At 42.9% G+C, this 284,371-nt stretch overlaps 7 protein-coding genes, 1 long non-coding RNA gene and 2 other non-coding genes across 16 annotated transcripts; 8 read left to right on the top strand and 2 right to left on the bottom strand.

Annotated features, from left to right (window-relative positions):
• The first annotated feature begins 10,322 nt into the window (after positions 1-10,322).
• On the top strand, positions 10,323-14,204 carry Sall2 (spalt like transcription factor 2). Its single transcript, XM_042680260.1, has 2 exons — positions 10,323-10,474; positions 10,829-14,204. Exons 1-2 carry the CDS (start codon positions 10,408-10,410, stop codon positions 13,804-13,806), a joined length of 3,045 nt encoding a protein of 1,014 aa, XP_042536194.1. The 5' UTR covers positions 10,323-10,407; the 3' UTR covers positions 13,807-14,204.
• Positions 14,205-28,482: 14,278 nt separating this feature from the next.
• Positions 28,483-39,127, top strand: Mettl3 (methyltransferase 3, N6-adenosine-methyltransferase complex catalytic subunit). 2 transcript variants are annotated; one of them, XM_042679703.1, is made up of 11 exons: positions 28,483-28,704; positions 32,811-33,028; positions 33,124-33,528; positions 34,705-34,880; positions 35,618-35,834; positions 36,053-36,240; positions 36,528-36,566; positions 36,795-36,903; positions 37,001-37,069; positions 37,443-37,555; positions 38,877-39,127. In XM_042679703.1, exons 1-11 carry the CDS (start codon positions 28,605-28,607, stop codon positions 38,986-38,988), a joined length of 1,746 nt encoding a protein of 581 aa, XP_042535637.1. In that variant the 5' UTR covers positions 28,483-28,604; the 3' UTR covers positions 38,989-39,127. The 2 variants fall into 2 exon arrangements, with proteins under 2 accessions (XP_042535637.1, XP_042535638.1); XM_042679704.1 differs by having other exon boundaries at positions 28,484-28,704; positions 37,004-37,069.
• A 261-nt stretch (positions 39,128-39,388) lies between these two features.
• On the bottom strand, positions 39,389-61,429 carry Tox4 (TOX high mobility group box family member 4). Its single transcript, XM_042679702.1, has 9 exons — positions 61,344-61,429; positions 61,077-61,145; positions 51,738-51,980; positions 48,807-49,067; positions 48,284-48,514; positions 45,416-45,496; positions 42,839-43,582; positions 41,439-41,602; positions 39,389-40,463 (listed from the first exon to the last, which is right to left on the bottom strand). The coding sequence occupies exons 1-9, from the start codon at positions 61,347-61,349 to the stop codon at positions 40,403-40,405; spliced, it is 1,860 nt and encodes a 619-aa protein (XP_042535636.1). The 5' UTR covers positions 61,350-61,429; the 3' UTR covers positions 39,389-40,402.
• Positions 61,430-61,575: 146 nt separating this feature from the next.
• Rab2b (RAB2B, member RAS oncogene family) lies at positions 61,576-82,607 on the top strand. Its single transcript, XM_042680193.1, has 8 exons — positions 61,576-61,802; positions 62,019-62,090; positions 67,043-67,110; positions 73,497-73,579; positions 73,773-73,865; positions 78,044-78,155; positions 79,454-79,522; positions 80,982-82,607. Exons 1-8 carry the CDS (start codon positions 61,757-61,759, stop codon positions 81,087-81,089), a joined length of 651 nt encoding a protein of 216 aa, XP_042536127.1. The 5' UTR covers positions 61,576-61,756; the 3' UTR covers positions 81,090-82,607.
• Positions 82,608-89,316: 6,709 nt separating this feature from the next.
• Positions 89,317-161,286, top strand: Chd8 (chromodomain helicase DNA binding protein 8). Of its 6 annotated transcripts, none has more exons than XM_042679668.1 (38): positions 89,317-89,394; positions 113,993-115,049; positions 115,908-116,279; positions 117,798-118,183; positions 122,857-122,971; positions 126,652-126,834; positions 126,915-126,983; positions 128,307-128,362; positions 129,192-129,309; positions 131,168-131,251; positions 133,161-133,298; positions 136,421-136,542; positions 136,680-136,923; positions 137,153-137,329; positions 139,198-139,341; positions 139,547-139,802; positions 140,863-141,073; positions 141,339-141,534; positions 142,266-142,433; positions 143,381-143,560; positions 143,704-143,814; positions 144,125-144,321; positions 144,538-144,737; positions 144,818-144,998; positions 145,081-145,170; positions 145,688-145,791; positions 147,759-147,888; positions 150,301-150,376; positions 150,756-150,810; positions 150,933-151,140; positions 151,613-151,821; positions 151,910-152,629; positions 152,854-153,005; positions 153,600-153,902; positions 155,070-155,183; positions 155,371-155,550; positions 155,933-156,049; positions 160,311-161,286. In XM_042679668.1, exons 2-38 carry the CDS (start codon positions 114,207-114,209, stop codon positions 160,881-160,883), a joined length of 7,782 nt encoding a protein of 2,593 aa, XP_042535602.1. In that variant the 5' UTR covers positions 89,317-89,394; positions 113,993-114,206; the 3' UTR covers positions 160,884-161,286. The 6 variants fall into 6 exon arrangements, with proteins under 6 accessions (XP_042535602.1, XP_042535603.1, XP_042535604.1 ...); XM_042679669.1 differs by lacking the exon at positions 89,317-89,394 and adding an exon at positions 104,541-104,571; XM_042679670.1 differs by lacking the exon at positions 89,317-89,394 and adding an exon at positions 105,501-105,605.
• Positions 148,520-148,629, top strand: LOC122108270. The gene has a single exon (XR_006147511.1). It is a non-coding gene; the product is annotated as a small nucleolar RNA U6-53/MBII-28 (small nucleolar RNA).
• LOC122108272 lies at positions 154,810-154,910 on the top strand. Its single transcript, XR_006147512.1, has one exon. It is a non-coding gene; the product is annotated as a small nucleolar RNA U6-53/MBII-28 (small nucleolar RNA).
• A 932-nt stretch (positions 161,287-162,218) lies between the features above and the next one.
• Supt16h (SPT16 homolog, facilitates chromatin remodeling subunit) lies at positions 162,219-207,255 on the top strand. The gene is made up of 26 exons (XM_042679750.1): positions 162,219-162,487; positions 172,434-172,526; positions 174,657-174,827; positions 176,313-176,465; positions 177,513-177,659; positions 178,239-178,390; positions 179,825-179,997; positions 184,612-184,702; positions 185,810-185,883; positions 186,000-186,112; positions 187,631-187,696; positions 187,802-187,897; positions 187,994-188,109; positions 188,334-188,487; positions 189,145-189,272; positions 189,799-189,934; positions 190,041-190,167; positions 190,385-190,503; positions 191,943-192,068; positions 193,086-193,198; positions 193,522-193,597; positions 195,204-195,373; positions 202,929-203,058; positions 203,855-203,984; positions 204,119-204,196; positions 205,916-207,255. The coding sequence occupies exons 1-26, from the start codon at positions 162,422-162,424 to the stop codon at positions 206,059-206,061; spliced, it is 3,144 nt and encodes a 1,047-aa protein (XP_042535684.1). The 5' UTR covers positions 162,219-162,421; the 3' UTR covers positions 206,062-207,255.
• Positions 207,188-276,733, bottom strand: Rpgrip1 (RPGR interacting protein 1). Its single transcript, XM_042679757.1, has 27 exons — positions 276,664-276,733; positions 266,919-267,051; positions 263,898-264,145; positions 262,607-262,684; positions 261,981-262,080; positions 261,911-261,926; positions 261,375-261,571; positions 255,787-255,892; positions 248,289-248,312; positions 247,494-247,640; positions 245,065-245,138; positions 240,505-240,650; positions 238,389-238,549; positions 237,245-237,388; positions 236,167-236,317; positions 232,156-232,605; positions 231,846-231,997; positions 230,339-230,681; positions 226,404-226,588; positions 225,503-225,706; positions 224,280-224,347; positions 224,077-224,141; positions 222,311-222,408; positions 215,737-215,929; positions 213,200-213,284; positions 210,574-210,704; positions 207,188-207,577 (listed from the first exon to the last, which is right to left on the bottom strand). Exons 1-27 carry the CDS (start codon positions 276,731-276,733, stop codon positions 207,465-207,467), a joined length of 3,882 nt encoding a protein of 1,293 aa, XP_042535691.1. The 3' UTR covers positions 207,188-207,464.
• Positions 258,529-259,040, top strand: LOC122107878. Its single transcript, XR_006147437.1, has 2 exons — positions 258,529-258,600; positions 258,935-259,040. It is a non-coding gene; the product is annotated as an uncharacterized LOC122107878 (long non-coding RNA).
• Positions 276,734-284,371: the final 7,638 nt, after the last annotated feature.

Raw genomic sequence — 284,371 nt, 5'->3', positions numbered from 1 at the left:
CATCAGTCAAACTATTGCGCCAGAGACATTCATCTGTAGGTATTCCCTAGCATAGGGGTCAGAAAGAGCTTGTTTCTGAATAGATAGAAAGTAACTCAGAAATCCAGAAAGGTAGCACAGGTTTGTAATACCAATACTATGGAGGCTGAGGCAAGAGAATAGTAAGTTTGAGCCCAGCATAGATAAAATATAAGTTTTGAGCCCAGCATAGCTACCCAGGGAGTTCCAGGCCAGCCTGGACTATATAGTGACATCTTGTTTCCAAAACAATCAAAAAAAGAGGAAAGGAAAAAGAAGTCACAAGCCAGACAACAGTGGCTTATGACTGTATTCCCAGCGAGTCATGAGGCTGAGCTCTGAGGATTGAGGTTCAAAGATAGTCTGGGTAGGACAGTTTGTGAGTGAGATTCTTTTTTTTTGGGGTCCAGTCCTAGGGCCTGAACTCTGGGCCTGGGCGCTGTCCCTCAGCAATTCAGCTCAAGGCTAGCACTCTACCACTTGAGCCACAGCGCCACTTCCGGCTTTTTTCTTTTTTGCTTATGTGGTGCTGAGAAATCGAACCCAGGGCCTCAGGCATGCAAGGCAAGCGCTCTACCACTGAGCCACCTTCCCAGGCCGTGAGTGAGATTCTTATCTCCATTAAACTACCAAAAAGCCTGGAAATAGAGCTGTGCAACACTTTTGGCTAATATTTAGGCAGCATTCAGGTACTGTACATGTTTTTGCTCATTTGTTTGTGTGTGTGTGTGTGTGTGTGTGTGTGAGAGAGAGAGAGAGAGAAAGAAAGAGAGAGAGAGAGCACCAGAGCCAGAGCCAGTACAGTGACTTGAAACAGTGGCTTCAACTTTGGGCCTTGTGCTCTCCCTTGGCTTTCTTGATCAGAGCTTGCACTATGCCATTGAACCATGCCTCCTCTCTGGCGTTTTTGCTGGTTAATTGGGGATGGAGACTCCTGGACTTTTCTGCTCTAGTTGACTTAGAGTTATGATTCTCTAACCTCCAGAATAGCTAGGGTTATAGGTGTGAGCCACCAGAGCTTGGCTTGCTCAGTCATATTTGCATTTCTTCTCTTTTATTCCTCCCAGATTTCTTATTATTACCTCCAAAACTTATATTTTATCTATTTATTTATTTATGTTAACTATTTTTTTGTGCTGGTACTGAGGCTTGAGCTTAGCACCTGGGCTGTAACTTTTTTTTTTTTTTTTCAGTCGATCCTGGGGATTGAACTCTGGGCCTGAGTGCTGTCTCTCAGCTCTTCCGCTCAAGACGAGCACTCTACCGCTTGAGCCACAGCGCCATTTTCAGTTTTCTAGTGGTTTATTGGAGATAAGAGACTCACGGACTTTCCCGCCCGGGCTGGCTTGGAACCACGATCCTCATATCTCAGCCTCCTGAGTAGCTAGGATTACAGATGTGAGCCACTGGTACCTGGCTAACTTAACTTTTAACTCAAGGCTGGTGCTATAGCACTTTGGAGCACTCCCATTTCTGGCTTTTTGGTGTTTTACTGGAGATAAAATTCTCATAGACTTTTCTGCCTGGACTGGCTTCAAACCTCAATCCTCAGATCTAAATTTCCTGAGCAGCTAGGATGACAAGCATAAGTCAAATTGTACGGTGTGTGTGTGTGTGTGTGTGTGTGTGTGTGTGTGTGTGCGCGTGTGTGTGTGTGTGTGTGTGTGGGCATGTACCAATCCTGGGGCTTAAATTTAGGGCCTGGTTGCTGTCTCAGAGCTTTTTCTGTCCAAGGCTAGCACTCTATCACTTGAGTCACAGTTCCATTGTTGTTGTTGTTGTTTCTGGTTAAGTGGAGATAATAAGAATCTCAAACTTTGCTGCTAGGGCAGCTTTTGTTTTGTTTTGTTTTTTTGGGTCCGGTCGTGGGGCCTGAACTCTGGGCCTGGGTGCTGTCCCTCAGCTCTTCAGCTCAAGACTAACGCTCTACCACTTGAGCCACAGTGCCACTCCGGCTTTTTTCTTTTTGCTTATGTGGTGCTGAGGAATCGAACCCAGGGCCTCAGGCATGCAAGGCAAGCACTCTACCACTAAGCCATCTTCCCAGCCCCTGCCAGGGCAGCTTTTAACTGTGCTTCTCAGATCTCAGCCTCCTGAGTAGCTAGAATAATAAGAGTAAGCCACCAGTACCTGGTATTATTTGTCTTTTTGTGTTTGGTTTAGTTTACTTAGCATAATGTTCTCAAAGTGCATTCACATACATACATCATTCATTCATTGTTGTATGCTTCATTTTATAGGAGATAAATCCCAGCCTTAAAGGATTAAGACAATTTCTCAAGGTTTCAATGGTATAAAGTTGGCATTTGGAGACTAGAGTTGGGGCTCAATGGTAAGATCTTGAGCTCAAATTCTAGTAAAATAAAAGCCATACTTGGGACTTGACTCGATGAGATGGTCACAATTCTATAATCCCTTCCAGCTCCAAAACAGTATGAATTCCATGTTGTATTGTGACCTTTGACTTGGGGGGGTGGGAGGGAAAGCCCATTAAGACACTGTTCAAGCTCAGGGACAGTGCTCAGGCCCAGAGTTCAAGCCCCATGAACAACAACAACAACAACAAAAAGACACTGTTCAATGTTTAGCCTAAGATATGTATATGCTGGAAACAAATACTTTTTTTTCACTTAGCAAATAATTATACCTCTTGGCATAATGCTCTGGTAATAGGTACATTCCTAGGTGTAGTTTGGCAAATTATTGTACATGTGCATTTGGGAGTGAGGACTAAAAAAGAAGATGGGACATTCTCTCTAATAATCAGTTTATTTTATGGATATAAAGCAGTTAGTGCTCCAATGTGAAAAGTGAGATTAGGTAGGTGCTTATATATGTTATATGTCTTTAGTGGCTAGATGATTCTTGAACTCCACAGAACAAAGTTTTTTGTCTTATGATTAGAACTATGTCTTGCCAGGCACTACTGGTTCATACCTGTAATCTTAGCTACTCAGGAGGCAGAAATCTGAGGACAAGGTTCAAAGCCAGCCAGGGAGGAAAGTCTGTAATTTTTTTTTCCCATTGTGGGGCTTGATCTCTGGGTCTGGGCACTGTCCTTTAGCAATTCAGCTCAAGGCGAGCGCTCTACCACTTGAGCCACAGCACCACTTCCGGTTTTCTGGTGGTTTATTGGAGATAAGAGTCTCATGGATTTTTCTGCCCAGATTGGCTTCAAACTGGCATCCTCAGATCTCAGCCCCCTGAGTAGCTAGGATTACAGGCATGCCACCAGCACCTGGCATCTGTAATACTCTTATCTCCAATTAACCACAAAAAGCCAGAAGTGGAGCTGTGACTCAAAGTGGTAGAGCACAAGCCTTGAGCACTAAAGCTCAGGGACAGCACCCAGGCCCTGAGTTCAAGTCCCAGGACCATCACAAAAAAAAAAAAAAAGAGAAAAAGAAATATGTCTTAAGCCAAGCCCTGGTAGCTCACATCTATAATCTTAGTTTCCCAGGAGATTGAGATCTGAGGATCACAGTTGGAAGCCAGCTTGGGCAGACAAATACTAGACACTCTTAACTGCTAATTAATCAGCAAAAGGCCAGCTCAAGCAGTAGGGCTAGCTTTGTGTAAAAACAGGTTAACAGAAAGTGAGGCCCTGAATTAAAAATCTCAATATTAGCATGTGTACACACACAAAGAAATACATCTCAGTGCTAATTAAAAGTTAAAAAGGATAAAAAGAAAAGCTGAAGATGCATATATCCAGGGAAAACCAATTCAGTTGCTTACATCTGACATTGCAGATGCAAATACCAACTTTCATTTATAGAAGTACATATTTTTTTTAACCATAAAAGAATACAAAGAGTAACTAACATGTTATGGGCTGTGCAAGAGGGTACAGCTGATGGATAACTTTGCACTGAGCAGTTCCCTCAGTCCTAATTTGGATTAGATTTAGGTTAGGGAAGACTAATGAGAAGTGGGATGTAAGGTTTAGTGGGAAGGTCTATCCTCTAAATACTTTAATCCTTAGCTGTATGTTGTGGCTTTTTTTGTTTTGTTTTGTTTTTTATTTATTTGATGCTTTTTTAAAAAACAGTACTTGAGCCTGCTAGCCAACTGCTCCACCACTGCAGCATATTTTCAACCTTGGTTTTTGTTTGGATGCAGTAGCATTTAATTCAGGGCCTTGCACTTGCTCAATTGGTGCTTTACTATTTGAGCCATGCTGCAACCCTTGCTTTTTGCCAGTTATTTTGGAGATGAGATCTAGTGAACCTTTCTGAACTGGCTAGCCTCAAAAAGATCTTAGCCTCTTGAGTAGCTAGGATTATAGGCATGAGCCTTCAGCTCCCAGATAGCTCTTGTTTTTATTGAAATAGTCTTACTATGTAGGGTGGCTTTAAACTCACCATGCATCCCAGCTGGCTTTGAACTCTCCATCTTCCTATCTTCTGCCTTAGTTCAGATGTGTACCACCATGCTTCTTGCCTATAGTATGTGTGTGTGTGTGTGTGTGCATGTGTGGGCACACACGTGTGCCCACACATATGTGCACACATTGCCAATTAAACCAGGGTTTTGCTCATGGTAACTGAACTACACTGAACTACACTCCCAGCTCCTTACTTGTATACTGGAATCATTGAGGAGTTTTACAAAACACAAATGCCTGGAAATCCTTATAGATTTTGAATTAATTTAACCTAGAAGGTAGCTTCCCCCCTCCCCCCCCCATGACATGGGGTTGAACCCAGGGGCTGGGTCATCGTAGGGAAACATGTTTGTTTTTGGTTTTTTTGGGGGGTCCGGTTGTGGGGCCTGAACTCTGGGCCTGGGCACTGTCCCTCAGCTCTTCAGCTCAAGGCTAGCACTCTACCACTTGAGCCACAGCGCCACTTCCGGCTTTTTTTTTTCTTCTGCTTACGTGGTGCTGAGGAATCGAACCCAGGGCCTCATGCATACAAGGCAAGCACTCTACCACTAAGCCACCTTCCCAGCCCATCGTAGGGAAACATGTGACCTCTGAGCTACATCTTCATCCTAGGACATTAGGATGTTTTTAAACTCTAGGTTATGATCTTAACAGGCAGCAGAGTTTGAGAGCTATTTTGAAATAATACAATCTTGCTGCCTGCCAACTCACCTTTTTTTCTCCTGGTGCTCCCCCAACCATTCTCTCTTCCAAGCCTAAAGCAGCAGTCTGATGGAGTCCCAGGCTTAGAGGGCAAGCCACCTGGTTTCCTTTTTCTTTGTTATTTCAGCTCTTTGTAAATGGAAACAGGTCCAGGTCTCAGTCCTGTATCCACCCCAGACTTTGCATGTGATCTAGGAAAGCTTACCTCACCTTATCTGCTATCTATGTACCAGCTTAGTTTGTTCCTGTGTTTGTATCTTTATTCATGTAGCATAAGATCCTCACCCTCCCACCCCCACTCCCACCTCCTTTCAGGACAGGCCATAAGTGTAAAGTGCTGAGAGGTAGAGGGTTCCTCTTACAGGTGACTGCTGAGCCATCACCTTTCACCAACGACTAAATTTACTTTAAAGAAGAGTGCAGGTCAAATTACCCATCAGAAAGCCTGTTTCATTAAAGAGCAAGAAAGAGGACAGTGTTTCCCAGGAGATGATAAAAGGAAAAGATTTTTTTTTTTTGTCAGAAGACTTGACAAAACAGCAACTGGGTATCAGATGTTCGCTGCTAATTAACAAATGCTCAGTAGAAAGTCTCCATCTGATTCCCTCTCTCTTACTGAGGCCAAAAGAGCAAAAGGCAAGTAGGAGGTACACAGGGCCCTTTATCTGGCATTAGGGAATGTACACAATGTCGATGTGCTTGAAAAAGCATTGGACAAGATTCAAAATTGTGAATGAATGCTACTTTGCTGAATTCCTATGTGAACTTGGAAAAGTCACTTAACCTCTCCAGGCTTCAATTTCCTTATCTGTCTAAATAAACTGCATTGCATTAACCTCTGACTTGAGGTGACTGAAATAAACCCCTCTCCTCATTTATAAGGGCCAAACCTGAAGCATAGAGCTCCATCTGTTTTGAAGCTGTGATAAACAATGCTAAAACAGGCAAACAGGCAAAACTTGTACTGAAAGTCAACCCCATATTTTAATTCAGTTCTAATATTGTAATTAGATTATATCTAAAAGATACCTTAATCTTAATTACGTGTGAGTGTACTGTAGTATTGAGGTTTGAACTCAGGGCCTGTGTATAGTCCCTGAGCTTTTTTGCTTAAGGCTAACACTCTACCACTTAAGCCACAGATCCATTCTGGCTTTTAATTGGAGATAAGAGTCTCACAGACTTTCCTGTGTAGGCTGGCTTCAAACCCTTATCCTCAGATCTCAACTTCCTGAATAGCTAGGATTACTTAATTTTTTTTTTTTTTTGTCTGTCCTAGGACTTGAACTCTGGACCTAGGCGCTGTCCCTCAGCTCTTCAGATCAAGGCTGGCTCTCTACCACTTGAGCCATAGCGCCACTTCCAGCTTTTTCTGTTTATGTGGTGCTGAGGAATTGAACCCAGGGACTCAAACGTGCAAGGCCAGCGCTCTACCACAGAGCCACCTTCCCAGCCCAGATTACTTAATCTTGTCATGCCAATGATACCAATCAATAGTTTACAAATTACCTACATGGTGGCACACGCTAGTAAGAAAAGCTAAGGGACAATACCTAGGCTAACTTCAAGCCCTAGTACTTGCACAAAATAATAAGATTGGTGGTGGGAGCTGGGCCAGGGTGGCTCAGGCCTGTAATCCTACCTACTCAGGAGGCTGAGATTTGAGAATCACAGTTCAAAGCCAGCCTGAGAAGGAAAGTCATGAGACTCTTATCTCCAATAAACTACTAGAAAACCGAAGTGGCACTGTGACTCAAGAGGTAGGGCATTAGCCTTGAACTGAAGAGGTGAGGGACGGCGCCCAGGCCCAGAGTTCAAGCCCCATGATCAATCAAAAAAAGGGGGTGGAGGCTGGGAAGGTGGCTCATTGATAGAGTGCTTGCCTCGCATGCATGAGGCCCTGAGGTCGACTCCTCAGCACCACATAAGTAGAAAAGGCTGGAAGTGGTGCTGTGACTCAAGCAGTAGAGTGCTAGCCTTGAGCTGAAGAGCTGAGGGACAGCCCCAGGCCCAGAGTTCAGGCTCCACGACTGACAAAAAAAATGAAAGATTGGTGGTGGGTGAAGGTGTAGCTAAAACGAACAGGGCCTGCCTAACATGAGCAAGGTCCTGGTTTCATCCCAGAGTGGGGATATATATTTAACAAGAAACCTGGAAAACTTTTCATTTTAGTATACGTGCATTTTAGGTTACTTTGATTATTTTATTATTGATAATGTAAATTCCCTAATAATATTTAGGACTATTCAAACTTTAAAAAAATCACACCTAGCCGGGCGCTGGTGGCTCACGCCTGTAATCCTAGCTACTCAGGAGGCTGAGATCTGAGGATTACGGTTCAAAGCCAGCCCGGGCAGGAGAGACCGTGAGACTCCTATCTCCAATAAACCACCAGAAAACTGGAAGTGGCGCTGTAGCTCAAGTGGTAGAGCGCTCGCCTTGAGCTGAAGTAGCTGAGGGACAGTGCCCAGGCCCAGAGTTCAAGCCCCACAACTGACAAAAAAAAAAAAAAAATCACACCTATAAATATATATACATATATATTTTTTAAATGGGTTGTCGGGCTTGACCTCTGGGCCTGGGCTCTTCAGCTCAAGATTAGCACTCTACAACTTGAGCCACAGAGCCACTTCCAGTTTTCAGAGTAGTTTATTGAAGATAAGAGTCTCACGGACTTTCCTGCCTGGGCTGGCTTTGAACCACGATCCTCAGATCTCAGCCCCAGTTGTCCAAAGTTTTTTTTTTTTTTCCCTGTCATAGGGCTTGAGTTCTAGGCCTGGGTGCTGTCCCTCAGCTCTTCAGCTCAAGGCTAGCGCTCTACCACAGGAGCCACAGCACCACTTCAGTTTTCTGGTGGCTTATTGGAGATAAGAGTTTCAAGGACTTTCCTGTCTGGGCTGTTTTTGAACCGCTATCCTCAGATCTTAGCCTACTGAGTAGCTAGGATTAAAGGCGTGAGCCACTGGTGCTGGGCTGGTCCAAAGTTGTTTAGGCTACTATATGGTTCAGTGACTGAGCACTTAGTACAAGTCTGTAGGTCCTATCTCAGATACACACACAACAAAAAGGATTTTCTTCCTGGGGCTTGAACTTAGGGCTTGGTTGCTGTCCCCGAGCTTTTTTGCTCAAAGCTAGTACTCTACCACTTGAGCCATAACTTCATTTCTGGCTTTTTGGTGGTTAGAGCTAAGTGTCTCAAGGGACTTTCCTTGCTAGGTTGGCTTTGAACCTTGATCCTCAGATCTCAGGCTCTTGAATGACTAGAATTACAGGAATGAGCCACTGGCACCCAGCTCTCATCTCACTTGGCCTTTTTGGTCAAGGCTACCACTCTATAATTTCAGCCACGCCTCCACTTGTTGTTTTTGCAGGTACTAGGGTTTGAATTTAGGACCTCCAGCTTTTGGGCTTACTTAGCTGATGCTCTATCACTTGAGCCACAATATCTTTTTTTTTTTTGGGGGGGGGGGGTCTGGTCGTGGGCCTGAACTCTGGGCCTGGGCGCTGTCCCTCAGCTCTTCAGCTCAAAGCTAGCACTCTACCACTTGAGCCACAGCGCCACTTCTGGCTTTTTTCTTATGTGGTGCTGAGGAATCGAACCCAGGGCCTCAAGCATGCAAGGCAAGTGCTCTACCACTGAGCCACCTTCCCAGCCCCACAATATCTTTTTGCTGGTTATTTTGGAGATTTTTCTGCTTGTGCTGGCTTCATAGAACCATGAACTTCCAAGACAGCCTACTGAGTAGCTGGAATTACTGACTAGCATTTGTGCTTTATTTTCATTTTTTTTGTCCTATAGGATTTGAACTCGGGCCCTGGTGCTCTACCACTTAAGCCATGCCCCAGACTTCATTTCTTTCATCATGATATTTCCTTGAAGAAGACAGTGTAACTACAATATTACCACTTTACAAAAAGGGAAATTGTACATTTGTGGTGTAACTGGCCAGTATGCCTCAGTTTACCAGCCAGGCAAGATAGAACTGGAACCAGAAGAATCACTTCTTGTATGTAGGATAAAGTATTTTACAAAATGATAAACCCTTCAAGATTTATTTCAAGGAAGAAAGAGAGGCAGGTGAGATGGTCTCAGCACTGGAGGCAGAGGCAGGAGGATGTTGGGTTTGAAGCCAACCTGGACTACATACCCTGTCTCAACCCAAGGGCTGGTGGTGTAGCTCAAGGTGGGGCGTTTGCCTCCCATAAGTCCTGGGTTTGTTTATTCCCCAGCAGGAGGGTGAGGAGGAGACCTACTTAGCCTCTCTTCTATACAGCAGGTGTCATTCAAACCAAGTTGAATTTTCCCGGTGTCCGAAGTGGAGCTTTTTTCCCCCCAGGTTAGAGTTGGGCAGGCCATCTTAGATTTTGGGCAAAAAAGCTCAAAGGGACCCACCATCCTTAATGTTTAAAGAGAGGAGAAGGGAAAGCAGGTACTGAATAGGAGATGGCTTCAGTAAGCAGGAACTATAAATTAAGCGTTGGCTTGGTGATCTGTAAAGTAGCTTTGCACTCAGCTATTATTGTGGGGGATGAGGGGCGGGGGATTAAAGGGGTAAGTGTTCTTTGGAAAGGAGACCTGAAATGACTTCCTGGGAAATTCTATCTTGCGGCTACCCACCCTGAGAAACTTCTTTTGTGGTAGAGGGTTGGGGGTAGGGTGGGAATGGAAGTGAGGGCATCCGGACAAAATTTGAGTGGTGAGGTGCTGGTGAGGAGCGGATGTTTTTGGCCTCCTCTTCCCGTCTGGACCACAGACCTTTTGAGATCAGGCCACCTTCCGTAATCCACATTTTCGAGGCTCAGAGAATCCTTTATCCTAAGAAAAATAAGACAAGTCTATGGCTTTGCTCTGTTGAGCAGGACTCGGTTTCCCACCGTGCCCCTGAGCTTACTGGGTGGGGGCAAGCCTGGACCAAGACAGGGGGTGGGGGGACCTGGCGGAAGGCTGGAAAGGTGGAACCCCCGCCTTGAGCCAAAGCACCTGTCCCCAAACACCCTACGGCCTCCCCACCCCGCCTACCCGCCCCCACCCTCCCGGCTCCCTCCCCTTCCAGCTCTTGCTCCTCCCCACACCCCCTCCTCCCCGTCTCCCCTCTCCCAGTTTTCCCGCCCAACTCCGCCCCTTCCCCCCTTCCCCCTCCGCGCACCCTCCCCCTCCGCCGCTGCTCCGCCCCGCCCCCGCCGCTCTCCCTCTCCGCAGTCTGGGCCGCTGGGTGCAGAGGCTGCCGCAGCTCCTGCCGCAGTCGCCTCCCCATTCCCGTTCCCCATTGTTCCCCACCCCATCCGTCCCCATCCCCGCCATGGCGCTTGAAGCCGGGAAGAGCTCTCATCTCCGGGGGGCCTGCGGGGAATCTGCGGAGCTTGGAGGTGCGGTAGGGCCTGGCTTGGGCCGAGGTGGGGGCGGAGGGGACGCGCCTCGGGGAGTAAGGATTAAGTGGGTGCGATAAAATGCATGATTCTCGAGTAGGGCCTAGGTTTCACAGCCATTCCCCCTCTCCCGCGGAGGAGAGGGGGGCGGTGTCAGGAGAGGGCAGTAGAGTGTGTGCCCCCTCCCCCAGCCGCCCAGATCCTCTGTTGGGGAATTAGGGTCCCCGCAGGTCAGGGCCGGCCTCATGGTGAGCCCCCCCCCCCCCCCGCCCCCACTAGCGGTATTGGGCTTCTAGATTCTGTGCAGACACAACCCAATGGCACCACCACGATCTCTCCTTGTCTTCTCCCCAGGTGAAGCTAGCGAGGAGGAGCACCCCCAAGTCTGTGCCAAATGCTGCGCACAATTCACTGACCCTTCTGAATTCCTCGCTCACCAGAATGCTTGTGCTACTGATCCTCCTGTAATGGTGATCATGGGGAGCCAGGAAAACCCCAACAACGCTTCAGCATCTTCAGAATCCCGGCCAGAAGGCCACAATAGTCCCCAGGCCATGGACACAGAGCATAGCAATCCCCCGGACTCTGGGTCCTCCGGGCCCACAGATTCCACCTGGGGCCCAGAGAGGAGAGGAGGAGAAGAATCATCAGGGCATTTCCTGGTCGCTGCCACAGGTACAGCGCCTGGGGGAGGTGGGGGCCTGATCTTGGCCAGTCCCAAGCTGGGAGCAACCCCATTGCCTCCAGAATCCACCTCTGTCCCCCCTCCTCCTCTGCCTCCCCCTCCCCCCCCTGGCGTAAGCAGCGGCCACTTGAACATTCCTCTGATCTTGGAAGAGCTGCGGGTACTGCAGCAAAGGCAGATCCATCAGATGCAAATGACTGAGCAAATCTGCCGCCAGGTGCTGCTGCTGGGCTCCTTAGGCCAGACAGTGGGTGCTCCTGCCAGTCCCTCAGAGCTACCTGGGACTGGAACTGTCTCCTCCACCAAGCCCCTACTCCCCCTCTTCAGCCCCATCAAGCCTGTCCAAACTGGCAAGACACTGGTACCTTCCTCCTCCTCCTCCTCCTCTTCCTCCTCCTCCTCCTCTTCCTCTTCCTCCTCAGGGGCGGAAACACCGAAGCAGGCTTTCTTTCACCTTTATCATCCATTGGGGTCACAGCACTCCTTCTCTGCTGGTGGGGTTGGACGAAGCCACAAGCCTACCCCTGCCCCCTCCTCAGCCCTGCCAGGCAGCACAGAGCAGCTGGTTACTTCCCCTCATCTGGCATTCCCAGGCACCACAGGACTGTTGGCTGCACAGTGTCTTGGAGCCACCAGGGGCCTTGAGGCTACTGCCTCTCCAGGTCTCCTGAAGCCAAAGAATGGAAGTGGCGAGCTGGGCTATGGGGAAGTCATGGGTCCTTTAGAGAAGACTGGGGGAAGGCACAAATGCCGCTTCTGTGCCAAAGTATTCGGCAGTGACAGCGCTCTGCAGATCCATCTTCGTTCTCACACTGGCGAGAGGCCCTATAAGTGCAACGTCTGTGGCAACCGCTTTACCACCCGAGGCAACCTCAAAGTCCATTTCCACCGGCATCGGGAGAAGTATCCACATGTGCAAATGAACCCACATCCTGTTCCAGAGCACCTAGACTATGTCATTACCAGCAGTGGCCTGCCCTATGGCATGTCTGTGCCACCCGAAAAAGCTGAAGAAGAGGCAGTCACACCAGGTGGAGGTGTTGAACGCAAGCCTCTGGTAGCCTCCACCACAGCACTTAGTGCCACAGAGAGTCTGACGCTGCTGTCTACTGGTGCAGGCACAGCTACAGCCCCTGGGCTCCCTGCTTTCAATAAGTTTGTGCTCATGAAAGCAGTGGAGCCCAAAAATAAGGCAGATGAAAACACTCCCCCAGGAAGTGAAGGCTCAGCCATCAGTGGAGTGGCCGAAAGTGGCCCAGCAGCCCGGATGCAGCTAAGTAAGCTGGTGACTTCACTCCCAAGCTGGGCACTGCTTACTAACCACTTCAAGTCCACTGGCAGCTTCCCTTTCCCCTATGTGCTGGAGCCCTTGGGAGCCTCACCCTCGGAGACATCAAAGCTACAACAGCTGGTAGAGAAGATTGACCGACAAGGAGCCGTGGCCGTGGGCTCTACTGCTTCAGGAGCCCCCACCACTTCTGCCCCTGCGCCATCACCTTCGGCTTCTTCTGGACCTAACCAGTGTGTCATCTGTCTCCGAGTGCTGAGCTGCCCTCGAGCCCTGCGCCTGCATTATGGCCAACATGGAGGTGAGCGACCCTTCAAATGCAAAGTGTGTGGCAGAGCCTTTTCCACCCGGGGCAATCTTCGTGCACATTTTGTGGGCCACAAGGCCAGTCCAGCTGCCCGGGCCCAGAACTCTTGCCCTATCTGCCAGAAGAAGTTCACTAATGCGGTTACTCTGCAGCAGCATGTTCGAATGCATCTGGGAGGCCAGATCCCAAATGGAGGTACCACACTCCCTGAGAGCGGAGGAGCTGCCCAGGAGAATGGCTCTGAGCAGTCTGCAGTCTCTGGGGCAGGAAGCTTCCCTCCGCAGCAGCAAACCCAACAGCCATCACCAGAAGAGGAATTGTCTGAGGAAGAGGAGGAGGAAGAGGAAGAAGAAGAAGATGTGACTGATGAAGATTCCCTAGCAGGAAGAGGTTCAGAGAGCGGGGGTGAGAAAGCAATATCAGTGCGAGGTGATTCAGAAGAGGCATCTGGGGCAGAGGAGGAAGCGGGGATAGCCATAGCAGTGGCCTCTGGGAAGGAGATGGATGGTAATGAGAAAGCCACTCAGCAGTGTTCTCTGCCACCACCACCTCCTCCTGACATTGTGGATCAACCCCAACCAATGGAGCAGGACAGCTATGATGTTTCAGGCGGCAAGGAAGAGGGGGTCAAACCTGAGAGGAGCTCCAGCCCAGCGACATCACTCCCCCAAGAAGGAGAAGGTACCTGCACCCCTTTGGTAGAGGAGCTGAGCTTACAGGAAACTGTGAGAAAGGAGCCAGGGGAGAGCAGCAGCAGAAAGGCTTGTGAGGTGTGCAGCCAGACCTTCCCTACTCAGACAGCCTTGGAGGAGCATCAGAAGACCCACCCCAAGGAGGGGCTGCTCTTCACCTGTGTTTTTTGCAGGCAGAGCTTTCTTGAGCGGGCGACCCTCAAGAAGCATATGCTGCTGGCTCACCACCAGGTACCACCCTTTGCCCCCCACGGCCCTCAGAATATTGCCGCTCTGTCCTTGGTCCCTAGTTGTTCTCCTTCTATTGCTTCCCCAGGGATCTCTCCCTTCCCTCGAAAAGATGACCCTACAATCCCTTAATTCTGTTATCTATACTTGCTATCCTTTGATCCAGGAAGCAGAAACCAAGAGCTCCACAGAGGGACCTCCCCAGGTATTTTGTCTTTTTTCTCTGAGTTCTTACATGATATGTCTCTAGTGGCTTTTTCTCTAGTCTCTGAGCTTAGGAATTCTTGTGCTTCCAAGAGGATGGCCCCCTTAGGAATTTTTAATCCCCTCTACATTCCTTGTAACTGAGGAAAATAGGCTTTCTGCAGCTTTTACATTCTCAAGAGGACTCCTGTCCTCTTCCTTTTCCTTTCCCTTTGGCAGGTGCACCTAAGCACCCATCTTTGCAATTGCAACCCAGACTGAAGGGTCTGGCAGCTTGCTCTCAAAGGCCCAGTGTCACCCCTTGCTGAGGACTACTTGTCCCAAGACCTTCCTGTCTGTGGAGGTAGAGGTGGATTCCCTATCTTTGCGCAACCATTACACAGCTTTCCCTGTCACATTGCTGTGCCCACCAAAACTCTGGAGTTCCAGCCTCACCTCTACCACCACTTTAGGCTTGGCATTATCAGTGCTGTTTGACCTAGAAATTGTGCCTGGGAAGATGACTCAACAGAGATCCAGAAAGGCCAAGGAGAAGATAGCCCTACTCCAATTTAGCCTGCATCCAAAGCAGTACCTAAGAAGTTCATCATAGAAGAGAAGTAATGAACTGAATGTTCCCTCTCCCTCCCCCTGCTGCAGAAGGTGCTAGTAAAGAAGATGTCCTAGCAAGTGGTGGCTCAACCCTAGGAGGGAGGGGGAAATGAAGTGCTTGGGCTATTCTTCCCAGTAAATCTCGATTTGTCACATTCAAGAAAAGGTGACTAGTCACTATGCAAGGACATCTCTAGCCCCTCATTCATCTTGGCCTTTTAAAGTTGAGGAACAAGCAAATTTGCCAAGAAGGTATTTTGGGAAGTGTTACAAAGTTGTTGGTGAGGGTCATGGATGAACTAATGCTAGAAAATTGTAGAACGTTGCTAAAGCATAAATACTGTTGGGAACCTATGGAGCAGGGGATGTGAAGTCTTATGAATATGGACATTCTCATGAATGTTCTTTTGGGCTAATAGTGATATTAGAGTTCTCAGTCTTACACTGGGGATCATGGGGGATTTCCTAGCAATAGTTTCCTTCTAGTTTTAGATAATTCCCTCCTTTATCTCCTGGCCCTTGTAATTTTCACCATCCTCTCTCAAAATCCCTTTCCTCTCCAGTTTTGCCTGATTATGGACTAGGGGTATGTCTGCCATTGTCTGGTTCTAAGAGTCCACAGACTTTGGGGGACAAGCTTCAAGTAGTTCCTCCCTGTCTTGTAATGAAATGTAGTGTTTACTCTTAACATAGAATCATTTGGAATGGGAGTTCTGAGAAGAGAGGGTCCTGAATGATGGCCCCCTTCTCTGAAGTTGTAGACTCCAGAGCTTCCTAACATAGTGAAATGTCAGAGCAGAGAGAGGAGATGCTAGTATCTTTCCTCTCATCATTAAAGGTGTTTTGGCCAAATATTTGTGTGTGTCTTGATTTCATAACTAGCCAGCTACAGTGAAGCGGGCATTCCCTAACATAGACATTCCCTTCCCACCTACATTTCCTGCCAAAGCTGAACATATGGTTTTGAAATATGTGCTGTGTTCAGCCTCGTCCTGATACAGCCTCCACTGAATATCATTTCACTGTAGAAGATTTTTGTTCTTGTGGAGTTACATAGTCAGAAAGTAAGGATTTTCCCACTGTGTCCAGTCATTGTCCAGATTTTCCCCTTATCTAGGACTTTCCACCACCAGACTTGCTGGGGCTTTGTTTACTTTTTTTTAGTGCCAGTTCTGGGGCTTGAACTCAGGGCATGGGCACTGTCCCTGAGTGGGTTTTTTTTTGCTGGATTTTCCTACCTGGGCTGGCTTTGAACCACTGTCTTCAAATCTCAGCCTCCTGAGTAGCTAGTATTACAGGCAAGCCACCAGGTGTCAGCAAATTTCTGTTATCTGTTGTTTTTTCTTTGAGGTTGGAAGTTGATCAGTCTTTCCAAATTCCCGGCCAGCCCCCTAACTTCAGCCAGTTTTTAGAACCAAGATAACTTAAGATCCCCGGGATATCCTTTGATCAGAAAGGGAAGAAGGAAATTACCTTTTAATAAACCTTATCAACAAGATAAAGGATTTTTTTTTTCTTTTTCCAGTCCTTGGGGTTGAACTCTGTCCTGGGGCATGCTAGAACTTCAGCTGTACTTTCAGCTTTTTGATATCTTTAGTGGAGATAAGAGTCTCACAGGAGGGCTGGGAAGGTGGCTCAGTGGTAGAGCACTTGCCTTGCATGCCTGAGGCCCTGGGTTCCATTCCAAAAAAAAGCCGGAAGTGGCACTGTGGCTCAAGTGGTATAGTGCTAGCCTTGAGCTGAAGAGCTGAGGGACAGCGCCCAGGCCCAGAGTTTAGGCCCCACAACTGGACCCAAGGAAAAAAAAAGCCTCACAGGAAGTGGCGATGTGGCTCAAGTGCTGAGAACTGAGGTTCAAAGCCAGCCCAGGCAGGAAAAGAAATCCATGACACTGTTTATCTTCAGTTAACCAAAAATTCAGAAGTGGAGCTGACTAAAGTTGTAGAACATTAGTTTCGAGTATAAATGCTCAGGACATCACCTGGGCCCTAAGTTTAAGCCCCACAACAGGCCAAGGAAATGGGGTGCTAGTGGTTCACATTTGTAATCCTAGTTACTCAAGAAGCAGAGGTTTGGAGGATTTTGGTTCTAAGATAGCCCAGGCAGATAAATCTCAGACTACAACTCCAGAGTACAAAGCTGGGCTGGAAGAGTTGGTTAAGTGATAGAGTGCCAGCTGAGAGAACAAGTACAGGCAAAGGATGCAGAAGAAGGACATGGGTGAGGGTAAAGTGAAACATGTACTTAAAAAAAAAAAAACAACTTTGGGGGCTGGGAAGGTGGCTCAGTGGTAGAGCGCTTGCCTTGCATGCATGAGGCCCTGGGTTCGATTCCTCAGCACCACATAAGCAAAAAAAAAATCTGGAAGTGGTGCTGTGGCTCAAGTGGTAGAGCATTAGCCTTGAGCTGAAGAGCTGAGGGACAGCGCCCAGGCCCAGAGTTCAGGCCCCACGACTGGCAAAAAAAAAAAAAGAATTAAAATTCCTGCTGTGGGCACGGGTGGCTTGTGCCTGTAACCTTAGCTATTGGTTAAAAGCTAGAAGTGGAGGTGTGGCTCAAGTAGAGCTCTGGACTTGAGCAGAAAAGGTAAGAGACAGCACTCAGGCCCTGAGTTAAGCCCTCAATAGTACCACACACAAAAAATTCTGGGCCGGAGGCATGACTCAAGAGGTCCTGAATTCAAACCTCAGTGTCACCAAATTTTTTTTAAAAAGAAAGTTCTGAAACAGCTTAGGGGAAGTTCATGTGTTCAGTAGTATGAGGTTCAATCTACAGTAAATCTCCATTACTGCTTCCCTCCTCATCCATGAAGAAAAAAAGCTAAAGTTTCTAAATTCCTAGGATTTTTTTTTTTCTTTTTAAGATGGTAGTACTGGCCGGGAATGTGGCTTCATGGTAGAATGCTTGCCTAACATGCATCAAACTCTGGGTTCCATTCCTCAGTATCACATAAACAGAAAAAGTTGGAAAGTGGCTGAAGTGGCTGAGTGCTAGCTTTCAGCAAGAAAGCTTAGGGACAATGCCCAGGCCGTGAGGTCCAGCCAGGACTGGCACACGCACATGCACACGCACACACGAATCTAGGTCCAACCAGGCTTAGTGGTGAATATTTATAATTTCAATATTCTGGTGGTAAAGAAAGGAGGATCATGAGTTTGAGGCGAGCCTGGCTGTTTTGTTGTTTTGTTTTTGTTGGTCATAGGGCTTGAACTCTGAGCTTGGACGCTATTCCTGTGCTCTTCAGCTCAAGGTGAGTGCTCTACCGCTTGAGCCACAGCGCCACTTCTGGTTTTCTAGTGTTTTTTTATTTTTTTTGTCGGTTGTGGGGCCTGACCTCTGGGCCTGGGCACTGTCCCTCAGCTCTTCAGCTCAAGGCTAGCACTCTACCACTTAAGCCGCAGCACCACTTACTGCTTTTTTTGCTTATGTGGTGCTGAGGAATCGAACCCAGGGCCTCATGCATGCAAGGCAAGCACTCTACCACTGAGCCACCTTCCCAGCCCATCTAGTGGTTTATTGGAGATAAGACCCTCATGGAGTTTCCTGCCTGGGTGATCCTCAGATCTCAGCTTCCTGAGTAGCTAGGATTACAGGCGTGAGCCACGGGTACCCGGCTTAGCTTGGGTGTTTTAAGGAGGTGCTGCCACACACACAAAAAAAAGAAAAAGGAAATAAAATCCAGATGCACAGCATTGCAGTCTTTTATTTCATTTTTTGGTTGATCATGGGGCTTGAATTCTGGGCCCTGAATTTGGTGCTGTCCCTGAGCTCTTCAGCTCAATGTGAGCTCTCTACTTGAACCACAGTGCTACTTCCAGTTTTTCTAGTGGTTAATTGGAGATTAGAGTCTCACAGACTTCAGCCTCTTGAGTAGCTTGGTTTACAGGTATGAGCCACTAGCGCCTGGTTTGCTTCTTAAAAAAGAAAACAAAAACTTAAAAAGTGATATAAAGGTGATGTACAGAGGGAAGGGTTACAGTTACATAAGTGAGGTTCTCTGCTACTTCTGATGATCTGGGCTTGAGTCCTGCTGCAAGAAGTCTTCTGTCTTGAGGCTGGCTGAAGATGGAAGGTAAAAAATGAGTAAATCTATTCTCAGTTCAAAGCAAAGAACCCCTCCCTGCCCCATGTGGTTCTAGTTTCTCCCACCAGAGCATTAGAGATCTTCCACACACACACACTTTTTTTTTTTTTTTTTTTGATCTGGTCGTGGGGCCTGAACTCTGGGCCTGGGTGCTGTCCCTCAGCTCTTCAGCTCAAAGCTAGCACTCTACCACTTGAGCCACAGCGCCACTTCCGGCTTTTTTCCTTTTGCTTATGTGGTGCTGGGGAATGGAACCCAGGGCCTCATGCATGCAAGGCAAGCGCTCTACCACTGAGCCACCTTCCCAGCCCCCACACACACTTTTTTGGGGGCTTGAACTCAAGGCCTAGGCACTGTCCATGAGATTCTTTTGCTCAAGGCTTCTACTTGAACCACAGTGTGACTTCTGGCTTTTTCTGTTTATATGGTAATGAGGAATTGAACTCAGGGTTTCATGCATGTTAAGCAAGCACTCTACCTCAAAGCCACATTCCCAGCCCAGTACAGATCCCTTTTGACATGAAACTTGAATAGGAATATGTGGGAATCTTGGGAAGAAACAGCTTCTGTCCCTTTGGTTCCTAGCAGCTTTGTAAATTGGCTTTACCTTTTAACCTAGGAAAAGAGGTGGAGGTGGATCACTAATCCTGCTATTCCTCTCCCATCTCCCTACTCCTAGTACCACTTGAGCCACAGTGACACTTCTGGCTTTTTCTATTTATGTGGTACTAAGGAATCGAACCCAGGTTTTCATGCATGCTAGGCAAGCACTCTTTCACTAAGCAACATTCCCAGCCCTTCACTCCCCATTTCACAGCTCTACTTTATTTTCTCTTGTATCTTAAAAAAAAAAAAAAAAAAAAAACAGGGGCTGGGAAGGTGGCTCAGTGGTAGAGTGCTTGCCTTACATGCCTGAGGCCCTGGGTTTGATTCCTCAGCACCACATAAGCAGAAAAAGCCGGAAGTGGGGCTGACGCTCAAGTGGTAGAGTGCTAGCCTTCAGCTGAAGAGCTGAGGGACAGTGCCCAGGCCCAGAGTTCAGGCCCCACACCCGTCATAAACAAAACAAAATAAAACAGTACTTGAACTCTTTAAACTTTAAACTTGAACTCAGGGCCTGGGTGCTGTTCTTTAGCTTTTTCACCCAAGGCTAGTGTTCTACCTCCACTTCTGGCTTTTTGATTGTTAACTGGAGATGAGTCTCAGGAACTTTCTTTCTTGTCCAGGCTGGCTTTGAACCTTGATCTTCAGATCTAAGCCTCTTGAGTAGCTAGGATTACAGGAATGATTTTCTTTTCATTCTTTTTGCTTTTCTATCCTACTTCTTGTGACCTTGCTTTCACTACTTCTCGTTTTTGGAAGCTGAATTAACTAACCTGCTGAAATGTGCATGCAAATAAATGCAGCTTGAAAAACACTGACATGAAAGAAACAGAGAAGGAATTTTGGAAGAATGAAATCATAAATACTATAAGAAGCAAGAGCTGAGATGAACACTACTGACTCATACCTGTAATCCTAACCTCTTAGGAAGCCGAGATCTCGGGAATCACAGTTCAGAGCCAGCCTAAGCAGAAAAACCAGGCTGGAAGAGTGCCAGCTGAGCAAGTACAAGGGCTTGAATCCAAGACCCAGGACTAGCACAAAAAGAAAAAATAAAATAGGCAAAAACCAAAACAGTTGCCTAGGGCTGGGAATGTGACTTAGTGGTAGAGTGCTTACTTAGCATGCATGAAGCCCTGGGTTTGATTCCTCAGTACCACATAATGAGAAAAAGGAGGAAGTGGCACTGTGGCTCAAGTAGTAGAGTGCTAGCCTTGCGCAAAAGAAGCTCAAGGACAGTGCCCAGGCCCTGAGTTCAAGTGTCAGGAGTGGCAAAAAGAAAACACCATAAAACAGCTGCCTAGCTTCAAGGAGTCTGGTTGGCTGACAACCTTCAGCTGTCCCAATAGCATTCCCATGGAACATAGCACTCCAGTGAGCAGTCTGTTTCAGGATTGTCTTTTTTTTTTGTCGGTCATGGGGCTTGAACTGGGCCTGGGCGCTGTCCCTCAGCTCTTCAGCTCAAGGCGAGCGCTCTGCCACTTGAGCTACAGCACCATTTCCAGTTTTCTAGTGGTTTATTAGAGATAGGAGTCTCACGGTCTTTCCTGCCCAGGCTGGCTTTGAACCGAGATCCTCAGATCTCAGCCTCCTGAGTAGCTAGGATTACAGGCATGAGCCACCGGCGCCCACCAGCATTGTCTTTTAATCTATTGGGGTGGCAGACTCTGAGATTTACACTGTTACTTCCTTACCTTTCTTTTTGTTGTTGTTGTTGGTTGTGGGGCTTGAACTCAGGGCCTGGGCCCTATCTCTGAGCTCTTGTTGCTCAAAGCTAGGGCTCTACCACTATGAGGCACTTCTAGTTTTCTGGTCGTTAATCCAAAACAAGATTTCATGGTCTTTCCTGCCTAGCTGGCTTCAAATTGCCATCCTCAGCTCTCATCTTCCTAAGTAGACAGGGTTACAGGCAAGAGCCACTGACACTTGGCTATTGGCATGTGCAGCTACTTGAATTCAGGGCCTGCATGCTGTCCCTTAGCTTTTTGGCTCAAGGTTAGCACTCTACCACAGCTACAGTCACTTTGGACTTTTTGGAGGTTCACTGGAGCCAGAGTCCTAGGAACTTTCCTGCTTCAAACTCTGATACTTGGATCTCAGCCTCCTGAGTAGCTAGCGTTATAGGCATGAACCATTGGTGCAAGGCCTTTTGGCACATTTTTTTTTTTTTTTTTTTTTTGGGTCCAGTTGTGGGCTGGGCCCGGGCACTGTCCCTCAGCTCTTCAGTTCAAGGTTAGCACTCTACCACTTGAGCCACAGCACCACTTCCGGCTTTTTTTTCCTGCTTATGTGGTGCTGAGGAATCGAACCCAGGGCCTCATGCATGCAAGGCAAGTGCTCTACCACTAAGCCACTTTCCCAGCCCCTTTTGGCACATTTTTATCCCTGATAAAGTCATATACCTGGGATTCAGGTTGTCATTAGAAATTTAATCTGCTAATGAACACTGTTTCCTTATTTAACTAATTTTATTTATTCTCAGAACCATTTTGGTTTCCCTTTACATCTTTTCAAATCTTTATTGACAGTAGATTCACTAGTCTTAGTGAACATTTTGCTTTGGGTCATATAGTAAAAACCAAGTCTTAAGGAAAGAAAATTTTCTGCCTGAGGTACCAGCTAAGCTGTGCGATATCCAGTCAATACCATGGGTATTTCAGTAATTATTTGCTCTGTAACAAAACTTGTCTTAAATAATAATTATATATTTGTTTATGATTCTACGAACTGCTTAAGTAGCCCCTGACAGCATGGCTCTTTTTTTTGGGGGGGGGGTCTGGTCGTGGGGCCTGAACTCTGGGCCTGGGTGCTGTCCCTCAGCTCTTCAGCTCAAGGCTAGCACTCTACCACTTGAGCCACAGTGCTACTTCCGGCTTTTTTCTTTTTGCTTATGTGGTGCTGAGGAATAGAACCCAGGGCCTCAGGCATGCAAGGCAAGCCTCTACCACTGAGCCACCTTCCCAGTCCCAACATGGCTCTTTTATGTTCTTTTTTTTTTTTTTTTTTGTCGGTCGTGGGGCTTGAACTCTGGGCCTGGGCGCTGTCTCTCAGCTCTTCAGCTCAAGGCGAGTGCTCTACCACTTGAGCTACAGCGCCACTTCCGGTTTTCTGGTGGTTTATTGGAGATAGGAGTCTCACGGTCTCTCCTGCCCGGGCTGGCTTTGAACCACGATCCTCAGATGTCAGCCTCCTGAGTAGCTAGGATTACTGGCGTGAGCCACCGGCGCCCGGCTCTTTTATGTTCTTTTTTTTTTTTTTTGGTCCGGTCATGGGGCCTGAACTCTGGGCCTGGGCACTGTCCCTCAGCTCTTCAGCTCAAGGCTAGCGCTCTACCACTTGAGCCACAGCGCCACTTCCGGCTTTTCTTTTCTTCTGCTTATATGGTGCTGAGGAATCGAACTCAGGGCCTCATGCATGCAACTTCCCAGCCCTTATGTTCTTTTTGAGGCTAAGCTTACTCCAAAAGATTTTATTCTGAGCTGATGGATCCATGGCCTATCTACTCACTTCTGGCCCACATCCAGGACTTTGTCCTTGTAGGCTTTAATCCCCAAAGATGTGTCTTTTCAAATGTTCTGTCAGAACAACTGAACTCCCTCTGGTTCTCAGAGGGCAAAAACTAGCTAGCTTCAGAGCTTCTTAGAGTCTAGCTTTTGGATCTCAGTATGGACAACTTATTTGCCAAATCTATTTAGAAGACCAATTCAGATTCATGAAAGTTATTAATTTTTAAACTATTTTTTGTGTGCCAGTCCTGGGGCTTGAACTCAGGGCCTGGCTGGTGTCCCTGAGCTTCTGTGCTCAAAGCTAGCACTGTATGACTTGAGCCACAGTTCCGTTTCTGGCTTTTTGGTGGTCAGTTGGAGATAAGAGACTCAGACCTTCCTATCTAGGCTGGCTTCACATTAGATCTTAGCCTCCTGACTGGCTAGGACTACAAATTATAGGTATAAGACATTGTTTCACTTGGAAGTGGTGCTGTGGCTCAAGCGGTAGAGCGCTCGCCTTGAGCTGAAGAGTGCAGGGACAGTGCCCAAGCCCAGAGTTCAAGCCCCACCACCGGCAAGAACAAAAAACAAAACAAAACAAAAAGACACTTTCACAACAAGAGAATTTCTTTAAGATGAAATCAACTCAGTCTCTCTCATTTTCATCTTATGCAAGGTTATATATAATTCTTTACTAGGGATATTTAAAATTATTACTATGTAATTTCTATACTACCTCCTTCTTTGGGGATGGAGTTGGGATTTGAACTTGGTACACACTTGACAGATTCCCTACCACTTTGGCTAGGACTACAGTCCAACTCTACATTTTTCTTTTTTTACCCCCTCTTTCTTCTTTCCTCCTCCATTATTATTATTATTATTGTCATGGGGCTTGAACTCTGGGCCTGGGTGCTGTCCCTCAGCTCTTCAGCTGGAGGCTAGCACTCTACCACTTGAGCCACAGCACCACTTCCTGTTTTCTGGTGGTTTACTGGAGATAAGAGTCTCATGGACTTTCCTGTCCAGGCTGGCTTTGAACCTCAGATCTCAGCCTCCTGAGTAGCTAGGTTTACAGACATGAGCCACCAGCACCCAGCTTTCTTTTTCTTTTTCTTTTTTGCCGGTCGTGGGGCCTGAATTCGGGGCCTGGGCGCTGTCCCTCAGCTCTTCAGCTCAAGGCTAGCGCTCTACCACTTGAGCCACAGTGCCACTTCCAGCTTTTTCTGCTTATGTGGTGCTGAGGAATCAAACCCAGGGCCTCATGCATGCAAGGCAAGCACTGTATCACTGAGCCACCTTCCCAGCCCTGAGCTTTCTTTTCTTTTCCGGACTTCAACTTATTCTTTCCCTTCCTTTCCCTTTCTTTCTTTCTTTCTTTCTTTTTTTTAATGCTTTTTTATTTGTTTATGCAGTGCTTTTGATGGAACCCAGGGTCTTTTTTTTTTTTTTTTTGGGTCCAGTCATGGGCCTGAACTCTGGGCCTGGGTGCTGTCCCTCAGCTCTTCAGCTCAAGGCTAGCATTCTACCACTTGAGCCACAGCGCCACTTCTGGATTTTTTTTTTTCCTGCTTATGTGGTGCTGAGGAATCGAACCCAGGACCTCATGCATGCAAGGCAAGCGTTCTACCACTGAGCCACCTTCCCAGCCCTCCCTTTCTTGTCTTGGGGTTTGAACTCTGGGCTTGGGCACTGTATCTGAGTTTATTTTTTGCTCAAGGCTAGTGGAGCCACAGTTCTACTTTTGGCTTTTTGGTAGTTAACTGGATATAAGAATCACATGGATCTGTGTGCCAGTGGCTCACGCCTGTAATCCTAGCTACTCAAGAGGCTGAGATCTGAGGATCGCGGTTCAAAGCCAGCCCGGGCAGGAAACTCAGTGAGACTCTTCTCTCCAATAAACCACTAGAAAACTGGAAGTGGTGCTGTGGCACAAGCGGTAGGGCTCTCGCCTTGAGCTGAAGAGCACAAGGACAGCACCCAGGCCCAGAGTTCAAGTCTCATGACCTACCAAAAAAAAAAAAAAAGAAAAGAAAGAAAAGAATCACATGGACTTTTCTGCCCTGGCTGGCTTTAAACTGTGAACCTTAGATCTCAGCCTCCTTGGTAGTTAGGATTACAAGCATCAATCACTAGAACCTAGCTGCACATTTATTTTTTTACAGCCCATGCTCATGATGCTTTGTGCTGTAAAGATAATTAAGTATAAGCAACAATTAGTGGTTTATACCTTTAATCCCAGGACTCAAGAGGCTGAATCTAGAAAATTGTTGTGATAAGACCCGCATAGGCTGGAAAACCATAAACAACCAATGTAGTTCAAAATTAATAAGCTGTATCTTATCCCATTACTGGACTAGAAACTGCTTTGAAAACAGGAGATAGAACTGTCAAACAATTATTTTCTGGCACATTGCTTGACAGTGTAGATTGTTGATCAGCCATTCACAAATGTTTCTATTCAAAGGACCTGTGAAAATACACATACTTTTTGTATTTTAGTTTGTTACAAATACAGATACATGTGGGGCCCTGGTGGCTCACACCTAGAGTTATAGCTACTCAGGAGGCTGAGATTTGGGAATCGTGGTTAGCCAGCCTGGGGAGAAAAATCCTTGTGAGACTTTTTTTTTTTGTTTTTTTTATTTTTTTTTTTGGTCCGGTCGTGGGCTACTTCTGGGTTTTTTTTTTCCTTTTTGCTTATGTGGGGCTGAGGAATTGAACCCAGGGCCTTATGCATGCAAGACAAGCGCTCTACCACTGAGCCACCTTTCCAGCCCCGACTTTTTTTTTTGTCGGCCATGGGGCTTGAACTCTGGGCCTAGGCGCTGTCCCTCAGCTTTTCAGCTCAAGGCAAGTGCTCTACTACTTGAGCCACAGCGCCACTTCCAGTTTTCTGGTGGTTTATTGGAGATAAGAATCTCATAGACTTTCCTGCACCGGCTGGCTTTGAACCTTGATCCTCAGATCTCAGCCTCCAGAGTAGCTTGGATTACAGGCGCGAGCCACTGACTTCTGGTTCCTGTGAGACTCTTATCTCCAAAAAATTACCAAAAGAAAAAAAAAAAAAGAGCCAGGAGTGATTGTATGGCTCAAGTGTCTTGAGCAAAAGAAGCTCAGGGACAGCTCCAGGACTAAAAACAAACAAAACAGAACAAAAAGCCAAACACAGAAAATACAGAGACATGCCCATATTGAAATGTTAAATTCAAAAATTTCACAAACTGATAGTAATCATGAAGCCAGCTATCATAATATAAAGTACATAAAGTACAATGCACTTAGAACCTTAGAAGCCCTCTTACTGCCCCATCAGGGGACCCTCTTACATTTGATAGTCTTTGGCTTGTCTTAGAATTTGCAGAGCCTTTATGTCTCCTCCTTCAGCTTTTCTCATAAAACCTCCATGTAGTCACTCTCACTCCAGAGTGGGTTGTGTTTGGGGGTGTCTTATACATAGAAATATAAACCTAGGGGCTGGGAAGGTGGCTCAGTGGTAGAGCACTTGCCTTACATGCCTGAGGCCCTGGGTTCGATTCCTCAGCACCACATAAGCAAAAAGAAAAAAGCCAGAAGTGGTGCTGTGGCTCAAGTGGTAGAGTGCTATCCTTGAACTGAAGAGCTGAGGGACAGCGCCCAGACCCAGAGTTCAGACCTCACGACCAGACCCCTCCCCCCCCCCAAAACAAAAGAAGCTCAGAGTTGGGCACCGGTGGCTCAAGCCTATAATCCTAGCTGAGATCTGAGGATCACAGTTCAAAGCCAGCTCAGGCAGGAAACTCTGAGACTCGTATCTCCAATAAACCACTAGAAAACTGGAAGTGGCGCTGTGGCTCAAGAGATAGCGTGCTTGTAATAGCCGGGCGCTGGTGGCTCACGCCTGTAATCCTAGCTACTCAGGAGGCTGAGATCTGAGGATCGAGGTTCAAAGCCAGCCCGGGCAGGAGAGACCGTGAGACTCCTATCTCCAGTAAAACACCAGAAAACCGGAAGTGGCCCTGTAGCTCAAGTGGTAGAGCGCTCTCCTTGAGCTGAAGAGCTGAGGGACAGCGCCCAGGCCCAGAGTTCAAGCCCCACGACCGACAAAAAAAAAAACCAAGAGATAGCGTGCTTGCCTTGAGCTGAAGAGCACAGAGACAGCGCCTAAGCCCAGAGTTCAAGCCCCAAGATAGACTTTAAGATGGGGAAAAAAAAAAAGCTCAGGAACACCCTCTCCTACCCTGCAGGACAGACACACACTCACACACACACACATACACAAAAAAGGGTTAAAAAGGGTGTGTGGTACACTCCTGTAATTCCATTATTCCGATGTTGAGGCAGGAAGATGGAGACTTGGAAACAAGTCTGGGCTACATAGCAATAATGTTCTTTTCTTTTCGTCGGTCTTGGGGCTTGAACTCTGGGCCTGGGCGCTGTCCCTCAGCTCTTCCACTCTACCACTTGAGCCACAGCGCTACTTCCTAATGTTCTTTCTTTTCCTTCCTTTAGTGGGGCTTGAGCTCAGGGCCTGGGTGTGGTACCTCAGCTTTTTCACTCAAGGCTAGCTCCACCACTTTGAGTTACAGCACTACTTCCTCAAATATCCCAGCTTCCTGGTGACAGACAGAAACCCACAATTGGAAAAAGGAGTCACCAACATTCAGTAGTCAATAGGGCTAGGAATCATTTAATGGCCATGGCATCTGACCTCCACTATACCAACGCAGTGAAGACCAGCAATGAAGTCAAATAGCTCAGGGTATTTAAAGGCAAGGTCCATAGGGGAGTGGGCCATCACTGGCAGGTGGCCAGTGGTAGTTTCAAAGAAGCAAGTTACAGAAGCAGAGCTAGCAGTTAGTGATTACAAAATGGCAATTATAATTCCAATCATTCAGTAACCAAGGCCATAAGTCACAGGCAAAGTCTTTATTCCAAATCTTCCCATCAAAGTAGCAAGTTAGTGAAATAACAGTTAGTCTCATACACGAAGTACTATGTCCTTGAAGCAAAAACCACATTCCAAATTTCTTACTTATCACACCCCAAAATCAAACCACCTTCCAGGTTTTCTGGCTCTGAGTTTCCTATTATCTATCAAACTCCAGTAACCTGGTGTTTTAATTTACTTCAAACCTTTATCTCTGGAACTTTCCCTTTAATGACTAACCTGGAGTTTCTACAAGGAGATTCTGCCTTTCAAGTTTGGCCTCATTCTTACTTTACAAATTTCAGTAAATGCCAGACCTCAATTTATTCCATTCCTAGGGTTTGTTACTTATTTTTCTCTGGTTTCCTGGGACTTGTTTGTCCCAGTTAAGTTTCGTTTTTCCTTGGTCTAAGTAATACTCTATTTGTTTAATTTAACCTGGGACTAGCACTTCCGGGTTTTGGTGGTTAATTGTAGTCTCATGGATTTTCCTGCGGCAGCTGGGTTTGAACCATGATCCTCAGATCTCATCCTCTTACAGGCGTGAGCCACCCGGGCCTGGCCGAACTGAATTTCAGTGGAAAGCCAGGAGGTAGAGGGGAGGGGTGTTAAGCGAGCCTTAGACTAGTTAAGTGACAAGAGCGCTTGTCTAGCATAAGCGAGGCCCTGGGTGCGATCGATACATTATTAAATCAGTCAGGAAGCCTTTACCCCTATGCTGCTACGTTCATTTTAGTTCCACTCTGAACCCATCTCTTAATATTCAACATGGCCGCATGCACAGCTTCAAACAACATGGCCGCTCTGCCAGAAACAAATATGGCTACCATGGCCTCACTGTCCCCGGAAACAAGGGAGCTGCCAGAAGCAACACGTCCGCGATTCCTCCAGCATTTCCAGTAGCTATCATTGCCGCTTCAGAAATAGTGTGGAGCCGGAAGTGACTTTTGGTTTTGAATTTCTTTCCGGTTAGCCGGGGGGCGTGAGAACGGGGTGTTTCTTTCGGAGAGGGCTGGGAGGTGCCCGATTCGAGGAGCTCTGGAAGGTTAGCATGTCGGACACGTGGAGCTCCATCCAGGCCCACAAAAAGCAGCTGGATTCGCTTCGCGAGCGGCTTCAGCGGAGGCGGAAGCAGGACTCCGGGCACCTGGGTGAGGCGCGGGGCGCCGGGCCGCAGCCGGCCGGGGAGGGAGCGAGCCCGCCTGGAGAGCAGGGAGGCTCCGCAGCTGCGCCCTTCCCCCGGCCTTCGGCCCTCCCTCCTCCCTCCCGCGGGAACCCGCAGTGTCTTCCGCCCGCTTCTGCCGGAGCGCCCCGGAGCCCCGCTTCGGTCACCTGACCCCTCCCTCGCCGTCGGGGAACGTCCCTAGGAGTCCTCCGGGGCCCGGGAGGCAGGACTCCCGCTCCCTTTGTGTGCGCATCCTGGGGCTGGGTGCCATCCCTAAGGTCTAGAGCTCTAACTCTTGAGCCACAACTTCACTTCCAGCATTTTAGTGGTTAATTGGAGATGAGTCTCATGGACTTCTCTGCCTGGGCTGACTGCGAGCCGCGATCCTCAGATCCCAGCTTTGGGTAGCTAGGATTACAGGCTTGAGCCGTTTGCTACCGCTATGACGCTTTGTTTTCCCTCGTTTTAGCGATTTCTTTGTGTAGCAGTCATTTCTTTACGACCTTGGGCACTGTAAGCCAGGGTCTGACCTTTAGGTCCACCCACAGTGGCCCATACAGGTTGCACTAGATGGTGCAAAACATGCGGAAAACTGGCATTTACATACATAGCAAGAAGGTGAAAACAAAAAGCATTTCCTTTTGTCTTTGAAAGATAATTTTCTTTTTCCGTTTTTGACTGGCAGTCCAGATTACCATCCTCCCAAATACTTTAACATATTTCAAAAGGTAGTCCTTGAAGCTACATTACCAGTCATTTAGATTTCTCTTCAAAGGTATATGTAGGTTTTTTTCCACCCGATAATGCACATATTAACACTGTCTCTTTTGCCAGTACTGAGGTTTGAACTCAGGGACTCGTGCTTTTGATAGGCTGGGGCTCAACCACTTGAGCCATGCCTTCAGTCCTGCTTTCTTTCCCTCCCTTCCTTTCCTTTCCTTTACTTTTTTAGCTGCCCTGGGGCTTGAACTCAGGGCCTTGGCACTGTTCCTGAGCTGCTTCTGCTCAAGATTAGTTCTCTACCACTTGAGCCACAGCTCCATTTCTGGCTTTTTTGGTAGATTTTGTGAAGAATCTCACAGACTTTCCTGCCTGGGCTGACTTCAAATGGTGATGATTTCAGGTGTGACCTTGGCCCTTGCCCTCTGCTCTGCTTTTTGCTGTTAATTTTGGAGATGCAGTCTGCTGAACTTTTCTGCTTGGGCTGGCTTGGAACTGTGATCCACCTGATTTAAATTGCTAGGATTGTAGGAGTGAGCCACTATCCCTGGAGCTTACTACAAATGTTTTGACTAACCTCTGTTATCACTTAAATGTAAATATTATGTAAATTTGTATACCTTAACAATATGATAGTGCTTCCTATAACAAGTATTTTGGAGGTTGTAACTAAGCATTTATTATTTGATATTTATGCATTATTTGATTTTCAGAATACAGAGGTGAAACACAGCTTATCACTGTTCTTGTGCTACTCCAAAAAAATGTATTTCTTAGAGTTTTCAGACTTAGGAAGACACTAAAACATATTTAATTTATTATATTGTTATGTAAGGTATAAGCAGAGACTTGATAAAAATTCTCATAATAAATAAAAATTTGGGGCTGTGAATGTGGCTTAGTGGTAGAGTGCTTGTCTAGAATGCATGAAGCCCTAGGTGCGATTCCTCAGTACCACCTAAACAGAAAAGGCCAGAAGTGGCACTGTGACTCAAGTGGTAGAATGCTAGTCTTGAGCAAAAGATGCTGTTCGACAGTGCCCAGGCCGTGAGTTCAAGCCTCAGGACTGGCAAGGAAATAAAAAAAATTTCTAATACATCTTGATTTTTGTAGCATTACTGAAATCTGATCATTGTTAATGAGTTCTAAAATAAATGGCAGAGATTTTGGTGGACACAGGGGTGCTTCCTTGTAATCTGAGGCAGATTTATTGGGAGTTCAAGGTATGCCTGGGTTACATATGGAGTTCAAGGCCAACCTAGTTACACAAAAAAACTCTGGAATACCTTTGCTCTTGGTATTTGTGTTAGTGGTGTTTTGTTGCTTTTTTGTTTGTTACTTTAAGTCATCTGGGCGAGGCTGCTTTATAATAAAAGAAGTTTATTTGGCTTTCAGTTTGGGGGAAGATGAAACTTCAAATACCATGGCTTTAGCACCTGGACAAAGTTTTTAATGGCTGTATCACATGTGTATGTCTGCATCTCAACCAGATTGTGGGGTCTCTTCTCTCCACATAACTCCCTAGAATTAATTCACAGGGCTCCATCTTAATGTCCCTAACCTAGTCGTTTCTATCCCTGAACACTTTCGTAGGATTAAATTTCTACTCTTAAAAACTATTAACAGGGGCTGGAAGGTAGCTCAGTGGTAGAGCGCTTGCCTTAAATGCATGAGGCCCTGGGTTTGATTCTTCAGCACCACATAAGCAAAAAGAAAAAAGCCGGAAGTGGCGCTGTGGCTCAAGTGGTAGAGTGTTAGCCTTGAGCTGAAGAGCTGAGGGACAGTGCCTAGGCCCAGAGTTCAGGCCCCACGACCAGACCAAAAACAAACAAACAAAAAATTATTAACAGGCTGGGAACATGGCTTAGTGGTACAATGCCTCGCATGCATGAAGCCCTGGGTTTGATTCCTCAGTACCACATAAACAGAAAAAGCCAGAAGTGGTGCTGTGGCTCAAGTGGTGGAGCTCTAGCCTTGAGCACAGAGATGCTTAGGGACAGTGCCCAGGCGGGAAAAACAACAACAACAAACTATTAACAAAGGATTTTGAGTATCAAACTCTTTCTTCAATGTGAGGGACTTTTATATTCAAAACAGCATTTCTAGCTAGGTGTCAGTGGCTCATGCCTATAATCTTAGCTACTCAGGAGCCTGAGATCTGAGGATCGTGGTTCAGTCAGCCCGGGCAGGAAAGTTCATGTGACTCTTATATCTAATAAACCACGAGAAAACAAAGTGGTGCTGTGGCTCAAGTGATAGAGCGCTTGTCTTGAGCTGAAGAACTCAAGGACAGTGCCTAGGCCCAGAGTTCAAGCCCCATGACTGACCAAAACAAAATAGCATTTCTAGTCAGGTGTCAGTGGTCCACACCTGTAATCCTCACAACTAAGGCTGGGATCTGAGGATCCAGGTTGGAAGGTAGCCCACGCAGGTAAGTTTGTGAGACGCTCATCTTCAGTTAACCAGCAAAAAGCCTGAAGCAGAGGTGAGTGTCAAGTGGCACAGTGCCAGCCTTGCTTAACTTCAAGCCCCAGGACCAGCACCAAAACCAAACCAAACCCAAACTGAGCACTGGTGGCTCAGGCCTGTAATCCTAGCTATTCAGGAGGCTGAGTTCTGAGGATCTGAGTTCAAAGCCAGCTGGGGCAGTAAAGTATGTGAGACTCTACAAAACACTACCAAAGAAGCCAGAAATATAGTTGTGGCTCAAGAATTACAGTGCTAGCCTTAAGCATAAAAGCTCAGGGACTGAGTTCAAGCCCCAGGACTGCCACTCTCCCACCCCCACAAAAATCATTTAGATATGAGAGGGCTGCTAAAGTGCTGCCTGAGTTTAAAACCAAAAAAAATTGAGAGAAGGTAGGTGGTATAAACATGTTAACTTATTTTCTTTGAAGCACAGCAGGGTAAAAGACACAGGGCAAAGAATTGGTATAGCATTTGATTTGATGGTACATGCCTATATCTCAGCACTGAAGAGGCTGAAGCTGAAGATTGCAAGTTTATGCTAGTTCATGCTACAATTAAATTTGGAAGTCTTCTCACCAAGTAAACAATGGGCAGTTCCCAGAAACATCCAGAATTATTTTGGCAATAGTGAAAGCTTGGGTATATGAGAAGTCATTTAGTGCTGAAGTTCATCTGATGAATGATGAGCGAGTATGAAAGATATATATACTGGGAATGCAGGAGAATTTGACTATGGACTATATAGACTGAAAATGCCATTTTTGTTTTGCTTCTTTTTCCCTGTTTTGTTTTGTGTGGGTTTTTTACTCAGGGCTCTGCTCTTGCTAGGCAAACACTCTATCTTGAGCCATGTCTCCTCCAGCCCTATTTGCCATGTTTCATTTTTGCTTTGTTCACTTTTAGATTTGCGGAATCCAGAGGCAGCACTGTCTCCAGCTTTCCGTAGTGATAGCCCAGTGCCTACTGCACCCACCTCTGGTGGCCCGAAACCCAGCACAGCTTCATCAGCTCCTGAATTAGCTACAGATCCTGAGTTAGAGAAGAAGTTGCTACACCACCTCTCTGATCTGACCTTAACGTTACCCACTGATGCTGTGTCCATCTGTCATGCCATCTCCACGGTAAAAGACCTGATAGAAGGATTTACCACTGTTTATGGTCAGATGTAATTGGGATTTACCACTTGTTTTTGCCTTCCTCTGTCTTCCTCCTCTAGCCAGATGCCCCTGTCACTCAAGATGGGGTGGAAAGCCTCCTACAAAAGTTTGCAGCCCAAGAGTTGATTGAGGTAAAGCGAGGTCTCCTACAAGATGATGCACATCCCACTCTTGTGACCTATGCTGACCATTCCAAGCTTTCTGCCATGATGGGTGCTGTGGCAGAAAAGAAAGGCCCTGGAGAGGTATCAGGGATTATCACAGGACAGAAGCGGCGTGCAGAACAGGACTCAACCACAGTAGCTGCCTTCACCAGCTCTTTAACCTCTGGTCTGGCCTCTTCAGCATCAGAGCCAGCTAAGGAGCCGGTCAAGAAGTCAAGGAAACATGCTGCCTCAGATGTTGATCTGGAGATAGAAAGCCTTTTGAACCAACAATCTACTAAGGAACAACAGAGCAAGAAGGTAGGAGTCATATGTAAGTGCTCAGTCACAGTTTTGGCAGAGATTTGCCTAAGCTTAGGCCTTTGAGTTGAGGGTTTAGAGTTGTGGTTCTAAACTAGGAGTGATTTTGCCCTATCTCCCTCCCCTTCAATAAAGACAGCAGGCAATGTCTGGAGACATTTTGTTTTCACAGCATGCCAAGTGCTATTGGCATCTGGTTGGTAGAAGCCAAGGATGCTACCTCGTATAATAGAGCAACTCCATTCCCCTTCCAAAAAAAGTCACAAAACATTAAGTCCAGTGTCAAGAAATCCAGATTTAGAGAAACCTTTATTGCTATGTAGCCCAGACTTGTTTCCAACTCTCCATCTTCCTGCCTCAACATGGGAATAATGGAATTACAAGTGTACCATTTACACCCTTTTAAAAATATTGTGTGTGTGTGTGTCTATGTGTGTATGAGTGTGTGTCCATCCTGCAGGGGAGGAGAGGGTGTTCCTGCTTTTTTTTTTTTTTTTGGTCAGTCATGGGGCTTGAACTCTGGGCGTGGACGCTGTCCCTGCGCTCTTCAGCTCAAAGCGAGTGCTCTGCTGCTTGAGCCACAGCGCCACTTCCAGTTTTCTAGTGGTTTATTGGAGATACGAGTCTCACAGAGTTTCCTGCCCGAGCTGGCTTTGAACCTTGAACCTTTGAACCTCAGATCTCAGCTTCCTGAGTAGCTAGGATTACAGGCGTGAGCCACCAGCACCTGGCTTCTATTTTAATTCTTTTTTTTTTTTTGTCGGTCGTGGGGCTTGAACTCTGGGCCTGGGCGCTGTCCCTCAGCTCTTCAGCTCAAGGCGAGCGCTCTACCACTTGAGCTACAGTGCCACTTCCGGTTTTCTGGTGGTTTATTGGAGATAGGAGTCTCACGGTCTCTCCTGCCCGGGCTGGCTTTGAACCGCGATCCTCAGATCTCAGCCTCCTGAGTAGCTAGGATTACAGGCATGAGCCACCAGCGCCCGGCTTTTTCTATTTTAATTCTTAAGTGCAGATTTGTGAGAAAGAGCCATGGCAGATCATATGATAGAAGGGCGGTTTCCATATTGTTTGCTCAGTTCTTCCCTTAGAAATGAATGTGAAATAATTTGTGGAGATGATTTAAGAGCTGATGTGATCTACAAACTCCTTTTAAGACCAAGGCTACTTCTGTCACAGGTCAGTCAGGAGATCCTAGAGCTATTAAACACCACAACAGCCAAGGAACAGTCCATTGTTGAAAAATTTCGCTCACGAGGTCGGGCCCAAGTGCAAGAATTTTGTGACTATGGGACCAAGGAAGAGTGTATGAAAGCCAGTGATGCTGACCGGCCTTGTCGAAAGCTGCACTTCAGGTTTCTTGGAGGGAATGTGGGATGGCTTTCTCAGAAGCGGTCATATTCTTTCTTGTCATTCCTTTCCAGTTTCTTTTTTTTTTTTTTTTTTTCGGGTCCGGTCGTGGGGCCTGAACTCTGGGCCTGGGCGCTGTCCCTCAGCTCTTCAGCTCAAGGCTAGCGCTCTACCACTTGAGCCATAGTGCCACTTCCGGCTTTTTGCTTATGTGGTGCTGGGGAATCGAACCCAGGGCCTCAGGCATAGCAAGCCAAGCGCTCTACCACTGAGCCACCTTCCCAGCCCCTCCTTTCCAGTTTCTGATTTGGCTAAGCCATAAACTCTGAAGGTACACTTAAACATACATGGGATGGGATACAGACTGCACTTTCAAATGGATAGGAGGCTTTTCCTTAATGGCCTCTTTTAGTAGGGTATTTTCTGTTGCTGACCCACAGTGAAAATATATGTCTTGGAGAAATAGGAACCTTGCCTCTTAGGGCAGTGTTTTAGTCTGCTCTATCCATCATCCAAGCCCTTCCTGGACTTGAAAAGAAACAAGAAAGCCAAGTCTTTGTTTAGAGAGGAATTAAAATTATTTGTGAACTATAGATTGCTTATCTAGTCTTTTCATCAAACTCTAACATATTAAAGGAGGTAAGTAAGATAGGAGACTTTCCAGTATTTGTGAAACTTGAATTGTGGGATGTACCTCTGAAGTACCATCTTAATTCTAATTCTTCCTTTTTTCTTTTGTCAGACGAATTATCAATAAACACACCGATGAGTCTTTAGGTGACTGTTCGTTCCTTAACACATGTTTTCACATGGATACGTGCAAATACGTTCACTATGAAATTGATGCTTGCATGGATTCTGAGGGTCCTGGCAGCAAGGACCATACACCAAGCCAGGAGCTTGCACTTACACAGAGTGTTGGAGGTGACGCCAGTGCAGATCGACTCTTCCCACCTCAGGTACCTCTGCCCAAAAGTCATCTCAATCTGTGGACTTATGTCTGAGTAAGGCAGCCATACATGTAAGATAAACCAGGGCATATAATTCAGCAATCTTCCTGATTGGGAATGGAGTGGGACCTGTACCTTTAAGAGTATCAGAAAATCAGATAGAAAGGAGGGATCAGGGCCACGAATCTGTGAAGGAAGGTAAGATGACCAAATACCACCTCACACAGTGGATCTGTTGCGATATCCGTTACCTGGACGTCAGTATCTTGGGGAAGTTTGCAGTTGTGATGGCTGACCCGCCCTGGGATATTCACATGGAGCTGCCCTATGGGACTCTGACAGATGATGAGATGCGCAGGCTCAACATCCCTGTACTGCAGGATGATGGCTTTCTTTTCCTCTGGGTCACAGGCAGGTAATGTAGTTCAAAGAGTAGGAATGGCAGCTATAGTACACAGTAAGTAAATATTAGGTTTTTCCTATCCTTGCTGTTAAAAGGTATGACTGATACAGCCTTTTCCCTTATGGAGCTTTAATGATTGAGTGTAGCAGAAATACTCAATCTAACTGTATTTGCTCCTTGAGAAACATAGGCCATTGAGAATAGATGATATATTTAATCTTTTCATGTTTTGATATGCCCTTGCATGTAAATATGCAGTGAACATCTACTAAAAAAAACAAACATGCATGTCTTTATAGGGCCATGGAATTGGGCAGAGAGTGTCTGAACCTTTGGGGGTAAGTAACAATTTTTTAAAGTTTTCCCCGAGGGAAATAAATACTTCTATAGTTGTAAGAATTATGTTGAGAGAAGGGGTGACACTGTCTTGATTTATGTAACTGTAACCCCTCTGTACACCACCTTTATAATTAAAAACAAAAAATTATGTTCTGTGAGTCCTTGCCTCTAGGTGGCACTTGTCTCTATAGTGTGAAAGCCTGGCTAAAGCTCTCTTTATCATCCAGTTATGAGCGAGTAGATGAAATTATCTGGGTGAAAACCAATCAACTGCAACGCATCATTCGGACAGGACGTACAGGTCACTGGTTGAACCATGGGAAGGAACACTGCTTGGTAAGTAGCAGTAGGGCCCAATTGAATAGGAGAAATTGATTTATTTCAAATAGTTCAAAAGCTGTGGTTTCATAAGGTGATACTGTTCTGTGATGAGCAGGTTGGTGTCAAAGGAAATCCACAAGGCTTCAATCAGGGTCTGGATTGTGATGTGATTGTAGCTGAGGTATGTGCTGAGGCATCTAATTTTAACATTCTTACTGTTGATGTCAGATGTATTTCTTTTTTTTTTTTTTTTGGGTCCGGTCGTGGGGACTGAACTCTGGGCCTGGGCGCTGTCCCTCAGCAATTCAGCTCAAGGCTAGCGCTCTACCACTTGAGCCACAGTGCCACTTCCGGCTTTTTTCTTTTTGCTTATGTGGTGCTGAGGAATGGAACCCAGGGCCTCATGCATGCAAGGCAAGCGCTCTACCACTGAGCCACCTTCCCAGCCCCCAGATGTATGTCTATCCCATTGTTTTTATTTGGCTCATAATAGAAAGTGCTAAAATTGCAATGTTGAATAACTTTAAAAAGTAGCTAGTATCTTCATTTCTTAGGTTCGCTCCACCAGTCATAAACCAGATGAAATCTATGGCATGATTGAGAGGCTATCCCCTGGTACTCGAAAGATTGAGCTATTTGGACGACCACACAATGTGCAACCCAACTGGTAAGGTCACTGGAGAGACTAGCCCCAAAGGGCAAAATTATTTATAACGAAGGACAGAAGTTAGTACGAGCTCCACACAGTGTACTAAATGGACTAAATTTGTAAATGGACCGCAGAGGATTCAAGTGACTTAAGCTCATATTTAAAACTGTTCTAGGACTGGGAATGTAGATTAGTGGTAGAGTGCTTGCTTACTATGCAGGAAGCTCTGGGTTTGATTCCTTAGTACCACATAAACAGAAAAAGTTGGAAGTGGTGTGTCTCAAGTGGTAGAGTACTACCCCTGAACAAAAAAAAGCTCAGAGACAGTGCCCAGGCTCTGAGTTCAAGCCCCAGGACTGGCAAAAATAAACATACAAATAAGCAAATTGTTCTATGGGAATCTGCAGTATTCACTGAAAACTCAACAGGTGGTTCTAGGATCCAAAGCTCTTCTCCAAAGTCTTTCACTTTTAAAGCTTAAGTATCTGTTCTATGGCATGTATTGAATCTGCCCCCTGGTGGTTACCAAGTGTTTGACATCTATAAAACGCATACAGATGAATTAGCTAGACCTCTATTACTAGCCTTTAAATAATACAGACATAACCTTTTTTTTTTTTTTGGCCAGTCCTGGGACTCTGTCCCTCAGCTCTTCAACTCAAGGTGAGTGCTCTACCGCTTGAGCCACAGCGCCACTTCTGGTTTTTGAGTGGCTTATTGGAGATAAGAGTCTCACGGAGTTTCCTGCCAGGGCTGGCTTTCAACTCCGATCCTCAGATCTCAGCCTCCTGAGTAGCTAGGATTACAGGTGTGAGCCACTGGCACCTGGCTCAGACATAATCTTTTAATATCAGCATCCATGGCAGTTCCTAACTAGTTGTACTATCATATAATATTCCAATATGATTGACAGTCTTTTATTTATTTTTTATTTTATTATTTTTTTGCTAGTCCTGGAGCTTGAACTCTGGGCCTAGGCACTGCCCTTGAACTTCTTTTTTTGAGCTGCGGGCCTGGGTGCTGTCGCTTAGAGTGCTAGATCTACCACTTGAGCCACAGTGTTACTTCCAGTTTTCTGGTGGTTTATTGGAGATAAGAGTCTCATGGACTTTCCTGCCCGGGCCGGTTTTGAACTGAGATCTGCGGATCTCAGTTTCTTGAGTAGCTAGGATTACAGGCATGAGCCACTAGTGCCCAGCTCTAAATGATAGTCTTTAAAAAGTACTAGCATGAATAGTTGGTGTTAGTCAGTCTTAATAAAAGATGTGCATCTTTTAACACTGTTAAGCCCTTTAATTCCAAGATTTCTGATTTAGCCCCACTTTGCCCCTTGTTTCAGGATTACCCTTGGGAACCAGCTGGATGGCATCCACCTACTAGATCCAGATGTGGTTGCACGGTTTAAGCAAAGGTATCCAGATGGCATCATCTCTAAACCTAAGAATCTGTAGAATTACCTCCTTAAATCTAGAACCATGGCTTCATAGGCAATACAAGAAGAATATTTGTAAAGTAGCTTTCCCCCTTATTTAAATAAAAGTTTGTACTGGAGTTAGAATTCTGAGGTAAAATTCTGGCTCTGTTGTGTAACTATGTGTGTTCTTGGGTAACTCATTTCTTGGTATGATGCCTTTTAAGTAAAGTGGGAATGTTAATACTACTCTAGAGGTTATTATGATGGTTCAAATGAGTGTATGGAAAACACTGACATTACTATAAAACAGGACTTAGAGGGGTTGGAGGCATGGTTCAGTTGGTACAGCACCAGTCAATGAGTGAAACTATCAAGTACCGAGTTTAAGTCCTAGTCTTAGCCCTAAATATATAAAGAAAACCCAGGACTACATAGGATCAAAATGATTAGGATTAGTAATACAGGAACACAGTTGATTAAGAAGAGGGTTCTCTAGGAAAGCATTTTTGAGAATTTAAGTTTCAGTTAAGATTATTACCATTAAGGCTATTATGTTCTAAAAATCTCACCAATTCTGTTACAGCTATGTGGCTTTGCTAATCTATCAGCCTGTAGCTTATTCCTAAGGAAAATCAAATAAGCTAACTTTAGGCTAAATAACCTTATTTTAGTACCTAGAGCATGAAAGAACTGGACTAAATGAAAACACCTCAGAGCAGTCTTTTAAAAGCTATTTCATCAAACACAATAAAACAGTAACATCTTTAGACTTTGGTAAAACCTCTTACACTAATTTTTAAGGATGTAGAGTTCTCTCTTACACTTGGAAACTGTCAACAAATAAACTCCTAAAGCCCACTGTGCATACTTGTATTGAAATCCTTTGTTCTTAAAGCAGAATATTGATGATAGTAATAGTTCTATTTGTTTTAAGAGGGAATCTTTAATACAGTCTTTGATCCCTTTTTTCTGGTATTGAGGATTAAAACCAGGGCCTGCCTACAACTGAGCTATACCTCCTATTCCTCTTATCCCCTTTTAAAATGGATGCACAGAATGGTGTTTCCACCTAGATCAAAGCTGAGTACTTTCCCATCATTTTAATAGTATTTTAGGCAAGTCCTATGAAAATTATACCAGTAAATTTCCTCAACCTCCACCACCAGCCCTACCATCCCCATGATTGGCTTGTCTATACTCCCTTTACTCTTTCCTCTACTATTATCTTGGTATTTCTGCTTACAGTTGAAAGTAAAAAGCAATTCCAGATTACAGCAAACTCAATGGCCCTGCTCCATAACCTGGCCACTGCTGAAAGCAGGAAAGTAGGGGAAGCTTGAAGGAAAGTCTTGGATTATGATCAGGCACTACCAGAAGCTTGTGTTTCAAAAACAGGCTCTTGGACTTGTTTCCTGCAGGTAAATCTTCACTGGCTTGAGGAACCGGAAAGCCTATTTCACAAACACCACAGTGTTTGGATTTCTAGAGGCCACCCAGGCTAAGAAGACATCCCTAAGATAAAAAGATAACATAAACTTAGATTACAGTCTAAGTACATTCTTCACTTAAACAAGTTCTCAAGTAATTTCCTACCATCTCCACGGTGATAATTAATTAAAAACAAGTGATGCCAACCTACTATAGAGGGTTTGAAGCAGGACATAAAAATGTTGTATTTCATGGAGACAGGTAATTCCAAATAAAATTTTGGAAGGGCAAAATTTACACTTTTTATCCTATATACTGTCCAGCATGTCATTATGCTACTTTATACTTAACCATTCTCCAATGTCTGATTTCATAAGTGATCTGACTTTGCACTAATGATTGAAAAGCTAATTGAAATAGCTTATCTATTTTTTTGTGAACTCAAGAACTTATGCTTACTAGGCAAGTGCTTTACCCCTTAAGCCATACTACCCTCCTCCCCCTTTGTTTCCCACCTCCCCCTTTGTTTTTTGCTCTAGTTTTTCAAGGAGGTTCTAGTGATTTGGCCTAGAGCTGGCCTCCTTCTTACAATCTCCCACATAGCTGGAATCACAGTAATGTGCCACTGTGAAGAGTCTTTTAACTTTTTCTAGGCTGTCTTTGAACCATAATCCTGACAATTTCTTCCTCTTGAATAGCTGAGATTGCATGTGTGAGCTACCATATTTGACCTACTTATTTTTTTTTTTAACAAATATACATAGAGGTATGCAGTTAATGAAGTATGAACTGCTAACTATATCCTCTAGCTAGGTGTCAAATATAAATTGCTCTTTGCAAAGGGAATTGAATCCAGGCCTTCATACATGCAAGGCAGGTCCTCTTAGAACTAAACTACATATTTAGTCCTAAACGTAAGTTCTTTTAAAGAGCCTCTTCAACCAGTATTATATGTATGGAAGCCTATACTACCTAAGAGTACACTGATTATATGGCTCAAGGTTGCCGTTTCCCAACACAGTTACTAATTGCAGAATTTTAAAAGAACACTAAACTTACCTGCAGTGTTTCACTACACACTCATTGCTGCAGTATTCATTGTCCCAGTCCTTACTCACAACAGGAGGGTTCTCGCAACCAGACCTTACACATCGAGGCTGTGGTGAAAGTGTCACAGGTGACCCACTGACCAATTCAACATCCATCTGAGAAGGAGACTCAACCTGTGATAGGAAGAAAGCAACAGGGATGGATTAGATGGGTACCTGCTTAACTAGCTACCTAGTCAATCTCTGGTATCCAATGGAATAAAAAGTTATTAACTAGGGGCTGGGAAGGTGGCTCAGTGGTAGAGTGCTTGCCTTGCATGCATGAGGCCCAGGGTTCGATTCCCCAGCACCACATAAGCAAAAAGAAAAAAAAGCCGGAAGTGGCGCTGTGGCTCAAGTGGTAGAGCGCTAGCCTTGAGCTGAAGAGCTGAGGGACAGTGCCCAGGCCCAGAGTTCAGGCCCCATGACCAGATCCCCCTCCCCCCCCCAAAAAAGTTATTAACTTGTTATTACATCACATAGGTCAGTTCTTGCTATCCACCATTAAAGCTGCTAAGTACAGAATGACATACAGATGCTGGCAATAGTGGAAGGAGGCTCACTAGCCTAGCTTTTTGGTTATTTTGGAGATGGAATATAATGAAGTTTTTTGTTCAAAGCTGACTTCAAACCACAATCCTCTGGATCTCAGCTTCCTGAGTAGCTAGGATTACAGATGTGAGCCATTGGTGCCCAATAATAACTAACATTTGTTTAATGTCTTTTCTAAAATATGTAATGATACTGAGCTTTCCATCTCCCAACATAATATTTAAAACAGGTGGGAAATACCATGTAAGGCCTACAGAATTACTTGGTATACAATGTATGCTTTTTGTTATAAATATCCAAAATGGCCTGTGGCAGAAAGAAAAAGAACCCACCTTATTAGACCATGAAGCTAGCCAGGCTAGTTAAGAAGTATTCTCAAACAAGAAGCCTTTTAATTGTTTATTACCTAAAAGCACTACTGGTATTATCTTGGGTGAGAGAAGTCACTTTTGGGATTGTTACCAGAATATTTCATCTCATTCCTGGTTACATTACTAACCACCCCTATGTTTAAAAAAAAGGTCTTTCTCTGTATTGGTGGCTCATGTCTATAATCCTAGCTTCTTCGGAGGGTGAGAGCTGAGGATACCAGTTTGAAGCCAATCTAAGCAAGGTTTGTGAGACTGGTATCTACATGAATCACCAAAAAGCCAGAAGTGGAGCTCAAATGGTAGAGTTCCAGCCTTGAGCAAAAAAGTTCAGGAATGGTACCTAAGCCCTGAATTCAAACTGTAGTATTGGCATACACAGAAAATTAAATAAATAATGCTCTTTTAGAACGCTACTGGTCTTGACAAAATAAGTCAAATATAGACTCACCTCAGGAACTACATCTGCAATCATCTCACAGATTGTCTCAGGAGAGGTTGCCTCCACTGTATGGGCTTCAGGGCTGTTGTTCATAAGCCGCTCAGGACTGTTTTCTACAGCCGGAGGGACCAAGGTAGTCTGTATTTTCAGAGTGGGTGGAGGTACAATCTTGCTTTGCAGAGGTGGTGGCTGTTGCTGTAAGTTGATTCGGACTTTTTGAGGAGGAGGCTGTTGCATGGCCTGAAGTGGAGGAGGCTGCTGCAGAATGGTAACTTGCTGCTGAGTTGGGGGCTGAGGCATCTGTTGTAATGGAGGGGGTTGTAGTCTGGGTGGGGGCAGTTGCATAGAAGCAGCAGCAGCAGCTGCAGCCTGCAACACTGACCTAGTGACAATCTGGGCTTGTTGGCTGGGCTGGATGGTAGCTGTACTTGTTTGGCCTAATTGGAGCCCCCGGGAGGTCACCACTGTGGCTGGGATAACAGTAACCATCCCTCCTTGAGACATAGTAATAGAAGAGGGCAACATCTGTTTGGTAATAATCAATTTGGTAATATTGGGCTGACCCCCAGGCCCAGAAGATGCCTGGTTTGCTACATAGGATGAAAGAGTAGAGTTAACAACAATGCAAGGGGACAGGGCAGGGGACTCGGATGAGGCTGGTGCTGGAGATGCTGGGTCAACAGCAGCCACGGGAGGTGGTGAAGGAGTCTGAGATGGTGGCACCGGATCCAATTCTACTGTTTCCACAGTGGCCTAAAAAGGCAACAGAGAAGAAATAAAGAATGCTACTAAGAAATACACTCTACATTGCAAGACATTCATTCTAACTACTTTCTAAGAATAGATAGCATCAGTTTATGGAACAGCTGTAAGTACAGCCCTTACTTAAGTAAGCGTTGGAACTAATGCCTAAACACAGACTGTTGGGAAAGTTTACATGATAATGAGAGGTGGGGGCAATGTGGAAATTGATTCCAGGACCTCAGAGTTCTGTCACTTGAGCCACACCCCAGTCCTTTTTGTGTGATTTTTCAGGTAAGTCTCTATGTTTTTATATAAGCCAGCCTTGGGTCAAGGTTCTCCTATTTCTAGATCTCAAGTAGCAGGGGCTCTAAGCATACAGTGATTCCCTCACCTATCACGGGAGTTACATTCCAGAGAACCCCTGCAATAGGTAAAAATCTGGGCACAGCAGCATTCATATGGTCATCTTTCACTACATCGTGGTTCACTTATTGCTACTTGACAGCTTTTCACCTATAGCTAGGATCTCTGGTAACTCCCACAATAGGTGAGGGATCTCTATGTGTTTTTTTGTTTTAGTTTTTGGTCATGAGGCTTAAACTCTGGGCCTGCGTGCTGTCCCTCAGCTCTTTAGCTCAAGGCTAGCACTTTTACCACTTGAGCCACAGCGCCACTTCTGTCTTTTTCTGTTTATGTGGTGCTGAGGAATCCAACCCAGGGCCTCATGCATGTGAGACAAGCACTTTTCCACGGAGCCACCTTCCCAGCCCCTCTATGTATTTTTTTAGAGCCACAGCACCACTTCTGGTTTTCTAGCCGTTTACTGGAGAAGGGTCTCATGGACTTTCTTACCCAGGCTGACTTTGAATCATGATCCTCAGATTTCAGCTTCCTGAGTAGCTAGGATTACTGGCGTGAGCCACTGGTACCCAGCTAACGTATGGCTTATTTTTTTTTATTTTTTTGTCAGTCGTGGGGCTTGAATTCTGGACCTTGGTGCTGTCTCTCAGCTCTTTAGTTGAAGACTAGCACTCTTACCACTTGAGCCATAGCACCACTTCTGGCTTTTTTTACTTATGTGGTGCCGAGGAATCGAACCCAGGGCTTCATGCATGCAAGGCAAGCACTCTACCACTGAGCTACCTTCCCAGCCCTGAAATCTAGCTTATTTTAAAAATAGTTTGTTACTAATTTTTACCTGGGCTGGCCTCAAGCTGCAATACTTCTTCTTCTACCTCTTGAATAGTTAGGCTAAGACACATACACCATGATACATAGACCTGTTTTTGTTTCTTTCTTTCTTTTATCTTTTCTTTTTCTGCCATCCTGGACAGCCTGAGTGCTGTCCCTGAGGTTTTCTGCTCAAGGTAGTATTGTATCACTTGAGCCATAGCTCCACTTCCAGCTGAGAGTCTCAAGGATTTTCCTAGGCTGGTTTCAAACCATGATCCACTGCTCTCAGCATCTTGCTTAGCTAGGATTAGAGGCCTGAGCCACTGGCACCTGGTCTGTTTTTACTTCCTAAAATTGCTAACAATTTTTTTTAAATCTTTATTGAAAGCCAGGTGTGGTGGCTCATGCCTGTAATCCTAGCTTCTCAGGAGGCTGGGATTTGAGTATCATGGTTCAAAGCCAGCATGGGCAGGAAAGTCCGTGAGACTCTTATCTCCAGTAAACCACCAGAAAACCGGAAGTGGCACTGTGGCTCAAGTGGTAGAGTGCTCGCCTTAAGCCTTGAGCTGAAGAGAGCGGGGACAGCACCCCAGCCCAGAGTTCAAGCCCCACAACAGACAAACCCTCAGAAAACTTTATTGATATACAAATCTATTTTAATCCTCTTACCTGACATTCTTGGTTATCTTTATATGCAGCTAGGGCCTTAAGATACTCTTTCTTGGCAGCTTCAGTTTTCCTCTTATACACCTGTAGAAAAGACAAGTTGTTTATAAAGTTGTTTATAAAGGTATTCCTAGGAAAGATTAATTCTATAATTATTCATCAGTGAATGACAACTCATCTCAGTCTAGTCACTGTTGAGAGCTATCAATCAAGACAATCTTCGACTCACTCCAGTCTTTTGAGAGGAACTACTTCTAAACTAAACATCAACTCAAAACATCAACTCATATTCACATGTCCCCCAAACTGCAAGATCAGTCTGCCTGGACTAAGGCTGCCTAAGCCAGAAGTTCTCCTTATAGGAAAGTGTTAAACAAAGATGACCACAAGAATTCCTCCCATCTTACATATCCTTCTCCCACCAAAAGCTGAAACCTGATTTCCTCTTCTTGTGAATCTGAGCTGGCTCCATGACTTGTTCAACCATTCAGATGTGCCCAGAGTGACACAAATACTTGAGATCTTGAGGTATCTATGGTTGACTTCTTGGAATGTTACTTTAAGTCCCCCATACTGTATATAAGCCAGGCTAGTTTACTTGGAGGACAGACATCACATGAAGGAGAACCAATACCTCCGGCCAAAATAAGTACCAATTACTGGACATAGATCCAGGAGTCTAGGCATTAATCATTATAACCATATTCAATTTCAAATATATCTTGTATTTTTTTTTTTTTGTCAGTTGTGGGGCTTGAACTCAGAGCCTGATCTTGTATTTTATTTTTTTTTGGGTCCAGTCATGGGACTGAACTCTGGGCCTAGGCGCTGTCCCTCAGCTCTTCAGCTCAAGGCTAGCGCTCTACCTCTTGAGCCATAGCGCCACTTCTGGCTTTTATTTTTCTGGTTATGTGGCGCTGAGGAATCAAACCCAGGGTCTCAGGCATGCAAAGCAAGCGCTTTACCACTAAGCCACCTTCCCAGCCCCCTGATCTTGTATTTTTTAAAATATAGTACTTTCCTGCTCCTCCCCCTACTTCTTTTTTTTTTTTTTGGCAGTTGTGGGGCTTGAATTCTGGGCCTGGGCGCTGTCCCTAAGCTCTTTAGCTCAAGGCTAGTGCTCTACCTTTTGAGCCACAGTGCCACTTTTAGTTTTCTGGTGGTTTACTGGAGATAAGAGTCTCACAGACTTTCCTGCCTGGGCTGGCTTTGAACTGTGATCCTCAGCCTCCTGAGTTGCTAGGATTACAGGAGTGAGCCACTGGCGCCTGGCACCTTCTTTCTTAAAACTGGATTTTATTATATATCTCAGGCCGGCTTCATCATACTCATCTCTGTTGGGAATACAAGTATGTGCCACCATACCTAAAGAAGGTCTTAATAAGTTGCTGGCCTCAAACAACAAAGCTCAAAGGATCTTGCTGCCTTATCTTTCCAAGTAACTGGGACTACAGATATCATCCATGGTTGTTTCTTTTTCTTTTTAAATCCAAATTAAATTTAGGGAGATTAACTAGTTTAAGTTTATACTAATCCAGTGAGAAAACACTAAATCACTAAATAAAATTCTAAATCTAAATTTTTATATTTAGCCTCAGTATGCAACTTATCAAGGAATAACCTATTTAATACACATAGAAAAAAAAAGGCTTTGGACAATATCTTCTAGGCACAGGTAGCTTATTCCTATAATCCTAGCTATTTAAGAGGGTCACAGTTGGAACCCATCTCAGGCCAAATAAGTCTAAGAGGCCCCTTCTGAACCAATAGCTGGGTATGTTATTCCAGCTATTGAGGAGGCTGAGATTGGAAAAATGTCAGTTCCAGGCCAACCTAGTCAAAAAAATTCATGAGACTCCCATCTCAACAGAAAATTCTGGGCATGATTGCACATACTTGTCATTCCAGCTACATGGGATGCCTAACAGGATTGTGGACAAGTCCAACTTAGGCAAAAAATGAGAACTTTATTTCCAAAGTAAGCAGAGCAGCTGTGGCTTATGTTGTGTAATCCTCACTGGGCAGGCGTCTAGGATCTACAGTTTTTTCTTTCTTTTTTGGTAGGTCATGGGGCATGAACTCTGGGCCTGGGTGCTGTCCCTGTGCTCTTCAGCTCAAGGCTAGCACTCTACCACTTGAGCCTCATGCATGCAAGGCAAGTACTCTACCACTGAGCTACCTTCCCAGCCCAGGATCTATGGTTTGAGGTTTGAAGCTAGCCTAGACAGACAAATCTGAGACTTTTTTTTCTTCTCTTTTAAAATCAGGTTGTGGTACGGGCTGGGAAGGTGGCTCAGTGGAAGAGCGCTTGCCTTGCATGCCTGAGGCCCTGGGTTCAATTCCTCAGCACCACATAAGGAAAAAGAAAAAAAGCCGGAAGTGGCACTATGGCTCAAGTGGTAGAGCGCTAGCCTTGAACTGAAGAGCTGAGGGACAGCGCCCAGGCCCAGAGTTCAGGCCCCACTACCGGACCCAAAAAAAAAAAAAAAAAGAAGCTGGAGTGAAGCTTTACTACTTAAAAAGTTATGTGATCCTAACTAGAAACCCAGTTTCCACACTCAGTTAAAAGAAAAATGGTAGCTATTTAATAGCTTTGATAAGATGTAATTTCTACAATAATTATTAGTAACAATTAAAAAAAGATTTATGGGCTAGCAATAAGGCTCAGTGGTATAGCAGACAGCATGTGGGATGCCCACAGCACAAAACTAACACAAAATGAACAAAATAAATGGATTTTCTATGCATGAATGCCATCAATAAAGAGCTGACAGATTAAGAACAGTTAAGAAAAAAACCCTTAGTTTTTATCTTCTTTCTTAGCAAACTCTGAAATACTCACGGTGGAGTATTTCCTCATTATCTGCTCACCTGTTTTTGTTCCTCTCCAAGACTATCCCACATAGAAGCCACAATCTTTGAAACCTCTCCAAATGTGGCATTAGGATTCTGTCCCTTGATGGCTGCCTGTGTATCACGAAAGAATAAAGCATATGCTGAAACTGGTTTCTGAGGCTCATTAGGGTCTTTCTTTTTCTTCTTCTTTGGGGCCTTCTGCTTTTTCCCTGCTTCCACTACCACGGTCTTCTGGGTGGGAAGTTGCTGTAGAGGAGAAAAGGTAGAATTACAAGACAGAAAAAGGAAGTATTACTTCTGTCAGACTATGACATGCATGGAATAAAAATAGAAATAATAGTTTTACAATCACTAGAAAAGTCATTATAAGGATCAATAAAAATAGAGGTTAGAGAGGAAATGGAAAGGTAGGACCCCATATTTTGAGAAAAGCAGAGAGTGTGCCTGAGCAGGAGCAAAGGATACTGATTAGTAGTTGTATGCTCAAGGTATTATCTTAGAATTTCATCAGGACAGGAATTGTTAGGGAGCATCTCACCCTCCGGAATTCCTCAACACCATCCTCATGAAGTGAATTAGTAGGTGAAGGTGTGGTTGAAAGACGGTCCTCAGGTGACTGGGCAGGGGGCAAGATGGTACCACCCCCTAAGCTTAAACCAAGTTGAGAACTCAGTTCTGATTGATCAATGGTAGTCAACTGGCTATGCCCCATCAAGCCTGAGGTCATGTCTGTCATCGGTACATCAATTGTAACAGGTGGGTTGGCACTGTACTGGGTTCCTATGGAATGGTCCAAATCCTGAAGAATTAAACAGAGTTAAAACAGGAACATGTAAACACAACTCCAATCCCCAATTCCACATAGCTTATAAATTTTGTTTACCCAGACTATGTCATCATTTAAACCCTACAAAACTTCAGATGTATTTGTCTACATAGAAAATGTGATATAAGCCGGGTGCCAGAGGCTTATGCCTGTAATCCTAGCTACTCAGGAGGCTGAGATCTGAGGACTGAAGTTCAAAGCCAGCCTGGGTAGAAAAGTCCGTGAGACTCTTATCTCCAATAAACCATCAGAAAAACCAGAAGTGGCGCTGTGGCTCAAGTGGTAGAGCAGTAGCCTTGAGTTGAAGAGCTGAGGTACAGAGCCCAGGCCCAGAGTTCAAGCCCACCACTGACAAAAAAGAAAAAATGTGACATATATCAATAAGTTTTTTTTCTAAATACAGATTAGTTTCACTAATGTTGTACTCAAATTTTACTTCTTTGTACTCAAAGTCTTAATCTAAAATAGAAAAGTCTTAACCTTGAAAAGATTAACTTGGAGAGAAAACATGGTGTAAAGAAACTCTCAAAAAAAAAAAAAGAAACTCTCCAACTGTATGTCCTATAGTCTTTGTGTGTGTGTGTGTGTGTGTGTGTGTGTGTATTTGTGCATATGCTAGTCCTGGGGCTTCAATTTAGGACCCAGGTGCTCTCCCTCAGCTTTTCCTCTCAATGTTAGCACTCTAGCCATCTCTAGCGTTTTTGGTACTTAGAGATAATGTAAGTCTCATGGACTTTTCTGCTGCCTAGGCTGGCTTTGAACCACATTCCTCAGATCTCAGCCTCCTGGTAGTTAGGATTACAAGCATAACTCATGGGCCATTAGCTAAAGTAACAGGTGTGTGTGTGTGTGTGTGTGCATGTATGTGTGTAACTCATCGGCCATTAACTAAAGCAATAGGTGTGTGTGTGTGTGTGTGTATGCCACTTCTGGGGCCTGAATTTAGTGTCTGGGCACTGTCCCTGAGCTTTCTAGCTCAAGCTAAGTGCTCTAACACATGAGCTGCACCTCCACTTGTAACCTTTTTCTGTTTTCTTTTTTTGTCGGTTGTGGGGCTTGAACTCTGGGCCTGGGTGCTGCCCCTCAGCTCTTCAGCTCAAGGCTAGTACCCTACCACTTAAGCCACAGTGCCACTTTGGGTTTTCTGGTGGTTTATTGGAGATAAGAGTCTCATGGACTTTGCTGTGTGTATTGCGCTAGCTTTGAACTGTGGATCCTCAGATTTCAGCCTCCTGAGTAGTTAGGATTACAGGCATGAGCCACCGGCCCCCAGCAACCTTTCTGTCTCTCCTTCCTTCCTTCCTTTTCTTTCTCTCTCTTTCTTTTCTTTCTGTGCTTAGAGATATGAGTCTCACGGACTTTCTTGCTCAGACTTAGCTTTGAACAGTGATCCTCAGAGCTCAGACTCCTAAGTAGCTAGGATTATAGGCATGAGCAACATAGATAAAACAATGGGTTCTTTTGTGCCCAACCTGGAGCTTGAACTCAGGGCTTAAGATGCTGTCCCTGTGTCTTTGTTTTTACTCAGATACAGTGTTCTACCACTTGAGCCACAGCTGTACTTCTTAATTGGAGATAAGAGTCTCACAGGGCTGGGAAGGTGGCTCAGTGGTAGAGCGCTTGCCTTGCATGCCTACGGCCCTGGGTTCAATTCCTCAGCACCACATAAGAAAAAAGCCGGAAGTGGCGCTGTGGCTCAAGTGGTAGAGCACTAGCCTTGAGCTGAAGAGCTAAGGGACAGTGCCCAGGCCCAGAGTTCAGACCCCATGACCGGAACCCCCCCCAAAAAACAAAAAGAGTCTCACAGACTTTCCTCCTGGTCTGGCTTTGAACCGAGATCCTCAGATTTCAGCCGCCTGAGTAGCTAGGATTACAGGTGTGAGCCACCAGCACCCAGCATTAAAACAACACTTTTTAAGCTGAAGTGCATATGCAATTTAGTAGCTAATACCAATGGTAGATAGGCTACTGATTTTATATATATATATATATATATATATATATATATATATATATAATTTTTGGTTGGTTGTGGGGTTTGAATTCCGGGCCTGTGCACTGTCTCTCAGCTCTTCAGCTCAAGGTGAGCACTCTCCCACTTGAGCCACAGTACCACTTCTGGTTTTCTGGTGGTTAGTTGGAGATAAGAGTCTCATGGACTTTCCTGCCTGGCTGGCTTTGAACTTCAATCCTCAGATCTCAGCCTCCTGAGTAGCTTGGATTACAGGTGTGAGCCACTGGCACCTGGCTTGATGATATATATATATTTTTTTGTTTTGTTTTTTTTTGATGATATATTTTGACACCATAGTATACACTAGTTTATAACATATACTAATCCACAAGGCCTTTGATTCAAACTAGTTTTGAATAAATCCCTTAATGTGCCAGTTATCCATTTGAATTGTACACGATGAAGGTCATAGTAAAAAGGGAAAAGTACTTTTTTAAAAATCACATCAAACCACTTTCATTTTAGAGTTTACCATTGGAATTTTTAAAAATTTAAAGTGGTTCACAGAAATCTCAATCAGGTAAAATTAAGTCTTTGTTGGGAAGTCTTTATCTCTAAGAATAAGAAACAAGTAATAGAGTAGTTTTGTTGGCCAACGCCTGACAGTTTGATAATGACTTGCCCCTTACCATGGTCAAGCCCCCACTCAGGAGCCCCCCGCCCTGCTCCATCAAGCCATGAGTCATGCCCACAGGCATGTCCAATGTCTGGACTCCATATTGAGCTGAAAAACTGCCATCCTGTGAGGAGGAAGGGTCTGCCAGGTCATCAAAGTGGCCAACGACATCAGAGACAGCCAGTGACGGATCAGAATCCAAGGAGATAGGTGGGATTTCAAATTCCTCATCACCTAAGCTTGGTGTATGGAATGTCTGTAGGGGGGAAAAAAAGGAAAATTAGTAGGAAGGAACTGCATTTTGCTAAATGAAGAACAGAGTTGAGAACTGAAGGTTTTTAGTTTCTAATCCTAATCGGTAGTTTTTGGGGTTTGGTTTTGTTTTTTGTTGGTTGTGGGTATTGAACTCTGGGCCTGGGTGCTGTCCCTGAGCTCTTCAGCAAGGCTAGCACTCTACCACTTGAGCCACAGCGCCACTTCCAATTTTCTGGTGTTTAATTGGAGATAAGAATCTCACCAACATTCCTGCCTGGGCTGGCTTTGAACTGTGATTCTCAGAACTCAGCCTCTTGAGTAGCTTGGATTATAAGTGTGAGCCACCAGCACCCAGCTTTATTATAGACTTCTTTTTTCTTTTTTTGTGCCAGCCCTGGGGCTTGAACTCAGGGCTGGGGAACTGTCCTTGAGGGCCCCCACCTTTTTTTTTTTTTTTTTGTCACTTGTGGGGCCTGGACTGTGGGCCTGGGCACTGTCCCTCAGCTCTTCAGCTCAGGGCTAGCACTCTACCAATTGAGCCAGAGTGCCACTTCGGACTTTTTCTGCTTATGTGGTGCTGGGGAATCGAACCCAGGGCCTCAGGCATGCAAGGCAATTACTCTACCACTGAACCACTTTTCCAGCTCCTGAGGCTCTTTTGCTCAAGGCTAGCACTCTACCACTTGAGCCACAGCGCCACTTCTGGCTTTTTCTGTGTATGTGATACTGAAGAATAGAACCCAGGGTTTCATGCATTGGAGGCGAGCACTCTACCATTGAGCCACCTTCCCAGCCCTCATTATAGATTTCTTTTCTTTTCTTTGTCGGTTATGGGGCCTGAACTCTGGGCCTGGGTGCTGACCCTTAGCTCTTCAGCTCAAGACTAGCACTCTACCACTTGAGCCACTGTGCCACTTCTGGCCTTTTCTGCTTATGTGGTGCTGAGGAATTGGACCCAGGGCCTCATGCATGCAAGGCAAGCACTCTATCACTGAGCCACCTTCCCAGCCTCTCATTATAGATTTCTTAAGACCTATTTTTCAAATAAGCCCTCAAGCTGGATGCCAGTGGCTCATGCCTGTAATCCTAGATATCAGGAGGCTTTGAGATCTGAGGATTGCAGTTCAAAGCCAGCCTGGGCAAGAAAGTCCATGAGACTCTTATCTCCAATGAACTATTCAGAAAAAGTGGGAAGTGGTGCTGTGGCTAAAGTAGTAGAGTCCTAACCTTGAGTAAAAAGAAGCTCAGGGACAGTGAGCAGCCCTTAAGTTCAAGCCCTAGGATGGAGGTAGGGGTATGTCTCTCTTCTTTCTTATATCTTAGATCTATGACACATAGAAAATTGCCAATATCTGCTGGGAAGGTGGCTCAGGTCCAAAAAAAAGAAAAGAAAATTGCCAATATCAAGCCAGGTGCTGGTGGCTTACAGCTGTAATCCTAGCTACTCAGAGGCTGAGATCTGTGTATCAGAGTTCAAAGCCAGCCTGGGAAGGAAAGTCCATGAGACTTATCTCCAAAAAATTACCCCCAAAAAGCCAGATGTAGAGCTCTGGCTCAAGTGGTAGGGTACTAGCCTTGAGCAAAGCAGCATAGTACAGCACCCAGGCCCTGAGTTCAATAATAACAACAACAACAACAATTTGAAAATTGCCAGTATCAAGCACAAATTTCAATTTTGTAATTTATGTAATTATTTATGCATTTATTTATTTTGGGGCTGGAAACTTAAACAGCTCTAATATATTAACTATTCTCAATTTTAGAAATTATTATGTTTACAAAGACAACAAAGAGGGCTGGGAAGGTGGCTCAGTGGTAGAGCACTTGCCTTACATGCATGAGGCCCTGGGTTTGATTCCTCAGTATCACATAGCAAAAAGAAAAAAGCCGGAAGTGGCACTGTGGCTCAAGTGGTAGAGCGCTAGCCTTGAGCTGAAGAGCTGAGGGACAGCGCTCAGGCCCAGAGTTCAGGCCCCACGACCATACGCCCCCCCCCCCCCCAAAAAGACAACAAAGAAAAACAAGGGGGAGGTGCAGAAGCCAGTGGCTCAAGCCTTTAATCCTAGGTACTCACAAAGCTGAGATCTGAGGATCAAGGAGTCAAATCAAACAAAAAAGTCTACCAGACAATTATCTCCAATTAGCCAGCTAAAAGCTGTAAGTGTAAGCATGACTCGAGTGGTAGAATGCTAGCTCAGAGCAGAAAAAACAAAACAAAACAAGGGAGAGCACAAGGTCCTGATTATAAGTCATAATACTGGGACAAAGGCACGGTGGGAGGGGTAAAGACATGGCTAGATGGTAGAGCACTAGTCAATGAGTGGAAGGGGCCACAGGTACCGAGTTTGAGTGCTGGTCTTGGACAAAGAAAAAAAAAGGAAAAGAAAAACATAGGGGAGAAAGGGAGTTATGCTAGCCAAAATTAAGATTCCCTTTAATATACAATTTTTGGGAAACCCCAATAATGCTAAGAGAAGGCTAATACAAAAACCTTGCTATAGAGTTGAAAGGCAAACTGACTCTAGAACACATTCTTAGACTTTCTTGGACAAAAATACTATTCTAGCTAAAGATCTAATCCTTTCCTAGATCAACAGTTATATTTGGGATAGTAAAAAATTAAAATGAGGCTGGGTGCTCTTGGCTCCCTAGCTACTCAGGAGGCTGAGATCTGAGGAATGTGGTTTAAAATCAGTTCAGGTGGAAAGTCGACAATAGTTCACCAGTAATGCTGAAAGTGGAGCTGTAGTGATAGAGTACTAGCCTTGAGCAAAAAAGCTCAAGGACAGCATGTAGGCCCTGAGTTCAAGCTCTAGGATTAGCACAAGCATATGTACACACAAACTAAAATGGATGAGCTTGGAGCTTACCAAATACAAGCACCTGAATTCAAGCCCAATATCTCAAAAAAAAAAAAAAAAAGAGGATAATTTAAAAAGTTTTAAGGGGCTGGGAATGTGGCTTAGAGGTAGAGTGCTTGCCTAGCATGCATGAAGCCCTTGGTTATTGATTCCTCAATACTACATAAATAGAAAAGGCTGGAAGTGGTGCTGTGACTCAAGTGGCAGAGTGCTAGCCTTGAGCAAAAGAAGCTCAGGGACAGTGCCCAGGCCCTGAGTTCAAGGCCCAGGACTGGCAAAAAATAAAAATAAATAAATAAAATAATTGTTTTAAATGGAGGCACCTGCAGCAAGAGTATGTTAAGTAATAGTAAGACATTGCTGTGTTACAGACAAGGGGCTCTTTCCAGCTCTGTTGCTTACTATATAACATTGAACAGGTTTCCTTCATTTTTAGCATGCAGAGTGTAATGGTAATCCTCTCATACAGCTGAGGATAAATAAGCTTTGGAGCACAAAAGCTTATATGGTCTGACACATATAGTTGCTTCATAACCATTATTCATCATCTATTGATTCTAATGATATTGAAAAGTTATTAATTTACACTTGCCCCAATTATCTTAGATAAATGGAAGGAACAGAAAATTTACATTCTACCAGTCAAATACACAGAATAGTAAATACAAATAATCAGTATAACTGGGGTTTGAACTCAAGAGTCTTCTGATAATTAAACCACACCTCTAACCCTTTGTGCTTTAGGTTAGTTTTTAGATCAAGAATCTTAGTTCAAGCTGGGCACAGGTGTCTCATGCCTGTAATCCTAGCTACTCAGGAGGCTGAGATCTGAGAATTGAGGTTCAAAGCCAGCCCGGGCAGGAAAGTCTGTGAGACTCTTATCTCCAGTAAAGCACTAGAAAACTGGAAGTGGTGCTGTGGCTCAAACGGTAGAGCATTTGCCTTGAGCTGAAGAGTGCAGGGACAGTGCCCAAGCCCAGAGTTCAAGCTCCACGACCTACCAAAAAAAAAAAATCTTAGCTCAAAAATAGTTTAGGGAGAAAAATCCACTAGACTCCATCTTCAAAATACCAGCAAAGAGCAGGTTTGGAAGTGGCTTATCATATGGTCTGACACATATAATTGTCAGATTATATGGCTCAAGAAGTAGAATGCCAGTCTAGCAAGAACAAGGTCCTGAGTTTAAGCCCTGGCAAGCCCTCCACCCTCACCCCCCAAAAAAGGAAGAGAAGAATGTACACGGGCAAACCAAATGTTATATTAAACCCAAAAGGTTACCAAATCTGTTTTGCCATCACAAATAAAGTATAAAATTATGGGTTAAATCCAATAATGAGCATCTACTCTCACAGAAGTATTTGATGCATTCTAAGTGAGTTAAACATATATAAATATCTACCAGTTTCTTTTTCAATAGAAACATTTTCTTCTAGTGGTTAGCTATTAAAAGCTGCAAGAGCTTGGTTCAAGTGGCTCACTGTAATCCTAGCTACTTAGGAGGCTGAGATCTGAGGATCAAAGCCAGCTGAGTCAGAAAAGACTGTGAGACTCTTATCTCCAATTAACCACTAGAAAATTGGAAGTGCAACTGTGTACAGCACTATGTTGTACAGCACTAGCCTTCAGTGAAATAGCCCAGGGACAGTGCCCAGGCCCTAAGTTCAAGCCCCATGACTGACCAAAGCAATAACAAAAAAGTTGCTATAAGCAGACATGTTTTTGATGAATGAGTGCAATCATTTCTGCTATATATATCAGATTACATATATGATTATATGTATATTTTATGTATATATGAATGACTAGGCTTACCAAGTCACATAGGTTAGGCATGCTTATCTTTAATTGACATTGCTATGTTTCAAAGTGTTTGAGTTAATTTATACCCTTAACAGCATTAACTGCATTATCCACTTCTTCAACTTGTTCACCTCTTGGAATTTGGTTTTTCAATGACTATAATTGTTTTTTTTTTTTTTGTCGGTCGTGGGGGCTTGAACTCTGGGCCTGGGCACTGTCCTTCAGCTCTTCAGCTCAAGGCGAGCGCTCTACCACTTGAGCTACAGCGCCACTTCCGGTTTTCTGGTGGTTTATTGGAGATAGGAGTCTCACGGTCTCTCCTGCCCGGGCTGGCTTTGAACCTTGATCCTCAGATCTCAGCCTCCTGAGTAGCTAGGATTACAGGCGTGAGCCACCAGCGCCCGGCTTGTTTTTTTCTTTGTATATCCCACATGCTTTCACTCCATGGCTGTCACTCTACCACCTGAGGCACACTTTAAATCCCGCAATAACTACAATTGGTATTTATTTCCTTGATGAGGATGACACTTTTCTATATGCTTAATGACAATTAGATATCAGTACTGGGGATTGGTCCAAGGCTTCAGCTAGGTGGACAGTTTAATAGTGTTGCTGGGACTTGAATTCAGGGCCTTATACTTGCTAGGTAACTCTACTACTTGAGCCACTCCACCAGCTTTTCTCTCACCCCTGCCCAGTGTTTGTTGAGCTTTTATGTGCAATAGTTAATTGGAGATGAGAGTCTCACAGACTTTTTGCCAAGGCTGGCTTTGAACCAGGATCCTTAGATCTCAGCCTCCTGAGTAGGTGGGATTACAAGAATAAGCCCATTGCCTGGCTTCTTTCTTTTTTCCTTCAGTGCCGGGGATGTAAAAAGACATCAGTGTCTTATGTAGATATTTTCAATGTAGACTGTTCAATTTTATAAAAGAGGACTTGAGCAAGTGCCCAGCCCCCCCCCCTTTTTTTTGGGTCCGGTCGTGGGGCCTGAACTCTGGGCCTGGGCACTGTCCCTCAGCTCTTCAGCTCAAGGCTAGCGCTCTACCACTTGAGCCACAGCACCACTTCCGGCTTTTTTTCTTTTTGCTTATGTGGTGCTGAGGAATCGAACCCAGGGCCTCATGCATGCAAGGCAAGCGCTCTACCACTGAGCCACCTTCCCAGCCAAAAGGGAACATATTTGTAAAGCTATTTTTATTTAATTTTAAAGTGCATTTTTTTTTTTTTTTTTTGCCAGGCCTGGGGCTTGAATTCAGGGCCAGGGCACTGTCTTTGAGCTTCTTTTGCTCAAGACTAGCATTCTACCAACTGAGCCACAGCTTCTGGCTTTTTTTGTTTATGTGGTACTGAGGAATCAAACCAAGGCTTCATGCGTGCTAAGTGAGTACTCTACTACTAAGCCACATTCTCAGCCCTAAAGTGCATTTTCACAAGAATGAAGCCAATGTGAAATTTATAAGACCCATGGAATTAAAACCGTGGAGACCAGATCTAGGGAAATGTGAGATTTATAATGTGAGGTTTCATATTCCAAACCATGAAAGTAAACAATAGTAACCTCACTCAGAAGAAATTTCAATGTGATGACAAAGCAACAAATAGATATTAGGCCTTTGTAGGGGACGGCCCTGAGGCTTGAACTCAGGGCCTAGGTACTGTCCCTGAGCTTTTTTACTCAAGAGTAGCACTGTACCACTTGAGCCACTTCTGGCTTTTTTTGTGGAGGGGTGGGTGGAGGGGGGGAAGGAGGGAGGTTCATTGGAGATAAGAGTCTAGTGAACTTTGCCTCCTAAGAAGCTAGGATTATATGAGCTGCCAGCAATAGGCTAACAAATCTTAGTTTTATATTTAAATTTGCTATTCATTTGATTCACATTTCCCTTCGCTCAGGAGGGAAATTACTATTCTTATTATTAAATAGTAAGAAACAAGTTAAAAAAGAAAAAAAACTAGCAAGGGCTGGCTATGTGGTTTATGGTACAGTGCTTGCCTAGCATGCATAAAGCCCTAGGTTTGATTCCACAGTATCACATAAACAGAAAAAGCCGGAAGTGTCGCTGTGACTTAAGTGGTAGAGTGCTAGTTTTGAGGAAAAAAAGCTCAGGGAGCTGGGCACTAGTGGCTCACACCTGTAATCCTAGCTACTAAGGAGGCTGAGATCTGAGGATAGAGGTTCAAAGCCAGCCTGGGCAAAAAAACCTGTGAGACTCTTCTCCAATTAAGCACCAGAAAAACCAGAAGTGGTGCTGTGGTTTAAGTGGTAGAGCACTTGCCTTGAGCTGAAGCGCTCAGGGACAGCACCCAGGCCCAGAGACTGACCAAAAAAAAAAAAAAAAAAGCTCAGGGATAATGGCAAGGCCCAGAGTTCAAGCTCCAAGACTGACACTGACACACTGACACACTGACACACACACACACACACACACAGAGCGCTCAGGGATAATGGCAAGGCCCAGAGTTCAGCGCCAAGACTGACATCAAAAAAGAAAAAAAACAAAGTTCAGGGACACTGCCCAGGCTCTGAGTTCAAGTCCCAGGAATGGCAACAATAAAAACAAACAACAAAAAAACAGCAACTGGTCATTGTCAATGTAATTGTCATATATAAAATATTAGGATTTATTCTAGGCTAAGTCCATACAAGAACAATTGAGATTTTTGGTATAAGAAAATGCTAATGAGTGATGTCACTAAAGGAAAATATAGTTTAAACCTCATAAAGAGTAGAAGGCTCAAGATTTAATAAGTTCTCTGGCTGGGAAGGTGGCTCTGTGGTAGAGCGCTTGCCTTGCTTGCATGAGGCCCTGGGTTCAATTCCACAGCACCACATAAGCAGAAAAAGCTGGAAGTGGCACTGTGGCTGAAGTGGTTGACCGCTGCCTTGAGCTGAAGAGCTGAGGGTCAGCGCCGAGGCCCAGAGTTCAGGCCCCACGACCGGTGGGGGTGGGGAGAGAAGATTTAAGAAGTTTTCAAAACTGCGATTATTATTTTTTTTTTTTTGGCGGGTCATGGGGCTTGAGCTCTGGGTTTGGGAGCTGTCCTTCAGCTCTTCAGCTCAAGGCTAGCACTCTACCACTTGAGCCACAGCACCACTTCCGGTTTTCTGAGTGGCTGGAGATAAGAATCTGAAGGTCTTTCCTGCCCGGGCTGGTTTTGAACTGCGATCTCAGATCTGAGCCTCCTGAATAGCTAGGATTACAGGCGTGAGCCATCAGCGCCTCCAAAACTGGGAAATTTTTGTCTGACCTTTCACTTAAGCAAATGGTGTATTTAAGGAAAGGCAGTATTTCTTTCTTTCTTTTTTTTTTGGGGGGTCCTGTAGTGGGGCCTGAACTCTGGGCCTGGGCGCTGTCCCTCAACTCTTCAGCTCAAGGCTAGCGCTCTACCACTTGAGCCACAGCGCCACATCCGGCTTTTTTCTTTTTGATTATGTGGTACTGAGGAATCGAACTCAGGGCCTCAGGCATGCAAGGCAAGCGCTCTACCACTGAGCCACCTTCCCAGCCCAGTAAGACAGTATTTCAACAAAAACCTTTTCAGGTATTTTAGGGCTTCACCACATTCATTAATGCTTTGTCACACCAGCATAAGACACTATTATTACAGACATTCATTTATGGGAAAATGGTGCCACAAATATGAAATGTGCTCAAAATAGAGTCACTGGCAACTCCTCAGAAGTTCTCTTAGCAACTATTTTCTTTCCTACTGTTGTTAGCAAAGCAAGCTGACACTATGTATATAAAAGTTACAATGTTTATCTGATGAGAAAATTTAAACAAGCTTTTGGTGGTTCACGCCTGTAATCCTAGCTACCTAAGAGGTTCGCTGTTTGAAGCATGCTTGGGCAGAAAAGTCTGTAAGATTCTTATCTCCTATTAGCCAGTAAAAAAAACAAAAAACAAAAACCCAACAACAACGAAGTCAGAAGTAGAGCTGTGGCTTAAGTGGCAGCGTGCCAGCCTTGACAGCAGCAAAAGCTGAGGCACAGAACCCACATCCTGATCTCAAGTATCCGTACTAAAAACAAGTTACTAGTTACCACGTTTATCAGAGTAGAAAATTTAAGCTAAAAACAAAAGCAAAAAAACCTGAGAATTCACGAATGAACCCATGTTCAAGGCATTCTTACTGTTTCCATCCCCATATGTTTGAAGGTACTTCACCTAATGAAATGGGGCCAATTCCATTGGTTTTCAATCTAGAACCTCCCAATCTCCTCAACTAGTTGTTTTTTTTTTTTCTTTCAACATCCTGGTTTTTTGACGACAGCAGCTTCCCGGGCCTTCCGCAAACAGTCCCCACAGACTCCGGAGGCCGCCGCCACCTTCCGCGACGTCAATCGCGGTCCCCAGGCGCCCAGCCCGTGGCCTCGGTGCCTCTCTCCACCCCACCTCCGAACTCCCACCTCCCCAGCGTCGGTAGCACTTGCTCACCTCGGCCCCCGACAGGAAAGGGTGCGAGGGCCCCGTGATCGTCAGGTAATTGTCATTTCCTCCGGGAAACTGGAAACCAGAAGAAAGACACGGGAACGAGTTAGAGGGCGGAGCAGGGAGTTAGCCTGGAGCGACGGACATTCTGACAATCCTCCCCAAACCCAGCGTTCCTCTCTCCCGCCAACCGCCTCTCCGCCGGGCTACACGCCTGCGTTTCAACACAGGCGGCCGCGCTCTCGCCAGCCTCCTCAGCACCCAGGTTCCTACCTCCATCTTCACACAACCGCTACCACCGTCCCAGTGCCCTCATCACTCCCACCGCCCCCACTGGACTCGGAACTGCGTCACTTCCGCAAGGGTCTGAGTCGCTCACTGCTGATTGGAAGGAAGATCATATGGCTGCAAGGAGTCACGTTCTGAGCGGATGGAAAGGCTAGCTACCGCCCCCTGGCGCTTGGTAGGGTAATGACAGGTAGAAGCGCTAGAGGCGTCCCTGGATGCTGCGTCGGGTACTTCGGAATGAGACAAGAGGCTTTCTGGGGAGGACAATAGAGACGTTGGTCTGGGCTAGAGAGGCTGGAGTGTGGTGGGGAGGAGATCTGTAGACTGAGTGGATAGAGAGGTCCAAGGTAAGTGGTTGTAGAAATCGGGCCGACCCGGAATACAGAGGAACCAGGACCATGACTTATGCTTATCTCTTCAAGTATATCATCATTGGAGACACAGGTAACCGGCAGGTAGTCCGCCTCCAAGGCCGGGACAGGGTTCTGAAGCTTCCAAATCGGGCCTCGGGGGCGGGGCTCATTTAGAGGGCGGGGGCGGGGCGGCTGGCCAGGGGCGGGGCTCTGGGCTCCCCTCCCTCAGCCCCTGACGCTGAGTCTGGAGCTGGGCACTGCATCTCCTGGCCGCGTGCCGTCTGGAACGTAATTGCTGGTCTTTCAGGTGTGGGCAAGTCATGTCTCCTCCTGCAGTTTACCGACAAGCGATTCCAGCCTGTTCACGACCTCACAATAGGTAAGTATAGCTAGCTACTTGTAACAGCAGAGGTAAAACCCAATTAGTTACACTGCTGATATAAAATTAGTAGTCTTAAGTGTCCAAAGTAAAAAATTACTTCTCACTACTTTAGTCCGAAGTCATGTTAAATGAAGTGAATAATCAAACGCTATAAATAAAATGAATAATTAAAAGGTAACTTTAGAGATGAATGTGAGGTAAGGGCTAGTTGCCATAGTATTTTTTGTTTTTCCTTTTCCTTCAAATTTGACTATTTGTGGAAAACCACACGAAAGCATGACTGCTTATTAAAAAACTCATCTGGTAGCTTGTGGGAAATTAGTACAAAGCTCACATATTTTCAAAGTATTGTCTGCACCAATACATGGGTTAGTGTATGCATATGTGAATGCGTGTGTTGGAAAGAAGGAAGCAAGAAGAAGGAGCCATTCTAGTCTTAGAATGAATGAAAAAGCAACTGAAACTAGTAACTTAGGGGAGAAAAAAGAGCCAGGTGTTGATGACTCATGACTGTAATCCTAGCTACTCAGGAGACTGAGATCTGAGTTCAAAGCCAGCCCAGGCAGGAAAGTCTGTGAAGCTCATCTTCAGTTAACTAACAAAAAGCTCAAACCAGAACTGTAGCTCAAGTTGCAGAGTGATAGCCTTGAGCAAAAAATACTCAGGCACAGTGCCCAGGCCCTGCATTTAAGTCCCAGAACCAACACACAACACACACACACATCTTCCACACATTTGCAATAAGGCATGGACTGCAGAGGCTAGCCCAGCTAGCCTCCAGCTAGACCAAACAAGCAATGTTTACATAGCTAGTTTTCTTGCCATGGAATTGCAGTTTCTTTCTTTCTCTTTCTTTCTTTCTCTCTCTCTCTCTCTCTCTCTCTCTCTGTGTCTCTCTCTCCTTCCTTCTTTCCTTTTGCCTGGGGCTTGAACCTAGGGCCTGGACATTGTCCCTGAGCTTCTTTTTGCTCAAGGATAGCACTCTTTCACTTGAGCTACAGAGCCACTTCCGGCTTTTTCTGTTTATGTGGTACTGAGGAATCAAAACCTAGGGCTTCATACATGCTAGGCAGGCACTCTTCCACTAAGCCACATTCCCATCCCATTTATTTCTAAATAAAACCCCAAGTTGTTGCTCTTACCATACTGCTATGTTCACATCCTACCTGTGGAGTTAGAAAAAGATTTAGAGGATAACATTAATCAGAAAATATTTTTCCCTGTGGTATTAAATAATCACTTAACCCACACTATGAGAGGCACTAATGGAAATGCTTAATAAAACATCATGGAGGCTCTTGAGTAACTTGGAAGCTCCTAGTGAAGGAGATGGGGGCTAAGTTTCTATTGCAAAGGCTAGGAGTGGGGAGATGCTGGAAATTAAGAGTGAAAAGGAGTTAGCCAGATAGGACGGTTTTAGAGATGAAGGGGAAATGACCAGAATAAGGGAAATAACAAAGGAAGTATCGGGGTGGCAGAGTTGCAGCCACTTTTGGAAAATTTTAAGTAATTTACTGTGGCTGGAGCATGGACTTTGAAGTGGAAAACAGCAAGATATAAAACTAGAGAAAAAAATAGGTATCAGATTTTGAAATTCTCAGTGGTTATGGGTAGCCAATGGCAAGCTTTGCAGAGGAGTAGGATGATCACATTTTCCCCACCATCCAATAGAGCCTGTGTTTCTTTCTGAGTTCACTTCTATGGACCGTGGCAGTCAGATTGATAGAAATTATGTGCAAAGTGTAAGAATCTCAGCTAAGGAAAATTTTGTAAAAGGAGAAAAAAGTTATTTTTTTAGTTTCTTGTCTATTGAAATTCTATTGCTATTGTTCAGAAAGAAACATAAAAGACTTGGTGATTTTTTCAGTAGCTAGTTGCATTTTGATTCTTGATGAAGCAGATGAAATAATGAAAGCTTTGTTGTGTCATTCCATAAACATCTACTGGGCATATCCATATAGAGCCAAAAATAGGTACAATATCAATCCTTAGGGCAAGATAGATTAATGATCTTTCTTCAAAATCAGATCCTCATGCTATTTGCAAAGTGAAATAGAAATTATCATTAACGGACAGCTCAGTATTTTTAATATGGTGGCTTTATTAAGGATTTTAGTCTGGCATCTTTTGTTTTTTTCTTTGGTGGTCATGGGGCTTGAACTCTGGGCCGGTTTTCTGGTGGTTTATTGGAGATAAGAGTCTCATGGACTTTCCTGCCAGGACTGGCAGATCTCAGTCTCCTGAGTAGCTAGGATTACAGGTGTAAGCCACCAGTGCCTGGCTTGGTCTGGTATCTTGAGAATAATAAAAAATTCTTGGGGGGCTGGGAAGGTGGCTTAGTGGTAGAGCGCTTGCCTTGCATGCCTGAGGCCCTGGGTTCAATTCCTCAGCACCATGTAAGCAAAAAGAAAAAAGCCGGAAGTGGCGCTGTGGCTCAATTGGTAGAGTGCTAGGCTTGAGCTGAAGAGCTGAGGGACAGCACCCAGGCCCAGAATTCAGGCCCCACGACCGTATTCCCCCAAAAAATAAACAATAAAAATAAAAGAATTCTTGGTAAACCTAATGCCTAATTCAGATGGTTGGTTTCCAAATTTCTACAAGAGAGGCTATTTTACTAGGAGATTTGATAATTGGTGATTGATAATGAATCATTGGTGTAGAGGACTTATCTCTTGGCTCGGCACTTTTCCTAAATGAAGATTTCTAGAATTACAAAAAAAAAAAATGCTGTTTCATACAATACAGATAACCAAGGGTACCCTGAGACAATGGCAGAAAACATTTAGAAGTTTTTTAGCTGGTACCCTAGCTCACGACTGTAATGAGATCTGAGGATCATGGTTCAAAACTAGCCCAGTCAGGAAAGTCCATGAGACTCTTATCTCCACTAAACTACAAAAAAAAAGAAAAAAAGAGGGCTGGGAAGGTGGCTCAGTGGTAGAGCGCTTGCCTTGCATGCATGAGGACCTGGGTTCGATTCCTCAGCACCACGTAAGCAAAAAAAAAAAAGAAAAAAGCTGGAAGTGGAGCTGTGGCTCCAGTGGTAGAGCGCTAGCCTTGAGCTGAAGAGCTGAGGGACAGTGCCTAGGCCCAGAGTTCAGGCCCCACAACCAGACCCCCCAAAAAAAAGAAAAAAAGAAAAAAAAAAGAAGAAGCTTGAAGGGGAGCTCAAGTGGTAGACCACTACCCTTGAGTTCAAAAGCTCAGGGACAGCTCCCAGGCCCAGAGTTCAAGCCCTATGACTGGCAATAAAAATAAATAAAAGTTTTTAAATTATAAAATTAAACATTAGTTAAATTTAAGGGTTAACATTGCGAGGTTACATTTCTTAGAGCATTATTATCAAACAGTTATTTTTGATAAGGGGGAAGAGAAAGTGGGGAGGCTAGGCATCAAACGAAGGGCCTGACATTTTTACAAGGCAAGTGCTCTATCACTGAGTTTCATCCCTGCCCTAGAACACAACTTTTTTTTTGGGGTCCGGTCATGGGGCCTGAACTCTGGGCCTGGGCGCTGTCTCTCAGCTCTCTCAGCTCTTCAGCTCAAGGCTAGCGCTCTACCACTTGAGCCACAGCGCCACTTCCGGCTTTTTTCCTTTTGCTTACGTGGTGCTGAGGAATCGAACCAGGGCCTCAGAGGTATGCAAGGCAAGTGCTCTACCACTGAGCCATCTTCCCAGCCCCTAGAACACAACTTTTTTTTTTTTTAATTGTAAAGCTACTATACAGAGGGTTACAGTTACATGAGTGAGGTAATGAGTACACTTCCTCTTGAACATTGTTACCCCCTCCATTGTTTTCCCCATACCATCCCCTCCCTCCCTCCCTTCCCCGAGGTTCTTTTTTTTTTTTTTTTATTGTAAAGCTACTATACAGAGGGTTACAGTTACATGAGTGAGGTTATGAGTACACTTCCTCTTGAACATTGTTACCCCCTCCATTGTTTTCCCCCTACCATCCCCTCCCTCCCTCCCTTCCCCGAGGTTCTTTTTTTTTTTTTTGATTGTGATTAAATGATTATATAATTTCAAAGTCACAAGTTCATTCTAACTTCCCTGGAGCAAATTGTCTACCACAGTCTGTAATATATAACAGTGTTCACATGTTATATACCATATTTGTGATCAGCAGCATGGGGATATTTAGTAGTGGTTCAACCAGATGAGCGGGAGTTCTTTGTTTCTTAAGTCCTGTTAGTTTTGTCGTTTCACCTAACCTTTTGGATTTAGCATCCACTTATCAGGGAGACCATGTACCATTTGTCTCTTCGTTCTTGGCTTACCTCGCTCAACATGGTTCCTTCTAGCTCCATCCATTTCCCTGCAAATACCATTATTTTGTCATTTCTAATGGCTGCATAATATTCCATTGTGTATAGATACCACAATTTTTGGATCCATTCATCTGTGGTGGGGCACCTAGGTTGTTTCCATATCCTAGCTATTGTGAACAGTGCTGCAATAAACATGGAGGTGCACGTGTCCTTGTATATTGGTAGAACACAACTTTTTAACTCTAGGAGAGAAATGAATAAATGAAAGGAACACAAAAATAACAGGAGCAAATAGGTAGCAGTATGGGCTTACTGGCATTAAGAACAAACAAGGAGCCGGGCGCTGGTGGCTCACGCCTGTAATCCTAGCTACTCAGGAGGCTGAGATCTGAGGATCGTGGTTCAAAGCCAACCCAGGCAGAAGAGACTGTGAGACTCCTATCTCCAATAAACCACCAGAAAACCAGAAGTGGCGCTGTAGCTCAAGTGGTAGAGCGCTTGCCTTGAGCTGAAGAGCTGAGGGACAGTGCCCAGGCCCAGAGTTCAAGCCCCACAACCGACAAAAAAAAAAAAGAACAAACAAGGAATAAATTAAAGCACCTGAGCAAAAGCATAAACCTCTCATTCAACAGGTAGGTAGTTCATGAAGCTCATATTCTCTTGGTCTTTACTGGCAGGAGTGGAGTTTGGAGCGCGAATGGTCAACATTGATGGAAAACAAATCAAACTACAAATCTGGGATACGGTAAGAGAGGACAAAATAATTTAATCAATGATCAAGATCCAAATATCACAGTATAATTTTATGCTACGAAGCATGGTGATACATACCTACAATCCCAACACTCAGTTGACAGAAGCAAGAGGGAGGCGAGAGGATCTTGAGTTTAAAGCCAGCCTACATTACATAATGAGACCCTATCTTAATAATAACAATAAAAAAAGGCCATGTCTTCTTTATTTTAAATAGCCCAAAACTTAAATTGTTTGGTTTAAAAAACTAAAATAAAATTAAGGCCAGGCACTGGTGACTCATGCCTGTAAACCTAGCTACTCAGAAGGCTGAGACCTGAGGATCCTAGTTCAAAGCCAGCCTGGGCAGGAAAGGCTGCGAGACTCTTATCTCCAATTAACCACCAGAAGCTGGGCGCTGGTAGCTCACACCTATAATCCTAGCTACTCAGGAGGCTGAGATCTGAGGATCGCAGTTCAAAGCCAGCCTAGGCAGGAAAGTCCGTAACACTCTTATCCCCAATAAACCACTGGAAAACCAGAAGTGGCACTGTGGCTCAAGTGGTAGAGCACTTGCCTTGAGCTGAAGAGCTGAGGGACAGCGCCCAGGCCCAGAGTTCAAGCCCCATGACCGACCAAAACAAAACAAAACAAATTAACCACCAGAAAACCAGATATGGACTGTGGTTCAAAGTGGTAGAGTTCTAGCCTTAAGCAAAAGAGCTCAGGTATAGCACCCAAAGATCCTGAGTTCAAGCCACACAACCAACAAAAAATAAATGAGAGAGAGAAAGAATCAAACAATTTAAGTTTATTGTGAATGTCCACTTTATACCCATAAACTCTTCCTCTCAGTTTAATTGCCTTTGTGCCAGAAGAATCATTATTGATGAGTGTATATGCCTTAAGGATCTATAAATGGGAATTTTTTTTAACGTGACAATCTCCATATTTTGGTGATTTCTCAATATCAATACATACAGACATTCTTAATATCTTTTAACTAGTGACTAGTCATAGAATATATTAAATATATTTATTTAGCCATCCTCTCACTGATGGAAAATTAGGTTCTCATTTTTTTTTTGTCGGTCGTGGGGCTTGAACTTTCGGCCTGGGCGTTGTCCCTGCACTCTTCAGCTCAAATATATTTATGCAAATATATGAAAATTTCTGTAGAATACCAGCCCAGAAATGGGAATTCTATCTCAAAAGTGTGTATATTTTAAAATTTGATAAATGTAGTACTGCCAAAGTTTATCTTGGTTTAGTGTAATTTTGCTTCTAGATAAATTGTTTTTATGTGTATTATCTCGTTTGCTTTATACTTTTCTTTCCCCTGAGGAAAATATCTTAGTCTCTATTATAGTTAAAGGTAGCTAGAAAATAGTTTCTAATATTTAACTAAAATATCTCTTCCTGTTTCTGTTTAGTTCTTTTCTTATATACTCTTCTTGTTTTGTACTTATTATTTGACCTTTTCTACTCAGAACTGTGAGTTAAAACCATTATATTTTCGGGGCTGGGAAGGTGGCTCAGTGGTAGAGCGCTTGCCTTGCATGCCTGAGGCCCTGGGTTCGATTCCCCAGCACCACATAAGCAAAAAGAAAAAAGCTGGAAGTGGCGCTATGGCTCAAGTGGTAGAGCGCTAGCCTTGAGCTGAAGAGCTGAGGGACAGCGCCCAGGCCCAGAGTTCAGGCCCCATGATTGGACCCAAAAAAAAACAACAAAAAAATCATTATATTTTCAAGGAGCATCCAAGTTATTTTTTCTGTGTTCATTCTCTGTTTTGTTTTGTTTTGTTGGTCATGGGACTTGAACTCTGGGCCTGGGAGCTGTCCCTCAGCTCTTTAGCTCAAGGCAAGCGCTCTACCACTTGAGCCATAGCACCACTTCCAGCTTTTTCTGCTTATGTGGTGCTGAAATCGAACCCAGGGCCTTATGTATGCAGGCAAGCACTCTACCGCTGAGCCACTTTCCCAGCCCTCTATGTTCATTTTCTTCCTTTTTTTCTCCTTATTCCGCTGTCCCCCCCGCCCACACACACACACATATAGATATATACATATTAAATGTAATTTCTTTTTTTTTTTTTTTTGTCGGTTGTGGGGCTTGAACTCTGGGCCTGGGCATTGTCCCTCAGCTTTTCAGCTCAAGGCGAGCGCTCTACCACTTGAGCTACAGCGCCACTTCCTAAATGTAATTTCTTGTTGTTCTATGGCTATTTATTCAAGCCAGTACTGGGGCTTGAACTCAGATCCTTGGTAGTGTCCCTGAGCTTCTTTTGTTCAAGGCTAGCACTTTACCACTTGAGCCACAGTACTACTTCTGTCCTTTTCTGATTATGTGGTACTGAGGAAACAAACCCAGGGCTTCATGCATGCTAGGCAAGCACTCTGCCACCACTAAGCCACATTCCCAGCTCCTGCATATTATTTTTGTTTTTAAAGAGCTGCTTCATATTCCCTTCTTTTTTGTTGAGGCATTTTTTACTGTGATTCTCAATTAAGTATTTTAACCTACCTCTTATTATCCTATGATTTTAATTTTTTATTCTTTCCAAGTATTGGGATTTGAACTCAGGTCCTTATATTTGCTCAGCTTGCACTCTACCACTTGAGCCATGCCTCCAGCCCTGCTTCATGACTTTTTGATTTTTTTGTTTTTTGTTTTTTTGGGAGTCCGGTCATGGGGCCTGAACTCTGGGCGCTATCCCTCAGCTCTTCAACTCAAAGCTAGTGCTCTACCACTTGAGCCACAGCGCCACGTCCAGCTTTTTTCTTTTTGCTTATGTGGTGCTGAGGAATTGAACCCAGGGCCTCATGCATGCAAGGCAAGTGCTCTACCACTGAACCACCTTCCCAGCCCTCTTTTGTTTTTTTGTGAGTGTTGATGCTAGGGCTTACACTTGGGTCTAGGGCACTGTCCTTTAGCTTTTTTACTCAAGACTAGTGCTCTATCATTTGAGCCATTCCTGTACCAGTTTTTTGCTGGTTAACTGGAAAAGTTTCTTGGATTTATATGCCTGGGCTGGCAGACCAGGACTCTCAGATCTCAGCCACCTGAGTAGCTAGGATTACAGGCATTGGTGTCAAGCCTGTTGATTCTTATAAAGTATCAGTATGGTATTGTTGGAAAAATAACCTTAGAGTTAGTGGACTGGATCTCTCTTTTATCAATCAAACCTGATTTAGATTATATAGTATAATAGGTAAGAGAAAAAAACTTAATTTTTTTAGTAAATACTAAGATGCTAAGTTTAAATTATAGTACTGCTGAATAATTTTTGGCAGGTTACTGAACTTGCCCCTTTGAACCTTATTTTTCCATTTTCAAAGAGAAATAACTATCTGTCCCAGGGCTGCTGAAAGAACTAAGTGAGAAACTTTATTGTCTTTTCTGACACTTAACAAACTGTACAAAAAATAGTAAGACTATTGTAGTGTTACTGTTAGTATCTTCACCATTATTGCTATTCTTTTGTGAAAGAGTCTTTTATCGTCCTTTATCCTCAATTTAGTTTTCCTGTGTGTAAAACATGAATGGTAAGTTAGGTACTGGTGTCTCACCCTTGTAATCCTAGCTGAGATTAGAAGACTGTAAAGAAAGCAAGCTTGAGCAGAAAGGTCTGCTAGACTCCATCTCTACAATAACCAGCAACGGGACTGGGAAGGTGGCTCAGTGGTAGAGCGCTTGCCTTGCATGCATGAGGCCCTGGGTTCAATTCCTCAGCACCGCATAAGCAAAAAGAAAAAAGCCAGAAGTGGTGCTGTGACTCAAGTGGTAGAGCGCTAGCCTTGAATTGAAGAGCTAAGGGACAGTGCCCAGGCCCAGAGTTCAGGCCCCACGACCGGACCAAAAAAAAAAAATTAAAAAAAAAAAAAAACCCAGCAAAGTGTCTGGCTAGATGTATCCATGATGCAAGTGGTAGAACACGAGCTGTGAGCAAGCAAGCTGAGTGAGCATTAAGCCTGAGTTTAAGCCTGAATACTGGCAGTAAGAAAAAAAAAAGAATAGTAATCTTCCAAGCTTTTTGTTGTTGTTTTGATGGATCTAGGGCTTGAACTCTGGGCCTGGGGACTGTCTCTCAGCTCTTCAGCTCAAGGCTAGCACTCTAACATTTGAACCACAGCGCCACTTCTGGTTTTCTGGTGGTTAATTGGAGATAATAGTCTCATGGACTTTCCTGCCTGGGCTGGCTTTGAACCACGATCCTCAGATCTCAGCCTCCTGAGTGGCTAGGATTATTCATGTTATTTAAAAGATACATTTCCTTCCCTAAATGAATAAAAAACATTTTATCAAGAAAGCACGATACCCAGGTACCAGTGGCTTACACCTGTAATCTTAGCTACTTGAGTTTCAGATCTGAGGATCACAGTTTGAAGGTAGCCAGGGCAGGAGAAAGTTCACGAGACTCTTATGTCCAATTAATCACGTGGAGCTGTGGCTCAAGTGGTAGAGTACTAGCCTTGAGCAAAAGGAGCTCAGTGATAGCACCCCAACCCAGAGTTCAAGCCCTAGGAATGGGGAAAAAAAGAAAAGAAAGAAAAGGAAAGCATAAGAAGCACGTATTTAGGGGAGTTTATTAATTGCTCAGTTATAAATAAAGCAATATTTTGCTCAACTACAAATGAGATTTTTTTATTATTTTTTATTGTGAAAATACTGTACAGAGGGGTTACAATTACATGGGCAAGATAGTGAGTACATTTCTTATCAAGCATTGTAGCCTCCTCCTTTGTTTACCCTTCCCATCCCTTCCCAGCCTCCCCCCGCCCCCCCACCCAATCCTCCCCCCCCCACACACCAAAGTTGTAAAGTTCATTTGCGACATGACAACTTGTACTTCCAAATGAGATTATTGTGTGAAAAGTCTTTTCTCTCCTTCCTTCCTTCCTTCCTTCTTTATTTTTCTTTCCTTTCTTTCTTTTTTGTGTACATGCTGGTCCTGGAGCTTGTATACTCAAGGCTTTTTGTTGTTGTTGTTGTTGGTCATGGGGCTCGAACTCTGGGCTTGGGCGCTGTCCCTCAGCTCTTCAGCTCAAGGAGAGTGAGTGCTCTACTACTTGAGCTACAGCGCCACTTCCAGTTTTCTGGTGGTTTATTGGAGATAGGACTCTCACAGTCTTTCCTGCCTGGGCTGGCTTTGAACCAAGATCCTCAGATCTCAGCCTCCTGCGTAGCTAGGATTACAGGTGTGAGCCACAAGCGCCCGGGCTTGAGATTTTTTTATTCAAGGGCTAGCTCTTTACCACCTGAAACACACCTCTACTTTCAGTTTTTTTCGTGGCCCAGGATGGCTTTGAATTATCCTCAGATCTCAGCTTCCTCAGTAGCTAGGATTATTGGTATAAGCCACCAGTGCCAGCATCTTTTCTTTTCCTTTCCTTCTTTTTTTCTGTAATGGTCCTTGTTCCTTATTCCTGTTTTCCTGGCAGGATGTCAGCAGGAGACATTCAGGTAGTTCTGCTATTATCAGAATTCTTCTTCTTCTTCTTTTTTTTTTTTAATCAGATTCTAAAGGCCAATTAGCTTATGCTCAATTTAATGTTTTGTATTTGGTATTCTTTTTGCTTATGTGGTGCTGAGGAATCGAACCCAGGGCCTCATGCATTGCAAGGCAAGCGCTCTACCACTGAGCCACCTTCCCAGCCCTTGTATTTGGTATTCTAAGTTGATCTATTAGAATGAATCTTCTATTTGTCAGAGTACTGTGGCATTCTAAGATAATTTTCATTTTTACATATACAGGAACAAGAACAGGAAGAGTGATGTGATGTATTCAATATTTGTAATTGAACACACGTTTCTAGTTCTCACATAGGTTGGGAAATCTATGCCAAGGTCTTTGATGTTCTTGCTATCTGTAAGATGCTACTGGCATTTAGTGCTGGTTTAATATCTAGTGAAATTAAACATGCAGCAATTTCATGGATAATCTCATAAGGGAAATAGTTACTCAACTGAAATATCAATTACTCTCTCATTAAAAAATATCTACTTTCTGGGCTGGGAAGGTGGCTGAGTGGTAGAGCGCTTGCCTTGCATGCTCGAGACCCTGGGTTCGATTCCCCAGCACCACATAAGCGAAAAGAAAAAAGCCGGAAGTGGCGCTGTGACTCAAGTGGTAGAGCGCTAGCCTTGAGCTGAAGAGCTGAGGGACAGTGCCCAGGCCCAGAGATCAGGCCCCACGACCGGACCCCCTTCCCCTCCCCCAAAAATATCTACTTTCTACTTGAGCTTCTCCCTGGCAGGCAGAGTTCCTTTCCATAACATTCTTACCTGATTGACTTTCTTCCTATAGTTAAGTCCTTTTCTATGGGTGGTATGTCATTAGGTCACTTGTCTGAAATAACCTAGTTTTATTGGTATTTTGTTGTCATAATGATACAAAAGGCTGGGCAAGAATCCTTCCGTTCTATCACTCGTTCCTACTATCGGGGAGCAGCTGGAGCACTGCTAGTGTACGACATTACCAGGTGAGCTGGTTTCTGTGGAAACTCTTCTCCCTATTCTCTCTGTCAACTGGTTTCAATAACACTGCTAACTAAGGGTGGCCTCTGTTATACTTTTTTGTTTGCATGAAACTTCCTCCATTTCTCCATACATTTGGAATTGCTGTGGACTTTGGAGATAGACTTCTGACTCACCTTCTAAACTTTTCTATTGCAGACGTGAAACCTTTAACCACCTGACCTCATGGTTAGAGGATGCCCGCCAGCACTCCAGCTCTAATATGGTTATCATGCTTATTGGAAATAAGAGGTAATAGTTGATCTTTTTTTTCCCCCTACTGGTTCTGGGGCTTGATCTCAAGGCCTGAGAGTTGTGCCTGAGCTTTTTTGCTTAAGGATAGTGATCTACCATTTGAACCACAGCTCTGTTTCTTGTTTCTTGATTGTAAATTAGAGATAAAAGTTTCATGGTCTTTCTTGCTCCAGCTAGCCCTGAACCTCAATCCTCAGATCTCAGCCTCCTGAAGCTAGGATTACAGGTGTGGCCATTGATGCCTTGATCTTTATAAAGATTACTTACCAGGAGTCATCTAGATACTCTGTGGACATTGGGATTCATTCTTCCTCCCTCCCTCCCTTCCTCCCTTCCTTCCTTTCTTCCTTTCCTTCTCTTTCTCTCCTCTGTCTCTCTCCTTCCTTCCTTCCTTCCCTCCCTTCCTTTCCTTTCCTTTCCCTTCCCTTCCCTCCCTTCCTCCCTCTCCTTCCTTCTTTCCTTCCCTTCCTCCCTCCCTTCTTTCTTTCTTTCTTTCATTCTTTCTTTCTCTCTCTCTTTCTTTCTTTTCTCTGAAAGTTGGTGTTGTACCACTTAAGCCATACCTCTACTCCCAGCTTTTGGCTGGTTAACTGGAGATAAGTATCTACAATTAAGTTTCCTCTCCATGCTGGCTTTGAATCAGGATTCTCAGATCTCAGCCTCTTGAGTAGCTAGGATATAGGCGTAAGCTACTGGCATCCCATTTGTGTTTATTTATTGATTATTTATTTATTGGTTGATTCTATTGATTTTTGAAAGCTTCTATGTTAGATACTTGGCCAAACTCTCAGTTTGCAAAATGAAAACAAGTTATGATCTTGTTGTATGGGAGTAATATATAAAATATATAAAATTATAGCAATATATAAAATTATTTGTGTCATTTAAATATAAAGTGATTTATACGAATTAGAAATTGTGAAGGAAAAGCAAAGTAACCAGGGTACTTTCTTTTGATTAAGAGTGATGTGAAGCTAAAGGATGGGCAAGAACTTGCTGAGCAATAAAAAAGGCTTTTAGCTGGGCCCTGGTGGCTCACGCCTGTAATCCTAGCTACTCAGGAGGCTGAGATCTGAGGATCATGGTTCAAAGCCAGCCAGGGCAGGAAAGTCTATGATACTCTTATTTCCAATTAACCACCAGAAAACCAGAAGTGGTGGTGTGGCTCAAGTGGTAGGGCTCCAGCCTTGAGTTGAAGAGCTGAGGGACAGTGCCCAGGCCCAGAGTTCAAGCCCTAGAACCATCAAAATAACAAGAAAAAGTTTGGCTTTTAAAATAGCATCATATAGGGGTAACAAACTGTATCAAAGACTTGAGCTGGAGGGCTGGGAAGGTGGCTCAGTGGTAGAGCGCTTGCCTTGCATGCTTGAGGCCCTGGGTTCGAATCCTCAGCACCACGTAAGCAAAAAGAAAAAAGCCGGAAGTGGCGCTGTGGCTCAAGTGGTAGAGCACTAGTCTTGAGCTGAAGAGCTGAGGGACAGTGCCCAAGCCCAGAGTTCAGGCCCCATGACCGGACCCCCAAAAAAAAAAAAAAAAAAAAAAGACTTGAGCTGGAATAAACCTTAGCAACTGTTTTTTTTTTAATGTAAGTGTACATATGAGGGAAATGATATGAGATGTGGATATATTTAATGTAAGTGTACATATGAGGGAAATGATATGAGATGTGGATATATTATGCATATAATGTATTTTCATATTTTTATTCTTATTACTTTTTGCTGGTACTGGGGCTTGAACTTAGGGCCTGATTGCTGTCCCTGAGCTCTATTGCTAAAGGACAGCACTCTACCACTTGAGTCATAGCTCTACTCTAACTTTTTGGTGATTAATTGGAGATAAGAGTCTCAGTGACTTTTTTGCTCAGGCTAGCTTTAAACCATGATCCTCAGATCTCAGCCTCTTCAGTAGTAAAGATTACAGGCATGAGCCATCAATGCCTCACTCTATTACTCTTTTTAGTGTGTGTTGTGTGTGTATGCATGTGTGTGTACATGTGTGCGCACACATGCACGCTTACATGCCTGCCTGAAACTTGCACTTAGAGCCTCTCACATTGCTTTTTTCCTTCTCACAGCTGGCAGTGTACCACATCTCCAATTCTAGCTTTCTGCTAGATGGAGATAAAAATCTCTTGAATTTGACTCCCTGGACTGGCTTTGAATTATAATCTTAGCCTCCTGGATAGCTACTTGTAAGCCACTGGTTCCTTGATCTGTTGATCTGTTATTCTTTCTGATCTCCCCCTGCCCCCCTTTGCTATCCTTTTTCCACTCTATTAGTCCTCTTTTACTTTCATGACCTTGTGGGGATTTTTTGTTTGGTTATTATTTGTTTGGTAAGTTTTTGTCTTGAAGGAAACCTGGTATGAACTGAAAAGGGAATGATATAAGATGAATTTGGTGGTCCGCTATATCTCATATCATTTCACAGGCCTAAGTAAGGACTTCCAGTTTTTTCTATACATTGAAAGAATCCATCACAGCCATCCCAGGGGACCATGCAGAGGCAGGCAGGCACAGGAGAAAGCCATATTTCCCCCAGAGAGAGAGAATACATGGTGGCCTCCACTATCTAGGTAGCAGCAGGGTCTGGGGGTAGGAAGTGAGTTAGATGGGAGCTCAGGTGGATCTGGGTGGAGAGAGGGAGGGGCCAGCTGTTTGGTGGGAACCCCAGGGCAGGGAGGAGCTCAGATCTGGGTGCAGCTGAAGACCAAAGGTGGCCATAATGCTAACATACATAGTGGAAGCATTTATAAAGTTTTTCTTTTGTTATGGTAGTGGCAGTGTTGTGGGGTTTTTTTTGTTATTTTGTTTTGTTTTGGTCACTTGTGGGACTTGAACTCAGGACCTGGGCCCTGTCCCTGAGCCTCTTAGAGCTCTAGCACTTGAGCCACAGCACCACTTCTGGTTTTTGAGTGGTTAACTATAGATAAGAGTCTTATGAGTACCTTTCTGCCCAGATGGGCTTCGAACCACGAGTCTCAGATCCCAGCTTCCTGAGTAGCTAGGAGCCACCGGAACCTAGTGGCAGTGGTTTTAACACTGTTTTATTTATTTTTGTTTTGCTGTGCTAAGAACTGAATACCAGATCTCTTGTGTGCTAGGCAAGGATTCTACAACTCAGCTATATCCAGTCCTTCATTTAAGTGAACAAGTGACTTGATCAGATTTGAAGCTAGCCTGGGCAGGAAAATCTGTGGGCTTGAGCTCAGGGCCTGTGCCCTGTCCCTGAGCTTCTTTTTTGCTCAAGGCTAGGGCTCTACAACTTAAGCCACAGCTCTAGTTCCAGCTTTTTTGGTAGTTTTTCTTTTTTTTCTTTTCTTCTTTTCTTTTTTTGTCAGTCATGGAGCTTGAATTCTGGGCCTGGGCACTGTCCCTCAGCTCTTCAGCTCAAGGCTAGTACTCTACCACTTGAGCCACAGTACCACTTTCCGGTTTTCTGCATGAGTAGTTAATTATAGTTAAGAGTCTTATGGACTTTCCTGCCCGGGCTGGCTTTGAACCACAATCCTCAGATCTCAGCCTCCTGAGTAGCTAGGATTACAGGTGTGAGCTACCAGTGCTTGGCTTTTGATAGTTTTAGTGGAGGTAAGGGTCTCACAGACTTTCTAGCCTAGGCTGGCTTTGAACTACAATCCTCAGATCTCAGCCACCTGAGTACGTAGGATTACAGGTGTGAGCCACCAGCATCTGGCTTCTGTGAACTCTTATTTCTAATTAATCACCAAAAAAGGTGAAAGTAGAGCTGCACTTCAAGGAGTAGTGCAAAAATGCTCAGACACATTGTCCTTGGTCCAAGTTCAAGGCCAGTATCAGCACCAAAAGAGAAAGAGAAAGAGACAGAGACCGAGAGAGAGAGAGAGAGAGAGAGAGAAAACGAGAGAAAGAGAGAGAGAGAGAGAGAGAGGGAGGAAGGAAGGAAGGAAGGAAGGAAGGAAGGAAGGAAGGAAGGAAGGAAGGAAAGAAGGAAGGAAGGAAGGAAGGAAGGAAGGATGGAAGGAAGGAAGGAAGGAAGGAAGGAAGGAAGGAAGGAAAATAGTCTATACAGGAGAATAGGATTTAGTATCTTCTTTATGAATTAACTCATGGTTGAAACTATCATGAGATATTTTTAGAACTAGAGTCCTTCTTTCACTTTTATCTTATTTTAGTTTTCTTCTTAATCTCTTGCAGCGACCTAGAATCTCGCAGGGATGTGAAGCGAGAGGAAGGAGAGGCCTTTGCTCGGGAGCATGGACTTATATTCATGGAAACTTCTGCTAAAACGGCCTGCAATGTTGAAGAGGTACTACTTGAAAAAGAATGGGGGAAGTTTCACACAGATCACATCATTCATTATCTTCGTCCTTTTATTCAGAATGAGTAAAGAAAGGAATTGTTTCATTTTCCATTTTCTTTGAATACTGAATCTTGAGGTTTTACTTTTTTTTTTTTTTTGCCATTGTGGAATATGAACTCAGGCCTTGAGGCCTTGTGCTACACCTCCAACCTCTGATATTTTACTTTTGCTTTGAGTAACTTTAATTGGTAAGTGTGGATTAGATACCACTATTACTTACATGTTACTTTAGTTAGCTACTATAAGTTCCTAGGCCTGTGTTGGCTTTATCTGTCTTCACTATCTAATGGAAAAGAGTATATATTTGTTCTATTTGCAGATGGTGCCAACCTAGAAATCCTAGGAGAACTTGGGTCTTCCATTTCTCCCCCCCCCTTTTTTTTTAAATTGATGTAGGTCTCAATTGTGTAACATAGGCCGGCCTTGGATGGGTGATATCATCCTACCTTATCTAAGTGCTGGTAGTGTTAGGATACAAGTGTTTATAAGTTTATTCACGTTTTTTTTTTCTTTTTGTCTTGGACCCTTTTTTGGGGGGGGAGAGAGAGGGAGTGTTGGTCATAGGGCTTGAACTTTGGGCCTGGGCGCTGTCCTTCAGCTCAAGGCTAGGGTTCTACCACTTGAGCTACAGCGCCACTTCTGGTTTTCTGGTGGTTTATTGGAGATAAGAGTTTCACTGACTTTCCTTCCCTGGGCTGGCTTTGAACCGTGATCCTTAGATCTCAGCCTCCTGAGTAGCTAGGATTATAGGTGTGAGCCACCAGCAACTGGCCTTGTCTTTGACCTTTTTTGATCAAGGCTATTGCTCTACCACTTGAACCACAGCTCACTTTTGGCTTTTTGATGGCTTATTGAATCTTATGGACTTTCCTGTCTGGCTGGCTTTCAACTGCAATCCTCAGATCTCAGCCTCCTGAGTAGTTAGGATTACAGATATTGAGCCACTGGTGCCAGGTCCTTTTTTTGTTTGTTTTGAATCTTGTTTTTGCTTTGAGAAGGATCTTGCTTTGGAGCCCAGGCTCCCTTTGAACTCTTCATTTTGTCTTAGCCTCTGAAGTCCTAGGATAATAGGCATGTACCATGCCTGCTTCTGTTCAGTGGCTTTTACAGAGACATCTAAGGAACTATCTACATTTTAACTCCCTTCTGCTAGTTCACCTTAGAAATCTCAATCATATTTGTATTTTCTTTCCCTCATTTCTCTGTCTAAGCTTAAGAGTGATAAATAATTTTGTCTTTTTTAGGCCTTCATTAATACAGCCAAAGAAATATATAGGAAGATCCAGCAGGGTTTGTTTGATGTCCACAATGAGGTGAGGAAATTGGAAGTGGAGTACTGGCAGTTAACTGTGTTTTTTCTGAACAGGATCGGAACATTCCTAGCATGTAAAGTATTTCCCATCTAATATCACACCAATTGTAGCTTTGCCAGTTTAAGCGTATAGGTGTTTGTTGTTTGCTTCTAATATACTCACATAGAAGTATGTCATCATTTTCTCTCTCTTAAAGAGATTATTAGCTGGTTACCTAAAAGACTTAGACAGTTTGGGAGTTTTTCTTCTCAGCCTCAGTTTCTTACAAATCCAGAGTAATTGTAAGAATTACAGAGATGTAATTCTTAATGCCCAAGAGGGCAATTTCTATAAAGCATATATGAGGACAAAACAAAAATCATATGCTAATATGCTGCTTCTACTCTTTTGGCTCCTACTATTCTTGCCTAATCACATCTTATTTCTGTACATACCTATGAAACAAATATAACAATATACTAAAAATGGATACAAGAACTTCTAGTCCACTGTGTTTCTTTCTTTTTTTTTTTTTGGTCAGTGATGAGGCTTGAACTCTGTCCCTGCGCCTGTCCCTGCGCTCTTCAGCTCAAGGCAAGCACTCTACCACTTGAGCCACAGAGCCACTTCTGGTTTTCTAGTGGTTTATTGGAGATAAGAGTCTCACAGACTTTCCTGCCCGGGCTGGCTTTGAACTGCAATCCTCATATCTCAGCCTCCTGAGTAGCTAGGATTATAGGCATGAGCCACTGTCGCCCGGCTCACTGTGTTTCTTTCTGTTTTTTGTGGAGGGGGGGGGGGGCTTGAACTCTGGGCCTGAGCACTGTCCCTCAGCTCTACAGCTCAAGGCTAGCGCTCTACCACTTGAGCTACAGTGCCACTTCTGCTTTTCTGGTGGTTTATTGGAGATAAGAATTTCACAGACTCCAGGCCCAGAGTTCAAGCCCCACGACCGACAAAAAAAAAAAATAGTGCTAAGGGGCTGGGAAGTTGGCTCAGTGGTAGAGCGTTTGCCTTGCGTGCCTGAGGCCCTGGGTTCGATTCCTCAGTACCACATAAGCAAAAAGAAAAAAGCCAGAAGTGGTGCTGTGGCTCAAGTGGTAGAGGGCTAGCCTTGAGCTGAAGAGCTGAGGGACAGTGCCCAGGCCCAGAGTTCAGGCCCCACGACCGGGCCCAAAAACAAAACAAAACAAAAAAAAGAATTTCACAGACTTTCCTGCCTGGGCTGACTTTGAACCGTGATCCTCAGATCTCAGCTAGGTGGCATGAGCCACCTAGTTACTGGCTCACTGTGTTTCTTAAACAGTTACTTGTCTTATCCTTACCTGTCCTATATTGTTGTTGCACACAGTTTGCTATGTCACATAGTTATCTGACAAGGTCACATCTGTTTTTATGGATAATTAATGATTTATCCTTTCCCCTTCTCCTTTCTCCCATTCACTTTAGCACTGAGGTAGAAATTATTTTCCCTCTGCAGGCAAATGGCATCAAGATTGGACCTCAGCAGTCTATTGCAACATCAGTGGGACCCAGCATTTCTCCACGGAACTCTGGTGAAGTAGGCTCCGACTCTGGCTGCTGCTGAACATCTGCCCTGAACCCTTTTTTCTTCCTGGAACAGCTTCAGACCAGTAGGCGTAAAGAAAGGGTCTCACTTACTTTCGCTGAGAACAGCCTCTTTCCAAGGTGTGATGTTTTGCCTTTCCACTTAAAAGTCCAGGGGAGAATTTGAGCCCTTACTGACCTGTCCTTCTTTAGGGACGTGAGCATTCCGTACAGATGTGGGCTCTTCTCATCCTCCTTTTAAATTTCTACATTGATAGGATCAAAGCTGATTGTCACAGTAGTTTAAAAATAAAAAAATTAATCATATACAATCTATTCCTCACCAAAAATTACATAGTCATAAACAGTCTACTCCTTACCAAAAATTAGTAGTAAGGGTCAAGGACATGCTTATTGAACAGTTGATATTACCAAGATCTACAGGACTTTTGAATGATAGATCTGCATAGGAATTGCCTTGAGTTTTTTACTTCCTTGCTTTTAGAAGTAAATCAATTCTTGGAGAAGGCCATTCCTTCTGCTTGCTCAAGGAAGCTGAGTGCCCCTCTACCAGGAATAGATATGAGATATAGCAATAGAATTGCTATATCTCCTAGAGTAACAACAGAACTTTTGAGAGCAGTGGTCCTGGACCTAAGGCCACTTTATCCTCATGTAAAGAAAGCATGAAAACATTCATTCCTGTTCATTTTATTTTAGGGACCTGATCTAACATCACAGTCTCTTTCACCAAATTGACCTTTACTGCTTCATCATACTTAACTGGATCATTCTACTCTAATCAAGCTAATCTGCTTACTAAATGTGACATTTATTCCTACTCCTATACATTTGCACATGCTTTACTCTCCACTAACATAATACTAAAAGTCTGACAAATCTGCAAGACCTAGGGACTTCTAAGCACCTAGTGAATAGTACTCCTTAGTATTCCTATGTTGGTTAATCATATGTACACTTATTTATATGTATGTTCCTTTATAAGGAGGTTTTGTAGTTATTTTACTGTGTAGACTGTCTCCTCATAGGTTGTAAGCTCTGTGTGAGCAGGCTTCATGCCATCCCCTTATGTTTACAAACCACCCCCCCCAACATTCCTCACAGTTCCTAGTGCCATTCATTATGCGATCACTGAATCTGACATACTTTAAAACTTAAGATTTATTTTAGACTTTAGAGGAAACAAAAGGCCTTATTGTCATCTCTTGGTAATTCTGTCTTCTTCTCTTCCATCTCCCTGCCCTGGGTTCTGTATTGCTCTTCTCTCCTGCCTGTCTGGGATCATTGCCCCCAGCCTGTGTAGTGTATCGCAGGACTGTGGCTATCAAGCTCTCAAACAGTTAGTTGCTTCTCCATCCCCTCTTTCACACCATCTCACACTATCTTGGTTAAATTTGCCTTTGTTTCATGTTGTCTTCTCTGTCAGTGGCTATTTTCTCTTGATGACTCATTTTCTTCTAAGCACTAAGATCTCATTAATTTTCTGATTTTTGTTGTTGTTAATGAACTGTTTCATTAAATATATACATGTATTCAAGCCGCTCATATTCCATGTGTCATTTCTGATTATATCCTAAACTCTTCTTCTAGGGTATTGTATCAAATATATGAAAGAAGCTTTCTTGGGATTTGTTTTTTTTTTTTTTGGGTCCGGTCGTGGGGCCTGAACTCTGGGCCACAGCGCCACTTCCGGCTTTTTTCTTTTGGCTTATGTGGTGCTGAGGAATCGAACCCAGGGCCTCAGGCATGCAAGGCAAGCGCACTACCACTGAGCCAACTTCCCAGCCCGGGATTTGTTTTATACTAGATTCTGCGCTTTGTCTTAGTTGTAATAGTTAACAGTGCACCACAGGAAGTTGAAAGACATTTAGGATATTGCTTTTGATTATGCTTGTGTGTGTGTTTATTTTTTGTCAGTCATAGGACTTGAACTCTGGGCCTAGATATTGTCTCTGAGTTTTTTTTTTTTTTTTTCTCAAGGCTAGAACTCTACCACTTTGAACCACAGCCACTACCAGGTCTTGTTAGTTAATTGGAGATAAGGGTGTTATGGACTTTTCTGCCTAGTTAGGCTTGGAACTGCAATCCCAAGATTTCAGCCTCTTAAGCAGTTGGAATTACAGGCATGAGCCACCAGCACCTAGCTGATTATGCTTTATTTTATTTGTTTTCATTTTGTGCTTGGTCTTTTGTGCTAACTCAGGCTGTCCCTTAGCTTTTTTCATTCAAGCACTCTACCACTTGAGCCACAGTTCCATTTCAGCTTCTTGGTGGTTAATCAGAGATAAGAGTCTCATGGACTTTTCTGCCTAGGCTAGCTTCAACTCATGGTCCTCAGATCTTAGCCTTCTAGGTAGTTAGCTTTCAGTACCCAGCTATGTTTTTTTAAGGCTATTATGAAATAATATCCTCTTCTTTTTTTAATTTTTAATTTTTTAAAGAAAAAGTTCATTGCGGGGAGAGCAAATTGTGGGCCACAACAGCTGGAAGCATGCAGAGACAGAGGGGAAGGAAAAAGAAAAAGTTTTAATTAAAAATAAAATTTACGTGGTACAGAAAAATCAAACCCGGGGCCTCATCCTCATGCATGCTAGGCAGCACTCTACCACTAAGCCACATTCCTAGCCCCCCTTTCCCCTTGCCCTTTGTGAAAATCTTACCTCATAACAAAAAGGATTTGAGGCTGCTGAATTTGGAGTTAGCCTTCTTTCTTACCCCACACAAAACTAAGCTAAATACAAATTAAATAACAATATAGAAATTCAATAGAAAAGTAAAATTAGAAAAAAGTCTTAAAAAATTAAAACTGAATAGAAATTAGTTTCTTTTTTTTGATTTTTTTTATATTTTATTTTATTTTTTTGTGAACATACTGTACAGAGGGGTTACAATTACGTGGGCAGGATAATGCGTACATTTCTTACCAAGCATTGCAGCCTCCTCCTTTGTTTACCCTTCACATCCCTTCCCAGCCTCCCCCCACCCCAGAAATTAGTTTCTATAAAGAAAATTTTACATTTTTCATCTAGTAAAATACTTGTGTAATTGGGAAGCATTAGCGCATTGGTTAAACATTACATCTAGTCTAGAGTTACTGCTTTTAGACCCCTTTTTGTAGTTGTTGTTGTTGTTGTTTTTCCTACTGAGGATTTGGACTGAGAGCCATGTGTTTGCTTGGCTTTCTTGCTTAGGAGTGACACTCTAACACTTCAGCCACAACTCTATTTCAGCATTTACTGTTTCTTTTCTTTTCTTTTTCTTTTTTTTTTGTCGGTTGTGGGGCTTGAACTCTGGGCTTGGGTGCTGTCCCTGTGCTCTTCAGCTGAAGGCCAGTGCTGTACCGCTTAAGCCATAGCACTACTTCCGGTTTTCTAGTGGTTTATCGGATAAAAGGGTTTCATGGACTCTCCTGCCAGGGCTGGCTTTGAACTGTGATCCTCAGATCTCAGCCTCCTGAGTAGCTAGGAGTACAGGCGTGAGCCACCAGCACTTAGCCCAAGATAGCTTTGAGCCTTGATTAAGAAATCCTGGGATCCACTGGTGCCTGGCTCTCTGAGTTTCTTTTGCTCAAGGCTAGCACTCTACCATTTGAGCCACAGTACTGCTTCTGGCTTTTTTTTTTTTTTTCCTGTTTATGTGGTACTGAGGAATCAAACCCAGGGCTTCATAAATACCAGGCAAGCACTCTACCACTAAGCCACATTACCAGCCCTGATTTTTGCAAATATTTAAAAATCCTATATCCCACATCCAGTCCTATATTAAAACCCATTTATAGCTGGGCACTAATGGCTCATGCCTATAATCTTATCTATTGGGAGGCTGAGATCTGAGAATTGTGATTAGAAGCCAGACCAGGCAGAAAAGTTCATGAGAACCTTATCTCCAATTAGTGACCAACAAAAGCCAAAAGTGGGGCTTGGCTCAAGTGGTAGAGCACAAGCCTTGAGCAAAAACCTCAGGGCCAGTTCCAAGGCCCTGAGTTCAAGCCCTAGGACTAGCATAAACACACATACTCAGGCAAAATTTTGAGTACATTGGGTATTTACAACAGTTGTAAGGGAAAGAGAAACAATGTATCCTCACATTCTTACCCTATGTTCTGAGTCCAGTTGTCATTAAAAATACAGAAACAGCAGAGAAGCCTGCCTAACAGCCTGTAATCCTAGTTACTCAGGAGGCTGAAATTTACAAGTCTCAACAATCAAGGTTCAAATCTAGCCTGGTTAGGAAGGTCTATGAGACTGATTAGCAGAAGGCTAGAATTTGAGTTGTGGCTCAATTGGTGAAGTGCCAGCCTCGAGTTTAAAAGCTAAGGGACTGTGTCAAGGCTAGCCCAACAAGAAAAAGAAAATTCATGCCAGGTGCCGGTGGCTCGTGACTATAATCCTAGCTACTTAGGAGGCTGAGCTCTGAGGATTACTGTTCAAAGCCAGCTGGGGCAGGAAAGTCTGTGAGACTTATCTCCAATTAACTACCAGAAAACCAGAAGTGGTGCCTTGAGCTGAAGAGCTCAGGGACAACACCCAGACCCAGAGTAGCTGAAGCCCCACAACCAAAAAAAAAAAAAAAGAAAAAAAAGAAAACCCAAAAAATATATTAACAGTTGTCTTTGGCCTCATGTACACAATGGTGGTTATGAAATATTCTGGGTGTTCACTATTTTTTGAAGCCAAGACAACAATTGATAAAATACCAAGCCAGTCGGGCGCTGGTGGCTCATGCCTGTAATCCTGGCTACTCAAGAAGCAGAGATTTGAGGATCAAAGTTCAAAGAAAGCCCAAGAAGGAAAGTCTGTGAGGCTCTTAGCTCCAATAAACCACTCAGAAAACTAGAAGTGGCATTGTGGCTCAAATGGTAGAGCACTAGCCTTGAGCTGAAGAGCTGAGGACAGTGCCCAGCCCAGAGTTCAGGCCCCATGACCGACAAAATAAATAAATAAATAGATAAATAGGAGGAAAAGAGTGCCTGGCTTGATTTTTTTTTTTTTTTTTGGTCGGTTGTGGGGTCTGAACTCTGGGCCTGGCACTGTCCCTCAGCTCTTCAGCTCAAGGCTAGTGCTCTACCACTTGAGCCCCAGGGACACTTCCGGCTCTGCTTATGTGGTGCTCAGGAATCAAACCCAGGGCCTCATGCATGCAAGGCAAGCAATCTACCACTGAGCCATCTTCCTAGCCCCTCCTCCTTTTTTATAATGCCTGTGACTAGTCCCTTTGTTAGGAGACCCTGTTTTCTTTTTTAAATATGTTTCTTGCTGGGTGCTCATAGCTAATGCCTGTAATCTCAGCTATTCAGGAGACTGAGATCTGAGGTTCATGGTTCAAAGCCAGCCCAGATAGGAAAGTCTGTGAGACTCTTAACCTCCAATTAACTACCAAAGAATTGGAAGTAGAGCTGTAGCTCTAAGTGGTAGAGCACTAGCCTTAGGCAAAACAGCTCAGGGACTTGTCCCTAGGCTCTGAGTTCAAGCCCCATGACTGACAAAAAAAAAATTGTTATTTTAAGGTGTGTACACAGGGTTTACCATTTCATAAGTCAGGTAATAAGTATATTTCTTGTTTTAGACAATGTCACCCATTCCTTCTTCCCCCAGTTTCCCCTCCCATCCCTGCCCACAAGTTCATTTCCCACCTAATGTATACTGAATAGCATGATTGCATTTAGAACCTATTTTCTATACCAGACAATACTTAGAAGGTGACAGGCTTTCATTCAAAAAACTGTTAAATAATTAAGCCACTGGGCACCAGTGGCTCACACCTGTAATCCCAGCTACTTAGGAGGCTAAAATCTGAGGCCAGCCCTGGAAAGAAAATTCTTGAGACCTTATTTCCAATAAACTACTCAGAAAAAGCCAGAAGTGGCACTGTGGCTCAAGTGGCAAAGCACCAACTTTGAGCACAAAAAGGCTCAGGGACAGTGCCCAGGCCCTGAGTTCAAGCCCTACCTAGGTCCAGAAAAAAAATACATCTGTACATTCAACATTTATTTACAGATGAACACATTATTCTGGTAAATCCTAATACCTCAAATTTAGCATAATGGTAGCAGTAGTTAGGAGAGACTTTGGACAGCAGAATTTGCCACAGGAAAATGTATTTAATCAAATCTTATCACTGCTGATATAATTTTGATTTACATGACATTAAAAGTGTCTGAGTTCCTATTATGTGTGACCATGCAATTGTATTACTGTTTAGGGAATTCTTTTTATGATCTGGAATTATGCCCTCAACAAGTGAGTTTTCCATTTTTTAAAATGAGACCTTAAGCTGGTGCCACTAGTTTATACTTGTAATACTAGCTACTCAGGTAGCTGGGATCCAAAGGATCACAGTGCAAAGCCAACTTGGGCAGAAAAATCTTTGAGCCTATATTTCCAGAATAACCAGTGAAAAGCTGGGCTAGAGATATGGCTCAAGTGAGTTCCAGCTTAGCAATCATGAGGCTCTGAGTTCAAACTTCTGTGCCGCCAAAACAAAAACAAAACAGGGTTTTGCTGTATGACTCAGACTGGATTGGAACTCCAGATCTCCTTGCCTGGCCTCCTAGTTCCTGGAATCATAAAGTGCCTTTTTTTTTGGTTCTTTTGTTTTGCAGCAGGCCAGTAGCAAGAGAGCTTTAGATTAGGAAATACAAAAAAAAAATTGAATGCAATATCATCTATTAAAAATGATGTAAGGGGCTGGGAAGGTAGCTCAGTGGTAGAGTGCTTGCCTAACATGCATGAGGCCCTGTGTTTGAGTCCTCAGCACCACATAAACAGAAAAAGCTGAAGTGGCACTGTTAGCCTTGAGCTGAAGAGCTGAGGGACAGTGAGCGTGAAGGCCCAGAGTTCAAGACCTACAACCAACCAAAAAAAAAAAAAAAAAGATGTGAATTAGTGGTGCTCTAGTGGCTCACAGCCTATAATCCTAGCTAGTCAAGATGCTGAGATCTGAGGATCACTGTTCGAAGCCAGCCTGGGCAGGAAAGTCCATGAGACTATTTCCAATTAACCAGCAAAAAGAAGTGGAGCTGTGGATCAAGTGGTAGAGTGCTAGCCTTGAGCACAAAAGCTCAAAGGCAGTGCCCAGACCACTGTCTCACACACACACTCTCTTTCTCTCTCTCTCTCTCTCTCTCTCACACACACACACACACACACACACACATTCTGTAAATTAGAAAATGACTTGAGCTGCCCCCTAATGGCCCCCTGTTTACATACACTTTCTCTAAGTCTTCTAGACTTACACATACTACCTGTATTAATGAGCAGTTTGGACAGACTGTTCATAAATTTAAAAACAGAGTCCATGAGACTCATCTCTAACTAACTGGAAGTGAATTCTGGCTCAAGTGGTAGAGCTCAGCCTTGAGCAAAAAAGCTCAGGGATAGTGCCCTGGCCCTGAGTTAAAGCCTCAAAACCATCTCACAGACATAGACAAATACATAGATATTCTGTGTGTGTGTGTGTGTGTGTGTGTGTGTGTGTGTGTGTATTCCCTTGAATACTGTTAATTTACAACAGCTTCAAGTACTCTTTAGCTAAAATGAGAAGACTGGAAAATCTCCAAGTTAGGCAAATAGCAAGTAGCATCTAGGACAGATATATAACCTGTGTTGGTGATGTACCAGTATCCTGATGAGGGAGATACTTATAAAGGATTCCCCTAGGAAGTGGGTATACTCAAGTAGATCAGAGAAGTGATTTTTGCCTCTTTGATTTGGTAAGAGCTACCATTGAGGGGGGGGAGATGGTGGATACCTCTTACCTGGTTCATCATTATTCCAGAGTTCCTCACTCGCACAGAGGGACATTCTGACTGGACCTAAACAGCCAGACAGAACGCCGAGAAAGGCCTCAGGCTCTGACCGCTCCTTTTTCCTCCCCCCTCCCCCCACAACGCACCAGGCGGATCCAAGATGGCTTCCCAGGAACAGGTAACTAAGTGTTCCTTTAGTTTAGAGCGCCCCCAACGGCAGGGGTCAAAAAATATGAGAGACAGGTCCGTCTGGGAGCTAAGCCTTCAATTCGGAGCTGCCGCCAGATTTCATTTTCAATCGGGCACATCCGTGGCTACCTAAGGACCCCAACACAGCCTTTCAGGACCTCTCTCAAGAGACTTCCTGGATGGCGCTCACACTACCACGCTGGGAGAGGCCCTGATCCGGTCTTTCCATTGGTGGGTGGGAGGAAAAAGGGGCGGGGCGGGGAGCTTGGACTACTAGCAAGCTAGATCGAGGCGAGGGCTGGCCATGCTCTGCCGGAAGGCGCCTTGTTCTCCAAGACGGTGAGTTGAAACGCAGATTGGGAAGGAAACAGCAGGACCGGTCAAGGTAGGCTTCCCGCTCACCGCTGCTCCTCCGTCCTGGTCCAGGAATCTTTCCAAAATCTCGGGTTGTGAAAACGGCTTCAGCAGCTCCTGTTCCCCCACTTCCCGCGCCCCCTGTCCGTCCCAAGCTCTGAGGGATCAGGTGCTGGGTGATGCTCCAGACTGAACCATTCTTTGTGAATGGCCGGGGACGAGGACGGCTGCCGGCGCGGGGTCCGGGACCGCCGGGCCGCGAGAGATGGCTGGGCCGCGGTGGAGCTTGTAGCGCTTGTCATTGCACTACTGGGCGTGGCGTAGGTTAATGCAGCTCCTTGTTCTCTTTCCCCCCTTCAGAGGAAAAAAACTCTGGCTCCGTTTGCTTACCCCATACTTTGGACTCCAAAGTGGGAGGTCAGGGTTTTTCTCTTTCCTTTTTAACTCCTTTTCTTTGCATTTTAATAAAGGTGGGTAGGCGAGCGTGTGCCGATTGTTATTCACTCTTAAATATAAGTTCTGTGGGTCTCGTGGGAATCCGGAGTCGGTAGTCGGGCAGTGTTTAGAGACTGGGGGAAGAGAGGAGAAATCTCCAGCCTTGCATCTTCTTTGACAGGTCTGCATGCTCGCTGGTATTCTCTTGCATTATGTAAAGCCTTCCCTGGTAGAGGACCCCCTCCCCCTGCCTCGTAGTTCATGCGACTCATTTACTTGTCTCTAGTGTCCCGAACGCAGCAGCACTTTTTAAAGGGTCAATCCTCAAGTGATTAAATCCTCACAGAAGAAGTTAGTAGGGACCGATCTTTTCAAATGAGTGAGCCAGATCAGAGATTTAAAATTGTAGGTCATTTTCCTTTAAAGTCTAGACAGTGGAGAATGTCTTAGACACAAGACAAGAGAACTGCGTTGTCAGTGTTTGCTAAGATCCTATCGTGATAACAGCATTCACAGATCATTCATTCTGAGTTTGTCAGTACAGTAAGGATTGGATATCTTGAGTATTAATATCTCAGGTAAGATCCTAGCTTCTGAAGGATACACTAGATACTAATGATACTGTGATTTGGATAATGTTTTCAGTTAATTACAGGATCTCTTCCACTAGGTTCTAGAACAAGTGTGGTAAACTTCATAAGGCCGGATGTGGGAAAGTTCATATTTCAGTTATATTTAGGTTATTCCAAACCTTAAAAAAAATGTTATAAGAAAAAACATTTTCCCTTAGGAAACATTCTGTTTCTATGAGTGGCATGTTAGTGATCTGCAAGGCAAGATGAAAGACATTGGCTAAATACATATGTGAAGGTTCTGGGGGTGTAACAGTGCATGTGCTTAGCCCCAAAGACCTGGGTTCGAAGTCTTATCCCCCAAAATGTGATGGGCGGGAGAATGATTAAATTGAAATAACAAAGAAATAAGGCACAAAACAGGGATTTTTGCTGTTGTCAGTACTGGGGCTTAAACTGGGGTCCTGAGCACTATCCTTTAACTTTTTCACTTAAGGCTGGCATGCTACCTTCACTTCCAGCTTTTTACTGGTTAATTGGAGATGAGTTGTAGTTTCAAGTAGAGTTCCTAAAATCTCAGCCTCCTGAGTAGCTGTGATTGCAGGTGTGAGCCACCAATGCTGGTGAAGATATGGACTTGATGAAGGAATGTACAAGTAATTGCATAAATCATGGCTCTGCTACATTTGATCCATTCTGTACATCTGGCATTTTGATTTTGTCAGTTCTCCAGTTGACAAAATCCTTGTAGATATGGATAACACAGTGTTCTGTCGAGCTTATGTATCATTAGGAAACATGTTGGATTTCCTGGGACACCTTTCTTATAAGTTGAGATGTCTTAGCTTGTGGTATCTAATTCCTGAAGACTTTTGGTTGTAGCAAGAAAAACAAAATGACATTTTACATGAAGGATTTGAGTTTCTGATAGGAATTGGAGGATAGTGAGGGTATTTTTTCTTTCTTTTCTTTTCTTTTTTTTTTTGTTGTTGTCGTTGGTTGTGGGGCTTGAACTCAGGGTCTTGGCACTGTCTCTGAGCTCTTTTGCTCAAGGCTAGCACTCTACCACTTAGAGCCACAGCTCCACTTTCTGCTTCCTGGTTAATTGGCGATAGGAGTCTCACTGATTTTCCTGCCCAGGCTGGCTTTGAACCATGATTCTCAGATCTCAGCTTCCTTGTGTACTTAGAATTACAGGCATGAGCCAGTAGTCTTGGTGAAAGGCATTCCTTAAAGAAACCATTAGATATATCTCCCTTGAAAAAGTAATCTTTATTGTTATTATTGTTACTTTTTTGTGATACTAGGCTTTGAACTCATGGTCTCACACTCACTTGGATGAATTGAAACCAAGATCCTCAGATCTCAGCCTCCTGAGTAGCTAGGATTACAGGCATGAGCCACTGGTGCCTGGCCTCTCCCTGAACTTTTTTTAAAATGTTTTTTTTTTTTTTAATTGAGATTAAGTGATTACATAAATTTCACACATTTCACAGTATTGTGGGATAGTGATACTTAAAATCACAAACACATTTTAGCCTTCATAAGGCAGTTGTCATTATCATGATGTTTAATGTTTGTGAATTCTTTTTTTTGTTGGTTGTCAGGGCCTGAACTCTGGGCCTGGGCACTGTCCCTCAGCACTTCAGCTCAATGCTGGCGCTCTGCCACTTGAGCCACAGAGCCACTTCCGACTTTTTCTGCTTATGTGGTGCTGAGGAATTGAACCCAGGGTCTCATGCATGAGAGGCAAGCACTCTACCACTGAGCCACCTTCCCAGCCCCAGTGTTTGTGAATTCTATGAGCTTTGACAATACAAATATTTCTTCCATGTAGGGTGATATGTATATTTTCTTCCTTTTGCTTAGTGTAAGCTGTTCCCTTTAGTCCTCTACCACTTTGAGCCACAGCTCCACTCCTGGTTTTCTGGTGGTTAACTGGAAATAAGAGTCTCATGGACTTTCCTGCTCAGGTTGTCTTTGAGCCGCTGAGCTGCGTTCCTCAGATCACAGCAGCCTCCTGAGTAACTAGGATTACAGGTGTGAGCTACCAGCACCTGGTTAAGATTTTTTTTTGGGGGTCCGGTCATGGGGCCTGAACTCTGGGCCTGGGCGCTGTTCCTCAGCTCTTCAGCTCAAGGCTAACACTCTACCCACCTGAGCCACAGCGCCACTTCTGGCTTTTTTCTTTTTGCTTATGTGGTGCTGAGGAATTGAACCCAGGGCCTCATGCATGCAAGGCAAGCGCTCTACCACTGAGCCCCCTTCCCAGCCCAAGAATTTTTTTTTTTAGCAGTACTACCATTTGAGAGTAATTTGTGGGTGCCAAAATTATGCTTCCTTACTGAATAAGATTTAATTTCATCTGGGGAAGAACTATAACCTTCAAATGTCCTCAGTTCTGGAAGAATCAACCCTAATATTCTATTGATCCTAATACCTGGAAGAATTTCATTCATTCATTCATGAAAACATTCATTTTTCTGGATCCTCTAGCCTCATCCTGAGAACTCGAACTCACTGTACTTCTGAACTTGTGTTTGAGCAAATCTCTGATCTTTTTATATCTTTATGGTCACAGTAATGCAAGGACATTACTGTGACTATCTAGTATTAACTATTTAGTCTTAGCATTTGATTCATTGATAGACTGTTAATGTTTCCTGTCTCAGTTTGCCTTTTTTATAACCCTCTCAATTTTTTTATTTCGCTTCACAAGGTTGATCATCATCTTGTTATGATTTTGTTCACTTTGTGTTTTAATTCTGACATTGTGACTTTTTGTCTTTCTGTTTAGCTGAGACTTTTAAAGGAATGTAGAGAGACTCCAATTTTTAAAGGTTCCTTAGGAATCCAGTACTCAAATGATAGTTATATTTTTATGTAAGGAAGCTGTTGTATGAACAGTTTATATTGCCTAAAAGTTTGTTTAACCATTTACTACATCCTAAACATTGTCCTAGATGACCCTTTCCATTCTCAAACCCTTAGTTTTATGTGTATGCTTTGGAAGTTAGTGTATTTCCTTTTGTGTTTTATAACTATTTAATACTACTTTTCAATTTTTCATTGTATTTGTATTATGAAATAAATCCATCTCTTTGTAGTTACTGAATGTTTTTAATCTAAGCTACAAAATATATTAATGAGGTTATTCATTAAGCTATTTTTCAGATAACTTTTTTTTGTCTTTTTGTTACATGTTTATTTTTGTCCTTCACTTAGGTTCTTGGGTTATTTAATGTCACATGAAACAATATGATCAACTTAAAAATAATATTTATCTTGCCTTCAGGTTGCAGCAAGAGATTTTTAAAAATAAAACAAGATTCAGTAGGCCTAGGTAAGAATTAGCCTGTCATACATTCTTGTTTTAAAGTCTTCAGCATCCAGAAACATGTTCTGAGCATCGCAGAAACATAGAGGGGACCTAGACAAACTGCTAGCTTGGTCAAATTCAAACTATCAGTTTATGTCCTCAGTAGTCTATGGAGCTCTCAGAACAGTTACTGCTATGCATAATTACTAATAAAAGATTCACAATGTTGTTGAAAGAAACATCCTTGATTTTGTTTACTCTGAATATTTCCAGAGAAATACCTTGTATAGGGCTTTATTTTATTTATTTTCAGACCTTATTTCATTTTTAAAAGGGTAAGACATAGTAGCATAAGCCTGTAATCCCAGCACTTAAGTGGCTGATGCAGGGGTAGTCCAATTTCAAGGTCGGCCTAAGCTACCTAGTTTTTGTCTCAAAAATAAAAAGGGGCAGGGGTATATGAGGCATGGCTCAAGTGGTAGAGTACTGCAAGCAAGCTGATCATGAGCTGGAGGCCCTAAGTTCAAGCCATGATACTGATACAGAGAAATAACCAGGCAGGCAGGCAGATAGACTGACAGACAGCACACACGCACGCACGCACGCAAGATACTTGAGTGGCATGCTACAGAATTTGCAAGGTAATAGTTTCCCTCCCTCCCTCCCTTCCTTCCTTCCTTTTTTGCACGTCATGGGGCCTGAACTCTGGACCTGGGCGCTGTCCTTCAGCTCTTCAGCTCAAGGTTAGCCCTCTACCACTTGAGCCACAGCGCCACTTCCGGCTCTTCCTGCTTATGTGGTGCTGAGGAATTGAACCCAGGGCCTCATGCTTGCAAGGCAAGCACTCTACCACTGAGCCACCTGCCCAGGCTCCCCCCCCCCCCCCCTTTTTTTTTTCCTCAAGCCTAATGTTCTACTACTTGAGCCATAGCTCCACTTCTGCCTTTTTGGTGGTTAATTGGAGATAAGAGTCTCATAGACTTTTCTGTCTGGTATGGCTTCAAACCACCATCCTCAGACCTCAGCCTCCTGAATTGCTAGGATTATACACGAGCAAGTATGCAGCTTCTAAGAATATGTCAATAACTTTCTGAGAAAGATTATATGGTGCCGGGCGCTGGTGGCTCACGCCTGTAATCGTAGCTACTCAGGAGGCTGAGATCTGAGGATCGCGGTTCAAAGCCAGCCCGGGCAGGAGAGACTGTGAGACTCCTATCTCCAATAAACGACCAGAAAACCGGAAGTGGCGCTGTAGCTCAAGTGGTAGAGCGCTCGCCTTGAGCTGAAGAGCTGAGGGACAGCGCCCAGGCCCAGAGTTCAAGCCCCATGACCGACAAAAAAAAAAGAAAGATTATATGGTAACTAAATTCTCTCATCCCTGTCGCTGCTGAGCTACTCCCTCAGTCCAGTAATTGAATTAATTCTTAATTTCAATTTAAAAGAAGGATGTTTGACATTTGTAAAACCCTTTTCTAGAGAGTGGGACACACCAGTCTGTGTTGCTTCATTTGCATATGAAGTTTATACAATACCACACTCTTGCATGTTTTACATGTCCCCAGTGGAGACTTTTTTTTAATAAATGAGATCATATACATGTCACACACACACACACACACACACACACACACACAAATATCACTTCCTTTCACTGCTCTCCTGAAAGTTACTGGAGTCAAAGGCTGCAACCACACGGCCTCTTGAGTTGCAGAATTTTAAGTTAACATAGTCAGATTTGAGGTGAATGGAGTGCTAGTGAAATAGACACTGTCACAGTCAGATTTTGAGGTAAATGGAGTACTAGTGAAGTAGACACTGTCACAGTCCTACAGACATGAACATAATTAGTTCAGTTACCTGGGATATTGCCCTAGACATTATTGTTGGTTCAAGTCTATTGGATGGCTAGGAGGTGAAAGGCATGTACTGCTTTCTCAGCATGTTATTACTAGGATTCTTTTTATCCTGCCTAGCAGCCCTGCTAGTCTAATTGTGAAGCACACACACACACACACACACACACACACACACACACACACGCATGCACGCGCGCGCGCGCACACACACACCCATCTCCCAATATTCCACTTAGCAGATCTGGTAAGTCTTTAAAGGATAGTTTTGCTTTCCAATGAGCTTTTGGTGATACTATTTTAAAATAATGAATAGAGAATAATAAATTCCTTTTTATTTGCCTACTGTGTGTCAAGCGTTACATATTTTTTTTTAATCTTTAGAATTACTCTGAAATGTTTTAGATGTTAGCTTCATTTTACAGAAGAGAAAGATGTAAGTAACTGTACTATAAGGAGGACTCTGGTCTTTCTGACTTCAAAGTCCTTTTTGTTATCCAGTCTCTTTCTATTAAAAAATTCATTGGTAAGAGATGGTCTTTGACCACACTAGTAGATAGGGTAGGCAGGTATGTAGTACCTTGTTAAAGCTGTATTGTTAACAGTTGTAGAAGTATGAGCATGTAACTTTCTTTTTGTGTTTGTTTTTGTACCTCTGTTAAAAGGAAAAAGAATAATAGTTAATTTTATTTTACATAGTTGTTTTTTTTTTTTCGGGGTGGGGGTACTAGAGTTTGAACTCATAGTATCATTGCTTGCTTAGCAAGTGCTTCACTGCCAAACAATACCTCTAGCCTTTTTTATACTGGTTATTTTTTGAGTTAGTTAGTCTTGCTTCTAGCTTGGGTATGTGCATGTGAACAACAATCCTGCTATTTTTCATATCCCATTGTAGTTGTGATGAGAGGTATGTGCTAATGCACTGATCTTCCTTTGATGGAATATCATGAACTTTTCTGTCTGGGCTTGGCTGCAGCTGGGATCTACCTGATCTCAGCCTCCCAAGTAGCTAAGATTACAAGCATGAGCCACCAGCATGTGGTTTTAACTTATTTTGAAGATTATGTGAGAAAGCTCTACAAAGGGGAAATCACTTGGTAAGGCATATGTGTGTGTGTGTGTGTGTGTGGTGTGTATATGTACATACATACATACATATATATCTATATATATTTATTACTGCATTAAGCCAGTGCAAGTCAATTTATTTCACTAAATTATCATCAATCTTACATCACTGGGGTTAAATTTTGTGCTGAGAAATAGAAGTCTGATAACCATATTTTATAATGTTCTTCTACCCCCACCCCACATACTTTATTTTTTGATGTGTGTGCTTGGTACTGAGGTTTGAATTTAAGGCCTCATGATTGCTTAGCTAGTGTTCTACCACTTGAGACATGCCTCTAGCCTTGTTTTTTAATGGGCAATTGAAGATAGGTTTTATGGTTTTGTTCTTTTTTTTTTTTTTTTTTTAACTTTCTGCCTATGCTGGCTTGAAACCAAGATCTTCCATGTCGAAGCCTCCTGAGTAGCTAGGATTACAGGTGTAAGCTACTGGTATCAGACATGTCTTTTTCTGTGTCTCTGTTTCTCTCTTATTACAGTGGTAGTAACTAACCAGCAAAAGCAGAGCTGGAGATATGGTTTAATAGTAGTGAACAAGCTGAACAAGCTTGAGCTTAAAACCCCAGTATTACTACAAAAATAATAAATAAAAATTGAAGCTTATGTCTGTAATCTTAGCTGAGAGCTGAGAATCTTGGTTCGAAACCAGACAAGGCAGGAAAGTCCCTGAGACTTTTGTCAGTTGTGTGGCTTGAGCTTGGGGCCTGAACCCTTACTCAAGGCTAATGTGCTACCACTTTGAGCGACAGAGCCACTTCCAGTTTTCTGATGGTTAATTGTAGAGTCTTAAGAGTCTCATGGACTTTTCCTGCCTGGGCTTGCTTTGAACTGTGATACTCAGATCTCAGCCTCTGATGTAGCTAGGATTACAGCCTGAGCCACCAGCACCTGGCTCCCTGAGACTCTTAGCATACCCCCTACCCCCAAAACAAACAAACAGAATGAAACACAACCTAGAAGTTGAGTTGTGGCTCAAGTGGTAGAGTGCTAGCCTTGAATGAAAAAGCTCAAGGACAGTGCTCTCAGGTTTTGAGTTCAAGCTCCAGGACTGGGGGGAGGGGGCGGGGGAGGGGGGAGGTTACAGGGAAAAAAATGTATTAAAGAAAATAGTTGTAGGGGCTGGGAAGGTGGCTCAGTGGTAGAGCACTTGCCTTGCATGCCTGAGGCCCTGGGTTCAATTCCTCAGCACCACATAAGCAAAAAGAAAAAAGCCGGAAGTGGTGTTGTGGCTCAAGTGGTAGAGCGCTAGCCTTGAGCTGAAGAGCTGAGGGACAGCACCCAGGCCCAGAGTTCAGGCCCCACGACTGACCCCCCCCCCCCCCAAAAAAAAAAAAAAGAAAATAGTTGGATTAAATCAGTATATGTAGGGCTGGGAAGTTGGCTCAGTGGTAGAGCGCTTGCCTTGCATGCCTGAGGCCCTGGGTTCGATTCCTCAGCACCACATAAGCAAAAAAGAAAAAAACCGGAAGTGGTGCTGTGGTTCAAGTGGTAGAGCGCTAGCCATGAGCTGAAGAGCTGAGGGACAGCGCCCAGGCCCAGAGTTCAGGCCCCACGACCGGACCCAAAAAAAAAAAAATCAGTATATGTAGGTATGTAAAATAGTCTGAGTTAAAATGGCATTCAGGGGTGTGGAGAGTGCAAAATAGAGGAACTGGACTCTACTGTAAATTGTACATGTTTTACTTACGTTGCATGCCCAAAAAGGTTGAGTTAGATGTTCTTCATCTAACCAGCATATCATTTTCACTTTAGTGATAATGTGCCAGTGAAAAGGAATTTGTTCATATTTACTCTAACTTGAACTTTTAAGGGCAGTGGTTCTTTAAGATTAGGCTCTTATTTTCTGTCTTCAGTGTTTACAAAAACTTTAGCTTTAAACTGGGGGATAAATATCTGCAGTGAGGTTGCCTTTTAAAAATGAATCCATGGGCTGGGAAGGTGGCTCTTGCCTTGCATGCTTGAGGCCCTGGGTTCTATTCCTTAGCACCACGTAAGCAGAAAAAAAAAAGCTGAAAGTGGCGTTGTGGCTCAAGTGATAGAGCGCTAGCCTTGAGCTGAAGAGCTGAGGGACAGCGCCCAGGCCCAGATTTCAGGCCCTACGACCGGACCCCCCCCCCCCCCAAAAAAAAAAAATGAATCCATGCTCTAATTTGTGAGTCATAAGGGTATGGTATCCATTTGCTAAAGGGATAAATTAATTTTATTAATTTCAATAATGATTATTACATTGTAGAAAATATTCTTTTATGTGTGTTACTGTGTGTAAAGCTATGTGTGCTCCAGGTTCTAAAAAGTGGCGATGCTTATGATTTTATGATCCTCTGACTATTTCTATTGGGAAAGTGTGTCACTGCCCATTTGCTGACATTGCAGTCTGAGTGTCGCTGAGGAACCTCCCCCTACCCTCAGCAGTTTCACTCCCACACACCTTTGCTTGCAAGTTCAGTTCAGTGAATTCCTTCAGCAAAAGTACATTTAATGCCCATTACCACCTGAACAAGTTATAAACAGTCCTTGCCCTTGAGGAACTTGCGTTCAATTGAGGGAGGTAGGCCCATCAAACCATTAGTTATATAGTCTTTACCACAAAAAAGAAGTATTGAATATTAAAAGAGAAATTAAATTAGTAGCATGTAACTTAGAAAGTGGTATGTTGGGTCGTTAAGATTGTCACTCCAGGGGGCTGGGAAGGTGGCTCAGTGGTAGAGTGCTTGTCTTGCATGCATGAGGCCCTGGGTTCAATTCCTCAGCACCACATAAGCAGAAAAGGCTGGAAGTGGCACTGTCGTACAGTGCTCACCTTGAGCTGAAGAGCTGAGGGACAATACCCAGGCCTAGAGTTAAAGCCCCACGACTGATCAAAAAAAAAAAAAGATTTTACTCCAGCTGGGTGCCGGTGGCTCCTGCCTGTAATCCAAGCTGCTTAGGAGGCTGAGATCTGAGGATTGCAGTTCAAAGCCAGGCAGGAAAGTCCAGGAGACTTATCTCCAACTAACCACCAGAAAGCCAGAAATGGCTCTGTGGCTCAGTGGTAGAGCACTAGGCATGAACTGAAGAGCTGAGGGACAGCACCCAGGCCCAGAGTTCAAGCCCCATGACCGACCCCCCCCCCAAAAAAAAAGGGGGATGGGGGATGGGATGTAGGTCTGTGGTAGATTATGTAGTTATAAAGTCCTAGGTTCAATTCCTCAGTACTACCTCTTCCCCCCCCAAAAAAGAAAAGAAAGCGTGAAGAATTAAATGGAGAAACCAGTTAGATGGTAGTTCCCTGAATTATTATCCAGGGAAGTGAAGAAGCAGTAGAAGCAAAAGTAGATGATAGATTTGAAGGATTTTTAGAAGACAAGTTTTTTTTTTTTTTCCATTTGTTTGTTTGTTTGTTATTTCCCTGGTACTAGAGCTTGAACTCAGGGCTTAGGTGCTCTCCTTTGGCTTTCTTGCTCTACCACTTGAGCCATAGCTCCATTTTCAGCTTTCTTGCCTGGGCTGGCTTTGAACTGTGATCATCAGATCGCAAGCTAGGATATAGGTATAGACATTGGCAAAGTAATTTTCCCACCCCAACATCTATCCAACATTTGTTGAGTACCAGTGGCTCACACGCTTGTCTCAGGAGGCTACTTGTTCAAGTCACTTTCTATTTAACAATGGAGAGCAGGTATCCAAAAACTTTTAGATACTAAATTTGATGGACATTGAAAAGTTCTTATATTAGTGAACATTTTAGCCTTGTTTGATAAAACTGACGACTCTGTACCCTGAAGATCTTTACTCTCTAATTCTGTGACATTGCACAACTCTCTTCCCTTCATTCTCTAACCTGTTCAAATTGATAGCCTACTAAGTGCCAGTGGCTCACGCTTGTAATCCTAGCTTCTCAGGAGGCTGAGACCTGAGGATCAGTTCAAAGACAGCCTGTGCAGGAAAGTCCATGAGACTCTTAACTCCAATTAACCACCAGAAAACTGGAAGTGGCAATGACTTAAAATTATGGTAGAGCGCCAGCCTTGAGCAAAAGAGCTCAGGGACAGCACCCAGGTTTCAAGCCTTACAACAAAAAACAAAAGACAATTAAAATAATAAAAACAATAAAAATTAAAAATAATAAAAATAGATTATTCTGATCCTTAAATTCTACTATACTCCTGGTTTCCTCCTTATTTTTTCTCTCGCTACCAAAAACCATAAACAGTTGGGTCTCCAACTCTGTTTTACTTAGCCTATGTAGTATTTAAATTTTAAATTGTCTATATTTTAAACTTAGACAGTTTTACATAAAATCCCATATTTCTTGCTCTGGGAAAAATCTGAAGTTCTCCCTTAGCCTTGTGGGGATGTATATTTTTCCATACAATTCTCAGATCTCAGTCTCCTGAATAGCTAGGATTACAGGCTTGAGCCATCAGCACTCTGGAAGGCCCATGAGACTCTTATCTCCAATTAATCACCCAAAAGCAGAAGTGGAGCTGAGACTCAAAGTAGTAGAGGCTAGCGCCTTGAGCAAAAGAGCTCAGGGACACTGCCTAGGCCAAATTCAACCAAAAACCAACTACAAACAACCAACAAACACAAACTCCACACTATGTATATATTTATTTACTTTATTTTTTTGTCGGCTGTGGGGCTTGAACTCTGGGCTTGGGCTCTGTCTCTGTGCTCTTCAGCTCAAGGCGAACACTCTACCTCTTGAGCCACAGCACCACTTCCGGTTTTCTAGTGGTTTATTGGAGATAAGAGTCTCACGGACTTTCCTGCCTGGGCTGGCTTTGAACTGTTAGCCTCCTGAGTAGTTAGGATTGCAGGCATGACCAAACTATGTCTTTGGTAACTCCTAAATTAATTTCCTTTTTTTCTTCTGTTTTTGTAATAGCACCCTGTTAATTTCACTATCACCTTGTATTAGCACCAACATTTATCACTACTCTTCATTTCATATAAATATACATAATCTGCCATGTCTACTAATAATTTGAGGGAGGGATTATGAGAATGTTATCTTCGCCTTCCAATATTAGAAGATTACTTGGTAAAGTGTGTGCACAATAAATGGTGACATAATGAAGAAGCATTTAATGTAGATCTCAGAAGATAAATAGTATATAGACAGGACAAAGGAGTTAAGAACAGTGTATAACTTGAATGCAACAATATTAACTAGACCTAGATGGGGAAATAATTGCAATAGTATCTTTTCTTTGTTTTTGCTAGCATATAAATGTGTTATAAAATAACAGTAAGAAATAGACTGAAAAGGCAACATATAGTTTTAAGATTATTTATTTACTTGTTCATGTCTTGCATGGGCTTGAACTCAGGGCCTGGGCACTGACTGTGAGCTTTTTTGGTCAAGGCTGGTACTGTACTATTTGAGCTACAACTCTATTTCTGGCTTTTTGATGGTTAATTGGAGACCAGTCTCATAGACTGTCCTGCTCTGCCTGGCTTTCAACCCCAATTCTCAGATCTGAGCCTCCTGAGTAGAAATTATAGGCTTTGAGCCACTGGCACCAGGCTTAAGATTTCTTTCTTTTCCTTTTTTTTTTTTGGTCAGTCTTGGGGCTTAAACTCTGGGCCTGGGCACTGTCCCTCAGCTCTTCAGCTCAAGGCTAGCACTCTACCACTTGAGCTATAACACCACTTCTGGCTAAGTGTTTTATTGGAGATAAGAGTTTCACAGACTTTCTTACCTGGGCTGCCTTTGAACTTCCATCCTCCTGAGTAGCTAGGATTACAGGCATGAGCCACCACACCTGGCTAAGATTTATTTCTTTAATAGCAGATGCTTTAGAAAGTTGTTTTTTTGTTGTTGTTGGTCGTGGGGCTTGAACTCTGGGCCTGAGCGCTGTTCTCAGCTCTTCAGCTCAAGGCTAGCGCTCTACCACTTGAGCTACAGCGCCACTTCCAGTTTTCTGGTTTATTGGAGATAAGAGTTTCATGGACTTTCCTGCCCAGGCTGGCTTTGAACTGTGATCCTTAGATCTCAGCCTCTTGAGTAGCTAGGATTACAGGCATGAGCCACCGGCACACGGCTTAGAAAGTCTTTAAGCAAGAAGTTGGTTTGGACAAATTTTGTATTAGGATATTAATTTGATAGCAGAGTGAAATAAGAGGGAGAAAGACCAGTATTTTGTTGGTGGTTATTTTGTTGTTGTTGTTGAAGTAATAGGGTTTCAACTCAGGGCCTCAGTGCTTGCTAGGCAAGTGCTATTCTAAGACTTCTTTTCTCAAGAACAAGCAAATACATGAATAAAATTTTGCAGCAGCTGGGTGCTGGTGGCTTAGGCCTGTGATCCTAGTTACTGGGGAGGCTGAGATCAGAGGAATGTCTATGAACTCTTACCTGCAATTAACAACCAAGACAAGCTAGAAGTAGAGCTGTGGCTCACATGATAGGGAAGTAGCCTTTAATAAAAAAAAAAAAAGCTCAGGGACAGCACCCAGGCCTTGAGTTCAAGCCCCAGGACTGGCACAGGAAAAAAGACTGCAGCAGACAGAAAAATCAGATATAAGTTCTCTCTTGTTTGCATAAATTATTTTATATGTAAATTTTCCACTTTTGACTTTTTGGAGATAGGAGTCTCCTGGACTTCCTTCCCTGGGTTGGTTTTGACTGGTGATTATCAGGTCTCAGCCTCCTGAGTAGCTATGATTACAGGTGTGAGCCACCAGTGCCTAGCCATATGTATAAATTCTGACTTTACCACTCATTTGAATAGTCAAATCATCCAGTGTTGCTATAAAAAGGTGGTTGACTTGTTAGGATAGTTAGTCTTTTCCAACTCCAAACTATGCCTTTTATGACCTAATCAGATTGGATAGTAGTAGGTACAAGAGGATGTTTTAGAGATACCTTTGATCTTTTGAGCTTGAGTGAATGGGAAGCAGTGTTGAAGCATATATGCTAATAGGGTGTTCCTAGCATACCTAATGGTAACATTGGGATCTTTAAAATAGGCAAGTTGAGGCCAGCCTTCTTCCTAGTTTAGGCCTTAGAATACAGAAAATAAGATCTTAATCTTTTAGATACTTTTCAGATGAAACTAGTGATGTATTTTAATGATTGGCTTTGGTAGATTTAAGCTTGTGTATCACTATTGTGGGGTTAGAGTTGTCTGACTAGGCCTACTGGGAATTAGAGTGGGCTTGAATGGCATTGCAAAGTGGACACTAACCACTATATCTGAGTTTGTGGGTGGGGAATGGGTGTATGTGGGCACCTGTGATAACTTTCTAGAAAGCAGTGCTGCTACTGAAGGGTTTAAGTGTCAGGTTTGTAAGCCAGCCTTATGGATTATGGCAGAAAGATTGCTTTATCTTTTAAGAGCAAAAGGCTCCATATTCCAGTCAGTAGGTTGATTATGATGGAGGGAAGATTTGGTACCTTTTATTGGATAGCGATACAATAAGGTACAGTCACTACAGGAAAGTGGGTTGACAGGGCTGCAGAGGTTGCAGAGGGAGGCGGAGCTGGCCTGGCGCGGCACACTCCCTCTTAAGTTTTCACTTGGTGTGCAGAATACAGTGTGGTAAATTTAATTCCCAGGACTGGTTTGCTGCACCATCAGACTGTTCTTCTGGCCAGGATCCTTACTCCGCGCCCCCCCCCCGCCCTCTCCCCCCCTCCCCTCCCCAAGCAAGCTGCAGGCTTCGCCTGGGCCCTAGAAACCGGATAGGCCTCTCCGTGCACTCTCAACCTAACTGAGGGGGGAGGGGAGGGGAGCTCCCTCTAGTCCCACCCTTTGCGCTGTTTGCGTTTCTGCGCCTTTCATGAGTGGCAGTGAGCTTTGGCCAATCAGGACGTGGGGCGGGCAGGCGCCTCATGTTAGGTTGCGCAGGAGGAGGGGAAACTGGTGCTGGAGAGACAGCGAGAGGGGCGAACCGGCCCCCCACGGTCGCTGCAGGTAAAGCCGACTCTCTCACTGGGGTGAGGCACCGCCGTTTTTCTTTTTCAGGGCTTGTTTGAGCCTCTCAGTCTGCAGCTTCCATCCTAACATTGCTCCTACCCATGGCATCCATCCCCCCCCCCATCTTCTCGTCTTGGCCATCCCCACCCTGGGGCACCCCCGCAACCTCCTTACCTCAAGTGCATGTATCTCATCACCATTTTGGGGTGCCAATTACCCGAAATCTCTCACCTGTGCATGTGCAGTATGGGCCTTACTGGCACTAACCCTGGCCGTATGAGCAGGTAATGTACTCGATTCCCCCCACCCCCACCCGGTCGCGTTTTCCTCCGTCAGCTCTTCACTTCCTTACCTGGTCCATTCCCCTTTTTCATGAGTACATAATTTCTGTAGTTTCTTCTTTCCCCTTGGAAAAATACATGCTTTTAGCTTTCGTAGTTGGTTTTTTTGCTTTCCATATTTATAGTGAAGGACTCACTTTTACCAGCCATATTTATCCCAAATATCCATACCCCTGGTTGAGGTGAGTGCTTTTTCCTTCTGTAATTAGGGGGAAAGAGAGCCACATATTTGGCAGTAAGAATGGTGAAGACAGGTAAAATGGCCTAGGATCTTGAATTTCTGGAGGAAATCTAAGTGGCTTCAAGTTAAATCTCCATTTTTTATTTCTTTGACCTCCACCTTGGACCCTGGTTTACTCTAGCTTTCAATTACATTCACTTTTCCTATTTTTGTATACGATTTGAAGCTCTGTGTGACTCATAAATGTCATCAGAGTACAATTTTTTCCCTGTTAAAATTCTATTGAGGATTTTTATTTTTGCCCTCCTGATTACTTTTTCATCCAAAATTAAGCTGTTTCTACCCATTTTATGTTTCAATAACTTGTGTTTGTGTCTATCATACAGCTGATCCTCTTGAAAAGGATACAGTTTCTGACAAGATTTATACAAGATAGTTTATTTTCTGAACCTTTGAACAGCTAGTGATTAATGTGTGTTACTTTATAAAAGTGCACATTTCAGAAAAAGGTCAGTATTGCTCAATATGGCATTTGTTCATTATCATCTAAGAGGATGGACAGTACACAGAAATGGAGAATGGATGTCTGTAGTTCTGTTTATATAATTTTATCTATTAGACAATGGAATAATCTTTGTTGCAGTGTTTCTCTTCCATCATAAACAGTAAACTATGATAAACTCCCTTTTGAGAAACCATAAGAAAACATCTTACCCATCCCAGAGATACTGATACATTTTCCCTACTAGGCATGCTGCTTTTTCTGTTTTCACTATCACTGCTCCCTATGTTTTTATTTTTTATAGATCAGTCCTTATTGGTCCAAAGATTTTTGACCAATTTTACCAAATAGAAGTCATCTAAATGAAGAGATATAAAACTAAAAATATAAAGCTGTGATATTGAATTAATATTTTGAAATTACATTTATCCCTACTTTCAGTTCCATAAGATCTTCTAAAGAAACGAGCCCTCCATCCCTCAGTTGAGAATCACTGCTTTGTTGAAAGGTATGCAGAGACAGAGATGGAAAAATAAGAGTAAAACTAAAATAAAATCTCTTACGATAGGACAAACTGTTACAGAAATGCTCTATAACTATAAGCTCAGTGGTAGAACACTTCCTTAGCAAGAGGTCTTGTGTAGCTCAGTGGTAGAACATTTGTCTAGAAAGAGGCCTTGGGTTTGATCCCCAGCACCATACACAAATAACTATACACACCAAGACAAAAAAAGGGCAAAGGTGAGGGAAAACATAATACAACAAGGGAGTTGGAATGCTATATCTCAAAAGATGTCAGAGAACTGTGTTAAAGGTTATAAACCTGCTCAAGAATATCAGTTCAGAGCTGGGAATGTGGCTTGGTGGTAGAGTGCTAGCCTTGAGCAAAAGAAACTCAGGGACAGTGCCTAGGCCCTGAGTTCAAGCCCTAGGCCTGTCAACAACAACAAAAAATCAAAATTCATACTTTATGAAGGAATAATTTGTAAGAAATAGATGAGATGAAGAGTTATTGTTATGTATAAAGTTTTTCTATTGGTAACTAGCTTATAGGTTTATAGGTAGTTTTCTTTGAATTTCAATCTTAACCGATTTTGTTTTCTTCTCCACTCCTCTCCCCCTCTCCCCAATCCTGTCAAGATTTCTGTCTGGACATGAGTCTGGACATTAATTTAGAATTATGAAAAGTGATGGAATATAGCTACTAAAAAATTGACTTCCATTTTGAGAACACTCATGTGTTTATATTCTGGTAACTGAGCCAAGACTGGTTGTTCATTGTTAATATGATAAATGTCAGTATCGCTTTATTATCTGGACAGTTGTTTTACCTTGAAATCTAGTGGGCATATGTTTTTTTTTTGGGGGGGGGATCCGGTTGTGGGGCCTGAACTCTGGGCCTGGGCGCTGTCCCTCAGCTCTTCAGCTCAAGGCTAGTGCTCTACCACTTGAGCCACAGCGCCACTTCCAGCTTTTTTCTTTTTGCTTATGTGGTACTGAGGAATCGAACCCAGGGCCTCAGGCATGCAAGGCAAGCACTCTACCACTGAGCCACCTTCCCAGCCCCATGGGCATATGATTTTACTAGCAGGGTTTAAACTATGGAAAAGAGTATTCATGAGATAGACAAGCTTGGTAGAATGGGCCACATGTGGCTGCAGTCAGATTGACCCACAAGTAGTAAGAAAAAAAGAGGAGGAAAGGAATGTTTATGTGGAGGAGGTTTAATCCTGTGAAAATCAAGAACAGGACAGGTGTTGGTGGCTCATGCCTGTAATCCTACCTACTCTGGAGGCTGAGATCTGAGGATCAGGGTTCCAGCCCAGGCAGAAAAGGCTGTGTGTGAGACTCATCGCCAATTACCCACCAGAAAACCGGAAGTGGCGCTGTGGCTCAAATGGTAGAGCACTCGCCTTGGGCTGAAGAGCTCAGGAGTGAGAGGGAGGGAAAGGGAGGGAGAGAGGAGAGAGGAGAGGGGAGAGAGGAGAGAGCGTGTGCGGGGCGGTAGTGGTTTATCCCTGTAGTCCTGCTTAGGACGCTGAAATCTGAGGATTGCAGTTCGAAGCCAGTGCAGGAAAGTCTATCTACGGTAAACTCTGGAAAAGCCACAAGTGGCACTGTGGCTCAAGGAGTAGTATGCTAGCCTTTGGACAGAGCGCAGGACCAGAGTTCAAGCCCCAGGACCCGCCAAAAGAGACACTAGGGTGAAAAATACATAGGAATAATACTGTGAGTTGTCTCTCAAATGCTTTTTCCCATAATGCCCTGGGTAACCATGCAACCAATGAAAAGAGCCAGGGCAGCGCATGCACAAGCCATCAAGCAATCAGCGCAAAGTCCAGGAGTAACCATGCAACCAATGAAAAGAGCCAGGGCAGCGCATGCACAAGCCATCAAGCAATCAGCGCCAAGTCCAGGAGAGGGAGGGAGGGTGTGTGTGTGTGTGTGTGTGTGTGTGTGTGTGTGTGTGTGTGTGTGTGTGTGTGTGTGTGTGTGTGTGTGTGTGTGTGTGTGTGTGTGTGTGTGTGTGTGTGTGTGTGTGTGTGTGTGTGTGTGTGTGTGTGTGTGTGTGTGTGTGTCCCATAATGCCCTGGGTAACCATGCAACCAATGAAAAGAGCCAGGGCAGCACATGCACAAGCCATCAAGCAATCAGCGCAAAGTCCAGGAGAGGTAGGTGTGTGTGTGTGTGTGTGTGTGTGTGTGTGTGTGTGTGTGTGTGTGTGTGTGTCCCATAATGCCCTGGGTAACCATGCAACCAATGAAAAGAGCCAGGGCAGCACATGCACAAGCCATCAAGCAATCAGCGCAAAGGAGAGGAGGGGTGTGTGTGTGTGTGTGTGTGTGTGTGTGTGTGTGTGTGTGTTCCCTATTGTATAGGGGTAGAGGAGGTGTGTGTGTATGTGTGTGTGTGGTCCCTACTGTATAGGGGTAGAGGAGGTGTGTGTGTGTGTGTGTGTATGTGTGGAATTCCTACTGTATAGGGGTTTCCAGCAAGAAGACTGTTGGATTTTTCTTTGGTCCTTTTCCACAAGAAGAGCCCCACTACTTTCTTTCATGGCTTTTTTTACATTTTTAAATAAATTTACTCTGTATACTTTAAAAATATATGTATGAAATTAATTGAGTCAGTAGAGGTGAATTGGGATGGAGAAGTAATGATACTTGGTGTTGTGGTAAAGTTTTTGACTTACTGAGCCTAGACTGAACCAGTAGAAGCATAAATTTGATCTGTAAGTTGGGCAAGGAGGTAAAGGATTGAGTCATATGAGGGTATGATTAAGGAGTTACTTCAGAAACTGTTAGCCTTGTTTCTTATTTAAAAAAACAAAAACAAAAAATAGTGCAATTATGACAAGCACCAGTGGCTCATGCCTGTAATCCTAGCTACTTAGGAGGCTGAGATCTGAGGATTTTGGTTTGAAGCCAGCCTGGGCAGAAAAGCACATGAGATTATTATTTCCAGTTAACCACCAAAAGGCCTAAAGTGGAATTGTGCCAAAAGTGGTAGAGAACTATTCTTGAGCAAAAAAGGCTCAGGAAAGCACCCAGGCCCTGAGTTCAAGCCCCAAGACAGGCACCAAAAAAAAAAAAGGGGGGGGGGATTTTAGCCAGGCACCAGTGCCTCATATCTGTAATCCTAGTTACTCAGGAGGCTGAGATTCTAAGGACCAAGGTTTGAAACCAGTTGGAGAAGAAAACTATGAAACTCTGTCTTCAAATTAACCAGCAAAAAGCTGTGCTAGAGGTGTGGCTTAGGTAGTAGCACACCAATAGTAAGCAAAAAAGCTAAGTGTTCAAGCCTTGTGTTCAAGACCCCATACCACAAAAAGAAAAAAAAAAGTGAGATCTCTGCTCAGTGTGAAAAGGAATATAAAATTCTAGCACTTAGGAGTCTCAGGAAGGAGAATTCCAAGTTTAAGGCAGCCTGTACTACATAACAAACTCAAAACCAGCTGGTTAAACATAGTGAGACCCTGTCTCAGATTTCAAAAATTTTTTAAATATACTTAGTACAAATTATAAACAATTGAGATTTCTCAAATTTGGCCATCACAGGGGAGAAGGAAAGCATTAGGTGGAAAAAATAGCAAGGTGTTGTTTCTAAACTATCAGCAAAAACTTCTAGATAGATGGGCACTGGTAGCTCACATATGTAATCCTCGGTACTAAGAAGACTGAGATCTGATGATTGTAGTTCCAAGCCAGCCCAGGCAGGAAAGTCCATGAGACTCTGATCTCCAATTAACCAACAAAAAGCCAGAAGTGGAGCTGTGGCTCAAGTGGGAGAACATTATCCTTGAGCAAAAAAACTCAGAGGCAATCAAGATGCACTATGTTCACAAACTGCTTTGTTGAATGGCAACTCCTTTGTAAACTACTTAAAGATAACAAAAATATTTAAAAAGTTGTAACCAGTCAAAGAAAAACTCAGTGTCCAGATCCTGAGTTCAAGCCCTAGAACTGGCACAAAAACAAAACAGAAATAACTTTTAGTCAGAGAAAACTTTGATTATAGTTTTTGTTTGTTTTTGTTTTTTTTTTGGGTCTGGTCGTGGGGCCTAAACTCTGGGCCTGGGCGCTGTCCCTCAGCTCTTCAGCTCAAGACTAGCACTCTACCACTTGAGCCATAGCACCACTTCCGGCTTTTTTTTTTCTTCTGCTTATGTGGTGCTGAGGAATCGAACCCAGGGCCTCATGCATGCAAGGCAAGCGCTCTACCACTGAGCCACCTTCCCAGCCCCTGATTATAGTTTTTGTGTCACACTTAAGTCTAGAAATTTAGTGTAACTTCTCTCATTATAATGAAAAACATAAGCAAAGCAGGAGATAACTAGAAAAAAATAAGTGATGGTTGTATTTATTTTTTTTTTTTTTTGTTGGTCGTGGGGCTTGAACTCTGGGCCTGGGCGCTGTCCCTCAGCTCTTCAGCTCAAGGCGAGCGCTCTACCACTTGAGCTACAGCGCCACTTCCTGTTTTCTGGTGGTTTATTGGAGATAGGAGTCTCACGGTCTCTCTGCCCGGGCTGGCTTTGAACCGCGATCCTCAGATCTCAGCCTCCTGAGTAGCTAGGATTACAGGCGTAAGCCACCAGCGCCCGGCTGATGGTTGTATTTATAAGATGTGTAGAATTATTGAATAGGCTTTAATTGAAAAAAAAAGTAATTCTGGAATTCAGTAATACTGGAATTTCAGTAATTCTGGAATAGTTTGGCCAAGAGTGGGAAGGGACGTGGATCTTGAGGTGTGAAAAGTGTATAGTTACTTGAGCTAGGGAAATGTTGCTTAGCACTGGTGGGTACCTGGTATACTTTGTTTTACTGATATGCCAGGAACTGATGTTGCCCACTACTGAATCTGTTCTCTTTATGTTAGAGTTTCTCAAATATTACCCTACATTATGTTGTTTTGTAAGAATAAATGTATTGGTCTGAGGAAGGGGTAAAAGTCAATTTAGGGGTTACATGTAAGTCTCCTGTCAAACTTATACTGTGCCTCCAACAAATTTCTTTTTTTCTTTTCTGTCGGTCATGGGGCTTGAACTCAGGGCCTGAGCGCTGTTCTTGCGCTCTTCAGCTCAAGGCGAGCGTTCTACTGCTTGAGCCACAGAGCCACTTCCGGTTTTCTAGTGGTTTATTGGAGATAAGAGTCTCATGGACTTTCCTGCCCAGCCTCCTGAGTAGCTAGGATTACAGGTGTGAGCCACCGGTGCCCAACTTCCTCCAACAAATTTCTTATCTGATGTCTTCCAAAAGTTTAGAGAAATAGTGTTTTCAAGCAAGACTTTCCTGGATTGTCAAACGGTGACATCAAAGAACATTTATTGTATGCTGGGAAGGTGGCTCAGTAGTAGAGTGCTTGTCTTGCTTGCATGAGGTCCTCGGTTCGACTCCTCAGCACCACATAAGCAGATAAAGCAGGAAGTGGCGCTGTGGCTCAAGTGGTAGAACACTAGCCTTGAGCTGAAGAGCTGAGGGACAGCGCCCAGGCCCTGAGTTCCGGCACCACGACCGGCAAAAAAAAAAACAACCAAAAAACAAAAACAAAAAAAGCCCAGTTATTTCTTTTTCATTTATGTGGTGTTATCATTCCCTGTCTTTGGTTCTCTTCTTCCCTCCCCTCCCATCCCTTCTTTCTTTCCTTCCTTCCTTCTTTCCTGCTACTTCTGGGACTTGAATTCAGAGCCTGAGCACTGTCCCTAACCATCTTATGCATAAGGTTAGCACTTTGCTACTTGAGTCACAGTTCCACTTCTGGCTTTTTTGGTGGTTAACTAGTGATGTCTCATGGACTTAATTGCCTAAGCTGGCTTTCAAACCTTAATTCTCAGATCTCAGCCTCCTGAGTAGCTAGATTACAGGTGTGAGCCACCAGCATCCAGTTACAAGCAGGTTTTAATAGTTTTGACAAAGCAACTATATGGGCCTTCAGTTAACATGACAAGAACCTTAGGCGGTCTTAGTAAAATTAATAGAAATGCTTTAAAAAAGATGTAAATAATGGTGTGTATATTTAAAGGATATGGAGGTTCAAGTAATCACAAATTGCTTAGTTGTTAAAGGGGCAGAGGTTTAAGTTTATTTTATACAGTAGAAGCACTGTAGGAGGGGTAGTATTTAAGCTGAGAGATCTTTCGGGTAGCAATGAGCAGGTAAAGGAAGGTGTATCATGCAGAAACTACAGCATAATAGACAAAGTCATATAGGTAGGGATCATATTATAAGAACTATGTAGTTGAGCTGGAAAGAGTCCAACTGAAAGAGTTGGGATAAAAATTGGAACCAGAATGTTGAGTCCCTTGTGAAGAAACTTTATGATCTTACATATGAGAAAGGTTTCTTAAAAGAGGATGAAATTCTATGTACAGATTGTTATATTTACCAGAATAAACTCTGAAAGTTCCTAGATAAAATTATATTAAAAGAACCTTTATCTGCCTTCATGGAAATGCTGTTGGTACAACTTTACAACTGAAAATAGAAAGTAAATGAATTCTGCATTTCCTCATCTCCACCTAAAAAATATAATTATAAAAAGAAAACTAGATAGAGTTTGGCGTTGGTGGCTTGGGCTTGTAATCCTAGTTATACAAGAGGCTGAGATCTGAGGATTGTGGTTTGAAGCCAACCTGTACAGAAAAGTTTGTGAGACTCTTGGGAGTCTGGTCGTGGGGCCTGAACTCAGCCTGGGTGCTGTCCCTCAGCTCTTCAGCTCAAGGCTAACACTCTACCACTTGAGCCACAGTGCCACTTCCGGCTTTTTTTTTTCTGCTTATGTGGTACTGAGGAATCGAACCCAGGGCCTCATGCATGCAAGGCAAGCACTCTACCACTGAGCCACTTTCCCAGCCCCTGTGAGACTTTTTTTTTGGGGGGGGGGGGGGTCCGGTCATGGGGCCTGAACTCTGGGCCTGGGCGCTGTCCCTCAGCTCTTCAGCTCAAGGCTAGCACTCTACCACTTGAACCACAGCACCGCTTCCGGCTTTTTTCTTTCTGCTTATGTGGTACTGAGGAATCGAACCCAGGGCCTCATGCATGCAAGGCAAGCGCTCTACCACTGAGCCACCTTCCCAGCCCCTGTGAGACTCTTATATTCAATAAACTACTCAAAAAAGCTGGAAATGGCACAGTGGCTCAGGTGGTAGAGTAGCCTTGAGCAAAAGAATTTGACCATACATACACAAAGAGAAAGAAATGAATAAAAACAGCTAAATGGTCTTGGCAGAAACTTCAAAAGGGATTATTTTAAAAAATATTTTTTTTAAGTTTTTTTTTTTTTAATAGTAAAGAGTAGTTTATCAGTGAAGAAGAATTCCACCTTTATGGTAAGGTGGGCAGTTTGGATGAGGAGCAGCTGCATCAAAAGAGACAGTACACTTCACTGGTGAGGAGGATAGTTTAAGTCAAGATTGGACTCCACTTCGATTTTCTTTTCCTTCCTTCCTTCCTTCCTTCCTTCCTTCCTTCCTTCCTTCCTTCCTTCCTTCCTTCCTTCCTTCCTTCCTTCCTTCCTTCCTTCCTTCCTTCCTTTCTTTTTTTTTTGGTTGGTTGTGGGGTTTGAACTCTGGACCTGGATGCTGTCCCTCAGCTCTTCAGTTCAAGGCTAGTGCTCTACCACTTGATCCACAGCACCACTTCTGTCTTTTTCTTCTTATGTGGTGCTAAGGAATCGAACCCAGGGCTTCATGCATGCAAGGCAAGCACTCTACCTCAGCCCCTCTATTTTCTTTATCAGTGTTTTGAGGCAGGATATGGATGTTTTTTCAGCTGTATGTCTGTCCTCAGATTTATCCAATATGATGTTTCCTTATTTTATTACTATTTGAAATTAAGGTTTTATCTGAAATTACCAATGTTGCTTATTTTTTCATTTGTATTTGTATTTCTACAACAGGAGCTCCATCATCTTCCTCTGAAGACTTAGCCATCTTATTCCATGAAGGTCAGGACAATCTGACATGTACTTGTTTTTTGACTTTTTGCTGAAGAGTAATTCTCTTTCATTGTGTATATTTTTTTCTCAATAGGGGAGGGGAGGGGAGAACCAGTGCCCCCCCTCCCCTTCTTTTCCTAGACATTGGGAAAATACCTTCTATTACTTCCTCAAGATGGCGGACCCCATCATGGATCTGTTTGATGACCCAAATTTATTTGGGCTGGACTCTCTGACTGATGATAGCTTTAACCAGGTTACTCAAGACCCTATTGAGGAAGCCCTTGGACTGCCAAGTTCTCTGGACTCCTTGGATCAAATGAACCAGGATGGTGGAGGTGGTGATGTGGGGAGTTCATCAGCAAGTGGCCTGGTCCCTCCACCAGAGGAAACAGCCCCCACAGAACTTCCCAAAGAATCTACAGCTCCAGCTCCAGAATCCTTAACCTTGCATGATTATACCACTCAGCCCACCAGCCAGGAACAGCCAGCCCAACCTGTCTTACAGACATCTACGCCAACATCAGGACTTCTGCAGGTCTCCAAGAGCCCGGAGATCCTGAGCCAAGGGAATCCTTTCATGGGTGTCTCTGCCACAGCTGTTTCCTCCAGTAATCATGGGGGACAACCACCTCAGTCAGCCCCTAAGATTGTTATCCTTAAGGCCCCACCAAGTTCCTCAGTCACTGGTGCCCATGTGGCACAAATTCAGGCTCAAGGTATCACCAGCACAGCTCAGCCCCTGGTGGCTGGCACAGCCAATGGTGGAAAAGTCACTTTTACCAAAGTGCTAACTGGCACACCCCTTCGACCAGGTGTTTCCATTGTCTCTGGTAATACAGTGTTGGCCGCCAAGGTCCCTGGGAACCAGGCTGCTGTTCAGCGCATTGTCCAGCCCAGCCGACCAGTAAAGCAGCTGGTCCTCCAGCCAGTTAAGGGTTCAGCTCCTGCTGGAAACCCTGGGGCCGCAGGGCCCCCACTGAAGCCTGCAGTTACACTGACCTCTACACCTACTCAGGTGACTTGAGTGAAAGGGGGAGGTGAATTTTGGTTTCATGAGGGCTCAGCAACTTTATGATTGAACACCTGTGAGAGCTGACTGAAAAAAACTGTTTAAGCTCCATCTTTGATTTTCATCAGTTAGTGCTGACAAGCCACATACTACTACCCGTTAGATGGAAGCAGTTAATGTAAATGTATTTTGAGCTCTCACATGTTTACTGTGCCTAGTTCCTAAGCCTAGCTGATTTTCAATATAAAACGGACACAGTCCTTGTATAGCTCACAGTATGCTGGAAAAGATAGTTGTTGAATGAGAATTCACAATAATGTATGATATAGTTTTATGGGAAAAATAGAGGATGCTGAAAGAAACATCTTTGAAAATTGATACTTATATTTACAAGACTGTGAAAACATTATCTTTCATTTGAGATAAGTCTTGCTATGTAGCCCAGGCTGGCTTTTAACTTGAGATTCTCTGGCTTCAGCCTCCTGAGTGGTGCCACCACACCTCCTCTTTCTTCCATTCTTATATTTTGTTGTAAGAAAATAGAGACTAAATAGAAGAACAAAAGAGTGAAGGTGTGGTAGGCAATATTAGAGTTAGCAGGTTTGTGTTCAATATAAGGATTTATAGATTTACAAAAACTAAAAAATTACCTTAGAAGATAGTGAGCCTCCCATCAGAAGTTTTTCAAAAATAGGCTTGATAACGCACTGGGAGGAATGGATATCAATAAATGATTTTATCAAGACAGATGGGTGACGAATGAAAGGAATATTCTGACATTCAAGTTTTCTGAATCTAGGATGAAGAAAACGAGTATGATGTTTTTTAATATGTGTCTTTTGCAATTTCCTTTCTTTACTGTAGGGTGAATCAAAACGCATCACCCTGGTCCTCCAGCAGCCACAGTCTGGAGGTCCCCAAGGACATCGACATGTTGTGTTAGGGAGTCTACCAGGCAAGATAGTATTACAGGGCAACCAGCTGGCAGCCCTGACTCAAGCCAAGAATGCCCAGGGACAGCCTGCCAAAGTTGTGACTATCCAGCTGCAGGTGCAACAGCCACAGCAAAAAATCCAGATTGTACCACAGCCTCCATCATCACAGCCCCAGCCCCAGCAATCACCCTCAACCCAGCCATTGACTCTCTCTTCTGTGCAGCAGGCTCAGATAATGGGACCAGGACAAAGCCCAGGACAGAGACTCTCAGTACCACTCAAGATGGTATTGCAGCCACAGGTGAGAGACTTACTTGCTAGTACACTTAGCCACCACTTATTGTTTATTGTGGGGACATTCTAAATTGATAACTAAATAGATGCAGTCTTTTATTCCTTAACTTTAATTATACAGAGATTGCAGCACTATTGTTAGGTTTGAGGTAAGACATGATTTATCTAGTGTTTGTCTTTGAGCCATTTAATTTACAGTATTAACATTATTATGAAGTAAAAGCAATTTGAAATTGCCTCTCACTTGGAGGATAAAGAGTCAAGTGATTATCATCCTTCTTCCCCCCTTTTTTCATGTTTAGGCTAGAGACCAATAATGGCTATATTGGTTGTAACTTTTCTAAAATAATAGGTATGAGAACATAAAAAAATGATATTAAAGTCAGCCGGTCTCCAGTGGCTCACACATGTAATTCTAGTTGCTCAGGAAGCTGAAATGTGAGTATCACAGTTAAAAGCCAGAAAACTCCATAAGACTTTTTTTTTTTTTTGCCAGTTCTGAGGCTTGAACTCAGGGCCTGGGCACTGTCCCTGAGCTCCATTTGCTCAAGGCTAGCACTCTACCACTTGAGCCACAGTAGCACTTCTGGCTTTTTCTGTTTATATGGTACTGAGAAATCGAACTCAGGGTTTCATGCATGCTAGGCAAGCACTCTGCCACTAAGCCACATTCCCAGCCTCCATGAGACTCTTGTTTTTTTTTTTTTTTTTTTTTGGTTGGTCATGGGGCTTGAACTCTGGGCTTGGGCACTGTCCCTGTGCTCTTCACCTCAAGGTGAGCGCTCTACCTCTTGAGCCACAGCCCCACTTCCGATTTTCTAGTGTTTTATTGGAGATCAGAGTCTCACAGACTTTTCTGCCAGGGCTAGCTTTGAACCATGATCCTCAGATCTCAGCCTCCTGAGTAGCTAGGATTATAGGCATAATAAGCCAGCAGCGCCCAGATTCCATGCGACTTTTTTTTTTGTCAGTGGTGGGGCTTCAACTCTGGGCCTGGGCGCTGTCCCTGTGCTCTTCAGCTCAAGGCTAGTGCTCTACCACTTGAGCTACAGTGCCACTTCTGGTTTTCTAGTGGTTTACTGGAAATAAGAGTCTCACGGTCTTTCCTGCCCGGGCTGGCTTTGAACCTTGATCGTCAGATCTCAGCCTCCTGAGTAGCTAGGATTACAGGCGTGAGTCACTGGCACCCAGCTCCTTGAGACTCTTATCTCCAATTAATCACCAGAAAACTGGAAGTGGCACTGTCACTCAAAGTAGTAGAACTCTAGTCTTGACTAAAAAAGCTCAGGAACAGGAGTTCAAGCCCCACAACCAACAGGACAAAAAATATACCGAAATTTAATTTGGGAGAATTTTTCCCTTTTCCCACAAAAAAAGCTCGCTTTTTTTTTTGGGGGGGGGGGGTGTATCTGGATTTAGTAAGACTTTCTCTGAATTCTTAGTTAAGAGAACTAGTTTGTAGCCTGGATTATTTAGGCCATTTAACAGCAAACATGTTGAAATTAGAGTGTCTTTATTTCTATAGGCTGGCTCTTCCCAAGGAGCTTCTTCTGGCCTTTCTGTAGTTAAAGTTTTAAGTGCCAGTGAAATGGCAGCTCTGTCATCGCCAGCAAGCTCTGTTCCACATACGGGAGGAAAAACAGGAATGGAGGAAAACCGAAGACTGGAGCACCAGAAGAAGCAAGAAAAAGCAAATCGGATTGTAGCAGAGGCCATAGCTAGGGCCCGAGCCCGGGGTGAGCAGAACATACCTCGAGTCCTCAATGAGGATGAACTGCCTAGTGTTCGACCAGAGGAGGAAGGTGAAAAGAAACGCAGGAAGAAGAACAGTGGGGAAAGGCTGAAGGAAGAAAAGCCAAAGAAGAGTAAAACCTCTGGTTCTTCTAAAACTAAGGGCAAGAGTAAGCTAAAGTGAGTACTTTTTTGCTGTTCTTATGAGGTAGTTGAAGATAACATACTAGTTTTTAAATAGTATCAATAGAAAGCTGTATTTAGGGCTGGGAAGGTGGCTCAGTGGTAGAGTGCTTGCCTTGCATGCATGAGGCCCTGGGTTCGATTCCTCAGCATCACATAAGCAGAAAAAAAAAGCCGGAAGTAGCACTGTGGTTAAGTGGTAGAGTGCTAGCCTTGAGCTGAAGGGCTGAGGGACAGCGCCCAGGCCCAGAGTTCAGGCCCCACGACCGGACCAAAAAAAAGAAAGTTGTATTTAGCTGCTATCTAACTCAAGGTGATCTGTCATACAAAATAAGACCTTTTTTTCTGTCCTAATTATGATTAAACAGGAATTTGTAAATAAGTATATTTTAAAACAAAAACACTGGGGCTGGGAAGGTGGCTCAGTGGTAGAGCACTTGCCTTACATGCCTGAGGCCCTGGGTTCGATTCCTCAGCACCACATAAGCAAAAAGAAAAAAACAAAAACAAAAACACTTAAGACACAGGAAAATTTAATTATATCAAGACTTCCTTTAAAAGCTCCAACTTTATGTATTTATATATTCTTGATATTGTATCCCTGTTAGTGTGCGAGAGATTTCTCACTACCTCTTTACTGTCTACCCCAGTAAAGAAAACTGTTAGAGATACAGCTTTTCTGTTCTTGTATCTTAACTGAATTGGAAATTTTAGCAATTACTTTCAGCTGTAAGCAGTGTTGATAGAACTGTGGTTTACTATATTTCTTGTCACAACTGAGTGCCTTCTCTTCCCTTCCATGTTTTACCTCTCCAATCTTATTAGCTTCAGGTCCCTGCTGAAGATTTTTCTGCTTTTTAATAGCAAGTTTCATATTTGAGACTCTCAAAAATAATAACTGTCCTGTCTCTCAGGACAGATATTCCTAGTGTTCACAAATAAGGAAAATTAATGCCTAATTAATGACAGAACTGACAGGGCCTTCTAATTGTTTTACCTCTCTCCTTTTATTATCATAATTTCTTTTCTGGTTTTTTTTTTTGCCAGTCATGGGGCCTGAACTTTGGGCCTGGGCGCTGTCCCTCAGCTCTTCAGCTCAAGGCTAGCACTCTACCACTTGAGTCACAGTGCCACTTCTGGCTTTTTTTGCTTATATGGTGCTGAGGAACCCCAGGGCCTCATGCATGCAAGGCAAGCACTCTACCACTGAGCTACCTTCCCAGCCCTCATAATTTCTTTTCTATTAGCATAAATTAATTGTACAAAGAGGTTTCATGATATATGTATGTGTACATATGTACATACTTATAATATACTCGAATGAAATATTGTACTTTTTTTTTTTTTTTTGGTCAGTTGTGGGGCTTAAACTCTAGGCCTGGACACTTGTCCCTCAGCTCTTCAGCTCAAGGCTAGCATTCTACCGCTTGAGCCACAGCATCACTTCCAGTTTTGTGGTGGTTTCCTTCCAGCTTTTTCTGTTTATGTGGTGCTGAGGAATCGAACCCAGGGCCTCATCTTGCGAGGCAAGCACTCTACCACTGAGCCACCTTCCCAGCCCCATATTGTACTTTTTCTTAACCACATTCTTCCTCATTTTAAGGTTTCTAATATGGTTCATATACATATGGTATACTTCAATCATATTCACTCCCACATTAAATTTTCGTATTCCCTTTTCACTCTTCTACTAGTCACTTGTAACATGTACCACATTTCTTTATGTATTCATCAGTTGTATGGTACCTAGGCTGATTTTATAGCTTATCTGTTGTGAATAGTGTGTGCAGGTATCTTTATTGTATGATGAGTTATATTTCTTTAGCCCAAGAGTCATATAGTAAGACCATAGTAAATTAATTTTTATTCTCTTGAGAAACTGGTTTTCATGGTGGCCGTACTAATTTACATTTCCACCAAGTATGAAGAGTTCCTTTCATCATCACTCTCTACTCCCCAATCCTTACCAGCATTTGTTGTTGTTTGTTTTCTTTTTTTTTTTTGTTGGTTGTGGAGCTTGAACTCTGGGCCTTAGCGCTGTCCCTCAGGTCTTCAGCTCAAGGTGATTGCTTTACCACTTGAGCTACAGTGCCACTTCTGGTTTTCTGGTGGTTTATTGGAGATAAGAGTCTCATGGAGACTTTTCTGCCCAGGCTGGCTTTGAACCTCGATCCTCAGATCTCAGCCTACTGAGTAGCTAGGATTACAGGCATGAGCCACCAGCACCTGACTTGTTTGTTTTCTTGATGATGGCTGTTCTTACTGGTGTAAGATGGAATCTCTGTCATTTTTATTTGCATTATTTTTATGACTAAAGATGTTGAGCATTTATTCATATATTAGTGATTTGTATTTTTGAGAACTGTTTAGCTTGTTTAACCATTTATTAATTGGATTATTTGTTCTTTTGGTGATTCATTTTTAAGCTCTTTATATATATTCTACATACTAATTTTTTCTCTGATGAGTAACTTATAAAGATTTTCTCCCATTCTGTGGGTTATCCCTTCATTCTGGTAATTTTTTCTTCAATGTACAGGAATATTTACATTTGATATCAGTCAATTTTGACTCTTACTTCTGGAGCAATTTGAGTCATACTCAAGAAGGTCATTTTCTCTACCTATATCTTTTCTTTTTTAGGGGGAGGTGGCAGGGGTCGGTCGTGGGGCTTGAACTCTGGGCTTGGGCACTGTCCCTCAGCTCTTTAGCTCAAGGTGAGCACTCTAACACTTGAGCCAAAGCACCACTTCCAATTTTCTGGTGGTTTCATTGGAGATAAGAGTTTCATGAACTTTTCCTGCCTGGGTTGGCTTTGAACTGCGATTCTCAGTTCTCAGCCTCCTGACTAGGTAGGATTACAGGCATGAGCCACCGGCACCCAGCTCTACCTATATCTTTAAGGTTTTTCCTATGTTTTCTTACAGTTTTCTTCAAAGTTACAGGTCTTACATATGGATCTTTGATAGTTTTTTAAATTTATTTTTATATGAGTGAGAGATACAGTGAGTCTTCTACATAGAAATATCCAGTTTTTCTAGTATCATTTGTTGAAGAAGTTGTGTTTCTTGAAAATCAAATGGCTATAGCTGTGAGTTTATTTCTGGATCTTCTATTCTATTGATTTATGTGTTTTTGGGCCAAGGCTTTCTAGGTTTTTGTTGTTGTTCATTTGCCAGTACTGAGCCTTACATTATCTCTTAGCTTTTTTGCTCAAGGTCAGTGTTCTACCACTTGATCCACAGTTCCACTTCCAGCTTTAAAAAAAAGAAAAAAAATATAATTTTATGTTATTATAAAGTGTTGTACAAGCCGGGTACTGGTGGCTTATCCCTGTAATCCTAGCTACCCAGGTGGTTGAGATCTGAGGATCACAGTTCAAAGCCAGACTGGAAAACCTCTTTGAGATTCTTATCTCCAATTACCCAGTCAAAAACTGGAAATGGAGTAGTATAGCTCAAAGTGGTAGAGTAAGAGCTTAGGGACATTGCCCAGGCCTTGAGTTTAAACCCTGTGACCTACAAAACAAAAATCAAAAAATATAAAATAAAGTAAAGTATTGTATAGAGGGGGTTACCATTTCAAAAGTCAGGAAAAGAGTACAATTCTTTGTAGACAATGTCATTTTTCCTTTGCTTTCCCCTAGTTTCTGTTTCCTGTCCCTGCCCACAAGTTATATAGTTCATTTTCCATATACTGAATATCATGACTGCATTTGTTCATCCTTCCTCCTTCCATTTCTGCTTCCATTTCCAGCTTTTTTTTGGGGGGGTGGGGGGGAGGTCTGGTCGTGGGGCCTGAACTCTGGGCCTGGACTCTGTCCCTCAGCTCTTCAGATCAAGGCTAGTGCTCTACCACTTGAGCCATAGCGCTACTTCCGGCTTTTTTCTTTTTGCTTATGTGGTGCTGAGGAATCGAACCCAGGGCTTCAGGCATGCAAAGCAAGCACTCTACCACTGAGCCACCTTCCCAGACCATGAGCCACCTTCCCAGCCCCCATTTCCAGCTTTTTGGTGGTTAATTAGAGATAAGAGTCTCTCAGATTTGTCTACCCAGGCTGGCTTGTAACTGCAAACCTCAGATCTCAGCCTTGTGAGTAGCTAGGAATACAGGCATGAGCCACCAGGGTTCAGCTTTTCTTGTAATTTTTTTTTTGTCGGTCGTGGGGCTTGAACTCTGGGCTTGGGCACTGTCCCTGCACTCTTCAGCTCAAGGCGAGCGCTCTACTACTTGAACCACAGGGCCACTTCCGGTTTTCTAGTGGTTTATTGGAGATCAGAGTCTCACAGACTTTCCTGCTTCACCTGGCTTTGAACCATGATCCTCAGATCTCAGCCTCCTGAGTAGCTAGGATTACAGGCGTGAGCCACCGGCGCCTGGCTCCTTGTGTCTCTTAATGTGTTATATATTCTACTGTTTTTATCTACCTTCCATTAAATATTTGTGAGTACAGTAGTAGCAAGGATTTGTCAAATGTAGCCAGTCAATATTTGGCAAGCCCCAGTATCTTTTTTCCAAATATAGTGCTCAGTAGCTGTTTTTTTTCATAGACTTAAGATCCAAGCACAGTTGTCTGGTATCTTGCTCTGTGGTGGTTTGGATTAATTATGTTGTCTTACCCTAAAGTTTCCTTGTTCTCATTGAAAATCAGATTTGTTTTTTCTTTTTAGCACCATCACTCCTGTAGTGGGTAAGAAGAGAAAGCGTAATACTTCATCTGATAATTCAGATGTGGAAGTCATGCCTGCACAGTCACCCCGGGAGGATGAAGAAAGCAGCATTCAGGTAAAGGAATCCCTACCTAAAGAACTTAGTAAAGGGGACTGGGAAGGTGGCTCAGTGGTAGAGCGCTTGCCTTGCATGCCTGAGGCCCTGGGTTCGATTCCTCAGCACCACATAAGCAAAAAGAGAAAAGCCAGAAGTGGCGCTGTGGCTCAAGTGGTAGAGCGCTAGCCTTGAGCTGAAGAGCTGAGGGACAGCCCAGGCCCAGAGTTCAGGCCCCACGACCAGACCCCCCCCAAAAAAGAAAAAGAACTTAGTAAAGGTTTAAAAATTCCTAATCTGAAATCAAAAATGTTTCAAGATCCAAAACTTTGACAGTTACCATGATGCTGCAAGTGGAGAAAGCTTACACATTCTAACCCTAGAAAACCAGCTCAGGCTATGCATATAAGTTATATATGACACTTAAGTTACATCTAATTGTAGCTAACAAACTAGAACCTGAAGTAGGCCTTAAAGGTCTATGCCTTCCAATTGTTGGGTTGGTTTTGTTTTATTTTCCCTGGTCCTGGGGCTTGAACTCTGGGCCTGAGCACTATCCCTGGGCTTCTTTTATTCAAGGCGGGCCCTCTACCACTTGAGCTATAGCACCACTTCTGGTTTTTTTTTTGAGTAGTTTATGGGAGATGAGTCTCATAGAGCTTCCTGCCTGGGCTGGATTTGCACTATAATCCTTAGATCTCAACCTCCTGTGTAGCTAGGATTACAGGCATGAGCAACTAGCACCTTGCTAAATTTTTTTTTTAAAGACAAAAAGCATAATATGGGCTGGGAATGTGGCTTACTGGTAGAGTGCTTGCCTAGAATATGAATGAAGCCCTGGGTTTGATTCCTCAGGACCACATAAACAGAAAAAATCCAGAAGTGGCACTGTGGCTCAAGTGGTAGAGTGCTAGCCTCGAGCAAAAGAAGCTTAGGGACAGCACCTGGACTCTTAGTTAAAGCCCCAGGACTGGAACAAACAAACAAAAAATAATTTAAAAAGTAAAGAAAAAACAAAACTTTATCACCAGATTCCAGTGGCTGATTCCAGGAATCCTACGTATTCAAGAGGCTGGGATTTGATGATAACAGTTCAAAGCCAGCCTGAGCAGGAAAGCCCCAGGACTGGTGTACAAACATACACACACACACACACACACACACACACACACACTCATAAAAATATAAATTATTTCCTCATATTTTAGTTTTTCAAAAAATAAGGAAATAATATGAAATCATGGTGTAATTCAAATGATTTGCTGTAATGGCTATGTCAATACTTGGCATTCTCTTAGACCTGTGAACCTATCCCTTTTGCCTTACTTTTTCTGCTTGAGAGTAGAATTTATACTTGAGAATTCTGACTGCACCTTGAGTGCTTAGTCTCAAAACTTTTCTGTTTTGAAGATGAGAGGCATTGGTAAAACCAAAAGAAGTACAATATCAAGGCTTTTGCAGTTTACTGTTTGCCCTAACTTTGCTTGTAATGGATTGTTTTATGCATACAACCTTAAATTTTCTAATACTCTTCAGTTAGTTAATTTATTAGAAAGATTTTTTTCCCTACTCTAGAATTACTTTACAAATATTTCTGTTTTTCTTTAGAAATTTAATGTCCTGTTTTTATATTTCTTTATTTATTTGTTCTACTGTTTTTTGAATTCAGGGCTTCATGCATGCTAGGTCAGCTCTCAATCACTTGAGCTCTGCCGTCAGCCCTATACTTACATATTTGTTACTTTTAGAATTTTTTTTTGGTTGATTGTGTACCTTGATCTCTGGGCTTGGGCGCTGTCCCTGAGCTCTTCAGCTCAAGGCAATTATTTCACCACTTGAGCCACACACCCACTTCCAACTTTTTCTGTGTATGTGGTGCTAAAAAATCAAACCAAGGTTCTCATGCATGCGAGGCAAGCACTCTACCACTGAGCCACATTCCCAGCCCACTTGTAGAATTTTTAAATTTAGTCCTCTATGTGACTAGTCAGTATTTCCCAATTCTAATTACAGAGTAATGTGCCATTTCTTCATTGATTAGAAGTACCATTTTTATTATGTTCTAAATCTATATAATAAAGTATTTTAGTCAACATCTGAGCACTATTTGACTTTTTTTTTTTTTTGGTTGGTCATGAGGCTTGAACTCTGGACCTGGGTGCTGTCCCTCTTCAGCTCAAGGCTAGTCCTCTACCACTTGAGCCACAGTGCCGCTTCTGGTTTTTCTGGTGGTTTATTGGAGATAAGAGTCTCACGACCTTTCCTACCTGGGGTGGCTTTGAACCTCGATCCTCAGATCTCAGCCTCCTGAGTAGGATTACAGGTGTGAGCCTCCAGTGCCTGGCTTTTGAGGAATTAACAGCTAAGTGTTATTTTGAATACAACTTTACTATATATAATAAAAATATATACTTATTATGACATACCATTTCTATTTTTCCTAAGTTTTTTTTTTATATTTTTGTGAATGTATTTTATTTTTTGGCAGTTGTGGGCTTGAACTCAGGGCCTAGATACTGTTCCTGAGCTCTTTTGCTTAAGGCTAGAGCTCTACCCACCGCTCTACTTCTGGTTTTTGAGTGGTTAATTGGAGATAAGAGTCTCATGGGGACTTTTCTGCCCAGGCTGGCTTTGAACCGTGATCCTCAGATCTCAGCCTCCTGAGTATTGAGGATTACAGGTGTGAACCACCAGCCATAAATGTATTTTAGAACCAACTCATTTCAGTTAAAATGTTCTTAACCTTTCTGTTCTGAAATTTCTTCTTTCTTTTCCCCTTTTTTCCTCTTTTATATCCACATTCTTTTTTGTGTATATGCCCATGTTAGGGCTTGAAGTCACTCGGCCTGGATGCTGTCCCTGAGCTTTTTTTTCTTTTTGTCAGTCATGGGGCTTGAACTCTGTGTCCGAGTGCAGTCCCTGAGCTCTTTAGCTCAAGGCAAGTATTCTACCACTTGAGCCACAGTGCTACTTCCAGTTTTCTGGTGGTTAATTGAAGAGAAGATTCTCACGGGCTTTTCTGCCCAGGCTGGCTTTGATCTGCGATCCTCAGATCTCAGCCTCCTAAGTAGCTATGATTATAGCTGGAATTATGCCAGAGCCCAGCTCTGAGCTTTTTTGCTCAAGACTAGCACTCTACTAGCTATGACTTGAGTCACAGCTCCAAATACAGATTTTTGGTGTTTACAGATGGAAATGTCATGAATTTTTCTTTCCAGGCTGATAGTGAACCACAATCCTCAGAATTTACCTCCCTGAGTAGCTAGAATTAAAGGTGTGAGCCACCAATGCCCATCTTTACCTTTGCAACCTATCAATTCTACAGCAACACAACATACCAATTTCTAAGTACAAAGCATCTGGTTAGTGTCACCCTTTTTTTTTTTTTTTTTTTTTTTTTGTTGGTCGTGGGGCTTGAACTCTGGGCCTGGGTGCTGTCCTTCAGCTCTTCAGCTCAAGGCGAGCGCTCTACCACTTGAGCTACAGCGCCACTTCCAGTTTTCTGGTGGTTTATTGGAGATAAGAGTCTCACGGTCTCTCCTGCCCGGGCTGGCTTTGAACCATGATCCTCAGATCTCAGCCTCCTGAGTAGCTAGGATTACAGGCGTGAGCCACCAGCGCCCGGCTGCCCTTTTTTTATTATAAGAACAACTATTATTATTTTAATTTCAACTGTTTTTGTGTGTTTCTTCTCTTTCAAGAAGAGACGCTCAAACCGCCAAGTGAAGCGAAAAAAATATACAGAGGACCTGGATATAAAGATTACAGATGATGAAGAGGAAGAAGAGGTAGATGTAACTGGTCCAATAAAACCTGAGCCTATCCTTCCTGAACCAGTACAAGAACCAGATGGTGAGACTTTGCCTTCCATGCAGTTTTTTGTGGTAAGTTGAGAACATAAATAATTTAAGAGGTTGTCCACCTTATCAGTCATTTGTTAACTGACAGTGTCTTTTTGCTATAGGAGAATCCCAGTGAAGAAGATGCGGCTATTGTGGACAAAGTGCTTTCTATGCGGGTTGTGAAGAAGGAGGTAAGGCCTTTATAGTGTATTCACAGGTTTTATTAAGTTTTTAAAAAAATGTAACTGTGGGACTTGGAATGTGGCTTAGTGGTAGAGTGCTTGCCCAGCATGCATGAACCCCTGGGTTCCGATTCCTCAGTATCATATAAACACAAAAAGCCACAAGTGGCATTGTGTCTTAAGTGGTAGAATGCTAGCCTTGAGCGAAGGCAGCTCAGGGGCAGTGCTCAGGCAAGTCCCAGGATGGGCAAAAACAAAAAAATGGTGTTATAGAATGTTACTGAGCTACCCCCAGGTTTTCCTTTTTTTCTTGTCTTGTCAGTCATGGGGCTTGAACTCTTGGCCTAGGCGCTGTCCCTCAGCTCTTCAGCTCAAGGCTAGCACTCTACCACTTGAGCCACAGCACCACTTTTGGTTTCCTGGTGGTTTACTGGAGATAAGAGTCTCACAGACTTTCATCAATCCTCAGATCTCAGCCTCCTGAGTAGCTCGGACTACAGGCATGAGCCACCGGTACCTGGTTGAGGTTTTACTTATTTAAAACTTTTTTTTTTTTCTCTTTGTGGGGCCTGAACTCTGGGCCTAGATGCTGTCCCCCAGCTTTTCAGCTCAAGGCTAGCACCCTACCACTTAAGTCATAGCACCACTTCCAGCTTTTTCTGCTTATGTGGTGCTGAGGAATTGAACCCAGGGCCTCATGCATGCAAGGCAAGCACTCTACCACTAAGCTGCCTTCCCAGCCCTAAAACATTTTTTTTTAACTGGGCTCAGGATTGAATCCAGAGTACTCTATTACTGAGCTATAACCTCTCTGACTAAACAGTGTGAGCACCTCTGAATGACAGGATATATTGCTAGTGTATAAAAAATGATGATAGTGGGCTGGGAAGGTGGCTCAGTGGTAGAGCACTTGCCTTGCATGCTCGAGGCCCTGGGTTCGATTCCTTAACACCACATAAGCAAAAAGAAAAAAGCCGGAAGTGGCGCTGTGGCTCAAGTGGTAGAGCGCTAGCCTTGAGCTGAAGAGCTGAGAGACAGAGCCCAGGCCCAGAGTTCAGGCCCCACTACCGGACCCAAAAAAAAAAAATGATGATAGTTAACAAGAAATGATGGAATAAGTTAACTAGTAAATAGCAACTGTCTTATTGCCACTAATCTGTTTAGGATGCATGAAATTTTTTTTCTCAGCTATCAGATCTCTAGTATGGAAGAACTAGATTAATTGCTTAATACTGAGTCAGTAATATATGCAAGGAACATTAAAGTTTTAGCATGAGTGGTTTTTCTTTGACAAGTAAGATTAGTGACTGTAATTTCTGTCTTTTTTCTCAGCTTCCTTCTGGACAGTATACCGAAGCAGAAGAATTCTTTGTCAAGTATAAGAACTAGTACGTTATCTGCGCAAAAGTTCTTTGCCCCAAACTCCACAGGGTTGTAGGAATCTCCTTATGTAAAATAGCATGGGTGTGAACATAGTCCTTTTTCATTGTTTATCTTAGCCCAAATTTCTATTTTTAATGCAGAAATGTATTTGTTTAGGAAGAAACTTAGGAATTGAAATGACTATTCCTATTTCTTTGCAGGAAAGTATGGTGAGAGTGATTTCTGATCAAACCCTATATTCCTTTTCCATTGTCTTGCTACTCTTTAAGTGTGGTCCATAAACAGAATTAATATTACTTAGGTGCTACTTGGAAATATGGATGTTCCTACATACTCCAGACCAGGTGGTTTGTCTGCAGATTAGAAGTTGAAAAACACTGATCTAAGCCAACTCCCAGTTTACACATATATTTGTCTTTTTTTTTTTAAATTTTATTTTATTAGTGAACATACTGTACAGAGGGATTACAATTACATGGGCAGGATAATGCGTACATTTCTTACCAAGCATTGCAGCCTCCTTTGTTTACCCTTCACATCCCTTCCCAGCCTCCCCCCTCAATCCTAACCCCCCCCCCCCCCCCCCCCCCCCGCACCAACGTTGTAAAGCTCGTTTTGGACATGACAACTTGTACTTCTCATTGTTGCAACAGGTCCACCTGTATCCTTAAACGACTTGTGTTTCCCCATCTCCTCCACAAGTTATACTGACATCAAATATAGTGAAAGCAGGGGTTATACTGTGGGGGAGGGACCATATATTTGTCTTATCTGCTGCTGGCTATTCCAAAAATCTCAAATGCTTTGAACCATGATTATTTCCATCTCCTGCAGTTCCTATCTGCACTGTGAATGGGCTACTATCTCTCAACTAGAGAAGGATAAAAGAATCCATCAAAAACTAAAGCGCTTCAAAACCAAAATGGCTCAGATGAGACACTTCTTCCATGAGGTATTAGGAATTACTATTGCTTGTCACTCTGTTTGTGTGTGTATGTGTGTGCATTTGCATGTGTATGCTCATATGTGTGTGTACATGTGTGTGCTGGTCCTGGGGCTTAAACTGAGGGCCTGGGCACTGTCTCTGAGCTTTTTTGCTTGAGCATAGTGCTCTGTCACTTGAGCCACCGCTCTACTTCTGGCTTTTTGATGGTTAATTAGAGTTAAGAGTCTCACAACTTTCCTGACCAGGTTGGTTTGAACCACAATCCTTATATCCTAGCCTTCTGAGTAGCTGGGATTACTGGCATGAGTCACTGGTGCTTGGTCGATCACTTTTTTTTTTTTTTTGGTCATTGTGAGCCCTGAACTTTGGGCCTGAGCATTGTCCCTCAGCTCTTCAGATCAAGGCTAGCACGCTACCTAGAGTCACAGTGCCACTTCTGGCTTTTTCTGCTTATGTGTTGCTGAGGAATCGAACCCAGGGCCTCATGCTTGCAAGGCCAGCACTCTACCACTGAGCCACCTTCCCAGCCCCGGTTGATCACTTTTTTAAAGAAGCATAAATTACTGGGGTTGTCAGCTTTGGCTGACCCTTCAAGAGACTTACAGTTAATTTGTATATTTGCATATAAGGTTTAATCTTTTTTTTCTATTGCCAGTCTTGGGGCTTTCTTCAGGGCTTGGACTCTGTCCCTGAGCCTTTCAGTGCTTAAGGCATTCGACCATTTGAGCCACAGATTTTTCTGAGTAGTTTATTGGTGATAAGAGTCTCAGGGACTTTCCTGCCCTGGCCTGGCTTGGAACTGTGATCCTCAGATCTCAGCCTCCTGAGTAGCTAGGATTATATGCATAAGCCACTGACACCTGGCAAAGTTTAATTTTAATCATTACTTTCCTAACTCAATTGCCCATGATTTTATTTTTCTAGATTTAAATATGGTCTGTTTATTTATTAGTTACCAGATACAGTATTGTGAGATTGATTTATCTAATATGCATATATTATCAAAAAGGATGATACAGTGATCTTTGATCCATTTGAGGCAATCTTTCCTCTCCAAAATCATTCTTTAGACATTAATGGTCTCTTTAGGCATAAGTAGCTCACTCCTTAAGAGAAAACATTTTCTTTTCTCAAATTTCTAATCTGATATAGAAATAATTTACCAGAATTTTTAAGTTTGCTATATATAGGGTTACTACTAATAAAACTGGAGCAAGATAAGTAAGGAATCTATTATATTTGACAATGTGGAAGTTATTCATGACTGACTTTTCTGGTAATGGGGGTTTGAACTCAGGGCCTCAAGTTCTTGCTTTAGCTTTTACACTCAAGGCTGGGGTTCTACCATTGAATCATACTTCCATTTAGGCTTTTTGCTTGTAAATTGGAAATAAGAATTGGCTTTGTCTGCCTGGGCTGGCTTCAAACTATAATCCCCAGATCTCAGCCTCCTGAGTTGCTAAGTTGCCACTGAAATGAAGTGAAATGGATAGACAATAAAGATGAAGAAATAGAGATAGCATATAGATAAAACTTGTGAGAGAGTTTGGATATAAAGCAGAGCAGGAAAATAGTTGCAGAGGGATGCAAAATCAAGTATAATTTTAATTAAGATGTGAAGTGATAGAACATGTTTCTATCTTTATATAGAAATGGTTTGGTAAAGAGGTAAGCCTAAAAAGGCAACGGAGAGACAAGCCTATGTTAGGGAGAACAAACCTATGTTAGGAGATATTTTCTCTAACTTTCTAAGTAAATACCTAGGTAAGTTTGTAGAATTTAATATTTTAAAAAGTATGGTAAAGAAGGTTAGGTTTACCGGGTAATTTTTTTCCTTTATCATTTGGTTTTATACCTCATCTAGGATGAAGAGCCCTTTAATCCAGACTATGTAGAGGTGGATAGGATATTGGATGAGTCTCACAGCATAGACAAGGATAATGGTGAGGTGAGTTGGGACATGGAAGGACATAAAAGGCTATGTATAGATTTCTACTGGTCTGCTTGCCAATCCATTATTTTTCACATGTGCCTGAAAACAGCTCTCTTAAACTAAAAAGGTTTTTCTGAAATTTTTTATGGGATCATTGAAAGATAATGGGAAGACCAGGGTGTACAGAAGCTAAAAATATGGATTCCTTCAAAGTTAAATATCTAGATCTGAAAAGTCATTTCCCTGCGTCTCATTTTCCTTCAGATTTTGAATGGAAGAACAGTTAGGGTCTGGGGTAGGGGAAAGGGAACTTATGTTTCTCCAAATCATGTTGTTGAGAATTACATATTTTTATAACTAAACTTCAGTTAAGTGCTTTACATCTATCAGTTTCTGAATGTAGTTGGTATATATGTGCCAATCTAGAACAGAGCCTTGTACTTTCAGGTCACTCATGGCTGGTGCTTGATCACTTGCGCCATAACTCGAATTTGTATTTTACAACACATTTTAGGATTCCACACCCACTATTAAGTCTAGAATGGGACTCCAATGTCTTAATTTTTAAATTGGCTTTTTGAGTGATTTTCACATATAGCTTGACTGGGAATTGCTATACTAGTATTTTGGGTTTTTTTTGTATTGGGAAACTATTAAGTGCTCAAACACTTGATGTTTTCACAAAAGGTTTTAGTTTCTAAGTACGAGTCATACAGACCTAAATCACCAATGAATTCAACATTATTTCTTTCAAATTTACTTCAAATTACATTTAGATTTTATTTATTTTTGTATGTATATATGTATGTATGTTTTGTGCCAGTACTGGGATTGGTTGGACCTTAGTGCCTCATGCTTTCACTCTGCTTTTTCACTCAGAGCTAGTGCTCTACCTCTTGAGCCATGCTTACAGTTCCTTCAGTCATATTACTTTTATTATCAAGTAGTTGTACAAAGGAGTTACCATTAAGCATGTCAGTTTATAACTGCAGTCATATTTTATTTACAAAATTTGTATTACTTGTAATAGTGACCAGTAGAAAAAAGAAAACCTTGTTAAGATACTAGTACTGATGCATGTGCTTTCACATTTTTCCATCATTTCTTAGCTTTTTAGTCTGTAACATGAAATGCTAATGTTGAAATGCTTTTTTCACTTTTTACCTTGTATATATGTATATATAATATATGTGGTATATTATATATTACTATATCTATATCTTGTGAATCAATGTACTGTGTCTATTAAAAAATGAAAGATACTAGTTCTTTGTAAGCTGAACTTACTCATGAACCATACATGATGTTAACCAGATTTATGAGTCATGTTCTTTTTTTTTTTTTTTTTTTTTTTTTTTTGGGTCTAGTCATGGGGCCTGAACTCTGGGCCTGGGCACTGTTCCTCAGCTCTTCAGCTCAAGGCTAGCGCTCTACCACTTGAGCCACAGTGCCACTTCCGGCTTTTATGTGGTGCTGAGGAATCGAACCCAGGGCCTCAGGCATGCAAGGCAAGCGCTCTACCACTGAGCCACCTTCCCAGCCCATGAGTCAGATTCTTGCCACTATAAAATCTTGTGCCGAAAGAAAATGATCTGAGCGTGAACTCTCCTTTCACTTTCAACATAGTGCAGGAAAAGAGTGGTCCTCTTCTTGTTTTTATTTTGTTTGGTTTTAGTTTAGTACTACTGTTATAGAAAATAATTGGGTAGAAATTTTACTTTTAGAAGAGATTCTGATAAATTGTCTGGAAGAATGGTAAGAGTAATAAGAATACATTAGTGAGTGAGCTTATAGTTATATGTTCTGCCTGACTTTTTCCAGCATCTTTTAGGTGTCCTTTGTGATCTGATTTTACAGCCAAATTCTCATCCTTTTACTGCAGCAGAGAACAAAGAATGTACTTACTAAGTTTGTTTTATTCTAGCCTGTAATTTACTACCTGGTGAAATGGTGCTCTCTGCCCTATGAGGATAGTACATGGGAGCTGAAGGAGGATGTTGATGAGGGAAAAATTCGAGAATTTAAACGCATCCAGTCCAGACACCCAGAACTCAAAAGGGTGGTAGGTACATTTGGGTTTAGAAGGTAAATGTATAGACATAAAATATTGTTTTGTCAGTATAGGAATAAGGAATATAAGCAGTCATTTAACTTTTCCAATGACATGTTTCGTTGTTTTGCTTTTTGTTATGGTAATGTTCAAATGTACAGAAATTAAAGAAATACCCTAATATGTCTGCTACCTAGCTAACAATTATCAATACTTGGCCAATCTTGTATTTGTCCACCCATTCTTTTCCATCTTCCAAGTTATTTTTTTTTTTTTCTTCCAAGTTATTTTAAGTCAAATTTTTATTGCATTTTATTTCAGTATTTATGTCTTAAAACAAAATTTTACTCATTTAATATTAGTCAAATACCAATGTACTGGTATTCATGCATGTTTCCCAGGGTTTTTTGTTTGTTTGTTTGTTGTGGGGCTTGAACTGAGGGCTCTTCCTGAGCTTCTTTGTGCCCAACGCTCATGCTCTATCACCTGAGACACAGTAACACTTCTGGTTTTTGAGTGGTTTATTGGAAATAAGAGTCTCACAGGTACTTTTCTGCTCAAGCTGGCTTCAAACCTTGATCCTCAGATCTCAGCCTCCTGAGTAGTTAGGATTACAGGTGTGAGCCACTGGCACTCAGCCTGATTTTTTTTTTTTTGGTCTGTCGGTTGTGGGGCCTGAACTCTGGTCTTGGGCGCTGTCTCTGAGCTCTTCAGCTTAAGGCTAGCTCTCTGCCACTTGAGTCACAGTGCCACTTCCTGTTTTTTTTCTGCTTATGTGGTGCTGAGGAATTGAACCCAGGGCCTCATGCATGCAAGGCAAGCACTCTATCACTGAGCCACCTTCCCAGCCCCTCAGCCTGATTTTTAAAATATAATTTTATTGTGCAGAGGGATTACCATTTCTTAATTTAGGTAATGTATTTGCATTCCTCTTTTGGATGGTCACCCCCTTCTTTTTTTTTTTTTTTTAAATACTGAGCATTGAGTTAGGACCTCACACTTACCAGGCAAGTACTATGCCCCTAGTTCTTTCGCTTTCAATTTGTTTTTCAGGTAGGGTCTTATGCTTTTGCCTAGGCCAGCCTTGGACTAAGATCCTCCTACTTCTGTTTCCCCAAGTAAGTGAGATTACAGGATCTCAATAACTTCTGCCCAGGCTTGCCTTGAACTGTGATCCTTCTACCATCACCTCTTGAGTAGCTGGGATTACAGGTGTGTAATACCATGCCTGGCCTTCTAATTTTGTTAAATCATTTGAATTGGGTTTTAAATAAAATCCAAATGTAATCAGTTAATGGCTCCAGTCTTTTAATTATGTTTCTCCTTTGACCTTCTCCTCTCCCTTGTAATTTTCTCTTCAGAAAAACAGGTGACTTGACTTTATTTCTTTTGTCAATCCTGGGGCTTGAACTCAGGGTCTGGGCACTGTCCTTGAGCTCCTTTTGCTCAAGGCTAGAGCTCTACCACTTGAGCCACAGTGTTACTTCCAGGTGACTTGTTATATAGTATGTTTCCATAGTCTAAAGATTGCCGATTTTTATTTCCTTTGGTACTTTTGTTGTTGGTGGTGGTGGTTGTGGGGCTTGAACTCAGGACCTGAACACACTGTTCCAAGCTTTTTGCTCAAGGCTAGCATTCTACTACTTTGAGCTACAGCATGTCTTCTGGTTTTCGGGTGGTTAATTGAAGATAAGAGTCTCATGGATTCACCAGGTTGGGCTAGCTTCGGACTGTGATCCTCAGATCTCAGTCTCCTGAGTCGCTTTGATTATAGGTGTAAGCCATGAGTGCTCCACTCCTTTGGTACTTTATAAACATATTTTTCTGATTATTTCACATAAATGCTTAGGTTTAGAGCTGTGTTGATTAAGGTGGACACTAGCCTCTGTGCGTGTGTGCATGTGTGCATGCGTGTGTTGGTACTTGGGCTTGAATTCAGGGCCTAGACACATTCCCTTAACTTTTTTGCTCAAGGCTGGCACTCTGCTGCTTGAACCAGAGCTCACTTCTAGCTTTGTTTGGACATAAGAATCTCATAGATTTTCCTGCCTAAGGCTGGCTTCAAAACATGATCCTCAGATATCAGCCTTTCCATTAGCTAGGAATAGCAGGTCTGAGCTACCAGTGCCTGGCTTAGCCACATTTTTTAACATTGTAGACGTTACTGCTGTTGAAACTTGGTCAGATGGGTGAGGGAGAGCAGTAAGTTTACTTCATAGATGGATGATGTGTGCTTCCATCAGTCTGAATTTTATGATGTTATCAGCTATGTATCGTCACTGCCTTGGTATCATATGCTGTAATTTCAGCTGCTTGATCAGCTAAGGATAAATAGCCTGGGCAAGATAGTGAGATCCTGTTTTTTTTTTTAAAAAAATCAGTACCTAAATAAATTTTTTCAGGATTTTAAAGTAAATATCTTAATTCTGTTATTATTTATTAGCTAGAGTCTTAAATGAAAAGACATTTGCTCTATCTACAAATACTTTCTTCTTTCTGTTTATTTCCAAATTAATAAAGGTTCATAGCTAGCATTCTCCAAATGTGGCCAGTAGGTTTTTCATTTTTGTTACCTTTTATCTTTTTTTTCCCTTTAATTTCTGTTTGGTGGTATTGGAGTTTGCCCAGGGCCTCCTGAGCAAACTCAGGTGCTTGGCTGGCACTCTACTACTTGAGCCATGCTTCCAGCTCAGCTGTTTGCTAGTTATTATTTTATTTATTTTTGTCGGTCGTGGGGCCTTAACTCTAGGCCTGGGTACTTCCCTTAGCTCTTCAGCTCAAGGCTAGCACTCTACCACTTGAGCCACAGCACCACTTCTGGCTTTTTCTACTCACATGGTGCTGAGGCATTGAACTCAGGGCCCCATGCAAGCACTCTACCACTGAGCCACCTTCCCTGTCCTAGTTATGTTGAAGATTGACTCTCAAAGACTTTTCTCCCTTGGTTGTCTTTGAATCATGATCATTTAGATCTCAGCCTACTGAATAGCTAGGATTATTGGGAGGAGCCTTGCTATTAGACAGGTTTTCATGCAAGCCATCATGTTTTCTAGTTGATTTAAATGACTAGAATTACCCATTATATCTTGTCTTATATTAGTATCTATATCTTATTTAAATCTTTTATTTTTTAGAATCGTCCACAGGCAAATGCCTGGAAGAAGTTGGAGCTGTCACATGAATATAAAAACAGGAACCAGTTACGGGAATATCAATTGGAAGGGGTCAATTGGCTTCTCTTTAATTGGTATAACAGGTAAAGAAAAGAATGGCTTTAGTCTGAGGATTATTTTTATATATTTTCTATTGAGATAGTTTTCTTCCTAGGTACATGATTTTTTTAAGATGGTAATTTTTGACAAGATTTTTTTTTTCCTCCTGGTAAATTTACAGGCAGAACTGCATTCTGGCTGATGAGATGGGATTGGGAAAAACTATTCAGTCCATTGCCTTCTTGCAGGAGGTATATAATGTGGGCATCCATGGCCCCTTCTTGGTCATTGCTCCACTATCCACAATTACCAACTGGGAACGAGAATTCAATACATGGACAGAGATGAACACTATTGTATACCATGGCAGCCTGGCTAGCCGGCAGATGATTCAGCAATATGAAATGTACTGCAAAGATTCAAGGGTGAGTTGTGTGTCTTGGGAAGTCTATGGCTTACAGAAAGTAGGCCATGGTTAGGTGTCTGGTGGTTTAAGGGCAGTGTATAAATTAAAGAATCACTATATTATCCAGGCTGGCCTCAAACTCACTGATTGTCCAGCTTCCAGAGGGCTAGGATTATGACCATACTACACTAAGAGCTCAGGTCTGTACATTTAAGGCCTTTTTCTGACCTCATCGCTTTTATGCTTAGGGGCGCCTCATCCCAGGTGCTTACAAATTTGATGCCTTGATTACGACTTTTGAGATGATTTTGTCAGACTGTCCAGAACTTCGTGAAATTGAATGGCGTTGTGTCATCATTGATGAGGCCCATCGGTTAAAGAATCGTAATTGCAAGCTGCTTGATAGTCTCAAGCACATGGACCTGGTGAGTTTCCTGTACTGACCTATGGGCACAAATACCTGGAGTTCACACTTAATTCTGTATAGAATAAAAGTTCCCCTAAGTTAGCAGAGAACACAGAATCAGAACTTGTACTGAATGATGGTGTTGTTATATAGGAATGATAACCTGAAAGTTACATAGAAGTTGGCAAATTGTAGAATTCAAAGTGAATCATGTTAGCATTTCTCAACAAGAACAGTAGGAAGCTATTTGTTACCTTTTTTTTTTTTGTTCGTCATGGGGCCTGAACTCTGAGCCTGGGTGTTGTCCCTCAGCTCTTCAGCTCAAGGCGAGTACTCTACCATTTGAGCCACAGTGCCACTTCTAGCTTTTTCTGCTTATGTGGTACAGAAGAATTGAACCCAGGGCCTCATGCATGCAAGGCGGGCACTCTATCACTGGGCCACCTTCCCAGCCCTTGTTACCTATTCTTGCATAATAAAATACTTAGAAATGTACTGGATTAAAATAGCCAATATGTTTTTCTAGAATGACCACTTAGGCTGAGCTCAGCTAATATGTTCACTGGTTGCTTCTGAAGGGGGTCATCAGTGTGGGTTATTGGTTGGGGGATCTGGATTATCTTCATCCTGAAGTCTGGGCTTCTTTACAGGATAATCTATGACAGTGTTCCAAAGAGCAATAGCAGAAGCTCCAAGATGTTTGGGTAGTCTCTGAAACTCACATAGTGTTTCATTTGCCACATTTTCTTTGTCAGAGCTAATCTAGCCTAGATTCAAGGGGTAAGCCTTAATAGGAGGAATTATATAAAATTAATGGTCATATTTCAGTTCACCATGGATACATTCCCTAGAGGGGGGCAAGTTAGGATATCTGTGGGAACTTGAATGTGGAGAGACATAAATTTAGAAAACACATAATCTATGTTACCATTTCTTTATTTGTTTATAATAATATTTACTTTGTTTCAATATGTTAAGTAATAAGAGAGTTTTTTTCTTTTTTTTCTTTTTCGGGGGGTGGTCCCAGTCGGGGCCTGAACTCTGGGCCTGGTCGCTATCCCTCAGCTCTTCAGCTCAAGGCTGATGCTCTACCACTTGAGCCACAGCGCTACTTCTAGCTTTTTTTTTTCTGCTTACGTGGTGCTGAGGAATCGAACCCAGGGCCTCATGCATGCAAGACAAGCGTTCTACCACTGAGCCACCTTCCCAGCCCATAAGAGAGTTTCTTAAGTGCTTTGTGTTACCAGAAGAATAAGTAGAAGAAAAGTTAAAATAGTAATGTGGTTTTTTCTTTTTGTTTGTTTTATTTTGTTTTTTGTCGGTCATGAGGCTTGAACTCTGGGCCTGGGTGTTGTCCTTCAGTTCTTCAGCTCAAGGCTAGCTAGCACTCTGATCACTTGAGTCACAGCACCACTTCCAGTTTTCTAGTAGTTGATTGGAGATAAGTGTCTCACAGACTTTCCTACTGGGCTGGTTTTGAACTGCAATCCTCAGATCTCAGCCTCCTGAGTAGCTAGGATTACAGGCGTGAGCCACCAGCACCCAGCAGTAATCTTTTCTTTCTTTTTTTTTTTTTTTTGGGCCCGGTCGTGGGGCCTGAACTCTGGGCCTGGGTGCTGTCCCTCAGCTCTTCAGCTCAAGGCTAGCACTCTACCACTTGAGCCACAGCGCCATTTCTAGCTTCTTTTTGCTTATGTGGTGCTAAGGAATCGAACCCAGGGCCTCATGCATACAAGGCAAGTGCTCTACCACTGAGCCACCTTCCCAGCCCCTAGCAGTAATCTTTTCTAATGAGACAGTTTCATAAATAAAACTAAAGATTATATATTTGGTGAAAACCCTGGGAAGGCCTTTTCAAGTTTTATCTTCTGTTTTCTTTGTTTCTAGGAGCACAAAGTGTTACTCACGGGAACACCATTGCAAAATACTGTGGAGGAATTGTTTAGCTTGCTTCATTTCTTGGAACCTTCACAGTTTCCTTCAGAATCAGAATTCCTCAAGGATTTTGGGGATCTTAAGACAGAAGAACAGGTAGGAAATGTGGCCAATGAGGTACTAACACACAACCAAAAAAGTTATTATCGCAGACAAGAGCTTTTCTTAACTCCTACCTATATCATCAGTGGAAATATCCAAAATTTATTCCCTTGAGTAGAAAACTGCAATTTTACCATATTTGCTTATAATGTGAGAATGCTTACCATATTATTGATTTTTTTTTTTCTGTAAATCATAGGTTCAAAAACTACAGGCCATTCTCAAGCCAATGATGCTGAGAAGACTTAAAGAGGATGTTGAAAAAAACTTGGCTCCTAAACAGGAAACTATTATTGAAGTAGAGCTAACTAACATCCAGAAGAAATACTATCGGGCTATTTTGGAAAAGAATTTCTCCTTCCTTTCCAAAGGAGCGGGTCATACTAACATGCCTAATCTACTCAACACAATGATGGAGCTGCGCAAGTGCTGTAACCACCCGTATCTCATCAATGGTGAGGAAATTACTATGTTTGCTTTCTTAATGACACTCTTCAGGAAGAATGGGTGCATTGACTTAATCCAAGAGGTTAAAGATGGAGGGGTACAAAAGGGTTGCTTTTTTGGTTTTTTGTTGATTGTGGGGCTTGATCTCAGGGACTAGATGCTGTCCCTGAGCCTCTTTGTGCTCAAGGCTCAGTGCTCTACCACTGTGCCACTTCTGGTTTTTGAGGGATTAATTGGAGATAAGAGTCTAATGGGTACTTTTCTGCCTGGGCTAGCATCTAACCATGACTCAGATCTCAGCCTCCTGAGTAACTAGGATTAAAGGTGTGAGCCACTAGAACCCAGCCTGATTTTTAAAATACAACTTTTTTTTGGTCATGGGGCTTGAACTCTGGGCCTAGGTGCTGTCCCTGAGCTCTTCAGCTCAAGGCTAATGCTCTATCACTTGAGCCACAGTGCCACTTCAGTTTTCTGGTGGTAAATTAGAGATAAGAGTCTCATGGACTTTCCTGTCCAGGCTCACTTTGAACCCTGAACCTCAGATCTCAGCTTTCTGAGTAGTTAGGATTACAGGTGTGAGCTACTGGCACCTGGCCTAAAATATAATTTTATTGTGCAGCTTTGTTGTTCAATTTCTTTCTTTCTTTCTTCCTTCCTTCCTTCCTTCCTTCCTTCCTTCCTTCCTTCCTTCCTTCCTTCCTTCCTTCCTTCCTTCCTTCCTTCCTTCCTTCCTTCCTTCCTTCCTTCCTTCCTTCCTTCCTTCCTTCCTTCCTTTCTTTCTTTCTTTCTTTCTTTCTTTCTTTCTTTCTTTCTATTTTTGTCATTCATGGGGCTTGAACTCTGGGCTTAGGCAGTGTCCCTGCTCTCTTCAGCTCAAGGCGAGTGCTCTATCACTTGAGCTACAGCACCACTTCCGGTTTTATAGTGCTTTATTGGAGATAAGAGTCTCACGGAGTTTCCTGTCCAGACTGGCTTTGAACCGTACTAACTCAACTAATCCATCAAATTAAATAAGGCTTAAATGTTTTCACTGAATATCAACATCAAGTTTGATTTTTCTTTTGGCAGGTGCAGAAGAAAAAATCCTAACAGAGTTTCGGGAAGCTTGCCACATTATACCTCATGACTTTCACCTGCAGGCCATGGTTCGCTCTGCTGGCAAATTGGTTCTTATTGACAAGTTACTTCCAAAGCTTAAAGCTGGTGGCCATAAAGTTCTAATCTTTTCCCAGATGGTACGCTGTCTAGATATCCTAGAAGACTATCTAATCCAGAGGAGGTGAGAAATGGGTTGTCTAGTATCTTCATAAGGTTACAATGTAAGCTCAATGGTTGATGCTTATCTAAGGCCCTGGGTTTGATGACCAGAACAAGAAAAAAATGTACTGTCAAAGTCTGATTTTAGAGTTGACTAGTTATAGTAAAGAAGTATTCAAGGTTTTCATTCTCGTCTTTGGTGGCTCTTCACTAGCTATAGATATGGGGTTCTGGCATTGTTCTTCTGCTTAGCTATTTTTTTTCTCCCATGACTTTCCTGCATACAGGTACTTGTATGAACGCATAGATGGTCGCGTTAGAGGAAACCTTCGACAGGCTGCTATCGATCGCTTTAGTAAGCCTGACTCTGACCGCTTTGTCTTCTTGCTGTGTACTCGAGCTGGTGGACTTGGAATTAATCTTACAGCTGCTGATACCTGCATCATCTTTGATTCAGATTGGAATCCACAAAATGACTTGCAGGTAATGGAAATTATTTTTATAGTAACTAATTTCTTAGCTGAGGAGAGTGTTTTATTTTTTTATTATTATTATTATCATTATTATTATTATTTTGATCAGTTATGGGGCTTGAACTCTGGGCTTGGGTGCTGTTCCTGCGCTCTTCAGCTCAAGTCGAGCACTGGACCGCTTGAGCCACAGCACCACTTCCGGTTTTTTAGTGGTTTATTGGAGATAAGAGTCACATGGACTTTCCCGTGATCCTCAGATCTCAGCCTCCCGAGTAGCTAGGGTTACAGGCTTTATTTTATTTTATTAAACAAAAAGAAACAAAAATATAACCCAACAAAATCAGGATCTCTTAGCTCTGTCTTTCAGAGGGTATGTAATTGTTTACTTAGAAGTAGAAGTTATTTAGTGATCAGGTTTTTGTAAAGAACCTAATAGTAAATGTTAAAGACTGTGGGCTCTATGATCTTTGTTGCAATTCCTCGTATCTGCTCCCATAGCTTTTGTGTTATGCAAATGAATAGGTATTACTATGTGGGAATAAAACATTATATGAGCAAATTATAGTTGACTGACCGTATAGTTGGCAATAATTTCATTTTGAAGTGGATTTGGTTTTGAGTTGTTCTCATAGCTGTTTATAAATGTTAAAGAACTGTGAATTGGTATTATGTGTCCTTCATTCTTCTCTAATTTTATGGGTTTTTTAATTTTATTTTTTATTAAAAACAAAAATCAACCAGGCCCAGGCACGGTGTCATCGAATTGGACAGAGCAAAGCTGTGAAGGTGTACCGACTCATCACTCGTAATTCCTATGAGAGAGAAATGTTTGATAAGGCTAGCCTCAAGTTGGGATTGGATAAGGCTGTGCTTCAGTCCATGAGTGGTCGGGATGGCAACATCACTGGTGTAAGTCATAATTAATGGATAAGTTTGTAGTGGCTCATCCACAGGTAAAGAAAAGACTTTTTGTATAGGAAAATTTTTGTCTTAATTCTCAACTTTTTTTCTTTTCTTTTTTGGTTGATCAGTCATGGGTCTTGAACTCTGGGCCTGGTGCTGTCCCTTAGCTCTTCAGCACAAGGCTAGTACTCTACCACTTGAGCCATAGTGGTTTATTGGAGATAAGAGTCTCACAGACTTTCCTGCTCAGGCTGGCTTGGAACCATGATCCTCAGATCTCAGCATCCTGAGTAGCTAGGATTACAGGCGTGAGCCACCAGCGCCCAGCTTACTTCTCAAGTTTTAGAAATGGTTTTTGTTGTACAGAGATTCTAATTCAGGGCTTCATGCTTGCTTGCTAGGTAAGCACTCTTACTACCTAAGCCACTGAAGCTGCTCTTTTTTTTTACAGTGGTTATTTTCAAAATAGGACCTCGCTTTATGCTGAGGCTGGCCTGAACTATTCCTATTTGTGCTTCCACATGTCACTTGGATAATGTATATGCCACCATATCTAGCCATTTGGCTTTCCTTGTAGGTTGCTTAGACATTGGTTGAGTTGGAGTCTTGAAACCTTTTTTTTTTTTTTCCGCTCTTGTTAGCCTCATTATCTCCACCTCCCATGTAACTATTATTGGGAGCATGAGTCACTGTGCCTGGCCTCAATTCACAATTATTTCATTTTTGTTCGTGTTTTATTTATTCATAACTGACAAATAATAATTGTAATACATTAAGAGGGCTTTTTTATTTTTATGGTTCTGGAGATCAAACCCAGTGTCATGGACCTGAGAGGTCCTAGTGTTCTACCACGGAGCCTTGACTAATAGTGATTTTATTAATATTTCTTACAATGAAATATTAAGGCATGGCTAGATAATATTTTATTGGTAGTCTTTCCACTTCTTTTGCAGATCCAGCAGTTCTCCAAAAAAGAGATTGAAGATCTCTTAAGAAAAGGGGCTTATGCAGCCATAATGGAGGAAGATGATGAGGGCTCCAAGTTTTGTGAAGAGGACATAGACCAGATCTTGTTAAGACGAACTACAACTATCACTATTGAATCTGAAGGAAAAGGCTCTACCTTTGCCAAGGCATGTTCAGATAAGTCTGTAATGTATACTAGCAAATCAGATAGAAATAAATTTAAATACATTTTTTCAAATATAGTTGCTGATTTCCTGTTATTCAAAAATGGTACTAAAACTAACTATACTCTGCATTTGTTTCTTACTAGGCAAGCTTTGTTGCTTCTGAAAATAGAACAGATATTTCTCTGGATGATCCCAATTTTTGGCAAAAATGGGCCAAAAAGGCTGATCTAGACATGGACCTGCTTAATAGCAAGGTGAGCTTATTCTTCCTGTAGGGAGGAAGTAGATGCACTACTTTGAATTTTCATAACTGCTCTGGTTCTTTGGTGCAAATTGCAGTTTATCAGGGTACATTTAAGATAAGGACTGTTGTAACAACTTTCTACCTAAGAGGCCGTGGAAAAATACTTAGATATCAACCTCTTTTGCTTCCTAAATACTTGTAGATTATTTTACATGACCTTAAAACAAAAAGAAAGCTTAATATTTTCATTTGTATTTCAAGATATAATTGTCTTAAGTCTTTTGTCATGTGCATATTATATTTTTCTGTTCTCTGCGCAGAATAATTTGGTGATTGACACACCTAGAGTACGGAAACAGACCCGCCACTTCAGCACTCTGAAAGATGATGACTTGGTTGAATTCTCTGATTTAGAAAGTGAGGATGATGAGAGGCCACGGTCCCGAAGACATGATCGTCATCATGCTTATGGACGCACAGACTGCTTTCGGGTGGAAAAGCATCTCCTAGTATATGGGTAAGAAACTGTGTTGCCTTGAAAAGTAGTATATCTCCCTCCTGAATGATAACTTGTTGCCATTCATGTTGCCAGCTATGACCAAGCTGATCATGTGGAAAATTTTTCCTTTGAGGGAGTTCATAGTACTTGTTATAATCCTTTCCAGTATTTTGTTTCCCCCTCTTCGGGAGATAGAGTTCTGGGAGTCAGGGGATATCTTTGCTATTTTGTTAGTTGGGGACGATGGCGAGATATTTTGTCCCATGGACGTTTTAAGCGGCGGATGACTGAACGAGATGTGGAGACAATATGTCGTGCCATCCTTGTATATTGCTTGCTACACTACCGTGGAGATGAAAATATCAAAGGCTTCATTTGGGATTTGATTAGCCCTGCTGAAAATGGCAAGACAAAAGAATTGCAGAATCATTCGGGTAATTCCCAACTCCTTACTTTTCATACTTTTTTAGGTTATCTAGCCCTTTTCAGGTCTAAGGGTTTTTCTCAATCCAAGTCTTTGATGTCTCCCCTCTTCCAGGTCTGTCAATCCCTGTGCCCCGTGGACGCAAGGGCAAAAAAGTTAAGTCACAAAGTACTTTTGACATCCATAAGGCAGATTGGATCCGGAAATATAATCCTGATACTCTTTTCCAAGATGAGAGTTATAAGAAGCATTTGAAACATCAATGTAACAAGTAAGGATGGAATTTAGCAAAGATATTTCTCATTTAAGACTTTACACTACTGCTAAGCTGATTCTTCCCCCATCTATTCTAGGGTACTGTTGAGAGTACGAATGCTGTATTACCTAAGGCAAGAGGTTATTGGAGACCAGGCAGAGAAGGTATTAGGTGGTGCCATTGCCAGGTAATGTTCTTCTATGTAGTTTTTTATTCCCTGTCTTTTACTAGGAATGATTGTTTTCTTGTTTTTGTTTTTGTTTTTCTTCTAATGTCTTTGGGATGTATGGATTTTTGTTTTTGGTTTTCTTTTGGTTTCAGTCCTGGGCTTGAACTATGGACCTGTGTGTTGTCTCTAAGCTTTCTTTGCTCAGGGCTAGCATTCTACAATTTAAGCAACAGTTCTACTTTTAGCTTTTTGGTAGTTAATTGTAGATAAGAGTCTCAGATTTTTCTTCCTAGTCTGGCTTTGATTTGTAGTCCTCAGAGCTCAGCCTTATAAATAGCTAGGATTATAGGTATGAGCCCCCTGTGTCCAGCAGTACACATTAGGTTTAATCCTGTACTTGACGCAAATACAAGGAAATAGAGTAGATACACAAGCACTCAAACTAATGGATAAAGCAAGATACCTCAAATAATCTTTCTAAACTTTCCATTTTTATTTCCAACATTGCTTTGCTGACTATATCTTATACCTTCAGTGAGATTGACATATGGTTCCCAGTCGTGGATCAGCTGGAAGTTCCAACAACTTGGTGGGACAGTGAGGCTGATAAGTCTCTTCTCATTGGAGTCTTTAAGCATGGTAGGTACTGTCTTCTAGCAAATTATTTTCTTACTGTATATTTATATGCATGTAGCTTTTGGGAAAGTTCTCATGATAAATGAGTTCTTTTATTTATCTTCAATAAAGTTATGTTTGAGTGGGAAGCTAGTTTTTAAATAGCCAGAGCAGACCAGTTAGTTCCTCTAAATAGATAGTCAAGAAAGGCAGATGGAGAGTTTGTCCTAAGGTACAGAATTTACTGTTCCCTAATCACTGTTACCTTGCTCTACATCGTGGTCCAATTTAAAGTTCATGTTGATAATCATAGTTAATTTGAGTGGCTTTCCTATATCTTGATTAAAGTGCTTTATTTATTTATTTATTTATTTATTTATTTATTTATTTATTTTGTCGGTCATGGGGCTTGAACTCTGGGCCTAAGTGCTGTCCCTCAGTTCTTCAGCTCAAGGCGAGCACTCTACCACTTGAGCTACAGCGCCACTTCCAGTTTTCTAGTGGTTTATTGGAGATAGGAGTCTCAAGGTCTTTCCTGCCCGGGCTGGCTTTGAACCATGATCCTCAGATCTTAGTCTCCTGAGTAAGCTAGGATTACAGGCGTGAACTATATTTATGTAAATGTCCATTTGTCTAAAAGTTTAGAAGTCATACTGCTGTGTGAGCACTGTGAAACAGGAAAATACTTGTTATCCTAACATTAAAAGCAATAAGTACTAAATTCTAGCCTTTTTGCATATTGAGACATCCTTCCTTTTTTAAAAAATATGCTTTGTGCCTGCTTCTATAAAATAAAAGTAATGACATTTAATAATCTTCATGTCTTTGTGAAATTTAATGGAATAAGAAAACTAATCATTTATAGCTTAACTTGTGAAACACCAAGTTTAGAGGAATCCAAGCAACTTTAAATGTGTTCATTCATTCCTTTATTGTTCATCAAGCCTTTACTTAGTATTTATTCCTTTTGGGCACAAGTTCTTAGTCTTTGTTTGAGTATGTAAGTTTTTCATCCTTATAATAAGAGTGATGATTTTAAGATTAGCAGTTAATAGCAATTTAGATCCATCAACATAATACATACATTCTTTAAATACATTTTATCAATCACTAGGTTAAAATACTTAATGATTCAAAATTGCGATAATTAAATTTAACTGGGAACCTATGGCTCATGCTTATAATTCTAGCTACTCTGGTGGTTGAGACCTGGAAAGCCTTTTTTGTTTGTTTGTTGGTTGGTTGGTTGGTTGTGGGTCTTGAACTCTGGGCCTGGGTGCTGTCCCAGTAAGTAAGTGCTCTACCACTTGAGTCACAGCACCATTTCCAGTTTTCTGTGGTTTATTGGAGATAAGAGTTTCATGGATGTTCCTACCCAGGCTAGCTTTGAACTCTGTTCCTCAGATCTTGCCTCCTGAGTAGCTAGGATTGCAGGTGTGAGCCACCACACCCAGGTGAAACCTGGAAAGTCTTGTTTAGAGCCAGCTGAGGCTCTAAACTCCATCTCCAATTAACCAGCAAAGTGCCACAGAGTGCTAGGTGCTGGCGGCTCATGTCTGTAATCCTAGCTACTTAGGAGACTAAGATCTGAGAATCACAGGTTGAACCTAGCCCAGGAAAGTCCATGAGATCTTATCTCTGATTAACACCAGAAAACTAGAAGTGGAGCCTGTGGCTCAAAGTGGTAGAATGCTAGCCTTGAACAGAAAAGCTCTGGGATAGTGCCCAGGTCTTGAGTTCAAGCCCCATAAGCAACCAAAAAAAAAAAAGCCACAGAGCACAATACCCTGAGTTCCTGAGTTCATGCTGATACTGGTACAAAAAACATGATTTTTTAAAAGAATATTAATATGGTAATACAATATGCCAACTATATCCTACATTATGAGTAAAAGTAGTCTAGGTATTCTGATTATTCCAACAGCATACAAAATATACAAGAAGAAAAAGTAAATCTGATTTTCTTCTATTTATAACCCATTTATTTCTAGGCTATGAAAAATATAATACTATGAGGGCAGATCCAGCCTTGTGCTTCCTGGAAAAGGCTGGCCGGCCAGATGACAAAGCCATTGCCGCAGAACATCGAGTGTTAGATAATTTCTCTGACATAGTAGAAGGGTAAGCATTGATGTTTACTTCACTTAAACTTCTGTGAAGTTGCTTTTGCTAAGAGATAGCATAACTATAGCATTGACTGAATCCATTGGGATTTTTTTTTGGGCGGGGGGTCTGGTCATGGGGCCTGAACTCTGGGCCTGGGTGCTGTCCCTCAGCTCTTCAGCTCAAGGCTAGCACTCTACCACTTGAGCCACAGTGCCACTTCTGGCTTTTTTCTTTTTGCTTATGTGGTGCTGAGGAATTGAACCCAGGGCCTCAGGCATGCAAGGCAAGCGCTCTACCACTGAGCCTCCTTCCCAGCCCCCTCTATATACTGTTTTAAAGCACACACATGGCTATAAGATTCCATTATATATGAAAGTCAGTGGTCCCAAATGTATTATTAATATTCATATTGCTTTTTTGTAGTTACCGTAGCTGAGAGAATAATTTGTTCCCTTAAAACTGCTAACTGTGGTAGAGTCTCAGGTACTTTTAGCTCTGGTTTATCATCTCCCAAAGGTGCTGACACATTAAAGTATTTTTTCTGGGGATAGAAGCATGATTCACCTAGCATGCAAGGCCCTGAGTTTTAGAAAAACAAAATACCTAACTCAGTCTTGGAAAAACAAAAATCCTGTCTGGGTACATGTCCCGATGATGAATTGCCATGCTAATACTGAGCCACCATGTAGGGCATTCTTGCCCTAGTTTGGGTGTCAGTGAGTTTAACAATACTTCTAACATGGAGATCTGAGGGACAAATAGTTGGCTTAGTTAAGGGATACCTCCAACCTCCTGTGTAGCCAAAAGGTTTCTCTTTGATGATTATAACTTCAGTTTGCTTTGGTATAGAACCCTCAAAAGAACTTAGGTCATTTGTTTTTTTGCCAATCATTTATTATGTTATGTTTATGTTTAATAGTACAAGGTAGTAAAAACATTAAAAAGCCCAAATCCTGTGGCTCAAGTGGTAGAATGCTAGCCTTAAGCACAAAGAGGATCAAGGATAGTGCCCAGGCCGAGTTCAAGCCACACTACCAACAACAACAACAAAAAAAGCATTAATCATTGAGATGAGGCTGAGGCAGGAGGATTATTTGAGTCTATGAATTTGAGAGCAGTCTAGGACAATAGTTTAGCAACACCCTGTCTCAGTAGGGGTGTGGGAGAGATGGCCAAGCATTGTGTCTCACATCTATAATGCCAGCTATTTAGGGGATGGAGGTGGGGAGGAATATAGTTCTAAGCTATCCCTGGCAAAAGCTAGCAAGACTTCATTCCCATTCAATAGATGAGCATGGTGGCTCATGTCTGTAATCCAAACTGTGCCCAAGGCCATCAATAGGAGGATCCTGGTCCAAGACAGGCCATGGGCAAAAAATGTAAGACCTTATTAAAAGCATAACAAAATCTGAAGGCATTTATCAAGTGCAGGAACAAGTTCCTGCGTTCTTCTTTTTTCTTTTAATAATTTTATTTTTTATTTTATTTATTTTTTGGGTCCGGTCTTGGGGCCTGAACTCTGGGCCTGGGCGCTGTCCCTCAGCTCTTCAGCTCAAGGCTAGCGCTCTACCACTTGAGCCATAGCGCCACTTCCGGCTTTTTTCTTTTTGCTTATATGGTGCTGAGGAATCGAACCCAGGGCCTCAGGCATGCAAGGCAAGTGCTCTACCACTGAGCCACCTTCCCAGCCCCAAGTTCCTGCATTCTAACCCTAGTACTGCAAATAATTTTAGATTGAAGCAATTATGAATGGTACTTTGATGATTTCTTCGAATTGTTTACTGGCTAGATGATATTCTCAGTTGATCCCGACTTTTTTGTTCTTTTTTCAGTACCAGTCCCGGAGCTTGAACTCAGGGACTGGCCACTGTCCCTGAGCTTATGCTTTTTTGCTCAAGGTTAGCACTCTACCACTTGAGCCACAGCTCTGCTTCCAGCTTTTTGGAGGTTAATTGGAGATAAGAGTCTCACAGACTTTTCCTATCTGGTCTGTTTTTGAACCATGATCCTCAGATCTGAGCCTCTTGAGTTGCTAAAATTATGGGCATGAACCACCGGCACCCAACTGGTCTGAACTTTTTTAACAGTTGACCTGTGCTCCTGAAAGCATGAAATTAAAGATTTATGTGCTGGATTATATGTTTGCTCAGTTCTTCCTCCAAGGTTTCTTTTTTTTGGGGGGGGGGGGGGGGGGTCTGGTCATGGGGCCTGAACTCTGGGCCTGGGCATTGTCCCTCAGCTCTTCAGCTCAAGGCTAGCGCCACAGCGCCACTTCTGTCTTTTTTCTTTTTGCTTATGTGGTGCTGAGGAATTGAACCCAGGGCCTCATGCATGCAAGGCAAGAGCTCTACCACTGAGCCACCTTCCCAGCCCCCTCCTAGGTTTCTTAATGACAGAAAATTTTCTTTTGCTTCTGCATATTTTTAGGGTTGACTTTGATAAGGACTGTGAAGATCCTGAATATAAACCACTCCAAGGGCCCCCAAAAGATCAAGATGATGAGGTAAGTTTTCACTTGAGTCCAGCTTTTCTCTAAGTAATCATTTTTCCCCTCAATCTGTAAACCTTGAAGTATATTAATTTATAATACAAAGTAGAAAACAAATATCATGTGAGAATACAAAGTTTTAATGGTAAGGCTTTTAGTACCAGCTGGGGGAGATTAAGTGGGACCCAAGCTGGATAATAAATGATATTACAATTTGACTAAAAGTTCCTAAAACCCATTATCTTACATTATTATTAGGAACTCATTTTCTAGATTTTACTTTCTCTTCTTCATTCCCTTGGTGCCATACGGTACCCAGAAGAAGGTGATTTTAGAGTATCTACTTTCCTCTTCACTCTTTCCTCCATCCTGTGGGGTGGATCTGCTTTTCTAGGGTGATCCTTTGATGATGATGGATGAGGAGATCTCAGTGATTGATGGAGATGAAGGTACATCCTAGGTCAATATTGTGTGATTGGGAGGGAATTGGGAAATTACTGGCTGAATTCTATCATATTATACGGTTTCCAAATATTTGCCTTGCATCCTATTCATTCTTTGTTTCCCACAGCCCAGGTGACTCAACAACCAGGGCATCTATTCTGGCCTCCAGGCTCTGCCTTAACAGCTCGGCTTCGCCGCCTAGTAACAGCCTATCAGCGCAGCTACAAGAAAGAACAAATGAAGATAGAGGCTGCAGAACGTGGGGACCGACGGCGACGGCGTTGTGAAGCAGCCTTCAAGTTAAAAGAAATTGCACGGCGGGAAAAACAACAACGGTAAAATGTAGCAGACATATTCAGTTTTTCTTCAACTATTGGCTCCATACTGTAAAGCATCATAGGAAGGATTTATTTGGAAATTACTACATACAGTTCATCTTTCCTACCTTAAATTATTATACCTCCAGTCTCTAGGAGCTAAGAATCTCATTTGTAGAGTAGGGATATAGCTCAGCTGAAGACTTCACTTACACATACAGTCACAGGTTTGATCTAGCTTCACCAGCCCCTTGTCTCTTCCCCACCCCCCCACAAATAGTTTTTTAACAATTACATCTCTGGGGAAGTCTTCTATGTACACAGTCTCATTGAGTTATTTACTTAAATCATTTTCCTCCTTTACTTGCTGGTTGCCTCTTCTGTTTTTTTGTTGTCTTCACATTCAGTTTTTGTCTTCTAAACCATCCCAAGAAATACCCAGTTTTCCTATGTATTCCTGATCTCTGTTGCTTTACTTGTTCCTTTGTAGATGGACTAGGCGTGAACAAACTGACTTCTATCGAGTAGTGTCTACCTTTGGTGTGGAATATGACCCTGACAACATGCAGTTCCATTGGGATCGGTTCCGTACTTTTGCTCGACTAGATAAAAAGACAGATGAAAGCCTAACCAAGTATTTCCATGGATTTGTAGCCATGTGCCGACAAGTGTGCCGCCTTCCTCCAGCAGCTGGAGATGGTGAGATTAGAGGGTCTAAGAGGAGCAGGAGTGGACAGTGACAGACCAACTCATGGTTCATTTCTCTGTTCACTTCTGTCTTTTACAGAACCCCCAGACCCTAACCTGTTCATTGAGCCCATCACTGAGGAAAGGGCCTCAAGGACTCTCTACCGCATTGAATTGCTTCGGCGCTTACGGGAACAAGTTTTATGCCACCCACTTTTGGAAGATAGGCTGGCATTGTGTCAGCCTCCAGGTCCAGAATTGCCTAAATGGTGGGAGCCTGCTCGTCATGATGGGGAGCTTCTACGAGGGGCAGCTCGCCATGGAGTGAGCCAAACAGACTGTAACATCATGCAGGACCCAGACTTCTCTTTTCTGGCTGCTCGTATGAATTATATGCAGAACCATCAGGCAGGAGCACCAGCTACATCCTTATCCCGCTGCTCCACTCCACTGCTACACCAGCAGTATACCTCGCGCACTGCCTCACCATTGCCCCTGCGCCCAGATGCTCCTGTTGAAAAGTCACCTGAGGAGACAGCTGTCCAAGTCCCCAATTTGGAGAGTCTGACTTTAAAGCTAGAGCATGAGGTGGTGGCCAGGAGCCGACCAACCCCTCAAGACTATGAAATGCGTGTAGCCCCCTCTGATCCTACCCCTCTGGTGTCCCGGAGTGTTCCACCAGTCAAACTGGAAGATGAGGATGATTCAGACTCTGAGCTGGACTTGAGCAAGCTGTCACCATCATCCTCTTCTTCCTCATCCTCATCCAGCTCCAGCTCCAGCACTGATGAGAGTGAGGACGAGAAAGAAGAGAAGTTAAGTGAGTGCATGTGACAGGCTACTGGTCCTCTTCCCTGTTTTGCCCTTTCTGCTCTTCCCTTCTTATCTAAATGCAACTTCTTCTGAAAAATTTGGATTTTATTTGATAAAATATCAGATGAGATCTGTAACCTTTGGACCTTTATTCAAAGCCTGTATGGTAGATACCATTCCCATTTAACATGATTCTATCATCTTTGTTCACAAATTCTTTGTGATCTCTAGCTGCTGACCGACCCTGCCCAAAGTTCTATGATGAAGAGAGTCTCTTGTCCCTCACTATGTCTCAAGATGGACTCCCAAATGAAGATGGGGAACAAATGACTCCTGAACTGCTGCTACTGCAGGAGAGACAAAGAGCCTCTGAATGGCCCAAGGTAACATTCTTGGACAGGGAGAGTTCAGAAACAAAGTTTTTTTTTTTTTTTTTTTTTTTGCGGAGGGTGGGGGGTCAGTCGTGGGCCTTGAACTCTGGGCCTGAAGATTGTCCCTCAGCTCTTCAGCTCAAGGCAAGCGTTCTACCACTTGAGCTACAGCACCACTTCCAGTTTTCTGGTGGTGTATTGGAGATAAGAGTTTCATGGACTTTCCTGCCCAGGCTGGCTTTGAACTGTGACCCTCAGATCTCAGCCTCCTGAGTAGCTAGGATTACAGGCATGAGCCACTGGCGCCTGGCAGAAACAAAGTTTTAACGGTATATGCAGGGGAAAAGAAACAGATGCTTCTAGGCTTTTTTTTGTGTGTGTCTTTTACTGATTATATGTTTTCCTTTTTCATAAAGCTCTCTTTTATTGTTTTTAATCTGTTAATGCTAAACTATTGCATGTCTGAGGAGCACATAGCTAGTGCTCAGATCCTTACAGTGGAATACCACACACACGCACGTGCGTGCGCGCGCGCGCGCGCGCGCGCGCGCGCGCGCGCGCACACACACACACACACACACATTTGTTTCTTTGTTTATTTTCCAGGATCGTGTCCTGATAAACCGAATTGACCTCGTCTGTCAGGCTGTACTCTCAGGGAAATGGCCTTCTAGCCGAAAGACCCAGGAAATGATAACAGGAGGAATTTTGGGGCCTGGCAACCATTTAATAGACAGCCCCTCTTTGACCCCAGGAGAATATGGTGACTCTCCAGTTCCTACACCACGAAGCAGCAGTGCAGCTTCCATGGCAGAGGAGGAGGCTTCTGCAGTCACCACAGCAGCAGCCCAGTTTACCAAACTGCGCAGAGGCATGGATGAGAAGGAGTTTACAGTTCAGATCAAAGATGTAAGCGCAGTATGCAGGCCTTGGGACGTGGATAAGGAGACTGTAGTTCTTCCCCGCCCCACTCCCCCCCAGTGTACAGTGCCATATTTATTTTGTAGTTGATGCATAGTAATTTTAAAATTCTATACAGATGCAATACATTCTTTGCAACAGTAAATCTGTCTCCAGATAAAGAGCTGACTATATTTTCATTCAGTGATACTGGGTATTTTGATCATCTCTCTTTTTAATTTAATTATTTTGTCAAGATGATGTATGAGACTATAGTTTTTGTTAACTAGTTTCACAGGTAGTATACTTATACATATTGTGTTAACTGTTTATTTCCAGTACTAGAGTTTGAATCTGCGGCCTCTTGCTAGGCTAGTGGTCTACCATTTGAACCATGCCCCACCCTGGTTAGCTAACTTTAGAGAAGAAGAAAAAAAAAAGAGCTCAGGGAGATTTATTTAGGAAGTCTTTTAAGTAAGAGAGGGGATCTCTATGAACTAGAGTAAAGGGAATCCTAGCTTTGAAGGAAATTTATTTGACACAGGCTTTTGGAAGACTGATTTTTAGACCTGAACTTTATTTATTGAAAAGTTGCTCAAATGACACATGGATATTATGAGCCTTATTAAGTTAAAATGACAAAGGAATGATAGCCAGGTATGGTTGTACTGTACTTATAATCTCAGTCCTTGGAAAGCTGAAGCCAGAAGGATTGTAAATTCAAGGCTACATGAGACCTAGCCTAAAAACAAAACAAAAACCAGAAATCTTTGATACTGAAATTAAATTGCTTTTTGTTTTATAGAAGGAAATCTTAATTTTTCTTTTCACTTTTTAACTTTACCAACTGGTCATTTAGTAATCAAAGGAAGAAAAGTTTTCTAAGTGAGTATGTGGTAGAAGTAACAGGATTTTGCCCTTGTGATGAATTGTCATGCTAATACAAAGCAGTGGTTCTGGAGTTTTAAAACTATATTGGGTATTCTGATGAACTCTTTGTAGATCTGCCTGAAGGGTACTAGATCGAGAAAGAAATCAAATCCTTAACTGTATATCTGATATCTACCTTAATCAGATAGCTTTCCTGCTTACCATTATTGAGCCATTGGAAAGCTTAACCTTTACTTTAAAAAACATTCCTTGTGATTTCTTTGGGTGGATGGGTTTTGTTCCTAGGAGGAAGGATTAAAGTTAACATTCCAGAAGCACAAACTGATGGCTAATGGCGTAATGGGAGATGGCCATCCACTGTTTCATAAGAAGAAGGGGAACAGAAAGAAGCTAATAGAGGTAAGTGGTAGAGAAACTCTACCCTTATGATTTAGATAAGATCTTTTTATCCCTAGTAATTGGTGAAGACAGTTGGGATCAGGGGACTGAATTATCTCATGGCTCGTTATACCATTGGCTCTGTTCCCCCTCCCTCCTTGCCCCAAAGAAGAGTATATGCTCATGGGGGTGGATTCTGGGTTTGCAGCTGGAGGTGGAGTGCATGGAAGAGCCTAATCACCTTGATGTGGACCTGGAGACCCGGATCCCCGTCATCAATAAGGTGGATGGTACTTTGCTGGTGGGTGAGGATGCCCCTCGCCGGGCTGAACTGGAGATGTGGTTACAGGGTCATCCAGAGTTTGCTGTCGATCCCCGATTTCTAGCGGTGAGTGGCAGTTCCATCCAGCCAGATTTAAAATCTTTCTCTTGGTATTTAAGCTATCTGAGGTATTTAAGCTATATGAGGTAGAAAAAGCATGCCCTGCCTCTGCAAAATAAGGGTAATAATACCCAACTTTCCTAACTCACACAATTATTGTGAGGATGAAATAAAATAATCCTAAAGCATTATTAAATGCTAGGAAAATATATACTATTCAACTATTACATAAGCCACCTAATTTTTTTCAGGAGAACTACTTAATCACTATTTTCCATTAGGACTAGTCTTTATACAATAAGCATTTATTTTTCAGAAGACTTTAGTACCTTAATAACTAGTCCAGTGGCTTCTCTTCTCTAGGGTAATTGATACTTTTCTATTGTAGTATATGGAGGAGCGCAGAAAACAGAAGTGGCAGAGATGTAAAAAGAACAATAAGGCAGAATTGAACTGTTTGGGAGTGGAACCAGTACAGACAGCTAACTCTAGGAATGGGAAGAAGGTGAGACTACATCATTTTCTTATACTAGCTATCCTATTATTAGGCTTTTAACAATGATTGTGACTGCTATCTTTTTTTTTTAATGCATGTTTTTTAAGAAAATTACTTCCTATTCACCAGAGAATTTTTAATGGTATTTATACACTCCTGTGACATCCCTGTCTTTTAAAAGGGACATAAAATTCTACAGAATTTTTAGTACTTCAGCATATAAAATACAAGAATTAATAACCTGTGTATAAAGAACCTTTAGGGCTTTTCCTATTTTCTGAATAACTAAGGGAATTTTGGCAAATCATTTAAACTCTAACTTTCACATCATCAAAAAGTAGCAGTCTTTAGTGTAAATATTCAGAAATCGAACCTGAGGCCTCACACATACTATGCAAGTGTTCTACCACTGAACTACAGCCCCACTTAGGTAATCCCTTGAAAATTTCATAATTCTCTATATTCTAGGAGTGCTTGGGAGTGTTACCAAGGAAAAGTCTTGTAGCTGGGCGCCAGTGGATCACACCTGTAATCCTAGCTACTCAGGAGGCTGAGATCTGAGGATCTCGGATCAAAACCGGCCCAGGCAGGAAAAGTCCATGAAACTCTTATCTCCAATAAACCACCAGAAAACTGGAAGTGGCGCTGTAGCTCAAGTGGTAGAACGCTAGCCTTGAGCTGAAGAGCTGAGGGACAGCGCAGTTTCCTAACGATTAGATTGAGAATCACTAATAGGTCAGTAATGGAAAAATCAAGGAAGCCATGTTTTACAGTTAATAATAATTTTGGTCTCTGGATTTATTCTGCATCATGATAATGCACTATTTAAGATTAACTATTTTTTAAACTATTAACTATTAGGATTAACTGTTTTTTTCTTTTCATCAAAATATCTATAAAATTTATTCTTGGCTATGCTTACCTTAATCTAGAAGTTATATTTTTTTAACCAGATATAAATCAGTGGTTGGTTGGTAGCATCCATTTAAAATGAAATAGTACTTTTGTATATTTTCTTTGTTTGATCATTCTTCATTAGATTTTCTAAGTATTGATAAAAAGTGTTTCCATGGAAGAATGTTTTAATTTCCCCTTTTATTATCCCTATAACCAACAATATAATAATCGGCAGAATGGTTGATAAGGGAGTGGCTGAAGAAAAGGCTGATAACCATCTGTCTCAAGTTAACATTTTCAAGCAGACTGTAGAAGGACTTCTTCCAATACAATTATTTCCTAATCCTTGAGTTGATAAATTTAAGAAATATTGTAGGAAATCACAGAAAATTTAATATAATTAAGTACAAATAGTACTTATTTTTTTTAAGAGACAGGTTTTATTACCAGGCAACAATCTCCAGGCTTGAGCAATTCTCCTGTAAGCCTTCCTAGTAGCTGAGACTCTAAGCATGCATCCTGTTACACAGCACTTTATTTATTTATTCATTTATTTTTGTGTATCTATTGCCAGTACCCTGGTTTGAACTCAGGGCCTCACATTTGCTTACACCTGGTTCCACATGATTCACAAGTGGGCTTTTATTTTGTTTTGTTTTGTCAGTTGTGGAACTTGAACTTGAGCTCTTTATGCTCAAGACTTTGAGCCACTTTGAGCCACAGCTCCACTTCCAGTTTTTGAGCAGTTAATTGGAGATAAGAGTCTCACAGGGACTTTTTCTGCTTGGGCTGTCTTTGAATTTCAATCCTCAAATCTCAGCTTCCAGAGTAGCTATGATTACAGGCATGAGCTACCAGTGCCTAGCCACAAGTGGGCTTTTTTTTTTTTTAATGCAGGCTGACTTTGAACTGTGATCCTCATGATCTCAGTCTCTTAAATTCAGCCAGGATTATGGGCATGAGCCACTAGAGAGTGGTCTAACATACAATTCTCTCTTCCCCCCTCCCCACCCACCATTTTTTGTGTGCCTGTCCTGGGGCTTGAACCCAGTCTGGGTCCTGTCCCTGAGTATTTTTTGCCCAAGGCTAATGCTCTACCACTTGAGTCACTGATCCACTTTGGTTTTCTGGTGGTTAATTGGAGGTAAGAGTCTCACAGACATTCCTGCCTGGGCTGGCTTTGAACTATGATCCTCAGATCTCAGCTTTCTGGGAAGCTAAGATTACAGGCAGAGTATTGGCACCTAGTATAAAACTGGTCATAAAGCTGGTACTTCATTCTTTTTTTTTTTTTTTTATTGTAAAGCTACTATACAGAGGGTTACAGTTACATGAGTGAGGTTATAAGTACACTTCCTCTGTGAAAATACCATACAGAGGGGTTACAATTACATGAGCAAGGTAATGAGTACATTTCTTATCAAGCATTGTTGCCTCCTCTGTTTCCCCTTCCCATCCCTTCCCATCTCCACCCCCTACCCCCCACCCCTGTGTTACTTCATTCTTAATAGGATCTGCAGGAATTTATGTGCTATAGTTTTATTTTATTTTATTTTATTTATTTATTTATTTTGGTCCCATCCTGGGGCCTGAACTCTGGGCCTGGGCGCTGTCCCTCAGCTCTTCAGCTCAAGGCTAGTGCTCTACTACTTGAGCCACAGCGCCACTTCCGGCTTTTTTCTTTTTGCTTATGTGGTGCTGAGGATGAGGAATCAAACCCAGGGCCCCATGCATGCAAGGCAAGTGCTCTACCACTGAGCCACCTTCCCTGCTATAGTTATAGTTTAGAAATCCACACAAAGGGCTCGGAAGGTGGCTCAGTGGTAGAGTGTTTGCCTTGTATGCATGAGGCCCTGGGTTCGATTCCTCAGCAACACATAAGCAGAAAAAGCTGGAAGTGGTACTGTGGCTTAAGTGGTAGAGCACTAGCCTTGAGATGAAGAGCTGAAGGACAACGCCCAGACCCAGAGTTCAGGCCCCATGACTGGCAGAAAAAAAAGAGAGAAAGAGAAATCCACACAAGCCAGGCACTAGTGGCTCACACTTGTAAACCTAGCTACTCAGGAGGTTGAGATCTGAGTGTCACAATTCAACGCCAGTGCAGGCAGGTAAGTCTGTTAGACTCTTAACCACTAGAAAAACCAGAAGTAGGGGCTGGGAAGGTGGCTCAGTGGTAGAGCACTTGCCTTGCATGCCTGAGGCCCTGGGTTCGATTCCTCAGCACCACATAATCAAAAAGAAAAAAAGCTGGAAGTGGCACTGTGGCTCAAGTGGTAGAGCACTAGCCTTGAGCTGAAGAGCTGAGGGACAATGCCCAGGCCCAAGTTCAGGCCCCACGACCGGACCCAAAAAAAGAAAAACCAGAAGTAGCACTGTGGCTCAAAGTGGTAGAACACTACTAGAACACTAATAGCCTTGAGCAAAAAGCTCAGGGACAGCACTGAGTTCAAGCCAAAAAAGGAAGGAAGGAAGGAAGAAGTCCAACAAAATTAATTTTATTTCAAGGTCAAAATATGTTTCCATGACAGTAGTTAGTCTTAGGTTGGAATGTCCAAAGACATAGGTACCAGTTGTGTGAGTTTAGTGCCATTTCACCCACCAAAGCAGGGGTAACTTCCAACCTCACAGAACTTAATCAAAACTTACAATCAGAGCATATTTAAAATTCAGTTCAGTCTACATGGAAAATTATTCTCTTAAATTTGGCAAGACAACAGCTACCCAGACTTTATGGTATACTAGATATCCAGATTTTTTTTTTTTTTCTCATCCTGGGGCTTGAACTCCGGGCCTGGACACTATCTCTGAGTCCCTTTCCCACTCTACCACTTGAGCCACAGTTCCACTTCTGGCTTTTTCTTTGATTAATTGGAGATAAGAGTCCCATAGACCCAAGCTGGCTTTGAACCACAATCCTCAGATCTCAGCCTACTAAGTAGCTCAGACTACAGCTAGGCTTACTGTGCCTTGCTCCAGAAGTCTTAATCTGTTCCAGATCTGATATGATAAAACTATAAATGTTAATATACTTTTGTTGTACTTCAGATGGTAAACTGTGAATAACCGTCACTAGGCAAGTGCATTCATTTATTGACAGTCTTAGATCTTTTACTAACAAAGGTAAGCATTTATGAAATGGTTTGTAGGGTAAAAGTGTATAGTCAAAGGAAAAAACTGGTTTACGTGGTTGTCTGTATCAGATCTCTGCTCTTAGCTTTAGCATTGAAATGCTTCAGCCATTATTAGCCATCGCTGACTCCACCTGTTTGGCCTCTCTTAAGACACAATCACTGAATAAACACTAAGCTAGGAGTCTTCTGGCTTGTTTTTTCCCCCCACTTGTTCTTTACTATCTTTTATTCCTGTCTCCCAGGGTCACTATGCTGAAACTGCTTTCAACCGAGTTTTGCCAGGGCCTATTGCACCAGAGAGCAGCAAGAAGCGGGCTCGTAGGACACGACCAGACCTTTCTAAGATGATGGCCCTGATGCAGGGTGGAAGCACTGGGTCCCTATCTCTGCATAATACCTTCCAGCACAGCAGCAGTGGCTTACAGTCTGTGTCTCCTCTGGGTCACAGCAGTGCCACTTCTGCACCTTTGCCTTTTATGCCGTTTGTGATGGGCGGTACAGCATCATCCCCCCATGTAGACTCCAGCACCATGCTTCATCACCACCACCACCACCACCACCACCCCCACCCCCACCATCACCACCATCACCATCCAGGTTTGAGAGCCACTGGCTACCCATCTTCACCAGTGACTACCACCTCTGGTACTGCCTTTCGGTTACCACCACTACAACCTGAGGAAGAGGATGAGGATGAGGATGAAGATGATGATGATTTATCTCAGGGCTATGATAGCTCAGAAAGAGACTTCTCACTCATTGATGATCCTATGATGCCAGCCAACTCAGACTCCAGTGAAGATGCTGATGACTGAAGCCCCAGCATAGTCCCCCTTGCTTGAGTGGCTGCTGAATTTTCACTTACTCTGGCCCTTGGACTACAGAAAAGCGGGAGGGACAGGGGAGATATGGGAAAACCCAAGACTCCAAGAGGTGAAAAGGAAAAAACTTGTACCTGATTGCTCCTAATTTTGAGAGGATTGGGTGGTCAGGGGAACTCCTAAAATAATACACGACCACTTCCTCATTTCTGGGGAAGAAAAGGAGACTAGAGCAGCTGGTGTGCTCACCCTCCCCGGACGCCTTTATTAACCACAGACTGTAGCGCTGGCCCTAGCCGCTGGCAGAGCCTGTTCCTGGCGAACTGTGGGCACAGCTGGAGGGTCAGGAACTGTTACCTTCCTTCCCCTTGGCATTAATAAATTTAAGTTAATCCTTTTCCATTCTTCCCTTGTTCTATACGTGGTAAAAAAACAAAAACAAAAACCAACAGAAGTATTAGTTTTAAGCATGATGGATATTTTTAACATCACTTAAGTTCTATACTGTTTTTAAGTTACCTTGGGTGGAAGAGACAAGTCATTTGTACTTGTATAAACGGTACATATAAATGTATATAAATGTATTCGCTGAAGCCAAAAGGGAATGGTTTAAGGCAAATAATAGGAAAAGTGTTCGGGTCCAAGCTTTTCAAACAGATGAGAATTTCAAGAATATCATGCATATTTTGTTTCAAACTAAAATAATGGAGCTTGAGGAAAAGCCATTGAATAGTGTCACTTTTCTTGCACTTGGGTGCAGAAGGGGCTCTGATCAAGGATGTTCTCACGAATTGGGCGGGATTGGGGTTTTTGGAGCCCCCCCCCCAGCCATTTGTTTCTTCTAATACCATTCTACCATCCTATCGTTCGGATGAAGCATGGGCATTTTATTCATTTTCTGTGGCTAAGTCTATCACCATTTCCCAGTGGCCACCTGGAGCACTGGATCCAGGCGAAGCAGTGTAGAGTTTGCTTCCCACCGTTCCCTGGCGGCACGCACCCGGCGCCCCCACAGCACGCCGAGTCCCGCGGTTTCCGCTTCTCGGCTGGGGTGGGCCTCGCCGCGCGCGGCTTGCAAAGGGCGGGGCGAGCGCCTCCGGCGCCCACCTCCCGCCCCGCCGCTACACGACGGTGGGCGCGCAGTTCATCTTCGGAAGCCGCGGCGGGCGGGGCGGGGCGGGGCCGGGCGGCACGTGACCACGTCGGCTCGCGCGCGGCGGGGCTAAGTTGACGGGATGCCCCGCGAAAATCGGTTCTTTCTGCCTAGCACGTTTTATTCATTTCTTTACTTTTCTCTCTGTGTGTCTCTCTCTCTATCTCTCTTTCTCTCTCTGCCCACCTCCACCCTACGGAGAAAGGATTTAAAACCTGTATAGCGCTGACGCTGTCGGGACCCGGAAGCGGAAAGGGCATCTGTGAAGTCGATACTTCCGGGTCACTGAGCGAGTGCGGGATTCCGGGGCCGAGAGCGGGCGGCGGAGCTGGGACCTCTCGTGATTCTCGGAACCCGAAGAGAAGCGGTGTCCGGGGCCATGGCTGTGACTCTGGACAAAGATGCTTATTATCGGCGAGTTAAGAGACTGTACAGTAATTGGCGGGTAAGGATGATCCGTAATTTCCCCCAAGGAGCCCCTCGTAGCCATCCCATAATAATCCCTGTTTCTCGGCGCCCTTTTCCCCCCTTTTGGTCAGGGATTCCCGGGTTCAGTCACGCGCCTTTTTCTTTGCCATGGAATCGCTCTCCGCAGGCGGCTGCGGATGTTGCCTTGTAACTGGGACCCCCCATCTCTGCCCTGAGGCCACCACCATCTTCCCCCGGTGCCAGCCCCGTTCCTGCTTTACAAGCTCGCTCTCGTAGTTTCTTCCCGCCCTACGAGAGGCAACCTCTTTTCCCTCACTCGGTCCTGCCCCTCCTGCAGGGTTCACAGGCGCCCACGCAGTCGCTCTGGCCCTCTAGAACCACAATTTTCCACCCCGTGTCCCGCCACAATTCTAACTGCTCTCGTTCAGAAGAGATGGAGGGGCAAGGGTAGTGGTCGGGCTTCTCACGTTTCCCATTTGAGATGCTTGCTGGTGTTTGAAAACATTGCTCCTGCTCAGTGGTTCCATGCTCTAGGCCCCGCAGTGAGTAGCAAGCCCTTACGCTGAAAACCCGCAGGCATTAGTAACAGTTGTTTGTTTGTTTGTTGTTTTAAAGATAATGCCTAAAACATTCGTTTCCTTGTTGGCACGTGTTCAGAAAAAGCTGTGGAAGTTCCTAGTCTTTGAGAGCCTGGGTAGTTTTGCTGTTTTAAAAGTGCACATAATTTAAACTAGTTTTTACAGTAGTTGTTAGTTGAACAAACGATTGCTTGCATTCTGTGGTGCAGCCTGAGCTGTGTAAATGTGTATGTATACATATATATATATCATATATTGTATGTAAGTATGATAAAGACCTGGAAGCTGGAAATGTTTTGACAAAAATAATCAACTCTTGATTTTAACGTTGTAAATTATCTTTCAAATTATTAGTGTACTGAAGGCAAGCAATAAAAGTCGGTTGTTTTCCTGCCATATTTCAACTTTTGAAGCTAAATGTATTAAACAATTTAAAATAGATTCTTTCACTTTGTTAAAATTCAGACAAGAACTTTATGCTGATGAATGGTAATTTTGGTTAAATTTTTTTTATTCATTTCTACCAAGAGACTCCATCACTATCACACTTACTTGTTTCCCCTTTTTTATTTTTGCCAGTCCTGGGGCTTGAACTCAGGACCTGGGCACTGTCCCTGGCTTCTTTTGCTCAAGTTTAGCACAATACCACTTGAGCCACAGCGCCATTTCCAGCTTTTTCTGTTAATGTGGTACTGAGGAATCGAACCCAGGGCTTCATGCATGCTAAGCAAGCAGCTCTACTACTAAACCACATTCCAGCCCACACTTATATTTGAAGAATATATAGAAGAACCTTTTTTTTCTAATATCTTGTGTGTGTGTGTGTGTGTGTGTGTGTGTGTGTGTGTGTGTGTGTGTGTGTGTGTGTGTGTGTGTGTGTGTGTGTGTGTGTGTGTGTGTGTGTGTGTGCATGCATATATGCCCCAACCTAGAAGTTAGACTTAGGGCCCCACACTATCCCTTTTTCTTTTTCACTCAAAGATGGCACTTTACCACTTGAGCTACACATTCATTTCTGGCTTTTTGGTGGTTAATTGGAGATAAGAATCTCAAGGACAGGGCTGGGAAGGTGGCTTAGTGGTAAAGTGCTTGCTTTGCATGTATGAGACCCTAAGTTTGATTCCTCAGCACCACAGAAGCAGAAAATGCAGAAGTGGCCCTGTGGCTCAAGTGGTAGAACGTTCACATTGAGCTGAATAGCTGAGGGACAGCATCCAGGCCCAGAGTTCAGGACCCACAACCTACTCCAAAAAAAGCATCTCAAGGACTTTTCTGTCCAGGTTGGCAGTCCTCAAATCTCAGTCTCCTGAGTAGCTAGGACTAACAGCCATGAGCCCCCAGCACCCAAGATCTTCTGATGGTTAGTACATCTTTAGATAATAGTAATAATCAGAAGCCCTTTCTCCCACCATAAACCCTGAAATTATATACCTTTGAGGTTGTTTGCAGTCCCAGTAATTCAGAGTTCAAGTTATTTTAAGGCTATAGCAAATAAAATTTTTTATTATAAATTACATTTTTCATAACTTATGTCCTAAAACAATTGCAATATTGCACACTTAAACATGAAGCCTTTTCATTCCTGCTATCAGCCTTTTTATTCTTTGTTCTGAATATCTTGATGGATTAGTTCAGTATACCCTCTCCCTCAAACATATCAAATAATAGTAATACAGTACAAATGTGTAAAACTAAATGTAAGTGCTTTATAAATAGTTGTTTCATTGTTTAAAAAAATCAGGAGAGCCGGGCACCTGTGGCTCACGCATGTAATCCTAGCTACTCAGGAGGCTGAGATCTGAGGATCTCGGTTCAAAGCCAGCCCGGGCAGGAAAAACTGTGAGACTCCTATCTCCAATAATTATACTACTTAAAAAACCAGAAGTGGCGCTGTAGCTCAAGTGGTAGAGCGCTCGCCTTGAGCTGAAGAGCTGAGGGACAGCACCCAGGCCCAGAGTTCAAGTCCCACGACCGACAAAAAAAAAAAAAAAGGAGAAAATGTTTTCATGATCAGAACAGATGTCATCCTTTTTCCCTTAAATATTTTCAATCCACAGATGAGGAATTCATTTAAGAGATCGGAAAATAAGACTGATGACGAAATTGAAATTGTGTGTTGGGGAGTGCAATTCAGTGCTAATGTGCTTGCCAAGTGTGTGTGAGGCCCTGGGTTGGATCCCCAACCCCCCCCCATCCCCCCCCCCCCACACACACATACACACCACCACCAAACAGCACATTGAACAGATCTCCTTAGTGACTCTCCTATTGTTTTCTAATTCTTTTTGGACATTTGAGTCTACACCAGTCCTACCTTTTGTGTTTTAAGTTAGACCTACTAAGAGCAGAAAGGAATCACAACTCCTGTTTCTGCTTTAAGTGGTGCATCATGAAAGTAGGCTGTAAGTTTCTCCCATATCCTTGTATTCACTGGTTCCTTATTCAAGGATTTCCAGCCTTTATGGATTGTGATTATTTTTAGCTAATATGATTTATGTCATCCAGTGGATGAAACAGTTTACTTATCATCCTGGGGGTTCAGACACTTGGAGAGAGAGTTACAATGTTCAGGCATATCTATCATATAAAACCTATTATTTACCTTTAGTACATCATCCTGTGGGAAGACCTTGACGAAGGTCTGCCTTTTATCACTTAAAATTTTATTAAGCGTCAGAATTGCATCTGTTTTGAAGAGAATTTGCTATAGTAATCCATTGCATTCATTCATGTAATTCTTTTTGTCAGCATTAGGATAGTGGGTGGCTATGATCCCAAAAAGGAAGTTTGCTAGTGAAAACTAGTAAGATACAGTGTGTCAATTCTGACAGTTGCTTTGCTGATTTTTATTTTAGCTTGGTTTCTCACTTAGGTTTTTCCTGTATTACTTTCAGAATAGCAGTGAATTACTTCTACTTATCTCATTTTTTGTTTGTTTGTCATCATTCAGATTTGAACTCAAGACCTCGTGTTTGCTTAACTCAGGTTTTTTGCTGTTTATTTTGGAAACGGAGTCTTAATGAAAGTATAATCTTCCAGACTTCAGCCTCCTCAGTAGCTAGGATTGTATGTGTGAGCTATCAGTACCCAGCAACTTAGTTTTCTGCTTTTGTTTTTTATAAAGGGGTTTCAACTCAACATGTCAGTTTATGAGTATAGTGTATCTTGGTTGATGTTACCCCTTCCATGATTATCCCCCATCTTTCCAAACTCATCCATCCCCCTTATATTATTTAGTTCCTTTTTCACATGTACATTCAATGTGACTAGTTGCCTTCCTTTCCTCTCTCCATTCATGTCCCCCCCTCCAAAAAAAAAAAGAAACACATTTCCTGGTATTCATTTTGTTAATCTACTGGCAAACATTGTTTATAACATTGTAACATTGTTACACCACTGGAATCCTCCCCTGAATATACCATACTATAGTCAATTTGTGTTTATATGTGTATGACCTTGTGTATGTTTTTTTTTTGGGGGGGGGGTTCGGTCATGGGGCCTGAACTCTGGGTCTGGGCGCTGTCCCTCAGCTCTTCAGCTCAAGGCCAGCACTCTACCACTTGAGCCACAGCGCCACTTCCGGCTTTTTTCTTTTTGTTTATATGGTGCTGAGGAATCGAACCCAGGGCCTCATGCATGCAAGGCAAGCGCTCTACCACTGAGCCATCTTCCCAGCCCCAACCTTGTGTATGTTTTGTTTAGATCTAACTTCCACATGTGAGAGAAAATATGCACTCTTTGTCTCTGAGGTAGATTTACTTAATTTTCTAGGTCCATTCATTTCCCTGCAAATAACATCAATTTCTGATAGATGACGAAAATTCCCTTTCGTTTATGTGTGTGTATACACAATGTACATTCCCACCACCTAGTTCTAAGTACAATATATAATGAGTACACACTCATATATATACTTACATATATGTGTGTATAAATTATATATACCCACCTAGTTTGTGTGTGTGTGTATAAACATATACATATGTATATAATATTTTCTTGATCCATTCATCCATTGTACGGCATTTGGGCTGTTTCTATAACTTGGTAATCATGAATAGTGCAACACTAAATATGGATGTGCAAGTGTCTTTTTTTTTTTTGGTCAGTTATGCAGCTTGAACTCTGATCCTGGGCACTGTCCCTGAGCTCTTTTTGTTCAAGTCTAGCACTGTCACACTTTCAGCCATAATGCCACTTCTGGTTTTTTGGTGGTTAATTGGAGACAAGAGTCTCACTTTCTTGCTTGCACTAGCAGGATCCTCAGATCCTCAGATCTCGGCCTTCTGGGTAGACATAGAGTAGTTTTTTGTTTTTGTTTTTTTTTGTTTTTGGGTTTTTTTTGTTTGTTGTTGGTCTGGGGCTTGAACTCTGGGCCTGAGTGTTGTCCCTCAGCTCTTCAGCTGAAGGCTAGCGCTCTATCACTTGAGCCACAATGCCACTTCTGGTTTTCTGGTGATTTATTGGAGATAAGAATTTCATGGACTTTCCTGTCCAAGCTGGCTTTGAACCGTGATCCTCAGATCTCAGCCTCCTGAGTAGCTAGGATTACAGGCGTGAGCCACCAGCAACTGGCTTAGAGTGGTTTTAAGTATAGTGTTTTGAGGAATCTCTAAACCACCTTCTAGAGTGGTTATACTATTTTACATTTCCAGCAACTATGCAATAGGATTCTTTTTTCCCGTGTTTCTGCCAGCATTTGTTGTTCATATTCTTGATGATGGCCCCTCTTACTGGTGTGAGATAGAATCTCAGTGTTGTTTGTTTCCTTTATGGCCAGAAACATTGAGCATTTCTTTATGTGTTTATTGGCCATTCTTATTACTTCTGAGACTTTTTTTAGCTCCTTTACCCATTTATTAACCAGGCTGTTGATTGATTCTTTGGTGGTTGAATACTCTGGGTATTAGACCCTTGTCGTTTGTAGACCTGGCAAAGATCTCCCATTCTATAAGTTGTCTTTTTAGGTAACTGTTCTTTGATGTGCAAAGGACAGCTTGATGCAATCCCATTTGTCAGTTCTCTCTCCCTTTTGCTGAGCTGGGGTCGTGTGTTGTCCAGGGTAGATTGGAACTTATTATCATCCTGTCTCAGTTTTCTGAGTGTAGGTATTGCAGACATGCTCTACTGTGTCCCTGTTTAACTATCTACTTTGTATATATATTTTTGTATCCTATTACTAACTGTTCACCCTGGCATGTAGTTAGCTGTTCAGTGAACACCAATGCCAAATTTCTGAGCTTTCAGGTATCTGGGTTTGAACTGATTTTCATGTAAGCGCTAATTACAGTGACCTTCCTTTTCTGCAGCTATTCACCTGTTGTTCCTGTGTGGCTGTTATTGGCACATCCTTCTCTACAATTCAGTAATAAATTATGTGAGAATCCTAACTATAACCGAACTTTAAAAAATGTTCTTTTTTCAAGCCAGGTGCTAGTTGCTCATATCAATAATCCTAGCTACACAGGAGTCTGAGATCTGAGGATTGTGGTTCAAAGCCAGCCCTGGCAGGAAAGTCATTGAGTCTTACCTCCTTTTAACCAGCAAAAAGCCAGAAATAGAGCTGTGACTCAATGGAAAGAGCGCCAATCTTGAGTGAAAAAGCTTAGAGACAGTACCCTGGCTCAGACTTCAAACTTCAGCATGTGTGCATGCGCACACAAACACAGTTTTCCTTTTATATTACCCATTTGGTTCAAAGGGAAGGTTGGTGTTCTTTGACTCTGTATTTTCCCATCTTTTATTGTTTAGATCTCACATAAACTTTTACATATTTTGTGTTACATTTTACTTAGTTCTCACGTTAAAAATTAGTTTTAAGCCAGGCACTAGTGTAATCCTAGTTACTCAGAAGGCTGAGAATTGAGAACCTCTATTTGAAGCCAGCCAGGACAGGAAAGTCCATGAGACCTTATCTCCAATTAACCATCAAAAAACAGCTAGAGCCGGGCGCTGGTGGCTCACGCCTGTAATCCTAGCTACTCAGGAGGCTGAGATCTGAGGATCGCGATTCAAAGCCAGTCCGGGCAGGAGAGACCGTGAGACTCCTATCTCCAATAAACCACCAGAAAACCAGAAGTAGCGCTGTAGCTCAAGTGGTAGAGCGCTCTCCTTGAGCTGAAGAGCTGAGGGACAGCGCCCAGGCCCAGAGTTCAAGCCCCACGACCGACAAAAAAACAAAAAAAACAGCTAGAAGTGATGCTGTGGCTCAAATGGTAGAACATTGTTAGCCTTGAGCACAAAAGCTTAATTGTATTTTATTTTTCCTTTTTCAGTATTGAGGTTTGAACTCAAGGTTTGTGCTAACTAGGCAGGCACTTAATTCATTGAACCATGCCCCAGACCTTTTTGCTTTGGTTATTTTTTGATATTCCTACCAATGCCTCATGATTTCCTTGACTCCTTGCACATAATTTGAATTAAAGGTGTGCTGTATTGAATCACGATTTTCCCCAGCTCTTCTTCCCAAGTTGCTGGGATTAAAGACTTAGAACATGGTACCTGGCCCTAAGAAATCATAGTTTTTCTGAAAACCTTAAAAAGTTACCTGCCTTAAAGGCAAGTGCTTTCAGTTATTCTCTTCCTTTCACCCCCCCCCCCCCCCCCCCCCCCCCCGCCCAAGTCCTCAGGCTTGAACTCAGGGCCAGGGCCCTGTCCCTGAGCTTTTGTACTCAAAGCTAGCACTCTGCCAGCTTGAGTTACCACTCCACTCTTTTTGTTGGTTAATTGGAGACAAGTTTACTAGAAGCCTGGAGCTGGTGACTCATGCCTGTAATCCTAGCTACCCAGGAGTCTAAGATTGTGGTTTGAAGCTAGCCCAGGCAGAAAACTCCTTTAGACTCTTATCTCCAATATGCTACTTAGAAAAAGCCAGAAGTGGCCTTGTGGCTCAAGTGGTAGAGTGTTAGCCTTGAGCACAAAAAGGCTCAGGGACAGCACCCAGGCTCTGAGTTCAAGCTCCAGGACCAAAATAACCGAGTTTCATAGATCCTCAGATCTCAACCTCCTGAGTAGCTAGTATTATAGTCATGAACCACTGGTGCCTGGGACTTTTTTTTCTTTTTGGGGGGGGATCCGGTCATGGGGCCTGTACTCTGGGCCTGGGCGCTATCCCTCAGCTATGCAGCTCAAGGCTAGCACTCTACCACTTGAGCCACAGCGCCACTTCCGGCTTTTTTTTTTTCTTTTTTCTTATGTGGTGCTGAGGAATTGAACCCAGGGCCTCAGGCATGCAAGGCAAGCACTTTACCACTGAGCCATCTTCCCAGCCCGCCTGGGACTTTTTTCATATTTCTAAATAATGTCTCTGTGTTGCCATTTCTTTTTTTGGGGGGTCCAGTTGTGGGGCCTGAACTCTGGGCCTGGGCGCTGTCCCTCAGCTCTTCAGCTCAAAGCTAGCGCTCTACCACTTGAGCCACAGCGCCACTTCTGGCTTTTTTTTTTTTCCTTTTTTCTTATGTGGTGCTGAGGAATCGAACCCAGGGCCTCAGGCATGCAAGGCAAGCACTCTACCACTGAGCCACCTTCCCAGCCCCCATGTGTTGCCATTTCTTGACTTGTGAATTATAGATATTTATGGTAGATTAGGACTTTATTACAACTTCTCTACTTCCTGATACTTGAAATTTTATCCTTTTTTTTTTTCCCCTCGGTCATGGGGCTTGAACTCTGGGCCTGGGCACTGTCCCTCAGCTCTTCAGCTCAAGGTGAGTGCTCTACCACTTGAGCCACAGCACCACTTCTGGTTTTCTGGTGGTTTATTGGAGCTAAGAGTTTCATGACTTTCCTGCCCAGACTGGCTTTGAATCGTGATCCTCAGATCTCAGCCTCCTGAGTAGTTAGGATTACAGGCGTGAGCCACCAGCGCCGGCCCATTAGCCTTCTTAATCTCTATTCACAATTTTTATCAAAGTCAGTTACTGTCACTTATTTACATTGTTACTATCGTGTAAATGTTTTTGCTTTTAGATAGAAATGGAAAAATCACTACTTTTCCTTTCTCCCATTGATTTTTTTTTCCCCCCCATGGCATCACATGACCTAGACAAACCAGTTTTTTGTTTTCCTTGGTGTTTTATCTTGCTTCGTTTTATTTATTTTTATCAGGCGTGGGGCTTGAACTCTGGGCCTGGGCTACAGGCTTGAAACTTTGATTTAAAATCCTAGTACTGGAGGGTGAGGAGTGATTAGAATGTGAGCAAGGCTCAGGTATGGTGGTTCATGCTTACAAACTAATTAAGACTGAGGTAGAAGAATCACATTTGAGGCAGCCTGGGCTACATTGCAATACATTTCAAAGAAAAAGAGTTACAGGCTGGGAAGGTGGCTCAGTGGTAGAGCGCTTGCCTTGCATGCTCGAGGCCCTGGGTTCGATTCCTCTGCACCACATAAGCAAAAAGAAAAAAGCCGGAAGTGGCGCTGTGGCTCAAGTGGTAGAGCGCTAGCCTTGAGCTGAAGAGCTGAGGGACAGCGCCCAGGCCCAGAGTTCAGGCCCCACGACCCCCCAAAAAAAAAAAGTTACAAAGTGATTTAGCTACTTTTCTATATTAAGAAATAAGGCAATAGGGTGCTGGTAGCTCCTGCCTGTAATCCTAACTACTCAGGAGGCTTAGATCTGAGGATCATGGTTCAAAGCCAGCACAGGCAGAAAAACCAGTGAGATTCTTATCTCCAATTAACCACTAAAGAGCCACAAGGGGATCTGTGGCTCAAGTGGTAGAGCACTAGCCTTGAGCAAAAGAGCTCAGGGGCAGCACTTAGGTCCTGAGTCCAAACCTCAGTGCCAGCATTTAAATATATATGTAAATATGGCAATAAGAAACTGATTGAGCTGGGTACTGATGGCTCACGCCTGTAATCCTAACTACTCAGGAGGCTGAGATCTGAGGATCTGAGGATCGTTGTTCAAAGCCATCTGGGACAAGAAAGTCCATGAGATTCTTTTTTTGGGGGGTCCGGTCATGGGGCCTGAACTCTGGGCCTGGGCGCTGTCCCTCAGCTCTTCAGGCCAAGGCTAGCGCTCTACCACTTGAGCCACAGCGCCACTCCTGGCTTTTTTCTTTTTGCTTATGTGATGCTGAGGAATCGAACCCAGGGCCTCAGGCATGCAAGGCAAGAGCTCTACCACTGAGCCACCTTCCCAGCCCCCATGAGATTCTTATCTCCAATAAACCACTAGAAAACCAGAAGTAGCGCCGTGGCTCAAGTGGTAGAGGACTAGCCTTGAGCTGAAGAGCTGAGGGACAGTGCCTAGGCCCAGAGTTCAGGCTCTATAACCAACCAAAAAGGGAAAAAACAAACAAGAGACATATCATGGTAAATAACTGAAGTCTTCACTTCTGTTTTGCTAGTGTGAAAAGAAAATGACTACCTGCTCTTTTTCAGAAAGGAGAAGATGAATATGCCAATGTTGATGCTATTGTTGTATCGGTGGGTGTTGATGAAGAAATTGTCTATGCCAAGTCCACTGCCTTACAGGTGAGAGGTTTGCAGTTTTCATCCTTTAATATCGTTGAATCATCTCTGGCACTGTTTAGTATTGTAGACACATTAAAATTTTAATTATGGGCCAGGTACCAGTGGCTCATGCCCATAATCAGGAGGCTGAGATCTGGGGGTTGTGGTTTGAAGTCAGCCTGGGAAGGAAAGTCCATGAGACTCTTACTCCCCCCAAAACAAACATGGAGCTATGGCTCAAGTGATAGAATGATAGCCTTGAACAAAAAGAAGCTTAGACACAGCGACTAGGCCCTGAGTTCAAATCCCAGGACCAGCTCCAAAAAGAAAAACAAAAAAATAATTCCTGGGTCTGAATGTATACCTAATTGATAGATGTCTTTAACATTTGGAGGCCCTAGATTTGACCTCCAGCACCACAAAAATAAAATTAAAATAATTAAAATAATCCTAGCAGCTATGTTTCAGGTACCTCAAAAATGGCTACCACATTGAACAGACAGACACAGGTTATTTTTATCACTCAATAAAGTTCTATTGGACTTAGTACTGATTTAGAACATAAAGAAAAAAGAATATTTAACTGATAGAACATAAGAAACCTAAGTAATAGTGGGTTAAGTAAAATACTTCTTTTTTATATGGTCTTCTGGGACCTGGCTTTTCCAAAGATCCATGTTCCATGTGTATATAAATGAAACAAACTATTGATAAAAAGGAAGAAAATGGGCATCCTAACTTTAAAAAAATTGTTTTATTATTATAAAGGTGATGTACAGAGGGGTTACAATTAAGATCCTTTTTTAAAGAAGACTTACTTGAAGTCCTATATAATGTTTCTACTTGCCCACCAAAATTGAATTATATGGCCACACATAGATACAAGAAAAGATGGTAAATAAAGCCTTGTTAGGCTATATACCCAGCAAAAAATGTCAAACCTTTTTGAAGGAGAAGAGAGAACTGAATTATTATACTAAGCAATCAGCATGCTTTAAGGAGGTAGAAGGCATAGTTCTTCAGGGCATTTTTGTACATGTTGAAATTAAGCAGCGATTGAGGTGCTATAAACAGTTGTCTAATAGCTGGTGTGAGCTTTACTTTGCAAGGGCCCTAGGTTTGATCCCCAGCATCAGAAAAAAAGTAAAAATAGAAACAAGCTGTCCAAATGATTTGACAGTTTTTATCAAGGAATATTTCAGACATCAAAAAGCAGACAGATTGGGGATGGGAAAGTGGTTCAGTGGTAGAGAGCGCTTGCCTAGCATGCATAAGGTCCTGGGTTTGATTCCTCAGCACCACATAAGCAAAAAGAAAAAAGCCAGAAGTGGTGCTGTGGCTCAAGTGGTAGAGCGCTAGCCTTGAGGTAAGAGCTGAAGGACAGCGCCCAGGCCCAGAGTTCAGGCCCCAGGACCAGACCTCCCCTCTCCTCCCCTTCCCCCCCCCCCCCAAAAAAAAGCAGACAGAGCTAGGCACCCATGGCTCACGCCTGTAATACTAGGTAGTCAGGAGGCTGAGATCTGAGTATTGTTCAAAGCCAAGCCAGGGCAGGAATGTCTGCAGGAATGTTAGTGAGACTCTTGTCTCCAATTAACTACCAGAAAACCATAAGTGGCACTATGGCTCAAGTGGTAGAGTGCTAGCCTTGAGCTGAAGAGCTGAGGGACAGCACCTAGGCCCAAAGTTCAAGCCCCATGACCGACCAAAAAAAAAAAAAGCAGACCATAGCTGGGTGCTGGTGACTTATGCCTATAACCCTAGCTACTCAGGAGTCTGAGATCTGAGGATCACAGTTCAGAGCAAGCCTGGGCAGGAAAGTCTGTGAGACTCTTATCTCCAATGAACTACTCAGAAAAGATTGGAAGAGGCACTGTGGCTCAAGTAGTAGAGTGCTACCCTTGAGCACAGAGAGGCTCAGGGACACTAGTTCAAGCCCTAGGCAAAAAATAAAGCAAACATTATACTGAACTTCCATGTACTCATTACACTTGAGTAAACTGTCAATTCTGACCCATCTTATATTCACATTGAAGCTGCCTCATCCCAGATTTTAAGGTTAACCCTAGGTACCTTACTTGTCTATAAATGTTTCTATATAAGTGCTGTTTTTTTTACCTACACATTTTTCTTAACTGTTGTCTTTTCCCATAGACATGGCTCTTTGGTTATGAACTAACTGATACTATCATGGTCTTCTGTGATGACAAAATCATCTTTATGGCAAGCAAGAAAAAAGTGGAATTCTTGAAACAGATTGCCAACACTAAGGGCAATGAAAATGCTAATGGAGCCCCTGCCATAACACTACTCATACGAGAGAAGGTCAGCAATGCATCGTAAATGTGAGAGTGTTTAAAAGTGATGAACTAAGAATATGGCTTAGTGGTAGAGTGCTTGCCTAGCATACTTGAAGCCCCGAGTTCCATTCCTCAGTACCACATACACAGAGAAAGCTAGAAGTGGCTCTGGAGCTCAAGTGGTAGAGGGTTAGCCTTGAGCAAAAGAAGCTCAGGGACAGTGCCCAGGCCCTGAGTTCAAGCCCCAGTACTGGCAAAAGAAAAAAATAGTGGTAAACTAGGGCTGAACACAGTGGCTCAGATCTGTAATCCTAGTTATTCAGGAAGCAGAGATTAAGAGGATCAGTTTCAGGCTACTCAGTACAAAAAGTTCACAAGACCGTTTCAATCAAAGGTGGGTGAAATACTGTGTGTGTGTGTCTGTTATCCCAGCTATAGAGGATATATAAAAAGGAGAATCATAGTCTAGGCCAGCCCAGGGAAAAAGAGAGACCCTGCTTGAAAAATAAGAAAACCAAAAGGGCTTTGGGGCATGACTTAGGTGGCAGAGTGCCTGCCTAGCAAGTATAAATACCAGTTCAAATACCAGTGCCACCAGAGATACTTTTTACAAAGTTAGGTGTGGTAGGGCATACCTGTGATCACAGGATAACCACTAGCAAGGTTTGCCTTAGGCAAAGACACTATCAATAGCCTGTCTGAAAAATAACTAGAAGCAAAGGGGTTGGGAATGTGGCTTAATAAACCTTGAGTTCAACCCCAGTACCATCAAAGTAAAGAAAATAATAAGTAAAGAAAAATTATCTGTAATGCCTTATAGTTTAAAAGATCAAAGGAATGGGATAGTTCTCTGTTATTGTAGTTACAGACTTCTGTCACATATTCATTGTTGGTTAGGAAGAAAAGAGTTCAATAACTCAGTTTTACAGCAAAACAAATGGGCTTTGGAAAACTAAATTTATATACAGCCCACCTGTAAAATAGGGAGTTTTTCCCCCTTAGAATTTGTTCACATTTATGAGTCTCTTAGCTTTTTTCTAAAAGACCAGTCTTGTCAGCTAATGTATATAAAAATATCTGAAGTATGTGTATAAATATGTATAAATATGATTTGTTAAGTATAAATATGATTTGTTATAACGTAACAAAAAAGTAGATGGGGAGCCGGGCATTACTGGCATATACTTGTAATCCTAGCTACTCAGGAGGCTGAGAGCTGAGGATTGCTGTTCAGAGCCAGACTGGGTCTGAGTCCATGAGACTTTTTCTTATCTTTAGTTAATTACTAAAAAGCTGAAAATGGTGCTATCGCTAGGCTTGAGCACAAAAGCTCAAGGACAGTGCCCAGGCCAAGCTCAAACCACAGAACTAGTACCAAAAATACAAAAAAAAGGAAGATGGGGTTTAGTGAATTTATTCTTTTCATTGTTTAGACTGTTCTTTGTGTATTTCTAAATAGAACAGAGATGTCTAGTTGTAAAACTAACTTTCTTCTCCATGACGTTCATAGAATGAAAGCAATAAGAGCAACTTTGACAAAATGATTGAAGCCATTAAAGAAAGCAAGAATGGCAAGAAGATTGGAGTGTTCAGCAAAGACAAGTTCCCTGGAGAGTTCATGAAGAGCTGGAATGATTGCCTGAGCAAAGAGGGCTTTGATAAAGTAAGAATACCACTAGAAAGCAGCAGGCTAGGAGTAAAGAAGAGAAAATTGTGTGTGTTTCCCCAACAAAGAATTTTTGTTTTACCAGAATATTCACATTTTGGGTTTTTTGTCCCTTTTGGCTACATAATTTTCAGTCTGAAAGCAGGGCCTTCAAAAGTAGTTCATAGCCGGGCACCAGTGAGTCACACTTAAAATCCTAGCTGGTCAAGAGGCTGAGATCTGAGGATTGTGGTTTAAAGGCAGACTGGACAGATAACACCTGGGGGTACTGGGTTGTGACTCATGCTCTGGCCTGTAGTCATAGCTACCCAGGAGGCTGACATCTGAGGATCAAGGTTTGCCAGCCCAGGCAGGCAAGTCTGTGAGGCTCTTATCTCCAATTAACCACCAGAAAATTAGAAGTGGTGCTATGGCTTAAAGTGGTCGAGAGCTAGCTTGAGCAAAAGAGCTCAGACACAGCACCCAGGCCCCAGGTTTAAGCCTCATGACAAACTACCTCTCCCCCCCAAAAGGTGGTCCAAACACTAAAGTTGGAGGCTGAGAAAAATTTCATGACCAAAACTATTTTCTGCTTTCTTCTCTGCCTGCCTATCTTTCTTCTTCAACCCATACAAAACCCTTCAGAAATGGAAATAAACTTTTTTTTTTTTTTTCGTCAGTTGTGGGGCCTGAACTCTAGGCCTCAGTGCTGTCCCTCAGCTCTTCAGCTCAAGGCTAGTGCTCTACCACTTGAGCCACAGGGCCACTTCTGGCATTTTCTGCTTATGTGGTGCTAAGTAATGGAATCCAGGGCCTCATGCATGCGAGCCAAACACTCTATGCTGCGCCACCTTCCCAGCCCCGGAAATAAACATTTTAAGAGGCATATTAGCCTAAATGCCTCTTAGAGAAAATTCATAATTTGAACTATTTGAACCTCTGCAAACTAATGATAAAGCATGCTAAATAAATGAATAGCATCTCTGATAATATTCAAAAATGGAAGAGATGTGCCTCTTTGGCAGTAGTATTTGCATATTCGAAAGTCCTGTCCCTTGACTGCAGGTAGATATCAGTGCAGTTGTGGCCTATACCATCGCTGTGAAGGAGGATGGGGAGCTCAACTTGATGAAAAAGGCAGCCAGCATTACCTCTGAGGTCTTCAACAAATTCTTCAAGGAAAGAGTTATGGAGATAGTTGATGCAGATGAGGTGAGTATAAAGGGAAGATGTCCTTTTTTTTGTAAAGCAATAATAAACCCCTCTCTGCACATTTTTTATAATGTGTTCAGCTTCCTTTGAAATTAAGACTTTAACACTTAAGCTGGTAGTAAAGGCCAAAATAACTAAACATGCACTGCAATTTATTGCAGTTACCTATTATTTTTCTTGAGAATCCTTGGAGTATCTGAGTTCCACTTCTACAATTTGCTTTATATTTATGGTTTATAAACCATAAAATGCATGTTGTCTTCAAATATAAGCACCTAACACTTCTACTTGTCACTCTCTAACAAATGTGGGGGGGGGGGGTTGTTTGTTTGTTTTTCCCTGTGTACTCTTTTTTTTTTTTTTTGGGTCCAGTCGTGGGGCCTGAACTCTGGGCCTGGGCGCTGTCCCTCAGCTCTTCAGCCCAAGGCTAGCGCTCTACCACTTGAGCCACAGCGCCACTCCTGGCTTTTTTCTTTTTGCTTATGTGGTGCTGAGGAATCGAACCCAGGGCCTCAGGCATGCAAGGCAAGTGCTCTACCACTGTGCCACCTTCCCAGCCCTCCCTGTGTACTCTTACAGAAAGTTCGGCATAGCAAACTGGCTGAGTCTGTGGAAAAGGCCATTGAAGAGAAAAAATATCTGGCTGGGGCAGACCCTTCTACTGTGGAAATGTGTTACCCTCCCATTATTCAGAGTGGTGGCAACTATAATCTCAAATTCAGTGTGGTGAGGTGAGTATAAGAACATCAAACAATAGCAACCAGAACATTTTGACTTTGAGCTAGTTTTCTTTGACTTTAAAATTAACAAGAGTGGTACTCACTCAGCATTATGGTGAGATGAACTATCCAACTAGTGGTTGGTGACAGGAGGAAAAAACTGGAAGAGAACGAAGATAGCATCGTCTAAAATGAAATAGTACTCATTACCTGACTAACCTCTCTGTATACATGTTTTTATTTTTATTTTTTTGGGTCCAGTTGTGGGGCCTGAACTCTGGGCCTGAGCGCTGTCCCTCAGCTCTTCAGCTCAAGGCTAGTGCTCTACCACTTGAGCCACAGCATCACTTCCAGCTTTTTTCTTTGCTTATGTGGTGCTGAGGAATGGAACCCAGGGCCTCAGGCATGCAAGATAAGCGCTCTACCACTGAGCCATCTTCCCAGCCCTCATCTTTTTAATAATATTAAAAAAATAAAAATTACGTCTAGGTGGTAGAGTGCTTGCCTCGCATTCATGAAACCCTGGGTTCCATTCCTCAATACCACATAAACAGAAAAAGCCAGAAGTGATGCTGTGGCTCAAGTAGTAGGTGCTAGCCTTGAGCCAAAGAAGCTCAGGGACAGTGCCCAGGCCCCGAGTTCAATCCCCAGGACTGGCAAAATTAAATAAATATAAATAAATACTTAAATAAATATAAATGAAAACAAGAGTAAGAGGCAGAATAGCAAGTAGTCTTCTGTATTTTCTGGTTTGTCTTTTTTTTTTTTTTGGGTCATGGGGCTTGAACTCAGGGTCTGGGCACTGTCCCTGAGCTTCTTTTGCTCAAGGCTAGCACTCTGCCACTTGAATCACAGCGCCACTTCTGGTTTTCTGGTGGTTAATTGGAGATAAGAGTCTCATGGACTTTTCTTCCTGGGTTGTCTTTGAACTGCATTCCTAGTAGCTAGGATTACAGGCGTGAGCCACCAGCACCCAGCCTTCTATATTTTCTGTAAATGTTTATTCTGTATTTGATTTTAATTTTTTTCCAAATTATTTTAAATACTGGAAAATAAAAATAGTTGTTGAAAAAATTAACATGACATTAGATATTTAAGAAATACAGCAAAGAGGAGGAGAGCCCTGTCCAGTATGCACAAGGTCAAGGTCCTAGGTTTAAATCGCAGCATAGCTGTTACATGCCCTGTGAAGGATACTGTTCCTCCTGAGAGACTAATTATAATACACAGATTATAGTAGACTCCTAACAACTCTACTGTTAGGCCAAGAGTATAGTTCAATATATCCTTAAGCAATTTTAAATGCAATACCCAACTTCTTGAATTTTTATTCTAAAAGATTTAATCTTTATTCAAACACAAGGAAAGTGACAGTCATTGATGAATGGTGTGTGACAGTTATACTTTGCTAGTTTTGATAATAAAATGCTTTCTTTTGTTCTCTAGTGACAAGAACCATATGCATTTTGGGGCCATCACTTGTGCCATGGGTATTCGCTTCAAATCTTATTGCTCTAACCTTGTTCGCACATTGATGGTTGACCCTTCTCAGGAAGTCCAAGAAAATTACAACTTTTTGCTCCAGCTTCAAGAAGAACTGTTAAAGGAATTAAGACATGGTAAGGTACCATAGAAAAGGTTTGCAAACCATGCAGGTAGACAGACAGATAGATTGATCTGTCTTTAACCAGGAACCAGTAGTTCATACCTGTAAACTTATCTAGTCAGGAGGCTGAGATCTGAGGATCTCAGTTCTAAGCCAGCCTGGGCAGGTTATCTCCAATTAACTAACAAAAATCCAGAAGTAGAGCTATAGCTCAAGTGGTAGTATACTAACATTGAGCTAAAAAATAAAAAGCTCAGGGATAGCACCAGGTCCTGAGTTAAAGTCAGGACTGTCATAAAAAATAAAATTAAAAAACAAAAACAGAAAAACGTTAATGTTGATATGCATTTATACCCTGGAGAGTCTTCTACGAAAGATAAATAACCCTAACATTTAGCTCTTGAATCTACTTTTCTTTCAGATAGTAGTTGTCATTGATGTTTACAGAGACTTCTCATTTGTTAGGTCTCTATTTCCAGATCTTCACATAACATCTTGACTTTAGTAACCTCCTTTGCTAAGATCTAAGAACTACTATCTCTTATCAACAGGCTGTATGTGGTTAATCCTCCATTGAATGGATACCAAAAATACAAGAATGTTAGAGACTAGAATAAATAGCACTTTTAAACTAGTAAGTAACTACTACAGAAAGCAACAATCCAAAAAAAGAAAAGTGAAGTCAGGCAGGAGGATCTTGAGTTTGAGGCCAGCCCTGGCAAAGTTAATGAGACCCAGTCTCAAAAATAATATTCAAACAAAAGGACTAGGCATGTGGCTTTAATAGTAGAGCACTTGCCAACATGTACAACACAGACCAGGCTTTGAGTTCAATCCCCAGTACTAGAATGTGTGATTAAATAAACAAAGCGAAGTACTTGACAACTCTTTTGCCTTGGATTTTACCAACCCAGGTTAGCTAAGTCAAACTTCATGTTTACCACAGATAAATGATTTTCTAATTTTACCTGTGTTTCCCAGATATTCTTTTTTGGGGGACAGGGGGGTCCGGTCGTGGGGCCTGAACTCTGGGCCTGGGTACTGTCCCTCAGCTCTTCAGCTCAAGGCTAGCACTCTACCACTTGAGCCATAGCGCCACTTCTGGCTCATTTCTTTTTGCTTATGTGGTGCTGAGGAATCGAACCCAGGGCCTCAGGCATGCAAGGCAAGCGCTCTACCACTGAGCCACCTTCCTAGCCCCCTTCCCAGATATTCTTAACACCATTCTTCCATAAGTTGTTCTTAAGTCTTGTTGAAAGCTGAAAGCTGTGCATTGTGGCTCATACCTACCACCCCAACTATTCAGAAGGCAGAGATCATGTTTCAAGGCTAGGCCAAACAAAAACTTAGCCAAGTGCCGGTAGCTAACACCTGTAATCCTAGCTACTCAGGAGGTTGAGATCTGAGGATCACAGTTCAAAGCCAGCCTGGGCAGGAAGCTCCGTGAGACTCTTACCTCCAATAAAACACCGGAAAATCAGAAGTGAGCTGAAGAGCTCAAGGATAGTGCCCAGGCCCAGAGTTCAAGCCCCACAACACACAAAAATAAAACAAAACTTAGCAAGACCATATCTTAGCCATTTATCTAGCAAGATACATAAATAGAATCAAATCCAACCCAGACAAAAATTCAAGTCCCTGTTGGAAAAAATAAAGCAAAAAGGGGTGAGGACAGGTCCAAGGGGTAGTGCATAATAAACAAAGGTTCAAATGTCAGTACCAACAAACTAAACAAATTCTATTGGAAATTAGTAATGAGAGTATAAGATCCTTCTGAGGCCCCATTGGTATCTGGTATAGTCTCCTAAAAAATTCAGCACAAGAGTGTTGGATTTTTTTTAATTTATTTTTATTGTTTTTGTCGGTTGTGGGGCCTCAACTCTGGGCCTGGGTGCTGTACCTGAGATCTTCAGCTCAAGGTTAGCGCTCAAGCCACAGTGCCACTTCCGGCTTTTTCTGCTTATGTTGTGCTGAGGAATTGAACCAGGACCTCATGCATGCAAGGCAAAAACTCTACCACTGAGCCACCTTCCCAGCCCCAGTGTTGGTTTTTGAAACCTAGTCTTTCTCAATAGCCCAGGATGGTCTCAAATTTGAGATCATCCTGTTGTAGCCTCACAAGTGATAGAATTGCACCACAATACCAAACTAAGACAATTCTTCTAAAACTAATTCACATTTAGAAATGAATGAAAAAGCATACCATCAGGGTTTTTTTTCAGAATGTATAATAATTTTAACATACTTACCAACCTTTCATTCAGAAATATATTCAATTCCATAGTCAAATCCATATAGGTATGACCTTAGATGTTTAATACAGTTACCCTGTACAAATGGGGAAAAAACTATATTTAACACTTCTAGACCAGTGTACCTATTAATTTCTATACCATGCCAACTCAAAACTGTTTTCCATCGTTGACAGCATAGCTAGAGTTTACAAAAATTCAAATTATGTGGATATGTATATATTTAAAGACCAGTAATCCAATGGATTGAAAGTAGCAGCATCCTTTTCAGGTTTGCTGTCATCTGAAGAAAGTTACAAAGACATCTACTACATTTAATTTTAAAAAGGAAATAAGTTAAAAAAAAAAAAATTCTTTTGCTGTTGTGACATCTAATTTTTTTTTTTTTTTTTTGGTCAATCTTGGGCCTTGAACTCAGAGCCTTAGGCATGTCCATGAGCTTTTTTGTTCAAGGCTTGTTACCCACTTTGAACCACAACACCACTTCCATTTTTCTGGTAGTTAATTGGAGATAAGAGTGTCATGGACTTTCCTGTCCAGGCCAGCTTCAAACTGTGATCAGATCTCAGCCTCCTGAGTAGCTAGGGTTACAGAGCCAAATTAACTACCAAAAAAGCCAGAAGTGGAGCTGTGGCTCAAGTGTTAGTGCTCGAGTCTTCAGCACAAAAGCTCAGGCATAGGGCCTAGGCCCTTCCTCCCTCCCCCGCAAAAAATTAGCTTCTTCATTATTCTATAGAAAGAAAATACTGTAGAGTAATAGCATTAAAAAACAGCTCTGTTAAAGCATGGCCATCCATAAAGTAAGTTCAGTTATGTCACTATCTGTCTACACTTAAAGTACTAAAATGGTGGGGTTTAAAAGGTATTGTTTAAGGTTTAATTGTACTTTTCCAGCAGAGGGTCCAAAAGATGATATGACACAGCAAAAAGAAATCCATTCTTTTTCTTCTTTTCCATTAAGTAGTTGTACAAAGAGATTACAATTCCATAAAAAATATATTTTCTTAGCATTTCTTTTCATTGTCCATAGTCTTAAGTATTCCATTTATTAAAGTTTGTGTATGTATGCGTCTACATGCATGCATGCCAGTATTGGAGGTTCAACTCAAGGCCTCATGCTCTTTCTCAATTTTCTTGCCCATTGCTGGACTCTATCACTTGAGCAATGCTTCCAGTTCCAGCTTTTTGATAGTTGAGTAAGAAGTCTCAGATTTGCCTGGGTTGACAGGATCCTGAGTAGCTATGATTATCATAATCATAGCACTTGGCTTGCTTACTCCTCCTTCAAGCAAGTACTCTACCATTTGAGCCATACCTCCAGTCCCTACCGACATTAATTATTTTCAAGGTAGAGTTTCATTTTATGTTCCCTGGCTGACCTTGGCCTTCCTACTTCTGTTTCCCCTTATCACTGGTGATGAAGGGCATATGGCACCGCTTCCTGCCTTTATTTGGAGTTTCAAACAAAAGAATTAAGATTTACTTTAAAAAACAAACAAACAAGGTAGGTTTTTAAAAAATAACAGTTCCTGGTCCCCATCCCTGACACTGCATTTCTTTCTTTTTTTTTTTTTTGTTGGTCTTGTGGCTTGAATTCCGGGCCTGGGTGCTCTCCCTGCGCTCTTAAGCTCAAGGCTAGAGCTCTACCACTTGAGCCACAGCACCACTTCCAGCTTTTTGTTTATGTGGTGCTGAGGAATTGAACCCAGGGCTTCATGCATGTGAGACAAGCCCTCTACCACTGAGCCACCTTCCCAGCCTCTGACACTGCATTTCTTTTTTTTTCTTTTTTGTGAGTCATGGGGCTTGAACTCAGTCTGGGCACTGTCCCTCAGCTCCTCAGCTCAAAGCTAGCTCTTTACCACTTGAGCCATAGCACCACTTCCAGTTTTCTGGTGGTTTGTTGGAGATAAGAATCTCATGGACATTCCTGCCTGGGCTGGCTTTGAACGTTGATCTTCAGATCTCAGCCTTCTGAGTAGCTAGGATTACAGGCGTGAGCCACCAGAGCCCAGCTCTGACACTACATTTCTCAGTCCATACTTTAAGAAACACTGCTTCGAGGCTAGGAATGTCACCTAGTGGTAGAGTGCTTAGCATGCATGAAGCCCTGGGTTCAATTCCTCAGCACCACATAAACAGAAAAGGCTGGAAGTGGTGATGTAGCTTAAGTGGTAGCATGCTGGTCTTAAGTCAAAGAGAAGCTCAGGGACTGTGCCCAAGCCCTGAGTTCAAGCCCCAGCACTGGCAACAACAATAACAAAAAAGAAACTGCTTCACGGAACTTTATGGGTGAAAATAATGTGCTTAAACAGTGCTTTTTGTTGGTTTCCTCTGAAAGATACTTTAATGTTCCCTTTCTGTGTTCTTATTAGGTGTGAAAATATGTGATGTATATAATGCTGTCATGGATATGGTTAAAAAGCAGAAGCCAGAGCTTCTTAACAAGATTACTAAAAACTTAGGGTATGTTGTGATTTGTGTTGTAATTGTTCTGTTTTCATGGTCGGCAATAGTCATATCTCTATTCTTAGACTGTTGGGTTTTCCCAGTGTTTGGAGCCCAGCAACTTACATGTATGCCAAGCACATGGTATTCTCCGAGAAGATGTTATATATTTATGCCCCCTCTCACGTGAGTGAGATACAGATTTGCTAGACCTGTGTAGTGTGTTCTAGCCAAATGAGTATTCCAAGGTCACAATTAGTTCCTGTTTGCAAATTAAATAGTATGAGATGGCCTGCTGTTTTATTCATTTAAAAATGAATTTTATTTATTCTAATGTTTTTCAAATGTATTTGGCCATTGAACATAGAATTCCCAATTAACAGGTTACAAAACAGTTAATACTTGGAGAAACAAAGCTTTAGACAGTCTAGCTGAAAACCAGTTGGGGTATATAATTATTTTCTAGACTTTTTTCATGATACTAAATCTTGTGAGTCATAGTCCTCTAAAAATTATCTGTCTTAATTCAGTTGTTGCTCTCTTGGTAATGTGCCCCTTAGCGTTGTGATAAAATTTATATAGGAAAACTCTACTTGATTTCATAGTAGATGAAAATTTAAGTGTTTGGACTGGGAATGTGACATAGTGGTAGAGTGCTTGCCTAGCATGCATAAAACCCTAGGTTCAATTCCCCAGTACAACATAAACAGAAAAAGCCCGAAGTGGCACTGTAGCTCAATTATTAAGAGCACTAGACTTGAGCACAGAGAGGCTCTGGGACAATTCTTGGCCCTGAGTTGAAGCCCCAGGACTGGCACCAAAAAAAAAAAGTGTAGATAAATGAGCTGGGAAAAAAAGTTTTTCTATTTTTTTTCTAGTGTGTATATAAGAAATCATTATGGTAAATAGTACAGAGATACTTTATTAAAAAATTATTTTTCAACCTAGGATTATACAACATATTTAAAGGCTAGGTAGATCTTTAATCTTTGGAACCTCTGCTTCATTGACTTCACTTCAACATGTTTGCCTGTTTTTATCTTGAAAATTGAAATAAATGTTATTACATTTGACTCATGTTAGAGATCTTGTAGCCTATTGCTGACATTTCTTTTTTCTTTTCAGATTTGGAATGGGAATTGAATTCCGTGAAGGTTCTCTGGTAATAAATAGTAAAAATCAGTACAAACTAAAGAAAGGTAAGTTTAACATACATGCCAAAAATAAAGGTTTACTAGTGATTTCCTTTGGCTTTCCTCTTCTATTTGAATTTGGATTCTTTTCTATCAGACTAATTCCTCTTTTGCTGTTTTAGGAATGGTTTTCAGCATCAATTTAGGATTCTCAGACCTGACTAACAAGGAAGGGAAAAAGCCAGAAGAGAAAACCTATGCCCTGTTCATTGGTGACACGGTACTTGTGGATGAGGTGTGTTCTATTTTCATAAATTGACTTTTAACTACATTTTGGATTCTGGGGTATTTCTGTCTTTGTTTAGGGGAGAGGTCCATAAGATAGACTGATAAAATGCATCTAGAGATTGTAGCCAAGGCATAAAACAATGAATTAAATCAAGCTGTTAAAACCTTGATAGTGATATCAGGAATTCTAATAAAGAAACTAATGTTTTAATGACAGATTTATTGAGCTGGATTTCATATACCATATAATTCATCCATGGTGGACAGTTTTAACATACAATTTAGTTATTTTATTTTTGGAGGTTGTGGGGCTTAAACTCAGAGCCTAGGCACTGTCACTGAGCTTTTTTGCTCAAAGCTAGTGCTCTACAACTTTGAGTCACAGCACCATTTCTAGTTTTCTGGTGGTTAATTGGAGGTAAGGGTCTCACAGACTTTCCTGCCCCGGCTGGCTTGCAACTGCGATCATCAGATCTCAACCTCCTGAGTAGCTAGAATTACAAGCATGAGCCATTGGCACCCAGCAATTTAGTAATTTTCTATATTCACAGTTAGGCATTCATAATTTAACCACCTTCTATACCTCAGAAAGAAACCCTGAACTCAGTAGCAGTACTCACATTTCCTCCTCTCTTCAGGCCTATGCAACAACTATATCTGTCTATAAGAGTTTGCTTATTTAATCTGTTACCAGTTCAATAACATCAGATTTAACTGAGCTAGAAAGTAGGCAGGTTTTAGATCAACACAACCTGCCTAAATACTGCTTTCCAAATTAGAGCCCCTGATTGAGAAGAAGTATTAGTTGTATAGTGGTTAACAAAATTACTTTCCTTTAGTTCTTAATGATAGATTAGATTTCCTATAGTTCTTTTTTTTGTTGTTGTTGGTCATGGGGCTTGAACTCTGGGCCTGAGCACTGTCCCTCAGCTCTTCAGCTGGAGGCTAGTGCTCTAACCACTTGAGCTACAACGCCATTTCCAGTTTTCTTGTGATTTACTGGAGATAAGAGTTTCACAGACTTTCTTGCCCGGGCTGGCTTTGAACCGAGATCCTCAGATCTCAGCCTCCTGAGTAGCTAGGGTTACAGGCATGAGCCACCAGCGCCCGGCTCCTATAGTTCTTAATGATAGATTAGATAAAAGCTAAATTTGTTCATTTTCAAATCCAATAGATTTGAGAGTATTACCCAGCTATATGTACTATGTTAAAGATAAAAGCTGGTGGATCAAACCTAGAATCCTAGCTACTTGGCAGGCCAGCCTGGGTAAAAAATGGACAAGACACATTTCTGGGTGCAGTAGTATGAACCCAGTGATTGTAGGAAGCCTATTGTAGGTGCCTATAGTTGGTGGATCATGGCTTAGACAAAGGGAAACCCTATCTGAAAATAAACAATGAAAAATGGCTGCAAGTGAAGATCAATTATATTATACCAAGCTAGTAAGCTCAAGGCCCTGAGTTCAAACCTCCGTAAGGGAAAGTGGTTTGTTTAAATTTGACATCTATGTCCTTTTTGTTCTAGGATGGCCCAGCCACAGTTCTTACTTCTGTCAAGAAAAAAGTAAAGAATGTGGGGATTTTTCTAAAGGTAAGAAGAAGAAAATTAAGTCGGATAGCAATTTCAGTATGGTGAAGACATTTTACAAGATTGGCTAATAGAGTTAAATAATTTGATCATGACTTTTTCCCACAGAATGAAGATGATGAAGAGGAGGAGGAAGAAAAAGATGAAGCAGAGGATCTTTTGGGAAGAGGTTCTCGGGCAGCACTGCTTACAGAAAGAACCCGAGTCAGTTTACTGCTTCAGATTATTTTTTCTCTTATCTGTCATGATATATATCTGTCATGATATATGTTCTGATAACTTGGGTTCTTCATTCACTAGAATGAAATGACTGCAGAAGAGAAGAGAAGAGCACATCAGAAAGAATTGGCAGCTCAACTCAATGAAGAAGCAAAGAGGCGATTGACTGAACAGAAGGGAGAACAGCAGATTCAGAAGTAAGAGTTAGCGTTGAGTTGTGGGATTGTTCTTCAACTTATGTGTGACCATGGCAGTGTGTTGTTTTTTTAAATTCTTTTCTGAACTTCAAAAGGCTGTTCCGTGGGGTTACAATTTAACATGCCATTAGCGTGTCCAGTACTTCTTGATCAGGGCTGCCCCTTTTCACTCTGCGCCATCCATCTGAGCCCTTCGCCCCTCTTTTTTTTCAATCCCACTCCAGAGCTCGCAAATCTAATGTGTCGTACAAAAACCCATCTCTGATGCCTAAGGAACCACATATTCGGGAAATGAAGATCTATATCGATAAGAAATATGAGACTGTAATAATGCCAGTGTTTGGCATTGCAACACCTTTTCACATTGCCACAATCAAGGTACTATGTTGATTTCATCAAGTTTCATCCAAACTATAAAATAGTAGTTGGGCTTACTATAAATAATCTGTACCATCTCTCCCACTCTGCTCCTCGTGTATACTTTTCAGTTTACTGATTTTTTTGCTCTTTCATGGTATCGCCTCTCATTTTCTTTCCCTTCAAGTTTTCAGTTTTTTTTATTTTGGAAACAACTTGCCTCTCTTTTCTTGAATTTTACTTAAGCATTAGTCTGCAGTCATATAGCACAGGATACTTGGGGAATTCAGCACTTCTTTTGCCAAATAGGCATTTGGTGAAATTTCAAAAATAAGCTAAAAATGTTTATTTACAGGTTAACCTCTTAAAAATACTAAACCTTTTAGAATTTTTTAATTTTTTGGTTGTGGGGCTTGAACTCGAGGCCTAGGTGCTGTCCTTTAGCTCAAGGCTAGCACTCTACCACTTGAGCCACAGTGTCACTTCTAGTTTTTGGAGATAAAAGTTTCACGGGTTTTCCTGCCTGGGCTGGCTTTAAACCATGATCTTCAGGTCTCAGCCTCCTGAGTAGGTAGGATTTTAGGCAAGAGCCAACTCCTGGCTAGAACTTTTATGAATACTAACCTATCTAGAAAAAAGACTTGCTTATTTTTGTGGGCTTTCTCTTTCTTTGAACAGAATATAAGTATGTCCGTGGAAGGAGATTATACTTATTTACGAATCAACTTCTACTGCCCAGGCAGTGCTCTGGGCAGGAATGAGGGCAACATCTTTCCTAACCCTGAAGCCACCTTTGTCAAGGAAATGTGAGTTCCTGGAAAACAGCTGTCCACAAATCTTTGCTGGCTGGATTAGTAATCTCGGAAACATGTCATTCTCTATGCTTCACTCCGTATAGTAAATAACAAAGCTTCCTGAGTAGCACTTGTTTAGGATTACATTCTGACTTGTAACTCTTTGGTAGATGGACCCTAAGGTAGAATCCTCATGAAAAAATTGTATACTTCCTATATTTATTTTGCAAAAGTACCCTCAAATAAGAAAATGGGTGCCATGTTGGATTTTTTTCTTCATGGAGTAGAATAGAATAATACAACAATATTATACAAGATTTGAAAAATAAGTGATTTTTCTTTACCACAGCGTATTAGCTATTTATAATATTCTCCATTTAAGGAAGAAGAAAGGGGAGATTGTTTTGTTCAGCTTTCCAAGCATTCTCACATTTAGTGGTATGTTTTTTGTAAGAGACATCAAGCCAGTCATAAACTGGTAGTGGGTACAGGTCACCTGACCTTCATAAAGCTCTGTAAATGCTTCCCTTTTCTACAGTACATACCGTGCTTCAAATATGAAGGCTCCTGGGGAACAGACGGTACCAGCCTTGAACCTTCAGAATGCTTTCCGAATTATAAAAGAAGTACAGAAACGTTATAAGACCCGAGAAGCAGAAGAGAAAGAAAAGGAGGTGAGCCTGAACACAGACAAAATACCTTGTACAAAAGGCCACATGTTTGGGGAGGGGGTACATGTAAAGATATATGAACACTCACATTAACTTCCTTACTGTCTAGGGTATTGTGAAGCAAGATTCCCTAGTGATCAATCTAAACCGGAGTAATCCTAAACTAAAAGATCTGTACATTCGCCCAAACATTGCCCAAAAGAGGATGCAAGGCTCACTAGAGGCCCATGTCAATGGTATGTACAAATGATATCTAAAGTCCCTGAATGTCTCTGTTCAGGACCCCATTTGTTGGATCAGATGATATACTGACAGTGCTGTATGGCTAGAAGGAAAGTGAGCTCTATACAGTTCGTGTTCTGACCCTGTTCAAATTCATTAGAAAAAATACTGTGCCTTTGGCCTAACCTAATGATGCTGCTTGGTACTTAGCTATTTCATTCTTCTCCCCAGGTTTCCGCTTCACATCTGTTCGAGGAGACAAAGTGGATATTCTGTACAATAATATTAAGCATGCTTTGTTCCAGCCCTGTGATGGAGAAATGATTATTGTTTTGCACTTTCACCTCAAGGTGAACTTTATACTTAACTGTGTATGATTATGAATTCTTGAGGAAAACAAAACCTTGATTTTAAGCTGGGTGCTGGTAGCTCATGCCTGTAAATCCTAGCTACTTAGGAGGCTGAGATCTGAGGATCACGGTTCAAAGCCAGCCCAGGCCAAGGAAAGTCTGTGAGAATCTTATCTCCAATTAACCACAAGACAACCAGAAGTGGCGCTGTGGCTCAAGTGGTAGAGTGCTAACCTTGAGGTGAAGAGATAAGGGACAGTGCTCAGGCCCAGAGTTCAAGCCCCACAACTGACCCCCAAAAAAAACCAACTTGATTTTTTTCAGCTTTTATATAAAATAATTATGAAAACCATCATCTATCATATAAAAATCATTAAGACATTAGAATATCCAGGTGCTGGTGGCTTACTTCTGTAATCCTAGCTTCTCAGGAGCCTGAAATCAGGATTGTGATTTGAAGTCAGCTTGGGCAGAAAAGTGTAGGAAAGTCTTATCTCCAGTGAACTACCAAAAAGCCAGAAGTAGAGCTATGACTCAAGTGATAGTGCACTAGCTTTAAGCGAAAAAGCTAAGGACAGCACCCAGGCCCTGAGTTCAAGTCCCATGTTGGCACAAAGGAAAGGAAAGTTTGAAAAATTGACTGAGCCGGGCACCGGTGGCTCACGCCTGTAAGCCTGGCTACTCAGGAGGCTGAGATCTGAGTATCACGGTTCAAAGCCAGCCTGGGCAAGAAACTCTGTGAGACTCTTACCTCCAATAAACCACTCAGAAAATGGAAGTGGTGCTCTGGCTCACATGGTAGAGTGCTAGCCTTGACCTGAAGAGCTGCAGAACAGCGCCCAGAGTTCAAGCCCCACCACCAACTCCCCTCCCCCCCCCAAAAAAAAAAAATTGACAGTGATAGGCATATATGTCTCTTTTGTGTGATAATGACCAAAGAATATAAAGTCTGATCTGTTTTGCTTCAGCTAAAACTATCAACATATTCTTTAAAGTGTTCTAATGAATAGGAATACTTTTTTAAATGTATATTCTTTCACATTATCAAATATTATTGTTTATAACACCAAAAATGGTTGGGGTTTTTTGTTGTTGTTTTGCCAGTACTGGGGCATGAACTCGGGGTTGGGCACTGTCCTTGAGCTTCTTTGTGCTCATTGCTAGCACTCTACCAATTGAGTCACAGCACCATTTCTGACTTTTTCTAACTAGTTTATTGGAGATAAGAGTCTCATGGACTTTTCTGCCTGAGTTGGCTGCAAACTGTGATCCTCAGATCTCAGCCTCCTTAATAGATAGGATTACAGTGAACCACCAGTGCCCAGCTAGATGGTTGAATTTTAAATTCATGTTTTGTATATTGTATCTTACTTCTTTAAATATTAGGGGGCCTATGTCTTCAGACTTTATTCATGCTTTTATCTGCTTTATGCCATCAGAATGCCATCATGTTTGGGAAGAAGCGGCACACAGATGTGCAGTTCTACACAGAAGTTGGAGAGATCACCACTGATTTGGGGAAACATCAACATATGCATGACCGAGATGATCTCTATGCTGAGCAGGTCTGAGATATGCAGTATTCTATTTCCAGGGTAATAAGTAGGATTAGGTCAAAATCTAAGCTCAGGAATTGAATGGTTGGTTGGTGTTTTTTTGCAGAACTGGAGATTGAACAAGAATCTCACACTAAAAGCACTCTACCATTTGAGCTGCTTTTTTTTATTTTTTATTGTTTTAAAGATATGTGACAAATGCTCCTTTTTATTGTTTTTTTTTTTCGAATACATTCCAGAAACAAGCATTTCATTTAATTGGTCATGTTTTGAGCTTTCCACATTACCTTCCTTTTCACCTCAAAGGGATTTATTTGTGACCTGGATCTGCTCCCAAACTTTCTTAGGATTACTTAAGCCTTGTCAGTCTCCAGGAAAAGCACCAAAGTAATTCTGTCTTGAGGAGCGGATCTGTTAAGAGGAACCAAAATTTCAAATTTTTCTAGAGAACTGGTATACATTAATCAATATTGCTTAAGATACTGCTCTCCATATCTTTGTAAGTTTCTGGTTACAAAATCAAATCAGATTTTGCATCTGTTCAAAAAGAAAGAACATGAATTGCCAGCCTGCTGACACCAGCTTTTGGGGCTGTTTCTCCAACATCTATCTACCTGTGCATGCAAAAAAAGTCAGGGTGCTTTCTAACAGTAATAACACAATCAATTTGAAGATAGAGGTGGGAGCCATTGTTTTTCCCAGACTGGCCTGGAATTTAAGATCCCCATACCCTCGTCTTGCAACTAGCTGGGGTTACAAAGGTGTAACACCACACAGAGACAGAAATTACTTTTTTATAGTCTTGAATCTATTTGTGCAGATATCTGCTGAGGTACTAACAGAATTGCAACATGACTTATGAATTAAACTTAGGTGTATGGATTGACCTGACCGTTAATAGCATAGTATAGGATATATACACATGAGTATTATACTTCCAAGAAATGACTTTAGCACTTAGAACTTTTGATAGAAGTACTATTAAAAGTAATATGGTAACTGTAAATACTATTTTTTCGTCAACAGATGGAAAGAGAAATGAGGCACAAACTGAAAACAGCCTTTAAAAATTTCATTGAGAAAGTAGAGGCTCTAACAAAGGAGGAACTGGAATTTGAAGTGCCTTTTAGGGACTTGGGGTAACATACTTCATCTTCTTTTTGACATGAAGTTTCCCTGCTTTACCTGGTAGGAAATGGATTATGCTTTCTTTAATAAGAATTTATATATAACTTTGCATCCTTTTTTTCTCCCTGTAATATTCTTGGAGGCATCTCTTCCCCCTTGAAAATATTAAGGGTTTGTGAGAGAGTCTAAAACTTAGAGGCTTGCTCCTCTTGGAGATGAGCCCCCAGTGGGCCTGAAGGGGCTATGTTTGGCATGAGCTGAGGGAAGATGTTTGTGGCAATAGCACTTCTGTTTGTGAAGAACCCATTTTTTTTAACTTCTTATTCTCTTTCAGATTTAATGGAGCTCCCTATAGGAGTACCTGCCTCCTGCAGCCCACTAGTAGCGCACTGGTAAATGCTACAGAATGGGTGAGTATTTCTGGCTTCCTTTTATTTTTATGATTGATGTACTGGAAGAGATTGGATCCAGAGATTAGTGTGTGCAAAGTACATGCTCTCCCAAATAACTACATACTCTAACCCTTTCACTCTCTCTCTCTCTTTCTTTCTCTCTCTCCTTTCTTTCCTTCCTTCCTTCCTTTCTCTTTCTCCTTCTTTCCTTCCTTTTTTTTTTTTTCTTCCTTTTTCTTTTTTTTTTTGGAGTCCGGTCGTGGGGCCTGAACTCTGGGCCTGGGCGCTGTCCCTCAACTCTTCAGCTCAAGGCTAGCGCTCTACCACTTGAGCCACAGCGCCACTTCCAGCTTTTTTCTTTTTGCTTATGTGGTGCTGAGGAATCGAACCCAGGGCCTCAGGCATGCAAGGCAAGTGCTCTACCACTGAGCCACCTTCCCAGCCCCCTTTTTCTTCCTTTTTCTTTCTCTTTCTCTCTCTCCCTCCCTCTCTCTTTCTCTCTTTCCTTTTCTCTTTCTTTCTTTCTTTCTTTCCTTTCTTTCTTTTCTTTCTTTCTTTCTTTCTTTCATTGGTTGTGGGGCTTGAACTCTATGCCTGGGCACTGTCCCTGAACTCTTTGGCTCAAAGTGAGCACTCTACCACTTGAGCCACAGCACCATTTCCGGTTTCTGTTGGTTAATTGGAGATTAAAGTCCCACAGACTTTCCTGCCCAGCCTGGCTTTGAACCACAATTCTCAGATCTCAGCCTCCTAAGTAGCTAGGATTCCAAGCGTGAGCCACGGGCGCCTGGCACCTTTTACTCTTTAGTAAGAAATTATTAGAGAAAAGCAGGAGGGCAGATGTTATGATCCTAATTAATCTGATTTTCATGTTCAGTACTTTGCTTATATTTAGAAAAGGTCATTGAACTGGGTGCTGATGGTTCACGCATGTAATCCTAGCTACCCAGGAGACTGAGATTTGAGGATCCTGGTTCAAAGCCAGCTCACAGGAGTCTGTGAGACTCTTCTCTACAATGAACCACCAGAAAACCAGAAGTAGTGCTGTGGCTCAAAGTGATACAGTGCTAGCCTTGAGTGGACAAAGCTCATGGATAGTGCCTAGTCCTTGAGTTCAAGCCCCATGACCAACCAATTTTTAAAAGATCATTGAACAAAATGATGGTTTCAAAGTGTTTTAGTTTTTTGGGTTTTTGGGTTTTTATTTGTTTTTGGGTTTTTTTTGGTTTTTTTGGTTTTTTCCTGTCGGTCCTGGGGCGTGAACTGTAGGCCTGAGCACTGTCCCTAAGTTCTTCAGCTCAAGGCTAGTGCCCTGCCCTTTAAGCCACAGCACTACTTCTAGCTTTTTCTGCTTATGTGGTGCTGAGGAATCGAACCCAGGATTTCATGCATGCAAGGCAAGCACTCTTATCACTGAGCCACCTTCCCAGACCCTGTTCTTTTTTTTTTTTTTATTGTATTTTGAATGTATTCTCATTGAGCGAAGATTTTTAATCTTTTCATTTGTACTATGCCATGTGCTGTCTTCCTTCCAAAAAAAGCTTAATTAGTGACTTAGATCTTGAAAACACTAGTGTTTGGGGGCAGAAATTGACTTGATAATGATCCACTTTCTATCTGACAGCCACCTTTTGTAGTGACATTGGATGAAGTAGAACTGATCCATTTTGAGAGAGTCCAGTTTCACCTAAAGAACTTTGATATGGTAATTGTCTACAAAGACTACAGCAAGAAAGTGACAATGATTAATGCCATTCCTGTAGCCTCTCTTGACCCTATCAAGGAATGGTTGAAGTAAGTAAATCTGCTCATTTAACTCCATAAACCCTGTTTATAAAATTTATTTTACACATAATAACTTTGGGTGTCTGAGTACTGTGGTATGTGTAGTATTCACTACTTGGGAGACTAAAGTGGCCCAGGCAACAACATATCAAGACCCTGCCTTTTTATTTTGATTTGTTATTTTAAATCTCATATACTTGAAGTAACTTGAAGTCTTTCTATCCCTCCCTCTAGGCTGTGGGACTGCACCAAAAAAAAAAAAAAAATCTTGTGCTTATAATTATTTCTTATTGTTGTACTTCTGCATGTGTTCTTGCATATATTTTGAAGTTTATTACCCATGTGCATATACATTTAAGATTGTTATAATCCTTTTGACAAATTAACCCATGCATCACTAGGATTTTTGTTTGTAGTCTTAGGTTGTTTGAAACAAGTTCTCCCAGTATAGCCCTAGTTGGCTTTGAACCTGTGATCTTACCATTTTCATGTCCTCAGTACAAGGAATATAGGCAAGCTTATAGAGCCCAGCTTCACTTTATCACTTTAAAAAAAACTTCTTGTTACTGGTAATACTAGTTAAGTATGACTAATCCAAAATGTTTCAAAACCTAGAAGTTTTTGATTGCCAATAAGATTCCACAAGTGGAAAATTGCACATCTGACTTCATGTGATAGTCAGAAATGCACGCACACTAAAATTGTCTTATATAAATATTTTGAAGTTCTGTGTATAAATGGTGCATATAAAATGTAGATAGAGCCGGGCGCTGGTGGATCACACCTGTTAATCCTAGCTACTCAGGAGCTTGAGATCTGAGGATTGAAGTTCAGAGCCAGCCTGGGCAGGAAAGTCCAACATGAGACTTTTATCTCCAATAAACCACCAGAAAACCCAAAGTGGTACTGTGGCCCAAGTGGTAAAGCACTCATCTTGAGCTAGAGCTCAGGGATCATGCCCAGGCCCAGAGTTCAAGCCCTATTACTCTTATCTCCATTTAACTACCAAAAAACTGGAAGTGGCACCATGGCTCAAGTGGTAGAGCACTAATTGAGCTGAAGTGCTCAGGGACAGCAGTCAAGCCCAGAGTTCAAGCCCCATGACCAAAAACAACAGTAACAAAAATGTAGATAGACTTTGTGTGTAGACTTGGCTCCTGTCCAAAGGTATTTCATTATATAGAAATCCTCCAAAATCTGAAACATGTATTCAACCTTTATTCCTTGTTTTAAAACCTACTCTCTATGGTATTACTTACTATAGGACTTCAAGTTGTTTTTTTTTTTTGTCGGTCATGGGGTCTGGGCCTGGGCGCTGTCCCTCAACTCTTCAGCTCAAGGCAAGCACTCTACCACTCTACCACAGCACCACTTCTGGCTTTTTCTGCTTATGTGGTGCTGAAGAATCAAACCCAGGCCCTCATGTGTACAAAGCAAACACTCTACCACTGAGCCACCTTCCCAACCCTTCAAGTTGGTCAGTGTTTGCATGGCACATACTTTTTCTTTCTTTTCACTAGCATTCTTTTTAAAAGATTATTTTTTAATTAGTATACTTTGTAATATGAGGGTCTCACAACAAGTATTATTCAAGTACTTTGAATATACTAAATCTCCTGTTTCCATTTGTCCCTTTCCTCCACCTTCAACACTTTTTTTGTGCCAGTCCTGGGGCTTGAACTCAAGACCTAGGTACTGTCACTGAGCTTTTGTTCTCAAGGCCAGGCTCTACTACTCTGCCAAAACAGCTTCTAGCTTTTTTGGTAGTTATTGGAAATAAGAGTCTTACAGGCTTTACTGTGCAGGCTGGCTCCTAACTGTGATTCTCAGGTCTCAGCCTCCTGAGTAGCTAAGATTACAGGCATGAGCCACCCGTGTGTGAGCATCCTCAACACTTAGTTTCTAATTGGTGCTGAGGTTCAAAGCTATGGTTTGACATGTGCTAGGCATATTCTACCACTGAGCTATACCTTCAACCCCCACCTTTCAGTGTTACCTGAAGAAAGCACATTATTTGGGTCTTTTTTAACCCATTTTGAAAAATGTTTAAAATGCTGTTTAAATAGGTGGAAAATAGGCCTTTTGCATTTCATATACTTACCAATTATGGTTGATTTAAACCACCCTCTTGCCATTTGCTTTCTGTCTTTCCCATCTATTCATTGCTACTTTCCTCTGTATTGCCTTCCTTGTGGAGTACCTTTATACTAGTCCACTATGCTCTGCCCTTTGTTTTGTTTACATATATTTTTTTTTTATTTATTTTTTTTGCCAGTCCTTGGGCTTGATCTCAGGGCTTGAGCACTGCCCCTGAGCTTCCAAGGCTAGCACTTTACCACTTAAGCCACAGCGCCACTTCCAGCTTTTTCTGAGGAATCAAGCCCAGGGCTTCATGCGTGCTAGGCAAGCACTCTACCACTAAGCCACATTCCCAGTCCTCCAATGATAGTTTAAAGGTTTACATTTACATATCAACTTACCTTGTATTCTGCTTCAGATAGTAAGGTAAAGCTCTTATACTTCCATTGCCCCTTTTGTTGCATATTTACTTTGAATGTATTATGCATTACAATTACATTAATTTACATAAGGGACATCTTTAAATTTATTGGTACATTTACATTCCATTGTACTTCCAAGCTTCTGTATGTTCTAGGTTTCCTTCTGCCTGATACCTTTACTTTAGCACTTGAGATATAGATTTTCTAGTAATAGATTTGATAATTCCTTATTTCACTTTTATTTGGAAAGATGTTTTTGCTGGATGTAGGATTAATATTCTATCTTATTAGTACTTGAAAGATGTAGCATAGTTGTCTTCTGCTTGCACAGTTTCTGATGAGACATCTGTTACTCTTCTTGTCCATTTTTCCTCAGACTGACTTCTTTATAGTTTTGAATTTATTGGTTTTTAGCACTTTCATTATTAGGGGCTTTATTTTTTGTGCTTATTCTTCTTGATGTTCATTGAACTGCTTACTTTTTCACATGGTGAAATGTTTTGGCCAATATTAAAATATTTTTGCTGTTTCCTTAGCGTTAGCTCACCCTCACATCCCCCCACACTGAGACTATGAAAATACTTTTTTTGGGGTCCGTGATGGGGCTTGAAACTCAAGACCTGGGCACTGACCCTGAGCTCTTTTGCTCAAAGCTAGCTAGCACTCTGCCACTTTGAGCCACAGCTCTACTTCTGGTTTATCTTTTCTTTTCTTTTTTCTTTTTGCCAGTCCTGGGGCTTGAACTCAGGGTCTGGGTACTGTCCTTGAGATTCTTTTTGCTCAAGGCTAGCATTTTTACCAGTTGAGCCACAGTACCACTTCCAACTTTTTCTGTTTATATGGCATTGAGGAATTGAACCCAGGACTTCATGCATGGTAGGCAAGCACTCTACCACTAAGCCACATTCCCAGTCCATAAGGTATAATTCTTTTTTTGGTTGGTCGTGGGGCTTGAACTGTGAGCCTGGATGCTATCTCTGAGCTCTTTTAGCTCAGGGTGAGCACTCTACAACTTGAGCCACAGCACCACTTCCCACTTCTGGTTTTTTAGTGGGTTAGTTAGAGATGAGTTTCATGGGGACTTTTCTGCCCGGGCTAGCTTCAAGCTGTGATCCTCAGATCTCAGCTTCCCAAGTAGCTAGGATTATAGTCATGAGCCACCAGCACCCATCTGAAAATACTTTATGGTTCTCTCAACATGCTCGTTTCCCTTTTCATTCAACTTGTAAAGCATGTTTGTAATAGTGATAAAATCTTTGCTATTTCCATTTTTATCATCTTTGGGTTTTCTGTATGTTTCTGTTGGTTAAGGGTTGCTAGTGGTATTTTTTCTCTCTCCACTTCTCTGTATACTTGATCATTTGATTCATTGCCAAACATTGTACTTTCACATTGTTGGATGCTATATTTTGTTATATAATTTTAAGGGTTGGATTCTATTATAGAATATAAACAATAGATATATATACATACTCGATTCTCTTTGATTTCAAAGCATTTTCTTAGAAGTCAGTGTGAATTGAGAATACTCTTAATAGTCTAGAACTAATTGGCCTCTCTAATGATGTAATACTCTTCTGAGGACTGTACCCCATGTCCTCTGTGTTTTTAGGACTTTCCATGGAAACTAGAGTGAGATCTAGGAATGGCCTAGCATGCTGCTGTCCCATGCTTTCTGCCTACTCCTAATTTTCCCTGTGTATAGATCAGTTTTCAAGTCAGATTGTGAAGAGACCCTTCTATAGATTTCCAGAACTATGTAACTCCTTATTCCGGTATTCTGCCCCCACAAACTCTAGGTGTCGCAGCCTCAAATTCTACCCTCTGTCAGCTCCTGAAAATCATCAGGTTCTGGTTGAGTTCTCCCCCTTTACAAAGCAGCTTATGAACTGACTCCACACAGAGAATGATGCTATTAGGAAGCAGTTCTTTCTTTTGTCAGTCATGAACTATGGGGCCTTGAACTATGGGTCTGCCCGCTGTCCTTCCACTCTTCAGCTCAAGGCTAGCACTCTACCACTTGAACCACAGTGCCACTTCTGGCTTTCTAAGTGGTTTATTGGAGATAAGAGTCTCATGGACTTTCCTGCCCAGGCTGGCTTTGAACCACAATCCTCAAATCTCAGCCTCCTGAGTAGCTAGGATTATAGGCATGAGCTACTGGCACCGGGCAGCAAATCTTTTTTTTTTTTTTTTTTTATTGTAAAGGTGATGTAAAGAGGGGCTACTGTTACATAAATCAGGTAATGAGTACATTCTTTTTGAACTGTGTCACCTCTTCCCCCTCACCCTCTCCATTTCTTCCCTCCCCACCCACCTCCCCCACAATTTGTATAGTTCATTTTCAACATAGTGTCTAGTATCACTGCTGCATTAGTTTGCCCTTTGTCCCACCATTTCTTTGCTTCCACTTACCCTCCCCCAAATCATATAAAGGTAGATACAAAACAAAAGGTACAGAAATTTTTAAAAAAACAGTGACAAAGGGGGAAAACAGTGAGAATAAAACACAAAGTAAAAAAAACTCTTATTTCCATTTCTTGGAGTTCAATAGGCATTTTATATGATCATATGCACATAACTATTGAGCCCTTTGATCCTCTCCTAAGAATATCCTCCTTTCATCTCACTGTGTGAATGTTTATAGAGTCCAAGTGTAATTTTTTTGTCTTTTACTATCCATTAAGTTTACTTGTAGATTTATAGGTATGTTGTAATTATTACAAATGCAAGCTATGTTTCTTTGAATCTAGCTTACTTCACTTACTATAAATTTTTCTAAGTCTTTGTTTCCTTAGGAATGGGACAATGTCATTCTTTCTGATGGAAGTATAGAATTCCATTGTGTATTTATATCATATTTTCTTGATCCTTTGTCCACTGAGGGGCATCTGGATTGGTTCTATATCTTGGCTATGGTAAACACTGTTGTAGTGAACATGGTTGTGCTGGTGGCTTTAATGTGGCCTGGTTTGTGGTGCATTACACCTCCAGAATGGGATGCTGGATCATAGTGAAGCTTTGTGTTTATTTAGTTTTTTGAGGAACCTCTATACTGCTTTCCAGAGTAGTTGAACATGCCCACTAACAATGTAGTAGCATTTCCTTTTTTGACCATATCTTCACCAGCGTCTTATTGTTAGTTTTCTTGATAATGGCCATTCTATCTGGGGTGAGGTAGAATCTCATTGTTTCAATTTGCACATCTTTTATGGCCAGACATGTTGAATATCTCTTCATGTGTCTATTGGTCATTCTTCTTCTGAGAAGTCTCTGAGTCTTTAGCCCTTTTATCAATTGTGTTGTTGTTTCTTTGAGGATTTGTTGTGGGGAGGTTTAATTTTTTGAGTTCTAAGTATATTTTAGATATGAGGCCCTTGTCTGGTGTATAACTACTAAAGATCTCCCATTCTGTGGGTTTTCTGTTTATCTTACTAGCTATGCCCTTTGCCATGCTTAATCTCTTCAGTTTGATGCAGTCCCATTTATCCAGTCTTTCTTTGATTTGTTGTGATTCAGGATTTTTACTTAAGTTTGGACCTGTGTCAAGGAGCCCTATCCCTTCCTGTAATATTTTCAAGTTAACTGATCTTAAATTGAGGTCTTTGATCCATTTGTAATTGATTCTGGTTCAGGGTGATATATAAGGATCTAGCTTCAGTTTTCTGCCCATGTGTGGCCAAATCTGCCAGCACCATTTTTTGAACAGGCTGTTTTTCTTCCATCTTGTGCCTTTGGCTCCCTTATCAAATATTAGGTGGCAATAGGTCTGTGGCTTCATTTCTGAGTCTTCTATTCCATTGGTCCTTAGGCCTATTCTTGTGCCAGTACCAAGCTGTTTTTTTATTACTACAGCCAAGGATTGCAAATCCTTCTGTTGCCATATTTCAAGGGCCACATTTTTATTCTGCCTTTTATCCAATATCTGGAAACTGTTGTTTCCTTTTTGTTTGGCTAATTGTATAAGATGGAATGGGTCTTCATTTACTCAGTTATGGCTGGAAGTAGAAGTTTTATTGTATATGCAATATTGCCTGAAGTAGATTGCTACCTATGAATCTTGTATTAGTTTTATGCTAGTTTTATTTATTTAATTTTTTGGTTTTTCTTTTTTGTCGGTTGTGGGCCTGAACTCTGGGCCTGGGCACTGTCCCTCAGCACTTCAGCTCAAGACTAAGCTCTACCGCCTGAGCCACAGGGCTACTTCTGGCCTTTTTCTGCTTATGTGGTGCTGAGGAATCGAACCCAGGGCCTCGCATGCAAGGGAAGCACTCTACCACTGAGCCACCTTCCCAGCTCCACTAGTTTTATTTTTTACTTTTACTGTTGTCATTTCTTTTGTCCTCTCTCCTTAGTCACCCATTGTAATTTAGCAGTCTTCAATAGAAGTTAGTAGCAGCATTTGAACATCTTATAAATGCTGGCACTTACTTAGAAAAATGTGCCCTGGGGCTGGGAATGTGGTTTAGTGGTATTATGCTTGCTAGCATACATGAAGCCCTGGATTTGATTCCTCAGTACCACATAAACAGAAAAGGCAGGAGGTGGTGCTGTGGCTCAAGTATAGAGTGCTAGCCATGAGCAAAAGAAGCTCAGTCACAGTGCCTACTGAGTTCAAGCCCTAGGGCTGACAAAAAGAAAAATGTGCTTCTGTCTTTATAAATCTTTCGTCATAGAAACAAGACCTAGGAAAAGAGAGGAAGCTAGGGCTGGTGGAAATTATTCCTATTTCTTAATTATAAATGATCAGAGCTGACATGAGTATCACAGGTATGGTTATATTTTAAGACTACTGATAAAGACCAGAATCGCAATAAGCAGGAAGAGAGAGCATGAGCTCATATTTGGTTGAAGGAAGAGTGCGTTAAGTGCTGTTATGAAGGTTAAATTTTTGTTCTGAGAGATCAGATATATCAGTCTTTGGGCATGCTGTGGTGGCATAGTGGGAAGAATATTCTCCTTTACAAAATGATCTGCATTTCCAAGATGCTAATAATCAAGTTGATAATAGAGATTCTTAGAAAATATAGATTGCATTCAGATTTCATTTTATATCACTATAGTTCCTGTGACCTAAAGTACACAGAAGGAGTGCAGTCTCTAAACTGGACTAAAATCATGAAGACCATTGTTGATGACCCTGAAGGTTTCTTCGAGCAAGGTGGCTGGTCTTTTTTGGAACCTGAGGGTGAGGTGCGTGAGTGGGGGTTTCTTTTTTGTTCATCAGTGTTGCCTGCTATACTCTGGGCAACTAGGAGAATATGTAAGTAGCATAAAAATGATCAAACCAGAGTCTCCTCTTTGACCCCTCTCCTGATAGAGAGTCTCAGTACTTTGTTTCATAGCTTTACTTTTTCATTTTCAAGTAAATTCATTATGTTTACCTTAAAAAAAAAAAAAAAAGACCAGACCAACTAAACGAAGCTGTAAACACAGCTTGGTTTTGTTTCTTCAGTTTATTTTTGTAGATCAATGATGAATTGGGCATTGGTAGCCATTAACAGAGATGCTTTGAAACTATAAAAATTCCTCTTATTTAGAAAAATGATAATTTAGGGCATATTAAAAAATAAGTAAAAACAGGTCCTCCCGTCTTTGCATTGTACATTATTACAAAGTGTGTCATTAATTTTCCACAAGGATCTAATAACTCCAAATTATTAGTAGTTTATGCTTTTTTTTTTTTTGGTTGGTATTAAGGCCTCGCTTGTTAAGCTGGTAATCTACCACTTGAGCCATGCCTTCAGCCTGACTGACTTCTAGCTGTAGTCCTTTGGATCTTAACCTCTTGAATATCTTGGCTTATACTCATGAGCTACCAGCGCTCAGCTATACAAGTCATTTTATCTCTTGGCCACTGAGGTTTTTATGTTTTTTTGTTTGGTTTTGGTGTACTAAAATGGGTCAAATTAATTCATTAATTTGTTAAGGTGCATATATTTTTGTTTTGTTTTTTCAAAGTTATATTATGTTCTTTGAAATGAACTAGGGGAGTGATGCCGAGGATGGAGATTCAGAGTCTGAGATCGAAGATGAGACTTTTAATCCTTCAGAGGATGATTATGAAGAAGAGGAGGAAGACAGTGATGAAGATTATTCTTCAGAAGCAGAAGAATCAGGTTTGCTTACATAGGAAAAAAGAAACTATCAGGGCTTCCTTAATCCAAGAATTTTATAGAAACTAGTTTCTCTAAGGGAAAAATTCTGTCATCCCATTCTTGTTATGACTAATTTGTAATCACTGTCATTCCAGACTATTCCAAGGAATCTTTGGGTAGTGAAGAAGAGAGTGGAAAGGATTGGGATGAACTGGAAGAAGAAGCCCGAAAAGGTTTGAAAATTTCTTGTTCTAAGTGATCTATTTATTCATTTATGTAAGTACAAATTTCTAACACACATCTATACTGGAAAGTGTTTGACTAATGAAAATAACAAAAGAACACATAAAAGTGCTTTGGAGTCACAGCTCTACTTATATGGGGGGGGGTGTTTCTTTGAGGGGGGTTCTTTTTGTTTTTTTGTTGGTCAAAGGGCTTGAACTCTGGGCCTGGGCATTGTCTCTGAGCTCTTCAGCTTGAGGTGAGTACTCTACCTACCACTTGAGCCACAATACCACTTCGGTTTTCTGGTGGTTAATTAGAGATGAGAATCTCGTGGACTTTCCTGCTCAAGCTGGCTTTGAACCGCAATCCTCAGATCTCCCCCTCCTAAGTAGCTAGGATTACAGGCGTAAGCCACCAGTACCTGGCCCTTTTTATGGTTTTTTGTTGTTTGTTTTGTTTTGTTTTTTGCCAGTCCTGGAGCTTGAACTCAGGGTCTCAGCACTGTTCCTGAGCTTCTTTTGCTAGTACTCTACCACTTAAGCCACAGTACCCATTTTCACAGCTAATATTATATTGATGGAAGAAAACAGCCTAGAATGTGCACATGCTCTTCATGTGGGTGTGGCTTCCCCCTAACTGGCTACTTAGATTATCTACTCAGGTACTCTATGTATGATCATGAGACCCTGGATTAAGAATGTTCTTACAGTATTAACCTAGTTATTCTTAAACCAAACACCAGATAAAGTTTAAAATGAAACCTGGCCCTTGTTGCTCTCACATGAAATCCTAGCTATCCAGGAGGCTAAGACCTGGCAGGTGGAGGTTTGAAACAACTTTGAGCAGGCAGTAAAACGTCCAAGAGGCTCTATCTCCAAAATAATCAGCAAAAAGCCTAACTAGAGGTATAGCTCTCAAGGGGTAGAACTCCAGTGGTGAAGCAGAGTCAAGTGAGCACAAGACCCTGAATTCGTTCTAGTACGGGGAGAGGATTGGGAAGGAATTTAAATGAAAAGAAAACATTTGCCAGGCACTAGTGGTTCATGCCTGTAATTCTAGCTGCTCAGGAGGCTGAGCTCTGAGGATCAAGGTTCAAAGCAGGAAAGTCCATGAGACTTGTATCTCCAATTAACTGCTCAAAAACCAGAAGGGGCACTGTGGCTCAAAGTAGTAGAGTGCTAGCCTTGAGCAAAAGAGCTCAGGGATAGTGCCCAGGCCCTGAGTTCAAGCACCACAACAGACAAAACAAAAGGAAATATTTGCTGTATTCTAAAAATTATGATAGGTACTCCAGGCAAATTATGTTTTCTGTTCCTTAAGTAATTCCCCTTCTTTTAAATAAACTAAGATTCGGAAAGGTGAAATGCTTACATATCTAGCAAATTAGTAAAGATTAAAACTCAAATCTGGCTAAGCGCTGGTTGCTCAGGCATGTAATCCCAGCTATTCAAGAGGCTGAGATGAGGATCCTGGTTTAAAACCAGCCTGATCAGAAAAGTCCCCATGAGACATATCTCCAAATAACCACCAGAATACCAGAAGTGGCACTGTGGCTTAAAGTGATAAAGTGTTAGCCTTGAGCAAAAGAGCTCAGGAACACAGTGCCCAGGCCCTAGGTTCAAGCCCCACACAGACAAAAGTCTGAATAAATAAATTATAATATTTATTTCATGCTATCCAGTAATATTAGCTAACTAAAATTAATAATGACACTGCCTTCTGTTTAGCGGACCGAGAAAGTCGTTATGAGGAAGAAGAAGAACAGAGTCGAAGTATGAGCCGCAAGAGGAAGGCATCTGTACATAGTTCAGGCCGAGGCTCTAACCGTGGTTCCAGACACAGTTCTGCACCCCCCAAGAAAAAGAGGAAGTAATATCTGAACTTTGGTCCTGATCTCCATTCTTCCTCCAGGCAACTCCTGAAAATTTTTCATGACATAGAAACTGTGTTTTTCCTTGTTTCTTTTGAAGTTTTGCCATTTGTGTTTATGGGTTTAGGGGGCCATTTGTGTGGACCAATCTACTCGGGGAATTCCAGGCCCACCAGGACATGTGCCAATGGCCCCATTCAGATGGCAAGGGAGGAGGTGTTCTTGAAGAAGGGCAGAGGCTCCCACTGTTAATAAATACCGTTCATTCCTCTTTTCCTGTCACCTTCTGCCAGGACATTGATGGCTTCTGACATCTTATCTTTGGTGTCTCAAAACTGTATCTTCAAGACAGTGGTACATAGTGATCCTTTACTACCTGTACCAAGGTTCTTGACCAGCAGGTTCAGTCCTCCATCCTACCCTACTGCCATGACCTTCCTCACGTCTCTCTCCATTGCATCTTTGCAGTACTTGAGAAAAGGTTCTTCAGATGTGCTTATGATTGTGGTAAACTATACAACTTGACCTGTATACAACTATACAATCTAGTAAGGCTGGTGCCTTCATCTTGAGTTTTCCTGGTTTCTTGCCTCATGCACATTCTAAGTATTTCTGCTGCCTTGGAAGACATAAGAAGCAGTGACACTCCCTGGCTCCTTGTTTTCCTCCTTACAAATTCATGCTTGGTGTAACTATAGAAGGCAAAATTACTGCTCTCTCTCCTTTCTGATATGTCTAAGGAAGAATTGTGCCTCACAAAGTGCTTCAAGTGAAATGTAGAGGGAGGCTCAAAAGAGACAATATTTAGATCTGGAAGAGGCAAAGACATGCCTTGGGCCTAGAATACCTTGATGAGCAAAGAGAAGAGGAAGGGAGACCATACCTACAGCACAGACTCTGAGCACTGCTGCTCCTTATTTTTCCTTGTCCTGCATTGTCCAATATTTATCACAGTTTCTGTTGAACATCTTTTTTAAGTATTGGGGGAATTTTAATCCTGCCATCCTTCCCCGCTGTTTTCAGCACCCACCTGTGCCCCTGCACTTCCATGTTCTGTGACTTTTAAGAGAAGTGGGGAGGGGTCTCAGATTTTATGTTTGTTTGTTTTCTCCTTAGCAGTAGGACTTGATATTTTCAATTTTGGAAAAACTAAAAGATAAATAAACTGGGTTTTTTTGTTTTGTTTTTGTAAATTCACCTTTTGTGACTTTATTTACTTTCCATTCCTAAAAGCAAGTCTCACCTATTAACAGTACTAGGTGTTCGAAGTCCAGACAGTTTTACAAAAAGTCTCATCATTATGTTGAGAGAGACTAGGTAGCACAGTCAACCAAACTTACAGTATAGCAAGTTACTTATAAGAGACTTCTCCCCTCAGATTTTAGAATGGAATAGCACTTGTTCCTTCAGGGAAATAAATCTTCATTCATCTCCTTGTAAACATCATGGAGGGCAGCAGCTGCTTGAAGGGAAACCTTCAACTTTCCTATTGGAATAGCCTGGTCTTCAGGGCTGACAACTGGTGAGAAAAAGAAAAAGAAGTATCCGGTGGCAGCATTCAGTTAATCATTTAATACCTGATGGTTGTAATATTTGGTACCAGGGATACTAAACAATGCATGCCTATTGACCTGCTTCCTCCAGCTAGGTTCCATTCAGATAGGAACTAACCAAATTAAGGCTTTTAGCACCCTTATGATCTAGTCACCCGTCTATACCGTCACCACTTGGGAATATGGCATTTTAATGGGAGAACATCACATCCAAACTGTAACACTGGAAGCTGGAGAGATGGCTCCATAATTTAGGGGTTTTATTCAAAAGGGAAACAAGTAGTCCCAGGAAAGTAGTTGTAAATATATAGAAGATGAAGTTTAAAGAGATTGAGGGGCTGGGGATGTGACTTAGTGGTAGAATGCTTGCCTAGCATGCGTGAAGCCCTGGGTTGAATTCCTTCATACCATATAAACAAAAAGCCAGAAGTGGCATTGTGGCACAAGTAGTAGAGTGCTAGCCTTGAGCAAAAGAAGCTTCGGGACAATGCCCAGGCCCTGAGTTCAAGCCCCAGGACTGGTAAAAAAAAAAACTTGGATTTGGGGATTAGGAAAACAAGTATGAACAGATAAAATTCTTGGAATGGAAACCATCTTAATGGAAGGGTGCAGAGGGTACGGAAAAGAGACTTCTGTAGACTTAGGAATTTGTAAGTATTTTAAGGAGCTATCTTTAGAAGTGGAAAGAGATACCACCTGTAGGGTTAGAAAGCAGTTTTTTTCTTCAAAGGAGAAACCTAAATTTTCAGTGTTGAAGACTGAACCCACCAGGACTTCACACACACTGGCAAGTGCTCTTCCACTGAGCAAGGGCATAATGAGGAAATAGAACTTTTTTATTCAAATAATTAAGTCAATAAGCATTCATTGAGGATTTTGAGTCATTATAAAAAGTTTGTGGGGATTTCCCTTATCTAAGAAGGCATGGTGGCCAAGAAAAATAGGGCACATTTAGGGACAAGGGCAGGGGTAGAAATTATGAGTTAGAAAAGCCAACACCTACCACTGTTTTAGGCCCTTTGCTTCCCTTTGGCTTCCCTACATTAAGTGTCCCCTCAATCTGTTCAGCTACCTTATGACATAGATTCTACTGCGATTATCCCTATTTTAAAATAAAAGCAAGGAGGACTTGGCTCAGGATGATAATTGGAAAGATCTTGCAACTTAGTCTACCAACTAAAGCTTTATAAGGTGCATGTATTCTGAGCAGTACTACTCAAAAACCTGTATTATGATCAGTGAGAATAATTTGATTCAGTAAACACTGCAAATGAAGTGGGGATGTAGTCGAGAAACAAGTAGTTAACGGCTTGAGTTTGGGGGAAGGAGAACTGATTCCTATTTGGGTCTGGGGGCTACATAAAGAAGGGGTCTGAGCTGCTTTCACAAGGCTTATCTGGTTAAAAGGTCAGATGTTGATTTTTAAATTTGGAATTTAAAGAATTTGCTTTTTTTAAAAATCTCAGTGAATATTGTATAAAGAGGTGGGGTTTTTTTGTTGTTTTGGGGGGGTTTTTTTGGTCATGGGGCTTGAACTCTGGGCCTGGGTGCTGTCCCTCAGCTCTTCAGCTCAATGCTAACACTACCACTTGAGTCACAGCGCCACTTCCAGCTTTTTCTGAATCTGTGGTGTTGAGGAATTGAACCCAGGGCCTCATGCATGCAAGGCAAGCACTTTACCACTGAGCCACTTTCCCAGCTATAAAGAGGTTTTATTGTGATATTTCTTTTATCTGTGTGTGTGAAATGTGTTGGACTGGAAAAAAAAATGTGTTGGACTGGAGCTTGAACTCAGGTTCTAGATGCTGTGCCTTAGCTTTTTCATTCAAGATGTGTGCTCCACCACTTGAGCCACAACTCTTCAAAATAGATTTAGTTAGCTGGGCACCAGTGGCTCACAACTATAATCCTAGCTACTCAGGAGACTGAGATCCTGAGAATCACGGTTCAAAGCCAGCCTGGGCAGAAATGTCCATGAGACTTAAACTACTCAGAAAAAGCTGGAAGTGCTGCTGTGGCTTGAGCACAAAGGCTCGGAGAGAGATTAGGTCCTGAGTTCAAGGCCCAGGATTGGCCATTTTAAAAGAAAAAAGATTTAGTTGTAATAAGATGTATGATGACTAAAATGTATTTAGCTATGGGGGCAAGATTGCAAACCAGTTGGTCCCATCAACTTCCCCATGGTAATTATATATAGAAGGTAAAACAAAAACTACTCAGAACTATATTTAAAAGTAAATTGAGGGGCTGGAAAGTTGGCTCAGTGGTAGAGTTCTTGCCTCCCATGCATGAGGCCCTGGGTTTGATTCTTCAACACCACATAAGCAGAAAAAGCCCAAAGTGGTGCTGTGGTTCAAGCAGTAGGACAGTAGCTTTGAGCTGAAGAACTGAGGGACAATGCTCAGGCCCAGAGTTCAGCCCCCACGACTGACCAAAAAAAAAGGTAAATTGAACCAGGCGCCTGTAATCCTAGCTACAGGAGCCTGAGATCTGAAGATCACTGTTCAGAGACAAGCCAGGCAGGAAAGTCTGTGAGACTCATCTCCAATTTTAACCACCAGAAAATCAAAAGTGGTACTGTGGCTCAAGCGGTAGAGCACCAACCAGCCTTGAGCTGAAGAGCATAGGGACAGCACTCAAGCCCTGAGTTCAAGCCCCAAGACCAACAATAAATAAATAAACAAATAGATTGGTTGATTGAATCAGGCACCAGTGGCTCACACTGTAATCCTAGCTATTCAGGAAGCTGAGATACGAGGATCATGGTTCAGAGCTAGCCCAGGTGGGAAAGTCCATGAGACTCATATCTCCAGTTAACTACCAAAAAACTGGAAGTGGAGTTGCAAGTGGAAGAACGCTAGACTTGAACACAGGACAGCATCAGGCCCTGAGTTCAAGCCCCACAACCAAAAAAAAAACAAAAATACAGTTGAACAAAGAAACACAACATTTTATTACTTACTCTCTAGTTCTTGTTCTAGAATGTCTCTTCCTGATTCAAGGACCTGCCACAGCTCAAGATATGCGTATCCTACTTCTTGACATTCTTCATTTTCTTCATCTAGAGGATCGCTTACAACTGTAAATTTTAATCTAAAAATAACAAACATCTGTTTAGCAAGACTAATGCTTTTATTTAATTTATTTTTTTATTTATTTTGTCAGTTGTGGGGCCTGAACTCTGGGCATGGGCGCTGTCCCTCAGCTCTTCAGCTCAAGGATAGTGCTCTACCACTTGAGCTACATCGCCACTTCCGGCTTTTTCAGCTTATGTGGTGCTGAGGAATCAAACCCAGGGCCTCATGCATGTGAGGCAAGCACTCTACCACTGAGCCACCTTCCCAGCCCCAATACCTTTATATTCTAAAAACAAAGGTTAAAAGAAATAATGCACTCTTAAGTCATCTTTCCTTTGCCTCTATTTTATATGAACCTTAAGAGAGAACAAGCCAGGCATGATGGTGCATGTAATTTTAGTGTTTAAGAGGCCAAGGCAGGGGAATTTGTGAATTTGAAGTCAGCCTTGAGTACATACTTGAGAACCTGACTCAATAGAAAAAAAAAAAGAAAAGAGCTTGGAGTTGTAGGTCTTGAATGATGCTGTAAGGCACAGTGATGCCTACAAAGCAGTGTGCAGTAACAAGCCTATCTTCACAAAACCTTGCAAATTAATTCTAGGAACTAATACAACCTATAGCAATCCTATTAAGTTGTTGATGTTATTGAGACAGAGTCTGACTATAATAGCCATGCTGGCCTCCCACCTCAGTAGCTGGGACCTGCAGATAGGTATGTGCCACTTTACCAGGAACCTATTGTTTTTAGATAAAATTCACAAGTTTTGCCATCTTACAATGTACAATTTAGCGTCTTTTAGTATGATTACATATGCTACCATCACCTCCCAAAAGAATACCTGTCCTTATTAAGAAGTTTTCTCATTCTTGTCTTTCTTTGCTCCTAGCAACCACTAATTGACTTTTTTGAAATGATGAGTGTGAGGATCAAACTCAGGAGCTTATACTTGTTAGGCAAATACTCTTCCACTGTGCTAAATCCCCAATCTGCCTTAATCAGCTTCCTGACTCTGGTTTTGCATATCCTGGGTATTTCATATTCTTATGATTGGTTGATTGATTAGCTGATTGAAGCAGGCTCTCACTGGCCTCAAACTCTTTAACATGACCCTCCTGCCTTTGTCTCCCAAAGTGCTCGAATTATAAACGTATCACCATACCCAACTTTGGAGGGGGGGACAGGTGGTGGGGGGAAGTCGGTCATGGGGTCTGAACTCAAGGCCTGGGCCTGAGCTTTTTACTCAAGGCTAGTTCTGTACCACTTTGATCCATAGAGCTGCAGAATGGTTAAGTGGAGCCAAGTGCAGTGGCTCATGCCTGTAACCCTAGCCACTCAGGAGGCTGAGATCTGAGAATCAGTTCGAAGGCAGGCAGAAAAGTCACCATGAAACTCTTCTCTCCAAATTAAGCTCTCAAAAACTGGAAGTGGAGCCATGGCTTGAGCAAAAGAGCTCAGTAATACAGTCCAGGCTCTGAGTTCAAGCCCCACAGCTGACCCAAAAAAGTTGTCTTATGGGACTTTTCTGCCTGGGCTGGCTTTGAACCATGATCCTCAAATCTCAGCCTCCTGAGTAGCTAGGATTACAGGTGTGAGCCACTAATGCCTGTCTCCTGAGCTCATTTTTGCTCAAGGCTGTGTGAACCATAGTTCCACTTCTGGTTTTTTTTGGTGATTCGTTGGAGATAAGAGTCTCATACTTTTCTACCTGAGCTAGCTTTGAACCAGGAAATTCAGATACAACTACTCTAATGTCTTTGCCAGTTTGATAGGAAATTAATAACAATTTGAATTAACATTTTTCCTTCTGAGTAGCTAGGATTACAGATGTGAGCCACCAGTGCCCAGCCTAATATTTAATAATTTATTAAAAAAATTGCTGCTTACATGCTAAGAAAGCAAGAAACGGACTATTAAGTCGGCCTCTTAAAGCACAGATATGCGAAAGAAATTACTAAAAAGTATAAGATCTCCCCATTAAGCCATAGTCATTCATGATGTATTTCTGTGTCATTACCAAGAAAGTACTAGGAATGCTGAAAACAATTTAGAATACAAGGCAAATGACCAAATCATTTTCCATTTCTAAAGGTAAATTTATATCTAGCTAAACATAGGTAACTGAAAGTTAACACATCATCCAGTTTAACACTAACCCACTTCATGTCCTAAGACCTCAATAAAATCTTGTGGCTGGGTGCTGATGGCTCATACCTATAGTCCAAGCTACACAGGAGGCTGAAATCTGGTCTTGGTTTGTGAATCCAGCCTGGGAAAGTCTGTGAGACTCTATTTCCAAAAAAAAAAGCTGGAAATTGATCTGTAGCTCGAATGATAGACCTATCAGCCTTGATTGAAAAAGCTAAAGGGCAGTGCCCAAGCCCTGAGTTCAAACCCCTGTACAGACACACACACACACATTCACTAAAATGTTCAGCATTAGAACAAAACTAAATTTACACTTTTAACCTCCCCATGACAATCTCCCTTCTAGGTAAAAACTGGATGCTTACTGTCCTTGCTCAGGGTCTTGGGCATTCAGCATAGCAAACAGAAACTGCCGTCGGCCTTGTTGCTCCACAGGATCCAAGTCTATCACTGTTCCAAAAATAAGAAGGAAAAAAAAGCAAGGAATCACAAGCGGCTATTTGGACACTATGAATATAGAAAACAGATACAATGCAGAAGTTAGCAAATTAGGCCTATGGGCTGGCTCTCTGCTTTTATAAATAAAGTTTTATTGAAAATCGCTATGTCTATCTGCATATATCTGTGACTATCATTTGATTTAGTGCTGGGAATTGAAGCTAGGGTCTTGCATATGCCTACCTACACCTTCAGCCTATAGCTGCTTTTGAAATGCAATGCAATGGCAGAACTGAACAGAGACATGACACACTGACCTACACAAAGCCTCAACTATTTAGATTCCTAAGAAAACGTTTGTTATAGAGAGGCTCTAATGACTCAAGTCTGTAATCCTAGCTAGGAGGATGAGATCTGAGGATCATGGTTTGAACCCAGTCCAGGCTGGTGAGTCTGTGAGATTCTTACCTGCAATTAACTACAAAGAGGACAGAAGTGGAGCTGGGGCTCCAAATAAAAGCTCTGGGATAGTGCCTAGACCCTGAGTTCAAGCTCCGGGACTGGCACAAAAAAGAAAAAGGTTGTTATAAAAGCCGGACACTGGAGATTCACACCTGTAATGCTAGCTAGCTACTCAGAAGGCTGAGATCTGAGGATCATCGTTTTGAAACTAGTCCAGGCAGGAAAGTCCATGAGACTTTTTTACAGTTAAACACCCAAAAAGCCAAAGGTGGAGCTGGGCTCAACTGGTAAAATGCTAGCCTTCAGCACAAAAGCTTAGGGACAACACCCAGGTCCTGAGTTCAACAGGCACACAAAAAGAAAAAGGGGAAGCATTATAATCTGCATACATATAGTCAGCTTACTAAGTTCTGCCAAAATAAGTGTGAACCCAATACTCTTCAGCCAGAATTCTAGGAAACTCCATATGTGTTTGTGTGTGTGTGTGTGTGTGTGTGCGTGCGTGCGCGCGCGTAGGTGCACTAATGCTTGGACTCGGCCTCGCTCTCTTATTTAGCTCTTTTTGCTCAAGGCTAGCACTTGAGCTACAGCTTTTTGTTGGTTAACTGGAAATAAGAACTTACAGCCAAACTCTTTGAACCATGACCCTCAAATCTTCCTGAGTAGCTAGGATTACAGTCATGGGCCACCAGCACCCAGCTGGAAACTTAATACTTAAGGGCCAACCTGAAGGTTAAAGTTTTGTGATGAGTTCAACTCAATATCAATGCTTCTCTTTGTGCTCATTTTTATATGGGAATGTTGCAGCTTGTGCTTTCCTACCTCCCTTTTAGATAGCTGTCTGTTAAGTTCTGTTCATTGTATGATGTGAAACCTTCATGAAGACAGTAGCCCTTACAGTCCTTAAAGACTACAAAGATGGAAGACAGATGAGATGAGACTGTTCATCCTATCATAAGAAATTGACTTCTATCTCACAGCTCAAGAGAGACACACACTAAGAGTAAATTGACATTTAGCAAGCCAAGTATGATGAAACAGGCAAAGTAGGAAGATCTCAAGTTTTAGGCCAGCTTGGGCTAGTGAAATCTTGTTATACACACACACACACACACATACACATACAGAGAGGGTAGGGGGGAGAGAAAATGAACAAAACAGGAAAGGGGGGAAAAAGCAAGAAATTAAAAATACATTTTGGGCAGGAAATCTCCCAAAAACCAGCAAGCAAGGAAAAAAGAAGGAAAGAGAAAGGGAGAGAGAGAAAAGGAAGGAATGAAGGAAAGGCAGGAAGCAAGTGAGTCAGGCTCTGGTGGTTCACACCTATAATTCTACCTAATCAAGAGGTTAAGAACTGAGGCTCATGGTTTAAATCCAGCCCAGACATAAAAGTCTGTGAGGTTCTTATCTCCAATTATCCAGCAAAAAGCTAGAAGTGGAGCTGTGGCTAAAATGGTAAAGCACCAGCCTTAATATATGGAGATAAATACAAAACAAAAACAACAAAAAGGTCTGAAAAGCTTAAAAAAGCAGTTATGGTGGACTCAAGGAGTGGAGCTAGAAGGAGTGGCTTGTGGAGAAACAGAGCAAAGGAGTACTTGTTATTAAAATTTTCTAAGCCTATTTGATATTTTTAAATTACATGCATAGGGCTGGGAAGGTGGCTCAGTGGTAGAGCGTTTGCCTTGCATGCCTGAGATCCTGGGTTCCATTCCTCAGCACCACATAAGCAAAAAGAAAAAAGCCGGCAGTGGTGCTGTGGCTCAAGTGGTAGAGCGCTAGCCTTGAGCTGAAGAGCTGAGGGACAGCGCCCAGGCCCAGAGTTCAGGCCCCACAACCGGACCCCCCCCCCCAAAAAAAAAAAAATTATCTCTTAAATTACATGCATATACTATTTGTAAGCTAAGATTGGCTGGTTTTGCCCTCAAGGGGAACTCAGAATAGTTCTGACGGTGAAGTGGTTGTCCACTTCCTCTGGTGGCAAGCACACAGGACGTCTCACCCTTGCTGAAGTGGAAGTGGATTTCCTCCCCTGCTCTAGGTTTCCTCAGCGACATTGGAGTCTCCGTCTCCGACAAGGGCAGGTCATAAAATTTGTACTCCACATACACCTGCTTTACATTCTCATCAGACATCACTTCAGCCTCTGGGTAGAAGGCCAGGGAAACAATTTCAATACGCATCTTCTCTGATTCCTGATAGATAATAAAATATTTCCTAAATGTTAATGAGGCTCTAAGAGTTCATACTCCATCTAATGAGCAAAAGACTTCCTATAAATCCATAATATAGGCTAATGTAAATATTTAAGAATTCATTTGTTAGCCGGGCGCTGGTGGCTCATGCCTGTAATCCTAGCTACTCAGGAGGCTGAGATCTGAGGATCGCGGTTCAAAGCCAGCCCGGGCAGGAGAGACCGTGAGACTCCTAACTCCAATAAAAAACCACCAGAAAACCGGAAGTGGCGCTGTAGCTCAAGTGGTAGGGCGCTTGCCTTGAGCTGAAGAGCTGAGGGACAGCGCCCAGGCCCAGAGTTCAAGCCCCATGACTGACCAAAAAAAAAAAAAAAAACACAAGAATTCATTTGTTGACAAAACTGACGCCAGAAGACTATGTACCTGAGTTACCAGCAAGTCTGTGGGAAATGTGCAAGAGGAATCCAGTTTCTGTCCCTAAGAGACAGAATCATATCAGTCTTTCTTGTCCTATCTTTTCTGTGTATAGGGGCTTGAACTCAAGGCCTGGGTGCTGTCCCTTCGTTTCTTTGCTCAAGGCTAGTGCTCTACCACTTGAGCTGCAGCTCCACGTTTAGCTTTTTGATGGTTCACTGGAGCTAAGAATCCCACAAACTTGCCTGCTAGGGCTGGCTTTAAACCTTGATTTTCAGCTTTCAGTCTCTTGAATAGCTAGGATTACAGGTGTGAGTCACCAGAGATTGGCTTCAAATCAGCTTTTTAAGATGATCTCTAAGAATACGAAGAATCTAGATTTCTGAAGAACTGACTCTTTTCCACCTTTCTCAATGAAAAACCAACTCTCCACTTCTAGAGGCTGCTTTTACCCCCTCAGTGAATGCCTAAGGGAAGCCCACCAAGGCACCTTGCCCTCCAGTGATGGGAGGCACTTAGAACTACTTCCACTACCACTGCTCTCTTTGGATTGTCCCTCTGTCCTTATTGAGATAGCAGTCTACAGTGATGTCCTGTCAATCCCGGGTCCCCTTTATCTGTGGGTACCCTCCTGCCATTTTTATAGGTGGTTAAGACAGTGCTCTGACTTGCCCAAGCACTCCCATCAATCTTTTGTCTCACTGTAAGTGCTTCAGCAGGCAAAAATGTCCCAAGGAGCCTGCATCTGTGTCATCTGGGTAAGATGATGTTTCGTAATGAAGATATTTAGTGTTTTCCTCTCAGTAACCACCACAAGATACACACACACAACTCATATACACCAAACCACAAACTCTATTGTTCCAAAATATGGGTTTTGGCACTTTGATGAATCAGCTTAGCAGGTTCACTGCCATTTTCAAAATGAAGAATCAGTGGGAACCAGCATCTCATGCCTGCAATCTTAGCTACCTAGGAAGCTTGAGAGCTAAGGACCCCCATTTGAAGAAAGCCTAGGCAGTAAAGTCTATGAGACTCTTATCTCCAATTAGCCAGCAAAAAGCTGGAAGTAGAGATGTCACTAAAGTGGTTCAGGTCCAGCATTGGTTAAAAAAAAAAAAAAGCCAAGAGAAGTGTTGGTTGCTCACACCTATAATCCTAGCTACTCAGGAGGCTGAGATCTAAGGGTTGCAGTTCAAAGCCAGCCCAGGCAAGAAAGTCCATGGGACTCTTTTTTTTTTGGTCCAGTCCTAGGGTCTGAACTCTGGGCCTGGGCGCTGTCCCTCAGCTCTTCAGCTCAAGGCTAGCGCTCTACCACTTGAGCCACGGTGCCACTTCCAGCTTTTTTCTTTTTGCTTATGTGGTGCTGAGGAATCGAACTCAGGGCCTCATGCATGCAAGGCAAGCGCTCTACCACTGAGCCACTTTCCCAGCCCCTCCGTGGGACTTATCTCCAATAATCCACTAGAAAACCAGAAGTGGCCCAGAGTTCAAGTTCCACGATCAAAAAAAAAAAAAAAAAAAAAAAGCCAAGAGAGTGCAGGAAGTCCTCAACGATAGTGAAAAAGGAAGAAGGAAGGAAAGAGAAAGAAAGGAGGGAGGGAGGGAGGGAGGGAGGGAAGGGTAAAGCAGCTTGATGAAGGTTAGGGTAGATGACAACAGAATAGCAGAGTGGAAAAGATTAGGAGACTACATGGCCAGTAATAGGGGTAGGGCTTGTTTGTGAAAACTTTTGTTTATATATGAGTGTACTGGCACAAGATAGAGTTGGATTTATTATAGTGGTTGTCATAGGAAAAGTATCAAGCACATTATGTCAGACTGTCTGAAGTGGTTTCTGTAGCTCTGCTTTTAATTATTAAACAGTTAGATATATTTTACATACAGTACCATGGAGACCTTAAGTATACAGTCTTGCTGAATGTTCATAGTTGTATAATCAACATCCTATTCAGGGTATAGAACACTTTTGTCATCTCAGAGAGGTCTTCCACACCATTTTGTAATTATTAGTTTTATATATATTTTTTCAGCAACTGTCATTTATTCAGTACTTACTTTGTGCCAGGCTGTGATATTGATAGAAAAACCAAGTATTTATTTATTTATTTATTTATTGCCAGTACTGGGGCTTAAACTCAAAGTCTGGCCTCTGTTCCTTGGGGCCTGAACTTGGGGCCTAGGCACTGTCCTTGAGTTTCTTTTGCTTCTGTGGCTCAAGTGCTCTACCACCTAAGTCACAGTGCCACTTCTGGCCTTTTTTTGTTTATGTGGTAGTGAGGAATCAAACCCAGGGCTTGATGCATGCTAGGCAAATACTCTACCACTAAGCTACATTTCCAGCCATACTTCTAGCTTTTTTTTAAGGGGATGGTTAAATGGATATAAGAGTCTTATACAGAGACTGGGAAGGTGGCTCAATGGTAGAGTGCTTGCCTTGCATGCATGAGGCCCTGGGTTCGATTCCTCAGCACCACATAAGCAGAAAAAGTTGGAAGTGGTGCCGTGGCTCAACTGGTAGGGCACTTGCCTTGAGCTGAAGAGCTGAGAGACAGCCCCCAGGCCCAGAGTTCAGGCCCCAGGACAGACCAAAAAGAGTCTTACACACTTTCCTACCCAGGCTGACTTTTTTCTGCCAGTCCTGTCCTGAAGCTTGAACTCAGGGTTTGGGCATTTTCCCTGAGCCTCTTTGTTCTCAAGGCTAATCCTCTACTACTTGAGCTACAGTACTACTTCCAGGGTTTTCTGAGACATTTATTGTAGATAAGAGTCTCCAGGGGAAAAAAAAAGTCTCCAGGATTTTTCTGCCCAGGCTGGCTTTGAGCACAATCCTCAGATCTTAGTCTCCTGAGTAGCTAGAATTACAAGTGTGAGCCATCAGTGCCCAGCTACGTCTACTTCTTAAGTGTTACTCAAACTCCACACCTTCATCCCCCTGGTTATCATTTAGCTTGTCTCTTACCTAGACAAAAACTCTTCTATTTCAGTGGCTAATTGTGATGTTGAAACTTGACTGCTAACTTGACTGGCCTGAGAAACAGCTAGTACATCAGTAAGGCATGCATGTGGTATGTCTGTGAGGGCCCCTGAGACTATTAGATTCTGAGGATTCTGCCCTAATAAATGGATCAGTCCTTTCTTTGATGGATTTGTAATATGATAACAATTGGAAGGAAGTAAAAGGTAGGAGTTGGGCCTAGTTGGAGGAGGCAGGTGTGCAGGGTGTCCTTGGGACTGTATCTTCCCCTGGATCTTTCCTGTATTCATTTTCTCTGCTTCTAGCAGTCATTAGGCAAACTGCTTGGCTTCACCATGTTCTCTCTACCATGATGGACTGATACCTCTGAAACTATGAACCAAAACAAGTACTTCCTCTTTTAGGTGATTTCTTTCAGGTATTTAGCCACAGTAATACACTCACTACTAAGAGATTAAGTTTTAACTCCTCTGCCTGGGATTTTCATGGCACCGTCCTATTAGATCTTTCTGCACTGCCACTAGTCTGCTCCTGTATCCAGTCCTCCTCCTCCTGTTCTGTTGTATACATATTGTGGTTGAGGCCCACACGTTACATTTTCTGGGTTCCTTGGACAATAGTTGACTAACTGGGGGAGTACCAGGATTATGTCATTTTCAGGGAAATGGATGGACCTAGAACAAATCACACTAAGTAAGGTAAGCCAAGGTCAAAAAGACATGTTCTCTCTCATATGCAGAAGATAGTTCTAAAATGTACCAGGACATGATAAATTATACAGGATTCTTGGCATTCACAAATAGACTAAAGAAGGATACTCTTAGAGGAGGAGCCCAATAGGGTAACTCCTATGACCATCTAAATACTATCTATCAAAATGAATTCAAGGAAATGGAAACATATTTGTTTTTTATGTATTTATTTATTGCTAGACCTGGGGCTTGATCTCAGGGCCTGGACACCGTCTCTGAGCTTCTTTTGCTCAAGGCTAGCACTCTACCACTTGAGCCACACACCTCTTCCAGTTTTTTCTGTTTATGTGGTACTAAGGAATCTAACCGAGGGCCTCATGCATGCTAGGCAAGCACGCTACCACTGAACCACTTTCCTAGCTCCCACATTTGTTGTTGTTATTTTAATGTAGTTAATGTTTGTGGTTCATGTTTTTTGGGGGGGTTGGTGTGTTTTAGGGGGGCAAAAAAGGGAACAGGAATGGAGGAAAGGAGGGTGAACAAATGCAGTCATGTTATTCAATATGCACTATTTGAAAAATAAATGATGTAACTTGTGAACAGAAACAGGAGGGGAAAACTGGAGGAAAGTGAAGGAAAGGATAACATTGTCCAAGAGGAATTGTACTCAAGCTTTGGCACTGGCTCACACCTGTAATCCTAGCTACTCAGGAAGTGAAGATATGAGGATTGTGGTCCAAAGCCAGCCCAGGCAAGAAAGTCTGTGACACTCTTATCTCCAATAAACCACCAGATAACTAGAAATGATGCTGTGGCTCAAACTGGTAGAGCACTAGTCTTGAGCACAAAAACTCAGGGACAGCGCCCAGGCCCAAGCCCTATGACCAACAAAAGAGAAAGAGAAATGAGCTGGGAAGGTGGCTCAGTGGTAGAGTGCTTGCCTTTGCATGCATGAGGCCCTGGGTTCGATTCCTCAGTACCACATAAGCAGAAAAAGCCAGAAGTGGTGCTGTGGCTCAAGTGGTAGAGTGCCAATCTTGAGCTGAAGAGCTGAGGGACAGCGCCCAGGCCCAGAGCTCAGGCCCCACGACCGGACCAAAAAGAAAAGAAAAGAAAGAGAAGACCGACAGACAGGGACGCGGGGGGGGGGAGGTGCTGGTGGCTCGCGCCTGTAATCCTGGCTAATCAGGAGGCTGAGATCTGATGATCATGGTTTGAAGCCAGCTCAGGAACAAAAGTACATTATTTATCTCCAATTAATCACAGAAAAAGCTGGAAGTAGAGCTGTGGCTAAAGTGATAGAGCACTAGTCTTGAGCAAAAGAAGCTCAGGGACAGTGCCTAGACCCTGAGTTCAATCCCCAGGATTGGCAAAAAAAAATTTAAAAAGGAAAGGAAAGAAGGAAAGAAGGAAGGAAGGAAGGAAGGAAGGAAGGAAGCTGAATGTGGTGTTACAATCTTTAGAGGCAGAGGTAGGAGGACTGTAGTTTGAGGCCAACCTGGACAGTAGTGAGACTATATGAAAAACACACTAAGAGCAAAAGGACTGGGATATAGCTCAATTGGTAGAAAGCTTGCCCAGCAAGTAAGGGAAGGCCCTAGGGCCAAACCCCAGTACTGGATAAAGATAACACAAGAAATGTACATCCCATGGGCATGGCAACCTTAGAAATAAAGTTGTTTCTTTATTTTTCAGTCCTGGGGCTTGAACTCAGGGCCTGAGCACTGTCTCTGAGCTTTATTTGCCCAAGGCTAGTGCTCTACCATTTGACTCACACTTCTACTTCTGGCTTTTTTGGTGCTTAGTGGGAGGTAAGACTCTCACAGACTTTCTTCCCTGGGCTGGCTTCCAATGGCAATCCTCAGATCCCAACCTCCTGAGTAGCTAGGATTACAGGTGTGAGCCACCAAGGTCTGTCTCTCTCCTCCCCCCCTCTTCTGTTGGTTATGGGGCTTGAACTCAAGGCCTGGGCACTGTCCCCAAGCCTCTTTGGGCTCAAGGTTAGTGCTCTACTACTTGACTCACAATGCCACTTTTTTGAGCGGTTGATTGGAGACAAGAGTCTCATGGGGATTTTTCTACCCAGGCTAGCTCTGAATGGCAATCCTCACATCTCAGCTTCCTGTGTAGTTACAATTATAGGCATAACACACTGGCAACTGTCTTTGTGTGTGTGTGTATGTGTGTGTGTGTGTGCGTGTGCATGCGTGTGCACCACTTAACCACACTCATGGCCATAGTGTGCTGTCATTATTCATTGTTTTGTTTCATATGCAATGATTATTCCCGTGTACTTACTGGCTTAGGACATTTCTCAGATATAGGTGCCACTATGATGTCATCGCTGTCTGTAGCTTGTTCACTGACTTCAGAAGCTTGTTCAAAGGATTCTTGATCTGCTGGAGAAGAGGCTGAATTACCAACTCACAAAGCATTCTGTCTAGCCCAGGAAGAGAGCCAGCACCCACACTTCCAATCTGATCACTAGATCTCAGTATCTATTCTTCAAGAATCAAACCTGAAGGGTCAAATGATTCACTTATTCAGAACTTGCCAACACAGAATTCATTTCTAAAAAAAAAGAAAGAGGGGCTGGGAAGGTGGCTCAGTGGTAGAGTGCATGCTTTGCAAGCATGAGGCCCTGGGTTCGATTCCTCAGCACCACATAAACAGAAAAAGCCGGAAGTGGCACTGTGGCTCCAGTGGTAGAGCACTAGCCTTGAGCTGAAGAGCTGAGGGACAGCGCCCAGACCCAGAGTTCAGGCCCCATGACCGGCAAAAAAAAAAAAGAACATGAAGGAAGAACAGAAGAAATGGGGAAGGAGAGTGGGGGGAGGAGAAGGAGAGAGAGAGATTGAAGGAGGGAAGGAGGGGACAGTATAGAAGACAGAAATAAAGGCAAGGAGCCAGGGGGAAGGCAGGAAGGAACACGCTGCCTGACCTTTGTAGAGGTATGGGAAGGAAATGACCAAGCTGAGGAAAAGGAGTACAATTGAGTGTGGAACTATATTTTCCAATGATTGCCTCAAGCAATATTTTCCATCGACATGGCTCTTCTCACAGCATGACCTCCACACTGCTACTGAAGACTGAGTTCTATGTTTTCTCCCATAAAGCTGAAGTGGATCCATGACATGAGGGGACTGCTTCAACCAAAAGTATACAGTGCGGCTGAAGGCTGTTGGCTCATGCCTGTAAATCTAAACTACTCAGGAGGCTGAGATCTGAGGATCATGGTTCAAGGCCAGTCCAGGTAGGGAAGACTGTTAGATTCCTATCTCCAATTAAAGTCCAGGGGGGAGATATGGCTCAAGTGGTAGAGTCCTATCCTTGAGCACAAATAACAAAGGGACAGTACCCAAGCCCTGAATTGAAGCCTCAGTATTCACACACACACACACACACACACACACACACACACACACACACACACACACACACACAAATTTACTCTAGTTTCTTAATTGCCATTAAAGAAAGAGTTGGTCTGAATTACCTAGTTTGCCATTATGATAGCCTGAAATCATGTCTGTTTTTATTCTAACACTAAGACAATGCTTGAACTTAAAAGAAATTTGAATTAGCTTGACAAATGAGACAATCACCCTGCTCCTATTTCCTTGTAACCATAACTTACAAGACCTTGGAGCAAATTAACATTTTTCTTATTCTTCCTAGTGAAAGGCAACTAAGCTAGCCAGCTAGTTATAACTACATAGAAAGTTACTTGAGAATTGCAGAACTGATTGGCCTAGCTTTCATACTTTTTTTTTCATTTTTTTTTATTGTGAAAATACTGTACAGAGGGGTTACAATTACATGGGCAAGATAATGAGTACATTTCTTATCAAGCATTGTAGCCTCCTCCTTTGTTTCCCCTCCCATCCTTCCTCCCACTCCCCCCCCTCACCCAATCCTCCTCCCCCTTTCACACTTCTAACACAAGAAAGCTCTGGAGCTTTCATATTGATTTTCCTATGAACTGTTCAGCACTGAAATATTAAATAATTACCTTTGTAAAACTATTAAATGAATAGAAAAAAGAGACTTTAGGAAGACAATACCATTTATAGGATGTGGGAGGTCATCTCCTTCCAGTATTGATTGAGAAAATGCCCCTTCCTCTTCCACTGCCTCTTCCACTGGCTCCTCCACCTCTGCCTCCGCCTCTGCCTCTGCATCTACCTCTTCCTCTGCCTCTTCCTCTTCCTCCTCCTCTTCTTCCTCTGCTTCTGCATCTTCCTCTTCCTCTTCTCCTTCTGTTTCCTCTGTGTGTGTTTTAAAACCATCCTCAGTGGGCAGCCCTGAGAACTTCCACTCTGTGTAGTTCACCTGCTTCAGAACACAAACAACCACCATAGGACACATAAGTAGCATGATTTCCATTGTCTCTCATCCTTTGTTCACTCTTAGAGCTATCTCTCTTTAATTTTGAAAATGCATTGCTCTTAAAGTGAGAGAAGGGATGGGTTAGGAGCGATGGGTGACAATGTTGTCAGACACTTTGTATTCATATACTGTTTTGCAGAATGGGAACTTCTTTGTACAACTACTTAAAGATAATAATAATTTGGGGCTGGGAAGTTGGCTCAGTGGTAGAGTGCTTGCCTTGCATGCCTGAGGCCCTGGGTTCGATTCCTCAGCACCACATAAGCAAAAAGAAAAAAAGCTGGAAGTGGTGCTGTGGCTCAAGTGGTAGAGCGCTAGCCTTGAGCTGAAGAGCTGAGGGACAGCGCCCAGGCCCAGAGTTCAGGCCCCATGACTGAACCCAAAAAAAAGATAATAATAATTTAGAATGTTAAAAAAAAGTATTGTTTTTAAAAGCTGGCTTCCAGTGGCTCACAATTGTAATCCTAGCTACTCAAGAGGCTGAGATCTGAGGAATCTGATTTGAAGCCAACCTGGGCAGACAAATTCAAGAGACATTTATCTCCAATTAGCCAGCGGGAAGAAGGTATGTGGTTTTGTAGTGGAAAATGTTCTGGGAAGAAACAGGCAGCACTAGGAGAGTTGGAGAATTCAGGTTTATTATGTCAAGTGGACCCAGAGGAGATTCTACTACTAAGTCTGAGCCCTTATGGACTAGGAGTACAGCCCTTTAATACTTGAGTTCCAGGTATAAGTCCCAGGTAGAGCATAGGTGTTTTGAGTTTTGGCTTGCTTCAATGATTACAGTTTCTCAGAAATTACTTGCAAGGTAATTCTGGCAATATGAGGTTGAGCTAGTGCTGATAAGGGCAGGTTTTCCTTATCAGTTTAAGTGTTAGAGTGCCAGCCTTGAATATAAAGGCTAAGCAGGAGTATAATGCCTTGAATTCAAGCCCCAGGACCAGGGGGGGAAAAATCTTGTTTCTAAGCATAGATTATAGAGTATATAATATACTGAGTTAAGTTACAGTGAAATAAAATGGGTCAAATTGTGTTGATTACAAATAGCTATGATTCTGTTTCAACCCTAGAGAACAACCTCCAGGGTTTCCAAAGCATTACCTGCAGTGTATTGCCATTTAAGATATTCCGGCTCAGATACTCCATTCTGTTTTTTCCTTGGGCACCTGTTCTTTTGCCATGTTTTCTTCTTGAATAGCTTGCAACTTGATGTTCTTTCTCCTTTTTGTCTTCCACCTGAGGAAGCTTTCGCTTTGTTTGGTACTGGTCAACTTCAATGGGAATCTCAGCAGACTCTGTCTGGTCCTGGTTAGAGGAATGAGAGGGGCGGGGAGCATGGCTTAGTGGTAGAGTGCTTACCTAGCACGCATGCTGCTCTGGGTTTGATTCCTTATTACCACATACACAGAAAAAGCTGCAAGTGGCACTGTGGCCACTGTGGTAGAGTGCTAGTCTTGAGCAAAAGAAGCCTAAGGACAGTGCCCAGGCCCTGAGTTCAAGCCCCAGGACTGGCAAAAAAAAAAAAAAAGCAATGATGGACAGACTTACAAAATGATAGTTTAGCTGGGCATAAGTAGCTCACAACTATAATCTTAACTACTAAGGAGGCTGATACCCAGAGGACGACAGTTCAAAGCTAACCCAGGCAAAAAAGACTAAGATTCCATTCCATTCAATCAGCAAAAATTAGGTCTGGAGGTGTGGCTCAAGGAATAAGAGCTCCAGCTGAGCAACCAAGCAGAGCAAGTGTTTTGAGGCCCTGAGTTTAAACCACAGTACCACCACCAAAAACAAAAAACATAAAAAAGGTCCTCAGGGACCTATGAACTAGCATTAGTTTTCATTTCTTTCTCCTTCCAAGACCTGAGAGGCACTCTTTTCTCCACAGTAAAACTCAGATCAATTTTCAGTACACATGACATTCATAGAAAATCTTGTTTTCTTCCACTTTTTATACTGTCCTCTCTAAACCTGCACCATAGGATTAGAAGAGATCTGCTACCTGGGGGATAAAAGCAGACTTTTCCTCTGTAGATGAGTTGTCTGAGTTGTCCTTGCTGTCATTCTCCTCCATCTCAGCTTCTGCTGTCAGGTAGTCCTCAGGGGGTTGGTAATGAGTGGTCCAGTCCAGTTGCACTTGAATAGATCCATTGGGTTTCTCCTCAGAGTCAGCAAGGTCAAAATCACCTGTGAGACACATAAATGTTAACAGCACCTGATAAAGGCAAGTCAGTGCTCATCAGCATCTTACCATTCTCCATATTCATAAAAGTTCATTATATTTTGTTAGTAATTATCATACATAGTAATTAACATACATCAGATAATCATGACAGTACATCCAGAAGAGATACAAAATGGAGGAAGATGGGAATCTCAAGTTATTGGGATAGACAGTCAAAAGACAAAGGAAGAGGACACAGCTTGCTTGTTATCAGCCACACAATCAATGATGAAAAAAATCAAATAGCCAGAGTTTGGTGGTTTTACGCCTGTAATCCTAGTCATTCAGGAAGTTGAGATCTGAGGATCGAGGTTAAAGCCAGTGCAGTCTTTGAGACTATTATTGCAATTAATCAGCAAAATATTTAGACTGAAGGTGTGGCTCAAGTGGTAGAGCCAGCCATGATAGAAAAAACAAACAAACAATCAAAAAACTATTGAGAATATGATCTCCTGACTTCAAGTCCCAGTACCAGTCCAAAATAAAAAGAATGAAGCCGGTTGATGGTGGTTCATGCCTGTTATCCTAGGAACTCAGGAGGCTGAGATCTGAGGATCACAGCGTAAAGCCAGTCTGAGCAAGAAAGTTCATGAGACGTACCTCCAATTAAGCACCAAAAAAGGCAGAAGTAAAGCTCAAGTGAAAGATTGCTAGCCTTCAGCAAAAAAAAGCTCAGGGATGGAAATGGCGCTGTGGCTCAAGCGGTAGAGTATTCTCCTTGAGCTGAAGAGCGCAGGGACAGCCCCCAGGCCCAGAGTTCAAGCCCCGAGACCAACCAAAAAAATTTTTAAAAAGCTCAGGGGGCTGGGAAGGTGGCTCAGTGGTAGAGCGCTTGCCTTGCATGCCTGAGGCCCTGGGTTCGATTCTTCAGCACCACATAAGCAAAAAGAAAAAAGCCGGAAGTGGCGCTGTGGCTCAAGTGGTAGAGCGCTAGCCTTGAGCTGAAGAGCTGAGGGACAGCACCCAGGCCGAGAGTTCAGGCCCCATGACCGGACCCAAAAAAAAAACAACAAAAAACTAAAAAAAAAAAAAAAAAGGTATGGAACAATGCCACATTCATTATATATATATTACATAATTATTATATATTATATATTTCATTACTAAAAAGAAAAAAGCATATGATGTCATAGGCATAGCAAAATAACCATTATCTATGCCCAAGTGGTCCCAAGAGTGCTTAACCAAATTTTTTTCCAAGTACCAAGCTTCGAGGCTAGGAATGTGGCACAGTGGTAGAGTGCCTGCCTAGCATGCATGAAGCCTGGGGTTCGATTTCTCAGTACCACATGAACAGAAATCTGGAAGTCGCTCTGTGGCTCTCTGGCAAAAAGAAAACCAAACCAACCAACCAAGTGCCAGGCTTTGGATTTGTAGTAGTGGTGAGCAGGTGGCTCGTGTAGGCTCTCTTCTTTCTCAAATGAGGAACTATGGACAGAAGTGTCAGCTTTTCCTGCCAGGCACTCGTATCTCACATATGTTAGCTACTCAGGAGGCTGAGATATGATCTTAAGCCAACCCAAGCACAAAGTCTATGAGACTCTTATCTCCAATTAACCAGCCAAAAGCCAAAAGTGGACATGGCTCAAGTAGTAGAATGCTAACCTTAATAGAAAAAAGCCAGTGATGGGGCTGGGAAGGTGGCTCAGTGGTAGGGTGCTTGCCTTGCATGCCTGAGGCCCTGGGTTCGATTCCTCAGCACCACATAAGCAAAAAGAAAAAAGCCGGAAGTGGTGCTGTGGCTCGGGACAGCGCCCAGGCCAAGTTCAGGCCCCATGACCGGACCCCCCCCCCCCCAAAAAAAAAAAAAAGCCAGTAGAGCATGAAGCCCTGAGTTTAAGCCTCAGTACCTGCACAAAAGGAGAGAGAGAAAGAGAAAGGTGAGATTCTTATTTTTTTTGGGGGGGGGGGGGGGGTCTGGTCATGGGGCCTGAACTCTGGGCTTGGGCGCTGTCCCTCAGCTCTTCAGCTCAAGGCTAGCGCTCTACCACTTGAGCCACAGCGCCACTTCCAGCTTTTTTCTTTTTGCTTGTGTGGTGCTTAGGAATCGAACCCAGGGCCTCAGGCATGCAAGGCAAGCGCTCTACCCCTGAGCCACCTTCCCAGCCCATAGAGGTGAGATTTTTTTTTTTTTTTGGGGGGTCCGGTCGTGGGGCCTGAACTCTGGGCCTGGGCGCTGTCCCTCAGCTCTTCAGCTCAAGGCTAGCGCTCTACCACTTGAGCCACAGCGCCACTTCCAGCTTTTTTCTTTTTGCTTATGTGGTGCTGAGGAATCGAACCCAGGGCGTCATGCATGCAAGGCAAGCACTCTACCACTGAGCCACCTTCCCAGCCCCAGAGGTGAGATTCTTTAAAAAGCAGTTGACATTGGATGAGAGAGCCCTAACATACCTCCTAGCACTCCCTGAACTTTGTTTAAAATATGGTTGATACATGCTTGCTACTGATAGCCTCTCTAATGCCTAATTTTATGGCATATCCAGAAAATCCATCTCTCCTAGGTATACCTCACAACCTTGTATATGAGAAGCTAAGATAACATAGGCCCCATGATTATACCTAGTTACTCAGAAAGCTGGTATCCAGAGGACCTAAGTTTAGTTTGAAACCAGCATAGGCAGAAAGTAATTAGCAAAAAAGCAGAGCCAGCAGCATAGTTTGAATGGTGGAGCAAGCAAGTCCTACAAGCATGAGGCCCTGAGTTCACACTCTGATACAAACACAATAAAGGTAAGTTCATATTTAGTTTAGCTATATATCCTAAACATTTGTGTTTGTCATGGTGTGATATGGAAGTCTAACTTATGTCTAAAGTTTAAAAGAAATGAGAGCTGGGTGCCAGTGGCTCATGCCTGTAATCCTAGCTACTCAGGAGGCTGAGATTTGAGGAGCAAAGATCTGAGGTTCAAAGCCAGCTTGGGCAGGAAGGTCTGTGAGACTCTTATCTCCAATAAACCATTCAGAAAACTGGAAATGGAGCAGTGGCTCAAGTGGTAGAGTGCTAGCCTTGAGCTGAAGAGCTGAGGGATAGTGTTCAGGCCCAGAGTTCAAGCCCCACGACCAACCAAAAAAAAAAAAAATGAAAGTTAACAGAAGAGTATAGGCTGTAATCAGATACCTAGGCATACACCTAGGTACTGGGAGGAGTTTTTCAAGTTAGAGGTATAGATTCAGGTCGAGGCCAGTCACCTTGGGGGAATCTTTCTTTTGCTGCTTCAAAGAAGCCAAAGCCTCTAAGCACTGGTGACTTAAAGTTCTTATCCTAGTTACTCAGGAGGCTAAAATCTAAGGACTGAGGTTTGAAGCCAATCTGACAGAAAAATTTTTAAGACTTTTATCCCCAAATAACCACCAAAAAGCTGTGGAGCTGTGGCTCAAGTGGTAGTGGGTCAGCATTGAGGGGACATGCTAAATTTCAAGCCTCAGTACTGGCATGTACATGCACGTGTGCACACACAGACACACAGACACATAGACACACACACACACACACACACACACACACACAGAGCTTCTATATTCCATATAATCTAAGCAGTAAGGCTCTGGTCTCTGGTCTCAGTCTTCTCTGGTACTCTCCACAAAGTTCTAATGGCCTCTCAGCAGATTTTAAGAGTCTGTTCCAAGCAAGTAACCAAAGAAAAGTGAGTTAGGACAAGGAAGGAGACAAAAAATGGGGAGAGACTGTAAAGAAGAACAATCTTGACTCCCACCTTTAATAGATTTGTTTTGTGCAAGAGGCAGCAGGGGTACTTGGGCTCGGCCAAGGTAGGAGCCTGGGTCTGAGTCTTCATCATCAAAAATGTATACAGCCAGAGTCTCCCTCCTCAGATACTGATCCAGGTCAGAGGTCATAAGCACTGGGAATCGAGCCTGATCTCTAAAGTAGGGATCCTTACAGGCAGGAATGATGGCAGTGTCATGATCAGAAAAAGTGAAAAAGCGGTACATGGCATATGGACTTGGCTGAGCTCCCAGCTGCCGACTCTGGAGACCAGAGCACTTGGTGATTTCAATCTGTAGCTCATTCCGAGGTTTCCAAGGTTTTGATCTGGACTGGAAAGATGATGGTCTTAGATTAAGGAAAGGGGCAATGTGAAAGGATTCAGAGATGGGGAACCTTTTTTCTGTCAAGGACATTTAGGTATTTATTACATCAGCTCAGGCTGTAAAAAATTATCAATATAGGGGCTAGGAAGGTGGCTCAGAGGTAGATGCTTGCCTTGCATGCATGAGGCCCTGGGTTCAAGTCCTGAGTACCACATAAGCAGAAAAAGCTGGAAGTGGTGCTGTGGCTCAAGTGGTAGAGCGCTAGTCTTGAGCTGAAGAGCTGAGGGACAGCGCCCAGGCCCAGAGTTCAGGCCCCATGACCGACAAAAAAAAAAAAAAAGATGAAGAAGTGGGACTTGCTGGAGGGTGATTTGGGTCATTGGGGGTGCTGCCTCACAGGGATGAATATTGGGCTAGGACAGTGTGTTGTTATAAAAGCCTGGCGGCCAGGTGCTGGTGGCTTACATCTGGAATCCTAGCTACTCAGAAGGCAGAGATCTGACCATTATGGTTCAAAGCCAGCCTGGGCAGGAAAGTCCAGGAGACTAATCTCCAGTAAACTACCAGGAAACTGGAAGCGGAGCCAAGTGGTAGTGTGCTAGCCTTGAGCACAAGAGCTCAGGGACAGTGCCTATACTCGTCCCTGAGCACAAGCCCCAGGACTGCTTCCCCTGCAAAAAAAAATTTATCAATACAGGAAGATGGCCACAGGCAGCCCAAGAGAAACATACACATCTGTCCCATCAGAAACTAAATGACTTTGTGGGTCTTATATGGCCAATGGTTCCCCATCCCAGACAGGTAAAATCCAGCCCCACTTGGTGAGAATGTACTAGGACTTAGAAAGCAGCTGTACTAAAGGGTAAGAAAAACCTAATGACTTTCACCTTCCTGGCCACTGGCCTGGCAACTTGTCTGAAAGAGATGCTAATGCTCAGGCCTTGTCTCAGAGAATGACTGAGAGAAGCTGCTCTTCTCTTGGTAAGAGGAAGTAGCTAGCTCCAGGGCATGGTTTCATTTCAGACCAAGAAAAGAATCTGGACTGGTTTGGGTGTGGTGGGTTTTTCTCCTTGATTCACATTCAACAATCCTTGAGAGTAGAAGTCTGAGTTGTTCTCAGCGGTCAGGCTGTGGCTGCTTTGAGACTTCTGTGTGCATCCATTTCCTCACCTCCTCCTTCTGGGCCTTCCAGGCTCCAGACAAACTGGCTGACAGGTAGGTCTGAGCTTGCTTTCCTTTACTGTAAGCCTGTAGGCTGGATCTAAGGGGCAAGCGCAGCCTCATCCAGTAGTCTAATACCCCGAAGTCTTCTCCATCAGCTCCTGGGTTGCAGAAAATACGAAGGCATGGAGATTGTGGATGAGGGGTAGCGAGAATAAAGCAGGGAATGCAGATGGGCAAGCACTGGAAGAGCAGCTACAAACTAAGGGAAAGTATGCATTAGTCCTAGGAACTGCAGGAAGCCAACAACAACACTTACCAGTAAGCATGGTTGAGTCATGGACTTTCTCCACAGTCCCTAGCACCTGGTCAAAGTGAATCCACCCAGTTGCAAGGGTGTGGTGCTCACAGGCCAGGACCTGGTGAAGATCCAGTCGAGCAGAAGCTCTTTGAAAGTAGTGTACAAAAAGTGGACCTGTCTCAACCACATACTGGGAGGTGAAATCATAAAGGGGCTGTGGCCCCACAGATAGTGGAGTACAGTGGGTTTCAAAATCATAGAAGGAATAAGTGCAGAAAGTGGTAGGATGGGGGTCTCCAGCCTGTGCCAGGGCAGCAGAGGTCAGGAAGGCCTGGTGAATGTGTAGTTCAAGGAGATTCTCACTCTGACGCAGCAGAGAAATGTCCACTTCATCCTCATCCTCTTGGGCTGCCAGTGTCTCCGGACATGACAACTGTCGGGTGCCATAAGCAACATCTTTGAGCTGTTCTAAAGGGGAAAGAAAACTGCCTATCCATTAAAGGGCAAGGAACTCTTCCTAGGGTAGAAGAGGGCATACAGATGGAGAATAAGATCATGGTCGAAGTCCTAGTTGAGATTATTTCAAGAAACTCAAGACTCAGATAAAAAGGCAATAGGATGACAAGACTAAAAATTCTTCTGTTTTGTGCTGGACCTGGGGCTTGAACTTAGGCCTTTTGGCTCTCACTTGGTTTTATCACTCAAGGTTGGCACTCTACTACTTGAGCCATACTTCCACTTCTGGCTTTTTACTGGTTAATTGGACATACCAATCTCTCACATTTATCTACCTACTCTGACTTTAAATCATTATCCTAAGGTCTCAGGCTCCTAAGTAGCTAGAGATTACAGATGTGAGCCACCAATGCCTGTCTTCAGATGCTTTGAATTCTGATATATATAATTCAGTGTGTGCTTCAAAGAGCAGAAACAGGGGCTGGGAGAAAAAAAGCAAAACACTGAACTCAGGAAACACATTTATTTCATCGGAGATGTTTTGGCTTACCGTAAGGTCCTGTGAATTAACAAATGATTCCCTTAAAAACAAAAACAAAAAACTAACACAAAATGTATTCCCATTGGTTTGGTTTGAATAGTATACCAATGACTAGAGAGAGCAGCAAATGACAGGGTGAAAGTAATTATGATACCGCTGTGGGACAAGGCCCAGAAATGTTTCTCCTCTCCAGCCAGATGCCCTTACAACAGATTGTGTCCTGCTTCTGCTTCAGAAATTGTTTTCATTTTAAGATGTTAAAAAATAACAAAATAGAGGCTGGGAAGGTCTCAGTGGTATAGCGCTTGCCTTGCATGCATGAGGCCCTAGGTTCAATTCCTCAGCACCACATAAGCAGAAAAAAGCCAGAAGGGGCTCAAGTGGTAGAGCACTAGCCTTGAGCTGAAAAGCTGAGGAACAGTGCCCAGGACGAGAGTTCAGGTCTCACGACCGACAAAAAACAAACAAACAAAGAAAAAAACAGAATAGGTACTAGGAATGTGGCTTAGCAGTAGAGTATTTGCTTAGCATGCATGAAACCCTGGGTTCGATTCCTCAGCATCACATTAACAGAAAAAGCCAGAAGAGATGCTGTGGCTCAAGTGGTAGAGTGGTACCTTGAGGAAAAGAAGCTCAGGGACAGTGCTCAGGCCCTGAGTTCAAGCCCCAGGACTGTCAAAAATAAATAAATACCAGAATAAAAAGTGACAGAAGAGACTTTCTGGATAGAATGGAAATATTGGCAGTGGGATGCAATGATATATAAACAATACTGAACTTGGACATTACTTCTCATGCTCAATCAATCAAAAACTTTGAAATGTAGTCTACCTATTACTGGTGAGTATTGGAGTCATCATGAAGAGTTAAATCAGCAAGAAGTTGTCAGGCATGAAATCCTAACTATTCAGTAGACTGAAACCTGAGGATCACAGTTCAAAGCCAACCTGGGCAGAAAAGCCTGTTAAGATTTCTATTTCTAAAAGAAAAAAAAAAGATTTCTATTTCTGATTAACCACAAAAAAGCCAGAAGTAGAACTGTGGCTCAAGTGGTAGAGTGCTAGCCTTGAACAAAAAGCTATTCAGTATTCAGGCCTTAAGTTCAAGCCCCAGTACCTCCACAAACAAAAACTCAGCAGGAGGCTGAGATCTGAGGATCATAGTTCCAAGCCAATATGAGAGAGAAAAAAATCCCCAAGACTCTTATCTCCAATTAACCAGCAAAAGACTAAAAGTGGAGTTGTGTCCCAAGTGGAATAAACTAAGTCCCACTACCAACACACACACACACACACACACACACACAATCAGAATGGAAGAACTGGTTTAAAAAAAAAAAACCCAACTCAAATAGATGCAGAAATTGATTAATGTTTAAATGCCTTCTTAATTGATGAGATTAATATAGCTTTAAATTTTTCTCTTACATGGCCCAGTCTAATAGTCTTAGCATTAAAGAACTACTAATCGATGAAGTATTATTAAGAGCCAGGGTGCTGGTGACTCACACCTGTAATCCTAGCTATTCAGGAGGCTGAGATACTAGGATCCCAATTCCAAGCCAGCCCAGGCAGGAAAGTCCCTGAGACTTTATCTCCAATAAACTACTCAGAAAAAGACAGAAGTATTGCTGTGGCTCAAATGGTAGAGTGCAATCCTTGAGCAAAAGAAGTTCAGAGATGGTGCCTAGGCCCTGAATTTAAGCCGCAGGACTGGCACAGAAAAGCCAGATATGAGTGGCTCATACCTGTAAATAGTTACTCAGGAGGCTGAAATCTGAGGATGATGGTTTGAAGCCAGTCTGGACAAGAAAGTATATAAGATTCTTATTTCTTTTATTTATTTATTTATTGTTGGTCATGGGGATTGAACTCTGGGCCTGGGCACTGTCCCTCAGCTCTTTAGCACAAGGCAAGTGCTCTACCACTTGAACCACAGCACCCCTTTTTCCTGGTGATTAATTGGAGATAAGAGCCTCATTGGATTTTCCTGCCTGGGCTGGCTTTGAACCACAATCCTCAGATCTCAGCCTCCTGAGTAGCTAGGTTATAGGCGTGAGCCTCGGAAGCCTGGCAAGACTCTTCTTTCTTTCTTTTTTGGTCAGTCATGAGGCTTGAACTGTGGACCTGGGCGCTGTCCCTCAGCTCTTCAGCTCAAAGCTAGCACTCTACCACTAGAGCCACTGTGCCACTTCTGGCTTTTTCTTTTTGTGTGGTGCTGAGGACTTGAACCCAGGGCCTCATGCATGCGAGGCAAGCACTGGACCACTGAGTCACCTTCCCAGCCCCAAGACTCTTATTTCTAATTACCAAAAATCTAGAAGCGGAGGTGTTGCTAATGTGGTAAGAGTGTCAGCTGTAAACAAAAAAGTTAAAGGATTGTGGCTAGGCCTGAGTTCAAATCTCAGTACTGGCACACAAAAACAAAGAAAACAGAGGTGGTCAGGGGCTGGTGGCTCATGTCTATAATCCTAACTATTCAGGAGGCTGAGATATGAAGATCAAAGTTCAAAGCCAGCCTGGGCAGAAAAATCTAAGAGACTCTTATTTGCAACTAACTGGCAAAAAGTGTGAAGTAGGGGCTAGCAAGGTGACTCAGGGGCAGAGTGCTTGCCTCGAATGCCTGAGGCCCTGGATTTGATTCCTCAGCATCATATAAGCAGAAAAAGCCGGAAGTGGCGCTGTGGCTCTAGTGGTAGAGTGCTAGCTTTGAACTGAAGAGCTGAGGGACAGGGCTAAGACCCAGAATTCAGGCCTCACAACTGACAAAAAAAAAAGTCTGAAGTAGAGGTGTGACTCAAGTGGTTGAGTAAAAAAGCCAAGCAAAAGGGAGACGCCCTGAGTTCCAACCCCACACTGGCACAAAAAAAAAAAAAGGAAACAACAATGACAAAAAAAACCTCACAGATACCAGGACAGAGAGCAGTAGATTATATCACACTAAGGCTGTACGTGGCAGCTTTCTAGACAGGCTTATAGAAGGGAAATCTATCTGTGACATGCCCAAGATGAGAATAAATTGTTAAAACTTGCCAGATGATGGAAGGCCATGGCTTCTTAAAATACCTTCCAGCTGCTTGATACGGTCATTCTTGAAATCTAGGAGTTGACTCAACCTCTCCAGTTTTTCTTTATGATCTCTATTTTCATTATCAGCTTTAGCCATCATTGCTTCCAACTCCTCCTATAACAGGAAAAAGAAAACCAATTAAAAAAACAAACAAACATAACTTCTTAGTGAGAACCACTTGCTAGGTAAAGAAGGCTCTGCTACCACCTCATCAGGACTCACTTATAACCTTAGAAAAAGGCCAGGAATTGGGTCTAGAAAGGTGGCTCAGTGGTAGAGTGCTTGCCTTGTATGCATGAGGCTCTGGGTTCGATTCCTCAGCACCACATAAACAAAAAGAAAAAAGCCGGAAGTGGCACTGTGGTTCAAGTGGTAGAGCACTAGCCTTGAGCTGAAGAGCTGAGGGACAGCGCCCAGGCCCAGAGTTCAGGCCCCATGACCAGACCCCCCCAAAAAAGAAAAAGGCCAGGAAGCTGGATACCAGTGGTTCACACCTGTAACCCTAGCAACCCAGGAGGCTGAGGTCTGAGGATCAAGGTTTGCAGCCGGCCAGGCAAGAAAATCCATGAGACTCTTGTCTCCAATTAGCCACCAAAAAGCTGAAAGTAGAACTGTGGCTCAGGTGGTAGGGTGCCAGTCTTGAGAGAAAAAGCTAAAAGATACTGAATTCAAACTTCAGTATTGGCACAAAAACAAGAAAAAAGCCAAGGTTCCTCATTCCCTCCCCACCTCCCTCCCCGCTTACCCCCGTACTCCCTCACCAAGAACTAGCTCTGCTAGTGGTATCATAGGGCAAAGTTTCTCTAAGACTTCTGGGAAAATTGGACCCCAAGCTCCACATTGGGCACTCTACTAGCTGGCCATGGCTTCTAGTGCCAAGGTGCCCTGGCCATGGGTGAGCCCTCCAATTCTTCAAATATAGCACTATTTGTTTTCACCTGCTGTCAGCCCAGGAACCCTGGATCATGCTTCCTTCTCATTGTGTGTGGGTCCCCTAAGCCTATTTATCCATTCCAATCTGGAGCCATTCTTCCCTTGTACCTGGTAACACACATTGATCTGGCGCTGCAGAAGCAGCATGTCTCTGGTCTTCTCCAGTTCCAGTGTGGTCTCTGCATGTGACACCTGCAACTCACTCAGCATCTGGGACAGTTTCTTTTCTTCATCGATTTCTGATTCATTGGGCTGGAGAGGAACAGCATTGACAGAGGAGCATAAATGTGACAGGTGCGGCAAGAACTCTAAAAAGCAGTTGTTGGTTGCAGCAAAATACCTGTGGCAGAGATGACTCTCTCTTCAGGGCTCTGACCCGGGGAGATTACACAGCCTCTAATGGCACTGTGTCTGTGCTATAGCAGGTCACTTTTAAGACCTCCTCTTACAAAAGGACTGCATAATCAGAGCTGGGTGAGTGAAACTCACGGTCCTCTGTCTTCTCTCTCTCTGCCTTTTACCTTCTACCTCCCTCAATTATATCATGCAAGGGCTGGGAAGGTGGCTCAGTGGTAGAGCGCTTGCCTTGCATGCCTGAGGCCCTGGGTTCGATTCCTCAGCACCACATAAGCAAAAAGAAAAAAGCCAGAAGTGGCACTGTGGCTCAAGTGGTAGAGGGCTAGCCTTGAGCTGAAGAGCTGAGGGACAGCGCCCAGGCCCAGAGATCAGATCCCACGACCAGACCCACCCACCCCCCCCCAAAAAAAATGAGGTCATTCAGGGTTGGGAGCCAGTGGGTCATACCTGTAATCTCATGAGGCTGAGATCTAAGGAGGTTGAAAACAGCCCAGATAGGAAAGTTCATGAGACTATTAATCTCCAATTAACTACCAAAAAGCCAGAAGTGGAGCTGTGGCTCAAGAGCACCAGCATTGAGTGAAAAAGCTAAGAGACAGTGCTTCAGGGCCCTGAGCAAGCCCCAGTATCGGTCAAGAAAAGAAAAAGAAAGAAAGAAGAAAGAAAAAAGAAGGTCACTTATTTATTTCTACTCTTCTCACCTCTTCTGGGACAATTGCCAGAACTCCTTTGATGGAGTTTGAGACACTGGAGCTGTCTCTCAAATGGTAGAGCACTAGCCTTGTGTAAAAACAAACAAACGAGAGCACAAAGACCTGAGTTCTAGCCCCAGTGCTGGCACCAAAAAAAAGTAATTAAATAATAAATAAAACTTTTCTAATAAAGAGCCTCCTACCTCTTTCTGGTCTGTCTCTTCAAATAGAGCTGGAGGAGTGGCCGCTTCTGGTGGCCTGTCAGGAGACTGGGGCACTATCACTGTCTTTTGGAGGACCTCCACCGCCTGCTCAGGCTTCTGAAGGGTGCTGGTGACTTCAAGGTTCACATCTGTATTTTCAGCTGGTGAAAAGATAATCCAGAGAGTTCAAACTGTACTGATTAGTGACCACAGCCAAATTTCCTGTAATGTTTATTTCCTTCTAGCATTTTTCTGGAGAGAAGCAAGTCTCAGATTTCCACAAAAGGCTTGCTAGATCCTAAAGCAAAAAAAACGCCAGCAGACGGGGCTGGGAAGGTGGCTCAGTGGTAGAGCGCTTGCCTTGCATGCCTCAGGCCCTGGGTTCAATTCCTCAGCACCACATAAGCAAAAAGAAAAAAGCCAGAAGTGGTGCTGTGGCTCAAGTGGTAGAGTGCTAGCCTTGAGCTGAAGAGCTGAGGGACAGCACCCAGGCCCAGAGTTCAGGCCCCATGACCAGACCCCCCCCCCAAAAAAAAAAACAAAAAACCGCCAGCAGAAAGAGGAACACCAGCTAGGCACCAGTGGCTAACAACTATAATCCTAAATCCTCAGTAGGCTGAGAGCTGAGGATCACAGTTCAAAACCAGGCAGGAAAGTCCATGAGACTCTTCTCTGCAATTAACCACCAAAAAGCCAAAAGTAGATCTGTGGCTAAAGTGATAGAACATCTTTAGCAAAAAAGTTCAGGGGCAGGACCCAGGACCCAAGCCCTGAGCTCAAGCCCCTAAGTGTGCCCCTGGCACACACACACACACACACACACACACACACACACAAATACTTTCAATCAATAAAGTGAATTAGTAAGGGAAAAACAAAGGAGGAGGTAACAATGCTCAATAGCAAATGTACTCATTACCTTACTCATGTAACTGTAACCCCTTTGTACAGTTACTTATGTAACTGAAAATTTTAAAAATAAAAAATAAAATAAAATGAATTAAAAACTAATTAAGAGGGCTGGGAAGGTGGCTCAGTGGTAGAGCGCTTGCCTTGCATGCCTCAGGCCCTGGGTTCGATTCCTCAGCACCACATAAGCAAAAAGAAAAAAGCCGGAAGTGGTGCTGTGGCTCAAGTGGTAGAGCGCTAGCCTTGAGCTGAAGAGCTGAGGGACAGCGCCCAGGCCCAGAGTTCAGGCCCTACGACTGGACCCAAAAAAAAAAAAAAAACTAATTAGGAATCATTATCCCCTCACATTTTAATATATATATTAATTGTAAAGATACTGTACAAAGGGATTACAGTTACATGAGTAAGGGAATGAGTGCATTTCCATTGTTACCCCCTCCCTTTGTTTTTCTTCTACTATCTTTTCCCTCCCCACCTCCCCAACTTCTCCGCCCGCTCCCCCCAAGCTATAAAGTTCATTTTCAACAGTGTCTTGTGCATCTCATTGTTACAATGGGTCAACTTGTATCCTTATTTCACCATTTTCCTCTCACATTTTTTTTTTTTTTGAAAAACACAAAGTCTGGCATCTATAGCCAGGCATTAGTGGTTCATGACTACAATTGAGGCTACTGAGAAGGCTGAGACTTGGAGATCAAGATTCAAAGCCAGCTCAGGCAGAAAAGTCCATAAAACTCTTATGGCCAATTAAGCAGCAAAAAGTCAGAAATGGAGGAGTGGCTCAACTGGTAGAACACCAGGCCTGAGTGAAAGAGCTGAGTAAAAGCGTGAGGCACTGAGTTCATGCCCCTGGCACAAAAATAAAAACGGCACCAACTTCACTGAAAGACAAATACAAAAGATGCACATGTATAGTAGGTAGGTGTCCTGCCTCCTGAATCTAAATCTGTCTAATGGCCAATATTTCAATTCTTACTGGTGACTAATCAAAGAATAGCATCGAGTGAGGAAACTGGAGAAGCAAAAGCCCCGATTTCCCTCTCCCTGAACCACATTTGAGAGAGCTTACAGACGCGCCCTACCTTTCTCTCTACAGACGCGCCCTACCTTTCTCTCTACAGACGCGCCCTACCTTTCTCTCTACAGACGTGCCCTACCTTTCTCTCTACAGACGTGCCCTACCTTTCTCTCTACAGACGCGACCTACCTTTCTCTCTGGACAGCTGAAATAAAACTTGTCCTTTCTCCTCCAGCTCTTCATCGAACTGCTCCTGTATCTGAGAGACCTGCTCCTGCAGCTCATCTCCAAGCAGCTCGCTGTTCCAGGAGGGCTGGCTGCTTCTGTCCAGCATGCTGAGTTCAGGAAGCAAGTGGTCAGGTGGACACTCGAAGGTGTGCGACACAGCGTCGTTATTACACAGCTTCAGCATCTCTGCAGCCTAGTTCCTCCTTCATTTCTCTACATGTTTCTCTGCCCTTCTGGATTTGCAACTGTCACTTACCAACTGCCTTGGAACTTCTAGGTCCCATTGAGGAGTTGCTTAGCATCACTTTTGTTTAGATCTGAAGTGTCTCACGGAGAAAATACCCCAATCACAGGCATTTCCCAGAGAACTCCTCTAAGCACCCCAGCTTTCTTGTCTTATTTTGATTTGTGCCACTACTAGGGATTGAACTCAGGTCCTAGATGCTGTCCCTTACCTTTTTCACTCAAGGCTTGCACTTTACCACTTGAGCCACAGATCCACTTCTGGCTTTTTGCTGGTTCACTGGAGATAAGTATCTCACAAACTTTCCTGCCCAGTCTGGCTTCAAACCATTATCCTCAGATTTCAGCCTTGTCACTTGCTAGGATTACAGGCATGAGCCACCAGCACCCAGCATCCACAGCTTTCTTTAGACAGGATATCATGTGTCCTGACATGGTTAGGCCTGCTTCTTTAGAAATGAGAAACAAAATCTTCCTCTTCTCACCTTATTCTTCTGTCTATATCATGGGATAGTTGGGAGAAGACTTGCCGCTGAACTGCATTATAAATTATTATACAAGTATTACATAGGAATGAGACTTGTCAAAAACTGTTAGGTAATTGGAGATCACAGACTTTTCTGTCTGGACTGGCTTTGAACCATGGTCCTCAAACCTCAGCCCCTGAGTACCTAGAATCACATGTATGAATCACCGGCTACTGGCTGTTTTTGAAATGGGTTTTACATGTAGCCCAGGCTGACCTTGAACTCACAGTCCTCCTGTCTCAGCCTCCTAAGCGCTCGGATTAGAGCATGCAGCACTGAGAGCAGACAGAGAGGCTAGGCAATTAGAGCAAAGGCCTCTTCCCACAGAAACCCCGCCCCCTCGCCGCGGCCTGAGCAGTGTCAGACGGGGCCCCTGGGCATCCCATCATGGCCTATTGCCCCTGGAAGACTTTAGATGGGACCCCAGAGGCATGCACAGGAATGAGTACCCGTCAGAGGGGCTAAACAATGCATGGAGAACCTGTGCCAGCGGCCTGGATCCTCTGTGTCTGAGCACTGCTACGGTCCAAAAGCTGTTCAATTATCTTAACAGTCATGTAGCTTACTGCTAGAAACACCTGCATTACACGCCCCAGCTGCTGTCCTCCCTTGGGACCCCTCTTGTCCAGCAGGAGCTCTCCTTGTTTTACTTTAATAGCTCTTAGCCATTTTACTTCTCTCTCCATGTCCTCGAACTCGATCTTCAAGACAACAGGTGTTGTTGTAATTCAGGTGTTGTAGTTTTTTTCAGTATCACTCCCTCCCAGAACCCATACTCCTAATTCTTAGAATCTTCTAGGTACTTTTAATTAGAGAATTAATGTGTGACTATATGTTATAGAAAAATTAAAATAATAGAGAAGTATATAGAGTTAAAGAGAAGGTACTCCTTTGCTTAACTACAAGCCTCACATGTTTTTAAATGCCTGTGGAGCCATACCCAAACAGCTTTCTTTTTCTTTGAACAGTATGTTTACCTCGGTTGTTTGTTTGTTTTTGGCTGTGCTGGGTTTGAACTCACAGCTTTGCACTCTTCTGCTGAGCCATTCCTCCAGCATATTCTTGTACTCTGTGTGTGTGTGTGTGTGTGTGTGTGTGTGTGTGTGTGTATGCTGGTACTAGGGCTTGAACTTAAGGCCCATTGTCTTTTTCAATTGAGGTTGGTGCTGCTGTACCACTTGATCCACACCTACAGTTCTGGCTTTTTGCTGGCTAACTGGAAATAAGAGTCTCTTGGATTTGTCTGCCCATGCAGATCTCAACATTTTTTTTCTTTTTTTATTTTTGTTGTTGTTCATGGGGATTGAACTCTAGTCCTGGGTGCTGTCCCTCAGCTCTTCAGCTCAAGGCTAGCACTCTACCACTTGAGCCACAGCACCACTTCCGGTTTTCTGGTTGTTTATTGGAGATGAGAATTTCATGGACTTTGCTGCCCAGGCTGGCTTTGAACCACAATCCTCAGATCTCAGCCTCCTGAATAGCTAGGATTACAAGCGTGAGCTGCCGACACCCGGCCAGATCTCAGCTTTTTAAGTAGCTAGGATTGTAGGCATGAGCCCTTACCATAGTGCCTGGCTAACACTAGTTACTTTTTTCCATTTATTACATTTATTTAAATTTCCTTCAGCAATATTTTGTAGATTTCACTGTACAGTCTCTTACATTTTTTTACAATTTTCCTGTTGTTGTTTTTTTGTATTATAAAGGTGATGTACAGAGGGGTTACAGTTACATAAAGCACTGTTGGTTTTGTTTTGTTTTGTTGTTTGGTTGTGGGGCTTGAACTCTGGGTTTGGGCACTGTCCCTCAGCTCTTCAGCTCAAGGCAAGCGCTCTACCACTTGAGCCACAGCGCCACTTCCAGTTTTCTAGTGATTTTTTGGAGATAAGAGTCTCACGGACTTTCATGCCTGGGCTGGCTTTGAACCGAGATCCTCAGATCTCAGCCTCCTCAGTAGCTAGAATTACAGGCATGAGCCACCAGCACCTGGCTAGCACTGTTTTTTTGTATATATTTTTATTGTAAAAATACTGTACACAGGGGTTACAGTTATATGAGTAAGGTAATGAGTACATTTCCTGTCAAGCATTGTTACCTCCTCCTTTGTTTTTCCCCTACCATCCCTTCCCTCCCTACCTCCTCAACTCCTCCCCCACCCCCCTTTATTTTTGTCAGTCATGGGGCTTGAACTCTGGGCTTGGGCACTGTTCTTCAGCTCTTCAGCTCAAGGCTAGCGCTCTACCACTTGAGCCACAGTGCCACTTCCGGTTTTCTAGTGGTTTATTGGAGATAAGAGTCTCATGGACTTTCCTGCCTGGGCTGGCTTTGAACCTTGATCCTCAGATCTCAGCCTCCTCAGTAGCTAGGATTACAGGTGTGAACCACTGCCACCTGGCTTAGCACTGATTCTTTTTTGACATAGAGTCTCCCTTCCTGATTGGGTACACACCTGGATAAAGATCTGCCAATTGTAGGCTTCATGTTCTACCTGGAATGATAGGCAAGTGCAACTATATTCACCATCTTTACATTGGGATGGAGTCTTGCAAACTTTTCTACCTTAGTTAACTAGATCCTCTGATATCAGCCTTCCACAGAGCTTAGAATGGTAAGTTCACACCACTGAACTTTTCCTGGACTAATCTAAAACTATGATCCTCTCCTTCTAAGGCTCCCAGGATTATAGGTGTGCTACTAGGGCCTGGCTAATCTACTTCACTTTTAAAGACCACATAGCATTTTGTTGTGCATATGCAACATGATTTATTTAATCCATCTCCATCAATGGAAATTTGTAGGGTTCCAGGTTTTTTTGCTACTACTAACAATAATTAACATTCTTACATAAAATATCTGTGCACAAAAGAAAACAGTTTGTGTTCATTTTGACTCCAAATGAAGAGGAAGAAAAGAAGGAGGAGGAGGAGGAGAAGGAAGACAAAGATGAAGAGGAGGAGGGGAAGATGAGGAGGAAGAGGAGGAAGAAGAGGAAGAAGAGGAGGAAGAAGAAGAGGAAGAAGAGGAGGAGGAGGAGGAAGGAGGATGGGGAGGAGGAGAAGAAGGAGGAAGAGGAGTAATTGCTCATATAAGAGCTATGTGTATTTGACATTTTATGAGACTTTTTTTTTTTGTCGGTCGTGGGGCTTGAACTCTGGGCCTGGGCGCTGTCCCTCAGCTCTTCAGTTCAAGGCGAGCGCTCTACCACTTGAGCTACAGCGCCACTATATTTGACATTTTAATTGATTGTGTCAAACCTCTCCCAAAAGTCTGTGCTAATGTCTATTTTCACTGACTATATTGATTACCAGCTGCCCAATATATTTATCAGTGCTAGACATTATATTTGCATTTTCTACCACTTTTTTTCGGCAAACAATGTTCAAGGACTACATTTTGTTACTCACTTTTCTTTTCTTTTTTATTGTGAAAATACTGTACAGAGGGGTTACAATTACATGGACAAGATAATGAGTACATTTCTTATCAAGCATTGTAGGGTCCTCCTTTTTTTCCCCTTCGTTACTAACTTTTTTTTTTTTTTTTTTGGTCAGGTCATGGGGCCTGAACTCTGGGCCTGGGTGCTGTCCCTCAGCTCTTCAGCTCAAGGCTAGCGCTCTACCACTTGAGCCACAGCGCCACTTCCGGCTTTTTTCTTTTTGCTTATGTGGTGCTGAAGAATCGAACCCAGGGCCTCATGCATGCAAGGCAAGCACTCTACCACTGAGCCACTTTCCCAGACCCTGTTACTCACTTTTTTAAGAGCCCATCATAATTGTCATTTAGCAACTTGCGTTCATCTTCCAAATCTTCAATTCTCTCTTGAAACTAGGAATGAGAAGAGAAAGATTGAGATCAAACTTTAAAAATCTGCTGATCTGAGGTCTGGGAAGGTGGTTTAGTGATAAAGTGCTTGCCTTGCATGCATGAGGTCCTGGGTTTGATTCCTCAGCACCACAAAAGCAGAAAAAGCCATATGTGAAGCTGTGGCTTAAGTGGTAGAGCACTAGCCTTGAGCTGAAGAGCTCAGGCCCAGTTTCCCCAAGACCAACAACAATAACAACAACAACAACAAATCTGCTGACTTGAAGATGACCCTTTACTACTGCAGGAGGGGAAGTAAGTGAGAGCTTCCCTATGCTCAGCTCCTGTGTCTGTCAGGAGTCATGACTCAAAATTTTTTTTCTTTTTTCTTTTCTTTTTTTCCATTTTGTGTTGACCATGGGGCTTGAGCTCAGGGCCTGGGTGCTGTCCATGAGCTTTTGTGCTCAAGGCTAGCTCTTTCACTTGAACCACAGCTCCACTTCTAACTTTTTTGGTAGCTAATTGGAGACAAGAGTCTCATGAACTTTCCTGCCCAGGCTGGGTTCGAACCTCAATCCCCAGATCTCAACCTCCTGAGTAGAAAGGATAACATGTGTGAGCTACTGGTGGCCAGCTTAAATCAAATCTTTTAAATTTGAGTCAATGAAGGTGAGATAGAGACTGTTATTGGAACAAATTAATGTCTTTCATTCATTCTTTCTTCCTTCCCCCTCCCCTCCTTTACATACCTACTTTTCCTTCCTTCCTTCTTTCCTTCCTTCCTTCCATCCTTCCTTCCTTCCTTCCTTCCTTCCTTCCTTCCTTCCTTCCTTCCTTCCTTCCTTCCTTCCTCCCTCCCTCCCTCTCTCTCTCTCTCTCTCTCTTTCTGGCTTGCTTGCTTGCTGTCTTGTTTTCTTGCTTGCTTGCTTTTAGTGAGAAAAGAACCCAGGGCATCTTAAAAGGCAACTACTCCACTGCCCCGCCTCACCCCCACTTTGTTTCTTTTTTGGTGGTACTGGGTTTGAACTTGAACTTGACCTTACCAGGCAGATCCTCTGTTATGCCCCAAGCCCATTTTGCTATTGTTATGTTTTAAATAAGGTCTTGTTTTGCCCACGCTTATCTGGACTAAGATCCTCTTCTTTAGGTTTCCTACATAGCTAGGATTATAGGTGAGTAACTTGGTTCCACTTTTTTACTGGTTGAGATGGTATCTTCCAAACTTTTTACCAGGGTTGACTTCAAACTGCAATTGTTCTGATCTTTGCCTCCTAAATAACTAGGATGATAGGTGTGAGCCTCCATGCTGCTGCTGCTGCTGCTGCTGCTGCTGCTCCTCCTCCTCCTCCTCCTCCTCCTCCTCCTCCTCCTCCTCTTCTTCATTATTAGCCAGTACTGGGACTTAACCTTTGAGCCTGGGCACTGTCCCTAAGCTTTTTTTTTGGTAGTTTAGTGGAGATAAGAGTCGAAAAGAGGGCTGGGAAGGTGGCTCAGTGGTAGAGCGCTTGCTTTGTATGCATGAGGCCCTGGGTTCGCTTCCTCAGCACCACATAAGCAAAAAAAAAAAAAAAAAAAGCTGGAAGTGGCGCTGTGGCTCAAGTGGTAGAGTGCTAGCCTTGAGCTGAAGAGCTGAGGGACAGCGCCCAGGCCCAGAGTTCAGGCCCCACGACCAGACTCAAAAAAAAAAAAAAAGAGTCAAAAAGACTTTCCTGCCTGGGATGGCTTTGAACCATGATCTTCAGATCTCAACCTCCTGAGTAGCTACAATTACAGGCGTCAGCCACCAGTGAACAGCTTTGCTGGTTAATTGAAATGAGTCTCATGGGCTTTCTGCTGGCTACTTATTCTCTTGAGTAGTTAGGAATACACGTGTGAGCCACCAGCCCCAGGCCAAAGCAAGTTGGTTTTGTTGGTTTATTTTTTGGTGCCTGTCCTGGGGCTTGAATTCAGGGTCTCGGCACTGCCCTGAGCTTTCTCGACCTCTTGAGCCACATAGCTCCACTTCTGACTTTTTTGGTAGCTAATTGGAGACAAGAGTTTCACTGACTTTCCTGTCTTGGTTGGCTTTAGATCTCAACATCCTACACATAATTATAATTACAGGTGTGAGCCACCAGTGCCTAGCTCAAGCAAATTTTATGATGTTTGGGTTCATACTTAAAGGGAAGTAGCAAAACATTATAAATGAGCAAACATTTCAGAGAACAGACTTAAGTATAAATCCCAGCTTTTGTTGTAATGATGCTATATTCTTATGCAAATGACTAATGATTAAGCCTTGTCAAGTTCCTTGTTCTCAAAAGGAAAAATGAAATACTGTAACATCCCTGAAACTGGAGCATAGTACATTTTGGTGGCCTCTCTCTTTCATGTATTTACCTCTTTCAGAGTTATCTGCAGGATGGACACATCTTCTAGTTGGCTCTTCAAGCTTACAGCCTTCTTGCTTTCTTCTGACAGCTCTGCCCTTAGCTCCTTCACTTGGCAAAGGAGGGCATCGTGGGCAGCACTCAGAATTCCCTCATTCTGGAGCAAAGGGAAATTGTGAAAATGATCACCTCTGAGCAGAAACCAGCAGCCCTATCTTCCTGGGTGGACATCACAAAGAGTGACCTTGGAGAAGCACACTGCCTCTGTGTTGGCATTTTTAACCTTGCCACTTCTTTGAAAGTACAGCTTCTCTGTTGGGAAGAATCAAACTCTCCATAGGTATCCCCCTCTGTCTCTTTTTCTTTCCCTCCCTCCTTCTTTCCTTCCCTCCCTCTCTTCCTCTTTCCTACTCTCTGTCTCTGCCTCTCTCTCTTTCTCTCTCTCTCCCTCTCTTCTTCTCTCTCACTTCCAGCTTTTTAGTAGTTAATCAGATATAAGTCTCATAGTCTTTCCTGCCTGGTTTGGCTTTGAACTTCGATCCTTAGATCTCAGCCTCCTGAGTAGCTCGCATTATAGGAGTAAGACACAGACATCCAACTCATATCTCACTTTTAATGGAAACAGCATGATACATACATTTCCTTTATAGTAATAAAACTGAATTAATAGAAAGCATATGACATAATAAATTTGATTTATTTGGCTACATTCTAATGTTATATTATTTAGAGATGAATATGGGTTTCTTTGAGTTATATTACACTTATTACTAAAAAATAGATTCAAAGAATCATTGTAAAGTACCTTTTGGAGCAAAGTTTCATAAGCCTGAAAGAAAGAAAGAAGTATTACTTTACTGGTTCATCAATTTTTGTTGTTGGTGGTGGTGGTCGTGGGGCCTGAACTCTGGGCCTCGGCACTGTCCTTCAGCTCTTCAGCTCAAGGCTAGTGCTCTACCATTGGATCCACAGCATCACTGCTGGTTTTTTCTGCTTATGTGGTGCTGAGAAATCAAACCCAGGGCCTCATGTATTCAAGGCAAGCGCTCTACCACTGAGACAGCTTCCTAGCCCTGGTTCATCAATTTTTTTTTTTTTCCGGTCGTGGGGCCTGAACTTTGGGCCTGGGCACTGTCCCTCAGCTCTTCAGCTCAAGGCTAACGCTCTACCACTTGAGCCACAGCGCCACTTCCGGCTTTTTTCTTTTTGCTTATGTGGTGCTGAGGAATTGAACCCAGGGCCTCGAGCATGCAAGGCAAGCGCTCTACCACTGAGCCACCTTCCCAGCCCCTGGTTCATCAATTTTTATGTTTGGTATTTATCTCTATAATACAAAAGTTGAATAAGTATCTTAAACAGACGTGTGTGTGTGTGTGTGTGTGTGTGTGTGTGTGTGTGTGTGTGTGTGTGTGTGTGTTCCTGTACTGGGGCTTGAAGTCAGAATCTTTTGCTCTTGCATGGCTTTTTCATTCAAGGCTTGGGCTCTACCACTTAAGCTACACTTCTACTTCTGGCCTTTTGTGGGTTAACTGGGAGATGTCTCTTTTGTTGTTGTTGGTTGTGGGGCATGAACTCTGGGCCTAGGCGCTGTCCCTCAGCTCTTCAGCTCAAGGCAAGCGCTCTACCACTTGAGCCACAGCGCCCCTTCCGGTTTTCTGAGTGGTTTATTGGAGATAAGAGGCTCACAGACTTTCCCGCTGGGGCTGGCTTGAACCGTGATCCTCAGATCTCAGTCTCTGGAGTAGCTAGGATTACAGGCGTGAGCCACCAGCGCCCGGCTAAGTGTCTTATAGTCTTCCCTACCTGTGCTGGCTTCATGCATGAGACACAAGTGCTCTGCATAATAGACTATTAAATAGCCCATAAAAACCAGTCATTGGTGACTCACATCTGTAATCCTAGCTACTCAGGAGGCTGAGATCTAAGGATCAAAGTTGGAAGCCAGCCCAGGCAGCAAAGTCCGCATGAGATTCTTATCTCCTGTAAATGACTCAAAACTCGGGAAGTGGAGCTGTGGCTCAAGTGGTAGAATGCTAAGCCTTGAGCAGAAACAGGCTCAGGGACGGTGCCCAAGCGCTGAGTTCAAGTCCCACATTGGACAAAAAAATTCTATAAGGGCTGGGAAGGTGGCTCAGTGGTAGAGCGCTTGCCTTGCAAGCCTGAGGCCCTGGGTTCAATTCCTCAGCACCACATAAGCAAAAAGAAAAAAAAAGCCGGAAGTGGCGCTGTGGCTCAAGTGGTAGAGCACTAGCCTTGAGCTGAAGAGCTGAGGGACAGCACGCAGGCCCAGAGTTCAAGCCCCACGACCGGACCCAAAAAAAAAAAAAATTCTATAAATCAACCAGGTGCTGTGGCTGACAACTGTAATCCTAGGTACCTAGGAGGCTGAGATCTAAGGATCAGATTGAAGACAGCGCCCAGGCCCATGACCGGACCCCCCCCCCCCCCAAAAAAAATGTATGTCACCAAACACAAATGGTAAAAATCTACCTCATAAAATTGTGAGTGATTTCAGGATATCCCTTTTTGTGTTTTCTTACCATTAATAAGAGTCCAGAAATTTAATTTAGAATGGTTTTTTTTATTTATTTCTTTAATCACTCTACCACTGAACTATACCCCCAGCTCCATAACTTCACAGGCTGGTCTCAAAAATTCTCTACCTGGTTGCTGGTAGCTCATGCCTATAATCCTAGCTACTGAGGAGGTTATATCTGAAGATCAAGGTTCAAAGACTTGTGAGGCAGGAAAGTCCATGAGACTCTTTATATGCAATTAACTAGCAAAAAAAAACTGAAAGTAAGGTTTAGTGGTAGAATGCTTGCTTGGCATGCATGAAGCTCTGGGTTTGGTTCCTCAGAACCACATAAACAGAAAAGGACAGAAGTGGTGCTGTGGCTTAAGTGGGTAGAGTGCTAGCCTTGAGCAAAAGAAGCTCAAAGACAGTGCCCAGGCCCTGAGTTCAGGCTCCAGGACTGGAACAAACAAACAAAAAAAGCTGAAAAGGGGCTGGGAAGGTGGCTCAGTGGTAGAGCGTTTGCCTTGCATACCTGAGGCCCTGGGTTCGATTCCTCATCGCCACATAAGCAAAAAGAAAAAAGCTGGAGGTGGCGCTGTGGTTCAAGTGGTAGAGCATTAGCCTTGAGCTGAAGAGCTGAGGGACAGCGCCCAGGCCCAGAGTTCAGGCCCCATGACCGGACCCAAAAAAAAAAAAAAGCTGAAAGTGGGGGGAATGTGGCATTTGTAGGGCACCAGACTTGAGGGAAAAAGCCAAGTAAGGGCTTGAATCAGGGTCTCAAGCTCTTACTTACAAGTAGCAGCACAAAAGAAAAGAAAAGAAAAAAGAAAGGAAAAGGTTCTCTAACCCCTTTCAAAGCACACACACCTAGAAGAACTAGAATGAGGGCTCATCTCACTGAGAGCACAATCACCTACTTATTTGAGCAAGAAATTTCAAAGCTACTTCCATTTCTCCTGGTCCCCTATTCCTTTTCAGTGGTGAAGTCCCTTCCTCTACTTCCTGCACCTTTCAAATAAGATTCCCTTCTTAGGGGCTGGGAAGGTGGCTCAGTGGTAGAGTGCTTGCTTTGCATGCCTGAGGCCCTGGCTTCCATTCCTCAGCACCACATAAGCAGAAAAAGCTGGAAGTGGCACTATGGCTCAAGTGTGCTAGCCTTGAGCTGAAGAGCTGAGGGATAGCGCCCAGGCCCAGAGTTCAGGCCCCACAACCAAAAAAAAAAAAAAAAAATTAAAAATTCCCTTCTTAGCAGTTATCTTTCACTGCTCTCCAGGACCTTTGGTCTCCTTGGAATCCCTGCAAGGGTCTCCTATCTGATTTCTTTGCCCCCTAGTCTGTATTAGTAGTATTAATTGTCAGTCCTGGGGCCTGAACTCTGGGCCTGGCACTGTCCCTCAGCTCTTCAGCTCAAGGCTAGCGCTCTACCATTTGAGCTACAGAGCCACTTTGGCTTTTTCTGCTTATGTGGTACTGAGGAATCGAACCAACGGCTTTATACATGCATGGCAAGCACTCTACCACTGAGCCACCTTCCAGCCCCCGTATTTGTATTATTAAGATTGCTTCCAGATGATCTTTATAACTCTGTAATTTTTTAGACATTTGAAGATTTTAGAAAGGTATACAAATTTTAAAATATTATACTTCATGTAATTAGTAATTAGTAGGGCTTTATAAAGTTTTCTAATCTGGGTACTGGTAGCTCATGCCTGTAATTCCAGCTACTCAGGAGGCTGAGATCTGAGGATCCTGGTTTGAAGCCAGCCTAGGCAGGAAAGTCCAGAGACTTTTTTTTTCTTTTTGCTTATGTGGTGCTGAGGAATCGAACCCAAGGCCTCATGCATGCAAGGCAAGCGCTCTACCACTGAGCTGCAACCTTCCCAGCCCATGTCCAGAGACTTTTATCTCCAATTAGCTGCCAGAAAACCAGAAGTGGTGCTGTAGCTCAAAGTGGTAGAGTGCTAGCCTTGACCAAAATAATAATATTGACCAAAATAATAATAATAATAATAAAGTTTTCTAACAATATTTTGCCTTTAGTTCCTATCTATTTGAGGTGAGAGCTGACCTTAAACTCAATCTTTCTGCCTCAACCTAGGATTACAGTCATGTGCCACAACCTTTGGCCCTTGAAGGTATTGTTAATCTGATGTTATAGTTGGATCTAAAATGTTACCCAAAGGCCAAGTATGTAAGACTTGGCTGGAGCTGGGAATATGGCTTAGTAGTAGAGTGCTTGCCTTGTATGCATGAAGCCCTGAGTTCAATTCCTTAGTATCACATAAACAGAAAAAGCCACAAGTGGAGCTGTGGCTCAAGTGGTAGAGTGTTAACCTTGAGCAAAAGAAGTTTAGAGACAGTGCCCAGGCTCTGAGTTCAAGACTGGGAAGAAAAAAAGATTTGATTGTTAGCTACTGAGTTCAGGGATCATGAGGGTTCTGAGTACTTCAATGGTTTAACCCATTGATGGGTTCATAATTGAATAGGCTATTTGAAAGTAGTACAAACTATATGAGGTGGGGCCTAGTTAGAAGAAGTAGGATTTTGGGGGCATGTCCTTGTAGTTTACATCTTTTTTTTTTTTGTCCGGTCGTGGGGCCTGAACTCTGGGCCTGGACGCTGTCCCTCAGCTCTTCAGCTCAAGGCTAGTGCTCTACCACTTGAGCCACAGCACCACTTCCGGCTTTTTTCTTTTTGCTTATGTGGTGCTGAGGAATTGAACCCAGGGCCTCAGGCATGCAAGGCAAGCGCTCTACCACTGAGCCACCTTCCCAGCCCCTGTAGTTTAGATCTTATCCCTGGCCCCTTACTCTTGTACTTTTTGCTCTCTGTCTGCCATGATGCTCTGCTTCACCATGGACATGAAAGCAAGGGATCTAGCCAGACAGATTCAAACTTCTGAAACTTGAAGCTGAAGTAAATCTTTCAAAAAATAACAACAACAACAATAATAATAAAGCAAATAAATAAAACCCCAAAGAAACCTATCATCCTTTTAAGTTGTTTATTTCAGGTATTGTGTCACAGCAATGGAAATTTAGCATATCTACTAAAACATATTTCACTCCTTTTTTGTTGTTGTTGTTGGTCGTGGGGCTTGAACTTTGGTTCTGGGTCCTGTCTCTCAACTCTTCAGCTGAAGTCGAGTGCTCTACCACTTTAGTGACAGGACACTTCCAGTTTTCTTGTGGTTTATTGGTGATAAGAGTCTCCTGGAGGGGCTGAGAAAGTGACTCAGTGGTAGAACGTTTGCCTTGCATGCATGAGGCCCTGGATTTGATTCCTCAGCACCACATAAGCAGAAAAGGCCAGAAGTGGCACTGTGGCTCAAGTGTTAGAGCACTAGCCTTGAGTTGAATTGCTGAGGGACAGGGCCCAGACTCAGAGTTCAGGCCCCATGACCCACCAACTGGGGGAAAAAAAAAAAAAGAGTCTCATGGGTTTTTCTTGCCTGGGCTGGCTTTGAACTGTGATCCTTAGATCTCAGCCTCCTGAGCAGCTAGGATTATGGGTGTGAGCTACCAGTGCCTAGCTCTTTTTTTTTTTTTTTTTTTAATAAAAGAGTAGGTGATTTTTTTTTTTTTTTGATCTGTTGTGTTGAACTCTGGGTCTGGGTGCTGTCTCTCAGTTCTTCAGTTCAAGGCTAGAGCTCTACCACTTGAGGCACCGCACCACTTCCAGCTTTTTCTGCTTATGGCACAGCGCCACTTCTAGCTTTTTTCTTTTTGCTTATGTGGTGCTGAGGACTTGAACCCAGGGCCTCATGCATACAAGGCAAGCGCTCTACCACTGAGCCACCTTTCCAGCCCATAAGTGGTCTTTTGGTTGATTATATTTATTAACCTGCTGGGTGATGCAACATCTACCTAACAAGTAGGAAATCTTGAGTTCAAACCTCAGTACCAGCACACACACACACACACACACACACACACACACACACACACACACAATATTTTGTGAGGGTTGGCAGGGAATGTGGCTTAGTGGTAGAGTGCTTACCTAGTATACATGAGGCCCTGAGTTCAATTCCTCAGTACCACATAAACAGAAAATGCTGCAAGTGGCGCTAGAGTGCTAACCTTGAGCAAAAGAAACTCAGACATTGATCAGGCCCTGAGATCAAGCCCCAAGACTGGCATAAATAAATAAATAAATTGCAAGGCTCCCTTCAGTAACACATATACTAAAACTTTATCAACTTGCTTAAAACTTTCTTGGCTCCCTACCATCTAGAGGATAAAGTCAAATTCCTTTCCTGGGCTTCGGACCTGATGGCTCGCTTTGTGCCTTGGCCCCTACCCATCCTTCTCTGGAAAGCCCTTCACTGTGTCCTGTGACCACCGAAGCAGGTCTGATTCCTTGCCCTTTCCTGCTGCCCCACCCCCTTCATACTTGTTAATGTGCTGTTCTCCTATAAGAGTTTTAGAGACTGGAAAGCCACACATCATTGCAATGTTTGTTTCTCAGTGCTTTGCATAGTTCCTAGTAGTTGGTGTTGAGTAAGATGATGCTAAGCTTAAGAATTTTTTTTTTTTTTTTGCCTGAACTCAGTGGCTGGGTGCTATCCCTGAGTATTTTTTTCTCAAAGCTAGAGCTCTGCCACTTGAGTCAAAGCTCCATTTCAAGCTTTTTCCTGGTTAATTGGAGATAGAGTCTTACAGACTCCTGTTCCAGCTGGCTTCAAACCATGACCCTCTGTTTTCAGCCACCTTAGTAGCTTGAATTACAGCCATGAGCAACCAGGATCTAGCTTGACAAGACTCTTAACATTCTATTTTACCCTTTAGATATTAGTTTCTAATGTGGGAAAAGGAGGCAAGGATCTTTGCTGCCATCCTGACTCAATTCTGCTCTGTGTCTTGTAATTTGAGCCAATTACCTGACTTGAGGTGTGGTTCCCTCATTTGCCACAGGCACCTATCTGGAGAGTTGTCAATGTCAACTGAGTTCCTGACTGAAAGCACATAAGACAAGAGTCCATTCCATATGCAAAACATGTTTGATAAAGGTTTATTTCCTGCCCTTGCCCTATGATTGCCAAGAGACTGCCTAATTTAGTTACATTCCAGTATGGCTCTTGGGGGTTGGAGGGTTGGCTCAGTTGGGAGAGTGTTAGTGTGGCTCTTGGCTGGTATCTTATTAGCCCTGGCACAAGTAAACTCACTTAATTCCACTATAGCAGACAGTACTTGAGCCTTCTTCCTAACAGAAAAAAATAATTTTAAAAAATCAGAGAGGCTGGGAAGGTGGCTCAGTGGTAGAGTGCTTGCCTTGCATGCATGAGGCCCTGGGTTTGATTCCTCAGCACCACATAAGCAGAAAAAGCCAGAAGTGGCGCTGTGGCTCAAGTGGTAGAGCGCTAGCTTTGAGATGAAGAGCTGAGGGACAGCACCCAGGCTCTGAGTTCAAATGCCACAACCAACAACAGCAACAACAAAAGAGTCTCACAGACTTTTCTGCCCAAGCTGGCTTTGAACTGTGATCCTCAGATCTCAGCTGCTGAGTAGCTATGACTATAGGTGTGAGCTACCAGCACCTGGCTTTCCCTCAGCTTTTTTTTGCTCAAGGCTGGTGTACTACCACAACTCTACTTCCAACATTTTGCTGGTTCATTGGAAATAAGGGTTTCTCAGATTTGTCTGCCCAGACTAGCTTCAAACCACAATCCTCAGATTTCAGCCTCCTGATAGCTAGAATTACAGGTATAAGCCACTAGTGCCCAGCTAGATTTCTTAACTGATTGATTCCCTGCTCCCAACCTACAGAAAGCATAGTAACTCACCTCTTGAACTTCTGCTAATTGTGCTTTGGTCATTGCTAATGAGGTATTCCTTTCATATAAGAGCTTCTTAAGTCGAATCACCTCCACATTCTCCTTAATGGAAGCACTGCAAAAAAAAAAAAAAAAGGTGTTGAAGCTGGGCTCTGGTGGCTCATATTTGTAATCCTAGCTACTTGGGAGGCTGAGAGCTAAGGATCATAGTTTAAAGCCATCCTGGGCAGGAAAGTCTGTGAAATCAACTCCACTAAACTACAAGAAAAGAAAGAAAGAAGGAAGGAAGGAGCTCAGAGACAGTGCCCAGGCCTTGAGTTCAAGCTTCAGGACCAGCATATGAGAGAGAGAGAGAGAGAGAGAGAGAGAGGTTGAATATCTGTATTTGAGAGGAAACAGCTCATCACCTATTTTGTGTATATGTGTGCCCATCCTGTAGCTTGAACTCATGGCCTGGATGCTGTCTCTGAGGTTTTTTCCTCAAGGCTAGCACTCTACCACTTAAGACATAGCTCTACTTTTAGCTTTTTTTGGGTGTTTAATTGAGATAAGAGTCCCAGAGACTTTCTTGACCAGCTTATCTTCAAACAGATCCTCGGATCTTAGTCTGAGTAACTAGGATTATAGGAGTCAGCCACTGGTGCCTGGCACACCAGTACTATTTTACCTGTGTGTGTGTGTGTGCATGTGTGTGTGAGAGAGAGGGGGGAGGAGAGAGAGGGAGGGAGGGAGACAGACAGACAGACAGACAGGCAGGCAGGCAGACAGACAGACAGACAGACAGACAGACAGACAGATTGTGCGTGTCCTGGGGCTTGAACTCAGGGGCTGGGTACTGTTCTTGAGCTTTTGTGCTCAAGGCTAGAGCTCTACCACTTGAGCCATAATTCCTCTTCAGGCTTTTTTGGTAGTTAATTGAAGAGAAGAGTCTCCTGGGCTTTGATGACGAGGCTGGCTTCAAACTATGATCCCCAGATCTCAACACTTGCATCTTTTTTTTTTTTTTTTTTGCCAGTCCTGGGGCTCGAACTCAGGGCCTGAGCATTGTTTCTGAGCTTCTTTAGCTCAAGGCTAACACTCTACCACTTGAGCCACAGCACCACTTCTGTCTTGTTCTGTTTATGTGGTACTGAGGAATCAAACCCAGGGCTTACATGCTAGTCAAGCACTCTACCACTAAGCCACATTCCCAATCCCCATTTGCACTTTTTTACTGGTGCCAAGAAGAGCATCTTTCTCTTGAGTTTTGCCTTCTGTGCTCACCCTAAAGACACCAGCATATAGTGTACAGTCTGGCAAATCATCTCCTTTTCCTGGTCTCACCAATTGAAATTTGAAACTATATATTTTATGAAAACAGAATATTGGGGGAAGGGGCCAGCGCTAGGGTTGAAACAACAGTAAGGGGATCAGGGAGAGGGGTGGCCTGTCATCCTAGCTACTCAGGAGGCTGAGTCTGAGGATCGTGGTTCTAATCCAGCCCAGGCAGGAAAGTCCATGAGACTCTTATCTCCAGTTAGCTACCAAAAAAGCCAGAACTGGCACTGTAGTTCAAAGTGGTAGAACACTAACCTTAAGTGAAAAAGGTCAGGAACAGCACCCAGGTCCTATATTCAAATCCCATAATCAAAAGCAAAAACAAAAACAACAACAAATAAAAACAATAAAAAAACTTCAGGACCTCTTTACCTACTTGCCTGGCACTCTGCCACTTGAACCACATCTTCAGCCTGGCATTTTGATGATTATTTTGGAAATAGTGTCTCTTAGACTTTTCTCTCTGGGCTGATTTACAATCTCAGTCTTTTAGATTTCAGTCTCCTGAGCCACTAGGAATTCAGGAATGAACCATCAGCACATAGCTTAGAGTAACTTTTTAAAAAAAATAATTGTGCCTGACGCGCTTAACAACTTTGGTAGGGGGTGGGAAGGAGGACCAGGTGGGGGGAGGGGAGGAATATGAGAAGGGATGGGAAGGGGAAACAACGGGGAAGCAACAATGCTTGATAAGAAATGTACTTGTTATCTTGCCCATGTAATTGTAACTCCTCTGTGCGGTATTCTCACAATTAAAAAAAAAGTATTGTGCCTGCAGTGTCTTATATATCTTGTAAAGTCCAAATATGTCTAAAGTTTATTTCATTAGAAAAACCAGAGAGAGAGCAATGCAGAGACAAGGAAGATTATTATTTCTAAATCAGCGAGATTATGCTTTAGTTTATAGTTTAATTTAATTTTGAGATAGGGTCTTAACTATGTAGCTTTAGGTGATCTCAAAATGTAATCCTCAGTGGTACTCACTGGAAACTATGTTGAAAATGAACTATACAATTTGTGGATGGGAACAGGAGAAGTTGAAAAAGTATGAGGGAAAGGGTAACATTGTCCAAAAAGAAATGTATTCATTACCCCTCTATACATCACCATTTTAATGACAATAAGAAAAAGAGAAAAAAGGAGCTGGGAAGATGGCTCAGTGGTAGAGTACTTGCCTTGCATGCCTGAGGCCTTGGGTTCGATTAATCAGCACCACAAAAGAAAAAAGCCGGAAGTGGCACTGTGGCTCAAGTGGTAGAGCACTAACCTTGAGCTGAAGAGCTGAGGGACAGCACTCAGGCCCAGAGTTCAGGCCCCACGACTGGGCCTCCCCCCCCCAAAAAAAAAAAAGAAAAAGAGAAAAAAGTCACCTTTCAAATACTTAATTATAATAAGAGCAACCCAGGCTATAAAAACACCAAGTCTCATGTTCATTAATTGCTTTGTTTAGTATTGGTGGACTAGATTTAGCTTTGGATGAGTAACTTAAAAATGACCTTGTGCTTAGTTGGTTTTGTTTTGTTTTGTTTTGTTGGTCATGGGGCTTGAACTCTGGCCTGAGCTTCCTAAGTAGCTAGGATTACAGACATGAGCCACTGGTGCCCAGCTGTGCTTAGTTTTTTTGTTGTTGTTTATTTTTTTTTGCCGGTTGTGGGGCCTGAACTCTGAGCCTGGGCATTGTCCCTCAGCTCTTCAGCCCAAGGCTAGCACTCTACCACTTGAGCCACTGCACCACTTCCAGCTTTTTCTGCTTATGTGGTGCTGAGGAATGGAACCTAGGGCCTCATGCATGCAAGGCAAGCACTCTACCACTGAGCCACCTTCCCACCCCTGTGCTTAGTTTTTTTTTATTTAATTAATGACTGGTGATGAATCACTTGTGACTGATTCACTCTTAGCCCATTCTGTTGTTCTGAGGAGGGAGTTATAATAAAACACCACTGTAGCCGGGTGCTGGTGGCTCACGCCTGTAATCCTAGCTACTCAGGAGGCTGAGATCTGAGGATCGCAGTTCAAAGCCAGCCCGGGCAGGAGAGACCGTGAGACTCCTATCTCCAATAAACCACCAGAAAACCGGAAGTGGCGCTGTAGCTCAAGTGGTAGAGCGCTCGCTTTGAGCTGAAGAGCTGAGGGACAGCGCCCAGGCCCAGAGTTCAAGCCCCACGACCGACAAAAAAAAAAAAAAAAAAAAAAACACCACTGTAGATGATATGAAAAACAAACAACACCCCCGCCCCCCCAGATTCAGCCACTAGAGACACAGCAGAAGAGTTGGTAGTTATTTTGGGAGATAGATTTTAAAGATGTCATTAAGTTTAAATGAGGTCATAAGGATTGATCTTAATCCAGTAAGGCCCCAATCCTTATAAGCAAAGGCAATGTGAACATAGGAAAGGACCGTGTAAAACTGCTCTGAGTATGGCCTTCCGTCCTGCAGAACTTATGTTCTGGAAATATGTTCTTTGACTTAAGCCACTCGATTGGTGTTATAACATGCCTAGTGGACTAAGTTTTGTAGAGAGATTCCTAAGGAACTGAGACAGATTCTTCCTGTGACCTAACTCTCCTTACCAGCCATCCTTCTCCTCAGACTATAATTGACACACAGTCTAGGACATGTAACAATTCACTTGCATAAATAAAGTATGTGTATACATTTATTTATACTTTTCTTAAAAAATTGTGATATCCTCGTGCTTCAGCTGAGGATGTGCTGAGATTCCAGGCCTTTGTTACCATATCCAACTTAGATCATGCTTGCCTGCTTTCTTTTCTCCTTTTTTCCTTCCTTCCTTTCTTCCTTGCTATCTCTCTCTCCCTCTCTCTTTCTTTCTCTCTATCTTTCTTCTTTCTTTCTTTGCTTCCTTCTGTCTTTCTTTTGTAGCAGTCTTGGGGCTTGACCTCACAGCCCCGGTGCTGCATCAAACTTTTGTGCTCAAGGCTAGCTGTCTACCACTTGAACCACAGCTCTACTTCTGGCTTTTTGGTGGTTAATTGAAGGTAAGAGTCTCAAAGACTTTCCTTATCAGATCCCAGCCTCCTGTGTAGCTAGGATTACAGATATGAACTACCAATGCCCTGTTTGAAGTCTATTTTTTATTCCTGGTCATGGGGCTTGAACTCTTGGCCTGGGTGCTGTTCCTGAGCTTTTCAGCTCAAGGCTAGCGCTCTACCACTTAAGCCACAGCGCCACTTCAGCTTTTTCTGTTTATGTGGTACTGAGGAATCAAACCCAGGGCTTCATGCATGCTAGACAAACACTCTACTACTGAGCCACAATCCCAGCCCGAAGTCTATTTTTTTTTAAGTCTCCAGGCACTGATAAACAGTAAGAGCTGAGAACTCCAGTCTGGTGATAAGAATGGAATGGTTTTCTTTTTTTTTTTTTTGGGTCCAGTCGTGGGGCCTGAACTCTGGGCCTGGGTGCTGTCCCTCAGCTCTTCATCTCAAGGCTAGCACTCTACCACTTGAGCCACAGCGCCACTTCTGGCTTTTTTCTTATGTGGTGCTGAGGAATCGAACCCAGGGCCTCGAGCATGCAAGGCAAGTGCTCTACCACTGAGCCACCTTCCCAGCCCCAATGGAATGGTTTTCCTTCTATGAATCAAAGCAGCAAATCTTCTATGATACATAAGCATTCCTCTTAAGGTTAATATATTTCTGAACCAGCAGTCTATGTCTCAGATTGAATTTAATTCTAACATTATTTTTCCCTCTATAATGAAGGGAAAGTGTACATAAGAATCTTTTGGGGGCTCGGAAGGTGGCTCAGTGGTAGAGCACTTGCCTTGCATGCCTGAGGCCCTGGGTTCGATTCCTCAGCACCACGTAAGCAAGAAGAAAAAAGCAGGAAGTGGCGCTGTGGCTCAAGTGGTAGAGTGCTAGCCTTGAGCTGAAGAGCTGAGGGACAGCGCCCAGGCCCAGAGTTCAGGCCCCACGACCGGACCCCCCCCCCCCCCAAAAAAAAGGATCTTATGGATGGGCTGGGAAGGTGGCTCAGTGGTAGAGCACTTGGCTTGCATGCTCGAGGCCCTGGGTTCGATTCCTCAGCACCACATAAACAAAAAATAAATAAAATTAATAAAATTAAAGGAGAAGAAAGAAAGAAAGGAAGGAAGGAAGGAAAAAGAAAGAGAGAGAGGGAGAGAGGGAGGGGGAGGGAGGCAAGGAAGGATGGAGGAAGGGAGGAAAGAAAGAAAGAAACTCTGGTTGTTTTTTTTTTTTTAATTAATCTTTTTTGTTTTGCTATACTTTCAGGCTGGACACTGCCTCACGCTTACCGAAGCTCTGCAGCTTTCTGGGCATACTCCAAGGAGCTCCTCTGTTTCAAATTTTCATCTTTGGACCATATTTTCTCAGGAGATGTGGGCCGTCCTTCCACCCTCATGATATTGTTGGCCATCATTTGGACACTGTTGGGCATACATTGACCAATGAGTTTAGCCATAATTATGACTTTGTTGAAAGAAGTTATAATCTTAGAATTAGGAACATTAAACACACACAAAAAAAGGAAATAGAAACTATTGGGCTGTCCACCTACAAAAAGAAAATAGAGATATAGCCAGTAATCTTGATGTGTGTGAAAGATGAGCTTACAAAATAGTCTTCAAACATGAAATGGCTATAGGAATAAATTACAGTATGGGGAATTTAAAAAAATAAAAGGGCATACTTTCAATGAGAAAAGAGTCTTTTTTGTTCTTTCCCCAGAAGACACAGAGATGCTTACTTTCCTATTTAAATCCTGAGGTTAGAAGCTGAACTAAGATTGCCTTTCGTATTCTCTGATTGCACTGGAAATCATCAACATCACGTTTATCCCTGAATGACTCATTTCCAATGAATCTGCAGGAAAAACAACAGGACACAAAGAAGGAACTCACCATTCGCTGGGTTGACTGGCTATTTCACTTCTGTTTTTTTCATTGGTCACATGCTCCCTGAATGTGGGAGGGGCTGTGTAGCTTAGCCTGTCCCTAGGCCCTGAAAGTTGAGGCAGAAATATACACTAGGCTGTAGCAACTGCACCTTCCAGAACAGTAAGTGCTAGATATAGGGAGTCTGAGCTCCATCAGGTCCTATTTGACAGAGGGGACAATCACTGGACCAAGGAGAGGGCCACTTTCTTTCTTTCTTTCTATCTTTCTTTTGCCTTTCTTTTTTTCTTTTGTCTTTCTTTCTTTCTTCCATCCCTCCATCCCTTTCCTTCCTTCCTTCCTTCCTTCCTTCCTTTCTTTTTGTCGGTTGTGGGGACAACTCTGGGCCTGGGCTCTGTCCTTCAGCTCTTCAGCTCAAGGCAAGTGCTCTACCACTTGAGCAACAGCACCATTTCTAGTTTTCTGGTGGTTAATTGAAGATAAGAGTCTCATGGACTTTCCTGCCTGGGCTGGCTTTGAACCACAATCCTCAGATCTCAGCCTCCTGAGTAGCTAGGATTATAGCCATGAGCCACTGGCACCTGGCTCTTTCATTTATTATTATTATTATTATTATTATTGGTAGTACTAACAGTAGTAGTAGTAGTAGTAGTCATCGTCGTCGTAGTAGTAGTTGCTGTTGTTGTAGTATTGGGGATTGAACTCAGAATCTTGTGCTTGGTTCTCCCACTTAAGTCATGCCCTAAGCCCTTTTGTTTGTTTGTTTGTTGTTGTTGTTGTTGTTGTTTTGTATACATAGGCAGGTACTGGAACTAGAACTCAGGGCCTAGGGTCTGGTCTGTCTCTGGCTTTTTGCTCAAGGTTGGCACTCTTCCACTTCAGCCACAACTCTATTTGCAGGATTTTGCTGGTTAGTTGGATTTGTTTCTGAGTTGACTTCTAACCACAATCCTCAGATCTTAGCTTTCTGAATCTCTAGGATTAGAGATGTAAAGCCACCAGCCCATGGCTTAAATTAATTGTTCTTTTAAAGGCTTCTCATTCCTCCAAAGGCTAAGAACCAGTGTGTGCCAGTGACTCCAGCCTGTAATCCTAGCTACTCAGGAGGCTGAAATCTGAGGATTGTAGTTTGAAGTTAGCCTGAACAGGAGAGCCAGTGAGACTCTTATCTCCAACTAACCAGCTAAAAGAAATGAAACTGCAGCTCAAGGCACCAGACTCGAGCAGAAAAGCTAAGGAGCAGTGTCCAGGCCTTGAGTTCAAGCCCCAGCACTGGCACATACAGAAAAGAGAATGCGCGCTGGGAATGTGGCTTAGTGGTACCACATACACAGTACCACATACACAGAAGAGACCAGAAGTGGTGTTGTTGCTCAAATGGTAGAGTACTAGCCTTGAGCAAAAGAAACTCAGAGACAATGCTCAGGCTCTGAGGAGTTCAAGCCCCAGGACTGGCCAAGAAAAAAAAAAAGAAAATGCTAAGAACCCCAGTTTTAGAGCACAGCTGTTCTGGAAACCCCTTCACACCTAACCAAGGCCACATTCCTTTTCTTATCTTTTTTCTAGACCCACGCAGAACCCACTATGGAAACCCTAGTTTTGATTATCTGGTTATCTCTGAGTGAGTATCCTGCGGAAATTGAGAGGTTTGCTGTTGTGGTCACGGAGGTGGGGGGTGTTGATCCAACCTAGGGCCTACTGCAGGTGCTTTTACCCCTGAGTTAGACCCTCCCCGAGCCCTGAACTTAGGATTTTGAACTTGATGTCCCACTCCATAAATTTACAAAAAAATAAAAAGATTTCTGGGGGGGATGTAGAAAAGACAGAGTGAGAAGAAAAGAAAGAACCAAGAGGACGGCCAGTTCATAAGGCAGGTGTAACAATCCCTCCCACAGTTTTAGGATGCCATCTTGAGCCTCTCACCCTTCTTGGAGTTCTCCAGCATCCGCCCACCCAGTGTATGGAGCTGTCGGTGTCCCGCATGAACCCGAGGCTGAGCACACGGGAGAGAGGGGCCCCCGCGCTGGGGCTGCCAGTGTAGCCTGTGCCAGGATGGCCGCTGGTGTGCTTCGGGTCGCCGCCGCCGGCTCCTGGGCTCTGAAGGCTGCGCCGCCGCTGCCCTGGCCACCAGGTCTCGGCCAGAGGTCACTCTGAGCAAGGCGGTCCTCAGCCTGCAGCAAGATAAAACACTCGACTTCCTCCTTCTTCTCGCTTCCTGTTGCTGGGGATGAACCCAAGGCCTTCAGCAAGTTAGACCTGGACTCTAGCGCACAGCCACGACCCGGGTGCTGGAGGCTGAGGCCCTTGCCAGCACTTCCCAACACTGTGTTGTTCAATTAGAGTTAAGAGTCACGGATTTGCCTGCTCCTGCTGGCTTTTGAACCTTGTTACTCAGATATCAGTCTTCTAAGTAGGTAGGATTTTTATTTTATTTTAATTTATTTATTTTGTCGGTCGTGGGGCTTTGAACTCTGGGACAGCGTCCAGGCCCAGAGTTCAGGTCCCACCACCGACAAAAAAAATAAAAATAGGGGCTGGGAAGGTGGCTCAGTGGTAGAGCGCTTGCCTTGCATGCCTGAGGCCCTGGGTTCGATTCCTCAGCACCACATAAGCAAAAACAAAAAAGTCGGAAGTGGCGCTGTGGCTCAAGTGGTAGAGCGCTAGCCTTGAGCTGAAGAGCTGAGGGACAGCGCCCAGGCCCAGAGTTCAGGCCCCACGACCGGACCCCCCCCCCAAAAAATAAAAATAATAAGTAAATAAATATCTGTAACACTCTTTGAGGTGTGAAAACATCACATTTCTAGATGCTTAATCTCAGCACGTACCTTGATAAAGAAATGGGGAGGAATTCTCTTGTTATTGGTTTCTTTCTTTCTTTTTTTCTTTTTTGTCAGTCATGGGGCTTGAACTCTGGGCCTGTCTCATCAACTTTCCTGCCCCGGCTGGCTTTGAACTACAATCCACAGATCTCAGCCACCTGAGTAGCTGGGATTACAGGCATGAACCACCAGTGCCCAGTTTATAGTCATGATAAACACTGCCAGGAGCTAGTGGCTTACACCTATAATACTAGCTACTCAGGCAGCTGAGATCTGAAAATCATGGTTCCAAACCAGCCCAGGCAGAAAAGTCCCTGAGACTCTTCTCTCAAATTACTCAAAAAGCCAGAAGTAGAAGTGTGGCTGAAGAGGTACAACACCAGCATTGAGTGAAAAAGCTAAGGAACAGCATCCAGGCTTTGAGTTCAAAACCCAGTACTGACATAAATAAATAGACATAAACAAAACTATCAATTTTTAAAAATGATAAATATAAGCAAAAACATTTTTTTTCTTTTTTGGGTCGGGTAGTGGGGCCTGAACTCTGGGCCTGGGCGCTGTCCCTCAGCTCTTCAGCTCAAGGTTTTCTTTTTCTCCTGCTTATGTGGTGCTGAGGAATCAAACCCAGGGCCTCATGCAGGCAAGGCAAGTGCTCTTACCACTGAGCCACCTTCATAGCCCCAGCAAAAACATTTTTTTGTTTGTTTTTTTTTTGGGTCCGGTTGTGGGGCCTGAACTCTGGACCTGGGCGCTGTCCCTCAGCTCTTCAGCTCAAGGCTAGCGCTCTACCACTTGAGCCACAGCGCCACTTCTGGCTCTTTTCTTTTTGCTTATGTGGTGCTGAGGAATCGAACCCAGGGCCTCATGCATGCAAGGCAAGCGCTCTACCACTGAGCCACCTTCCCAGCCCAGCAAAAACATTTTTTGTCTCCATCCTGGTGCTTGAACTTAGGGTCTGGGTGTTACCCCTGAGCTTTTGTGTTGAAAGATAGTGCTATACCACTAAAGTCACAGCTCTACTTCCAGCTTTTTTAGTAGTAATTGGAGATAAAAGTCTCATGGGGTTTACTGCCCAGGCCGACTTTGAACCACAATCTTCTGTGGTTGTTGTTGGCTATGGGGCTTGAACTTGAGGCCTAGGTGCTGTCACTGAGCCTCTTTGTGCCACTTAAGCCACAGTGCATCTTCTGGTTTTTGAGTGGTTTATTGAAGATAAGAGTCTCATGGATCCCCTGTCTGGACTGGCTTTGAACTGTAATCCTCAGATCTTAGCCTCCTGAGTAGCTAGGATTATAGGCATGAATCACTGGCACCTGACTTCAAAAATTACTTTTGATTCCTTTTTTTTTTTTTTGGGTCCGGTCATGGGGTCTGAACTCTGGGCCTGGGCTCTGCCCCTCAGCTCTTCAGTTCAAGGCTAGCGCTCTACCACTTGAGCCACAGCGCTACTTCCGGCTTTTTTCTTTTTGCTTATGTGGTGCTGAGGAATCGAACCCAGGGCCTCAGGCATGCAAGGCAAGCGCTCTACCACTGAGCCACCTTCCCAGCCCCTTGATTCATTTTTTTGACATTTAAATCATTTTCTGGTATGGACATCTAATGAAGTAATTCCTGTTTGTTTAGTGTAGAGAGGCTGGTGGGTAGATACAGCTGCTAATTTTTTTTTTTTTTTTTTTTGTCAGTCTTGGGGCCTGAACTCTGGGCCTGTGCACTGTCCCTCAGCTCTTCAGCTCAAGGCTAGTACTCTACCACTTAGCCACAGCAACACTTCTGGCTTTTTCTGTTTACATGGTGCTGAGGAATCGACCCAGGGCCTGATGCATGCAAGGCAAGCACTCTACCACTGAGCTACCTTCCCAGCCCCACAGCTGCTAATTTTTTTTGGGGGGGGAGGTCCAGTAATGGGGCCTGAATCTGGACCTGGGCACTGTCCCTCAGCTCTTCAGCTCAAAGCTAGCGCTCTACCACTTAAGCCACAGCACCACTTCCGGCTTTTTTCTTTTTGCTTATGTGGTGCTGAGGAATTGAACCCAGGGCCTCATGCATGCAAGGCAAGCGCTCTACCACTGAGCCACCTTCCCAGCCCTAGTAGAGCTGCTAATTTTTAAAGGATAGCTCTGGGTACCTTTTGATCTCATCCTGTTGTTTCCACGAAAGCTCCTTCACTGACAGGTGCTCATCACGAAGTCGAAAGAATCTGTCCTCCAATTCCTCCCGGGTCATCCTGCTCAAGGATGGTTGAGACTTGATATTCTTACCTATAGTCCCAGGAGAGGATAATTAGAGAATGTTTCCATGATATTTTAACTAAGCAGATCTATCATAACATCTTGTCTAGAAAGCATGACTATAACTAGTCGGGAAGCAGATGCAATGACCACTCTGGAGGCTTTCTCCAATCTTTCTAGCAAGAGATGTGATTTGAATTTTCTGCAAACTAATTTTCTTGATAAAAATACCTAGTAGAGCTATTCTTCCCCCTTAATCTGTGTGTTTGTGTGTGTGTGCATGTGCATGCACATATGTATATGTGTGTGATCATGCTGGTACAAGTGCTTGAACCTAGGGTCTAATACTCTTCCTTGGACTTTTTTCTCAGGTTGGTACTCTACTACCTCTACTCCCGGCTTTTTTTTTTTCCAGTTTTGGGTCTGAACTCAGGGCCTGGGCCTTTCCCTAAGCTTTTTTTACTCAAGGCTAGCACTCTACCATTTGAGCCACAGTGCCACTTCTGGCCTTTTCTGTTTATATAGTACTGAGGAATTGAACCTAGGGCTTCATGCATGCTAGGCAAACACTACCACAAAGCCGCATTCCCAGCTGCCCAGCTTTTGTTGTTGGTGGTCATGGGACTTGAACTCAGGGCCTGGGTACTGTCCCTGAGTTCTTCTGTTCAAAGCTAGTGTTCTGCCACTTTGAGCCACAGCTCTACTAACAATTTTTTGAGTGGTTAATTAGAGATAAGAGTCTTATCAGCCTTAGGAGATGTGGTAAAAGACAAATAGCTCTTTGAACTATTTTTGTAATTATTCTATAAATCTAAAATTAACTCAAAATACAAAGTCAAAGAACTGTGTTTCTCCAAAGTCCCTTAGTAGACTATAGGAAACTTCAGTGCTTTGAAAGGGCACAAAGAAGTCACAAATTTGAAATGTATTATGATACCAAATTAGTTATCATGATCCTTACAGAAATCCTTTTACTGTGCATTCTTCAAAGTACACATGCCTCAAACTTGGAACCAGTCAGTTAGTGGTCAGTGGCCTTTGTATCTTGGCAGATACTTTTTTTTTTTTTTTTTTGGGTCCGGTCATGGGGCCTGAATCTGGGCCTGGGCGCTGTCCCTCAGCTCTTCAGCTCAAGGCTAGCGCGCTACCACTTGAGCTACAGTGCCACTTCCGGCTTTTTTCTTATGTGGTGCTGAGGAATCAAACCCAGGGCCTTGAGCATGCAAGGCAAGCGCTCTACCACTGAGCCACCTTCCCAGCCCTTGGTAGATACTTATTTAGTATACTTTCTGGTTGTTGATGTTTTGCTGCTTGTATTTATTGAATTTACATTTTTGTTGTTATCTTTGTGCTATAGCACACATTCTTTTTATAACCATGCATCAATAGCTTTAGAGATTTGTAGAATATAAAATTTGAGACAGAAATGTTAATAAATTAGCTCAGAATTGCTAACACAAATGTAAACTGAGAAGAGTAATCCATTAAAAAGGAAAAATTGCAAGAAGTACACACTATTAAAAGAAGTACACACTATTGAAAAGCTGAGTTTAAACAATTTGTTGCATTAGTATGTTGTCTGAGATGAAACTATAAAGTAGCTGCAAGAACTATGATGTTTTCTTTCTTTGTTTCTTTTTTTTTTTTTTTGGTCATGAGGCTTGGACTGTAGGTCCTAGTTGCTCAGATTTCAGCCACCGGTGCCCAGCTGATGTTTTCTTTAATGATTTTTCCACAGAATGTTTCAGGACATATTTAGTAAACTGAGGATATGTATTAAAAAAATTACATGGGCTTGGAAGGTGGCTCAGTGGTGGAGCACTTGCCTTGCATGCATGAGGCCCTGGGTTTGATTCCTCAGCACCACATAAACAAAAAGAAAAAAGCCGGAAGTGGCGCTGTGGCTCAAGTGGTAGAGCACTAGCCTTGAGCTGAAGAGTTGAGGGACAGTGCCCAGGCCCAGAGTTCAGGCCCCATGACCGGACCCAAAAAATAAATTAATTAAATAAAAAAAAATTACTACCACAGACTTTGTGTCCAGAAACCTAGATTAAATGCTAAAGAGTATATAAATTTGGAAAATAAATTAAATTCTAAAAGACTTAATTCCTAATTTTCTCATCAATAAAGTAGGAGTAATGAAATACTTAAATCACAGCAATAGTGAAGATTAAAATAAATAATACTTAGAACATATACAAGTTTTCACTGTATTTGATTCCCATGCCCTGCATCTTGTATATACATATATACATTTTTCTAATTTGGGGAGGGAAAGGGAAATAACAAAATTCTGAAACAAAGATACAGGTTGACCATTGTAACAATGAGATGCACAAGACACTATGTTGAAAACGAACTTTACAAAATGGGGCGGAGGGAGGAGTTGGGGAGGTGGGAAGGGAAGAAATGGTAGAAGAAAAACAAAGGAGGGGGTAACAATGCTCAGTAGGAAATGTACTCATTACTGTGTAACCCCTCTGTACAGTATCTTTACAATAAAGAGTTTATATTACAAAAAGAGGGCTGGGAAGGTGTCTTAGTGCATGAAACCCTGGATTCAATTCCTCAGTACCACATAAACAGAAAAAGCCAGAAGTGGTGCTGTGGCTCAAGTGGTAGAGTGCTAGCCTTGAGCAAAAGAAGTTCAGGGACAGTGTCCAGGCCCTGAGTTCAAGCCCCAGCACTGGGAGGGGTGGGGAGAGTCTTTTCTGCTCAGACTGGCTTTGAACCATAATTCTGGGAGATTAGCCTCCTGGATAGCTAGGACTATAGACGTGAGCCACCAGTTCCCGGTTCACTCCCAGATTTTTGCTGGTTAATTAGAGGTAACAGTCTCTCTGGTTTGTACGCCTGGGCTGGCTTCAAACCCTGATCCACAGATCTCAGCTTCCTGAGTACCTAGGATATACAGGCATGAGCCACCAGCTCCTGAGTACCTAGGATATACAGGCATGAGCCACCAGCTCCTGGTGTTAATCTGGTTTTTGTTTTTTAATTTATCCTTCTAGCCAGGCACCAGTGTCTCATGCCACATAATCCTAACTACTCAGGAGGCTGAGATCTGAGGATCATGGTTCAAGCCAGTCCAGGCAAGAAAGTCCATGAGACTCTTGCTTTTTTTTTTGGGTCCGGTTGTGGGGCCTGAACTCTGGGCCTGGGCGCTGTCCCTCAGCTCTTCAGCTCAAGGATTAGAGCTCTACCACTTGAGCCACAGCACCACTTCCGGCTTTTTTTCTTTTTGCTTATATGGTGCTGAGGAATCGAACTCAGGGCCTCAGGCTTGCAAGGCAAGCGCTCTACCACTGAGCCACCTTCCCAGCTCCATGAGACTCTTACCTCCACTTATCCACCAGAAAACTAGAAGTGGCGCTGTGGCTCAAGTGGTAGAGCACTTGCCTTGAACTGAAAAGCTGAGGGACAGCACCCAGGCCCAGAGTTCAAGCCCTGCAACTGACTAAAAAAAAATTTATACTTCTACTTTTGTCTCCATATTAGAACATTTAGACATAGATAGATGTTGTGCTCATAATTATCTGTAAACCTCCAGTAAAAAAAAAAAATGTAAGAACTTTTCTTGATTAGCAAAAGCCAATTATCTCCTTTGTTCTTGTGGCCTAGAGAAACTAATCCAGAGAAGCTGCCTTCTTGGAACATAGCCAGTGCTTGTTCTAGGCTGAGGAAATGAGAGCACAAGCTTCAGTGTGCAGGCTCACAGTGCAGGATTGGCACTGGCCTCTAGGTGGGCAAGACTCATCTCAAACTCCAGAGATCAAAACTTCCCTTTGCTGCTGTAAAGAAAGAGGGCTTGGGGCTGGGAAGGTGGCTCAGTGGTAGAGTGCTTGCCTTGCATGCATGAGGCCCTGGGTTCAATTCCTCAGCACCACATAAGCAAAAAGAAAAAAAGCTGGAAGTGGTGCTGTGGCTCTAATGGTAGAGCGCTAGCCTTGAGCTGAAGAGCTGAGGGACAGCGCCCAGGCCCAGAGTTCAGGCCCCACGACCGGACCCAAAAAAAAAAAAAAAAAGAGGGCTTGCATCTCTATCTGGGAGCCACCTCCACTAGCACCTCTGATCTGTCCTTTGGAAAGGATGACAAGTGAGAATGGGAGGGTGTAATACTATTGTTTGAACAGGGCTTCCTGCCTGCTAGGCTGGCCATACCTCTGGCCCAGGATTTTTTATTTTATTTTTAAATTGTTATTTATAAAAGTGATGTACTGAGGTATTACAATTAAAGGTGTTAAGTAGTAAAGAGTACATTTCTTTTTAGACAGTCACTCCTTCCCTTGCTCTCTCCCAGTTTTTCCCTCCCATCCCCATCCACAAGTGGTATAGTTCATTTTGAACATAGTGTCTAGTGACTACCATTGCTGCATTTGTTTACCCTTTGTCTCTCCATTTCTATGCCCCACTACCCTCCCAAAGACAGATAAATAAGCAAGCAAAAAGGAAAGAAAACAAAGCAACAACAAAGGAAAAACCTCTTGTTTTCATTTCCTGGAGTTCATTTTGATAAATATTATTTTATATGATCAGATACACATAGGCATTGCGCCTTTGTGTTTCTCTCCTAAGAATATCCTCCTTTGTTCTATGTGTGAATGATAGCATATTGTATAATTTATCATGTCCCAGTGTATTTTAGATCTAGCTTCTGCATATGAGAGAAAACATGCACTGTGTCTCTGAGCTTGGCTCACCTCACTTAATATAATTTGTTCTAGGTCTATCCATTTCCCTGCAAATGATATATTATTCTTTCTAATTACCGTCTAAAATTCCACTGTGTATAGCTACTATTTTTTGTATCCATTCATCTATTTTAGGGCAGCTGAGCTGTTTCCATAAGTTGGCTATTGTGAATAGTGCAGCCCTGAACATGGATGTGTTTTTATAGTGTGTTTATAGTGTGATGTTCTGAGTAGATGCATAGGAGTGGTATGGCTGGGTCATAGAGAAGGTCTATGTTTAGTTTTTTTGAGGAACCGCCAGACTGCTGTTCAGAGTGGTTATACTAGCTTACATTGCCACCAACAGTGCAATATGGTTCCTTTCCCCCTACATTCCTGCCAACATGTGTTTGAATTCATGTTGGCCAATCTAACTGGGGTAATGGAATCTCAGAGTTGTTTTGATTTGCATTTTCTTTATGGCCAGAAATGTTTCTTTGCCATTCTTACCTCGTTTTCTTCCTTTCTTTCTTTCTCTTTCTTTCTTTCTTTCTTTCTTTCTTTCTTTCTTTCTTTCTTTCTTTCTTTCTTTCTTTCTTTCTTTCTGTCTTTCTTTCTGTCTTTCTTTCTGTCTTTCTGTCTGTCTTTCTTTCTTTCTGTCTTTCTTTCTGTCTTTTTTTGGGGGTCCGGTCATGGGCTGAACTCTGGGCCTGGGCGCTGTCCCTCAGCTCTTCAGCTCAAGGCTAGTGCTCTACCACTTGAGCCACAGCGCCACTTCCGGCTTTTTTCTTTTTGCTTATGTGGTGCTGAGTAATGGAACCCAGGGCCTCAAGCATGCAAGGCAAGCGCTCTACAACTGAGCCACCTTCCCAGTCCCTCTTACCTCTTTTTCTGAGATTTCTCTCCTTAGCTACTTTGCACATTTGATAATTTGTTTATTAGCCCATCCCAGGTTTTCAAAAATCTTCTTAAATCTGGTATCAGTGGTTCCCACTTGTAATCCTAACTACTCAGGAGGCTGAGATATGAGAACTAAGGCTCAGAGCTAGCTCAGGCACAGAAATCTGAGAAATTCTTTTTTTTTTTTTTTTTGTCGGTCATGGGGCTTGAACTCTGGGCCTGGGTGCTGTCCCTCAGCTCTTCAGCTCAAGGCGAGCGCTCTACCACTTGAGCTACAGCGCCACTTCCGGTTTTCTGGTGGTTTATTGGAGATAGGAGTCTCACGGTCTCTCCTGCCCGGGCTGGCTTTGAACCGCGATCCTCAGATCTCAGCCTCCTGAGTAGCTAGGATTACAGGTGTGAGCCACCAGCGCCCGGCAGAAATCTGAGAAATTCTTATTACCAATTAATATGCAAAACCTACAAGTGGAGGCATGGCTCAAGTGGTAGAATTCTAGCTATGAGTTAAAACTGAGAAAGCCAAACTGAGAGTTCAAGGTTCTGGATTAAAGCTCTGGTATCAGCACCCCCCCCACACACACATCTATTTTATTGAAATATAACTGATATAGTACCTATAATGCACATCAGAAGAGGGGAAATTGTGATTAGTTTTAACATATATAAATATTCATCATAACTTTTGTTTTTTTTAATGAATCTTTTTTTTAATTGTAAAAATATCGTACAGAGGGGTTACAATTACATGGGCAAGGTAATGAGTACATTTCTTATCAAGCATTGTTGCCTCCTCCTTTGTTTCCCCTTCCCATCCCCTCCCATCTCCCCACTCATAACTTTTACTTGTGAATACACTCCCATACTCCAGTTCCTTTGAGGCCCTTTGCAGTCCATTTTCTCCCATCCCACACCAACCTCAAACCCCACTATTTTCAAATACTATGTCTTATGACATTATAGATTGATTTCCATTTTCTAGAACTTCATAAGATTTTTGTTGTTGTTGTTGGTTGTGGGGCCTGAACTCTGGGCCTGGGTGCTGTCCCTCAGCTCTTCAGCTCAAGGCTAGTACTCCACCACTTGAGCCACAGTGCCACTTCCGGTTTCATTTTCTGCTTATGTGGTGCTGAGGAATCGAACCCAGGGCCTCATGCATGCAAGGCAAGCACTCTACCACTGAGCCACCTTCACAGCCCTTCATACAGATTAAATAATGTATTATATATCTATCTTTTCTCTGACTGCTTTTACTTAGCAAAAGTATTTTGAGAAAAATCCATGCCAGAGTTCCTCTTAACTTCTGGATGTTATTGTCCTTTGTATAAATAGGCCATCATTTGTTTGTCCTTCTATTGTTGATTGAAATTGGGTTGGTTCCAATTAGGGGCCTTTGAAAATAGAGCTGTTATGATTGTCTGTATATACACCTTTGTGTGGATGTATGTTTTCTTTTCTGTTGGGTAACTACAAAAGAGAAGAGAAGCTAGATCATAGGTGAGTTCCTATTTACCTTCTAAGGATTGCCAAACTGGCTCAGAGCATGGCCAGGTGAAAGCACCTGCCAATCAAGAGGCCTTGAGTTCCAACCTCGGAAATAGAAAAAATGTTTTATATTTAATAATAACAACAGTTGGAGATAAGTGTTTCACCTGAGCTGCCTTCAAACTGCGATTTTTAGATCTCAGCTTTCTGACTATGATTACACTAGTGAGCCATTGGCACCCAATTTTCACTAATGGCTTTTTGGTCATTAACTGGAGTTTCATCAAAGGTAAGGAGAAGCACAGAGGGCTGGGAAGGTGGCTTAATGGTAGAATGCTTGCCTAGCATGCATGAAGCCCTGTGTTTGGTTCCTCAGTACCACATAAACAGAAAAAGAGCAAAAGAAGCTCAGGGACAAAGCCCTGAATTCAAAGCCCTGGCAAAAGAAGAAGAAGAGGGCTGGGAAGGTGGCTCAGTGGTAGAGTGCTTACCTTGTATGCCTGAGGCCCTGGGTTCAATTCCTCAGCACCACATAAGCAGAAAGAAAAAAAGCCGGAAGTGGCGCTGTGGCTCAGGTGGTAGAGCGCTAGCCTTGAGCTGAAGAGCTGAGGGACAGCGCCCAGACCCAGAGTTCAGGCCCCAGGACCGGACCCCAAAAAATAAAAAATAAATAACAAAAAAAAAGAAGAAGAAGAAGAGGAGGAGGAGGAGGAAGACAAGGAGGAGGGGAGGAGGAAGAAGAGGAAGGAGGAGGAAGAGGAGAAGAGGAGGAGGAGGGGGAGGAGAACAGGGAGAAGAGGAGGAGGGAGAGGAGGAGGGGGAGGAGGAGGAGGAAGAAAAGGAAGAGGAGGAAGAAAACAAGCAAGCTCAGGAACAGTGCCCAGGCCCTGAAATCAAGCCCCAGGCCTGGGGGGGGGGGGGGGGGGGGAGGGGGGAAGCCAGGCACTGGTGGCTCATGGCTGTAATCCTAGCTACTCAGGAGGCTGAGATCTGAGGATCTCGGTTCAAAGTCAGGCCGAGCAAGAAAGTCTGTGAGACTTTTTTTTGTGTGTGTGTGTCAGTCATGGGGCTTGAACTCTGGGCCTGGGTGCTGTCCCTCAGCTTCTCAGCTCAAAGCTAGTGCTCTACCATTTGAGCCACAGAGCCATTTCCAGTTTTCTGATGGTTTTAATGGAGATAAGAGTCTCATGGACTTTCTTGTCTGGGCTGGCCTTAAACCACTATCCTCAGATCTCAGCCTCCTTAGTAGCGAGGATCACCAGCGTGAGCCACTGGCAACCAGCTCTGTGAGACTCTTTTTTTTTGGGTACGGTCGTGGGGCCTGAACTCTGGGCCTGGGCGCTGTCCCTCAACTCTTCAGCTCAAGGCTAACGCTCTACCACCTGAGCCACAGTGCCACTTCCGGCTTTTTTTTTCTTTTTGCTTATGTGGTGCTGAGGAATCGAACCCAGGGCCTCAGGCATGCAAGGCAAGCGCTCTGTGAGACTCTTATCTCCAATTAACCACCAGAAAACTGGAAGTGGTGCTATGGCTGAAGTGGTAGAGTGCTTGCCTTGAGCAGAAGAGCTCAAGGACAGCACCTAGGCCCAGAGTTCAAGCCCTGAAACTGAAAAAAAAAAAAAAAAAGGCATAGAAATGGAGGGCCAAAGGTTAAACAAATGCAGCAGTGGTACTCACTAGATACTACATTGAAAATGAACTATACAACTTGTGGGTGGGGATGGGAGGGAAAAACTAGGAGGTGACCCAATTGTCTCAAAAGAAATATACTCTTTACCTGACTTATGTAACTGTAACTCCTCTGTACATCACCTTTACAATACACAATTTTTTAAAAAAGAACCCAGCAATTTTAAAAAGTCTTACAAAGGAATATAATATACTTTGATAGAAAAGAATATCTCATACAATGTTGAATGTAGGATCCTCCTTCCTCAGCCTCCAGAATCCTGGGATTGGAAATGTTCACCACTATGCCTGTCCAAAAATATTTTAAGGCCTGTGAGGAAGAAACTATTGGACCTGATCCCTCTTGTCTTAAATTACCTGCCTCTAGTTAGTGAGACTGAAGAAGTAATTGTGTGGATAAAGTAGAGAAACCCACTAGTTTCTACCTGGTTTCTGTCATAGGATGGTAGTGCATGGGAATTGTATTTCACTCATAAACTCACATAGTAGAAACCTTATCATGAGAACTTGAGAACAAAATGTTGAAAAGATTGATGATAAGAGCCAAGAGAAAAAAAAAGTAGTAGCTGGGCACCATGGCTCACACCTGTAATCCTACCCACTCAGGAGGCTGAGATCTCAGGATTCATTCTGGGCAACAACAACAACAAATAGAAGAGATTCTTGCAAAAAGCCAGAAAAAAAAAGCTGGAAATAGAGCTGTAGTTCAAGTAGTAAAATACCTGACTGAAGTGGAAAAAGCTAAATGGAGAGTGCCTGGACCCGAGTTCAAGCCACAGTACCAGCACTAAATAAACAAACAGCCAAGCCATCCCCCTGAAGGCTGACAAGGTGGCCCTCAGTAGTAGACTCATAACTGTTTCAATATTCAAAGGTATTCATCTTCAGGCTTTCAGTTTACCTTTGGACACACAGATGGAGTCTGTGTCTCTAACTTGCAGGCCCCCTGAAGTATGGTCCAGGTATGACATCCTTTTTGTCCTCAAGTTGTAAGAGATCCTAGAGGAAATGAAGTAAAGTCCAGCTAATTAAGCACAGCTTTAAGATGTCTTCTATGGTCCCTATTTGTTACAGAAGGAATTTTTTAATACTTTTCTGATGGCATATGTCATGTCTATTTGTAGTAGCTTCAAATGCAAGAACATTTGTAATAATGACATCTTTCAAAAGGAAGACCAGCCCTTCGTAATATAGAATTTATTTATATATATATATTATTTTGGATCTTTCTTTCTTTCTTTTTTTTTTCTTTTTCTTTTTTTTTTTTGGTCGGTCATGGGGTTTGAACTCTGGGCCTGGGCACTGTCCCTCAGCTCTTCAGCTCAAGGCTAGCGCTCTACCACTTGAGCCACAGCGCCACTTCCTTATGGATCAACCTTTAGATGTTTACTCAGTTTGGATGTCAATAACCACTGCTTTTCTCCTGGTCTTTAACCAGGTTTTCCAATAAATGTGTAGGTATTGACTCACTAATGTATACTCTCTGATTCAGTCCCTGCAGCCTCTGTGATATAAAGAAGAAGCTACGCCAGGCGCCGGTGGCTCATGCCTATAATACTAGCTACTCAAGAGGCTGAGATCTGAGGATCGCAGTTCAAAGCCAGCCCGAGCAGGAAAGTCAGTAAGATTCTTATCTCCAATAAACCACTAGAAAACCAGAAGTGGCGCTGTGGCTCAAGCGGTAGAGCGCTCGCCTTGAGCTGAAGAGCTGAGGGACAGCACCCAAGCCCAGAGTTCAAGCCCCACAAACTACCAAAAAGAAAAAAATAATAATAAAGAATAAGCTACAGCTGGGCACTGGTGGCTCATGCCTGTAATCCCAGCTACTCAGGAGGCTGAGATCTGAGTATTGCTATTCAAAGCCAGCCAGGGCAGGAAAAGTCAGTGAGACTTTTATCTTCAATAGACCACTGAGAAAACTGGAAGTGGTGCTGTGGCTAAAGAGGTAGAGCGCTCACCTTGAGCTGAAGAGCTAAGGGACAGCACCCAGGCCCAGAGTTCAAGCCCCATGACCGACAAAAAAAAAAAAAAAAGCTACAAACCCAAATTGAATGGATCAGATTTTCTTTTTAGGAAGCTTGAAAAGATGCAGAGAATTAATTAAACTAATCTGGTTGTATTGGCACATACCTGTGATCATAGTACTAGGAGGCTGAGGAAGAGGATCCTGAGTTCCAGGACAGTTTGGGTTATATTGTGAGTTCAAAGACAGACTGCAAGTGCAAAGACAGACCCTGTGTCAAAAGAAAGAGAGAGGGAGAGAGAGATAAAGAGAGAGAGGAGGGAGGAAAGAAGGAAGGATAAAAGGAAGGAAGAAGGAAAGAAGAAAGGAAGGAAGGAAGGAAGGAAGAAGGGAAGGAGGAAAGGAGGAAGGGAGGGAAAGAGGGGAGTGAAGGTACTGGTGGCTCACAATTTAATTCTAGCTACTAAGGAGGCTGAAATCTGAGAATTATGGTATAAACCACTGGCACCCAGCTTCTTCTCTCTTTTTCTTTTCATTTTGCTTTTAAAAATATTATTATCTTTAAGTAGTTGTACAAAGGGCTTTTAACTCAGCATGTTAATTTGTGAGTATAATGCATACATATACTGGGTTCTTGAAAATTGTTCAAAGTACAACTATTCTTTCTAAACTTGCAAAGATAAGTATATACAAAGTAACACTCATTAATTAGCTTAATTTAGCCTTCTGTGATGTATTCATATGTCAATACAATATAGCATACAGGATACATAGATATAACCTTTATTTTTTTGTTTTATTTTGTGGTGGGGCCTGAACTCTGGGCCTAGGTGCTGTCCCTGAGCTCTTAAGCTCAAGGCTAGCGCTCTACCACTTGAGCCACAGAGCCCACTTCTGGCTTTTTCTGTTTACATGGTGCTGAGGAATCGAACCCAGGGCCTCATGCATACAAGGCAAGCACTCTACCACTGAGCCACCTTCCCAGCCCCACACTCTTTCTTTTGTCATTAAAAATAAACTAATAACTGAGTGCTGGTAGCTCACATCTGTAATCCTATCTACTCAGGAGGCTGAGATCTGAGGATTTTGGTTCAAAGCCAACCCCAGCAGGAAAGCCTGAGACTTTTATCTCCAATTAGCCACCAGAAAAGCTAGAAGTGAAGCTATGCCTCAAGTGATAGAATGCTAACCTTGAACAAAAAACTAAGGGACAGCATCTAGGCCCTGAGTTCAAGCCCCAAGACAGGTACACACACACACACACACACACACACACACACACACACACACACACACACACACACACACACACATAATAGGGCTGGGAAGGTGGCTCAGTGGTAGAACGCTTGCCTTGCATGCCTGAGGCCCTGGGTTCGATTCCTCAGTCCCACATAAGCAAAAAGGATAAAGAAGTGGCGCTGTGGCTCAAGTGGTAGAGAGCTAGCCATGAGCTGAAGAGCTGAGGGACAGCGCCCAGGCCCAGAGTTCAGGCCCCACTACCAGACCCCCCCCCCAAAAAAATAATAATGATGTGGAACTGTAACAGCAAATCCTCCTCTGTCTAACTAGAGTAAGCTAATAAAAAATAATAATGAGCCGAGCACCAGTGACTCATGCCTGTAATCCTAGTTACTCAGGAGGCTGACATCTGAGGATCCCTGTTCGAAGTCAGCTAGGTTTTTTGTTTTGTTTTGTTTTATTATTATTATTTTTTTTTAGTCAACCAGATTTGAAGCCAACCTGGGCAGGAAAGTCATGAGACTCTCATCTGCAATTAATCACAGAAAAATCCGGAAGTGGATCTGTAGCTAAAGTGGTAGCATGCAATTTGAGCAAAAGGAGCTCAGGGAAAGTGCCCAGGCTCAGAGCAAACCCCAGGACCAGAGCAAAAAAAAGTAACGATGATGTAGAACTGTAACAACAAATCCTCCTGTGTCTTACTTGTGTAAACTAATAAAAATAATAATGAATTTTGTTTGTTTGTTTTGTCGGTCATGGGTCTTAAACTCTGGGCCTGGGCGCTGTCCTTCAGCTCTTCAGCTCAAGGCTAGCTCTACCACTTGAGCCCCAGTACCACTTCTGGTTTTCTGGTGGGTAATTGGAAATAAGAGTGTGGAGATAAGTGTGATGGTGCACATTTGTAATCATAGCACATGAGAAATGGAGGCAGGATGATTTCAAATTTGAGGAATCTTGGGCCATAGTAAAACGTTGTCTGAACTTAAATGAAGAAAGGAAAGAAGGAAGGCGATAGGGCTTGGAGTGTCACTTAGTTGTAGAGCATGTGCTTAGTATGTACAAGGCCCAGAGGTTTGTTCAGCAATCATACATTTTTGAGCCTACAAACAAGAGAGTTAGAAGGGGGGCTGGGAAGGTGGCTTAGTAGTAGAGTACTTGCCTTGCATGCATGAGGCCTGGGTTTGATTCCTTGGCATCACATAAGCAGAAAAAGCCAGAAGTGGCACTGCGGCTCAGGTGGTAGAGCGCTAGCCTTGGGAGAGAGAGAGAGAGAGAGAGAAGTGTTGAAAAGCTTTAAGAAAATCCATCTAGTCAGAGACAGAGAGGAGAAGATTGGGCTAGGAGGATATTTCTATAGTTCAAGCCAGAGACTTTGAACTAGGAAGGATAGAGGCAGGAGGACTGAAAAATGAAATAGATGGATCATCAGGATCCTTAAAAAAGGAGAATCAAGAGGCCCTAAACTCAAACCTGAATACTGGGGCGGGGAGGGGGGGGGGGGGGAGAGTGGAGGCAGGGGGAAGGAAAGACAGGGCAGGGCAGAAAAGGGAAGAGAAAGAAAGTGAGGGAAAAAGAAGGAATGAAGGCACAAAGGAAAAAATGATGAGGTAAAAAGGAAGAGAGAAAGAAAGACAAATAAGTGGTTGGATATGGGTTACAGATAAGAAGATAATAGAATTAAAGATGACCCAGTAATGCATTCCTGAATGCTGAGAGGTGAGGTAAAATACAAAATAAACTCTTCTCTTGAAAACACCCCAGGGTAAAAATGGAAGTCTTGAAATATGTATTAGGTGTCAACTTACAGTTGTGGCTAGCTGGGGAGAGATGTCTCCAGTTCTTAGAATGTTTCTGTGTCCTCCAACACTGGCTTTGCAATCCTATTGTCCTCTGCTGTTAAAGGTAGAACTAATCCAGGTTTTTAGCTGTTAACTCTTTGTAGATCAGAGGGTGAAGACTGTGCTTTTTCTCTTTGCATATAATATTGGGGGAAACAGAAGCTAAAATGAGCTTTCCAACTCCTCCACTAGCATCAAAGTACATTTTTTGTTTGATTTGAGATTAATAGAAATTTGCTGATGTTGAGAAATGGTCTTTATATCTCTCCTAGAAGGGCAAAGACAATGGGGGTAGTTCGTCCTCCTGAGATCTCTTTCAACAGAATAAGCTCTGCCTCATTGGTGGGATCCCTGTAAGCACTCAATCCACAGTACAAGGATCTTCTTAACTGAAGAATGAATGGAGACCATTTGATTATTATTATTAATTTTTATGGCACTGAGGCCTTAAACTCAGGACCCTGTACTTGTTATGGAAATATGCTACTACTTAAGTGAATTTTTATTATTATTAATTTTTATAGCATTGAGGCCTTAAACTCATGACCTTGCACTTGCTATGGAAATATTCTACTACTTAATTCAGTCCATCAACCTTTTTTTCTTTAGCTATTTTGTGTGTGTATCTATGTGCCTGTATTGGGGTTTGAACTCTGGGATTGGGTGCTATCCCTTAACTTTTCCACTAAAGGCTTGTTCTTTACCATTTGAGCCATAGCTTGGTTAGAGATATTATTTTATAATAACTTTTATAATTAGAAATTATTATATTTTCATGGTAGACATAAACAGAAGTTTATAAAGAAGTAAATGAAGCTGAGCACACATAACTCATACCTGAAATCTAGCTACCCAGGAGGCTGGGATCTGAGAACTGAAATTCAAAGTCAGCTCAGTTAGGAAAAGGCTTCCTTCTATGGTCAATAAACCACCAAAAAGCTAGAAGAGGAGCTGTAGCTCAAACAGTAGAGTGTCATCCTTGAACACAAAAGTTCAGGGTTAGAGGGAAAAACTGGGAGAGAATGAGGGAAGAGGTGACGTTGTCTAAAAAAAATGCACTTGTTACTGTACTTATGTAACTATAACCCCTCTGTACATCACCTTTATAATAACAAAAATAATAATATAATAGAATTTTGTTTTAAATTTCAGGGACAGCATCCAGGCCCTGAGTTCAAACCCCGGGACCAGCACACATGCAAAGAAGTGAAAAAAAGAAAGAAAGAGGGGAGTGAGGGAGGAAAGGAGGGAAGGAAAAGAAAAACAGGAAAAAAAGAAGGACACAGGTAGCCCAAGCCAGTAATCCTGGCTACAGTAATGGGAAGCTGAGATTTGTGGAATCCATTTTGAAGCCAGCCCAGGCAGGAAACTCTGTGAAATCTTATTTCCAATAAACTACTCGGAAAAAGCCAGAAATCGTGCTGTGGTTCAAGTGGTAGAGCTCTAGCCTTGAGCAAAAGAAAAGTAAAGAAAAAGAAAAGAAAAAAGAAATAGCTAGGCACCCCTAGCTCACATCAGTAATCCTTACTACTCAAGTGGATGAGATCTGGGGATCTCAGTTCAAAGAATGCACTGGCAGGAAAGTTCATGAGGTCTTATCTCCATCCAATTAACTGCCAAACCATCCCCTCCCACCCCCCCCACCATCATCAAAATAAAAACAAAAACAAAAACAAACAAAAAACATGGAAGTGGAACTGTGGTTCTAGTTTTAAGCAAAAAAAGCTCTAGGACATTGCCCAGACCTGAGTTCAAGCTCCAGGACCAGCACCAAAAATTAAAAACAGAAACCAGGTACTAGTGGCTCATTCCTGTAATCCTAGCTACTGTATTCAGAAGGATGAGATCTGAGAATCCTTGTTATACAAACAGCCCTCAAGCTGGGCTCTGATGGCTCATGCCTGTAATCCTAGCTACTCAAAAGGCTAATCTGAGGATCATGGTTTGAAGCCAGTCTCTGTGAGACTCTTATTTCCAATTAACCATTCAAAAACCGGAAGTGGCACTTTGGTTCAAGTGGTAGGGTGCTAGCCTTGAACAAAAAACCTCAGGGACAGCACTCAGGCCCCTGAGTTCAAGCCCCATGACTGACAAAAAAAAAGCAACAAAACATAAAGAACAGTCCTCAGAACTCAAGCTACATAGATGGGGTCCCAGTTGTGGGGGCTGTGCTGGCAGGTTAATAAAGTGCTTCACCAGGCAAGAGCTACATGACTCCAGATTATTGGACAGCCTCAAAGCCATATTAGAAACAAAATCAAAGGCTTCATGCAGCTTGCTCCAGCACTCCATGTGTATTTAGTCCCTCTGTCTGGGGGCCCTTCCTGGTGCAACTTCTGGAGTTCAATCAGTCCACTGTTCACATGCAGCTCTTCTCTGGGCAATGGGCCATCGTCTGATGCCTAGGGGACCACAAGCAGAACTGCCTAAAACAGAAAATGCTTACCATTACTAATAACTAACTACTCCCTCCACCTCTGCTTCTGCCAGTTATCATTCTACTTATTTCTGACTGTTTGGCTACATTAAGCAACAAAAACAACAACCCTCTTCTTTTTCTTTCTTTTTCTTTTTCTGTGTTGGCCCTGGGGCTTGAATCAGGGCCTGGTAACTGTTCCTGAGTATTTCTGCTCAAGGCTGCTGTTGTCCCACTTGAGCCTCAGCTCCGTTTCCAGCTTTTGGTGATTATATGGAGATAAAAGTCTTACAGACTTTTCTGCCTGGGCTGGCTTTGAATCCCAATCCTCAGATCTCAGCCTCCTGAGTAACTAGGATTACAGCCTTCTTCATTTTTCTATAATAGTATATAATAAATACGTGAAAATTAAAAATATTAAATCTTATTAAGGAAATCTTTAAAATCCCATTTCCTGCATGGGGAGCTGAAAATGTTTTTTCTTCTTCTTCTTCATTTCTCCATACTTTAACCCTATTATAATAATACAACTTGTGGGTGGGGATGGGAAAGAAAAACTGAGAGAGTGAGGGAGAGGGTGACATTGTCCAAAAAGAAATATACTCTTTTTTTTTTTTCAGTCATGGGGCTTGAACTCTGGGCCTGGGCACTGTCCTTGAGCTCTTCAACTCAAGGCTAGTGCTCTACCACTTGAGCCACAGCAACACTTCTGGTTTTCTGGTGGTTAATTGGAGATAAGAGTCTCACAGACGTTCCTGCCTGGGCTGGCTTTGAACTGGGATCCTCAGACCTCAGCCTCCTGAGTAGCTAGGATTACAGGTGTGAGCCACTGGCGCTTGGCTAAGAAATGTACTCTTTGCTTGACTTATGTAACTGTAACCCCTCTGTGCATCACCTTTATAATAACAATAATTTTTTTTTCTTAACTCTCATGGACTTTCCTGCCTGGGTGGCTTTGTTAGTATCTCTAGCCCCCAGCTGCATCAGCAGAATTCCTTCCACCCAATCCTGAGCTCTACCCTTCCCTTCCCAAAGAAAAGAGAACTCTCCTGGGACCCCCATCAGTTTCTCCATGACAGGTCTGCATACTTTCTACCCAGATCTAGCTGCCCATGCAGAGTACCTCCCCCTCTAGCCTGCATGTTATAAA

This window comes from Dipodomys spectabilis, unplaced genomic scaffold (assembly GCF_019054845.1).
Source record: "Dipodomys spectabilis isolate Male_0828 unplaced genomic scaffold, ASM1905484v1 ptg000054l, whole genome shotgun sequence".
NCBI lineage: Eukaryota > Metazoa > Chordata > Mammalia > Rodentia > Heteromyidae > Dipodomys > Dipodomys spectabilis.
Note: the sequence above shows the minus strand (reverse complement) of the source record. Positions and strands in the feature narration are given on the sequence as shown.

What these genes read in the sequence shown, in the direction of transcription:
- Sall2 (XM_042680260.1), top strand. Translation starts at nt 10,408, where the DNA reads ATGGCGCTTGAAGCCGGGAAGAGCTCTCATCTCCGGGGGGCCTGCGGG. An exon ending in GGAATCTGCGGAGCTTGGAG is followed by an intron (nt 10,475 to 10,828) that starts GTGCGGTAGGGC and finishes TCTTCTCCCCAG; the next exon opens with GTGAAGCTAGCGAGGAGGAG.
- Mettl3 (XM_042679703.1), top strand. Translation starts at nt 28,605, where the DNA reads ATGTCGGACACGTGGAGCTCCATCCAGGCCCACAAAAAGCAGCTGGAT. An exon ending in GAGTGTCTGAACCTTTGGGG is followed by an intron (nt 36,567 to 36,794) that starts GTAAGTAACAAT and finishes TTTATCATCCAG; the next exon opens with TTATGAGCGAGTAGATGAAA. An exon ending in ATGGGAAGGAACACTGCTTG is followed by an intron (nt 36,904 to 37,000) that starts GTAAGTAGCAGT and finishes TTCTGTGATGAG; the next exon opens with CAGGTTGGTGTCAAAGGAAA.
- Tox4 (XM_042679702.1), bottom strand. An exon ending in TTGGAGAGGAACAAAAACAG is followed by an intron (nt 45,497 to 48,283) that starts GTGAGCAGATAA and finishes TCTTTTCTACAG; the next exon opens with GTGTATAAGAGGAAAACTGA. An exon ending in TTGCAGATGTAGTTCCTGAG is followed by an intron (nt 41,603 to 42,838) that starts GTGAGTCTATAT and finishes TTCCTATCACAG; the next exon opens with GTTGAGTCTCCTTCTCAGAT.
- Rab2b (XM_042680193.1), top strand. Translation starts at nt 61,757, where the DNA reads ATGACTTATGCTTATCTCTTCAAGTATATCATCATTGGAGACACAG. An exon ending in AACTACAAATCTGGGATACG is followed by an intron (nt 67,111 to 73,496) that starts GTAAGAGAGGAC and finishes ATGATACAAAAG; the next exon opens with GCTGGGCAAGAATCCTTCCG. An exon ending in ATGCTTATTGGAAATAAGAG is followed by an intron (nt 73,866 to 78,043) that starts GTAATAGTTGAT and finishes AATCTCTTGCAG; the next exon opens with CGACCTAGAATCTCGCAGGG.
- Chd8 (XM_042679666.1), top strand. An exon ending in ATGAAGAAAGCAGCATTCAG is followed by an intron (nt 122,972 to 126,651) that starts GTAAAGGAATCC and finishes TTCTCTTTCAAG; the next exon opens with AAGAGACGCTCAAACCGCCA. An exon ending in TAGACAAGGATAATGGTGAG is followed by an intron (nt 131,252 to 133,160) that starts GTGAGTTGGGAC and finishes GTTTTATTCTAG; the next exon opens with CCTGTAATTTACTACCTGGT.
- Supt16h (XM_042679750.1), top strand. Translation starts at nt 162,422, where the DNA reads ATGGCTGTGACTCTGGACAAAGATGCTTATTATCGGCGAGTTAAGAGA. An exon ending in AAGATTACTAAAAACTTAGG is followed by an intron (nt 184,703 to 185,809) that starts GTATGTTGTGAT and finishes TTTTCTTTTCAG; the next exon opens with ATTTGGAATGGGAATTGAAT. An exon ending in GGAAGAAGAAGCCCGAAAAG is followed by an intron (nt 204,197 to 205,915) that starts GTTTGAAAATTT and finishes CCTTCTGTTTAG; the next exon opens with CGGACCGAGAAAGTCGTTAT.
- Rpgrip1 (XM_042679757.1), bottom strand. Translation starts at nt 276,733, where the DNA reads ATGTCATACCTGGACCATACTTCAGGGGGCCTGCAAGTTAGAGACACA. An exon ending in CTCCATCTGTGTGTCCAAAG is followed by an intron (nt 267,052 to 276,663) that starts GTAAACTGAAAG and finishes CTGGGACTATAG; the next exon opens with GTAAGAATATCAAGTCTCAA. An exon ending in TAAATGGCAATACACTGCAG is followed by an intron (nt 224,348 to 225,502) that starts GTAATGCTTTGG and finishes TGTGTTCTGAAG; the next exon opens with CAGGTGAACTACACAGAGTG.